This window comes from Dryobates pubescens, chromosome 10, assembly GCF_014839835.1.
Source record: "Dryobates pubescens isolate bDryPub1 chromosome 10, bDryPub1.pri, whole genome shotgun sequence".
Classification (NCBI taxonomy): domain Eukaryota; kingdom Metazoa; phylum Chordata; class Aves; order Piciformes; family Picidae; genus Dryobates; species Dryobates pubescens.
The window spans coordinates 29,737,736-30,026,093 of NC_071621.1; the positions used below are offsets into that span (position 1 = coordinate 29,737,736).

At 41.3% G+C, this 288,358-nt stretch overlaps 3 protein-coding genes across 3 annotated transcripts; 2 read left to right on the plus strand and 1 right to left on the minus strand.

Moving 5' to 3' along the window:
* Positions 1-14,366: 14,366 nt before the first annotated feature.
* On the minus strand, positions 14,367-194,702 carry DYNC2H1 (dynein cytoplasmic 2 heavy chain 1). Its single transcript, XM_009896774.2, has 89 exons — positions 194,502-194,702; positions 192,608-192,778; positions 190,732-190,867; positions 189,624-189,742; positions 188,620-188,764; positions 187,621-187,853; positions 186,217-186,351; positions 186,017-186,130; positions 185,253-185,364; positions 184,954-185,078; positions 182,967-183,142; positions 181,566-181,761; positions 179,951-180,046; positions 178,211-178,363; positions 178,015-178,113; positions 176,394-176,533; positions 176,074-176,299; positions 175,529-175,656; positions 173,502-173,617; positions 171,889-172,016; positions 170,951-171,100; positions 169,746-169,951; positions 167,717-167,872; positions 167,509-167,623; positions 166,383-166,553; positions 165,813-166,195; positions 164,913-165,045; positions 164,712-164,829; positions 163,904-164,016; positions 163,693-163,812; positions 161,633-161,783; positions 159,940-160,142; positions 151,902-152,084; positions 151,186-151,368; positions 150,801-151,024; positions 149,871-149,986; positions 148,416-148,615; positions 147,179-147,443; positions 146,638-146,845; positions 144,598-144,727; positions 142,801-142,956; positions 141,465-141,724; positions 139,978-140,224; positions 138,653-138,804; positions 137,305-137,449; positions 135,365-135,467; positions 132,960-133,127; positions 132,710-132,834; positions 130,593-130,841; positions 129,682-129,790; positions 128,124-128,237; positions 125,876-126,018; positions 124,233-124,314; positions 123,650-123,804; positions 121,959-122,096; positions 119,599-119,712; positions 118,859-119,019; positions 118,109-118,232; positions 117,287-117,408; positions 116,354-116,440; positions 114,935-115,061; positions 113,260-113,401; positions 112,586-112,695; positions 110,385-110,483; positions 108,455-108,578; positions 106,029-106,192; positions 103,376-103,495; positions 101,843-101,977; positions 100,202-100,345; positions 98,247-98,336; positions 94,683-94,748; positions 92,074-92,124; positions 91,159-91,236; positions 89,279-89,410; positions 86,849-86,921; positions 86,373-86,533; positions 82,739-82,864; positions 81,548-81,658; positions 79,275-79,430; positions 77,505-77,580; positions 76,153-76,364; positions 74,292-74,396; positions 59,067-59,183; positions 47,271-47,480; positions 43,037-43,126; positions 28,244-28,353; positions 27,837-27,918; positions 19,283-19,399; positions 14,367-14,531 (listed from the first exon to the last, which is right to left on the minus strand). Exons 1-89 carry the CDS (start codon positions 194,700-194,702, stop codon positions 14,373-14,375), a joined length of 12,918 nt encoding a protein of 4,305 aa, XP_009895076.2. The 3' UTR covers positions 14,367-14,372.
* A 2,655-nt stretch (positions 194,703-197,357) lies between these two features.
* DCUN1D5 (defective in cullin neddylation 1 domain containing 5) lies at positions 197,358-214,601 on the plus strand. The gene is made up of 8 exons (XM_054164787.1): positions 197,358-197,733; positions 200,490-200,581; positions 205,096-205,166; positions 206,103-206,194; positions 211,905-212,013; positions 212,111-212,215; positions 213,361-213,463; positions 214,433-214,601. Exons 1-8 carry the CDS (start codon positions 197,645-197,647, stop codon positions 214,486-214,488), a joined length of 717 nt encoding a protein of 238 aa, XP_054020762.1. The 5' UTR covers positions 197,358-197,644; the 3' UTR covers positions 214,489-214,601.
* A 50,153-nt stretch (positions 214,602-264,754) lies between these two features.
* Positions 264,755-274,167, plus strand: LOC104296912 (collagenase 3). The gene is given in 11 exon segments (XM_009896773.2): positions 264,755-264,778; positions 264,780-265,055; positions 265,155-265,396; positions 267,478-267,626; positions 267,719-267,844; positions 268,586-268,747; positions 269,325-269,442; positions 270,561-270,694; positions 271,045-271,204; positions 272,111-272,214; positions 273,503-274,167. Coding segments are annotated over 11 exon segments (1,596 nt in total). The 3' UTR covers positions 273,604-274,167.
* The last annotated feature ends 14,191 nt before the right edge of the window (positions 274,168-288,358 follow it).

Below are 288,358 nucleotides of genomic sequence, written 5' to 3' on the forward strand. Positions count from 1 at the left end.
CCTCTAACACTTATTTAAGTTTTCCCTCACTTTCACTTACCTCAATGGTCAACTACAGAATAGAATAGAATAGAATTAACCAGGTTGGAAAAGACCTTTGAGATCATCGAGTCCAACCTATCACCCAACACCATCTAATCAACTAAACCATGGCACCAAGCACCCCATCCAGTCTCTTCTTGAACACTTCCAGTGATGGTGACTCCACCACCTCCCTGGGCAGCCCATTCCAATGGCCAGTCAAGCTTTCTATGGAGAATTTCTTCCTAACATCCAGCCTAAACCACCCCTGGCACAGCTTGACTCTGTGTCCTGTAGAGGAACTTGGAAGGAATTTGGAAGGAAGGAAGAAAAAAATTCAGAAGGAAGGAAGGAATTCAGAGGGAAGGTGTTAATATGTGGAATGTGTCCAGAGAAGGGCCACAAGGATGATCAGAGGGCTGGAGCACCTCTCCTGTGAGGACAGACTGAAGGAGTTGGGGCTGTTCAGTCTGGAGAAGAGAAGGCTCTGAGGTGATCTTATTGTGGCCTTCCAGTATCTGAAGGGGGCCTACACAAAGGCTGGGGAGGGACTTCTCAGGATCTCAGGTAGTGTGATAGGACTAGGGGGAACGGAATGAAGCTGGAGGTGGGGAGACTCAGGCTGGATGTGAGGAGGAAGTTCTTCCCCATGAGAGTGGTGAAGCCCTGGAATGGGTTGTCCAGGGAGGTGGTTGGTGCGCTGTCCCTGGAGGTGTTTAAGACCAGGCTGGATGAGGCTCTGGCCAGCCTGATCTAGTGTGAGGTGTCCCTGCCCATGGCAGAGGGGTTGGAACTAGATGATCCTTGTGGTCCCTTCCAACCCTGACTGATACTATGACTCTATGTCTTTGAGACACAGAATAATTATTTGAGCAAGTGGCAAAGTACAAATTGGTTGTTTAATTCTGATACCTTTCCGAATTTTCAGTAATGCAGCATCTGTGAGAGAGGCACAGAGAGTACAGAGCTTAAGATAACCCCTCTTTGGGGACAACACATCTGAATGTAGCAAAAGCAGTAAAATAAATGCAGAATTCTTGAGGTATGCCTTTATACTGAAAAGGTGCAGCAAACATCCTAGCCTGGGATTCCTGCTCTGGTAAAGGTTAAGCAGGAAATTGAGATCCTTAGCTGTGTAAAATGGCAGAACACTACCCACTCTCTATCTCTCAAGCTTTTTGATGTACAGCTTAGTTCCTTTTTCCCTACCTCTCCCACATTGTGCAAATGTGTAGACTGGATTGAATTATTTTTCTGACCCCATCAATAAGTTTAAAGCTTCTTTTAAAGTCAGCAAGTGGCTCCTCTAAAATGTGACTTAAAAATCCATGCTGACCTTTCTTGATTATTAAAGTAGTTGAGTATCAAATTGTATTGCTTGACAATTCCAGTAAGTTTGGCAAACGTAGACAAAAGACTTTATGGAGGACTGCTACAAAAAATGAACTTCTCCTTCCCCTGGAACTACAGCCTTCTTAAAGGATGGATTAGATATCATACTGAGTATTGAGGCAACATCTTCTTCACTGAGAGAGTTGTTAGCCGTTGGAATGTGCTGCCCAGAGAGGTGGTGGTCACCATCCCTGGAGGTGTTCAATTGAGACTCTTGAACATGTCCAGAGAAGGGCAACGAGGCTGGGGAGAGGTCTTGAGCACAAACCCTATGAGGAGAGGCTGAGTGAGCTGGGGTTGCTTAGCCTGGAGAAGAGGAGGCTCAGGGGAGACCTTATTGCTGCCTACAACTACCTGAAGGGTGGTTGTGACTGGGAGGGGGTTGGCCCTTCTCCCAAGTAACCAGCACCAGAACAAGAGGACACAGACTCAAGCTGCACCAGGGAAAGTTTAGGCTCAACATGAGGAGAAAGTTCTTCACTGAGAGAGTTGTTAGCCATTGGAATGTGCTGCCCAGGGAGATGGTGGAGTCTCCATCGCTGGAAGTGTTCAAGAGGGGATTGGACGTAGCACTTGGTGCCATGGTTTAGTCATGAGGTCTATGGTGACAGGTTGGACTCGATGATCTTTGAGGTCTCTTCCAACCTTGGTGATACTGTGATTCTGTGACATGGCACTTGGTGCCATGGTTTAGTAGCCATGAGGTGTTGGGTGACAGGTTGGACTTGATGATCTTTGAGGTCTTTTCCAACCTCATTGATTCTATGATTCTATGATTAAGCCTGAGTTCCCTGAATTCCTTTAGGACTTTTGGATGAGGATCAGATAGTCCTAACAACTTGTTACTTACTAGTGATTTTCTCAGATCCTTCTAAAGCCTCCTGTTTTGACAGGTCACTTTGGGATGATCCCTAAGGTTCATCCCTTATTTAAAAAGAGAGAGAGGGGGAGGGGGGAAAACAGTGTGGAAACTTCCTTCAGCTTTTCTCAAATGCATTCTGATGTAAATACTTTAGGTTTGTGTTGTGGTCTTACCTGCATGCTGCTTTTACACTTCTGTCATCTAATAACCCAACATTCTCCTTGGCAGGCATCCTGCTTCTGATGTGTTCAGAACATTTATTTTTAGTTTTTCTGCCTCAAGCAAGGTTCCCAAAAAACAAAAAAAAAGGCTTTGTCCTGCCCTGTTCTGGTTTTACATTTCATTCATCTGTTTATTCTGTGAACTGCTTCATTTGCCATCGACTTACCCCTGAACTTGTTGACAGCTTACGAGGCAGCATTAAAACTCAAGAAATTGCAGGTTCTCCCTATATGGAGCAGAAAGCAGAAAGAGCAGAGGGACATGATTTTTTTTCCACTGTAATTTATACATTTTGCTTGGACCATTTAATATGGAACTACTATCTGCCTCTCTTTTGTTGAGAAATAGAAGCCTGGAGAAGAGGAGGCTCAGGGCAGACCTTATTGCTCTCTACAACTACCTGAAGGGCGGTTGTAGCCAGGAGGGGGTTGGTCTCTTCTCCCAGGCAACCAGCACCAGAACAAGAGGACACAGTCTCAAGCTGCACCAGGGGAAGTTTAGGCTGGAGGTGAGTAGAAAGTTCTTCACTGAGAGAGTCATTTGCCATTGGAATGGGCTGCCCAGCGAGGTGGTGGAGTCACCATCTCTTGAGGTCTTCAAGAGGAAACTGGATGAGGTACTTGGTGCCATGGCTTAGTTGATTAGATGGTGTTGGGTGATGAGTTGGACTTTTCCAACCTTGGTTACCTCTATTCTATTCCATTCCATTCCATTCCATTCCATTCCATTCCATTCCATTCTATTTTAATCTATTCTATTCTATTCTATAATAGAATGTTTTGGACTGGATAGGACCTCAAAATCATCTAGTTCAAACCTCCTTGCTATGGACAGGCATACCTCCTACTAGACTAGATTACTAGAGGCCCCATGCAACCTGGCTTTGGACACTTCTGGAGTTGCAGCTTCCACAGCTTCTGTGGGCAACCTGTTTCCATGCCTCATCACCCTCAAGGTGAAGAATTTCTTCCTAATGTGTAATCTAAATCTAGCTTTCTCCAGTTTGAAGCCATCATCCTGACACTTCATGCCTTTGTAAAATGTCCCTCTCCATCTATCATGTAAGCCCCCTTCAAATATCAGAAGGCTTCTATAAGGTCTCCTTGGAGCCTTCTCTTTACCATGCTGAACAACCCCAGCTCTCTCAGTTTGTCTTAATGGGAGAGGTGTTGTACTCCCCTGAACAGCTTTGTGCTCCCCTTTCCCCCCCACTTCCCCTTGGCCCCTCACTTCCTTGTGCTGGGGGCTCCAGAGCTAGAAAGTACACCAGGTGAGGTCTCATGAGAGTGGAAGAGAGTGGCAGAACCACCTCTCTTCACATGCTGGCTGTGCTTCATTGATGCAGCCCAAGTTACAGTTGGCTTTCTGGGCTGCAAGCTCACATTACCAGCTCATGTTGTGGTCCTCATCAACCAAAATCCCCAAGTCCTTCTTCTCAGAACTGCTCCCTACCTTTGACCCTATCTCTGTTCTTGGCCAAGCCTTTATTTGTGCTTGGGGTTGGCCTGACATAGGTGTACAACCTTGCACTTGGTTTTGTTAAACTTGATGGGATTGACACTGACCCACCTCTGAAGCCTGTCAAGGGCCCTCTGGGTGGCATCCCTTTCCTCCAGTGTGTTAACTGCCCCATGCAGCTGAGGTGAACTCAATCCCACTGTCCATGGTGCCAACCAGGATGTTGTGGGGGACAGTAGATAACCAGCAGATAACATCAGCTGCTCTTCCTTTGTCCCTCAACACTATTATCCCGTCATGGAAGGCCACCACATTTGCCAGGCATGATTTACCTTTGGTGAAGCCATGTTGACTTCACCTCTGCATTTTTCTCATGCCTTAGCAGAGTTTCCAGCAAGGATCTGCTCCATGATCTGACCAGGCACAGAGGTGAGACTGATCAATCTGTATTTCCCCAGGTATGTCTTTTTTTTTTTCCCTTGTTGAAAATGGAGGTTATGTTTCCTTTTCTCCAGTCACTGGGAACTCCACCAGATTGCCATGACTTCAAGTATGATGGAAAGTGGCTTGGTAACTTCTTCTGTCAGTTCCCTCAGGACCTGCAGATGGATCCTATCAGGTCCCATGGATCTGTGCACCTTCTGATTCTTTAGCTGGTCTTAACCACACAATGGGTTTCCCCAGTTCTTGCTTTTGCCTTCTGTTACTTGGCCTGTGTGGTTAGTCCCCTTGCTGGTGAAGATGGAAGCCAAACTGTAATTGAGTACATAAACCTTCTCCTTATTCCAGGTAACTAGGCACCCTGTTTCCTTTTATTGTACCCTGTGTGCAGCTGCTGGAAGTACAACTCCAAAAGGTCTCGTGAAGACATAAAAACAGGACAGTAGCTACTTACTAATATCCTTGGAACACTCTGAGAGGCAGTCACCACTCTTTCCCTATTTGATTTAAAGTTTTTAGTTATAGCTTTAAGATGTGACTACCAAAATTAAGTGCCTTTCACAGACAATCCTCCTGATGAGTTTGCCTCCGTTTCCTTGTGAAGGGTATAAAAGCAAGGATCACATTTACTTAGGGGCTTACTTGTTCCTGCAGCTGCTTCTTCATGGGACCCTGACTCCAAGAGGGATTATCTGTGTGAAAGGATCTTTCTTTAGTGCAAATGCCATTTACAACAACAAAGAACAAGTTATGGCATTTAATCTCAGATACTAAAAGCAAAAATGTAATCTCTCTATCCCACAGAGAGCCTCTGAAGATGGTGCTTCAAGAGGTCCAGCAGAATTACTCCTAAGAAAAAAGCATGAGGGAAGAGTTTTTAGATCCTTTACAAAGAGGAGGAAGAAAAAGAAATGGAAGCAAAAGGTTAGAAAAGAATTAGAGGTGGTTTTATGTAGCTGATAGAGAATTGGCCAGTGTCTGTTTTCATTTAAACTTCATTGAAACTACAACAGATCACAGAGCTCTTTATGGTACATATAAATTTTACTCCTTCACATCCCTTTGAATCCCATTCCCTTCTTAACTCATCAGAAAAAATTCTTCCTACTATTGATGCAACCATGAGTGAAACTTCCCTTTCAGGGGCCGTAAGCTAAATGTCTCAATGGCTACATTGTCTGCAAAGCTGTGAATGAAAATGGTTTTCAAATAGGTGAAAATCAAGTAGAATCATAGAATCAATAAGGTTGGAAGAGACCTCAAAGATCATCAAGCCCAACCTGTAACCCAGCACCTCATGACTACTAAACTATGGCACCAAGTGCCACGTCCAATCCCCTCCTGAACACTTCCAGCGATGGGGACTCCACCGCCTCCCTGGGCAGCACATTCCAATGGCGAATGATTCTCTCAGTGAAGAACTTTCTCCTCACCTTGAGCCTAAACTTCCCCTGGTGGAGCTTGAAGACTGTGTGCTCTTGTTCTGGTGCTGATTGCCTGGGAGAAGAGACCAACTCCCTCCTAGCTATAACCACCCTTCAGGTAGCTGTAGACAGCAATAAGGTCTCCTGTGAGCCTCCTCCAGGCTAAACAACCTCAGCTCCCTCAGCCTCTCCTCACAGGGCTTGCCTCTCCCCAGCCTCGTTGCCCTTCTCTGGACACGTTCAAGAGTCTCAATGTCCTTCTTAAATTCTGTGCCCAGAACTGGACACAGTACTCAATGTGTGGCCTAACCAGTGCTGAGTACAGGGGCACAATGACTTCCCTGCTCCAACTCTTACAAGGGAGTCTTACAGTACTCTTACAAGAGACATTTTATATCTTCCCAGTACCTGACAGCTCCTTCCAATGAAGGAAGTTCACACTGAAAAAAACCCAAACAACTCATCTACAGGTTGTTTGTTTGGGGTTTTTTGGGGTTGGTGTGGGTTTTTTTGTGGGGTTTGGGGCTTTTTTTTTTGAGCATACTTTGAAAATGCTGAAATTAGAGCAAATATAGGCTGGCTCTTCACTTGCAGATTTCTGGCTTTTTCTCTGGTAGACAGTGTACTCATGATTTGCAGAAGTTATTTTTATAGATGCTAACTCTTACAGAAAGCTACACAACCCATATAAATAACTAGATAGCTGTCCTCACAGCACCAGCGAGAGGTTTGCTGTACCATTAACACGTTAGAAATGTACTGGAGCTCAAGCATCCAATTTACTAAGCTTTCTTCTCATTTCTCATATGCAATGGTGGAGTCACCATCCCTGGAGGTGTTCAGGAGGGGATTGGACGTGGCACTTGGTGCCATGGTTTAGTCATGAGGTCTGTGGTGACAGGTTGGACTTGGTGATCTTTGAGGTCTCTTCCAACCTTGGTGATTCTGTGATTCAATTTTCTCTAACAATCATAAGGAAAATAATTCAAAGCCAACTGACAAAGAACAAGATGGAATGAGCAAAGCAGTGTTAGTAAATGATGTTGGGGATTTTTCACTCATTTCCTGCTTGCTGGAACTCAAGGGATAGACACATCACAGCAGAGACCTACCTACAATGAACTGGAGAAGCTCAGTATTTACTAGACACATCTTCCCTGAAACAGATTTCCTGTTCTCACATCACAGTGCTCCTGATACTGGTAGCTTACATGGCTCCTCTTCATTTCCAGCCATTTCACAGGATTCTATAGTTACAGAGCAGCTGAGGCTGGAAAGCACCTCTGAAGATCACCCAGTCCTCCCTTCTCAAAGCCTGGTCATCTGGAGCAGATTGCTAAGGACTGTATTTAGCCAGCCTTTGAGCATCACTAAGCGCATGACACTACAACCTCTCTAGGCAGCATGTGCCTGTGCTTGGTCATTCCTAAGAGTAAAGAAAGTTCATGGTATTTAAATGAAACTCTACACATTTCAGTATGTGCCTATTGCCTCTTTTACTTTCACTGAGCACCACTGAGAAGAATCTGGCTGTGTCTTCTTTATTCTGCCTTATCAGGTATTTATACATAATGATAAAAGTCCCCTGAACCTTCTCTTCCCCAAGCTCCACAGTCTCAGCTCTCATAGCCTCTCTGTATTCAAGATGCTCCAGTCCCTTAATCATCTTCACGGTCTTTCCCCACACTAGCTTCACTATGCCCAATGTTTCTTTTGAACTGGGCAGCCCAGCATTGGAAAGAGAACTCCAGATGTGTCTCACCATATACTGGCAGAGAGGGATCTCCTCCCTTGACCTTCTGGCCACACTCTGCCTAATGCAGCCAAGGAAGCTATCGACTTTCCATGCTAGGACATGCTTCTCCTCACAGTTCCTTCTTCCCATGCAGATTCTGAAGATGTACAGAAATAGCTGTAAACAGACCAGAGTGGTCAGTCAGTACTTTATCCACTTCCACAACCAAGGCATCTCCAAGAGTCAAGAAATTCACTTGATGAAGCACTTCACAACTAACTAGAAGCTTTTTTCTTAAGACATAGCTGCTTATTCAGCACTGATGATAAGAAAATTTCCTTCGGAGCAGACCTCTGATGTGATGTAATGGATTCCATAAATTGCCTTTACCTTCCAAACCCCACTAAGAGTTGCGCCAGTGCCTCAAGAACGTCTAGGCCACAGCACCACCTAGTGGCAGCAGTTGGTATGGCCCCCACAAAGACACCATTGGCATTTCCTGACAATCTCAGAAGATAAAGTGTACCAAACACTCTCTTGTGCTTGGAAACAGGACTACGTGGCACAGAATCAGAACAACTCACCTTGTCAGGGACTGGGAGTAGTTAGGCAGCTCTAACGATTAAATTACCTGTCCAGTACATTTCCTAAGCATGATCCCAAAGATGAATGGAATGGAATGGAATGGAATGGAATGGAATGGAATGGAATGGAATGGAATAGAATAGAATAGAATAGAATAGAATAGAATAGAATAGAATAGAATAGAATAGAATAGAATAGAGCTTTGAGATCATTGAGTCCAACCTATCATCCAACGCTATCTAATCAACTAAACCATGGCACCAAGCACCCCATCCAGTCCCTTCCTAAACACCTCCATCACCTTCCTGGGCAGCCCATTCCAAAGGCAATTCACTCTTTCTATGAGGAACTTCCTAACATCCAGCCTAAACCTCCCCTGGTGCAACTTGAAACTGTGTCCTCTTGTTCTAGTGCTGGTTGCCTGGGAGAAGAGACCAACTCCCACCTGGCTACAACCTCCCTTGCTCTGGCGCTGGTTGCTGAATGCACCAAACACCACAGCTTCTGATGGATAACAATACCAATACCTGAGGCATACTGGACTGCTACAAAATGTGAAAGGAAGAAACTGTCCCTCCTTCAGTACAAAAGACATGCACTTGTAAAAAAGCTTAATAATAATCTGAAGCACACTCAGGTATCACTGAACAATCTTCATTGTTTTCAAGGGTTTTCTTCATGTTTTGTTACTTCAATTTCTACTGATAGCAATTTGCACTTACTCAAGATACACATCTTTCTCAAGCCTTCCAAAGAGGATGTTCACAGAATAGTAATGTCTCTTCCAAGATCTCTTTATGTATTTTAGTCTTACAAGTCCCTATATTGTTGAAAGCTAATAACAGAGCAGAGTCTTTGAAACACTAGTCAGAGCATTAAGGCATTTCTGCTGGTTTTATTTCTTATGTTTCCTGATCCATACTTTTGAATGGCCTATGTTTTTTATACAGCTGCACTTTGGTGGTAATAAACACTCTACAGTTCTGTCTCTTGCTACCAGAAATATCATTCCTATGATTCATGGTAGTAGTTACCTCTAGTAACTGTCATTTAGATTACAACATTGTGTATAAAGAAAGCACACCTTACAAAGCATATGGACAATAAATATCGAGGAACACATGAGAAGTAATCTCTTTTTCCTTTTTAGGTCACCTGGGAGCCTTCCAAAACATCAGGGTTATGACTAGAGTCACAAGAAGGAAAGATGAGTTAATCTTTTATTCAAAATAAGTACCAAGTGTATTGCTTAATACACTGTGAACATAACCTGGAGTTCTCAGGGGGTTTTGTTATCGTTAGTGATTATAACATTACATTGCCAGAGGCACAGGATGTCATCCAGGGGGACCTGGATGAGCTGGAGAGGTGGGACCAGGTGAACCTCATGAGTTTGAACAAGAGCAAGTGCAGGGTCCTGCACCTGGGCTAGAACAATCCTTACTATCAATGGCGCTTGGTGCCATGGGTTAGTTGATTAGATGGTATTGGGTGATAGGTTGGACTCGATGATCTCAAGGGTCTCTTCCAACCTGGTTAATTCTATTCTATTCTATTCCAGGCTGGGGGATGAAGTGATAGAAAGCAGGACTTGTGGGTGCTGATGGATGAGAAGTTGGACATGAGCAGGCAGTGTGTGCTTGCAGCCCAGAAGGCAAATCACATCCTGGGCTGCATCAAAAGATGTGTGGCCAGCAGATCCAGAGAGGTGATTCTGCCACTTAACCAGAGAACCCCAGAACTGAGGTTGGAAGAGACCTTTGAGGTCATCAAGTCCAACCGCTCACCTAGAGCTCACACTCCCACTGTTACTGCTAAGCCACTACCACTGAACAATGTCCCTCAGCACCACATCCATACATCTCCTAAATCCCTCCAGGACTGGGAACTCTACCACTGCCTGGGGCAGCCTGTGCCAATGCTTGAGAATCCTTTCTGTGAAGAAATTTTTCTAATATCCAATCTGAACCTCCCCTGGCACAGCTTGAAGCCATTTCCTCTTGTTCTGTCACATGCTGCATGCAAGAAGAGCCTGAACCCCATCTCACTGAAACCTCTTTTCAGGTAGTTACAGAGGGTGTGAAGGGCTCCCTCAGCCTCCTCTTCTGCATGCAGCACTCAACACATAACTTCATTGAATCTCATACTGTTGGCCTCGGCCCATCAATCCAGCCTGTCCAGATCTCTCTGCAGAGCCCCCTGCCCTCCACCGGATCAACGTGTCCACCCAACTTGGTGTCATCTCCAAACTTACTGAGGGTGCACCTGATCCCTTCATCCAGATCACTGATAAAGCTGTTAAAACCACATACAAACCTCTCCCCTTCCCTTAAACTTAAGCTGTTTTTTTTCACTGGAGCTTTGCATGATGAATTATTTCAGCTCCTCATTTCCCTCCTATCCCTTTAAGCCAAACCTACTTGCTGCAGTTTGTTGCTAATTTAAAAGTCCAAGCAGGCAGAGCTCCATGGGGAGTCACTGCTTCAGGAAACCCCACTGCCAACAAGATCTGTCAAACCTCCATGGGCAGCCAGTGAAGCACCCAACTCAGCAGCTCCCTATGCTTACTTCAGGTTTGACCTCCCCAGTCAGCGACTAGCTCCATTTCTTAGGCAATTCTTGCACACATGAACCATCATTTTACCTGTCACACACCAAGAAGGCAGAAGGAGATAGGAAGAACTCTTGTGCAACCACAGAGATAGAAGCAAAATTGAGCTTGTACTGACACCTGAGGTGCAGGGAACCTGGAGCTTTGGACTCCAGTTCAGGGAGGAATGACACCCCTGGGAACCTCCATGAGGTGCCTCTGTGCATGGTCAGAGGCTTTTCTAAGCATTGCAATCACTTCCAGATATTCTACATTTTGTACTCTGCCATGCCAGGCTGAAAATCAGCAGAGAAGCAAAGGAGGCTGCCTAAATGTTCACTGACAGAACAAAAGGCTCTTAATGGCTTGGGTACAAGCTCAGCCTTCATGGTTTATTGCTAAGAAAATGATCTGAACCTGTTCACATATTTCTCTTTAAAACCACTAAGCACAAATTCAGTGTTTGAGTCACTGCAGCCTTCCTGCTTTTCCTAGGGAGGGCACTGGCCCTCCCCTGCAAGCATCCTGCAGTTCTTCTCTGGTTGGCAAATTGCATCTTAGAATCATAGAACATAGAATTGTCAGGGTTGGGACTTTTCTCAGAGGAGCAAGGCTGGTCATCAAAACTACCTAGTACATTTCTGGTCTCTGCTTCCTGTGCAAGGCAGGTTGAAATACAATGTCTATTGTCCAGACATCTTTGCCATTACACAGGAAGTTCTCCGAGTATCTTTATTTCTCTTCCTGTCCCCAAAAGTGAAACTGGAACTAGTAAGACCCAACAGGTCCCTTGATTCTGAGAAATACAAAAGCTAAAATCCAATCTGCTTTATGGAAATGTGTTGGATCCAAAAGGGAAGGCTGTAACATGATCTTTACAAGTACCTAAGGGAATCAGAAGCACAGCTGTCCCTAGTAAGACTTGGGACGTTTTACCAAGGCAGCCTAGTATGACAACATTTTCTCTTGACAATTAACCCTTTAAATCCTCATACAACCATTTATAGGAGTTCTTTCTGTTCTGGCAGAAACATCATTGGAATGGGCTGCCCAGGGAGGTGGTGGAGTCACCATCCCTGGAGGTGTTTAGGAGGAGACTGGATGGGGTGCTTGGTGCCATGGTTTAGTTGATTAGATGGAATTGGATGATGGGTTGGACACAATGATCTCGAAGGTCTCTTCCAACCTGGTTTACTCTATTCCATCACCATTTTCTTCCAAGCTTTTCTTCAGGAACAACTATTTTATAAATTTGCTACATTTTATTCTTCAGAAAATTACAGTCAAATGTACAAAGTAATATGACACAATTATCTGAAAAGTATCAAGCAGACTAGAATAGAACAGAACAAACCAGGTTGGAAATGACCATCAAGTCCAACCTATCATCCAACACTAATCAACTAAACCATGGCACCAAGTGCCTCATCCAGGCTCTTCCTAAACCCCTCCAGTGATGGTGACTCCACCACCTCCCTGGGCAGCCCATTCCAATGGACAATCACTCTTTCTATGAGGAACTTCTTCCTATCATCCAGCCTAAACCTCCCCTGGTGCAGCTTGAGACTGTGTCCTCTTGTTCTGGTGCTGATTGCCTGGGAGAAGAGACCAATCCACACCTGGCAACAACCTCCCTTCAGGTAGTCATAGACAGCAATAAGGTCTCCCCTGAGCCTCCTCCTCTCCTGGCTAAGCAACCCCAGCTCCCTCAGCCTCTCCTCATAGGGCTTGTGTTCCAAGCCCCTCACCAGCTTTGTTGCCCTTACTCCACTTCTAAATAGGGCTCAGTTTTTAAAATGCATGTGCCCTTGTATCTAATTATTTTAGGACAGCTGTTTATTAGAAGAACTAAAACAGGAAACTTTTCAAATAAAAGATAAAAGAATAAAATCAAAGGATGAACACTAATGATGAAAAATACTTCCTTCAGGAAGCTAACCTAGAGATGTGGCCAACCTGTTCTCCGCTTTCCTTCTCCCTCTCTCAAAGCACCAAGGAGAAATATCAGGCAAGTGAAAGATAGTCAGGTTAAATTTAAACAACTGTAAAAATCTATCAGAGCTATTAGAGCCAAGGCATCCATTTAACTTTCTAAAGAAACCAAAACTATGCTTCATGAGGTGACTTGGTAATCACAGTTAAAAATTAGATACTTTGAATTCTTATGTTGAGACTACACCATTCTTCAGTAAAGCAGCTTCATGATGGACTTTGGGCTTCCTGCTTCATTTGACATGTTGTCTAACTGCCTACCAAAAACATGGTGGCATCCCAGCATGATGAAATGTGAAATCAAGCTTTAATATCCTGCACCAAGGATTTCTGAGGACTCTCACATCAGACTGAAAGCATTGTTACTTTCCTCTCTTAATTGCTTAACAACTGGGGGGGGTGGGGGTGGAATTTCTACTGTTTGTCTCTCTTGGGCATTTTATGTGCACATGGTTAATGGAATTTAGTACAAGTCCATAAATATTCTTTTTCAGTACCTTCTAGGTAACTACCATGATGATAGTCTGAGTTTTTAAACGCCACATGAAGTTTAGGAGGCTCCTATTTGCATAGAATAGCAAGGAGATCAAGGGAGGTGATTGCTCCCCTCCACTCAGCTCTGGTGAGAGCCCACCTGGAGTACTGCATCCAGTTCTGGAGGCCCTGTAACAGGGAGGATCTGGACATGCTGAAAGGTGCCCAGAAAAGGGCCATGAGGCTGATCAGAGGGCTGGAGCACCTCTCCTATGAGGACAGATGAGAGAGTTTGGGCTATTTGGTCTGGAGAAGAGAAGGCTCCAAGTAGTCCTTATTGTGGCGTTCCAGGATCTTAAGGGGGCCTACAAGAAAGCTGGGGAGGGACTTCTCAGGATATCAGGCAGTGATAAGACTAGGGGGAATGGAACAAAACTAGAAATGGGTAGATTGAGATTGGATGTTAGGAAGAAGTTCTTCACTCTGAGGGTGGTGAGACACTGGGACAGGCTGCCCATGGAAGTGGTTGAAGCCTCATACCTGGAGGTTTTTAAGTTGCCCAGAACCACATCCAGCCTGGCCTTGATCTAGTGTGGGGTGCCCCTGCCCATGGCAGGGGGTTGCAACTAGATGATCCTTGTGGTCCCTTCCAACCCTAACAATTCTATGATTCTATTATTTACAACCAGCATAAAGAAATTAAACAGACCAAAACCTTTATCCCGATTTTCATAATTGAGCAAAACATGCAATTAGAACAGGTAAGTTTCATCATTTTATTTTGTTAAATAATGGAGGCATAAGAATAACAGCTCAACAAGATAAGGAAAAAAAATATTAAAAGCTGACTTTGAATTTATATTCAATATTTATGGGCAAAAATGTAAGAGATTTCAGGAAGCCTGAAGAAGAAACACAGCCCACTGCAATCTAGCGAAACAATCAAAATAGACAGACTGCTGAATAGTGCCACATGGACTTCTCCAATATCCCACAAAGATATAATGGAATTCTATTCAAGTAGAATTAATATAGCTTAAAAAAATATAAACAGTGGGATTTACAAACCACTGCTTTAAAAAGGTATATGCAATAAACCCAATGTTTTCTTTTCATAATAAACAGTTGAGATAATGAAAGGATTCTGGACTTCAGTCAATTCAACTTAACTTCCAATTACTGATTTGTTAAAAACAAAGCAGCACCACACTGAATCCACTGGTCTTGGTTTTCTCCACAAGGTACATCGATATTGATCACCACACGGTCTCTCTCCACGCTGCTGTAGACTGGTAAAGATATGCATTCTTCTGGAGAATAGGGACCATATGCATCCTGTCAACAAAGAAGCACTTAGTTACCACTCAGACAACAGAACATGAGGAAGGAATAATCATAGAATCAAGAAGGTTGGAAAAGACCTCAAAGATCTTCAAGTCCAACTTTTCAAGACCTCATGACTAGTAAACCATGGCACCAAGTGATACATCCAAGCCCCTCTTGAACACCTCAGGGATGGTGACTCCACCACCTCCCTGGGCAGCCCAGTCACACCAGTCCAATGGTTAACAACTCTCTCTGTGAAGAACTTTCTCCTCACCTTGACACTAAGCTTCCCCTGGCACAGCTTGAGACTGTGCCCTCTTGTTCTGTTGGCAGTTGCCTGGGAGAAGAGAGCAACCCCCACCTGACTGCAACCTCCCTTCAGGTAGTTGTAGAGAGCAATAAGGTTTAGGCTGGGTGTTAGGAAGAAGCTCTTCACAGAAAGAGTGATTGGCCATTGGAATGGGCTGCCCAGGGAGGTGGTAGAATCATATCACTAGAGGTGTTTAGGAAGAGACTGGATGAAGCACTTGGTGTCATGGTTTATTTGATTACTGCTGGGTGATAGGTTGGACTTGATCTCAAAAGGTCTTTTCCAACCTGGTTAATTCTATTCTATTCTACTGCAGGGAGGTGGTAATGGGCCAGGCTGGAGTGCTGAGGCAAGCAGTACTCTGGGCAAGCCCTGCTGCCTCACCTCCTCCACCCCTGCAGCATCACCCTGCTGCTACTTCCAGAATGCAGCACCAATGGTGATCTGTGGTACTTGCAGCTGGGACACTTCAGGAGCTGCACCAAAACAAACAAACTTCTCATCCCACACTTTCCAGGCTACTTAATAGGTCTAAACAATGAATTCTAACATTAGTAAGTCAAAACATAAGAATTGTTCTCTGACACAGAGGAACTGCCTTGGACAAAGTTTCCTCTTAGGGCTTTGCACAGGGTGCGTGGTTTAGTGCAAGGGCTGACCTGCCTGCTCCCCCAACAACAGAAGTGAGGGGAAGAGTAACACACAAAACTCAGGGCTGAGATAAAGAGGTAAGAGTTGAATATAAGATAAGGCATCATAAGCATAATTACCATAGCTAGTAATCTAATAATACAATGCATGATTACCTTACCTTAGTCTATTTGCAGAAGCACAGTGAAATACACTGGGGGAAAAAAACAGCACAAACCAGAACCCCCAAACCAGTATCTACCTGACTCCCACTCTTTCTGCCACTATCCCTGCAGGAAAAAAGACCACACCCAAGAACCTGGAACCCAGAAGCAGCAACCAGAACAGGAAGCTTCCCCTGTTGCAATCTGAACTTCAAACCCCATAATACTTTGCTCCACTTAGCACTTTCATTTTTTGAAGCAGGCATGATTGTGGCATAGTATGAATAACAATAGCAGGTTCAACTCAATCCATGACACAGGGCACTGCCTCTCTGCATGACTACAGAACCGAGCTGAAACACTGTCTACACTTACTGCAGGATGCAATTTTGGGTTTCAAACACATGATGTATTTATTTAGTGTAAATAATTCAGGGTTTGATTCAATAGATAATATACATTAAATACGTTTTCCCTGACACTCAGAAGCTCCCTTCATGTCAACAGGAAAATGTCAAGAGATTTTCAAACATCAAATACCAAGCCAGCATGCTTGTCAGAAAGGAATTTGAAACAAAAATGAGGGACTTCTCAGTGCAAATCACATCAAATGCTATGTTAACACCACAAAGGAGGACAGGGAGGTGATCTGTGATAGAGAACATTGCTTTAACAAAGGGCAAGTTCTGCCTGACCAATCCAGTCACCTGCAACTGATAGAGGGATTATATCAGTGGACAGGAAAAGAGCTATCTCTGTACACCTGCAAGGCCTTTGGCATGGTCCCCCACAATATGGGCTAGATGGCTGGACTGTTTAGTGAATAAGGAACTGGCTGGATGGTCACATCCAGAAGGTAGTAGTCACTGTCTTAACATCCTGATGGAGACTGGTGACAAGTGATATCCCTCTGGGGTCAGTACTGGGACTGATGCTGTTTGACATCTTCACTGACAGCATCAAAAAAAACCCTCAGCTCTTCTCAGGATTATACTGAGCATATTTATTCCTTGGCCAATACTACCGAAGGAGACATAATGCTGGCCCACTTTGTGGCATTTTAATATGAGATTTGAAGTTTTGCCATAGCTGAGAGGCCAAAACGTGGTCAGTTTGCCTTCAAAGACCTCTCCTTAGATTATTTTTTTTTGGGCATCAAAATCACTGTTCTTGCACCTTCACAATGCCACTGATATTTTAAATATTCACACTATTTGAGGCTTCAAAGAATGCTGTTAATATTTTCCTGAACCACAAATCTTTGTCCTTGGCTAGCACACAGGCCCCAAGTTATCTTTGTCTAGACTGCCTCACACACTCTTCCATCCCCTTAGTGACACCCTTCACAACTTGGGATCTATCAGTCCATTGAAAGGACCTTCACAGTTTAATGAGAATAAGCAGCACCATCACAATTTTCAGCACACAGCATTTTTATGGGTTTTCTCCGAGAGAAACCTCTCAGATCACTTTTGTTTTTCACTTTTTCCTTTTGAGAGAGTTCACTTTCTTTTAGCTTGGTTGAAAATAACCCCAAAGCACTATATTACAATTATACAGATTTATTTTGCTCCCTCGATTTCATAAGACCTATTTATGGGGAAAAGAAAGCAAATTTAAAATAACCCCAAGTATTCTAAGATAGTATCTTGCACTTCATGCACTCTTTGCCTAAGGAGAGGATAATGCAACAAGTGGAAGTGAATAACAGCCTGATTCTGCCTCGGATTCTGAGCAGAGTGTTCTCCCGTGATCTGTTTTTACTGAAACCCAGAGCAAAACAATTGAAAGGACAGAGCAATTAAAAAAGCTCTCCTTAGAGATACTTTATATGTAACATCTGGCCAAGTTGTAAATTTTTGATTTTTTTTTTTAATCAGAACAAATACTGCAGCTGCTATTGGACTAGAATACAATCAACCAGGTTGGAAAAGACCTTTGAGATCATCGAGTCCAAGCTATCATGCAACACTATCTAAACAACTAAACCATGGCACCAAGCACTCCATCCAGTCTCTTTCTAAACACCTCCAGTGATGGTGACTCCACCACCTCCCTGGGCAGCACATTCCAATGACCAATCACTCTGTGAAGAGCTTCTTCCTAACATCCACTGTAAACCTCCCCTGGTGCAGCTTGAGACTGTATTCATTTACAGCAGAATAGAATAAACTAGGTTGGAAGAGACCTTCAAGATCATCGGGTCCAACCTATCATCCAACACCATCTAATCAACCAAACCATGCAACCAAGCACCCTATCAAGTCTCCTCCTGGACACCACCAGTGATGGTGACTCCACCACCTCCTCAGGCAGCACATTCCAATGGCAAATCACTCTGTGAAGAACTTCTTCCTAACCTCCAGCCTAAACCTCCCCTGGTGCAGCTTAAGACTGTGTCCTCTTGTTCTGGTGCTGGTTGCCTGGGAGAAGAGACCAACCTCTGCCTGTCTACAACCTCCCTTAAGGTAGTATAAAGCACACAGGAAGAACTTTAACTGATTGTTGAACTTTCTATGTTTTACACCTTTGAAGCTTAAAGAATATAGGTTTATTCAGAAAACTTTTTTTTCCCCCCTCTAACACAATATGAATGTTTTTCAGAACAAATAAGAGTGTTACTTAAAGTCCTCATTTGCAGTGTGAATAAGATAAACATTTGGTGTTGCCAACAAAATTCCAGGTACATTACCATCCTCCTCCACCCACTGCTCAGTCTATATATCAAGATGTTGCAATTCAGCATTTATCCCACACACCACCTTTCAAGTAAATTAGAAATTTGTTTGTTTCCCTGAACAAAACAAACCTAAACTGCTAAAGAAATGAAAAAAATTGTTCACTGCTCGAGTTTGTAACAGGTGTTGTGGTGTTTTAGGGTTTTTAAATACGTTCAGTATTTTCTCTCTCATCCAAGATGGGAGCAAAAGTGCAGATGGTGGCTGTACCTACTTGTATGTTCCAAGCCTAAATCTTGACCATGATACTTCTATTAACTGGAGGAGTTTGTTAGAATAGAATAAACCAGGTTGGAAAAGACCTCAAGATCGAGGCCAACCTACCATCCAACACTGTCTAATCGACTAAACCATGGCACCAAGTGTCTCATCCAGTCTCCTCCTACACACCTCCAGTGATGGCGACTCCACCACCTCCCTGGGCAGCCCATTCCAATGGCCACTCTCTCTATGAAGAACTTCTTCCTAACATCCAGTCTAAACCTCCCCTGGCACAGCATGAGACTGTGTCCTCTTGTTCTGGTGCTGCTTGCCTGGGAGAAGAGACCAACCCCCACCTGGCTACAACCTCCCTTCAGGTAGTTGTAGAGAGCAATAAGGTCTCCCCTGAGCCTCCTCTTCTCCAGGCTAAGCAACCCCAGCTCCCTCAGCCTCTCCTCATAGGGCTTGTGCTCCAAACCCCTCAGCAGCTTTGTTGCCCTTCTCTGGACACATTCCAGCAACTCAACATCTTTCCTAAGCTGAGGGTTCTGTTTGATATAAAAGACATAACTGATTTTCCCCATTAAAGAGGGGGATTTTTAGTTTGAAATGTGGGGGAAAACAGGTCAGCAACTTCATACTGAAAAGCTACTCCACAGGAAAAAAAAAAGGCAAATTACAGGTCTTGGATGTTTAGGTTCTTTAATAATTTAGTACCTGTGGAATCCAGGCCATGTAACAAGGGAGAAGGGCTGACACGCTGGGAGAATCATGCAGATTCTCTGCAAGTCGATTTCCATCAAAACTGCAGCCTTCCAGTTGTAAGCCACTGATCTGTCGTGCAAACATAAAATATTAAAACATATATTACAGGCTTGAAGTGTCAGTAATAATTACACTGTGCTTTAATAAATTATGAACCTTTTCACGGTGACCAAGTTCTTAACTAACAGGAAACTATTGTAATGTTCCGGGCGAGAAGAGGAAGCAAGATCCGGACCACACTTCAGCGTGAACTTCCCCATTTGGATTCGCCTTCTTTGAAGTCTTAGAAGAAAATACCTGCAAATGTCCTCACTTATGAAACTGCAGTTGCCTGGCATTAGATTAATGAAAGTGATAGCAACATCCAAGTACACAATCATTACGATGTCAAGAAAAGGAGAACAATCACCGCAACGAGCAGGACTTCCTGCTTGGAAGTCTGAGCACAGCTTTTAAAGAATGGAATGTGCTATTACACAGCTTCTGCAGAGGCAAACAAAAATATACTGAAACTAGATAAGGGAAAATTTCAGTAACATAACATTTCTGAACAGTAGTTTATCTAAAAATTAAAGAAGAATCCAATATGCTTCTATAAGTAGCTATGCAGACCTTTATATGCAACATTTTAGATGCCTTTTTAAATTAGTAAGTACTTTCAGCCTCTACACAAAACATTTTCTTTTTTAGAATCATAGAATCAATAAGGTTGGAAAAAGACCTCAAAGATCATCAAGTCCAACCTGTCACCCAACACCTCATGACTACTAAACCATGGCACCAAGTGCCACGTCCAATCCTGTCTTGAACACCTCCAGGGACGGCGACTCCACCACCTCCCTGGGCAGCACATTCCAATGGCTAACAACTCTCTCAGTGAAGAACTTTCTCCTCACCTCAAGCCTAAACTTCCCCTGGCATAGCTTGAGTATAATTGAGAATAATTTCTTCCTAACATGAATTCTAAACCTCCCCTGGTGCAGTTTGAGACTGCATCCTCTTGTTCTGGTGCTGCTTGCTTGGGAGAAGACACCAACCCCCTCCTGGCTACAACCTCCCTTCAGGGAGTTGTAGACAGCAAGAAGGTCTCCCCTGAGCCTCCTCTTCTCCAGGCTAAGCAACCCCAGCTCCCTCAGCCTCTCCTCATAGAGCTTGTGCTCAAGGCCACTCCCCAGCCTCATTGCCCTTCTCTGGACACATTCAGGTGTCTCAATATCCTTCTTAAATTGAGGGATCCAGAACTGGACACAGGACTCAAGGTGTAGCACAATGACTTCCCTGCTCCTGCTGGCCACACTATTTCTGATGCAGGCCAGGATGCCAAATGATGCAATGGAAATCATTTCCTAAGGTAGTGACAGTGTTCTAAAGTGATTTATTCAAAAAGAAAAGTTGCAGTTAAACAGTAATACAATGGTTTACTCCCAAGTGGTTTTAGTAGTCTTAACTAACAGTATATTAGCAAAGATCATGCCTGGCATATAGAATTATTCTTTTGTTTGTAGACAGGCATTGCATTCCTCAGAAAGGTGGGGTTTTTTTGAAGTCATATTCTGTTCTAACTCTGTGCTGAAGACTCTTCCTTAGGATGTGCAGGATCTGTATATACTTATTCTGAACTGAAAAAAGGCTACAAAACACTGCATTTTAAAAATCCACAGAAGTTTCACCTTGGACAGACAGTGACCAGAGAAGCAGCAACATTAAGTGAGGCAATCTGAGCTCCATAGAAACTAGGACTCACAGTAAAGCCTCCAAAGCTATGGATAACCTGATCCAAAACAACCCTGAATAGAAAGCTCAGAGTTGTATGAATTTTTCTCCAGCTTACACTTCCACCAATTATTATAAGGCCTCAATGAAGTGAATTAAACTTATCAGACTTTCCATTTGGAACCTCAAAAACCCTTTCTCCTTCAACCTCTTGTCACCAGCTTAAGGTCTTTTCTTTGTTATGGAAGTGTCACACTGCTCTCCCTTCTGCCAGGTTTATTATGATCTTCCCTAAGGTCTGATGCTGTTAAGGTACAGTGCTAACATTTCATATTTTGTCCCCTTTCCCCTCCCCCAACTCAAAAGCTCTCCACACTGAGAGATTTACTAGAGCTAGCTTTATCTAGTAAAAGGCAAGTATGGACATCAATAGTCTTAAATGATAGCCTACATACAGTCCACTGCCACTTCTGTCTTGCAAGACTAAAGAATATGAAGAAAAATATCCTAAAAGGCACAAAAATAACAAAGTATCACAGTACATTAGAGGTTGGAAGGGACCTCAAGGGATCATAGAGTCCAACACCGCCTGCCAAAGCAGAATCACTTGGAGTAGTCTGCACAGAAATGCATCCAAGTGGGTTTGAAAGTCTCCAGAAAAGACCCCACAACCTCTCTGGGCAGCCTGCTCCAGTACTCTGTCACCCTCACTGTAAAGACATTTCTCCTTCTGTTGAGGTGAAATCTTCTATGTTCAAGCTTGTACCTGTTGTTTCTTGTGTTATTGTGCACCATCAAAAAGAGCTTGGCCCCTTCCATTTGACACTCACCACTCAGATATTTATACACAGTGATGAGATCCCCTCTCAGTCTTCTCAAGACTAAACAGCCCCAGGGCTCTCAGTCTCTCTTCACAGGGGAGATGCTCAAGTTCCCTAATTGTCCTCATGGCTCTCTGTTGGATTCTTTCCAGCAGGTCTGTCTCTTGAACTGGGGAACTCAAAACTGGACACAATACTCCAGGTGTGGTCTCACCAGGGCAGAGCAGAGGGGTTTGAAGAACCTCCCTAGACCTGCTGGACGCACTTTTCTTGATGCATCCCAGGATACCATTGTCTCTCTTGACCACAAGGGCACATTGCTGTCCCATTGGGAACTTGCTGTACACTAGGACTCCAAGGTCCTTCTCCATGGAGCTGCTTTTCAGCAGGGCAGCCCCTAACCTGTACTGGTGTGGTAGTTTTAGGCTATGCCTTTAAAATTTTTCACAGATCTTGAGCAGAACTTAAACTGGTTGTACCAAAACAATTCCTCTTCACTTCTTCACTCTGGGGAGATATTAACTTGCTTCTGCTTGACTTTGGTTTCATTGTTTTGGTATTAACTTCTCTGCTCCTTTCTCTGGTCCCTTCTTTTGTACAGGGAGGTCAGGGGGAGGCAGAGAAGGAGAAGCTAGTAGCTTCCCCTGGTCTTCGGCCAGGAGGGTTCCTGTGCTGTTTATCAATTGTAAATGCTGTATATTTTGTACATATTCATTTTATTCCACTGTAGACTGTAGTTTTGGCTTGTAAATACAGCTTTCATTTGCTTCCAACTGGGCTGGCAAGGTTAATAGATGGGGGGGAGAGGAGAATTTCAACCCACCACACTACTATTATTCCTCCCCAGACACACAACCCTGCACTTGTCCTTATTGAACTTCATGAGGTTTGAGTTGTGTGGAGATGACTTCCTAATGGAAAATTTTGCCTCTCTTACAAACAAACAACAAAAAAAAGGAATTACATGGCAAGATAAAAGGCAATTTGATCCTTTGAAAGCTCACATCATAATTTTATATTGGCAAGAGAACTTGTCTTTGAGTTATGAATCTACTTTAGTGTTTCCACTACCTACACTTCAGATAAAGACTAATTTTTGCTGAGCAATAGGATTGAGATAGCCAAACCCTTCCCACAAATTTGGGGGAATTTTAAATGGTTCTTATGCCATTAATTTTTGTTGACTGTTGAATTTCATGTAGTTATTTCTGATGGCAAAATACAGAAGACTTTATTTTCAAAATAAGGTAGCTTCAAATCCATCATTCATCAGAGCTAAAATATGATGTTTCAATTTCTATGTACAGTTAAATACAAGAAAAAAAATGCCCTTAAAGATGCTGACTTGGTCTAGTGGAAGGTGTCCCTGCCCATGGCAAGGGGGTTAAACCTAGATCCTAGAGTCATAGAATCACCAGAGTTGGAAGTAGCCTCTACAGGTCATCTAGTTTAACCCCTCTCCTTTCCCTACCACCAGCTTTCATCTTCCCAAAGCAGCTCCTGCTCCACCACCACCATTTTTGCACCCAGCCCAGAGCTGGGGACAAGACCTTCAACCAGCCAAAATACCACACAGAGGAGCTCAGCTCCAGTAAGGAGGCCCAGCCAGCACCCGTGGATAATAATGGAGAGGTCATCAATCATTGCCCTAACAGCCGGGGGGCCACCAGGCCCCCCGGCCTTTGTTGTCACCACCACCATCACCCAGTGTGCACCATGGGCACTCACCAGAGATGAGAGGAGGATCCTCAGCCCAGATGGGCTCAGCTTAGGGCTTCTGCCTCTCCTGGTGGGGATTAAATAGGGGAGTGGGTGGGGAGTGCAAAGTGGCCACACCTGGGGTGGGAGGAGACTCCACCTGAGTTTGGTCAATATTTGAGTTTGGCAAAGTTATTGAGGGAAGATTGGTTTGATGAAGAGGTTTCAAAATGTATTGTTAGGGTGTTCAAAGGTCTGGCCATCCTAAATATCTCCAAAAGATGTTTCTGTAGAAGTCAGTCACACATTGAAAAAATCCTTTCTACTGCACACAAATACCTTCTTTTGATCCTGGCAGTTCCTTTGGTATTGCAGGTATGTAAATAACACCATTTCACCTCCTGGAATACATCAACCAATCACAGAAAGGACTTTGAAGATTAAGATAAAATTTTTGACTTTGATGCAGTATTAATAGACAATGAAAACCATGTAACACCCAAGCATTGTACTTTCAGATACTGTTTGGCCAAGTACTCCCACAGCCATGTTCTTATTTCTGTGATAAATGGTGTGGAGAAATTACAGCTACTATGAAAGACACGAATTTCACAGTATCTGTTATTTGCATGCATAGAGTTTTTGCAGCTCCAGCTCAAAGTAATGGCTGGAGTTGACCAGAACTCTGAAAATTTGAATTATTACAAAGTGCTTGGCATTTTGCAACCATTAGTTGCAAACATTACAGATAATGTTTCTTTAAAATAAATTTTGTAGAAAATGTGCTGACACCGTGATCCAAAATTTCAAATTCTGCACAATTAATGTTTCCCTGCTATTTAATGCCATCATTTCCCATTAAATGACACAATTACAGCAGACTTTGCAAAGTCATATTTTCACTTCATTACCTCTACAGGCCTCCATCATTAATTTCTTAATATTTCAGGATGCCTTGTAATAGTATTTCTGCCTTGTAATAGTATTTCTGTCAATGGCCAAGAGCCTGCTTTTAATTTTCATGCTGGTATTATTTAGATTAATATATATTTGGTTTTTCACTATTTATCACAGAATCACACAGAATCACCAAGGTTGGAAGAGACCTCAGTATCACCAAGGTTGGAAGAGACCTCAAAGATCATCGAGTCCAACCTGTCACCACAGACCTCATGACTAGACCATGGCACCAAGTGCCACGTCCAACCCCCTCTTGAACACGTCCAGGGATGGTGACTCCACCACCTCCCTGGGCAGCACATCCCAATGCCTAACAGCTCTCTCTGTGAAGAACTTTCTCCTCACCTCCAGCCTAAACTTCCCCTGGTGCAGCTTGAGACTGTGTCCTCCTGTTCTGGTGCTGGTTGCCTGGGAGAAGAGACCAACCCTTTCCTGGCTACAACCACCTTTCAGGTAGTTGTAGAGGGCAATGAGGTCACCCCTGAGCCTCCTCTTCTCCAGGCTAAACAATCCCAGCTCCCTCAGCCTCTCCTCATAGGGCTTGTGCTCAAGGCCTCTCCCCAGCCTTGTTGCCCTTCTCTGGACACATTCAAGTGTCTTGATGTCCTTCCTAAACTGAGGGGCCCAGAACTGGACACAGAAAGATCATCAAGTCCAGCCTGTCACCACAGACCTCATGACATGGCACCAAGTGCCATGTCCAATCCCCTCTTGAACACCTCCAGGGATGGTGACTCCACCACCTCCCTGAGGGTACACTCCCTGAGCTTATATTAAGCTCTACCCAAGCTCACAGCATGTACTATCCATAGAGTCTCTTACCATGTTTCATCCCCTCTTTCATTCTTTTCGATAACAGCAAATGGAATGCAAAAAGAAATGACAACCTGCTTTTGTGTAACAGCACAATCAGTGCACAAAGCAACTGGGAGCATTTGCATATCAATATGTGCTGATATTGCAAGTCTTAACAGTTTCAGTACCTTTTGTTGCAGCAATCCGAAGTGAACCAGAGAAGGTGTAATTTAATACAGATTGATTCTAAATAGTGGAAAGATCTACTCCACACTATACACCTATAGTATCACCTGAATTAACACTGATAATTTAATGGGAGATTTGATAAACCCAGATGCAGATGTGTGCTTGGCCTGAATACAGCATGTCTCTTTAGTAATTTCCAGCAAATAAATACTGGTCCAAATGTAATTACAGAAGTGAGGGTCGGATGTTACTGCTTTTCCCCACTGCAGGCACCAGCAAGGGTCCTTACTAAAGTTCCAGCTGCTGTTTTTCCAACTATCCTTGTATGCATTCCTAATCAGCCTAGCCACCAAGACTCTCCTGCCAGTTCTTTATCTCAGAGCAGTACGTTGTGCCAATGCAGTTGAGATTTGTGGGTCAGCAATGGGCCATTCCCCAATCAAGCCATTCTAATACGTGCCATGTTAACCTGTGCTAATACATGAAGCCAGCAAAAGTAGATGTGTTATTTTTGATATAACACTTTCCACCTCATTTTCACAACATCCCATTGTGACTACACCATTTTCTTCTGTTTCACACCTAGGTAAGATAGAATAGAATAGAATAGAATAGAATAGGGTAGGGTAGAATAGAATAGAATAGAATAGAATAGAATAGAATAGAATAGAATAGAATAGAATAGAATAGAATAGAATAGAATTAACCAGGTTGGAAAAGACCTTTGAGATCATCAAGTCCAGCCTATCATCCAACACCATCTAATCAACTAAACCATGGCACCAAGCACCCCTTCCTAAACACCTCCAGTGATGGTGACTCCACCACCTCCCTGGGCAGCCCACTCCAATGGCCAATCCCTCTTTCTATGGAGAACTTCTTCCTAACATCCAGCCTAAACCTCCCCTGGTGCAGCTTGGCACTGTATCCTCTTGTTCTGGTGCTGGTTGCCTGGGAGAAAAGACCAACCCCCACCTGGCTACAACCTCCCTTCAGGGAGTTGTAGACAGCAATAAGGTCTCCTCTGAGCCTCCTCTTCTCCAGGGTAAGCAAGCCCAGCTCCCTCAGCCTCTCCTCATAGGCCTTGTGCTCCAAACCCCTCCCCAGCTTTGTTGCCCTTCTCAGGACACATTCCAGCAACTCAACATCTTTCCATCTTTCAGAGTGGATGATTACAGTTGTCTTTTCTGGCCTTACAAGGCCTTACAATCTATTCATATTTCAGGAATATGAGTTCTTACACAATTTGTATAATAATTTTAAATATTGTCAGTCCCTAATATCTCCCACAGCCTTGTGTTTGCCTGGGATATCAGGCTGGAGAAGGTGCCCTGTCACTTGCTTTCTCTCTTCTAGTTGAGCAATCTCTGCTATAGTTGCACATCCGTTTAAGTCACCTCATAAGCGCCCTGCATTATTCACCCTTATTTCTCTAAGAATGTGTGTTTAAGTGCCATGCTCTGTTCTGAACACAGCACTTTGAGCTGTGTAGTATTATCAAGGGACCAACACACCTGTTGGAAGTCATAGCAAAGAACACTCATTTTGTGAATTCCCTACAAAATTAAATATCCAACAGGTGCAAAGAAATCAAAGTGACAGTGCCACCTGAAATGTTAATTAAGAAGCTAAACTAACCCATTTATGGATTCATCCTTAAAGAATTCACCCTCATCTTTAAATCCTTAAACTGTCTAAGGCAATCAGCAGAGAATTTATGGCCACTGGCTGCAGCCTTAAGTCTCCATTAAAAAAACTGTTACAGTATCACAGTATAACTAAGGTTGGAAGAGACCCCAAGGATCATCGAGTCCAACCTGTCTCCACAGACCTCATGACTGCTGGGCCTTTATCATACCAAAAGCTGATCATATTATAATTTACTTTGGTTTGTTTACTTCCGTAGAAGGCTTCTTTTCAGTGATCAAAAAAAATGCTAATGCATGGCATTAGAATTCCAGATTTACATCTGCATTTCCTCTTGATACATGCCACAAGTCTTTCTGGACAACAGTTAGATATTAACTAATGACACCGCAGCTTCAATTTTTGTCTTAGAGGTAGTTGACAAGACCAGAAGAGGAATAATTTTACATGTTAAATAAGCACTGAGAGCAGGGGGGGTAAAAAGAGAACTGCTTTCCTTCTCCCATTTCTGCAGAATGTGTGCATTAGCATTTTTGTAGCTGTATACCATTAACCACCCTTTGTATCTCAGATACACCAGTACTTTTATAGCTCAGATTCCCAGAAAGTTTCTGGACAGATGACTTGGACTATGCTAATAGAACATCCTTGTAAAACTCTAGTAAATCATGCTAGCAGAATACCTTCACTTGGAGCTTGCCTTCCTGTATTCTCCCTTTCCATGACGCTGTAAATTTAAGGCTATCCACTGAGCAGCTCATTATTCTGCAAGGGAAACACAGACAGTAAATCTTAGAGACACATAACAACAGAAAATTAAACACACAAAAAACCCCAATGTATTTTCAACGTGTGCCCCACCACACTATGTTTACTTTGAAGAAAAATACACTTTCATTTCATCTAAAATAAAGAAAAATCTGCATTAAAACACAGCTGTGCTGCTTCAGTGCAAATAATAACAATCCGATGACTGATGACAGCAATTCACATAATCTGTTGGATTTGTGTCCTGAAAATGCAATAACCTTTTTCAAGCCCAGGGAACAATGGGACATTAGCACAAATAGGTAGATTATTTTTCCCTTACCTTGCAGTCTCCTGGCGTAAGGCATTGAGGAATGTGTCTGGATGAAAGAGCTCTGAAAGGTCAAGGGTGTCTGACAGTAGTTTCTGTTTCTCTGCTTTTTCTACCCAATTCTAAAAGAGGGGGGAAAAAGACAAGAAACACAAGGAATCTTGTAGTTATTGTTTGATTTTTGCAACATCACAGTATCACAGCATCACCAAGGTTGGAAGAGACCTAGAGGATCATCGAGTCCAACCTGTCTCCACAGACCTCATGACTAGACCATGGCACCAAGTGCCACATCCAATCTCCTCTTCAACACCTCCAGGGATGGTGACTGCACCACCTCCCTGGGCAGCACATTCCAATGACAAATGACTCGCTCAGTGAAGAACTTTCTCCTCACCTCAAGTCTAAACCTCCCCTGGCACAGCTTGAGACTGTGTCCCCTTGTTCTGGTGCTGGTTGCCTGGGAACACTTTGAGTTAATGTGGGTTTGTCAATTATTATAATTAATGAAAAATATTTGTGTAAGCGTACTGTAATCTCAAAGACTTGTATTTGTTTCAATTATTAAGTAATTGTGTGGTAAACAGAAAATAAGCTCTGTGAAAGCAGTTGGACTTGATCTCAAACCTCAACAGTTCCATGATTCTATGAAAGTATAAAACCCACCAGAAGTTTGGGTGCAATGTGACTCACTCATTTGAAATGAACGTTTCTTCTATACTTTGTACAGTGCAACTCTGTCCAATGAAACTTTTACCAAGTTTCTCACATTCTGCTGAAATCCCATTTCACCTTTACCAACAGCAGAGTTTATGTTTTCCACCAAAGTTGTTGTCATTATGATGTTGCCTTACTAAATTCAGGCAAATAGAATCAGAATCAATGAGGTTGGAAAAGACCTCAAAGATCATCAAGTCCAGACTGTTGCCCAAGACCTCATGCCCACTAGACCATGGTACCAAGTGCCATGTCCAATCAACTCTTGAAAACCTCCAGGGGTGGCAATTCCACCACATCCCTGGGCAGCACATTCCATTGGCTAACAGCTCTCTCAGTGAAGAACTTTCTCCTCACCTCAAGCCTAAGCTTCCCCTGGCACAGCTTGAGACAGTGTCCTCTTGTTCTGGTGCTGGTTGCCTGGGAGAAGAGACCAACCTTCACCTGGATACAACCTCCCTTCAGGTAGTTGTAGACAGCAATAATTTTTCCCTTGAGCCTCTTCTCCAGGCTAAACAATCCCAGCTCCCTCAGCCTCTCCTCATAGGTCTTGTTCTCCAAACCCTTCACCAGCTTTGTTGCCCTTTTCTGGACATGTTCCAGCAACTCAACATCTTTCCTAAACTGAGGGGCCCAGAACTGGATACAGGACCCAAGGTGTGGCCTAACCAGTGGTGAATGCAGGGGCAGAATAACTAATCTGAGACATGAATTCACAGAAATTCTGATAAAATAAAACCTGGCCTTTAGCATGCTTAGTAAAATATGAAACTAATAGAGGTGGAGGGAATAACGAGCCTCAATTATCCTTACAAAACTCAAGCCACATCCTACTTCCTTCATCCTGTTTTACATGCAGCTAGGAACGCAGCAAGCTTGGAATTTCTCACTTTCCAATCTTGATAAACCATATGTCTTAAGTAAGAAAATCTAAACAATCTCAGACTAAAGAACATTCTATCTTCAGACGAGTTTTTTAGGTACCTGAGTGGCTATGCAACAATGCCCACTGAAAATTCCATGTTTTGAAACTTTTATACTTAGGTAGAATTTCTTTACACAGCATTGTCAAAATCCTAACTACAGTACTGTAGAATAGAATAGAGTAGAATAGAATAGAATAGATTAGAATAGAGTAGAGTAGAATAGAATAGAATAGAGTAGAATAGAATAGAATAAACCAGGTTGGAAGAGACCTTTGAGATCATCGAGTCCAACCTATCATCCAACACCATCTAATCAACTAAACCATGGCACCAAGCACCCCATCCAGACCCTTCCTAAACACCTCCAGTGATGGTGACTCCATCACCTCCCTGGGCAGCCCATTCCAATGGGCAATCACTCTCTATGAAGAACTTCTTCCTAACACCCAGCCTGCAGTACCATCATTATTAAGTTCCTTTATAGCTTACTCTATAGGTAGTTGCAAGATATATCCTTCTGCAGAGAAAGATTAATGTTTAATACTAAGCTAGAAAATGATCAAATACTAAGATTACACATGCTACCACTAAACAGAGAAAGACAATGCTCTTTTCTGAATACCAACTACTAGACAATTATGAAATTACTCAAGGTATTAAATTAAAAGTCTTGGAAGCAACATTCTTATTACACAATGCACCTGCCACACATCCGTATCTTGTTTAAAAAGTACTTTATTGACTTCTTTGAACTGCTGACATAAATCATTCCATAGATGCACCTTGGAAGTGAGAAAATCATCCAAAATACAAGTAAATATCCCACAGCAAATTTTATTTTGTCAGCATGTCAGGCACATCTCCATAATGCTTCCACCACATTCAAACTCTTAATCGGTGATCCTTTTAGCTGTCACATCACTGATTATGAGCCCTCAACCCAAACAATTATGATTCAGTTAGGAGATTTTTTGCTTTCCATTAGCTAAATGCACACAGTTAATGACTCTTGTCTGCATGGTTCTTTTAATGACTTCATATAACAATCTCTTTCACCATATAGCAGTAACTCTCTGCTGTGGTTAGGATGGATTTTGTAAATCATTTTGTGTAATAAAAGTAGACAAAATCATTTCCACTTCTATTTAATATAATCATTCTACTGCTGTCATCAAATCAACTTTTAATGTAACAGCTAAAGAGAAACACTGTTGGGAACATGGATGCCTATATTCCTCCCAATTAGAAGACCACTGTGGGTGATATTAATTCTGAACTCATATAATTAAGTAGCACCAGGAAATGCACAATAACAAAAACTTTCATTAGATGACAAAAGCAAAGTTTGTAATTGCTTGTACTATTCTCCATAAAACTGAAGGCATAGCTCATTCACAGCTGTTTAATAAATAAGATTTAAATGCAATAAAAAGTTATAATACAATGTATTTTATAACACAAATGTAAAACTATCTTTATGCTTATTCTCCTTTTCAGCTTGTACAACTACGTGGCAGCATGTTAGTGAAGTGCTACAGTCTCAAAGGACAACACTCAATTAAACGGCTCATTTATCACTAGGACATCCATTGCCATAATGCTTGGAAGAGAACAGGTCTTGAAGGGAAAGAAGTTTAAGCTGAGCTTTAGAAACACTGAAGTGATGTTTCTCAAACAGGAGAAATCCTGTTGAAGAAGAGCTATAATAGCTTCATTTCCCTCTTCTACTCTGACTCCATTAAAAAACATACACTGACTTCACTTGTCAAAGTGATGCAAAGTTGTTTGACTTCTTATTTATCTTGGATTCACCTGCAGTATTGTAGCCTGAAAGACCTTTTTCCATGACCATCTCAGAAGAAAAATGTCTTTCTGGGCCCCTCAGTTTAGGAAGGATGTTGACTTGCTGGAGCGTGTCCAGAAAAGGGCAACAAGGTTGGTGAAGGGCTTGGAGCACAAGCCCTATGAGGAGAGATTGAGGGAGCTGGGGTTGCTTAGTCTGGAGAGGAGGAGACTCAGGGGTGACCTTATTGCTCTCTACAAGTACCTGAAGGGGGGTGTGGTGGGATTAGAGGCAGACCCCCTCCCCACAACAACCATCCTCTGCTACCAAGAATGTGCTGGGTTGAGGCAGCCCCCTCTCTCCCCACCACGGGCAGGAATAAAACACTCAGACAAACGGATTGCAAAAGTGATGAAAGTTTAAATAGAAAGCAGTGAATGTTACAGAAAACCCAAAGCGCAGTGACAAAGAGAGATCCCAAAGCAAACCCAGAGGCATCCCATCCCTACCTGAGGGTACACCCGAGACCCTCAGGGCTCCTTCTTCCCCCTCCCTCTGCTGGGCTAGTCTCAGCTGGCCAGGCCTGAGACTGCCCATCCCCCCGTGGCCTTGGGCCTAGCCAGGCCCAACGCCAGGAGACATCTCCCCCAGTTACCGGCTGGCAGAGGAGGAAGAAAAGAGAGAGTGCTAGACCCCAGATCTTATAGTGGTGCAAAGAATCATGGTAGGAAATACAATTTCCTGCGTCCATCCCTCTGGGCTGGACTTCTGGACACAGGAACTGAACACACCAGGGGGGCACCCAGCTCAAACTGCAACAGGGGGTTGTAGTGAGGCGGAGGTTGGTCTCTTCTCCCAGGCAACCAGTACCAGAACAAGAGGGCACAGTCTCAGGCTGCGCCAGGGGAGGTTTAGGCTGGAGGTTAGGAGGAAGTTTTACACAGAGAGCATGATTGCCCACTGGAATGGGCTGCCTGAGGAGGTGGTGGGGTCGCCGTCGCTGGGGGTGTTCAGGGCGAGGCTTGACAGGATGCTTGGATCCATGGTTTAGTTGATTGGGTAGTGTTGGATGATAGGTTGGACACGATGATCTCGAAGATCTCTTCCAACCTATTCTATTCTATTCTATTCTATTCTATTCTATTCTTCCCAGGTAGGTCAAAATCCATGCATTTGTCACTTGCCAGCTGGATTACAGTGACAGAACTTTATCAGCCCCAAGGTGGTGTAAATTCTGGCTACTTGTGCCTTTGTGGCTCAAGCCAATACTCATGCTCTCCCAACGGCTCCATCAACCCTACTTCCCAGAATATGGTGTTCAACAGGTTTGCTGCAATTCAGGGTTTGTCTTCCTTCTTCAAAACAGCTAACAGGCAAGATCTAAGCCCACTAAAAGCAGCTTTCAGTGTATGAATTAATGATATATCTTTGGTTAGGCATGGCAGCTATACCATCCAGGAAAAGCCATATGGAATCTGCAATGGGGGATAACTTATTTTAAAAACACATTTATATAGTAACAACAATTCCTGTTGTACCACTAATGTGTTCTACAAATCCAAACATTCTAACCCTGAAAGGATTTTATTAGGAAAGCAAAACAAAAATTTCTATCATACACTCTTCTTTGTAATTGCGTATTTCAGCGTTTCCTGAACCTTGCTCATTACAATGAAATTAGAATTTAAGTTTGAACTGTCCATGACAGATTAATTTAGCTTAGGATGGTTATAAATAGGATATCACAACTTATCAGCAATACCCAAACTGCTTGCAAAGCAATTCCTGCCAGAATATTTCAAGACTTCACTTAATGTGTGGTTCTATTTGTTATAAAGGGATTTCTTTTTCTCTTGGTTTTTTTTTTAACAAAAATAAATCTTCAAGTGCAGTCTCAGGTGGTTCAAATAATATTTTTTCATGTATCTTCACAACCAAGAAGCATCTATTCCATTTGCAGAGAGAAGCCTTCCTTATCTTCTATAATCCCAAAGCAAACTGAGCGCCACATACTGAACAATGGAAGGAATAAAGACACTGCCAGGTTTTTCTGCTGGTGTAGTCCCAGAAGAGAACTTTTATTGGAAGTGAAAATCATATAAATCACTACAGATGGAAAATTCTATTAAGTGTTGTATCAATATGCATAGCCAGAAACCACAGAATACTGCTTTTCCAGTAGTTTTAGAGGGTTCAGAGCTGCTAGGGGGAAAACAAAAAAGCAAGACTTTGTGTAAGTCTGTGTCATAGGTTGAGTTTCAGTCTGCTACTGTTCATACCATACTGCCTCATGCCAGCATCAAAATGAAAGTTCTAGTTGGAGTAAGGTATTATGGAGCTTGAAGTTCAGACTGGAACATAGGAGGCTTCCTCTTCTGGTTGCTGGGTTTGGGTACCAGGTTATGGGTATGGGCTCTTGGCTGGGATGGCAGTGAGAGGGGGAGGGATAGGGGCATAGTTCTGGCTTGGGCTTTTAGCTCGCATGATTCTACCTGCTGCTTATTGCTGCTTTCTGCTGTGCTTTTTCTGCAAAAAGACTAAGGAAATTGTGCATTTGTATTATGATTAACTGATTTGCTCAGTAAACTCTATTCTTATCTCACTCTTTTCTTGTCCCAACCCAGAGTTTTTGTGCATTGTTTTCCCCTCGCTTCTGGAAGTACCGGTGAGCCACACTGCCAGGGGAGTAAGCGTACAGTTAACCAGAGTTTAGATTAAGCAAAGGTCACTCAAGCAGTTATGCTAGAGTATTGCTGTCCTCACAGTGCAGTGGCCATTCCATGGGTATTGGCTTCAGTGTGAAGTGCCAGCAAGAGTAATTGTGTTACACCCCAGAGAAATGAAATAGGCATGGAGCACAAGGAAGGCAATGTACATAGCTTCTCAGGAGCAACTGGCACGCAACAATGTGCTCCTTTATAGTAATATTTTTTGTATGGGAAATCCTTGAGCTACTGTTCTAAGAAGGTGTGAATGCTGTAGTATTTCAGCTATATGACAAACTGTCGGGACATACTATCTTACTGTGATTTCTTACATATCCTCTTCCACAAAAGGGCACACATTCTAACTGAATTGCCATTTATAGCACTCAGTTGAATACACTGGGAAACATAGGCTAGACTAGACTAGACTAGACTAGAATAGAATAGAATTAACCAGGTTGGCAAAGACCTTTGAGATCATCAAGCCCAACCTATCAACCAACACCATCTAATCAACTAAACCAACACCTCCAGTGATGGTGACTCCACCACCTCCCTGGGCAGCCCATTCCAATGGCCAATCACTCTTTCTACAAAGACCGTCTTCCTAACATCCAGCCTAAACCTCCCCTGGTGCAGCTTGAGGCTGTGTCCTCTTGTTCTGGTGCTGGTTGCCTGGGAGAAGAGACCAACCCCCACCTGGATACAACCTCCCTTCAGGTAGTTGTAGACCGCAATAAGGTCTCCCCTGAGCCTCCTCTTCTCCAGGCTAAGCAACCCCAGCTCCCTCAGCCTCTCCTCATAGGGCTTGTGCTCCAAACCCTTCACCAGCTTTGTTGCCTTTCTCTGGACACTTTCCAGCAACTCAACATCTTTCCTAAACTGAGGGGCCCAGAACTGGACACAGGACTCAAGGTGTGGCCTAACCCGTGCTGAGCATCAGCATGTGTTGCAGCCTTCTCATTTATTAATGGCTGGAATTTAAAAATCACCAAAGTTTTGACAGCACACCATAAGGAGACTCATTTTCATATGCAAATGCTAATATCCTTTTCTATCACTTGTACTATAATTAACCTTTTTAGCTTGAGCATTTGCCAGACTATCCATTTTAGTCTGCTTTCTCTTTTTCAGGCGGTTTTGTTCATGATAAAGAGATGCCATGGAAAACCAGCTAATCGAGATGGAGCGATATACCCTTTGAATGTTAGATACTTAAATTTATACAATGTACCAATGTTTTATCACTGTCTCTTTCCAGAATTCTTCCAGGATTGTGCAAATGCATCTTGTAGCTCAAATAGAAAAGAAAAATATGAATAGTGATTATTTTATTAGGTTAAATAAAGTAGAGTAACTACAGCTTTAGATCTTGCTTGGTACATTCTGTTAAAATGTATGGAGTGTATTAATACTAACTTGCATCCACAGAGGAACTACAGGACACTAAATTTAGTTCTTTTAAATTTAAACTGAGGTTAGAACAAATAAGGCAGTTTATCAGAAAGTACACAGAGACAATGACTTTTTTCTTCTTCTTTTTTTAGGCAACATTTATAAAAATCATTTTACAAGTGAACATCTTCTGCAAGCAGTGCTCTACAATCTGAGAGCTGAAAAACTGAATAAAATTAGAATAGGATAGGATAGGATAGGATAGGATAGGATAGGATAGGATAGAACAGAATAGAATAGAATAGAATAGAATAGAATAGAATAGAATAGAATAGAATAGAATAGACCAGGTTGGAAAAGACCTTTGAGATCATCGCAACCAAACTAACTTTCCAACCCTCCTAATCAACTAAACCATGCAACCAAGCAACCTATCAAGTCTCCTCCCTAAACACTTCCAATGATGGTGACTCCACCACCTCCTGGGCAGCCCATTCCAATGGGCAATCACTCTCTCTGTGTAGAATTTCTTCCTAACATCCAGCCTAAACCTCCCCTGGTGCAGCTTGAGACTGTGTCCTCTTGTTCCGGTGCTGGTTGCCTGGGAGAAGAGACCAATCTCCGCCTGTCCACAACCTCCCTTCAGGTAGCTGTAGAGAGCAATAAGGTCTCCCCTGAGCCTCCTCTTCTCCAGGCTAAGCAACCCCAGCTCCCTCAGATGCCCCTCATAGCGCTTGTGTTCCAATCCCCTCACCAACTTTGTTGCCCTTCTGTGGACACATTCCAGCAAGTCAGCATCCTTCCTAAACTGAGGGGCCCAGAACTGGACACAGGACTCAAGGTGTGGCCTAACCAGTGCAGTGTACAGGGGCAGAATGACCTCCCTCCTCCTGCTGGCCACACTGTTCCTGATACAGGCCAGGATCCCATTGGCCCTCTTGGCCGCCTGGGCACGCTGCAGGCTCATATTCAGCCTACCATTGACCAGTACCCCCAAGTCCCTCTCTGCCTGGCCACTCTCCAGCCACTCTGAATCCAGGATAAATGATGCTGCTCAAACTTCTGCTTACCAGGTAGTATTTAATAATTAAAAAATAAAAGGCATTCTCATGAAACATCCTTCAAATTCCAGCAGTTCATTCATTACTGTGGCAGTTTCAGGGCTATGCCTTTAGAAGTTAACTGCAGATTTTTGAGCAGAAGAGTTGAATTCGGTTGAAATAGATTACTTTTCAAAACATTTATGTCTGGCCTTTATAGAAAAACTCGTAAATGCATAGCTTAATTAAAGTGATGATAGAATAGAATAGAATAGAATAGAATAGAATAGAATAGAATAGACCAGGTTGGAAAAGACCTTTGAGATCGAGTCCACCCTATCACCCAACACTATCTAACAGAACATCTAAACTTCATTTGGATGAAGTTTCAGTAACTCCCAATAAAACCAAACAAAATTCAAACAGAGATATATTTCCTTTTCCAATGCTGCTTTTAAAAGAATTGTTCCATGCATAAAGCCAATTCTTTTCTCCAAAACTGAGCTGATCCTTGCTCACTGACAAGCAAAAAATAGTTCCATTTGAAACAGTGAAGTTTGCAGATGTGGTGTGAATACCCATTGCATTCTACTGGAAAACGATAATTTCCCTACAAGAAATAGTGATTTCAGTACATCTAGAAAGTAAAATCTTCAATTAGTGTACACACAAAAAAAAAGGAAACCTAAGGAAGTCTTTCCCTTCAAGTTCCCATGAATGAACAGAGATTTCTGTAAGTAAGAGTACAGGAACTCTTCAAGCATAAAAAAATTACTTCAGCTTCTGCTTTAGCTTCCTTGCAAACTAGACTTCTAGTGGACAGCACCTATGATCCAGTCTGATACTTTTGTCCTACATTTCCTGCACCCTCCTGTTTGGATGGTCTATCTTTATAAAGCACTACTACTCCACACTGGCCACTATTTAAACATAATTTAATTGAAGCACTGATTAAAATGGACAGGGTAGAACAGATGGATCCACTAGAGATTCAAATTTGGCTGTTACATGAGAGACAAAGACAACAGCTATATTCTTATGGTACTACTTACAAATTTCCAATTTTTATCAAGCTGTTATCACTTAGATAAAAGGTCTTGCAAGATGTATTCTGGCTGGTAAATTCTGAATAAAGTGAAATCAAATTGCAACATGATGAGAGCTGTAGGAAACAATTAAGGTTCAGTTCCATGGGACATGTTATGCTGCAGTTGTATTTTGGATCTGATATTCATGACAGCTGAAGAAAAGCCACAAAAAACAACAGAAAAATGCTAATTCTTCAATTAAGATGGAAATCTGAATTAAAATTTGAGGGGACTTAATATCTTTAGGATAGGATAGGATAGGATAGGATAGGATAGGATAGGATAGGATAGGATAGGATAGGATAGGATAGAATTAACCAGTTTGGAAAAGACCTTAAGGATCATCAAGTCCAACCCATCACCCAACACCATTTAATCAACTAAACCATGGCACCAAGCACCCCATCCAGTCTCTTCTTAAACACCTCCAATGATGATGACTCCACCACCTCCCTGGGCAGCCCATTCCAATGGCCAATCACTCCTTCCGTGAAGAACTTCCTAACATCTATTCTAAACCTCTCCTGGCACAGCTTGAGACTGTGTCCTCTTATTCTGGTGCTGGTTGCCTGGGAGAAGAGACCAACCCCCACCTGGCTACAACCTTGATTTTATTGTGCTGTAATATTAGAATAATAAACATAAAGTATTCTGCACTGTACAGGTACCCAAGTAACAGCTGTTCAAATAGAGAGTAATGAAAGGAACAATGACATGGTGAGGGATGTTGCCAATCTAATCCATCAGAATCAGCTATAAAAGACAAACCATTAAGCTGTTGTCCCTGCTGCAAAATCTGCTAAGGGAATCTATTAGAAAAATCTCTGAAATCCTATACAATCTAAATGGGATTATGTGAAAAGGCTACAGGCCTTACTATGAAGTGGGCTAGTGAGTGAATTTGGAGATTGAACGTGGTGATTCTCAGATTGTACAAGATTTATCATGGAGTATCTAGGGGAAGGACCAAAAGTGGGAAAAGGTGGATGGGGGTTGAACCAGAATAGGAAAACAGAGTTGCATGTACAATCATAGACCTGTTGAATTTGGAGGAAAGCTTTGAGATCATCGAGTACAGCTGCTCACCTAGAGTTCATAGTCCCACCACTACTGCTAAGCCACTACCACTGAATCATGTCCCTAAGCACCATGTGCACACAGCTTTTAAATATTTCCAGGGATGGCAACTCCATCACTTCCCTGGGCAGCCTGTTCCAATGCCTGATAACCCTTTCTGTGAAATAATTTTCCCCAACATCCAACTAATGTCCCCTGGCACAACTTGAGGCTATTTCCTCATCCTGTCACTTGTTACACCTGAGAAGCAACTGATCCCCACCTGGCTACAACCTCCTTTCAGGGAGCTGTAGAGAGTGATGAAGTCTCTCGCCAGCATCACCAAACTAAACAACCCCAAGTCACTGTCATTCCTTGTAAGATTTGTGTTCAAGGCCCTTCACCAGCTTAGTTGTCCTTCTCTGGACACACTCCAGCACTTCAGTATCCTTGTAGTGAGGGACCGAAAAATGAACACAGTATTGAAGGTGTGGTCTGACCAATGCAGAGTAGAGGGGGACAATCGCATCCCTTAGGCCTGCTGGCAAGATCTTTTCCTTTACTGGGGCAAAATCTTCAACAGGACATTATTAATCACCACTTGGTCAGAGGTTCTGAGTAAGGCAGAAGAGAAAGCTCAGCTATGCTTGAAAGATCATTCTCAAAAGAAATTTATAGATCCCTGGATCTCCTTTGCCTTTTTAACCCAGAAGCCTCAGTTTTCAGTGTATGCTGTAAGTCTTTCAGCAGCTGTCTGACCAAACAGCCATTCAAAGAAAGAACTGTTCTCACAGTATCTTAAAAGCAGCTCAGTCCAAAAGAATGAAGTTAATATTTGTATTTTAAATATAAGGTCTTAGGATAAGAGGAGGGCGTTTCTGAGAAGAAGTGAAATCAAGCTATTTAGTTTTTGTGGAAACAAAATGTATATTCCAATTTGTTGACTTGAAACACTTTTTTCCATGTTGATATTGACTTGACATTTGCCTGACCTGCTGTTTTGCCTCTTATCAAATGTAGGTTTGGGTGTCTTCTCTCTCTTTCTCTACTCCTGCTATCCATAGCATGAGAAGACATTTACCTATGCACTAGGATGGACTTAAATTCCATTATATACTGATGAATACTATTGCTGAGCTATAATCCTGTATGACAGGAAAGGGAAAACACAGAACATAATGAGGATGTCACCATGAGGAAACTGGGAGTATAAGGACCAAGAATTAGAAATGATGCAAAGATCTATGGTGATTCATAAGCTTCATATCTTAATGTTCAGAGCAAATCAGTCACTGTAGGCAGGCAAGCTGAAACACAGCATTGTAAAGCTCAGTGTCAGCATTGTTAATTGAAGGTGTTCAGAACTCTTCATCTTGGAAGAATGTTCAATGTATGGAATTTTTTGTTTGAATTTAAAGCAAAAGCTAACATCCAACTACCAGAATTTCCACTTGGGAAGAAATCACATATTTCCATCAGTTCTATCACCACAACAGAATGCACAACAAAACATGGCTCTATTGCATTTTGCACATACTGATTTGTTCACACTTTTACTGAGAGAATTCAGATCTGAGAAATGCAACACCTGTTGTTTTTCTGTCTGTTGTGTAACGCTCTCAGAACATCTTTACACTTATATAAATCCTGCTATAATTACTCCACCATCTGGCCTATATTTTGGGTTCCTTCCTATACCCACTAAATGTTCATAACAAAGCAGTTGCTTTCATTATTTTGAGCAGTGGCAGCAAACATCTTGACAAGGCAGCCTTTAACTGATAAGCATCCTTAGCAGATACAGTCTTTCAGTACAGCTTGGATATTTCAGTGTCTCCTGTTTCCCCCTTGAAAAATACCTAAAGCAAACCTGTCTCAAAGGGTCAAGGTATAGGTCAGTGTCTTACGACGAATGAAACAGAGGGAAGTATGAGTAACTATCAAACCCCCATGATTATAAAACTAAACCAATCAAAAATATGGCCTTTATTGAATTATAAATCTGAAGATAATTTTCAGAGTTATGAGAACATCTTTATTAAAGCCTTTATTGAATTTCTGAATACTGAATCTAGAATTAACCAATGATAAATTACATATATAAAATCAATAATGAAAAGTCACAAGAAAGAGAAAGTTAATTAAAAAATTATGAAGGCTAATAAAAATCTCAGTGTAATATGCATGAACATTAATTGGAATCACATTTAGGGAAAAAGAGGACTCAACTGAAATGAGTAATTAGAAACAATTAACACGTTCCTAGTAAAATATACACAAAACCAAACCCATCTAATTGTATTCCAGGTATGATCCAACTAGAAGCTTGGGAAGCAAAATGGACTGATAATGTATTATTGAGAAGTGTTTCAAATACAACTGTATTACAGATTTGATATGAAAAAAAACAGGATAAAAATAAATCATGAGTATCTGATCATCTGTCACTACTTTCAAATGTCACCAACAAAACATTAACACAATTTGCTGCTCATGGGTACAGTTAAATGCCTACTGTCAAGCTCTGCCTTAATAACCTTTCCCTCTCCTACAGTAAATAAGTGCTTAAAATTGTAAATGATTTCTTCATAATAACCTTCACAAAAATGAGTCATCCAAATGTACAATTGTGTCAGAAGTTTGAACAATGAGAAAGGAAGATTACTCTCAGGGTAATTCAATGCAGCACCTTTATCAAAAGTTGACTGGAAGAATATAGGGAAGTAAAAACTTATTTAATGTGCTTGGTTGAAAATAATCTATTACTGTTAACACTACTTTCACCCTGTTACACTCTGTCACATTATCTCCACTCTGCATGGCAGGGGAACTACACACAGAATCTTGAACTCTTAAGCTCAGGCTTCCATTTAAAAAAAGCATGTAAATAAGAAAATCACATGCAGTTTTGTCACAACCAAATGAAGGGAGCAGTCACAAGATCCAAGGTACTCTTGAAGACTGCAAACACTATTGACTCAGCCACAAATGATGCTTTTTAAAATAATAGTTAATATAACAGTCAAAAGATAGAAGGGACTAAGTTCAGCTCTAGCTGTATGAACCATTAATATCTGAATGTGCATTCTCACTTGTTGCAGCACACATTTACACTTCATTGCTTATAATTTTAGCCTTTTTTGTGAAGGAAAGTGTAACACAAAAAATGTTAGCCAAAAGAAATGGTTTGTATAACAAGAATCTTATTAACACTTCAGAAACACACACTTGATCCTTTATTTAGAAGAAGTAATGCCTACAAATGATGTGCCACTCAAATCTTCCTTATGAGTCCAACAGTCCGCACTAATGGTCAAAGAAATCTTCTTCACATCCCACTGGACACGACTGTGTTAATCAAGGTCAAAACGATCAGCTTTCTATTTATTGCCTGGAAGCATAAGAAGATCTGTCTCTCCTAAAAGAATCTTCCCTCTCTGGAAGGTTCTTGCAGTTTCTACTCTATATGTCCAAAATGATGAAGTCCATTTCTTGACATGCTAATTAATTTAGATAAATTATTTTTGCCTATTAACTTTAATAAACCTCTTCTGTCAATCAAAGTACAGGTAGTACCTTAACTAAAAATTATTTCTTCACTGTCAAGACTATAGATTGAAAGAGTCATTATCAGATTCTGCACCTTCTGTTAAACCCCTTGAGAACTAGGAGAATGCAGATGTTTTCTTTCATCTTGCTTCAAAGGCTGCGGACTTACACATTACCTCTACTAGAATTGTTTCACTATCTCTTCATACATATGCTATATATGTATACATACTAGGATACATACTAGATTAAAGAGTGTCTTGACTTAAGATGTAAGTTCATCAGAAAGACTAATGACTAAAAGTCTCAGCAGTAAATCTATTGTGAAATAACTAACAACATTACCATGTTTAAAGTTAATGACTCCAAATTGCTTGATCTGCTGTCTTCACATTTCCCAACTATCTCTACATTTTTAGATGCCTTTTAACAGACTGAAAACTCTTTTGGACTTGAATTTGGAAAGGCCCACTGTAGTGCAATGCACATAACATATTGTATCACTCAACACCAGCATACTGAGGTAAAATGACTCTTTAAAATTACCTGTATAGCAAGTGCTCGAGCTACAAGACTTCTAAGGTATTGTAAAGGATCCTCTGGACCTTCCCATTTGCTCTGCCATGTGATGGGACACTGAAATATAAATATATTTACTGGAAGTATCTGTTTCAAAACCATCATCATTACATTTTAAGATAGCAGTTTGAATGAAATTAAATAATCCAGAGATCAAATATATCTACAAAGGAAAAGGGCAAAAAAGTAGTGTAATGATCAAAGCATACAACCACTAACACACATTCCTGTCACATTCCTGATGAGTCTTTATATAGCTCACTGAGATACAGTGCTGATGGAGATGTACAAGAACCTCTACTATTCAATAGGAAATATCAGTGGGTTCTACAAACATTTCAAAAAGGTCTGCAATAATTCTTTCTAAGAACAGGGGGACACAGTTGCAAACTCCACCAGGGGAAGTTTAGGCTCAAGGTGAGGAGAAAGTTCTTCACAGAGAGAGTTGTTAGCCATTGGAATGTGCTGCCCAGGGAGGTGGTGGAGTCACCATCCCTGGAGGTGTTCAAGAGGGGACTGGACGTGGCACTTGGTGCCATGGTTTAGTAGTCATGAGGTGTTGGGTGACAGGTTGGACTTGATGATCTTTGAGGGCTTTTCCAACCTCATTGATTCTATGATTCTACGAAAGCCACAACACTCTGTTTCAACTGTAGCCACATGTTCCCACAACTTTGCTGCTGCCTCCTCAGACTGCAACAGTTGTGTGGCTCTGTGGTGAAGTGAATCTATTACAATTCCTCTGCATGATTATATTCCCATCATCTTAAGGTGGTTGTAAAACATCCTGCAAGACTTCCCCTTGCAAATTCCTCATTGACTTCAAAAAGAAAGATTTAGAAGATCTTCTTAGATTTCATTCTTATAAAATAAGGATAAAAACATTAATTGTATCTACTCCACAGGAATCTGCAAAACATGCTGAATCTGACTCTGCAAGTTTGCCATACTTTTGTTAAAACTGAACTAATTTAAATCATTACCTGCAGAACACTGCATAATAATGAAGATGCTGAGCAGAACAAACAGCTTATAATGTTCAGCATTTATGGTTGCATTTTCAAGGAAGTTCAGAATCTAATAGCATACATGCTGCAATGATTTTCACAACATGATCACAGAGGTTTGATACAAAAAAGTATCTTTCAAAGTAAATACTCCATGTGTACCTTTCATACTGGATGAGGCACTTGGTGCCATGGTTTAGTTGATTAGATGGTGCTGGGTGATAGGTTGGTCTCAATGATCTCAAAGGTCTTTTCCAACCTGGTTAATTCTATTCTATTCTATTCTACTCTACTCTACTCTACTCTACTCTACTCTACTCTACTCTACTAATAGATAAACCCAAAATATATCTGGATCTGGGGACACTACTTAATAATTAACTGAATAAACTAGAACATATACAAGACAATTAGTAAAGCACAGCTAAATGCATGCTTTTTTGCATAATGATGATGTTTAAAGATTTGAAACTATTATCCTTGGCATTTTTGCAGACACTTTTGCTAGACACGCACTTAGAGGCGGCTCACCAATCTATCATTTAGAAGGCATTCAACCTAATGTTGCTAATACATCACTCTAAATTACTTTAAGCTTAAGGTAATAGCTTAGCTAATTGTTACTACGGAAGCATATTTCAAATGTACACTAATATATCAATTTTGCATAAATAAGACACATTAGTGAAACCCATAAAAGTCACACATCAACTGAGTTTCATATTTCTGTTGTTATTCCATCAGCTTCTTCAAGTGTTACAAACTTCAAAGAACTACAATCATAGAATCATAGAATCAGTCAGCGCTGGAAGAGACCACAAAGATCATCTAGTTCCAACCCACCTGCCATGGGCAGGGACACCTCACTAGATCAGGCTGGCCAGAGACTCATCCAGCCTGGGCTTAAACACCCCCAGGCTTGGGGCCTCAATCAACTCCCTGGACAACCCTTTCCAGGGCTTCACCACTCTCATGGTGAAGAACTTCTTCCTCACATCCAGTCTGAGTCTCCCCACCTCCAGCTTGATTCCATTCCCCCTAGTCCTATCACTACCTGTTATCCTGAGAAGTCTCTCCCCAGCCTTCCTATAGGTCCCCTTCAGATACTGGAAGGCCACAATAAGGTCACCTTGGAGCCTTCTCTTCTCCAGACTGAACAGCCCCAACTCTTCAGTCTGTCCTCACAGGAGAGGTGCTCCAGCCCTCTGATCATCCTCGTGGCCCTTCTCTGGACACCTTCCAGCACCTCCATATCCCTCTTGTAATAGGGGCTCCAGAACTGTTCACAGTAGTCCAGGTGGGGTCAATCGTGGCCAGTCTTGGTGATTTTATAATTTTCAAAGAATCCTTTGTCACATAACACTTGTCCACATTAAAGCCAACAAGAACAGTGTATAGAATATATATGAAACAAATCACTTTAAGATGAAAAATATAGTGTGGTTTAGCTGCCATGCCTAGAGCATGGCATTAGCAACTCTCTGGAGGGCTGCTGAAGATTGTGGTTACAATCCAATAAAGTGATTTGTGTCAAGGTAAGTGGGTAGGCAAGCAGAAGAAGTCCCACAAACACTTTCTTCAATATATTAGGAAGCACTGAACTGATGTTTGTGAGAGATAAAAATGCATAGAATCTTTAAGTACATTTTTGTGACAGTGATAAGCCTCATTGCTCCTGTTCCTTCCAATTTGAGAGTGTTGCTTAAGCACATGAGCCATACACTTGCTCAGTAACAAGAAATATAACTATGAATAATAAAAAATGGCCACTGTCTGTATCATTTGCATTCACTATGACTTATATTTAGCACCAATTTCGACAACATAGTCAAAACGTGTTTAAAAAGGCAATGAGATTGCTAACATGAAAATGTTAATTTATTCTAATTGTACTACAATTTTGCTAACAAATGTTGTCTTGTGAGTCTGAAGAGACAAAGAATTTAATTATTGTTTTAATTAGAAATTTGATAGATCAATAAATGCATAACAATCTCTTTAACAATACTTGTTCCTCACATGAAGATAAACAAGCTGTTAATAGGAATTATGATTCATTCTAGGGCCAATCTCAGTGCCTGTGCATTAGCACCAGCACAGTTTATGAGTTGCTGGAGGTGAAACAAAAACACAGACTTGCATGTCAATATTTGACTATCTTTGGATTCCAATTATCTAGCTGTTAATGACAGACCATATAAAGTTGCAGTCATTAGTTGTACCAGTTTATAAACAGAGCTACTGCAATGCCAGAAAGCATAGAGAAAGTACGTGTACAGGTTTTGATTTCTTTTCCTATGTATCAAGAATATAAGGTGAGCTGATAGGTTGATATGATAGGCACAGCTTGACTGGTGTGATATGGCAATAATCCATACTGAATACATGCAGAAAGTGAACTTTGATTAAAATTGCAGTAAAACTAAACTTTTGAGAAACTGTAAAAACTAAGAAAAGGGAAAGATTTACATATTCTATTGGCTATATTTGACTCATCTAGCATGAAATTAAAATAGTAAACCACAACTTCTGATCTTACCAGATTTGTCCTTAACAGAAAGCCTGATAAAATTATAATACACTTAGAAGCTTCTGCAAGTTCTGGAAGCAACATTTTTTCTGGGGTTTCACAGCATCACAGTATCGCCAAGGTTGGAAGAGACCTCAAGGATCATCGAGTCCAGCCTGTCACCACAAACCTCACGACTAGACCATGGCACCAAGTGCCACGTCCAGTCTCCTTTTGAACACCTCGAGGGATGGTGACTCCACCACCTCCCTGGGCAGCACATCCCAATACCTAACAACTCTCTCGGTGAAGAACTTTCTCCTCAACTCGAGCCTAAACTTCCCCTGGCACAGCTTGAGACTGTGTCCTCTTGTTCTGGTGCTGGTTGCCTGGGAGAAGAGACCAACCCCTTCCTGGCTACAACCACCTTTCAGGTAGTTGTAGAGGGCAATGAGGTCACCCCTGAGCCTCCTCTTCTCCAGGCTAAACAATCCCAGCTCCCAGCTTCTTTCATTCCAGAAAACTTATTTCTGCTTTAGAGCCACTATCAATAAATGAACTCCACATAAACTCCATTTTAGAGGCTCTGTCAATAAAAGAACTTAGAGCAAATGGTGACATGAAAATTTGATCAGGTTCCTTATTCTTTGTCATTGCTTGTAATGTAAATTCACAACAAAATTACCTTCTGATTTAGCAGAGCACTTGCTAGTCTTTGTACTTCAGAACTTAGCAAGGAGGTCCCTCTGATGACTTTACTTAAAGAAGCAAGTGACTGGTGGATGCTCTGCACAAGGCGAATGGCATTGAATTGCTCCAGCATAATGAATGATGAGATTGGAGAGCCTTGTTGCTCCACAGGAGGAGATACTTTCTGATGAATCAGATTAGAATTCTAAAACAAAAACAACCAAAAACACACATGGTGTACAATTAATAAACTCAGGGAAACTATTATGCTATACAATACATTATTAGTTTAATGCATAGTATTTTTTTAACTCTGAAATAACTTGGATATACCCCCCACACACCTTGCTGTGAAACAGGACTAAAACTGGTACTTTCAGTATTGTCCATGACACGTTTGACAGAGGTGCCACTCTTCTAAGACAGCTCTGGCTGCTCAGTTACTTCAAAAGTACTGAAATTTCTGAAAAAACCTTCACTTACCTGAATTATTGTTCTTAATATTTGTGTTAAACTTTCAGGATAAAAACAGCAGTGCACTGAGCAGGACATGATTGGACTGGGTACTATAAACCACGCTGATTTGGTAAGATACACAGTGCTACAGGCTGGGGTCAGAGTGGCTGGAGAGCAGCCAGGCAGAAAGGGACCTGGGGGTACTGGTTGACAGTAGGCTGAACATGAGCCATCAGAGTGCCCGGGTGGCCAAGAAGGCCAACGGCATCCTGGCCTGTATAAGGAATAGTGTGGCCAGCAGGAGCAGGGAAGTCATTGTGCCCCTGTACTCAGCACTGGTTAGGCCACACCTTGAGTCCTGCATCCAGTTATGGGCCCCTCACTTTAGGAAAGATGTTGACTTCCTGAATGTGTCCAGAGAAGGGCAATGAGGCTGGGGAGGGGTTTGGAGCACAGCCCTGTGAGGAGAGGCTGAGGGAGCTGGGGTTGCTTAGTCTGGAGAAGAGCAGGCTAAGGGCAGACCTTGCTGTCTACAACTACCTGAAGGGAGGTTGTAGCCAGGTGGGGGTTGGTCTCTTCTCCCAGGCAACCAGCACCAGAGCAAGAGGACACAGTCTCAAATGCATCAGGGGAGGTTCCGGGTGGATATTAGGAAAAAGTTCTTCCCAGAAAGAGTGATTGGCCATTGGAATGGGCTGCCCAGGGAGGTGGTGGAGTCACCATCACTGTAGGTGTTTAGGATGGGGTGCTTGGTGCCATGGTTTAGTTGATTAGATGGTGTTGGATGATAGGTTGGACTCAATGATCTCAAAGGTCTTTTCCAACCTGGTCTATTCTATTCTATTCTATTCTATTCTATTCTATTCTATTCCATTCCATTCCATTCCATCCCATTCCATTCCATGACACTGCAGAATCAGTTCTAGGACAGCATGTGTTTTAAAGGTGTTTTCAAATAGCAATAATCAAAACATATGTCCTCAAATGAAGCTAATGTAGATGAAAACATCAAGATATTCTCTATTAGTCCACCACAAATAAATGATACAACATAAATAATGTATGTAAATCCTGAGTAACTCTGAGTCAGATGTACTGCTGCTCTCCTGCTGATATTTTTATGACTTACTTCCATTCCATTACAGCCCCTGAAAATCCAAATTTATTCAATAATTTCAAGAGATGGTGTAATCTTGCAAATCTAAATTCACATGCAGCTTATATACAAAAATACATTTTAACATGTGTTCTGAAATTGCCGACCTGACACGTGACAAAATGCTGCACTGAATTCCAGTTACAGAATTCAAACCTTTACTGGAAAATCCGACAAGGTGGACATGCGAAAAAAGAAAACCCTGGCCTTTGGGAAGGAAATGCTCTGCTCTTTCAGATTCTAGTAATTTATTAAAGGTAAAATTAAATTTTACTGTCTCTGAAGTATCTCTTCTCAAAATAACAAGTGGCTTTCACTTTTTTTTCAGACTAAATACAGCTCTGAATGGTCACATGGCATCGTGCTTTCCAGAACACACAGAATAACTGCATCCATGACCACTCTCAGGCACTGTAAATGTGTCAGAACGTTCATGTGTTTCTCATTTTAAGCTCACACTGCTCTCAGCTACCAAGCAAAAACATGAGGAAAAGCTAAGTGCAAGAGTAATACAGTAACTTTGGTTTATGACTGACAGAAAAAATGAAGGATTAGGTCTTCCCTCTCACATTGTTAAAATGGCACACAACAAAGTTATTCACCATTCAAAGGGTAAGAAGCATATTTACAAATGTTGCACTTTGTGTTTTGACTTTGCATGCATCCTGAAATAATAGTATCAGTTTCATTTCAGTTTTTCTGAGCTCACAGGCTGTTAAGTAAATTTAAAATGTAATGGGGAACCAGCACAAACTTGTTGGAAATTTAGAATAGAATAGAATAGAATATAGAATAGAATAGAATATAGAATAGAATAGAATAGAATAGAATAGAATAGAATAGAACTAACCAGGATAGAAAATACCTTGGAGATCATCAAGTCCAACCTATCATCCAACACCACCTAATCAACTAAACCATGACACCAAGCACCCCATCCAGTTCCCCCCCAAACACCTCCAGTGACAGTGACTCCAAAGGCCAATCACTCTTTCCGGGAACAATTTCTTCCTAACATGCAGCCTAAACCTCCCCTGGCACAGCTTGAGTCTGTGTCCTCTTGTTCTGGTGCTGGTTGCCTGGCAGAAGAGACCAATCCCCACCTGGCTACAACCTCCCTTCAGGTAGTTGTGGACAACAATCAAGTCTCCTCTGAGCCTCCTTTTCTCCAGGGCTAAGCAACCCCAGCTCCCTCAGCCTCTCCTCACAGAGCTGTGCTGCAGACCCCTCCCCAGCTTTGCTGCCCTTCTCTGGACACATTCCAGCAAGTCAACATCTTTCCTAAACTGAGGGGCCTAGAACTGGACACAGGACTCAAGGTGTGGCCTAACCAGTGCTGAGTACAGGGGCACAATGACTTCCCTGCTCCTGCTAGCCACACTATTCCTGATCCAGGCCAGGATGCCATTGGTCTTCTTGGCCACCTGGGCACTCTGATGGCTCATGTTCAGCCTACTGTCAACCAGTACCCCCAGGTCCCTTTCTGCCTGGCTGCTCTCCAGCCACTCTGACCCTAGCCTGTAGCACTGCATGGGGTTGCTGCGGCCAATATGATCTTAAAGGTCTTTCCCAACCAAAGTGATTCTATGATTTTATGGTTCTGTTAAGGGGATTTAGGCCAACTAGAGAATGCAGAGAATGAAGACCAGGTAGGGTTTGGAGTATTTAGTTGCACAAAAAGGGAAGAACAAAGACATTGCAACATGCAGGTTTTGCTTAGTCTTTCATCCATACTGTCTTAATTCATTAAAAACTTACTGAAAGAGCAGGTCTCTAAATTCCTCAATACTATATAAATTCCTCAGTTCTACATAAATCTCCTATGAACTGCATATTCATTTCAGCACTCTTTCTAATGCTTTCTCCTGAGAATTTGCTAAAACAACTCATCTGTCATTTTCATAGCAAAATTAAACACCAATACTGCTATCAGCTTATACTTACAGGGTTCTGTTCCATTCCCTTAAAATCCATTATGTATATAATTTACATCAGCTTTAAAAATATCCTCATGACCTGCTTGGGAATTAAGATGAAGAACTGCTGAACTACTGTGTGCTTTTCCTAATCATAAGAAACTGAAGATAGTTTCTAATCTTTAATACTATAATCTAAATACTATATTATGAACAGATATTAAGTATATTTTGAGACTTTGATAATTTTCCCTGGTTTACTTCTGTACTTGTAATGATCTCAGTACAAGGTAAGATTTCATACAGTCTCACCTAAACTGCTCCAGAACTTTCCCAAGTTATCTTCCCACATTCAAGTCTTTTCAAATTTCACTATGTTCTGAAAATTGCTCCCTCAGAAATGTAATGAATATAATGAAAATAAACTCATATGCCCCCAGCAGTTCTGCATTTGATTCAAGATTCAGTACTGGTGCTGGTGCTGGGTTTTAGCATCCTCCAAAAGCCTTTTGATGTACCTATTCTGCCTTCTCCTTCGAGTCTCTCTGCTTATTCTGTTTATTATACAAATTTTGCATTGCTGAAAAGACAAGAAAGAATGATCTTCTAGTTCTGCTTCTACTGATTTTCCTTGGTGAAAAAACATTGCTCTTACAGAATAGAATAGAATAGAATAGAATAGAATAGAATAGAATAGAATAGAATAGAATAGAATAGAATAGAATAGAATAGAATAGAATAGACCAGGTTGGAAGAGACCTTCAAGATCATTGTGTCCAACCCATCAACCAATCCAACACCACCTAAACAACTAACTCATGGCACCAAGCACCCCATCAAGTCTCCTCCTGAAAACCTCCAATGACGGTGACTCCACCACCTCCCTGGGCAGCCCATTCCAATGGGCAATCACTTTCTCTGTATAGAACTTCTTCCAACCTAAACCTCCCCTGGCACAGCCTGAGACTGTCCTCTTGTTCTGGTCCTGGCTGCCTGGGAGAAGAGACCAACATCCGTCTGTCTACAACCTCCCTTCAGGTAGTTGTAGAGAGTTGTTAAAGCTGAGGTTCCTAATGCTTTAGATAAAAGAGCAACAACCCATTGGCTTTCAAAACTACTTTTGCAATTGATTTGGAACATTATACAAATATATTACAATAATTGGTTAGCTTTCAATTTACACAGAACAGAAGATAAGGCAGAACTCATCATGACAGCTTATGATCATATACTCAGGAAAAATATGTGTGTGCCTTCTAACTTTCAGAGGGTTACTAAAGGATTTCCTTGCAACAAGGCAGGAAATGTATCATTCTTACAATGACAATGCAGCACTGATTCCTGTCTCTCCCTGTTCATGACACCCACTCGGAAATAATGCAACAGTTAATCAGCCCCATTGCCGCCTGACATTATTCTCTGCTTCTCTGAAAATGATGATATGATGGCAAATGCCTGAGTCCCTTTGTACATGAGGAGAGGCTGAGGGAGCTGGGGTTGCTTAGCCTGGAGAAGAGGGGGCTCAGAGAAGACTTTATTGCTTTCTATAACTACCTGAAGGGATGTCGTAGCCAGGTGGGGGTTGGTCTCTTCTCTCAGGCAACCAGCACCAGAACAAGAGGACACAGTCTCAAGCTGCATCAGGGGAGGTTTAGGCTGGATGTTAGGAAGAGGTTCTTCACAGAAAGAGTGATTGGCCATTGGGATGGGCTGTTCAGGGAGGTGGTGGAGTCACCATCACTGGAGGTGTTCAAGAAGAGACTGGATGGGATGTCTGGTGCCATGGTTTAGCTGATTAAATGATGTTGGGTGATAGGTTGGACTCAATGATCTCAAAGGTCTTTTCCAACCTGGTCAATTCAATTCAATTCAATTCAATTCAATTCAATTCAATTCAATTCAATTCAATTCAATTCAATTCAATTCAATTCAATTCAATCCAATCCAATTCAATCCAATCCAATCCAATCCAATCCTATTCTATTCTATTCTATTCTATTCTATTCTATTCTAATTCTATTCTATTCCTATTCTATTCTATTCTATTCTATTCTATTCTATTCTACAGTGATTGTCAGCAGTTCCAGTTATGTGTCCAAGGAGTGCTTATACAGGTCTTCATCTACACTCTCTGAAGTCAGATGGATACATGGGAAGAGGACGAACACCAGAAGAGATGTTGGTTGAATTGCTCTGATGGCCCAGCCCTGGCCACCAGGGACATCCTTCCACATTTGGAAGATTTAAGATTTGTGTAACACTTGTTTGACAAATCATTCAGTAATGGCTTCATTTCTTTAACAGCATTTAGGTATTTTGAGTTTTGCAATTTTTTTTTTTAACTTAATGGCAAGTTCATGAGAGGTTAATTAATTTGATTAGTGTTAAGCTGTTCCTAAATCAAGTTGAAAGACACTGCTGAGGCAGTTTTAGAACAGTATTCATTACAAGGGTCTTTTTAAATGGCAATAATTAAAATATATGTTTTCAATGAAGCTAATATAGTCCAGAAGAGCTGAATAGAAAGTTTGCTTGTGTAACTCCCAACAGAAGAGGGCACCAATTTGAACCAGATTTTAAGTATCTGTTTCATTTAATGTAAAATTCAATTAAAAATTCCAGAGTCTGCACTCTGATTGAACTAATAAAGTGTGGATCAAGAAGAGGCAGTTCCCATGATTCAGTCGTTAGACAGACATAGAATAATAAACTCCTCAGCTCAACAACTTCAGGACGTCTGAATAATTGCTAGTAACATTTAACAGGGCTTTGCAAAATGTATGCCACTGAGTTGAAAAATTAGTCCAGTAAATTTCCTGAAATATTTGTGAAAAAAATAACCACATGGAAATCCTGACTGCTGTATTAATATGTGAGAAGTATTTCCTGTTTCAAAGTCTTAAATTTAAATGCCAAAATTTCTAATGTACGTCTGCCATTTTTGCTGCTGTTTGTGGCATCTTGTTGATCTGTCAGAGGGTAGGAGAGCTCTGCAGAGGGACCTTGCCAGGCTGGACAGATGGGCAGAGTCCAGCATGATGGCATTCAACAAGTCCAAGTGCTGCGTGCTGCACATTGGCCATAACAACCCCATGCAGTGCTACAGGCTGGGGGCAGAGTGGCTGGAGAGCGGCCAGGCAGAAAGGGACCTGGGGGGACTGGTTGACAGCTGTGCCCAAGTGGCAAAGAAGGCCAATGCCAGCCTGGCCTGCATCAGGAACAGTGTAGCCAGCAGGAGCAGGGAGGTCATTGTGCCCCTGTACTCAGCACTAGTTAGGCCACACCTTAAGTACTGTGTCCAGTTCTGGGCTCCTCAATTTAGGAAGGATATTGAGACACCTGAATGCGTCCAGAGAAGGGCCACAAGGCTGAGGAGAGGCCTTGAGCACAAGCCCTGTGAGGAGAGGCTGAGGGAGCTGGGATTGTTTAGCCTGGAGAAGAAGATGCTCAGGGGAGACCTTATTGCTCTCTACAACTACCTGAAGGGTGGTTGTAGCCAGGAGGGGGTTGGTCTCTTCTCCCAGGCAACCAGAACCAGAAGAAGAGGCATGCAGTTTTCCTAATCTTCATTTTTGTTACCCTTCTACTACAAATTCATCCAAAGACCAGGGTCTGAGAATGTGAGGATTCTTTCAGCTGTGTAAAAAAGGTCTCATCTACTTGATTCATGGCCTGTTGACTTCTAATCTGAATTTGCAAACTCTCAGCTGGCACTTTGTGCATGTCTAGGTAGAGTGCCATGCATTCCCACTGGTCTCTGAAATAAAGGGCAATTTCCTGTCCTCACCTTGCTGGCTTCTCCTTCCAAGCAAATCTGTATCTGCTCATGGCAGCCTACAGATCTGTGAGCTATCCCACCACATCCCTGTGACCCCTATGGGAACATAACTCTGCAGCTGCATGCAAACTTCTAATTTCACAGTATCACAGCATCACCAAGGTTGGAAGAGACCTCAAAGATCATTGAGTCCAACCTGTCATGACCTCAGTACTAGACCATGGCACCAAGTGCCACGTCCAATCTCCTCTTGAACATCTCCAGGGATGGTGACTCCACCACCTCCCTGGGCAGCACATTCCAATGACGAATGACTCTCTCCATGAAGAACTTTCTCCTCACCTCTCTTCTTTGTTTGCCACACTGCAACCGTTAGTGTATAAACACATCAGAGAGGCATCCCATCATGATGATTTCCCAGAAAGACTGTGAGATCTTCCCTCATAATTCTGTCAGGTAGGAACCTTCTTGTTTATGAGGACACATTTGAGATAGTCCCCCTTCAGCTCCCTTCTGTTAAATTTGTTTATGACGATGTCTACAAACATTGTCTGCCAACATGGCCAACTACTTCTTCACATAATTTTTGCTCATCCTCTCCCTGCCTTGCTACTTCTAATTTAAAACTCAGAAAGTGACCCACAGTAATAAAAAGCAACCCCCTGATGCTGATGCCAGCTGTGCAACCAGCTGGAGGATCTGTCCACACCTCATGTTTTGGACCTTCACTGTGAGGATCAAGAACACAAACCACTTAGGTCCCCACACCTTTAACCACCACCCCTAGACTGATGTAGTCATGCTTCATATGCCCCATGTCATTCTTGCCATTATGACTGGGGTGTATGTGGAAAAGTATCAAGGGGTGATAGAGGCAGACAAGGTTTGGCAGTCTTTTCACAATGTCCCATGTCTGAGCACAGGTAAGTAGCAGATCTCCTTAGGTAACAGATCAGATAAGAAAATGGAAGTATCATTCTCCCACAGCAGGGAGTTGCCAATGGCTGTTCCTTAACACTTCCTCCTGGTGCTTCTGTGTGATTCAGGTTTAGTTGGCTTGAGACTGTCATTTGACAAGGTCTCAGCCTCGTCAGCTGAGAGGGCACTAAATGTGTTCTAAAAGTGGAAATCCTCAGACGGAGCAAAAGCCGTCCTCCTGATGCCAAAAGTCACAAACCTCCAGCCTTTGCCATCCTGTAAATTGCCACTTCCTACCCCAACAGACACACAGTATGCCTGCACCACCCTCAGGGAAGTCGAGGGCTTGGCTCTTCAAGCTGCAGTGTCTCAGAAATGATCCAGCTAATCTATTTCTGATGGAGCAAAGTCTAATTACCTCCTCTCACAACTCCTTAATTGGATGACAAAAATCCTCAACAAGCACACATGTGCTGCAGGTTAGAATACCCCCTCCTGTTGCCGCAACCTCAGGAAGAGGCACCAGGGACTCCCTGCAGTTTGAGATCTACTGAGCTGCATTCATTGCTCCAAAAGCAGCTGGGACTATGAGCTGTGGCATATCACTACCATTGCTGAGAAGGCATATTCTCTACTGAGCAAAGCTGCTGTCTTCTGTAAGCTCTTCTGCCCAAACTGCTGTGCAACTGTAGCAAGCCTTTGCTGTCTCTGTTAGCTGCACCCAGTGCTATTGACTGAGAGATTACAACTCACACTCAAAGAAAAAAAATATTACTATTTTACACCCTTTAATGTGGTATAATTCTTCAGCCACCACACCATGAAGAAGTCAGATAGCATATTTAGAGATCTGTGAAATGATGGCCAACATTATGTAAAGTTTTCATTTTATCACTGACTTCTGAAATCCACTGACTACATACACTCCACAGAGATTAGCTGTGCTACATACTCTAAATTATTTAGACTGATTTGTCATTTATGGGTTTTTTTTGTAGGATGAAATGCTGAAGTTCTGTGTCTAGAAATACTTAGTCAAACACTGTCATTTTATCTAAACTTGGACCCTCAATGACAGAATGCAGAAGTGATCACCATATGGTATTGAGAAGGTACAGATAAAAATATGCCCACGCTTAAAGATTAGGAACAATTATTCCACTATAAACTCTGCAGGACAAATCTACATCAAGTGGTAAGTACTGCTATGCTTTGGAATCATCAGAAGCACAATAATTATTTTCAAGGTATTTGAAAGATAATCCTTTTGGAGTTAATCTTTGATTTACATACTCAGCACTGGAATGAAAACATTTAAAAACAGACTTAATCTTTGTCTACATATTAGCAAGCTTCTAAGCATTTATTTTTTTTTTTTTGCTTCTAGAATAAAAAGTATGGGATTTTAAAACCAGCTTTGAATTTATAAGTAGATTAGCTAGACTCAGTTCAGACCCATACTGGACACTTCCTGAGTTTCAGGCATTTGAAATGACAAATAAGTGGCCGGTAGCAGTGCGTGCTGCTAATAAGCACTAACTCTGTGTCATTTTGGTTTATTGCTTAAAACTAGCCTTATTTTTCAGTCTTCCAAACACTACAATCAAAATGTGTGATTTTCTGATTGTGCAGGCATACGTATTTATAACAATCACATCTGCAATTTTCCAAAGTTTTGCAGGCCTAAAGGTATATTTAACTCTAGTCAGCAAGACACAACAGAAGGTGCCACACTGAAATATACTGGCTTTTCTTACAGATGTCCACCTTCAGAGGCCACAGATTTCAACACAAAGCTATTTGCTATCAACAGATTATTTTGACAAAACCATGGTGCATTTAGCATGGTTTAAATGGGAGTTTAGTCAGAGATTTCAAAAGGTAGCAGCAAATTCTGATGTGCACCTCATATCACTCCTTCATATGTGGTTATTTGCATAAGGGAAAGGTTTTTCTCATTCTATTGTTACTGTGTACAAGGCATGTTTTTAGAATAGAATAGAATAGAATAGAATAGAGTAGAGTAGAGTAGAGTAGAGTAGAGTAGAATTAACCAGGTTGGAAAAGACCTTCAAGATCATTGAGTCCAACCAATCATCCAATACCATCTAATTGACTAAACCATGGCACCAAACACCCCATCCAGGCTCTTCTTAAACACTTCCAGTGATGGTGACTCCACCACCTCCCTGGGCAGCACATTCCAATGGCCAATCACTCTTTCTGTGAAGAACTTCTTCCTAACATCCAGTCTAAATCTCCCCTGGCACACCTTGAGACTGTGTCCTCTTGTTCTGGATCTGATTGCCTGGGAGAATAGACGAACCCGCACCTGGCTACAACCACCCTTCAGGTAGCTGTAGATGGCAATAAGGTTTCCTCTGAGCCTCCTCTTCTCCAGGCTAAGCAACCCCAGCTCCCTCAGCCTCTCCTCATAGGGCTTGTGCTCTGAAACCCTCCCCAGCTTTGTTGCCCTTCTCTGGACACATTCCAGCAAGTCAACATCGTTCCTAAACTGAGGGGCCCAGAACTGGACACAGGACTCAAGGTGTGGCCTAACCAGTGCAGGGGCACAATGACCTCCCTGCTCCTGCTGGCAACACTGTTCCTTATACAGGCCAGGATGCCATTTCCCTTCTTGGCCACCTGGGCACACTGCTGGTTCATGTCCAGCCTACTGTCAACCAGTACCCCCAGGTCCCTTTCTGCCTGGCTGCTCTCCAGCCACTCTGACCCCAGCCTGTAGCACTGCATGGGGTTGTTGTGGCCAGTGTGTAGAACCCAGCACTTGGATGTGTTAAATCTCATGCTGTTGAACCCTGCTCATCTGTCCAGTGTGTCAAGGTTACAATGTCTATGACCCACTAAGTTATTGTTGAGAAGAAAATAATGGCCAAATGTCTGGGTAGACACTTAGCATGAGGTGAGAAGGATCCTCCCCCAGCTATACCTAGTATCTGCATTTCAAAGACAATTGCACATACACAGTTGAAAGGGCACTCCATGATAAGAATTCAATGGTTGGAAATCAACCTTTACTGTACATGCAAAAAAATCCCCACCAACTGAACAAACCTAGAAAAAAAAGAAACAAAAAAGGAAGTGACACTGGATATTGCAAGCACTGTAGAAAGGATTTTAATGACCCTCAATCACAGTATTATCTTTAGCTTGTACTGCATTTCAATAGTATATAGGGGGAAAAATGGTATTTGAAATACTTAAACATTATATTGTGAATATTAGAGAAACTGAAAGAGCTAATTCAAATCTAAAAATATAGCAGTGTACTTCCTGCAAACACATACCAAAAGTTAGTCTCAAGTCATGTGAGCATGGTCTCACCTCTGTATGGAGAAGAAAAGTGATAGCCTGTTATCCCACATACAGGCTTCATGGCTAAGCACACACATGTAACACTGTACTTCCCACCTCAAATGCATTTAATAAACTTTATTCACATCTTATGTTTCAATATTTAAGGTAATTCCTTAGATCCTACTTTTAATGTAGTTGCTGGGAGGAGGTAAAAAAAAAAAGGCCATTTCAAACTGACTACTTTCCTACCTGATTAAGTTTCTTCCATAAGTTGAGAACAGGAGAAAGTTCAGTAGACCATATTTCTCTGTCAAATTTGCAGCCAGCAGTTACTGACCTGCTCAGGATCCGAAGCTGTGAAATGACCTGTGTGATAAGAATACAAATGAGATCTCAGAGAAGGATAAACAAACCTCTTTTAGTGTAACAAGATGATGCAATAGCAATACATAAAATATTCTATGATTTATCTATGGTCTAGACTTTGCTGCATACTTCATTACTAATCATTATCTACTGAAAGCACAAACAATACCTATATCCAAATGCACAACATACGTGAGCCTCATTCATATTAAACCCAAAAGAGAGAAACAAACAAATCCATATTTTTCTTATCACAGTAATTGTCTTTGTTCAACTATAATTTAAAAACTAATGAGGTGTATCATTAATTAAAAAGCCTCTTTTGCACAAAATTTTCAGACTAAACTCAAGCTCGGCCTTTGATTAGGTTCTATCTGCAATTAAAAATAGAGAAGTAAAAAGCCGTAACGTATTATGAAATAGATATAGCAAGTATCATGCAGCAAAAATCTCAGGCAATTACAGTCAATTTGTTCTAATCTCCCATGGAGTTCCTACTTTGATTTTCATACTACCTACACAGCAAACTCCTGGCCAAGCTGCCAGCCCATGGCTTGGACAGCAGCACTCTGCACTGGCTTAGGAACTGGCTGGAGGGCTGTGCCTAGAGAGTGGTGGTGAATGGTGCCACATCCAGCTGGAGGCCAGTCACTAGTGGTGTCCCCCAGGGATCAGTGCTGTGCCCCATCCTGTTCAATATCTTTACTGACGACTGTGGATGAGGGGATTGAGTCAGTGATCAGTAAATTTGCAAATGACACCAAGTTGGGAGCAGATGTTGATCATTTAGAGGGTAGAAGGGATTTCCAGAGGGACCTTGACAGGCTGGACAGATGGGCAGAGTCCAACAGCATGAGATTTAACACATCTAAGTGCCAGGTTCTACACATTGGCCACAATGACCCCATGCAGTGCTACAGGCTGGGGTCAGAGTGGCTGGAGAGCAGCCAGGCAGAAAGGGACCTGAGGGACTGGTTGACATCTGGCTGAACATGAGCCAGTAATGTGCCCAGGTGGCCAAGAAGGCCAACGGCATCCTGGCCTGCACCAAGAACAGTGTGGCCAGCAGGAGCAGGGAAGACATTGTGCCCCTTTACTCAGCACTGGTTAGGCCACACCTTGAGCACTGTGTCCGGTTCTGGGCCCCTCAATTCAAGAAGGACATTGAGACTCTTGAACATGTCCAGAGAAGGGCAACGAGGCTGGGGAGAGGCCTCGAGCATAAGCCCTATGAAGAGAGGCTGAGGGAGCTGGGGTTGTTTAGCCTGGAGAAGAGGAGGCTCAGGGGAGACCTTATTGCTCTCTACAACTACCTCAAGGGTGGTTGTAGCCAGGAGGGGGTTGGTCTCTTCTCCCAGTCAACCAGCACCAGAACAGTCTCAAGCTGTGCCAGGGGAAGTTTAGGCTTGAGGTGAGGAGAAAGTTCTTCACAGAGAGTTGTTAGCCCTTGGAATGAGCTGCCCAGGGAGATGGTGGAGTCGCCATCCCTGGAGGTGTTCAAGAGGGGATTGGACATGGCACTTAGTGCCATGGTTTAGCGATCATGAGGTGTTGGGTGACAGGTTGGACTTGATGATCTTCGAGGTCTCTTCCAACCTTATTGATTCTATGATTCTATAAATTAGTTAAATGTGTATTTATTAATTTGAAGAAACCACAGAAGCAACTAAAAGAACAGCAAAAAATTAATATTAAAGACAGGGAGCTTCCACTTCCCTAGGTCCAGCTGCCCTGGGAACTCCACACATAAAGTGATCAAATATCTTTATACATTTGGAAATAAAGAATAATGGAATTAAAATTATACAGGTATATTTCAGTCTGTCTCTTCAACTGCATAGAAAACTCTTGGCAGTTTTTGGTATTTTAGCTACATTTCAGTTACTTTTCACAGTGTATTTTTTTGCAAGACATGTTAGAAAACAGCTTCTCTCATCTTTTGCTTGACTTCCAAGAATTAAACTCGATAATAAAAAGATTATCCATTTTCTGAGGAGGACTGGACTATTTAATTATTAGACAGAATGTGGCAGGAAGAAAAATTGTTTCTGCTGGGTTTTGACTTATTTCTATTTTTGAAAGATGTGTGGGGTTTTGGTTGGGTTTTTTTTTTTTTGCTTTTAATTTCCTTTCACTGAAGCAAACAGCAGCTTCTTATTTATCATCTTTGATAGGGACCAGGAAGCGTAAGAGATGATAGTACATTGAACCATTATGTTGATTTCTACAATATTTACTATCATTACAGAACCATTTAAGTTGGAAAAGACCTTTAAGATCATCAAGTCCAAGCATTAATGTAGCACTGCCAAGTCCACAAATAAATCACATTCCTAAGTGACAAATCTACACATCTTCTAAATACCTCTAGGGATGGTCTCTCAACCACTTCCCTGGGCAGCCTCTTTTAGTATTTGACAAACTTTTTGGTGAAGACATTCCTCCTAATACCCAACATAAACCTCCCCTGGTGCAATTTGAAGCCATTTCCTTTTGTCCTATTTTCTTGTTACCTAGGAGAAGAGATCAACCCCCATCTTGCTATGACCTCCTTTCAGGTAGTTGTAGAGACTGGTAAGGTCTCCCCTCAGCCTCCTTTCCTCCAAAGTTGCCTCACCCACTTGTCACAAGACTTGTGCTCTACACCAATTCTCTCTCTTCACCAATTTTGTTGTATTCAGTATCACTAAGGTTGGAAGAGACCTCAAAGATCAAGTCCAACCTGTCACCACAGACCTCATGCCTAGAGTAGGGAGGACACTACTGCCTACTGCAGGCTTGAACTCATGACCTTCCCATTAAGGGTCTTATGCGCTACCAACTGAGCCACTTTTTACTCATAGCATCTTTCTTGTAGTGAGGGACCCAAAACTGAACATGGTACTAAAAGTGTACCAATGCTGACTACAGGGGGACAATCACTTAATCATAGAATCATAGAATTGTTAGGGTTGGAAGGGACCTCAAGGATCTGCTCCATTACTTTCCCTGACAGTGAGGTCAGACTGTAGGCCTGCAGTTCCCAGCATCCTCCTTCCAGCTCTTCTTGTAGATGGGCATCACATTTGCTAATGTCCAGCCAACTGAGACCTCCCCAATTAGCTAGGGATGCTGACAAACAATGGAAAGTGGCTTGGTGAGCACTTCTGCCAGCTCTCTCAGTAGCTTTGGACAGATTTCATTTGGCCCCAAAGACTTGTCTGTCTGTGTCTAGGTGGTGTAGTAGGTCATTAACCATTTCCCTTTGGAGGCTTTGAAGCCCCTTTGGGGGCTTCATTCTGCTTCCTGTCTCCCAGCTCAAGGGGGTGGGTAACCCAGGAAACAACGGTCTTACTATTAAAAACTGACTTGTTTCCATAACTTAATTTTAAACTTTAACAAGCTTTCATGCTCCAGCTATTGTGATAGCAGAAAATAGTCTTGTTTAATTTAGCAAAAAATTATTTTCTCTGATTAATGTTTTGATCATAGTGTCTATCATTCCTGTTACTCTTCCTCCTTTTCACCCTGCACACATGCAAATGTTCTGACAAGTAATACAGGTTATAAACAATGCATTTGTGCCTTTCAGGTATCATTTCTTGGGCTCTTATAATTTGTTTTTGAATAGCTGCTTGCCACCATTTGCAAAGAAATAAAACATTTATATCAAATACACTTTAACTGGTAACTGAGTATAAACTTGCATATTTATACTACAAAACTGCAAAAAGTTTATGTGATTGCTTTGTGAGTATTTGGATTGAAATTATGTGTTGTGTTTCTTTAAAGTGCCTTCATAGCTATATATCCCTTGATTCATATACCTGAAATGAATTTGAGACCTAGTGACTGCAAGATCAAGTAATTATTTTCTCTCTCTAGTGTAGAGGGTTAGCTATTTCTAATTATAGAATTTTTCAATATAAATAGGAAACACTATCTACTTATTATTTCAGGTTTTGTTCATTGGTGCATCCAATTCTGTTTCTGCTTTGTATATTGTATCAAAGTAGCTCAAAAATATTGGGATGTGATTATCAAAAGTTAAGCACTTAAAAGTATTCAATCAACAGAAATCAAGTTTTAACTCTCAGTGTTCTGGAGCAATGTAACATATTGATATGTATTTAAGGAGAGAGAGGAGAGGGTTGAGAGAGGGCACTTTATATAGTCACTTAAAACAGAGAAACACAAATTCACTCCACCTGCCCTTAGGCACTTACTTAAAACTTACTGGAATTACAAAGATTACTACCTTAGCCTCCCTGAATAATCAACAGACAGATCTTCAGCAGGTTAGTTTGTCATTTGGAAGGCCCTCCTTTTCAGTACATAGGAAAACTAAGTTCCTTACATAGATACCTCAGATAGATGGCTCCATGCTGTGAAAATTAGAATGAGCATTTTAATTTCCTGGAAACCTAACTTCAAAATTCAAGAAGGCTTCAGCTCCTCTCTACACATCAGGTCAATTCATAATCAACTTACTCCAGGGTGAGATTAGTTGTCCCTTAAACACAGTAATTCTATGACCATGCAGACTAGGTACCACTAGTACAGATGCAGACATCTAGGTGTGCTGCATCGTATTTTTTCCCATTCTGTTTTGGAAAGGTACCCAGGTATGTACTTAATCAGAGTTGTACAATACATGGAACTCAGAAAGAGTGCATTTTTCCAATATCTAATCTCTGAATGGTTAACACTGTTATTGCAACATACTCTTTAATATACACTAAAAGCTCTTACATCTTGTGTTAGTCCAGACCAAATATGCCTCTAAAAATACTGATTATCAGTGACAAAAATCTAACGTAAAGCAGAATTACCACTGAAAGTATGAGAGATGGAAAGAAAAAAGCAATCACCAAGAACAGTCTGTTTAAAAATGAGTGAGAAGATTATTCAGAATCATGAGCTTTTGTAGAACCTTCCTGATTTAAGTAAGATCAACTAACCCAAACAGCATTTCTATTAAAAAAATCAGTAGAATTAAAATGCCACTATTTATTTACCTGGTTCCTAAGTTAGTTGTGCAGCTTACCTTTTTAATCTATTGCATAATTTAGGGGTTTCTGTGGATATATCTCGTTATGCTACTGACTGACACATTGTAATAAACCCCAAACACATTTAAAAAAATTATTTAATAGAGACAATTAACAGAATGAACAGCAATAAAGACAAAGGATGATCCCGTGTGGCTTCATATGGAACTACTAGAAAGTCATGTCTGACCTGAAGATGAAAATAAAAATTCATGGAAAAAAATAAAAATGAGGTATTGTCAAAATTTTAACTTTCCCTTCCTTATATAAAAGCAGATTTCTAGGAACACAATCTATAGCTGTTCTTTATTCATGCACAAGGTGAGGTAAAGCTCTTGCCTTCAGTAATTCACAGCAACTGGAAAAAACTCATGCTTCACAGATACAGTATGTAACAAGCAAAGGCTTTTGTATATGTATTTCTTGTATTTACTTCAGAAGCAATCAATCCTACAAGTCATTAAAAAATCACATTTTATGACAGTAACCAAAAAAACCCCAAACAAACAGAAAAGTAAAGTAAATGTAAAAAACACATTGTGAATTTCTGTCAATGAACTAAAATATATATATATATATATAAAAACCTAGGATCAGTAATTTCAGAACTGAATATAATTACCTTTCTAAGAATACAAAACAGAAAAGATTTGCCAGTCAGATAGCTGCTATTTTCTTCAAGACAATGGAACAGAAAAAAGGAATATTTTTTTTTGTGTATAAAAAGCTAACAAACTGCTCTCACTAATCTATAGACAGTGTGAAATCAAATCCTCTACTGCCATCTACCAGGTTTAAAAGGATGTAGGCTTAGCACAGAAACCAGTTTCTTTTGCATCTTTGAATGAAAGAATATATCCCTTTACACAGTTGTTTAAGGAGGTGTTTTGGATTTTGGAAGACTTTACAGTTCAAACTAAAAGATAAAGTTATAACACAGTCACTTTGGTAAACATTGGGAAAGTAGTCAGTGTAATGCAACTGTCTTCACTGTGTCGAGAGAGAGAAGGGGTTTCATTTTGACAGGGCTTCTAACCGAACTACATGCTTCCATACTGTTTATCATAGTTTGGTGGCAGTTACCCATATGGCTGTGAAAATTAGAATAGAATAGCATAGCATAGAATAGAATAGAATAGAATAAATCAGGTTGGAAAAGACCTTTGAGATCACAGAGTCCAACCTATCACCCAACACCATCTAATTAATTAAACCATGGTACCAAGCACCCCAACCAGTCTCTTCCTAAACATCTCCAGTGATGGTGACTCCATCACCTCCCCGGGCAGCCCATTCCAATGGGCAATCACTCTTTCTCTGAAGAACTTCTTCCTAACATCCAGCCTAAATCTCCCCTGGTACAGCTTGAGACTGTGTCCTCTTGTTCTGGTGCTGCTAAGACTGAGCTGCCAATGACTTTCAATTCTCACCCTCCCTGCAAGAACAGGGTCCACAGAGCTTGTTAGGACAAAGATACTTCAATGGCTTTCATAACCAAATAATTCAAATTGTGTGTGGATGAGTAATAAACAGTGTAGCTCTGCACTTCCTCTGCTGTTTTCTCAAAGCTGTGCTTTCACTAAACAGGGATGTGAAACAGGACTGAATACAGAGATACATAGCTTTTTCATAGAAATTCAAAGCAAACAAGGCAAAGATATTGATACCACGTGTATCTTCCTTTATCCTAAAGAGAATCATATGCCTTTGACACCAGAAAAATCCTCTGTTGAGCGTGGGGGTTCAATGGAGGAGGAAAGAAAATCAGCAGAATGCTGCAGATGGACAGCACAAGACCACTACCAACCCAGCCAATAATATAGTTGGACCTTCTCCCAAACAGTAACTAGGGATTCTAGTGTCTTGAGGTCCCCAGGAGACGTATTACCTGGAGAATACCATGCTACAACAAAGGCCAGAAGTGGCTGGACTTAGCTTATTATATACACTGACAAAATGTAAGAAAAATGAAAAATTGCAGCCCTTTCTTAGAAGAGAACAAACTTCTCGTGCACAGCACTGCTATATTCTCATATTCACAGCACCAATCCTATGGAAATTAATAAGGCTACTTGAAGCACTGCATTGATTCACTGCACTGGTAAAGAGCTGTTTACTGTTGGAGCACAGTGCTGTGGCTTCCACCGTGTTATGCGGCACGGAACATTTCTTTCATACAGCACCACAGATATATACAAAATGCTCCTCCTTATTCAAAAGTCCTTGTTAAGTACTCAGATGGCACTGCAACCACAAATACAGTCTGGCATTTCTGCTTGAGCTATTAGTCATGTATTTGTGATGTGGGATGCATTTAATAAATGTCAGTAATTGTTCTTCTGCGCAGCTGATACAAGGCTTATATAAATGCTAAATTATTTGAAGAAAACACAATTTATGTTCATCCTGACATCCACAGCAATAACATAAGTTCAAGAATTTGCATGCTTTTCAATAATTATACCTGTATTACTCCACATGGAAAGGTTAGAATTGTGGAGAAGCTGTGGGTATAAAATGAATACCAATGTTCAGAGTCCCAATGAGCTAAACTGTTACCTTTTGAAAGACAGAAGTTTCATCTGTTCACCAACACACAAGAAGCTACAGCTATCATTATATTGAAATTGCACCTTGAAAAATAACCACACATCACATCCACACTATTCTATATATGGTAGAAACACTGCAGTCAAATGTATGAGTGTAACATCAGGTGCACATACCCACTCCAACTTTCCTTAGGTGACTTCAGCAAGAATAGCAGTGGAAACTTGGTGTGACATCTCCAGCACAATCCAGCAATCTAAGAGTTCCAGGTGTCCTTGTACACCCTCCCCTACACACACTATCTTAGTTACAATCATTAACACAGTAAAAAGCAGCATTGGAATTGTACTACAATCATATATCTGACTACAGCTTTAGGAAGATAGGGAGCAGTTTTAAGGAGCAGTGGGAGGAGGTAGAGAATCAGCCAGAGACTGAGCAGGACAGAAAAGAAGTTAAACAAAATAAAAAAGAAACCAAGGATAAGATGCTCTTTTTATTGAAGTCAATGAGATCACTGCAAATACATTTAATGTGGCAAAATTCACTTCATGTTTACTGATTCTGGTTCTTATCTTCTTTACCTTCCCAGATTGCCTACTGTTTTCTATTATTAGTTCACTATCAATTTTAGCTCAAGGATTCATCGCAAAGTATGAAATAGCTAGGAAAAGGATAATTGGGTTTTTCTACAGAATTTTGAAGTTTCACCCCAGACAGAAAAGCAAGAGCAATTATTTTAAATGAGTACTCTATTTAGCAGTTACACTAAGGCATGACAGGTGATTCCTTTTGATTTCTAACAGGTTTCATTAAAGAAGATGTTGTTTTCTCCTTAAGCTATCACACCTGTACAACAAATGCATTCGGTGTGAGACTTCTGTGCTAGTTCAATTTCTGTGGAGAATACAGCTAGGCAAGAGGTTTTGCCTGGTTTTGTAAACTTGACTTTGTTCAGATATCATAACTAGGTCATCTTTATGTAAGGTGTGAAAATGATTTCTGTATGTTGAGTTTTTGCTAGAACAAACTCGCGGAGTTTTCAAATGGTTCAGCTGTCATTCATGATGAGTATGAAATGTTACAGTATGAATATATATGAATATAAGCATGAATATAACCCAGGTCATTTCTACACACTTTTAAATCCACTCTATAACGATGTGCATTCTAGTCCTGTACATATCCAAATTGATATTCATAGCAGGGATCTGCAAGATGAGATTTTCACTGAGTATGAGATGTAAAAGACATAAGCATACTAGTTCAAAGAACTGCATCAACTACTTTTTGATGGGAATTGTATCTTGAAAGCTTGGGTACAATTTATGAGAGACTTCCTAGTTTATAAATTTTAACTCAAATTAAGAATAACCTCTTATGAGAAGTCCTTTAAATACTATTACTTGTAACTGTCTATTTGTGTTTCAAAATGCATGTGAAAAAGCTGTGTCATTAATGATGACATTACTGAAGGAAATTTCTAAAGTGCTGGTTAACAGCCAACGTTGCAAGTGCAGGTAGGAGCTGATATTTATAGATATGTTGATGACATAAACAGCACAGCTAAAATTCTGGTCTTTAGGTAAACAAACATTGGTTTATTCAAGGACCTGTAAGCAGAATCCCACAAGAAGTGGGCACAAGAGAGGGAAAACTGGAGACAGCACAGTGGACAGCATGATATTTTTCAGTGATTAAAAAGGGGAATAAAGAAGCATTTTGGAGTGAGCTTCAGAACAAAGACCAAGTTTTTCAGCAGAATGACTGGGTAAGCAGGGACTGTGTCAATGGATTGAAAGACTGAAAAAAAAGAACATACAAGAAGCAAAATCAAGGGGAGGGGAGGGAGGAGGAAGGGGCACTGCTTAGGCACTTCAAGATGAATTTGGGAGAGCTGAAGCTCATCTGGAAACAAGACTAACAGGGAACGCTTAAGGATGAGACAGGTTTCAAGGCATGTACAAAAGTTCCATGAAAACATGGCATGTTTGAAGAATACAAGAGACTACTTGATGGATGGCACACAAAAGTCTGAAGTATTTGCTGGCCCCTGTGTACAGTTGAGGAAGGAAAAGAGCAGCTAATAACAGGAGAGAAACTGTTTATTTATAGAAAAGGAGCATACTTATACATGACAATTCAGTTGGTGGTTGGTCACAAGTAGTGCTCCGCAGGGCTCATTACTGGGGCCTGTTCTGTTTACTGTCTTCATCAAGAATATGGATGAGAGGATTGAGTGTACCCTCAGTTATTCTGCAGATGACACTAAGGTGGGAGAGTGTTGATTTGCTTGAGGACAGAAGGCTCTAGAGAAGGACCTGGAAAGGCTGGATGGGTGGGCCAAGGCCTCTACAAGTTTCAACAAAGCCAAGTGCCAATTCCGACACTTGGGTCACAACTACCCCATGTAATCCTACAGGCTTGGGGCAGAGTGGCAAGAAAGCTGCCTTGCAAAAGGGACCTAGGGGTGCTGGCTGACAGTCACCTAACATAAGCCAGCAGTGTGTCCAGGTGGCCAAGAAAGCCAACATCATCCTGGCTTGCATTAAAATCAGTGCTGCAAACAGGACCAGGGAAATGATGGTGCCTCTGTACTCAGCATTGGTGAAGATGCACTTTGAATAGTGTTTTCACCTTTGGGCACCTCAGTACAAGAAAAACATTATCATGTGCTGGAGCATGACCTAAGAAGGGGAACAAAGCTGGTGAAGGATCTAGAGCTTAAGTCTTGTGAGAAGTGGCTAAGGGAACTGGAGTTTTTTCATTTGGAGAAAAGGAGGCTAAGGGCAGACCTTATCACTCTCTACAACTACCTGAAAGGAGGTTGTACCAAGTTGGGGTCAGTCTCAAGCAATAGGACAAAAAGAAATGGACTTAACTTGCAACAGGGGAGATTTAGGTTGGATATTAGGAGGATTTCTTCACTAAAAGGCCTGTCAAATACTGAAAGAGGCTGCCCAGGGAGGTGGTGGAGGCACCATCCCTGAAGGTGTTAAAGAGGGGATTGGACATGGCACTTTATGCCATGGTTTAGTAGTCATGAGGTGTTGGGTGACAGGTTGAACTTGATGATCTTTGAGGTCTCTTCCAACCTTATTGATTCTATGATTCTATGATATTGCAGAGGTCTAAATTATAGACCCTTCTCATCCACAGGAAACCTAGAGCAAAACCTCCACATATTCTGACTGCTCTAATCATTTGTTATAGGTTAGACTGGGAGACTAAACCACCTGAATACAGGCCAATAGGCAGGCAAAAATACAGTGTTTACCAGATTCAAAGAAAGGAGTGTGACTGTAATTGACTGGTGAGGACTCTTGCTGAGCACGTGGAAACTTGCAGCAGCTATACAGAAAATCTCTATATAGCATAAAATAGGACAAGCTATGCTGGCTCCTGCAGCTGCACTGTCAGCTGAGTTCTCTATTTTAACTGCACTGTTCCACAGAGAGAACATAGCAAGATACATGAGATTATTCATGACTGTATTCAACCTAAGGGATGTTACATCAAAGACTTGCTGTAACAGGAGGTAAGGCAGAACCGAAGAGCCACAATGAACTTTATAAATCCACCCTCTAAAATTTAACTGTCTACCTTCACAAAGTAATTAAGGACAAAATCCATGAAAAAAATAAGTAAGTCTTGTTGCTGAAAAGAACATGTCTGCTTAAGTGAAAGATTTGCTTAAAAGTAAAATGGCTCTTTACCAGTATGTGTGCAGCATTAGCTCTCTTGGAATTGCACCCTAGAACATAGCGAGATATAATTTGTAACAATTCAGTTAGCAATACCAATATTAAAATAATACAGCCAGTGACATTCAGCTCTTCAATGAGCATTAAAATTCTCTGCTGGAAAAAAAAAGAGTAGCTGTGAATATAATCAGTATTTACAAGCTTAATGCAAAAAGACCATTGCTTTTTAGTGCTGGTTTAGGTTTACCCAAACGTTAGCAAGGCAGTAAGTTACTGAAGAGATCTCTTCATGACTGCAAACTGCTGCACTGTGCTGCAGCAATTTTCTGCTGCAGCAAAGTATGTTGCTGCAGCAAGAGAAAGTATCATTCCTGTACATAGAAAATAAATATGCACACAAACTCCTCCTAAAAAATCTGAATTTCTATTATCTAAGTAGTCCAACTTCTCTAGTAAACTTATGCCATGATATTATATTACTTACACTAAAATGACATTACTTTAACCTCACTGTTAATAGAACAGATCATAGTATAACTGTTGTCAGTTAAGGAACAACTGTTACGCCACAGAGTAGAACTCCAGAGGGGGTGGAAAGTCCGGAGAGGGAGGCATCGGATATTGTAATATGTTATTCCATTCCTCTTCCTGTATTTGTAATGCTTTGGAACTGAAACTGTCACAGTATTATCCCTATATAAGGAGCAAACTTTCTGGTCATCTCTCTGTTGGCTCCCTGGAGGTGTTCAAAAAGGGATTGGACATAGCACTTGAAGCCATGGTTTAGTTAGTCATGAGGTCTTGGGTGACAGGTTGGACTTGATGATCTCTGAGGTCTTTTCCAAGCTTATTGATTCTATGGTGTGCTTTGGCTCCTAGCTGCTGCTTTTGCTTCGGGTTGTGTAGGAGGGAAGCCAGGCTGGTGGGAATCTATTTCTGCTGTGTATCAGGGCCTCTTAGGACCTAGTCCAAGGCAGGTGCTAGGCCATTGCTGATCCCGGTTGTATGTATCCGTTTCCCTTAATACCTTTGGTACTTCATTTACTTTTGTAAATATTATTTCTATTTAACTTCCAGTTCTGTGTGAGTGTTTTTATTTATTCCTTTGGGCTAAATTCTACATTTTGTCCCAAGCTGGAGGCTCAAACCAGGATGATTACCTACAAAGCAAAAACTACACTCTACAATGCAATGCAATGAATATGTACAAAATATACAGTATGTACAATATTAAACAGGTATTTACAATCAGAAAATAGCATGGAAATCCCCCTTGTCAAAATGACCAGGGAAGCTGCTCCACTGCCCCTCTCCCCCGCCCTGCCAAAACCTCCCATACTCCCTTGAACCAAAAGAGAGAGAGAAGCTGGAAGAAAACAGTGTTAGTCTTATCTCAAGGTCAGAAGCATTATCTCCCAGCAGAACAGCCAGACCAGAGAGGAAAAGAGGGAATGGGTATGAAAGTTAAATGTTAAAGATTGTTTGGGTACATCTGCATCCATCCCACACACTCTGGCCAACTAAATTCATTTAGAATAATCATTTGTTTTCCTTTTCACACCCAATAGTGAATTATTTATATTCTTCTACTCTTCTGCTCAAAATCTGCAGCTAATTTTTAAAGGCATAGCTTAAAACTGCCACAGTGAGAACCTATATGGGATAGTAGACATAAATTATAAGAGAATATGCCACACTCTTAGCACAGAATCGGTGAAGAAGTGGACACTATTAAATTTCACCTTTCTGGTGCCAGTGACAGGGTGATTGAGCTGGTAGTAACTTAATTCTCAATACCTTATTCATTCATCTTTTATCTGCTTTAGCTTGATAATGGATTAATGAGAAACACTCCTGTTAAAAGGCAACAATTCAATTTCAGATTGTGAAGCATAGGATCACTTAAGACAGCTCCCAGACTGTCAAAAACTATATAGGAGTAGGATTCATAGTTTGGTAGAAACACAGCTAAAGGAAATAAATCTCATTTCTTTTACTTAAATTGTATTATTGGAAAGATGAGTAAACCTCTTATATGACAAGAAAGCAACTCACAGAATTGTCACTACAATTGCCCTATATTTCAAGATTCAAATCCAGGTTATAGCTTACAATCAATGTTATGACAAACCAGTTCAACAGAGTGTGAGTCTATATGTATACATGTTCATTAGCTATTCCCATTCACTAACAGGAACTCTATTCTAATTTCATGAAGGTTAACTAAGAATCAAATGCTAGCTTTTTTAACAGCTGCAGCTCTTAACAACTTACATAAGCATAGCTGAAATAAATAAAATCATCAGTAGTTTACACTGTGCCCAACACAAACAAAAGTCCAACATCAACAAAAGCTGATGTTTATGTAGAAGATTTTAAGGCAAAACCAAGCAGATACATTGGACTTTGGTGTGGTTTTTGGCTTTGTAATAGAGGAGTTCTTGAGCTCAGCCTATTGCTCTATGCACACTCAGCCTACTGATTTGTCTTTAGATAGCTTTACAGTTTCATGTGCTAATAGAGAAACAAATAATTTGACGAGACATTTATGGATTTAAGTGAACAGATATATTTAAACAAATCTACCAGTGCTATATTTGATGTTCCACAAATGCAATGCTGAAAGTGAAAACTATTTTAATAAATCAAAGGAGGAAAGGATCAAAAATAGAAATGGGTAGATTCAGATCAGATGTTAGGAAGAAGTTCTTCGCCATGAGGGTGGTGAGACACAGGAACAGGTTGCCCAGTGAGGTGGTAGAAGCCCCATCCCTGGAGGGTTTTAAAACCAGAATGGATGTGGCTCTGAGCAACCTGATCTAGTGTGAGGTGTCCCTGCCCATGGCAGGGGGATTGGAACTACATGATCCTTGATCTCCCTTCCAGCTATGATTCACTCTGACATGTCTAACTAGTTCTGTGCTCTTCTCCAAGTTTTATTTTTATTTTAGAATTCTGACTATTGGGAGAGTCCTTCAGAATCCCTCTTTGAGTAGAAGCATTACAATGTTACTCATATTCTATCTGCAAAACTAAAACCTTATGGTGCAGTGAAAAGCCCCTGTAAGAACTATCCCACTGACACAAGCTAGACTACCAGTATGAACAGAACTAGTCACACTACTTACTTATGTGAGTACTCTTCACCATGAACTTAATTATACCACTGTAAATTTTCTCAGTAACTCTTTATTTAAAACCTTGTCATGCTTGAGACCCAGCCAGCAGCTGAGCTCCATGAAGCCACTTGCATGCTGTCCCTCCACCTCAAACTTCCAGTGGGATAGAAAGGAAAATTGGGAGTAAAATGCAAAACCCCATGGGCTGAGATAAAGAGAGTTTAATAGAACAATACAAAGATGGAAAGAGAGAACTGAAATAGTAACAGAACAACAATAATAATAATACCATCCTTGAAATAACATACAAAGTGAGTGGGCATCACCCACCTGACAGCACCATGCCAAAAAACTGCCACACCTGGCCAGGCCAGCCCCACCCTTATGTAGAGGCCAAGATCAATATTGTATTGAATACTCATTGGCTGGTTCAGCTGGCTATCCTGGTATAGCCTGTCCAAGTTTCTTACAAAAAAAAAATAACCCTACCATAGCCAAACTCAGGCCAGTCCTAAAAGATTATCTTTGTAACTAAGGATAACTGTTCTTACATTAAAATATTCTAAAAGTACAATTCAACATATTCCAAAAATACATCCCTTTAACTCTGTCTTGAAAACATTCATACTTATGATGAGGTGTTTTGGTTTTCTAGCTTACATTGCATGCAGAAGACTCACAGGTCAATGAAAAATGAGACTTTACCTGGGAGCTGAATATACGTTGTGATGAACGAGCAATATTAGCAGGCAGGCCAAAAAAGTCAGGTTTATCATCCTCTGGAAGGCTTTCAATAATGTTACGATAATCCTGCAGAAGAAGAAAAGAAAAAACATAGCTGAGGGAACTTGGTGCACAAGTCATGAAATTAACAGTGTATGCTTAGAGAATTTCAATAGAATGGAATGGAATGGAATGGAATGGAATGGAATTGAATGGAATTGAATGGAATGGAATGGAATGGAATAGAATAAACCAGGTTGGAAAAGACCTTCAAGATCATCCAGTCCAACCTGTCACCCAACACCATCTAATCAACTAAACCATGGCACCAAGCACCCCATCCAGTCTCTTCCTAAACACCTCCAGGGATGGTGATTCCACCACCTCCCTGGGCAGCACATTCCAATGGCAAATCACTCTTCCTGTGAAGAACTTCTTCCTAACATCCAGCCTAAACCTCCCCTGGTGCAGTTTGAGACTGTCCTCTTTTTCTGGTGCTGGTTGCCTGGGAGAAGAGACCAACCCCCACATGGCTACAACCTCCCTTCAGGTAGTTGCAGACAGCATTAAGTACACTGCATAATGCAAAGATTCAAATAAATATATTAACACACGACATGTCCTAGAAATCTTGTATATTTCTTCAGATAGTTTTTTACTTAAATGATTTCACTTTGAGTCATTTAAATATTCATAGATCAAAATGAAAGTGATTTTTGTCATTTTATAAATACATATACTCTAGTATTCAAATTCTAAATGGTAAGATATTTTTTCCTTTTCATACTGCCATTAATCTTTTCAGTTTTCAACAAAAGTACTGTAACTTCTTTTCAGACACAGTCTTGGCATATTTTTCTTTTCCACTGATAGCATCACTGTAATCCAAATTGCTTTTTGCTCTTTTAAAATGGAAGGACTATATATTAGAAAAACTTGTATTAGAGGTCTACTATGAAGCCCGACATTAAAATGCAAGTGAATCTTAGCAACGACAGTATGTGAAAGGATCTTTAGACTCAGTTGAATTGTCTCTTCTTTACACTAAAAGAATACTGAAGGAGAATCAGAAGCCATACAGTCTCCAAAGAAAGCATCATACACCATCCACAGCATGTGAGCAGATTATGTCAGAATTGCGATGCATTTTGTAAATACGGAGATATATTTAGGTTTCCCCATTTCATCCAGAAGTTACAAGAATGTTTAACAGTCTATTAAAAAGTGCTATTATGGTACTATAATAAGTTATATAAAAATGTAATGATAACCTTTGTCACAAATTGACCCCATTTCTTTTACTCAGCTCCTCATAGCTGTGATGTCTGTACTACAGCTGAATGAATCACAGAATTGTCAGGGTTGGAAGGGACCTCAAAGATCATCTAGTTCCAACCCCTGCTGCCATGGGCAGGGAAACCACCCATTAGATAGATTGCTCAGTGCCCCATCCAGTCTGGCCTTAAAAACTTCCAGGGATGGGGCTTCCACCACCTCTTTTGACAACCTGTTCCAGCATCTCACCACCCTTATGGTGAAGAACTTCTTCCTAACATCTAATCTAAATGTACCCTCCTCTAGCTTGAATCCCTTCCCCCTAGCCCTATCACTACCTAACACCCTAAAAAGTCCCCCAGCTTTCTTCTAGGCCCCCTTCAGATACTGGAAAGCCACAGTAAGGTCTCCTTGGAGACTTCTCTTCTCCAAACTGAACAACTCCCAGCTCTCTCAGCCAGTCTCCATAGGAGAGGTCCTCCAGCCCTCTGATCATCCTCGTGGCCCTTCTCTGAACACATTCCAGCATGCTTAGTTTCTGTATTAGTGACAGAAGATGCACACCTACCAAAATACTGCAGGAGTTCGGTAAAGGCATTGAGTATGGGAAATGAGTGATCTTCTTGCCTCTAGGGTTTAAGCCACCGATGACTCGTGAATTGAAAAGCTGCTCCAAGTAGGACCGAAGAACTCTCATGTCGAAGTAATTATCCACACGGCCCCCATAAATTGCATTTTCAAACAGGCCATGCACAAATTCCCACTGGATATCTCTGGAACCTACACATTAATTAACATCAGTTTGGTATCAGTTGCTAACATCACACTGTAAGTATTTCTTGTCATTATAGTTTTTCAGTGAAATAAATAAACACATCAAAATAATTCATTCCTAATAGTTTTTCTTCTGTATTGCCTCTATTTTCCCTCCTGTCTATCCCACTTGTCCAAACTATCTGTGAGACAATGATCTCGCAGGTAAAAGTAAAAGCTTGATCGGAAAGGTACCCCATGAAGTCCCTTGGGAAAAAAAAAGGAAGCAGTAGAATAGAATAGAATAGACCAGGTTGGAAGAGACCTTCAAGATCAGCGCATTCAACCCATCATCCAACACCATCTAATCAACTAAACCATGGCACCAAGCACCCCATCAAGTTTCCTCCAAAATACCTCCAATGATGGTGACTCCACCACCTCCCTGGGCAGCCCATTCCAATGGCAAATCACTCTCTCTATGAAGAATTTCTTCCTAACATGAATTCTAAACCTCCCCTGGTGCAGCTTGAGACTGCATCTTCTTGTTCTGGTGCTGGTTGCCTGGGAGAAGAGACCTACCCCCACCTGGCTACAACCTCCCTTCAGGGAGTTGTAGACAGCAATAAGGTCTCCCCTGAGCTTCCTCTTCCCCACACTAAGCAACCCCAGCTCCCTCAGTCTCTCCTCACAGGGCTTGTGCTGCAAACCCCTCACCACCTTTGTTTCCCTTCTCTGGACACATTCCAGCAAGTCAAAATCTTTCCTAAACTGAGGGGCCCAGAACTGGACACTGGTCTGTCTGGCCTGTCTGGCCCTTATCAGTTTACTAATATGCTCAGAGTGTGGAACTACATCCAGAAAAATCTAGTAAACCTACACACAGCTGATTCAGAGTCAGACTACTTCTCATACTGAAACAGCTACCTCACTACCCGTGTGCTTACAGTTGTGAAAATGTTGCAATGAAGATTCAAATGCAAAATTTAAATAACTTCAAAATAGCCCTTTAAATAGAATGGCCCCACTCTAAAGGAAACTATCATGCAAAGCAACAAATTTGTAACAACTACTGTGAAAGCTTTTACTATTCTAAAACTTTTCCATGAGACATTCACAAGGGTTATGCTATAGCGGTGAGAAACCTTCCCTTAAGAAGTGACTTACCATCAAAGAGTCTATCGATAATGTCAAAACCAGCACGGAGGTCAGATAAAGAAAATTCATAAAACTTGGTCCAACCCTGCCATTCAAAGAAGCCCAAAGAATTTCAGTGGTTACACAATGATAGTCATGAAGTAAAATACAAGAATTATGTGATTAGTGAACACTGCCTAATACTTGACACTGAATGAAACATGAGACAACTTATGCCCTCCAAAAAGCATTTTTGGGAACATTCAATGGACTTAGCAAAAAAAACCCAACAAACACCCCAGCCAAAACCAAAAAACTGCTCTGTCAGTGCATTTAATTTACATACTTACAGAAGCTAGAATCCATCGAGTATGAGGAAATTTAACTTAAGATTAGTTTTATTTCCTAGCAGTATTCACTTGAACTAAAAATTGATGCCACCTGTGACTAGATCACACATTGAAATGTGATTTTTTGAGGTCCTTTTTGTATTTCCATCTCCTTTGAATTTTCATAAATAGGTCTGATTCTTCAAACACAGACTATTATACTTGGATCCTCTAACTCCTTAATTCATGTCACTTCTCTACTGACTACTATTACAGAAAAAATGCCAACCGCCATATGCATAGAATGCATATGCATTCGCAGGTCACAACTGCAACTGCTCCACAGATCACAGTAAAATTATCAGCCAGTCATCCTGAAGGTCATAAACTGGAAGGATACTGCAGTCTCTCAACATTTTTTTCAATTTTTTTGACAGATCTGTACTTGGACCTAAGACAACCTGAAATTCATGAAGAAATACAAGAGCTTCTAGCTAGGATTAACTGCAGTCCATCAATGTTAGAAACTTGTAATCTCAAACAAATTCTAAACCCCCCACTAAATCTGCAAATGAAACAAATACAGTTAACAGTGGAATCATGCAGAAAGCAGTAATCCTAATTTGTGTCACTAAGAAATCTCTGGGTAAATGAAGGTGAATTTGAACAAAGCTAAGCATGAATTCGTATGTCAGATCAGTACTTAGCATATTTTCACATACTCCCTGAACACTAGATTCAAAGCCTGCTACTTCAAGAGGCAAAGAACTTTATAAATCACAAAGTCAAAACTAGCAAAAAACTCTCAATCATACCAAATTCTGCTGTCATCTTTCAGATGACAGCTAATTTCATTCCTAGTCTAAATAAAATAAAGACATAGAAACTTTGTTGGCTGGGGGGTGTGTGTGTGTGTGTGTATTTCTATTTATGTATCTGCAGCCAGAAAAAAAAATGTTTCCTTTAAACAAAAATTTCTCAAAGGAAAAAAACACATCACAATTTCTAAAATCTATTATGATTCTCACAAGAAACAAGGAAATTCCTTTGTTCTTCCTTCTTTTGGAACAGAATTTCTGTGCAAAGAAAAGCAATCTTACCTCCTCCTTACCAACAAGGTGTCTCTTTTCTCATGTCATCCACTAAATTATGCAGGTTTCCAAAATCAAAACCAAACCAAAATCATTTCCAGGATCTCTCTGCTGCATCAGTATCAGTTAGTACCCAAATCACAAAATGACCCCATGCAGAGAGTGGCAATATCCAGAGGGACAGGAATTTTGTCTACCAAGGTCTTACTTTGGAATGAATTCAGAGACAATAATGAAGGCAGGCAACAGAAATATCTGGGGTTTTCTCATCTCGGAACATGACCTAACATACACCCAATGAAAAATGCTTCCAAGTATAAAAGATAATAAAGGGGATAGATTTTTCAAAAGGTAGGGGAAAAAAAAAAAAAAGATACTACCTGAGGAATATAATTTCTTCTTTCTTGGCACACAGCATGAAACCATGCTAAACAAAAGAGAGAATGAGCTCGAGACAGATTTCCCTTTTTATTAATTTGCTCTGGCGTCCAAGATTCATAGGTTCGCAAGAGATTCTTTTTCAGGCCTGGAGGTGCCTGCATTGGAAGAAAAAACACTGTTCTAAACAAAAGATCTGATACTTTAATGCAGTATTTTCTCAAATTCTAACTTAAAATTCGTAACTTAATGAAATTACAAAGATTACTTAATTAGCAAAAAAAACCCAACCAAAACAAACAAGAAAATATCTTCTTGCAATAAATGGCCTAACAACAGAATACTCTACTGGAAAGAACTTCAGTGTATGGAAGGAAAATGTAACCAAAACCAAATGATAGGCAGAATGAACAACCCTACAAGACCTTAGTCAAAGAAGAGTACTCTATCAGAATAGGATAGAATAGAATAGAATAGAATAGAATAGAATAGAATAGACCAGACCAGGTTGGAAGAGACCTTCAAGATCATCGTGTCCAACCTATCATCCAACACCACCCAACCAACTAAACCATGCAACCAAGCACCCTGTCAAGTCTCCTGCTGAACACCTCCAGTGATGATGACTCCACCACCTCCTCAGGCAGCCCATTCCAATGGGCAATCACTCTCTCTGTGTAAAACTTCCTCCCAACCTCCAGCCTAAACCTCCCCTGACACAGCCTGAGACTGTGTCCTCTTGTTCTGGTACTGGTTGCCTGGGAGAAGAGACCAACCTCTGCCTCACTACAACCCCCCTTCAGGCAGTTGTAAGGTCACCCCTGACCTTAAGCATGAAACTAAATTTGTTTTTTTCAAGAACAAGAACCTTTCTTCTGACTTTACAATCTCAAAACTACCAATTGTCATTTCTCTGATCAGAGCCAATTTGCTTTATGCCATCACTACACTCTGCTTCGCTACCATCTAGATATAGTACAAGTGTATGACACAAAGTTATGTAGCAGGTAATGTTCAAGTCAGCAACATTAGACTCTAAAAGGTCAGAGCCTCTTGGTTTAGCTGTAGGCAAAATCTCCACATATTCCAACAAGATGGAGGAGCATGGTCCCAGTTATTTCTTAGGTTGAGTCATTTTAAAAACAAAGCTTAGAATTTTTAGCAAATGTCTTTAACTAAATGTTCTACTGAATGGCAGGAGAGCCATTCTTGCTGAAAGGCTCCAGTAAATATCAGCTATTGGGCCAGAGAGAAAATAAAGGAGTAGAAAGGGCTGTACCAATAGAAGTGTGGCCAGCAGGTCAAGGGAGGTGATTCTCCCCCTCTGCTCAGCTCTGGTGAGACCCCACCTGCAGTACTGCCTCCAGTTCTGGAGCCCCTATTACAAGCGGGCTATGGACGTGCTGGAAGGTGTCCAGAGAAGGGCCACGAGGATGAGCAGAGGGCTGGAGCACCTCTCCTATGAGGACATACTGAAGGAGTTAGGGCTGTTCAGTCTGCAGAAGAGAAGGCTCCGAAGTGACCTAATTGTGGCCTTCCAGTATCTGAAGGGGGCACGAAGGCTGGGGAGGGACTTCTCAGGATATCAGGTAGTGATAGGACTAGGGGGAATGGAATGAAGCTGGAGGTGGGGAGATTCAGGCTGGACATGAGGAGGAAGGGTTGTCCAGGGAGGTGGTTGAGGCCCCATCCCTGGAGGTGTTGAAGACCAGGCTGGATGAGGCTCTGGCCAGCCTGATCTAGTGTGAGGTGTCCCTGCCCATGGCAGGGGAATTGGAACTAGATGATCCTTGTGGTCCCTTCCAACCCTGACTGATATTATGATACTATGAAAGTGTTACTCAGTGATCTTCAGATGAAGACATTTATCAAGAAAGAGGAATTCTTTGGTTTTCATTTACATTCTGTCACCAGTGTAGGATTTTGCTTCTAAGAAACACTGAATAAATGCATAAAATATTCTGGAGCACAAAACAGAACAAATACTTCCCCCAGGTAAATTTGTTTTCAGTTCAGAGTTTCAAATGGAAAAAAAAAAATTCACTTTAAAGCACAGCTTCTTCAAATTTCCACACATACAACTAAAAACAATCATCAAAATCTTTCCAGGCAAATTGATGACGTTTTGATATCACACCAAACTGAATATAAGGCAAAACCACTTAGTAAACAGTCCACATTATACAAACATTATTCTATCTAAACATGCAGTTTACTATACATCCAAGTTAATTAATTTTAAGCATGTAATAAAAGCTTTCCAAGCAGATCTTACTTCATAAGTTATTTTCAGACTTGATTGAAGCAAAATTGGTGTAAATTTTGGATGAACTTCAGTAGTAAGCCAAAGGCGGAAGTTAGGTTGAGGCTGTAATGTATTCAGTTCCTGTTAAAGAGATATTACGTACTGAAGTAGGCTTTGGGTTGTTTTCATTTGTTTGTCTGTTGCTTTGTTTTGTTTTTTTTAATATACCAAACAGTATTTACAACTTCATAATACCCTAAATTAGAAAGTCAGATTTTTCTAAGAATTCTTTTGTTGTTTTTATAAGTAAGGTCATTCAAAAGACTGTAATTCAATATGCATTGTCTCCACACATCTGTATGCTCACTGTGCTCATCCCAGCTGTATCAAAATATCTGCACCTCCCCCCACTAGATTTTGAATTCAGAGCATAACAATAAGAGAAGTGAAGAACTCCTCTGTATACATGTAAAAAAGCACCAGAAGGCTATATCTCAAGAGATGAAGGCTTGTAAAGTGAGCTGCATATCAACAACAGATCCCAGTGACTTTCATCAACAGTACAGCTATATTAATCCATTTTTCTTCAAGAGTTTGTTACATGCACACTTCCTGTATCATGACTCCATAGAAAACTGAGAATAGGAAAATGGATTTCTGAGAGAAAAAAATATTGTCAGATGCTATTTCAAATATAAAGGCTTTACATAAAGTACTTAACTACTGAACGCACTACTGAATACTGAACTGAAACTACTGAATACTGGTGCTTTACGTGCATCTGAAACAGACTTATTTTCCACTGAAAATACCTAAGTTGTTTAACAATTGCCTTGAGAAGAATGTCAACAGTTTTCTGCGTCTTGGAAGAAATATACTTAAAAAAAAAATCCTAACATATTTTCTCATCCATTTAAGTTTATGTAGGTTCAGCGTTCAGCAAACATGGACAGTATCCCATAAAGAACCTAACATGAAGTCCTAACAGGAACATTTGTTCACTCACTGTGGCAGAAATACTCTATACAGTGTGAAAGTTAAAGTGCTCACACAAAGGAAGGAGTTGCTTAGATCTGAAGCATTTCATATTCTCTATACTGCAAATGTTTATTTTTAAATTGTTGGAATTGTAGACATCACCATGGCAACACCTGAAATGCTTCAGGAATGCTGCATACTCATTCTGTCTGGTTGACAATAGTCTTCTCTAGCTACTCTCACCTTTTCCAAAACAGGAAGCCAAGAAGTAACAAGATGGAGGTTCTTTAAACACAGCCATTCTCCATTGCGTGCGCATTCTTTTAATGTTTGAATAGCCAGATCAGCTTGGCCTTGGCCCATTGCAATCTGAAACGACAGACACAGTTCATAGAAACATAGAATCAATATGGTTGGAAAAGACCTCAAAGATCATCAAATCCAACCTGTCACCCAACACCTCATGACTACTAAACCATGGCACCAAGTGCCATGTTCAATCCCTTCTTGAACACCTCCAGGGATGGTGACTCCACCACCTCCCTGGGCAGCACATTCCAATGCCTAACAACTTTCTCAGTGAAGAACTTTTTCCTCACCTTGAGTCTAAACTTCCCCTGGCACAGCTTGAGACTGTGTCCTCTTGTTCTGTCTCAGGTTGCCTGGGAGAAGAGACCAATCCCCACCTGGCTACAGGTAGTTGTAGACAGCAATAAGGTCTTCCCTGAGCCTCCCCTTCTCCAGGCTAAACTACCCCAGCTCCCTCAGCCTCTCCTCATCAGGCTTGTGCTCGAGACTTCTCACCAGCCTCATTGCCCTTCTCTGCACACGTTCAAGAGTCTCAATGTCCTTCTTAAATTGAGGGGCCCAGAACTGGACACAGGACTCAAGGTGTGGCCTAAGCAGTGCTGAATACAGGGGCACAATGACTTCCGTGCTCCTGCTGGCCACACTATTTCTGATGCAGGCCAGGATGCCATTGGCCTTCTCGCATCAAGAATTCATCATACTTCATTTAACAGTTAATGCAAAATGGTGTTTCAAAGTTGAAGTGCATATGGAAAACAGAGGGTGTGCTAAGGATAACCAGAATTTTCTCTAATGTGATAGGCTGCTAAAGTAGGGAAAAGATTAATGAAAATATGGTAACCTATCCACCCAGATTTTCTTAAGAAACAACATTACCTAGTGTTTTTCAGAAAAAAAACATACATCACTTGGTGACAGTGATAGTAATTTAAACATCAGTGACTAAACTGTATTACTGCAGAACTGCTGATGCAATGAAAACAAGAGGTATGTGAGAACAAATTTTCTTTTGACTGTAAGCTGGGAGTACTATCTTTGAAGAGAAACACTGAATGTCACATTAAGATGACTGAACAACAAAGGCTGCTCTCTTTCCAGCTGGGAAATGAATAGCTTAACAGTCTTTTCTTCATCTTTTATAGTACCATATTGCTGCTAAAATGAATTTGGGTCTTCAAATGAAAATACAAAGATGAAAAACTGAATTTTCAGATAAATTAGTGAAAACTGAAAATAAAGGAAGGGCTTGTTCTGTGGTATAATACTGCAACAATTGATGTTAGACTATCTATACAGTACATTCACTTTGGTTCTCCCTTAATATCTAATTGGAAGCTATACCTAACAAATAAAACTGAATTAAACATGTTGAAAAGAAAGCAGTCCCAGCTTATGTGAAAAGTCTTGCCTTGGCAGTACTACTGTAGCAAAATAGAACTATTGTGTTTATTATGAATTCATCAAATGCCCCTTATGAGGAAATCCATCCTGTCTTTGTTTCCTAAAACTGTACTGAATCAAAGAAACTTGAGGCCTTATTTTCAGACGATGATACAGAGATAACCTCTCCCTAAATAAACTGAATGTAATACCTGGAAATAATTTCCAACAGTCAAAAGTAGATAACTGAAAATTGCCAGAGAATAAGGCAGTATGCTAAATAAATTTAGTGGTCTGTTCTTCATCCCATATGAGAAATGATTCAACAAAGAAAAAATAATCTGATCCTCTGTGTTCTGTTCAAATTGTGTAACAAAGTGCAAGAAAAATAGGAACAAAATATTCTCATTAGTAGGATAACTTTCAGATGATTAAGCTTTGAGTACTACTTCTTAAATACATGTTATCATGTTACATTTCAGAAGTACAACTTGTAAAGGGTATTACAGAGATAAATACAAAAAGTCACGTAGCAGAGTAAGGAATGTGCATTCTGACATGGTCACAGCTAGATAAACTAGCAGTGGAACCTATATCTTTACAATTTGATGGGGAAAATATATTACAACAGTGCACAGTCCAGGAAAGGACTATTTAAAAGCAACATAAAACTTTCCATTTCTATGCTGACCAGTGATGAGCTTAGTCAACTCCTCTCCTCTGAACATTTCACATGACAGAGAAAAATAATGTTTTACAGAAAGGTATAAAGCATACTGCTACTGTGTATTGGCAATGTTAGGAAACTACTTGTATCATAGAATCAGGTGGAATAAATCCTGGAAGGTCTTTACTTCAATTTCCAGCCCAAAGTAGGACCAGCTACAAAACAGATCAGACCAGGATCTGAGAGTTTTGTGCAGTGGACACTTGGGAACCTACCAGGATGAAGACTGCAGCAGAAAATCTGACGGTTCTTATGGTGCAAAATATTTCTTCTTACAATCCAATTGTAACCTACAACACTGTCATTCATGCCCATTGTTTCTATCCACCATGTCTCAATTGCAAAGAATCTGGGTCCATATTCTCAGTGACAGTCTGGTAGGTACTGAAAGGTGTTACCAGGTAATCACAAAGACTTGTCTGCTGGCAGGATACAGTGCTGGTTCATACTGAGCATGATATCTACCCAAAGCCATTCAGTCCTTTTCAGCAGAGGACTTCCACAGCCAGCCTGTTGCCTGTATCATTGCAAAAGTTTCTTCTATCCCAAGGGCAGGACTTCCTGAGTAGGCTCCTGTCAGCCAAGGAAAGTACTCAGTGGGGAAGAGCACATAGAGACAAGGCATGTGAAAAAAGTTGATATACTTAATGGCCTCCTGGTTTCAGTGCTGAGGCTTGTTGTCAGGCCTGTCAGGTCTCTCAAACCTACAAGCAGGAGTGCACCAATACCCACAGTAGGGACAGATGTAGGAATCATTCTGTGTTGAATGCAAAACAGGGAAGAAGTTGCCTACCATTATAAAAAACAACTCTTACATTGGCTAGGCAAGTAATTTTGGTGTTGTGTGCCTGTTCATGAAACCTGAGGGCTTTCCTGTATAGTCAATCTTAAACATTTTTTTAAAGGACTTGCAATGTAAGAGTTCTGTTCAAGAATTCCCATCAACAATTGATTAGTTAGCACTTACTTGTAAAATATTTCACAGAACTTCACAAAATACTGAAGTACTAACAAACACTAAACATCTGATACATGTTTTCTATTGAAGGAAGAAATACTCAAGTCCTATAAGCAGAGAAAATTATGAAGTCCAGTTTTCAGTGTGTTTTGTTCATATTTCAGTCACTCCACAATGAAGTTACTAATTCAGCATGTGTAGGAATTCTTAGTCTCTTTTGTTCTCTTCCATCTGTCTTCTCATTTTTCCCTTCTTCAAGCTGAAGGAAATGTCTCTCATGTACATTCTGCTTCAGCGAGGATCACTAATTGTGTCTCTCTTCTCTAAACCATTTTTCCAATGGAATCAGAAGTTAGTGGCAAAATAGGTGGGAACAACACACAGACACCAAACTATGCTTTTGCATACCAATTTCCTTAAAAAAAAATAAGGTAAAACAGATAGTGCTACTGTAAAACTTCACACATTGTGATCTTTCATTATTATGCTTATTTAAAACTGACCTGGTGGTAGCACTCAGTATTTCTTTCAACATTTGCAAGTTCTTGCAGCTCTTGAGAAGGATCAGCACCAGGAGAAATAATTATCAAGATGGGCTCAATTTCCAGAGTCTCTTCATACAGACGTTTCAAATTCAGGGGCAATGGAGATAATTCTTTTATTCCTACAATTAGAATTAGAATTATTACAGAAATAAAGTGACTCTACAGGATGGAGTATCTGTGCAGGCCAAATCTGAATGCATTTTCAGAAGGCCTGGAAGAAGGTTTTCACTTTCAACAAAAGCACAAACCAAGCCATTTTAAAAGCACTTTTTAATAATACTTTACAAGAATAAAATCAGCAAATCCATCTACAGTATACTTTGAAATCCTAATACTTGAGAATTCCATAAGAACTATAAAATAAAAGTGAAACATAAGACAAAAAGAAGTATTTAATTGTTGCATGGAAACACCCTGGTGAAAAATTAACTTACCCAAGGTTTTACATGCAAAAAGAGTCATGGCACTCTGTAGCCTGTCTGGTCGGACAGCTTGGACCACAAGGACCTTGAAAGAAAAGGGAGATGAGTTTATGAAATATGTTAAGGCAATTTAAAATGCAAGAGCCTTCCAAGAAGGCTGAATTCTTTTAAATTCTCTTTAGAACAAAGTTATTTTCTATGAATATATCAAGCTATCTGATCATTCCCTTCCTAGCTAATCTAATGCAATTGCTCCTTTATAAGAAGCTTGTCCTATTAATAGAACCAGAAGATAGCTCTACATCTAATGCCTATTTGTAAGCTAGATTTTTTTTTCTACAGTGTCCTAGCAAAAAGGTAGCTATGCAGGTAGCTAGTGACAGAAAGCAAACTTAGCTTTATACTGCTAATCTAAATTCTGTACACAGACTTTGGCAGTGACATCCTAACTGTAATAGTAGTGTTTCTGATAATCAGTTTTGAAACAATTTCCTTTGTTTAAGCACACCTTTGGAGTTTTATATCTAACTTCGCTTCCCCAGACATTCTGAGTTTCAAACCTCCTAGTTTTGCACATGCTTGTACTGTTCTTCAAAAGACTACAGAACACAAAGAGCTAATCAATTCAGATGCAAAGTAAATTAGCAGTTTCCCTACCAGCTCCCTCTTTTTCAGTCAACTTCCTGCAAATGTTCAGTGTAGACAACTGAAGGCAACTAATATAACTTCAGTAAAATCCTCAACTTTGTTACAATCAGCACCCTCTTCACATTCCAATTTCCAAGTCTGAAATAGCTGTTCTTAATTTTTGGTTGGAAAAATTTAACTTTGTTAAATTTAACTTTGTTAAATTTTTGATAAAGTCATACTTTTTAAGCTTGAGATTACACTAAAGTGCTACTGTATGGCTTTGAAGTTTAACATACAGTTTGAAAGAAACTCTATGTTTGAGTGGCCTATAAACCTAACTGGGTAGTTTCAATATGTTTCACCAACAGAAACATTCTTAATACCTTCTATATTTCCTTTCAGCAAGGAACTAGATATGGAATATGTTGATCATTCTGGATTTAATTTCCTATAACTGCAGAATGTTTATGACAACACATTGCACACATATAAGAACTGCTCTTCTGCATTTCATCAAATCAAACATGAGTCAGACAAATTCCTTTCCAAAATGCTTTGTTCCTAAATTATGTGCAAGCTATTTTAGAAATTCTCCTCCTCCATAAACACTTCAGAGATCCCATATGAGCCAAGCATCATGAAACTACATTGTCATGTAACCCATCCCAGGCATCCAGCACCTATCTTCTCCCAGGCAACCACCAACAGAACAAGAGGACACAGTCTCAAGCTGCACCAGGGGAGGTTTAGGCTGGATGTTAGGAATAAGTTCTTCATAGAAAGAGTGACTGGCCATTGGAATGGGATGCCCAGGGAGGTGGTGGATTTGCCATCACTGGAGCTGTTTAGGAAGAGACTGGATGGGGTGCTTGGTGCCATGGTTTAGTTGATTAGATAGTGTTGGATGATAGGTTGGACTTGATGATCTCAAAGGTCTCTTCCAACGTGGCTTATTCTATTCTATTCTATTCTATTCTATTCTATTCTATTCTATTCTATTCTATTCTATTCCATTCCATTCCATTCCATCCTATCCTCTCCTATCCCATCCCATCCCATCCCATCCCATCCCATCCCATCCCATCCCATCCCATCCCATCCCATCCCATCCCATCCCATCCCTGCTTTGGATGGGCCTTCATCTTACATGAAGTGACTTCAAATGACAGCATCATTTGAAAGTAATGAGACTCTTTTGTCTATGAACACAAGAGGGATGAGATTTTTCTCTTCCAGAGAAGAAGGATCCCTGGATGGAGGAAGGAATTTGCCTTTCCAACATTCTTGGTCAGTTCTTTAATCATGTTTTCAGAAAGCATAGTATTTCATGACCACTACACTAAAATGCAGTGGGCTGCTTCTGCTTTTTGTCATTTTCAGTCATTTGTGTAAGTTTGCACAATGAATGATAAACTAAATTAATGACACTCAAAAAGCTGACAAATTCTGCAGTAACAAAGCAACTGTGGAAGAATATGCAGTCATAAAATTAATTCTGTGAATATTACTAAAGAACCTGTTACTTTACAGGGTATGCCCAATTGCAGCCAATACACAACACACAAAAAGACTCAGATAAGACAGAAGTAAGTATGCATCACAGGGGGGGGGGGAAGAAATACAACAAACAAACAAAGCCAACAAAAACCCCCAACCCCTAGAACTAAGTATACCAGTTAAGCTGTAAGCCAATGCCGATACTGTCACTGCTTGTAACTCAATCAGGCCTGAAAACTGCATTTCCAAGATGCAAAACATAATTTCAATGCTCAACTCATAAGTTCTTTCAAATAATTTAATAGAGAAGATTACCTGCTGAAATAAGGAAATTCTTTTTACGATAGTAGATGGAAAGTCTTGTTCACAGACAGAACTCCGAGAAAAAGTGTGCCACAGTCCTTCATCTTCAAAGCAAAGTGTTTGATAGAGTCCTGGGAGAGAAATCTACAAAATAAATAATACATATTTGAGAATAAGGAAGAACAGTCATTTGGGCATTGTATATTTTAATTAATTTCCAAGTAACACTATGAACCTAAACACGTACATACTTGTGCATCTCACATAACTCAATTCAATTTTAACTTCAGAGTTATAGAAGAAAGGGTAAGTTTTTTAATTAACCATTTGTTCACCTACTCCCCCAGAAATGCTAAGTCTGTATTTACTCAATATTTCTGGTTTTAAACTTTGAGGTTCTTTGTTTTGAGCCCTACTCAGTGGCACTTCTTTCCTTTAATCTTGACCAGGTTCTTTTTCTATCATACATGCTAATGATTCACCTAGTTACTAACTTTCTGTTTCTTTGTTTAAACCTGTAACAACCATGTTTGCCACACCTTCTTGCAATTGTGCCTATTTCTGGTGAAGAGAAAGGAATAATAATGAACTCTGGATTTAGCAGCAGAATTCTTTCACAAAGACCAGTCAAGATTTTCCTTCCTGCTGAGCTACATGCAGCAGGAGAAGAGCCTAAGACAGAATTTCAATTACTAGAATTCTCATTTAGTTCCCTTCAGGATCAGAGAATTGCAATATTGACTGTTGGAGGATAAACCAAAGCAATAAAGTTTGGTTTGGTTGGTTTTGATTTTATTTTATAAAAGCAACAAGAAACTCCAACATTCATTTCAAGACATGCATGGAAATCTGAGAGAGACAGACAGAGAGAGAGAGAGAGAAATCGTTTCCCAATTAACAGTTTAATGATTTGAATACAATATTAAGTGGTTTGCAAAAGTCATTATATAAGAGAAACCTGCAATAGGATAGGATAGGATAGGATAGGATAGGATAGGATAGGATAGGATAGGATAGGATAGGATAGGATAGGATAGGATAGGATAGGATAGGATAGGATAGAATTAACCAGGTTGGAAAAGACCTTCAAGATCGAGTCCAACCTATCACCCAACACCATCTAATCAACTAAACCATGGTACCAAGCACCCCATCCAGTCTCTTCCTAACCACCTCCCTGGGCAGCCCGTTCCAATGGCCAATCACTCTTTCTATGAAGAATTTTTTCCTAACATCCAGCCTAAACCTCCCCTGGCACAGCTTGAGACTGTGTCCTCTTGTTCTGTTGGTGGGTGACTGGGAGAAGAGACCAGCTCCCACCTGGATACAACCTCCCTTCAGGTAGTTGTAGAGCGCAAGAAGGTCTCCTCTGAGCCTCCTCTTCTCCAGGCTAAGCAACCCCAGCTCCCTCAGCCTCTCCTCACAGGGCTTGTGCTCCAAACCCCTCCCCAGCTTTGTTGCCTTTCTCTGGACATGTTCCAGCAACTCAACATCTTTCCTAAACTGAGGGGCCCAGAACTGGACACAGGACTCAAGGTGTGGCCTAACCCGTGCTGACTACAGGGGCAGAATGACCTTCCTGCTCCTGCTGGCCACACTGTTCCCTATCATCTTACTCAGATTAGATACAGAGGAAAAATCCTTTGCAATTTTTCCTCTGTATCTAATCTGAGTAAGATGATAGGCTGATTTACATGCATTGAAATTCATTGTTAGATAGGGTAAAGATGTACATGAAAAGACTCAGAAAAAATTACTTGTTGGAGGTTTTTTTTTAAGAGGGTTTTTTTCAGGGTTTACATTAAAAAATATGTCTTGAGTATTCAAATGTAAAGTACCTGCTAAAGCTAAAGGCCTTTTAAATTACATTCAAACCACCACATGATGTATACCTTCAGAGATGCAACTGCCCAGGCTCGGTCCTGTTCTATCCAAGAGGGAATCTGGTCACGAGCACTTCTTTGTGAATCCTTATCGAAGCAAGTTATGTTACACACATAAGTTACACACATTTTTGTGAAACACTGTATTCAGTCATAAGATTGTGAGATTTGTGTTATTAACAAAAATAGCATTTACAACAGGAACCTTTCTGTGGCCTTTTCCTAAGCACATAAATGGCACAACAAAACAAAAGTGAGCAGTTACTTAAATTTGAGATACTCTGTTCACATTAACATTTGCTTAACCACTTGACCCTGAAAATATTTTTTCATTTAGGGTATCCATATGACACACTGAAATCTAAGTAGTTTTCCATTAAAAGCAAGTGTGCAGAATCAATAGAATTGAGTAACAGTAAACTACAGCATAATTGGTCAGGTATGGACCAGAAGCTTCTTAAGCTTGCTCTGACACCAAAGAAAACATAGATACATCTCCAGATGTAGGACTCTCAGGGTGGGCAAAAAACTATGCCAAAGTTAGCAAAATGTGTGGACAATTCTATCAGTCCATACCAAAATCACAACTAATATGATACAAGGAGAAAGAATGAGTCAGAACACGGGTTTCAGCTACAAAAGAGGGCTTAAAACCTCCTCAAACATTCCATTGGGAAAAGCCAAACTGTAATCCTAGTAACAGAAACAAAACAAGCAACAATGTAAAAAAAACATATGCAATGCAGAAAATGAGTTGCCATGGTCAAAAAGGTTTTGTATTTTTGTATTACTATGTGAGAAGTAGTTTGTACCTTTAATGTATGAATACAATTAATTAAACAATATAGTAAAAACACAACTCTAACTTTTCAAGCTTTAAGTAAATGTTCCTTGTTTCAAAGCACACAAATAAATGTAGCTTACTGATTTTCTTATGGTGTCTCCAATGATCACACCTGTAAAAGTCTCCCATTCCTAGAAGGAATAAATAAACAACTCAGACAAGTCATAAGACACTTCAAGACTAAAGATTAGTATGTAGTAGCATCTAGACAAAACAAGAAGATAAACAAATTGAATCAGAAAGAATTCTGCTTTTTAAATTCTAGGTAATAGTACCAGAACGTAATTCCTTTTGCAGGATCCAAGCCAAGTGACTGCAGTGCTTCAGAAGAAAAAGAAACAAAAGGAGAAGCCCTGTCTTTGCTAGCACCCAAAGCTCCCACCCTGATTGTCAACTCATAGACTAGCAAGAAGTAACATACATGGCTGGCAAGAACACACAGTGCCTGATAAGGCATCAGTAGTCCACACAGAGCAAACAACTATAGAATCCATGTTTCAGTAGTGTTTCCTGTGATAGTATCCAAAAGACACAGTTGTTAGAACAGGAAGAATACTTAATATAATAGATTGGTATTATGAATACTTTGGTTGCATTAAGAGAGGGAAAATGTAAGTTAAATTTATATATCATTTTAGCCTTTGTATTTGTATCTAGGAAGGCAGTTACTAATCCTTTGAAGACAGATTAGATAAGTATTTAAAAACCATACTAGAAATGGCATGTCCTATATTTGCAGACGATAAGGAACATACTATAGAAATTTTCCTAAGTATTGAAATTTTGCACAATCAGTATCTGAATTCCATGATAAAGAATGTCATTTATTGCTAAAGCCAACAGTAATGTTCCAAATAAAAAAGCTAATCAATTACTGCTGCTCTGACACAGACCACAGCATACCTTTATGCACCCAATCTAGCTAAGTCTTGAAATAACTCTCTCTTTTAATTACAAATTGATGCTCCTCTACATATTACAAAGAAAATGCTTGTGCCCAGAAAACCTGTGAAGACTCCCCTGCTCTGAAACCAGAAAGTGTGTAGTATTTTTATGAAGAAAAGCAGGAGTGTAATATGTAAAGACATGTAAAGCTACCTCAGAAAAATCAATACATGATGATAGAGAGACTGTCTCCACTACGGCCCAAGTATAATGCTGAAGTGGTACTATAAATTTCTTATCACTATGCAAAAAAATCCTAAGTGCAGAAGGCTGAACTCCTCTGGGACAGGGAGACAGAATACTCAGTTCTCTAGCAGCATAATAAGCAAATTCTAGCTGCATCACATTTAAAGCCATAAAAGAAATAACTTCAAAAGAATAACCACTTCACCTTCATTTTCCTCAATAATTACTTTGCACAAGCACTCTTTTCTTAACAATTTAATTAAAGTAACTTGTACCTTTCAGAGAAGCAAGAAAATTATTGATATTATTTCCTTATTTTAATTCTTGAGAGCTCAGATACTGCAGGAATGGGCATTATATGTAACCTGGATTAAGCTGGTTAAGAGCTCTAACAGCTGATGGATTGTTTAGCTGATCTCAGATAAACAATAGTAACTAACACATAAAGCAGTATTTACAAATCCATTAAAATGTCTAGGCAGGCAGGATTTCATTGAGTCAGAAAACTATTTGCAAGTTGTTGCCTTCATGATTTTACAAACTCTAAGATTAGAAAGATAAAGGAAGACATCTTCAGAAGCTGAAAAATAAATAATAAAGATGGATCAGGGAAGTTCTAATAATGGAGAATAGCCAACAAGATTAGTTTGAGTTATTTTTATCAGGCAGCTTCACTGCTGAAATCAACTGTGGGATTTTGCTTGGTCAGTCCCTATGTCTGCAATAAAACCACATTGCATTCATGACACCAAAATGTTTCCACCAACGCTTATTAAACCTGGTACCTTAAACCTTCATCCTTCATCCAATCAAGCTTCTTTACTGCCCTCAAATGTATTATCTGATTTTTTACCTATCACCCTATAATGAACTCTCCTCTAGTAAACTGATGCCTGCTACCATTTGATATTCCTTCTGGCCTCCTGCTTCTGCAGCCATAGGTTTGTCTCTCCATTCCATGTAAGTACTGGTTGATAGCAGGCTGAACATGAGCCAGCAGTGTGCCCAGGTGGCCAAGAAGGCCACTGGCATCCTGGCCTGTATCAAGAACACCTTTTGAAGACACCATTCTTAGACACTGCATAATCAATGTCTGAAAAGATCAAAAGATTACTCCATTTTCCAGTAAGACTCTGCTTTAAGCATCTTCACCTGTAGGCTGCAAAAACAGACTTTTCATTACTTCTCTCTCAGTCTTCCACTCCTTTTCTGCAGTTCAAGACCATGGCATGATGCACAAGCAGCCCTTAGTCACAATGAAACAGGTGTGTATCCATCACTTAACTTACAAACAAATACCCATATTTAACCAGCAGCATGGATAAATGTTTAGGCACATGGTGGCAAAAAGCTGCAAGAACCCTCCATAAATATCTTTTTTTCAGGCCCCTGTTTACTTACCTTTCTCATGGTAATCTTGACTTTGAAACTAATATAATGATGACATCCAAAAGTAACTATCATAGAAATACAGCAGCATATAAATCTAAAATCCCAAGTCCTACACTAAATGACAAAAGTTTCTCTCCACTTGGAGATTTTGTCCTCTACCACTTACATTCTCTTGAAAAAGTTCAGGGTGCATTCCACGCACAAAATGTAGAGCGAACATTAGCTGATCAGCCTGAAAGAAAAGCAGTAGAAATGTATTTATATGTTTATAAAAAGTCACATTACTGGTAATAAAACACCTCTAATTTCAGAGAAGTGACTCAAGGACACATACCCCAGCTTAGAGGCAAACACTAAGCCAAAGCCTGCATCAAATACATCTAAATTCAAGTGAAGAAGAGAAAAACAAGTCTTGGTAATACAGCAAACATACCAAACACAACCCATTATATTTAAATTGTGTCTAGGATATGCTTGACATCTTCTTATAGCAAATTTTTGAAACAAAATTAAGAAAGAACAAACAAACAAACACAACAACAACAAAAACAACCACATAAAAAAAACCCAAACCAAACAAGCCAGAAAAAAGAGTAACTTTCTTTTTCCTAGATGCATTGCATCATTTGAATTTCAATCAGTCTCTGAGCACTGGAGCAACAAGCCAGCAATAAGGATTTAAAGGAGACATAGAATAAACCACTCAAACATTCAAGAAAATATTTTTTTAAAGATATTGGATTGTTAAAACTGGAACTTTCATAGGTGTGCTTTACCAAAGTTGTGCTGGAAAGCACAGACTACTATGTAATACAGTCAATGTCAAAAACTGGAAACTGGTACTCTAGAATAATCAGGACCACTCAGACACCAAGATTGAGGCTTACAGTTTTCATAGTTTGGCTTTCATCTTGGAAGATATATTTTATCAGACAATATATGGCATACATATAGAATAGAATAGAATTAACCAGGTTGGAAAAGACCTTTGAGATCATCAAGTCCAACCTATCATCCAACACTATCTGATCAACTAAACCATGGCACTAAGTGTCCCATCCAGTCTCTTCTTAAACACTTCCAGTGATGGTGACTCCATCACCTCCCCAGGCAGCACACTCCAGAGGCCAATCACTCTTTCGGTGAAGAATTTCACAGTATCACAGTATAACCAAGGCTGGAAGAGACCCCAAGGATCATCAAGTCCAACCTGTTCCAACAGACCTCACAACTAGACCATGGCACCAAGTGCCACGTCCAATCTCCCCTTGAACACCTCCAGGGACGGTGACTCCACCACCTCCCTGGGCAGCACATTCCAATGACGAATGACTCGCTCAGTGAAGAACTTCCTCCTCACCTCGAGTCTAAACCTCCCCTGGCACAGCTTGAGACTGTGTCCCCTTGTTCTGGTGCTGGTTGCCTGGGAGAAGAGACCAACCCCCTCCTGTCTACAACCACCTTTCAGGTAGTTATAGAGGGCAATGAGGTCACCTCTGATCCTTCTCTTCTCCAGGCTAAACAATCCCAGCTCCCTCAGCCTCTCCTCATAGGGCTGTGCTCAAGGCCTCTCACCAGCCTTGTTGCCCTTCTCTGAACACGTTCAAGTGTCTCGATGTCCTTCTTAAACTGAGGGGCCCAGAACTGGACACAGTACTCAAGGTGTGGCCTAACCAATGCAGAGTAGAGGGGCACAATGACCTCCCTGCTCCTGCTGGCCACACTATTCCTAATACAGGCCAGGATGCCATTGGCCCTCTTGGCCACCTGGGCACACTGCTGGCTCATGTTTAGGCGGGTGTCAATCAGCACCCCCAGGTCCCTCTCTGTTTGACAGCTCTCCAGCCACTCTGACCCCAGCCTGTAGCTCTGCATGGGGTTGCCGTGGCCAATTTCTTCATTCTATTCTATTCTATTCTATTCTATTCTATTCTATTCTATTCTATTCTATTCCATTCCATTCCATTCCATTCCATTCCATTCCATTCCATTCTATTCTATTCCATTCCATTCCATTCCATTCCATTCCATTCCAAACATCCCCTGGTGCAGCTTGAGACTGTGTCCTCTTGCTCTGGTGCTGGTTGCCTGGGAGAAGAGACCAACCCCCAGTTGTCTACAACCTCTTTTCAGGTAGTTGTAGACAGCAATAAGGTCTCCTCCTCTGATGCAGTGGCTGAGCAGGTCTCTAACTACTTCCTCCTGGATTACAGAGGAACTGTACTGCTCCCTGACTCCATCTGCCAGCTCAGGAGGCCAGTTGTCCAGAATACAACCTATCTTGCTATTAAAAACTGAGGCAAAGAAGGTGTTAAGTACCTCTGCTTTCTCCTCATCTTTAGTTACAATATTCTGTTCCGTGTCCACTAAGGAATGGAGGTTGTCCTTGCCCTTCCTTTTGCCATTAATAATATATTTATAAATATATATATTTATATATAAAATATATTTATAACATAAAAATATATTTATAAATAATATATGTATAAAAGCATTTTTTGTTGTCCTTCACAGAAGTTTTTTCTCTCATGAAAATTTTAACCAAGCATAAGGAAGCTGATACCTCTTCTCCTTTCAAGAAAGTTAGCCATGGCTAAAGAGCACAAAGCAGAGGTGAAAGGGAAGAACAGGAGAAAAAAATCAGTGATATGTGGGATTGGGTTAAATCTGCAAGGCAAAGGCATCTCAGCCAGCTGCATAACGCAGCTGCACTCCTACAGAAATCAACTGCATGCCTGACAATGATGATGGAATTTTTCATGGTGTGGTTTCCCACATACATGCCTTACACATACTTCAAAGTGACAGTCTGATTGTCCTTATCTTCAGAGAATTACCACTCAGAAGAATATTAAATTAAATATCATTGGAAAATTAATTGTGGGAGACTTTTCAGAAAACATAGGATCAAATATGAGAAAAGCCACCTGATTCAAAGCCAGAAAATACATCAAGAACAATATATGGAGGAACAGAGGAACAGATAGAAACAAACCAGCTAACAGGTAGAGATTTGGGATAGAATGGGGGGGGGGAGGAGAATAGAATAGAATAGAACAGAATAGAACAGAATAGAATAGAATAGAATAGAATAGAATAGAATAGAATAGAATAGAATTAACCAGGTTGGAAAAGACCTTCAAGATCATCGTATTACATTTCTTTCTTTTTAGTCTCCTTTTTTATTTTTAAACCAAACAAACAAAGAACCACACAAAATCTGATCATAACAGCCAAGTCAAACACTCATACTTAGGAATGCCACAAATATGAGCAAATAAAAGTGGTCAGAAGGTTTGCAAAGCCTGGGACTGGCTGTGAAGCCAGAATAAGGCAAAGATTTGGAGCCAGAGGTAAAGTAGAAACAGGACCACTCTGAGAAGAGGCTTGTCCATTAGAAAACTGCTCCGTGGAGAAATGTGCATAAGTAGGCTTAATTCTGTCATACCATCATTTTTAGTCCTCCTCATTTTGTATGTTAAGCATTGTTATTGTAATTTTTTTGCATGTATTACCTATGTACTGATACAGGATTACAGGACCACAGGATGTTAGGGGTTGGAAGGGACATCCGGCTATCTTCGAGTCCAACCCCCCTGCCTGCCAGAGCAGGACCATATAATCTAGAGCAATTCTGCTTACTTAAAGTAGATCAAGTGTGGGTTCCTGAAAGAATACATTCAAGCTCAATGCAAAGTACAAAAGCCAAAAACAAAGAAGATGATCTTACCTTAAACAAACAACGACAAACATATTCATACACTGTATGTTTCAAGGAGCAAATAAGTGAGCTGATTCTTTCCTCGGTGTTACTCGAATCCTAAAAAGAAAGTCTGGATTTCAAAAATTCATCTCACAGTAAACATTTTTTGTGTACCCTCTAAATTTCAGCAAAATGACACAAATAATCTAGACTCTGTGTGACACTAGCTCTAAAAACATGTGAGAGTTCAGCTATCAATAAGTAGGTGATAAAATGAGAAGCTCATGATGAAGCATTAAGAAATGGGTATTTTGGCTTTGAGTATTTTGACTGTGAACATTATACAACATTATGGATAAGATAATTACATAGAGAATGAAATAACAGTTTAGAACAGAACACAATAGAGTAGAACAGAACAGAACAGAACAGAACAGAACAGAACAGAACAGAATAGAATAGAATAGAATAGAATAGAATAGAATTAACCAGGTTGGAAAAGACCTTTGAGATCATCATGTCCAACCTACCACCCAACACTATCTAATCAACTAAACCATGGCACCAAGTGCCCCATCCAGTCTCTTCCTAAATACCTTCAGTGATGGTGACTCCACCACCTCCCTGGGCAGCCCATTCCAATGGCCAGTCTGGTAGTTTTAGGCTGTACCTTTAACATTTTCCACAGATCATAAACAGAAAGTGGTAGAATGTAAATAAATCACCATTGGGTGTAAAAAGGAAAATAATGATAAATTCTAAACAATCCCATTGGATACATAATAAACATAAGGCTGGTAATGTAAGCTATCCTTCTTTTCAGCTTCCTTGCTCTGGGAGACACTAACTTGCTTCTGTTGGCTCTTTGCCAGCATTGGCTACATTGCTTTGTTTTGTCCAAGTCTAACAAAACAATTCTCTGCTCTTTCTCTTGTCCCTTTGTGTCCAGGGGGGTAAGGTGGGGAGCAGGGAAGGGGAAGCTATAAGCTACCCTGGTTTTTGGCCAGGGGTGTTCTTGTGCTGTTTATAAATTGCAAATATCTGCAAATATATGTAAATATTGTGTATTTTGTACATATTCACTGCATTTCATTGTAGAGTGTAGTTTTGCTTGTAAATACTGCTTCATTTGCTTCCAACTGGGATGGGCTGGCAATTTAATGTAGGGGGAAATTTTCAACCCACCCAACAGAATCACAGAATAAACCAGGTTGGAAAAGACCTCGGGGAAGGGCAAGGGCAAGGGCAAGGGCAAGGGCAAGGGCAAGGGCAAGGGCAAGGGGAAGGGGAAGGGGAAGGGGAAGGGGAAGGGGAAGGGGAAGGGGAAGGGGAAGGGGAAGGGGAAGGGGAAGGGGAAGGGGAAGGGGAAGGGGAAGGGGAAAGGAAGGGAAGGGAAGGGAAGGGAAGGGAAGGGAAGGGAAGGGAAGGGAAGGGAAGGGAAGGGAAGGGAAGGGAAGGGAAGGGAAGGGAAGGGAAGGGAAGGGAAGGGAAGGGAAGGGAAGGGAAGGGAAGGGAAGGGAAGGGAAGGGAAGGGAAGGGAAGGGAAGGGAAGGGAAGGGAAGGGAAGGGAAGGGAAGGGAAGAAAAAGAAAAGAAAAGAAAAGAAAAAAAGAAAAGAAAAGAAAAGAAAAAAGAAAAGAAAAGAAAAGTAAAAAAAAAAGAAAAAAGAAAATAAAAGAAAAAGGAAAAGGAAAAGAAAGGAAAAGAAAGTGACTTTGTTTTCAGATGGCACAGCAATTTTATGCTTTATTTGTACAGTAAAAATCATTTAAAAATTCCATGTGCACCTGTTCTGAATCTCTAAATCACAGCAGTTCAGTATCACTACTTAAATCATTACTACTACATCATTACCATCGTAATTTCAGCATCAGTTATCACACATTGGTTTTTTTTAAAATGACCAAGCAACTAACAAATTCTAAGGCTAAAAGCAGATTGATTTTTCTGAAGCATTAACAGCTTCAGGAAGACAGAAAATACCTGCTCGCTTTGTAAAGCCCTTTGGAAGAGCCGCAGGAAAGCCGCCAGACTAAACCGGTACATGTTATTAATTTTGGCCAAGTCAGAGATAACAAAGTACATCTTGCTAGCAGACTCTGCTAACGGCAGATAGGCGTCCCGTTCCTGCGGATAAAAAAAAATTACTCATTGTAACACCGCGGTACATTACTGCCATCTGCTGGAGACTGTGTACACATTTATACATCCCACAGAGAAAACATCGGGATGACCCAGTACTTAGAAAAACACAATCCTTTCTGACTCTTCAGATCGAGGGATGTGTACTCAAGAATTCCACACTGTCTTTAGATTTAAAAAATAAAAATCTTTAACTTATGAAGAACGTTTTTGAAATTAATCCCTAGGGCACTGAGAATAGAATAGAATAGAATTAACCACGTTGGAAAAGACCTTTGAGATCATTGAGTCCAACCTATCATCCAACACCGTCTAATCAACTAAACCATGGCACCAAGCACCCCATCCAGTCTCTTCCTAAACACCTCCAGTGATGGTGACTCCACCACTTCCCTGGGCAGCACATGCCAATGGCCAATCACTCTTTCTGGAAAGAACTTCTTCCTAACATCCAGCCTGAACCTCCCCTGGTGCAGCTTGAGACTGTGTCCTCTTGTTCTGGTGCTGGTTGCCTGGGAGAAGAGACCAGCCCCCACCTGGCTACTACCTCCTTTCAGGTAGTTGTAAACAGCAATGAGGCCTCTCTCCATCACAGAACACACCCCAAATTAAACTTTTTAACTGAACAAAACCATAGAGGAAGATCCTGTCATGTGTTATAAACCCAGCACAACAGATAATAGCATCACCAATTATCTAAAGTTTTGCAGTAGCAGGGGATATATTAAGTAAGAGCATCCATGAGGATAAGAGCATCCATGAGGATGATTGTAGGACTTGAAATCTCTCCTATGAAGAATGACTTAGAAACCTGGGGCTGTTTAGTATTGAGAAGAGAAGGCTGAGAGAGGGTCTTATCAATGTCTATAAATATCTGACAGGTGGGTGTCAAGATGAAGGTGCCAGGCTCTTTTTGATTGAGCCCAGTGACAGGACAAGGAACAACAGGTACAAGCTAGAACACAGGAGGTTTCACCTTAACATGAGGAGACCATTATTTAGAAGTGAGGGTGACAGAGCACCAGAACGGGCTTCCCAGAGAGGTTGTAGAGTCTCTTTCTCTAGAGACTTCAAAATCCTGCCTGGATGCATTCCTGTGTGGCCTGTTCTAGGTGAACCTGCTTTGGCAGGGGGGTTAGACTCCATGAAGGCCCCTTCCAACTCCTAACATTCCGTGATATGAGACATGATAGTGTTTGGATGAGCAGATTGCAAAAAATACAGTCAAAATGCATTACTTGCAAGTAAGTCCTTGGGGAAAATTCCTTTAATTCAACCTGGCTGATTTTTAATTGCTTAGCTACCCACCAAGTGTGGAAACAAAACATTTATACTTGCATACACCAAGTACCTTTTACTCAAAAAAAGTAATTTAGTATGTAATTGATCTTCTACTCCTGTGGATGTACATATGTTCTGTTTAAAGAAGATGACTATATTCAGCAGGAAAAAGACAGCAACAAAAGATTAAAATTCTTTTACCTTATCAAGGAAACTTTGGAGTCTGTGAGATTCAGCAAGTGATTCTTGGATGAGTGCACTACTTGCTTTAGTCTGATTCAAAGACTCAATCAGCTCCTTATTTTCGAGTATGTTGCCTTGTGACGTTGCAAGCGTCTGTGAAACAAAAAATCATCTATGTTACATTTTAAAAAGCCTTTAAAGTAACCATTTTGGAAGCTGTCCTTCCTGTCTTGTACATATTTCTGAATCACTGAATGCATCAGGACTAAGTAGAAGGGCGTGTAGTTATTCTGGAAACCAAGATGTCGATTTAAAGAAGCATGGAACATAAAGCCAGTCATTCCTAAACTCATTTTGCAGCAAAAGCACTCCAACATCCCTTATACAATTGAGTTCACATTTCCAGCTAATGGGAATATTCACAATTCCAACAATTTCAGTTTGTCATCAGAGATTGCTTCAAACTCCTTGAAATCAGTCCACATTTTCCCTGACTTCTCCTGTGCAAACCATTTTGTTTGTAGTAAGTTAGAAAAGCTTGAATGATTCACTATTAAATACTTTATTATTATATGTTATATTTAATGTAATATTAAATATATTATAGTCAGTTCTGAATGGATACCTGTAAAGCAGCATTTCAGGATATTTGGAGGCACAGATTCACCAGCTACAATAGTAGAATCACAGAATCACAGAATCACAAGGTTGGAAGAGACCTCAAAGATCATCAAGTATCATGTTCAAGTGTCTCAATGTCCTTCCTGAACTGAGGGGCCCAGAACTGGACACAGAACTCAACATGTGGCCTAACCAGTGCAGTGTACAGGGGCAGAATGACCTCCCTCCTCCTGCTGGCCACACTGTTCCTGATATAGGCCAGGATGCCATTGGCCCTCTTGGCTGCCTGGGCACGCTGCTGGCTCATGTTCAGCCTACCATCGACCAGTACCCCCAGGTTCCTCTCTGCCTGGCTGCTCTCCAGCCACTCTGACCCCAGCCTGTAGCACTGCATGGGGTTGCTGTGGCCAATGTGCAGAACCTGGCACTTGGATGTGTTAAATCTCATGCTGTTGGATTCTGCCCATCTGTCCAACCTGTTGAGGTCCCTCTGCAAAGCCTCTCTATTCTCTAGCAGATCAACTCCTGCCCCCACTTTGGTGTCATCTGCAAATTTACTGATGATGGAAAATTTGCAGGCGACACCAAGCTGGGGGCAGGTGAAAAAGTAACAGTATGATTTTTAACAAAGTTTTATTTTGTAATGCATTAAAACTAACGAAACTTCTAATCACTCACTCTGTTGAATCTATCTAGCCCAACAATTCCTGCATTTAACATTAGCAATGCTTAACATATTGAAACACTACCAGTTTCATGACAGACATACATATTTTAACCACCCTACTCTCTCAAGAGCCCCACATTTCTCAAATAAAAGACTCTGAGGTCTCATTATTCCAACACTTTCATCATCTTCAATCAAACACATAACAACATGAACACTATCTTACTGATCTAACAGATATAAAAGAGGTAAATTCATTTTACTTCCAAAAGAGATTCCTCAAGCTTAGCTAGTTGTATCTTCTTGTCTTCCTCTTGTTGCAGTAGTTTTGTCTTCTGCTCTTCCAAATCAGGCTTCTCATGCTGAATTGTTAAAGCCAAAAGCTGAAAAGAAAGGAGATTGTTCAACAGAATAAGAAATACTATAATATTTAATAAGCTATATTAATTAGCTGTATTGCATAATACATACTAATTAATCATACTGCAGTATATGGTCTATAGCTTTTATAACAGACTTTTGAGGGTTTATTCAGTTGCACCAGCAATCTAACTGTTTTGAATCTATGTAGACATTCAGGATATTTTGCAATGGCAAGTATAACCCAGGAGTTACTGTCAGCCATGCCCTTGTGTGTAACAGCTAAGGCAAACCAGGTGAGATATTCAAGGATATTTCAAAAGGTACTGGGTCACTTTATTCAGGACACATGCTTTTAAGATGAGACCCAAGACATTTTGCACCTCAGTCTGAATCACATCTGTATATAAATGACTGGCAGTCTTCATTGTGTATATTCTGTTATCAAATATAACAAGAAGTAGCTGATAGACAACACACACTTGAAAAAATGGCAGCAAATTGCTTTTCAGCAAGTCTACCAAAGACAAAAAAGAGAGGAAACAACAAACAAAGCTTTTTCTTTTCTCCTGTATTTCCACTTAGCAGAGATCAATTCACTTGGCTACACAGAATCACAGAATTGCTTTGGTTGGAAAAGACCTTTAAGATCAAGTCCAACTGTTAACCTAGGTCACCACTAAACTATGTGGCTAAGTGGCACATCTACACATCTTTTAAATAACTCCAGGGATGGTGACTCAACAACATTCTATACAGGCTGCTCCAATGATTTACAACCTTTTCAGTGAAGAATTCTTTCCTAATACCCAATCCGCACAATTTGTCCTAATCACTTATTACTTGGAACAATGGACCAACACCCACCTCACTACAACCATTTAGATAGTTATAGAGAGTGACAAGGTCTCCCCTCAGCTTCCTTTCCTCCAGTTCCCTCAGACACTGCTCAGACTTGTGCTCAAGACCCTTCACCAGCTTCATTGCCCTTCTCTGGACACATTCCAGCACATGACAGTGTCATGGGTTGAATTTAAATCTGCTGCTGTTATTCAAAACCATCCTGCCTTATGTCAGCTCCAAAAGGAAAGGGTTGGCTGGAGCAAAGTATTGTGGGGCTTGAAGTTCAGATTGTAATAGAAGAGGCTTCCTGTTCTGGTTGCTGCTTTTAGGTTCTGGGTTTTTAGGTGTTAATTCTCTTCCATTGGGATGGCAGACAGATGGGAAGCAGCTCTCTGCCTTGGCTTTTTAGCTCACTGGCTTTCTGCTTGCTGATGCTTTCTGCGGTGCTTTTCCTGAAAATAGGCTAAGGAAATTGTGCATTATGTTATCTCATGTATATTAAACTCTTATCTCAACCTGGAGGGTTTCTTGTTTGTGTTACTTTCCCTCAGTCCTGTTTTGGGGGGAAACAGGGGGGTTAACCTGCTTACCACACGTTATCCTGTTACAGACAGCTTCTTTCTTGTAGTGAGGGGCCTAAAACAACATAGTACTCAAGGTGATACCATTGGTCTTCTTGGCTGTCTGGGCACATTGCTGGCTCATCTTCAGATCATGTCAACCAGCACCCCCAGGTCATTTTCTGCTGGGCAGTTTTGCAGCTACTCTATCCCCCTGCCTGTAGCATTTCATAGCATATTTATGACTCACTACTAGGATCCAGAGTGCATAAAAACTCAGTATCCATTTTACCATTTATATTTGTGTGCTGGAAAATATCTCTGTGACCATTAATACAAACTGTACCATAAGGCTTCTTCCAGAAGACTGATGTCACTGTGAGTCAGGTATACATATAGAATCATAGAATCAATAAGGTTGGAAAGATCTCAAAGATCATCAAGTCCAACCTGTCACCCAACACCTCATGACTACTAAACCATGGCAACAAGTGCCACATCCAATCCCATCTTCAATACCTCCAGAGACAGTGACTCCACCACTTCCCAGGGTAGCCCATTCCAATGGCTAATAACTCTCTCTGTGAAAAACTTTCTCCTCAGCTCAGGCCTAAACTTCTGCTGGCACAGTTTGAGACTGTGTCCTCTTGTTCTGGTGCTGATTGCCTGGGAGAAGAGACCAATCCCCACCTGGCTACAACCTCCCTTCAGGTAGTTGTGGAGAGCAATAAGGTCTGCCCTGAGCCTCCTCTTCTCCAGGCCAAGCAACGCCAGCTCCCTCAGCCTCTTCTCATAGAGCTTGTGGTCCAGACCTCTCCCCAGCCTCACTGCCCTTCTCTGGACATGCTTTCCTGCTCCAGCTGGCCACACTATTTATGATGCAGGCCAGGATGCCATTGACCTTCTTGGCCACCTGGGCACACTGCTGGCTCATGTTCAGCCAGCAGTCAATCAGTACCCCTAGGTCCCTTTCTGTCTGGATGCTCTCCAGCCACTCCAAGTCCCAGCCTGTAGCACTGCATGGTGTTCTTGTGGCTAAAGTGCAGCACCCGGCCCTTGGACTTGTTGAATGCCATCATGTTGGACTCTGCCCATCTGTCCAGCCTGTCAAGGTCCCTCTGGAGAGCACTTCTACCCTCTAATTACTGCTTACCTGTCCTCTTAAGCCACTTCCTGTTGTGGAAAAGTTTACTTCTGTTACAATAGAAGCAGCATCAGGTGGAATGAAGGGATTTGGGTTCCTTGTTGACAGAAAAAGACGGAACTCTTCATTATAATCTACCATTTTTTCTCCTATTTGTACAGCGTAACGGGGCCCTGTAAATTACAAATATAAAAGTATAACATTCATTTATACATTGTTTAGAAAGAAAAAGAAAAACAAAACAAACATACATAATCTGTCCTGCATTGCTAGACTAAAGAAGAGCTATAGCACAGCACTAGTTAGAGAAAGTTACATAGTGAGAATATTTAATACAGCAGGGTAGTTTAATTATCCTTACCCAGTACAAAAGCATAAATGCCCAAAAATGCATTTAAAGCAATACTAATGAATCTTTCAAATCTTTAAACAATGAATAATAATTTTAAAACAAAGACAAAAGATGCACTGAAGAATCCCCTGTTTGTGCAAGAATCCTGTCATCATTGACACATTCACTTACATTTCCACATAGGTATACCATAATTACAAATTGGCCAATTAAGATAGTTCCACGTCTTCTGAATGTGATCCAAAACTCCAAAACTATTTCTCTCTGTACCAACATTTATTTGAAAGAGGTTGATGCTGCTGTAAAATCATAACTTTATTAAAATATTACTTTCTATGACAATTGTTCTAGAGAAAGTTTATGAAACTAAAGATGCTGGGATATCTAGTCATTACAATGAAAGAAAAACATTCCATCAAGAAATATCCCATAAACCTGTCATATTCTAAATAGATTTAATTATAGTATGGAAAAAACCAATTTATTAAATTTCATCTCTCATGGTCTTCAATCTGTCTTTATACTCCTAATATTTTGACATTTCTCAACATGCCTGACACAAAATGAAACTGTATGTTTGGCCTCTCCCAACTCTCCTTCTACTACCGGTTTCCATTCCAGCAGGGTCAGGAAAGAAGACTAGAACAATCATGACTAGAGTAAGATTTTGCCTCCTGATACTCAAAAAGAATGAAGAATAGAATCTAAAGATGAAAAGTTTCAAAAGTGAAAATTTCCTTTCCAGAGAATTTGAGGTGTCATAGTTAGGTCCCTCTCTGTTTTTAGGAATGGAAGCAGACCAGCAATGTTCTAAGTATAAATGTCTTACTAAAGCACTGGCAGAGATGAAAATCAGATAGGAGTTCTGCTTCTGTGCTGAGGATCCAAATAAATTTTAGGCCTATGCTATAAAAATGTCAAACAGAAAATTGAAGCTGTACAAAGATAAACTTATTGCAGTCCTTATATTCACATTTTCCTTAACATTCCATTCCAAGCAATGATGCACAGTGATCACAAGAAAAATAATGTGGACCAGCCTATATCTCCTTGTTTTGACAAAGAGGAGTGTATGCTTGCTTGTGAAGTGACTGGAGACTCCAACAGTGACCATTCTTACTTTCCACTCAACTCCAAAAAGGAGTCTTGAGCTATTTTCAGTGCCCAAAGATCATACTGTAAATCACATGCACAGACTTCAGACACTAGTATAATTACTAAGGATAACGTAAATACATTTCACTTACAATAATCTAGAAAGAATTCAAAACATGTATTACTTTATTTTTCAGTCCATTCAGTTCTTTTGATACAATTTTGTTCTTTTTTATTTCAAAATTTGCAATATAAGTCAACATAACTCAGGATGAGATACTTTTGCCATTACTATTTATCCTTCCTAAACTTCCAACACAATTTTTCATATCGGCCTTTTTAAGGTAACTACATCCAAAGAGCTTATGTAGAGTTATATAGAGTACATTCTCTCTCCAAAGCAGGGATATTGTAAAATTTAATCATTTAATTTGTCCTTCTTCTTTTTTTTTTTAACTTTCATTCCATCCATTATGAAGACTCTTTTCACTGTCTCCTGTTTATGACTGCCCCCAACTCCAAAGTAAGATCAGGGACAGACCTATAGGACTTCTTAAGTTCCAGACACATGAAATAGAAAAAGCAACACCAACACACTAAAACTCTGATTTCTAACTGCACATCCAGTTGTGTAATTTCTCATCTATTTAAGGCCCAAGTTCCTAAGTAAAACTTCATGTTTGAAATTACTAGTAGAAAATAATTCAAAATTTAACATGCAAACAACCACTTGATTCAAACTTCAACCAAAAAGTAACCTTCAAATACTTTTCAATATATTCCTGCTTACTAAACAAGAACATTATCTGCAACATACTTCATGCACTGAAGTGTTAGTAGCAGGCTAATGATAAAGCAGAAAAAAAATACATTATACTAAATGTTTTCAGAAAATTTGAGTTTTATGTCATAGATAGATAGATAGAGATATAGATATAAAACCTATAAAGGACTTGAGCAAGCATTTGCAAAGATCTTGGTCATTTACCTTGAGCAACAAGATCTTTTCTTAGCAATGGGTAAAGTACAGGCTCCACTCCATCCATTTCCTGTATAACAAGGGTTTTCCCAAATCTGACTGCCAGCTCAAGAGCAGTTAGGAAGTTGGTGTCCTGGGTAAATACAACAAATACTTTTGATTCACATTTTTTTAAAACAGTCACACTTCAGAATGAACAGGAAGGCATTACACTGGGAGTCTAAATCTAAAAATCAATAGACTAGAATAGACTAGACTAGACTAGACTAGACTAGACTAGACTAGAATAGAATAGAATTAACCAGGTTGGAAAAGACCTTCAAGATCATCGAGTCCAACCTATCATCCAACATTACCTAATCAACTAAACCATGGCAACAAGTGCCCCATCCAGTCTCTTCCTAAACACCTCCAGTGATGGTGACTCCACCACCTCCCTGGGCAGCACATTCCAATGGCCAATCAATCACTTTTTCTATGAAGAATTTCTTCCTAACATCCAACCTAAACCTCCTCTGGTGCAGCTTGAGACTGTGTCCTCTTGTTCTGGTGCTAGTTGCCTGGGAGAAGAGACCAGCCTCCACTGGGCTACAACCTCCCTTCAGGTAGTTGTAGACAGCAATAAGGTCTCCCCTGAGTCTCCTCTTCTCCAGGCTAAGCAACCCCAGCTCTCTCAGCCTCAAAACTCTATTATAAGCATCGTATCATATTTCAAGGTTTAGCCACAAGTGTTTACTTTAAATAAGTTTATCTATTCAGCTAATGACATACAGGCATCCTATTTAACATGCCTAGTTTTCCAAGTGCTGCACCTGAAGAGGGTAGGTCTACCACAGGTCTTGTGTCAGGTCTGTCAGGTGCACCTGGAAGTCTTGTCTAGGTAACACATCTCAAATGTTATAAGTTAGCTCTGTCTCAACCCTGAATCAAGACCTACAAACCATATGCATGTCAACAGTAAGACATCTAAATGAAGTGGGTTTGCATGTAGGTGTCTAAAGATGCACATGGTGTTTAAGATTCCATTACAGTCAATGAACATCCCAGACAACGCAGGTAACAGAGCCTAAAGGGTAATCAAGGCACTCAGCGAGCCGGGGAAGTACTCAATTACCCCCCCAAAATTTGTCTAATATTGCCAGAGTATCTTAGAGGCCTGTATGAAGCTGGCAGTGATCTGTGCAAGACCTACATTCTGTTGAAAAAGTATCTTGAGGCCAGATGGAGTTCAATAAGCGACTTTGGAACAGCACCAGATTCCTGCCTATGTGTGTGCAACTGAGCCAAGCCTCACCACCAGTAAAATGCAGACATCTAATCTTAGGTACCTTAAACTCAAACTAAAATCTCATTTACAATACCTAATCTAGATTATACAATACAAAAATCATATGGAAGAAGTCCTTACATACTCCTGAAATCCAGTGACCAAGAATACAAAAGACCTCTCTCTTTACTATCTCCCTCTTGGAGAGGGCAGCACAAAGAGGCAAAGTTGTAGCAGTAATATACAATGATGACTCCCAAGTCTTAAATACTCTGATCTCCCCCTCAAGTAAAGAAATTTTCAGTACCATGTAACAATGATAGTAACCAACAACATGAGAACAGAATAGAATAGAATGGAATAGAATGGAATAGGATAGGATAGAATCAATAAGGTTGGAAAAGACCTCAGAGATCATCAAGTCCAACCTATCACCTAATATCTCATGACTAACTAAACCATGGCTTCAAGTGCCACATCCAATCCTTTTTTGAACACCTCTCTAGGGACTGTGACTCCACCACCTCCCTGGGCAGAAATTACATACTTCCAGGAATATAATCCTATTTTTGGTGATTGTTGTCATATCCCTTTAAAAACTCTCTCTCTGAAGTCTGGAACAGGATGAGCTCAAGCACAATGGAATTGTGAGACCACGTATAAATACTGTACCTGTTGGTTAATAACTTCTAAACGTGACTCCTTCAAATGGGTCTTCAACCATTCAGTAGCCCGGAAAGAAGGGTCTATCAAAAATGGGCAAACTTTACTCTAAGGGGAAGAAAAATAAATACATATTTACTGAAATCTGTATCACAGTATCACTAAGGTTGGAAGAGACCTCAAAGATCATCTAGTCCAACCCGTCACCACAGACCTCATGACTGGACCATGGCACCAAGTGCCACGTCCAATCCCCCCCTGTTTTAAGAATAAAATTGAATAGAGTTCTTTTTCATTTGCCCAAACTAACAGTATAGTAATTTCAAAATCCTTTTAATTAACAAACTGTTCCAAGAAACAGTAACAGCCTAAATAATGAAATGACAACAAACATTAGGAGGAGGAATTTTATGTAATTCATTTATATTTCTTTTAATATTGTTACTATTACTATTACTATTACTACTACTACAACTACTACTACTAATAATAATAATAATAATATTTTATTATTATTATTTGTTGTTGTTGTTGTTATTTTATTTTTCCAAAGATAAAAATTCTCAGGCATTTGTCCAGCTAAAGTTAGGTAGCTCCTCACCTTCTTGTGAAAACACAAACCTCTATTCAGTGAGTATAATATACAGCTTGTGTTACAGTTGCTTTGAATCTTAAAATGGGCAAAGGTACACCACTGGGTTTGGAAGTCAAATCATTTTAGAAAGGCATAAAGACACAAACAGCTTTCTACTTATAATCACAAGCAAATCCAGATCTCAAACCTGCAAACACTAGGGTGTGAAATATTTTGGTGATATTGCTTAGTAACATGTATACCAGTGAGACAGCAGGGTTTCATTTTACTAAAACCTCTATCAGTGTGGCTGCCATACCAGTATTCTGCTAAGCTTTACTATTTTATTATACATATAAAGATATGTTATGCCATATGCATTGCTTTTGGAATGCTCAGACTTTAACCACTGATATACCAATTAGGTAAGTGCTCAAAATTCACACAGTGGTCACAACACAGTGACCACAGAGAAGGTACTAGTTGGGCAAGTGGAAGGAGACCTACTCAACACTGACACATGCATTTAAGATTCCACAGAACAGTTGAGCTTGTACTGTAGCTGACATTGGTAAAATACCATGTCTAATTCTAGTTTTAAAAGGGTGCTGAAAAAATACTGTACACCACAAAAATTATTGGAGTTAAGGGAAGGTTTGAAATAGCTCTTCCCACATAGTGAGATTTTTAAGAGCTCAATTTATTCAGCTTACAAAAAAAAATTAAAATGGGACTTTGTTATACCATGTAAGTAGCTTAAATGGGGGAAATGGCATTTATTGAAAAGCTTTTTAATCAAATTGAGAAAGGAATAACTAGATCTAGTATCAAGACAATAAGGTAAATTTAAACTGTAGAGAATTCTGTAACTGATTTGAAAGAATCATCAGTCACCCAAGCAAAGTGCCTGTGGCAAATGCAGATTCTCCTCATGGCACTAAATCTTTACTTTCTAGCAGATCTAATAAATTGCTACATTATAATTATTATGTTATGCACATAATTGTTCAACTGCATATATATATATTTGTTGTATCTCATATATCTGCATGATAAAGCTGACTCACGATTGTAAGCACAGTATTACTATTCTTTTCCCAAGTATTATTAGCTACTGGCCTGATACTTTTTTTATCCTGTATCACAGAGCCAATTTGATAAAATCTGAGAGTTGGAATCTAGATGTTTTTAAAGGTGCCTGCATACAGCCTTTCCTTTTTTTCTGAGAAAAAAAAAAGTATTAGAAATGATATGTCATTATATTATATAGGATATAATCTTCCCCTCATTCTATTGGTGTTAATGATTATTCACATTTTAAGCTCGGACAGACTGACACCAGTCAGATGTCTGTTTGGCATCTGGGAGAAAACTGCAAAAGCACAAAAGAAAAATAGAATAGAATAGAATAGAATAGAATTAACCAGGTTGGAAGAGACCTTCGAGATCATCGTGTCCAACCAATGTGTTTTCTTTAACTGTTCTGTTGTTCCCCTTTTGCCACAGAATACTGAGAGTGGTTCTGTGGTGCTAATAAAATAAAACAAATGAAATAATTCAAAATTCCAGAAAGGTGTCATGTTACTGAAACTTTTAAAGTTAACTGCTTTCAAGACAAGAAAAACAAAACAATTACCTGTAAGATGACAAGAGCATTTTCTATTGAAAGGTCATCTGAAGGTAACCCTTCACTTTTCCAGACTAACTCCTCACTTTCTGTACACAGGAAGCGCCGTAGATCGAACTCTGATAAATTAAAGAGTCTAAATGCACACTGGTATTGATACTCTGCATAATTTATAAGCATTTACAACTCTATATACAGTGGAGGGTATAACACAATGCAAGTCTGTAGTTTTCCCTTAAATGCATTATTTTATTTCTTGAACTTATTAACAAGCTGATGCTCTGAAAAACACTTAACAGTGTTAACCAACACACATAAGATAAAAATGATGACTGAAAAAGCAGAAGATTTCAGAGTGTATTGGCAAATTCACAACAGTAATGTGAATACATTCATTCATGTAAACTTTTAAAGCCAGGACTAGGGACATGAATCTTAAGAATTTTCTTCGTATTTATAATGTTAACAGTTAATAGACTAATCCTCAGAAATAGGCTGTCTGCATATAAAAGCATTTATTGAAAAAGAAAATGTTGTCACTTTTCATTTGGGAACATCAAGACAACTGAATCTGTTCATTAAAACTCACTAGGATTTCTCACTTTCTCAGCCAAGCTTAATTACTTACACACGCAAAGACACAAACAGGAATACACCACCACCACCCCGTCCCCCCAAATTACTTTCAAGGCCTGCTGATCTGGTCCATTCATCCAGTCTGGTTTTCCTCTGATCCTCAGGAGCAGCAGAAAGGTAGGTAATAAATGCAGCTGCTAACTGAGCTCTTTTAGGCAATGTAGCCAGTTCATCTGTTATCTCCGACACCTTAAAACCAAAGCAGACAGAATGCACAGGTGTAATCCTAACAAGAGCTATGTTACTATTTCTCATTAGTAACTAAAACATTAGAATTACATTTGTCTGCCATTGAGAATACAGTTGAGGCAGTCCCTCTACTTAGCTACTAAAGGTCAATTAATTTGATGAACATTTTACCATGCCACTTATAAGCAAGTGGGTAAAGAATACTATATTATGAAAAATAAGACATTTGTGACCCTCGTCACAGTCAGCTAGTGAGCACCACAATATATATACAGGTGCTAAAGATTAAATGTTATCTATTACACTTAAAAATGTGATTCACTGCAGACTTACATGATGAAATACATTTATCATGCATCTTCAAATAATTTATCTTCACTACATCACCTCTGCTTTGAAATGTTCCAGTATTCAGCATACAAAATAAAATGTATCAAATAATATATGACTTCTAAAATTGGTTTGAAAGACTGTCACTTTTGTCACTTTTTTACCTTAATCAAACTGACATTAACAAAAAAAAAGGCTGATATATAAACAAAAAAGTAACTTTTTATGACTTCCTCCTTACTTTAAAGGGAGATAAATATTGCTTTTTTACCATCCTCAACATGGGATGAGCTCCTGACTAATGTAACTGCCAGTTTGTTCTGCAGCATAGCATTCATAGTCTGAATTTTCTGAAGACAGGGGTAATGTACCAGAGTGAAAAACTGTGAGGAATCACTTTTAGAAGCACTTAAACTCTGGTCTTCAAATATACCCAGTGCTTAACTACAGCAGATGGAATAGCTGTAAAGCTACTTTCAGAGGAAAATCTTCCAGTTCTTTCCATTATGCTGTTCCACCCACAAGAAGGATTTATCTAACCCTCAATGGCAGAGACATGTCTCTCAGCAGGGAAATTTTTTCCATTTTAAGATTGCCAGAAAGCTTGGCATCACTTTCTGGAGATGACAGCTGTTTTCAAATTTCAGGCTGAAGAAGGGTCTGCCTGTCCAAAGGCTCAACAGCTTCACCCAAAGATACTGTTTTAGCAAATAAGATATGCTCACATTCCCTACTTTAGCAGCAGCAAACTTTCAAACACATAAGATTTCAAAAGCAACCCAACACTTTGGGTAGGCTTACATGTAGATTTCCAGTATTAGTGTCATAAAGGATACATTATAAGACTATGATTGCTCAGTGCTTTCCTAAAACCTGTCCCTTCTGATTGTATCTCAACTTGGAGGAGCCAACCTCTCACGTTATTATCAGGATTGAAAAACATCAAAGAATGTTGTACATTCTATATTAAGCATGGGGTATTTTATATATTCTCTAGTTATGTGATATAGGTAAGGTAAGTTGTACAGTGAAGTAAAAGAACCTTTCACATGAAGAAAAACTTTTGGTTTTCTCATGAGAAATCAAATACCTGTACACTTAGGAAACATACAGAATGGCAGTAACTCACGTTCTACAAACAGGACCAAAATTGTATTTTCAAATTATCAGCTATATGAAACACTCATGAAAATTTTCACTAACCTGAGTGCTCCATCTTTTGTGCTCCCTGTCGAGCTGACTTATCAGTACCTCTGCAGCTTCCAGTGTTTTCTGAGCTTTACTTAGTTCTGCTTCAAGTTTTGCCGCTTCTGTTGTTCTGCTCTGGAACCTGTAAAACAACTACTGTTTGAAATTGCTATCAGGAACTACCAAACTAAAGGACAGCTCTTTTCAAGACAGTGTAATTGACTGAATTTGTAATTAATTCCTCCCTTAATGTTCATGAAAAACACAACCACAATTCTTTTTCATACTTTATGTTTCTAATTACGTTATTCCAAATTCAGTTCCAAATTTTAGATAGATCAACAGATGAGATTTAAAAATACATTTGCAAAACACATTACAATGTCTGAAAATCATTCTTTCTACTTAAACAGCCTGACTTAATTTTCCTGACTGTGTCAAGTGGAGGTTTGTGCTGTTAGTCAGGATAATGGCAAGCTTAATGCCATCCTACTATACATTTGTAACCTTTTGGTTAAGTTTCATCTGTGACAACATTAAAGAGGTATATTGCTAATTCAGAAGGATGACTCCAGGTCAATGCATGTTCCTCTGTTTTGTAAACTACTACAAAGTAAGAATGTGCCTCAAACAACAGGCAAGTTTTAGGTATGATTTTGTAATTAATATCTCATTTTCTTACTTAGTATTTAACAAATGTATTTAATAATCCACCTTTTTAAGTAATCTATTTAACTGTAATATATAATATATAGTTAATCCAAGATCTCACCAAGACATCAGCTGAATGAGAAGAATTCTCCAAATACTTTCTTTTTGCAAACAACAATAAATTACTTTTATCAACATGCACATATGTCAGGCTGCAAAATATCTCCTCTCCTAACTACATGACAAAACACCAAATTAGAAGACTTGGATTAAACTGAATTTGGAGAAAGCATAAAGGCTCCCTACAGCAATTTTTATGCCACTGTGAGTCATGTACTCCATGAGATGCTAAGAAAAAAGCAGAAAGTAAACTAGCTGTCAGAAAAGCATGCCATCCTTAAAGAAATATAACAGCCTTTATTCAAGGAATTTATGCAGAAATGTTTCCAAAGTCCAAAAGAGGCATTAAAGCCCTCATAGATTTAAAAGGTGGGACATACTGTTTATCTTTGACATCTACAACTTTTACACTGAAGGCTTCCAATGCAGTCAGTAGTGAGACTTTTAAAGTACATTTAAGGAGCATTTCATCTGATCAGTGAGTTGAATGACATTCTAACACTACTTATCTCCACTGAATGTACAGATAGACTAATTACTGCTACTTATGATGTAAATATCTTGCAGAGCAGGGAATTACATCTGGCTGATAAATTTAATTATCCATACTGCAAAATCATCAGCGTTCTTATACATATCTTGAAGTAAACAAACCAAACTTACTTATCTTTGAGCTCTGACACTTTTTGACCAACAGAGTTCAAAAGATCTTCTAGCTTGTGTTTTCTGTCTTCAGTTTTCTTGAGATTACTACAAAAATGTAACATTTATTTTAAGATGATGGATCCAAAGGCATGAAAAAGAGAAAACCTAACAGGAATGTCATTTACACAGAGACAGTTCAGAGACAGCTCTTTCTTGTGATTTATACTAATAAAAATCTGTTTTCAAATGTAAAAGCTTTGATTACTTCTCATCACATAGCTTTAAAAATGGACTGAAAACATTAATTTCATATTTATTCTTAAAGGTCAGAACAAATGCTTCCAATAAAGAATTCTAAGACCTGGCAAAATAATCAGTACAGATTCCTAAGATTCATGAGACTATGTCAAATCACTTTGAATCGAAGGAGAAAGTGATCATGTTTGGTCCATGACACAAAAAGAGGAGAAAGTTCTTCACTGAGAGAATTCTTAGCCACTGGAATGTGCTGCCAAGGGAGGTGGTGGAGTCACCATCCCTAGAGGTGTTCAAGAGGGGACTGGACATGGCACTTGGTGGCATGGTTTGGTCATGAGGTCTGTGGTGACAGGTTGGACTTGACCTTTGAGGTCTCTTCCAACCTTGGTGATTCTGTGATTCTGTGAACTACATGTATCATGAAACAGCATGAGTTTCAATGGCAGAACATATTTTAAGCATGTCTGTGAAACAGACATGTGAAATTGCAGCTGAAATAAATAACTTGCTGTTGCGTAGAACATAACTAGGCATAGCTTCTCTGTCTCAGCATTAACATTTTATTACCTATGGATGAGGTATGTTTTCTTGTACCATTTTGGGTTTTATAAGATTCAGGTCCTCCTTGGTGGCTTTGGAATGCCCACTGCCACTGAAACTCAGAATGTTATTTTGTAACAATGTCTAACTCACGCTTCCAAGCCAGTCTTTTCTTTTTCCAAAGGCTGAATTCGTTCTAGGACATGGGAATACTGGACATTGGCATTCACCCAAGCGGCTAATGGAGCAGCTGCAGCACTGGCTCGTTTAGCATTCTGGAAAAAAAATCAGGAACAGTTACCAGTCCTTGAAGTATCATACAGCAGATGAGATAAATAACAGGATAAATAATTGCAACAGATGTATGAGTTATCAATTTAAAGACATCAATTAGCCAACTCCTCTACGGAACTAACCTTTAAAGTTTACACTAAGAGATTATATTGCAGGTCATCAATCTGTGAGAAAAATAATTAGTATCTTGACAACTCTGAAGTTTCACTGAAGTTAGTAAGTATTGAATTAATGAATAATTAGCAATGTGTTCCTTTTCTGGAAACTACAGCTTTCCCATTAAATTTAAGGAATTAGTATTTAGGAATTCTCTTTTATAGCTACTGCCAAATCAATTCTCAAAGATCACCTATGCCTTTAATAGTCATTAATCTTTTTTTCTTTTAATTAAGTGTACAGTTTAAGCACTTCCTGCTACAAGGAGAAGTTCTCATTTATACCAGCAACAAAAATCTCTGAGGACTTGATTTTATAATAACGTCTCATCCCACTGCTCCTTGGTCACCAACAAAATTCTCGTTTAGAAGTAGTATCCAACTGAGTAATCTCCGCTCTGCTTTTATCTCTTTATACTGACAAATTCTGGAAGCAGTTTAAAATTCATTCTAAAAATGATGTTGGCAAGGCAGACAAGCATTTTTTTTTGCTTTTTTCATTTTGCATAATGAAATCAGGAATTACCTTTGGATCAAAAGATGCTCTGTTTTTAGAAAGAAGTTCTTCAACGCTCTCTCGTATTTCTTTTGGAATATTACGAGCATCAAAGGTTGCTATGTCCTCCCTCACACCTCTTTTGGCCAAGAAGCTGAGAAAAGAATTAAATAACTAAGTGAAGAAAAAATGAATAATGTTGAGTTGCTGGAAAACAAAGCTGGTGAGGGGTTTGGAGCACAAGCTTTGTGAGGAGAGGCTGAGGGAGCTGGGGTTGCTTAGCGTGGAGAGGAGGAGGCTCAGACGAGACCTTATTGCTGTCTACAACCACCTGAAGGGAGGTTGTAGCCAGATGGGGGTTGGTTTCTTCTCCCAAGCAGCCAGCACCAGAACAAGTAGGTCACAGTCTCAAGCTGCACCAGGGGAGGTTTAGGCTGGATGTTAGGAAGAAGTTCTTCACAGAAAGAGTGATTGGCCATTGGAATGGGCTGCCCAGGGAGGTGGTGGAGTCACCATCACTAGAGGTGTTCAGAAGGAGACTTGATAGAGTGCTTGGTTGCATGGTTTAGTTGATTAGATGGTGTTGGGTGATAAGTTGGATGACCTCGAAGGCCTTTTCCAACCTGGTTAATTCTATTCTATTCTATTCTATTCTATTCTATTCAAATGTTAAAGAGGCTGTTTCCCTATGACACTAAAGAATTCTGTGCACACTTTAATTCTGAACAGAAAGTATTTCAAATGGTAAATTACTGTTGAAAGCTTAAAGAAAATCCTCACCTCTTCATGCTCACCCATGATGTATCAAAAATCCCCATCAGCCGTAAAACTCCTTCCAGGATGTCTCTGATTATGTCAGGAGGCATTCTTAGTGACCGGATTTCCGACAAAGACTCTGGCTTTATATTTCCAACTGCTAATTTAGCCTCATTAACCAGTGGCTTAAAACACATTAATAAAAGAGATGAGTATGCAAGAATCTGAGCATGTGTCATTTGAGTTTTGAACCATTCCTTATTCTTTTTACAGCTGCAAGGTCTCTTGAACAAGCAGTCTTGTATACTGCCACCAGGATTTTTAATGTTCACAATTTAGTAACAACTGGAAATTAAGTCTCATTAAACTATTTCCACTCAGCTGATAGCTCCAAGCCCTATGACATTACCAGCTTGAACAGGGTGGAGTAACGCAGTTGGTCTGTATAAGATCGAAGTAATTGAAAAACATTCCATAAAATCTGCAGAACAAAACTGTAGACCCTGGCAGCACAGCAAAAGCAACTGGAGGTTAAGATTTGGCCTGAAAATTCTCTCAGTATTTAAGACCTAACAGAACACAAATGCCAAAGTGACAATCTAGATCTGGCAAATAAAGTGCTGTTTTCTAGTGCATAAAATTTGTCATATCAAAATAATTCAGAGAAAACATTTGAATTGCAGGGATATATTTTGCAGAACCATTTTTCCATGGCAGGACTCGAGTAAGTCCAATAAAGTTAGACTGCAAAAGATTACTTTTACCTGAACTTCTTTTAGTTCATTTTCAATTTTCCTTTTTCTTTCTTCTATTTCTGTAGCCTCTTCTGCTATCCGGTGTTTTATTTTTTCCATTTCTGTTTTTTGCTCACTAGCACTCTGTGAAAAAAAAAAAGAATACATCATCTTTGTCTCTTAGGTCTCTTATTTCTTTTAGTCTTGATTATAAGATATTTAACAGTACCAATTACAATAAATCTGAGGCTATTCAACACTAGACAGGTTGACAAATTAACTAAATTATATGAAATGAGTCTCTGTGTTTCCTTCCTGTTGTTTAACACTGATGAGATCTGGACCTCTATTTTTGAAGCTTATTATGATTCTTTTCTTCTTCTTGCCTTGGATTTTCCATTCCTCATCAAGATACTCCTCTAAAAGGATAAGAGTGGCAGCCTCTGTAACACTCCTACTACCCTGGAAAGTAACACCATGCTGACATTGTCTTTGTAGCTGCTTACATTTCTATCTCTTCCATGACAGTTTTAAAAACTCTCCTTTTCCATAAGGTTCATAAAAGCTGCAGGTGTGTTGGAACCACAGCCTATTAGCCTAAAAATACTAATGCATTATTTACTTGTAAATTTGCACCCATTTGTCTCTAAGGATATCTTTCTTATGTCTTACACATAGATAGCAAACTCTTGGGGTTAGCAGCTTTTTTTTCCCCCTAGATTTGTACTGTATCGACCACAGAGTACCTACCATACTAGCTATTAGCTATCTCCATGACTCCTAAGCACTTCAGTGCAACAACAAATACATAGCAACAATAAATACATAGCAACAATAAATACATAGCATATAGAACCCCAATAAAAAGGACCTTATATATGTTGAACTTAGAAAAAACCAAAAGGCACAACAAAAAACCCCCAGTATCAGTTACAAAAAAAATAATGGAGGATAAATGCATAAAATTCATAGGAGACTAATACTCTAGGCTCAGCTCATCCAGAAGATACAGGAGAACAAAGCCCAGAATTTATCTTCTTCCAATATATAACACATTATTATAACCACCAATTGTCAAACTGAGTTGAACTTGCAACAGATGTACATAATCAGAGAAAACCTTCAGATTAATAATAATCTTTCAGAGCACTTAACCCAATCTATAGACCAATATGCCATTAAAGATTACATTCAAATCCATAAAATATTAGCTATATAAAACATTTCATGCAAATGTACATGCACAGAATGATAGCTTTGAGTAAGAAAACCTTAAAATTCAATTGTAGGTCAAAAGCCTTGTCTGAAAGAAGATTAAAAGAGTCTGGCAGTATTTGAGTCCTCTCTCTTACAAAAACTAGACCATTTGAAGCCACATTAAAATGTTAAAGGGCACCTATGCTCTATGCTAATCTAAACAATCAGAATTCTACTGCATTTTTTCTGATGTCAGTGGGCCCACCATGTTCCATTGCTTTGGGCCTCTTGTTTGATTTTGTTCTATACTACGACACGTGCTACCCGAACAACCTGCAACTCTAGTGGACCAAGGCAGACACAGATTTAAAACAGAAACCAAGGAAAACAGCATAAGAAATTCTTCAAGGCCCACAGTGAACACTCCAAGCCAATTATCATTATTCAGATTCATGTACAGTAGGAAGACAGAACCTAAAAGTGCTAAAAGTTGCCAACAGAAGTAGACATAAAAATAGGGTGTGCCTTTAAAGCACTGTGAACCAATTGGTTTGAAAGAACAAGCATTTAATTATCTGCATGCACATCTTTGTCACTGAGCTGCTTCATTTGAGATTGTTTGCTTCGACCTAACTGACTAAATCAGTGACAAAACACTACTGAAGAATTGTGTCCTCAAACCCCAGGAGGTCTACCCCTGAACTGAAGAATAAAAATTCAAGGAGTGATGAACACAGGGTTCTTATTCAATCTTCTTTGAGGTTAACTTCAGAGGACTAAACCTCATTAAATACATCCTTTCTAATAGTCCACAAATGTAAGTTCTGGTATTAATTATTTAAAACAGCGCTACTTGTCAGTATTTTTCTTTGAAGTTCCTAACTGTACAAAGCATTATAAAATGGATCAGTTTGGATGTATGAAGTTCCAGGAAAAATCTCAGATTGAACCACAGCAGTAAATACTACTCAGATGTTAAACTTGTACCGATTTCTTCCTACTCAACCAGTTCAAATATGTTTTACATGTTATAATCCTCTGTCCTGTTGCAAGCTTATGCAAGCCTCAGGGCTCATGAACTCCCTTAGGCAAGTTCTTGCAAAAGCATCAAGGTTTGTAGCTGTTGAGAGGAATACAAAGCACAGGCAGTTATGGAGATGAAAAAATGACTTTTATGTGATTGTATACACCACCTGCATAGATACTGTAATTTCTTGAAGGGCAGCATCAGCCTCATCCTGCTTCAATTTGAGTAGAGTGCTTTGTTCTGCAGCTTTTCTGTTCAGTTCATCTACCAGGGCTTTAGCTTCATTCAGCTTTGAAACACCTGCCTATAAAAGTTTATAAGAAGCAGTTATTAAGCAATTAGTTTTAAATGTATTTACATGAAGGTTGGCTGCAAACAGTATGCCCAAACTACGAGTGATGCAGACCAATATTCTTAATTTTTTCATTTATATTTGCATTTTTCTCACTACTCTTTATATTTTTTAAAATATTATTTAACCCAAAATGAGATTTGACAGTTCTAGATGTGCTGCTGTAAGATCTACTACTGCATCAAAGAGCTGAAAACAAAACTCACAAAATAACAAACTTCTAATGGAATGGCAAGTAGCACACAACCCCTACTTGCATCAATCCAATGGCATTTCAGTTAACTGATGTTAACTCCACATAATAACACCTCTAAAAGAATTACCTCTACATGAATTAAACAATTACCTCCACAAGAATTAAACAGATTTAAATAGATTATATTATTCCATTTCTACATATTTGTAAATTCTGTAAAGAACATTAATGGACATAAAACTAAGCTCAATTGTGTTGAAGATTAACTGTTTTCTTTATTAACATTTTATAAGTTATTTACTCTATGGCACTCAGATACTGGAATTATTTCAAGATATATTTGGGGGGAAAAAAATAACTGGAAGATGTTTTGAGTTAGGATACACATCTATAATTTCCATGTAAAGGACTACTTTTATTTAATCAGAGAATTTAACAAATGAGTGTCACAAACAAACCACAGCAACCTTCTCAATAAATAAATACATTTCAATCATTTCAAATGCAAATCTGCTTAAATTGCTTACTAAAGTGATGGCAAAATATTGGTAGGCAAAGTCAAAATGGTTTAGAGTACAAGGTAAGCAAGTAATCTGGTTTTGACAGAGGCTATAAGAAGAAATACAGCTTTGCAAGTGTTGATTCCAGAATGGCAGCAAAGGTCACTGGGTAAAGGAAGGGTGAAGAGTAGAGAAAAAAGATACATGTCCTAAAGGATCACACAGATCATTCTAGAAATATACTGAAGGAAGAGAAGGAAATATGACTGGAAAGATAACAAATTCAAAAATAAACATGTTATGCATGCAGAAGAAGAGTAAAGCAAAATCTGTGAGGTGAACCGCATTTGGGCTAAAACTCTGTAAAAGTTTGATGTGTGGAAAAGCTACACAAGAGCACTAGGAGGGTAAAGACAACAGCTTATTGAACTAGAAGGGAATAAGGATCATACAAAACAGGAAGTTGCTGTAGAGATATAGAGAATAGATTAAAATAAGGTGCTGCATGGGGACAATTTATACAAGCAGATGCAGGACTTCAATTGCTGGAAAGATGATGGCTGTTGGCAACACAATTCCAATACTTAGAGGCAAACAAAATTTAAAGAGCTTTCAAGTACTTTTTTGCTTCCAAATAAACATATCCAGTCTGATACATTCTCAAAGGAAAATATTAACAAAACCAAGAAAACACTCTTCACTCTTTGAGGCACTTGAACAAAGATGTGCATTAAGATTCATACTATTCCTTGCCTGAAATCAGGAGAGTGTTTTGAAAAGTCTCATGTTAAAATGTTTTCAATACATACCTGCAAATGATTCTGCCTTTTTATTAGCTCTGTTCTTTTACTGTCATTGATGGTACTGTATACACGAAGGAATGTCATGTATCTGCTAGGGGTTGCTCCATACATTTTACAAGATTCATGGATTGCCAGAAATGACTTCAGAAAATCAGAATCCCCTGTAACATAATTTGTTATACAGGATAATAATACCCTCATTCTTATCCCACATAAGTCTATGAAGTTGAGTATATAGAGTGATCAAAGTCTCCTTCTCGAGATGTAACCCAGATGTAACCCTATGCAAGCTGAGCTAGGTATACCTGTGTTAGCAGGAAGGTTGAACTAGATGATTTACATAGGTCCCTTCTAACCCCTGCCATTCTGTCATTCTCTCACTGCTTCTGACAGAAGAGACTGTTTTTGTTTAGCTAGGATGTATATTCCATACTGATGTTTCCTTCCACAAAATCCTCACCATAGGAATAATACTAAAGTCTATGAACACACTGACAAAATAACATACTCAAAGTATCCATGCTATTATCTATGCCAAACCTGGGACCAAATAAGTGTTTAATAACAAGTAATAATAACTAAATATTACCTGAATGTTTTTTCTTACATTCCTTATGTGTTTTTCCATTCTTTTCTTGTTCATCTGAATCACACAGAAGCATCTCAGGTATCTAAAAAAAATTAACATGATTTTTTTGGTACGAAAATTAAGAGCAATGAAAATGTGAGTTAAACATTTTTTTTTTAAAGCAACTTCAGTCTAGTTTCTCATTTTAAAAGACTGACTATGAGAGCTTTATGCAGAATAAGATATTTACAGAACATTTATAGCATTAAAAAAAGATTGATTCTGCCTTTCCTTGTCACTGATAATTTTCTGTTCTCTGAAGCGAGGAACTTTTGCTGGCTGTTAGAGCAAGTAATGTTCAGAGGAATCTTACAATAACACAAATGTCAAAGGCATAAAAAGATATACAGCTCAATAGGAAATCAGACAATCTTAAGTACATCTGTTGTGGATACAGTATCAGCATTAAACAATTAGTTAGCTCCAAGTTTTCAAAGCCTTTTTCACAGCTTACTTTGTTACAGGTACAATGGTAAAAATAAACAAAGTATACTCAAAGGTTCTGGTATAGGACTAAATGATAAGACTCCCCTCCTACTCAAAGTGAAAATACCCTGATAAACACTTTTTTTTTACTGTGAACAGAGCTGGTCCAAACACTTTTTTCCAAAACACACTTTCAGTACAACCTGCCATTGAAGCTGAAGCACAACAGCAGGCAGAGGAGTCTTGGTATTCCAGGCTAAAATGGACACTGCCACACCTGCTCCCATAGCTCTCCCAGGAAAATGACCAACCCCATAGTCAAGGTATGAAACCCATCATGATGAGTCTATGGGAGAGCTCAGATCACTTCACAGACTAGACTGAGGTGGTCAATGCATAGGAGTCTCAGGACACATTATGGGATGCGGTGAAGAGCATTTCAGATTGCACAAGATTTACTATGGGTTGGTGAAGCATCTGCAGGAGTTGGCTCCCAGAGGATCTATCTAGAAGGTTATCTAGAAGGCCCAGGCTAACTGCCTGAGAGATAATGGAATCAATTAAGAGCTAGGTGCATGTGTCTGTGTGTGTTTGTGCATTTATGTGCCTGTGCAGGGCACAATGGCAAGACCCTAGATCCAGGGCCAGATACCAGATGGTCTGGATGCCTAAGCCAAATTACTGGAAGGATCCACTGCGTGTGTGTGTGTGCGTGTGTGTGTGTGTGTGTTGCTGAACTGTGAGGCGCTGTGTATCAGCAGCTCTTTCTCAAACTTACACTGTGAACATCCTGAAATAAGCAGATTTTGATACTAAAATGAACATGATTCCACTCCATTCCACCAAGCAAAACACTTAACAAAGATTCAATAATAACATAAGGTTTATAGTGCAGTCTTAAGATATATAGCAGCTGATACACACATAACAAACCTATTTTTCAACTAGCTGTCAAGCATCCCAGTGACAGCAAGTATCAGTAGAGCTGGCTCTAACATTTTGCTTGCAGTCTGTTTGTACTGTGTTCTTAAATGCTGTCTGTGTTTGATGAGACTCATAATAGTCATCATTTTGTTCAAGCCAGCCCACAGAGAGAACACATCCACCAGGCAGTCACCTGATCATATTTTGAAGATACTCATTTAAACAAGTCAAAATTTTGAACTTATGCAACTTACCTTTTTCATACTGTTTTCTGACCAAGTTTCCATCCACAAAACCTGGCATTTCTTGTACAGTGCTGGATTACTTTCACAATTTATTGTGAAATTTAAATTAGTAGGATCCATGATCAAGACAACATGTAGATTTTGTTGGATTCCTAAGAAAATGCAACATATTAAATATTTAGTGGATAATAATCTGACTACATAATTTACTGTCCTGCAAATACTTATCACAAGGTAATTCCTGAAAAAAAGGATAGTACTACACCACATCACACTAGGGCAGGAATGTTTATAAACATGTATCATGGATTCTTATTATGTACATTGCAGTGTTTTTTTCAATTTACAAGAGTTGATAGCATTTAAATAGATACAACTACCTCTCATCTCAGTCAATACAGAACTATAAAACTATAGTTCAATAGAACTACTTAGAAGTAGTTCCAAGGCCTCTGACTCTAGCTGCCAATATCTGTATTTTCAATCACATTCTTCTGTTTATTGGTACACTATTTAATCTTCTTGTGGCCCAAGGAAGAAAGACAAATAATTAAGAACTCTGTTTTTAAACATGCTTATGATTATTCAGAATCCAAAGTAATTTGTGGGTACAATGGACAAAAATAGAATAGAGTAGAGTAGAGTAGAGTAGAGTAGAGTAGAGTAGAGTAGAGTAGAGTAGAGTAGAGTAGAGTAGAATAGAATAGACCAAGCTGGAAGAAACCTTTGAGATCATCAAATCCAACCCATCATCCAACACCATCTAATCAACTAAACCATGCAACCAAACGCCCCATCCAGTCTCCTCCTAAACACTTCCAGTGATGGTGACTCCACCACCTCCCCGGGCAGCACATTCCAATGGCCAATCACTCTCTCCATGAAGAATTTCTACCTAACATCCAGCCTAAACCTCCCCTGGCATAGCTTGAGACTGGGTCCTCTTGTTCTGGTGATGGTTGCCTGGGAGAAAAGACCAGCTCCCACCTGTCCACAACCTCCCTTCAGGTAGTTGTACAGAGCAATAAGGTCTCCCCACCTTGGTGGGGCCAGTTAACTCAGTTGGTAGAGCATGAGACTCTTAATGCTAGATACATAAGCTAAACAAACCAGAAAATGATAGCAACAAAAACTTTCTTCCTTCTAATTTCTTTTTACAGCAGATTCTGTAATGGTTTTGTAGAACATCAGAATAGAATAGAATAGAATAGAATAGAATAGAATAGAATAGAATAGACCAGGTTGGAAGAGACCTTTGAGATCATCGCATCCAACCCATCAACCAATCCAACTCACCTAAACAACTAAACCATGGCACCAAGCACCCCATCAAGTCTCCTCCTGAATACCTCCAATGATGGTGACTCCACCACCTCCCCAGGCAGCCCATTCCAATGGGCAATCACTCCCTCTGTATAGAACTTCTTCCTAACATCCAGCCTAAACCTCCCCTGGTGCAGCCTGAGACTGTGTCCTTTCATGGATACATCATTTCAGATAGAAGAATGTATTTTAAGCTGTGTCCTCAAATATCACACTGCATAATCACTATTTCTGCCTTTTTTTTTAATAAGTAACTGGAAGTTAAAAATGCACACAAAACAATGATCACATTTTAAATTATTAGTCCATTATTAATGTGAGAGTTTGGGCTGGGTGCCTTCTGCTGCTGCCACATGGGGTGCACCTCTGGTGCCCCGGGTGTCCAGCCCAGTGGGTGGATACAGGAAGCTGCGTATTTCATACCCATAATGTCCTGCTCCCTATAAATCTATCAGCAAGGTCTCACACTTCCTCTTTCTTCCCTCACTGCCCCCATGGGGGATGCTCCCTATCTGGTAATGGAGGGGGAGTTATCTCAAAGCCTCTTAGGCCTGGCTAGGCCTAATGCCAAGAGGAGAAGGGGGAAGGGCAATCTCAGATCCAGCCAGCTGAGATTAGCCTAACAGGGGGAGGGTCGGAAGAAAGAGCCCTGGGGGTTTTGAGTGTGCCCTCAGGTAGGGAGAAAGGGAATGCTGGGATGCTTCTGGGTGTGCTGTGAGGGACTCTGTATGCTTTGGGATCTCTTTTGTCACTGTGCTTGTAGTTCTCTGTAACACACTGCTTTTCCATTTAAACTTTCCATCACTTCTGCAATCTGTTTGAGTCTCTTTTTTTTTTCTGCCCCGGTGGGAGGCAAGGGAGGATCTGTCTCAAACCACCACAATTACATAACTTAAACTTTGTAATAAATTAAAGCATAATTCTGTTCACATACGGTACGTGAAGTAGTTGAAAATTGGTCCTGTAAACCCATCTTGTGAAGCTTGATCCTTCAGAGGAGACAGCAATGGTTCTAATTCCTCTATTTTATATAGCCCAGGAACTTCTCCTATTTCAAGAATGAATTAAAACATCAGATATACTTCTTCACAGATATAATTCTTCACATTTCTTTGAAGAATTTCCTTGAATTCTCTATATAGAGAATTTGAGTACAGCAGTAATCACCTCCACACTTTCATGAGTATCACCCCACATACTTCATCATTCTTTTCATGACACTATAAAAGCAACAAACCAAATTAACAATCCATTTAACCTAAACTCTATTTGTTTCTGAAAGACACTTCAAAAAAAATCATTCAAATCTGCTGAAAGACCATGATATAATACTGCATACAAACCAAATCAAACCAGACTTTGTCATACACCAGAAAACAGAAACATGTAAACAAGTAGTAGGTCCTCAGATACAGAGGTTTAACACTGAATGTTGAGAATCACAGAACCACAGAATATTAGGGGTTGGAAGGGACCTCAAAAGATCATCTAGACCAAGCCCCTGCCAGAGCAGGATCACCTATACCAGATCACACGGGAATGCATCCAGGTGGGTCTTGAATATCTCCAGAGAGGGAGACTCCACAACATCCCCAGGCAGCCCATTCCAGTGTTCCATCACCCTCACTGTGAAACAATTGTTCCTAATATTTCCATGGAATTTCCTATGCCTCAACTTCCACCCATTGCCCCTTATTCTGTGATTGGGCATCACCAAGAAGAGCCTGACTACATGCTCCTGGCACTCACCCTTTACATATGTATAAACATTAATGAGGTCACTTCCTTAGTCTCCTCCTCTCCAAACTAAAGACCCTCAGCTCCCTCAGTCTCTTCTTGTAAGGAAGGTGTTCCACTCCCACCAAGTAAACTGGTGATAAGCGACATGGTGAAGGCTCATATTGTAAAGAGACTTGGATTTGCAGCTGGGAGATAGGAATATCTGGTGCTCTTATCAGCTCTTATACTAGTGCAATTCAAAAAATAACAAAACATTTAGTAAGTTAAGACTCAGTCCTTGACTGATCATTCTGATCAAGGAAAAGAGCTATACAACAAAACTGAGTCACTTTTGTTATTGTTATTTATAGTCTTATTATTTTCGGACAAGTGGACTTTGCTGGTGTTCATTTAAGTAAAGAGCTCAGTCTACACAATCCAGGAAAACATTGAGACACCTCTCTTTTTAGAAAAGGGAAGTAGAACACATTATCACTTTATTGTTACACTATTATAAAAAACTCCTTTGAAATAAGTTACTTAACTTGCAGCTTTGGGGAACTGAAAGCACCTGCACTGTATTGGTAGTTCAAATGGTAACTAAATGAACAAGTCAGTTTCTCATGTACAAACACTCTAGCTAAAACACTGTAGAAAGCTAACTGAAACTTGTGATATGGGCATAAAGTTAGAAAACATCACTTAAAACTGTCTCATTGAGCTAACTCCATGTGGCCAAAGTAGTACCATAATCTTTTCTGGCCTTGTCATACCTGAAGACAGTAAACTGTTGATCATCTCAAGGAACATGGAATGAACAAACTGATAGTCTTCGAGCAGCAACACCACCTGCTGTGCTTCAATGCCTGCAAGCTCCATCACCTAGAAGCAGAGATAACATTTAAATCTTAGTATATGCAATACATACATTGTTCATATGAGAATGATAATCTTTCCTGATTACATAGTACATACATCTTTTCTCCACAGCATCTGCACTCCTGTATCTTTACAAAGATTATTAGGTGATTCAGTAAAGCGAAACATCAAAGATAAAGAACTTTCTACCTAAATGTACAGCTTGATTATGAAAAAATAACCAAAACAGACTCTCTCACACAGTGTTATTTGCATTCCACATGTGACTCAGTTATAGAGTTGAATCACTTTTTTGCAAGGGTTTAGCTCTAAAATGTTATTTAGCATTGCTGAAGGTACTGAGAACTCCTGATTCAAAGCTTGCATTTGTTTTTAAATAACATGCACACTTTCATCAAGTCACTAGAATTTTACTTGATTCAGCTAATATTTTATTAACTGTTAAACCATAGCAGAGACAAAAAATAAACATTTATACAAATATCAAAAATATACACATTAAAAAAAAAAAACCCCACTTTCCAATATTCACATTTACTCAGAATTTACCAGGCCCATGATGCTTGTAGAAACAGCTCTGGTTTCCAAAAAAACCAGAGTTTTAGCTAATTACTATAAAGAACAATTCATACATCTAGACACTGAGAACTCCTAAAAATCCACTTGCTCCATTTTGACTGCTGACATTTTGGGTTTTTAAACTCTCTCTTCATTCAACACTTTCACATCCTTCAAATTCTCATAGTTTGTTTCTTTTTAATACACACCTACAACACTACAAAATAGAAGACCCTGAGTGACTTACATATTTAATATCGTTTTTGAACTGCTTCAGCTCATAGCCTCTGGAAATTTTGGGAGTAACCAGAAGAGCTCCATGCATATGACTGACTAAGGAGGTAACTGTTCGACGACCTACACCACTCCGTCCTGCCAAGAGAAGTGATCCACCGGGAAAGCTCAGCACTCTGTCCACTTTAGACATGTAACTGAGGACTTCTGGGAACAGTAAAATCTCTAACTCTCTCTTGTCTCGCCCATAATGAATAATACCCTATTGAAAAAAAAAATAAATTTGACCATTATTAATTAATTTTTAAAAAAGGCAATAAGGTATGAAAGCATGCAAGACTTAAAAGTTTAGAAAAGAAGAGGCTGAACAATGAAGACATCATGTTGGTATTAGAATAGGATAGAATAGAATAGAATAGGATAGGATACCATACAATACAATACAATACCATACAATACAATAAACCAGGTTGGAAAAGACCTTTGAGATCATTGAGTCCAACCTATCATCCAACACTATCTAATCAACTAAACCATGGCACCAAGCACCCCATCCAGTCTCTTCCTAAACCCCTCCAGTGACTCCACCATGTCCCTGGGTAGCCTATTCCAATGGCAAATCACTCTTTCTGTGAAGAACTTCTTCCTAATATCCAGCCTAAACCCACCCTGGTGCAGCTTGAGACTGTGTCCTCTTGTTCTGGTGCTGGTTGCCTGGGAGAAGAGACCAACCCCTACTTGGCTACAGCCTCCCTTCAGGTAGTTGCAGACAGCAAGAAGGTCTCCCCTGAGCCTCCTCTTCTCCAGGCTAAGCAACCCCAGCTCCCTGAGCCTCTATTCATTACAAATAAGTTATTTATATATGACAGAATTTAGAGACCTCATATACCCTTTATCTGCAATGAACAGATGATATTACAAACGCATTTACAAGAGCCTATAGCGATAGGACCAGGAGCAATAGTTTCAAACCAGAGAAGAGCAGAATTAGATTGGATGTTAAGAACAAATTCTTTACCATAAGGGTAGTGAAACACTGGAACAGGTTGCCCAGGGAGTTAGTTGTGGCCCCATCCCTGAAGATATTCAAGGTGAGGCTAGACAAGGCTCTGAGCAACCTGATCTAGTTCAGGATATCCCTGCTTACTGCAGAGGAGGCTGGACTAGATGATCTTTGAAGGTCCTTTCCAAACTAAATCATTCTGTTATTAGTCTCAGAACCAGGATCCTCTAGATGTCTTTAACATATTGAAATAGAAATCTACCACTGAACTAATTCATTTTAAATAAAGGACCAGAAGAGAGTCTGAGCTGTGTCCATGACTACAGATTAACCAGTATAAATTCAGGCAGATGTTTTAGGCAGCTAATTGCCACTGAATTGCAGATCATGGAATTTCATAGTGAAACAGACATAATAGCAGATTGTGAGATTACATTCAGGCTATGTTATATTTAATAAAACCTCATCCTTGAAGCCCAGTGTAATTGTGTAGTCAGAAAAACCCCAAACAAATCCTCCAACTGGACTTTCTTTCCTATACAGTCTACTGGTCACAAGCTGGCAGTTAAGGAGAGGGAGTGGTTTCCCATCTACAAGAGCAGTCCATCAAACACTGCTAATAAGGGAAGAGAATCTCAAAGCTCTCATCCTGAATATCAGTCATCCTAGCAGAGTTAACGTGTTTGCATTTCCTCATCAAGCTCATTTTTTGTACTCTACTGCTCAAAAGCAGGTCAGCTATCCAAACAACACATTTGCACTTCTTCCAATAAAAATTGTGTTAGCAAATTACACATTCAAAAAGTAAACATTTAATAACCACTTTGGTACTCAACCAGCACACAATACATCAATGTTTCTCAAAAATGTTGTTCATTAAATGGTTGCAAATTACAGCAAATATGGCTGATGCCCTCTTATTAAAATAACTTTGCTGCATGATACTTTCTGCTGCCTGCCACACAGCATCACAAACCTTCCCTAGCTTCACTAAATTCAAAAGATGATCCCCCTAAAGAAGCAGCAGACCTCACCCTAAACCTGGTGCTCACATGTTACTTTACTGGGAAAAAAAATAAGGCTAGAATAAGTGCTGTGAATCCTTGCAGTGTATATTCTTGTCTCACTTTTTGAATAATATCTTTCAGGTCAGTTGAGTTTAGTCTGCCAAGCGGCCTCCCATGTGGTGGTAGTGCCTGTCCCGATGTGATGAATGCCTCTTGACAAGCTCCCCATGTTACATAAAAGGTATCTGTGAAAGCAGAAAGAAACATTTAAAAGTTTAGGTGCTCAACTCATATGCTATGAGACTTGATCTGAGTAGGCAGTACCTGAACAAGTATTTCAAGTCTGTGTAGCAAGCATCAAAAAGTTTACCTGCCATATTGTCCAGAACATCTGAACCCAAATCATCCTGAAACACTTTCATCAAAATATTATCAAATATGTGAAGTTCTTTCCTGCCAACAATTTTGTCACGGAATAAACGATGAGCTTCATAAGCAACAATTTCCAATACATAGTCTGCAGTTTGTGTTGATGATCCTACAAAATTGAAGAAGAGATTTGACTTTACATATTTGTAATAGAATTAACCAGGTTGGAAAAGACCTTTGAGATCATCAAATCCAACCCATCACCCAACACCATCTAATCAACTAAACCATGGCACCAAGTGCCTCAACCAGTCTCCTCTTAAACACCTCCAGTGATGGTGACTCCACCACCTCCCTGGGCAGCACATTCCAATGGCCAATCACTCTTTCTGTGAAAAATCTCTTCCTAACATCCAGCCTAAAACTCCCCTGGTACAGCTTGAGACTGTGTCCTCGTGTACTGGTGCTGGTTGCCTGGAAGAAGAGACCAACCCCCACCTGCCTACAACCTCCCTTCAGGTAGTTGTAGACAGCAATAAGGTCTCCCCTGAGCCTCCTCTTCTCCAGGCTAAGCAACCCCAGCTCCCTCAGCCTCTCCTCCTAGGGCTTGTGCTCCAAACCCCTCTCCCCAGCTTTGTTGCTCTTCTCTGGACATGTTCCAGCAACTCAACATCTTTCCTAAACTGAGGGGCCCAGATCTGGACACAGTCCTCAAGGTGTGGCCTAACCAGTGCTGAGTACAGGGGCAGTAACTCTCATATTTCTCAAATTTTCCATTTCAAAATAGGAGACTGAAAATGAGTGAAATTACGTACCAGCAGGACCGCATCGGTAAGTAATAAACAAGAGAGAAAGTAAACATTATCAAGTGGTTTTTAATAAAACAAGTTATCCAGTTGAGTGCTAATATTCTGATGAAAATGAATGAGGTGCTGCACACTGCGTGAAAATTAAAATACCAAATACCAAGTGATGAAAATAAGAAAAAGAAAAAGACTGCTAACAAAAACTGAAATAGCAACAAGTACCCCAGTACTTTCTGCACAATAAACAGTAAGTATACTTATAAACAATAAGTATACTTATAAAATAACAGTAAGTACCCCAGCATAGTCTGTATTATAAAATGCCACTAGGGAACAAAAAGCTTCAATATTCTTCACAAAAGAAAGAAGGTGAGATGGGCAACTGACATGGCATAATGTTCATCGCTGGAAAAGCTTATGCATATGCCACCTTCAGATACAACAATGGAGTCCTTACATGGGCTGAGATTGCATATTCACTGATTGTGTAGCTGTTCTGACCTCATACAAGCTACATTTATGCCATTTGCTCACCCCAGAAAACAAAAGGAGAGCTAGAACAACATTCTTACCACTTTTATACTCTCTAAGCAGTCCTCTATAGACTAGACTAGACTAGACTAGACTAGACTAGACTAGAATAGACCAGGTTGGAAAAGACCTTCAAGATCATCACATCCAACCTATCATCCAACACCATCTAATCACTAAACCATGGCACCAAGCACCCCATCCAGTCTCTTCCTAAACACCTCCAGTGATGGTGACTCCACCACCTCCCCAGGCAGCCCATTCCAATAGGGAATCACTATCTCTATGAAGAACTTCTTCCTAACATCCAGTCTAAATCTCCCATGGCACAGCTTGAGACTGTGTCCTCTTGTTCTGGTGCTGGTTGCCTGGGAAAAGAGACCAACCCCCACTTGGCTACAGCCTCCCTTCAGGTAGTTGTAGAGAGCAATAAGGTCTCCCCTGAGCCTCCTCTTCTTGTAACCCTTTAACCAATGTGAGAGAGAAACACATTAAGGAGTAATTGCTCATGATCTAGTAATAACAATAATTTCAGAGACAAAATTAAGATTTGAAAGCAGCCTATGCTGTCTATTTGGAAAAGCAGGAAAAAAAAATGAATTCCCTTACATTTGCAAATTGAGGAAAGAAAGAAATTTCAGACTAAACTGTAATTATCATGCATTTCCAAATTGTGAGAATATTTGGGCTATTGTGCAAATATTTGTAACCTTTCACACAGATGAGAGAGCTTTCTTCATGTTTTCTGTATGTTTAAGGTTGCTTACATACTACTTCTGTTAAAAAGGTCAGATGAGGTGTATCAGTTGCAGTTTTGCAGTCCACTCACCACATTTATACAACCAGGTATAAAAAGGCAAGTATAAGGAGCAAGTTTCTAGGAATTCAGAAGACAGAAAACAGGCTCAAAACCCCTGAATTAACTGGTAGTCATTTTTAACCCCTACTTAAGAGTTACAGACAGTTCAGAGTTCAGAAGTGCCATGTTGTCCACAGCAAGCCTGAAAGCAGTAGTAATTTAGGCCATTTTAGAGCTGTTTTATCAATGAAAACCAAGTAAGTGACTTACCAGCTGCTAAATCATATCTAAACAGGCCAAGAACCCACTGAGTAAGAATACAGGGTGTAAAGAGGTAATGACTGTGATCATCAACTGTGAATTTCGCTCGTACCTAAAACAGAAGGGGAGGAAAAATGTGATGTTTTAAAATACAGAACCCTTAATATTTCTATAAAATACCAGATAAATTAGGGGGTTTCTTTGGCTCATATATTTAGATATTTTATTAATGCATTCTTTAATATTTTTTTAAAACAAAGAAATTAATTTTTTTAATCTTGCTTTCTGATCATAAAATACTTTCTCATGATTGGAACATTTTTCCTGTAATGTTTCTGATGCAAACAATTGCACAAATCACCTAGGATTGCCAGTGCAGTGTTATTAGACAATAGCAGTATCAAACATAATATGCAGAAGAAATACAAGTGTATCCAAACTACCTAGCAAAGACTTCTCGTAGAAATACTAATTCTTCATCCAGAGAGTATGTTTGAATTTACAATGATGTCTTTAATTGAAAGAATAACTGCCTTCATCAGTTCTTTGGTTCAAGTGTGATGAGATTTCAACTTGGATTTCTTAAAATATATTGAAAATACCATATATATATTGATGATCTGGATGAGGGGTTTGAGTCAGTCATCAGTAAATTTGCAGATGACACCTAGTTGGGAGCAGGTGTTGATCTGCTAGAGGGTGGAAGGGCTCTCCAAAGGGACCATGACAGGCTGGACAGATGGGCAGAGTCCAACATGACATTCAACAAGTCCAAGTGCCGGGTGCTGCACTTTGGCCACAACAACCTCAGGCAGAGCTACAGGCTGGGGTCGGAGTGGCTGGAGAGCTGCCAAACAGGAAAGGACCTGGGGGTGCTGATTGGCAGCCGGCTGAACATGAGCCAGCAGTGTGCCCAGGTGGCCAAGAAGACCAATGGCATCCTGGAGGCTCAGGGAAGACCTTATTGCTGTCTACAACTCCCTGAACGGTGGTTGTAGCCAGGTGGGGGTTGGTCTCTTCTCCCAGGCAACCAGCACCAGAACAAGAGGACACAGTCTCAAGCTGCACCACGGGAAGTTTAGGTTCGAGGTGAGGAGAAAGTTCTTCACAGAGAGAGTTGTTAGCCATTGGAATGGGCTGCCCAGTGAGGTGGTGGAGTCACTATCCCTGAAGGTATTCAAGAGGGGATTGGCTGTGGCACTTGAAGCCAAGGTTTAGTTAGTCATGAGGTGTTGGGTGATAGGTTGGACTTGATGATCTTTGAGGTCTCTTCCAACCTTATTGATTCTATGATTCTAGCCAGTGACTGTGCAGACATTATAATCATAAAGGTTGGCTTTGTTCATGGTTCACGCATACATTCTTGGAGCACACAACAAGCACTTCCATCTCCACAGTACCCATACCAGTAAAGATATCTATGTGGTTAAGAAAAGCAAGTACTTCAGTGTTCTGCTAGATAAAAGTCTGTAAAATTCTAAGTGGAAGGATAAAACTAATTAATGTGTCTAAATACTTATTTTTTAACAGCACACAATTTTAATAGGTAGTCCTTGATGTCCATCCACCCTGATATCCCTCTGTTCATAATAGCATCCATAACATTTGAGCACAAAACTGTCTCTGCATCCAAACACAACTAGCCACATTTTATAAATCAGGAGGTGAAAGCATAGGTGGGTTAAGATCCTGGCCAAAATTATACAATAAATCTGTAAGAAAGCAAGAGCACTTACTGCTTACTCACCTTCCTCTAATACCTAGGGTTCTCAGCAAAAACCTAGCTCTTACGTTGATATAAACATTATGAAAAAGACATAAACTTGGGTTTTAATATTGATAAACCTTTTTGTTCTCTTGTTAAGACCAAACCCCAATTATTTTATTGAAGAAAAAAAAAAAATTCTGAATTCTCCATCTCTGTGAAATAATAAATTACATTTCCATACTTGTTCATATACTTGAACCATAGATCCTGCTAGCTGATATATTTTTGCAGAAGAACCCCAAACAGGGTGATTCTTCAGGTTTTTCTGTAGTACAGGCTCCAAGTAGGCACTACAAATATTTAGCAGCTGGTCTCTTTCTGGATAGCTACAAAGGGGGAAAAAAGTAAAGCATTAGGGTTTGCCATTGTTAATATTTTTATTAAAAAGATTCCATGAATAGTGTCTCCATCTAGAAGCTAAGTAAATCACAGAATCATAGCATCACCAAGGTTGGAAGACACCTCAAAGATCATCAAGTCCAACCTGTCACCACAGACCTCATGACTAAACCATGGCACCAAGTGCCACATCCAATCCCCTCTTGAACACCTCCAGGGATGTTGACTCCACCACCTCCCTAGGCAGCCCATTCCAATGACTAACAACTCTCTCTGTGAAGAACTTTCTCCTCACCTCGAGCCTAAACATCCCCTGCCGCAGCTTGAGACTGTGTCCTCTTGTTCTGGTGCTGGTTGCTTGAGAGAAGAGACCAACCCCCTCCTGGCTACAACCTCCCTTCAGGTAGTTGTAGACAGCAAGGTCTCCCCTGAGCCTCCTCTTCTCCAGGCTAAGCAATCCCAGCTTCCTCAGCCTCTCCTCATAGGGCTTGTGCTCAAGGCCTCTCCCCAGCTTCGTTGCCCTTCTCTGGACACATTCAAGTCTCTCAATGTCCTTCTTAAACTGAGGGGCCCAGAACTGGACACAGTTCTCAAGGTGTGGCCTAACCAGTGCAGAGTACAGGGGCACAATGACTTCCCTGCTGGCCACACTATTCTTGATGCAGGCCAGGATGCCATTGGCCTTCTTGGCCACCTGGGCACACTGCTGGCTCATGTTTAGGTGGCTGCCAATCAGCATCCCCAGGTCCCTTTCTGTTTGGCAGCTCTCCAGCCACTCACTGATTGTTTTGTTGCAATAGGGCACCAGGGGACAATTTCTAAATGCATCTGTACACCTGTTTAAACTTAAAAAGCAGAAAAAACAAACTCCTTTTCAATTTCTCTGACTTTGTAACCAAACAGCACCTTAGTATAAAGCTACAGAAAGCAGATTACCGAAACTGGTATCATCCATCAGGAAACATACTTCAAACACTTTGCTATGAACAGGTATCTACAGATTGCTCCTTAGCTGATTTCTACTGACAAGAGGCACCAAACAGTACCAAATCTGAAGATCCCAAACTGGTAGAAAAGATGAAAGACTAGAAAAGCCACACCTTCATAAAACTTACACTGAACAAGAGTCCCTCGTATAAACAGAGGCTGAATTGGTGTTAGGAGAGTTAAACTAATTTCCATATACTTACTCAATTGCACAGAGACGAACAATAGAAGTAAATCTGGAGGTAAGTTTATGTCTTCCTAATGTTCCTCCAGCAGACATGGAAGCCACAATTTGGATGTTTTCTAAGCCAACCCATTCCAGATTTTCATCATAAAATCCTTGATACGTAAGAATCTTTAATAATTAAATAAACATTTCATTAAAAGCAAGTCAACAGAGTATCACATTTCAAAAGAATTAAAATGTAATGAGAAGTAGATCATTATCTTAAATGTCAGAGGTATACTGCTCCCTCCAGGTCATTAATGATGATATTGAACAGTTACCAGCTTCCAGCTAAACTTTGTGTCACCACCCTCTGGGTCTGGCTGTTCAGCAACTTTTCAACCTACCTCAGTATCTGTTTGTCCAGCCCACATATTGATAGCTTTACTGAGGATCTTTTGGGAGACAGCATAAATGGCTTTAGAGAAATCCAACAGACTATATCCACTGCTCTCCCCTCAGCTACCAGCTCTGCCATTTCAACATACAGATTCATGAAGTTGGTCATGACTTTGCTTCAGTGAATCCATGCTGATTAATCCTGATGATTTTCTTATCATTCATAAGCTTACTACATTATACCTCATTGAGGCAAACACTTTCTTTATACAAGCCAAATAACACTTTCTTTGCATACAAGCCAAATAAAAAGGTATCTTATTTCTAGCTGGAACCTACATATTCCATCAAAGTACAAACAAAGCTAATGTCAATTAAGATGCTGGATGTTAATTCAGAAATTAATCAAAGTAGGTACTAATTACATAGAATCATAGAATCAATAAGGTTGGAAAAGACCTCAAAGATCATCAAGTCCAACCTGTCACCCAAGACCTCATGAATACTAAACCATGGCTTCGAGTGCCACATCCATTCCCTTTTTGAACACCTCAAGGGATGGTGACTCCAGCACCTCCCTGGGCAGCATATTCCTATTCCCAACAACTCTTTCAGTGAAGAACTTCCTCCTCACCTCAAACCTAAACTTCCCCTGGCACAGCTTGAGACTGTGTCCTCTTGTTCTGTCACAGGTTGCCTGGTAGAAGAAACCAACCCCCACCTGCTCAGGCTACAACCTCCCTTCAGGTAGTTGTAGAGAGCAATAAGGTCTCCCCTGAGCCTCCTCTTCTCCAGGGCTAAACAATCCCAGCTCCCCCAGCCTCTCCTCGTAGTGCCTGTGCTCAAGACCTCTCACCAGCCTTGTTGCCTTTCTCTGGGGCACATTCAAGGGTCTCAATGTCCTTCTTAAATAATTTCCTGCATACTTAGGTGTCTCTATAAATAAGTGACACAAGTTTTCACCTGCTGTAGAAAAGCCACGAGAGTGCTTGTTCCCCATTTATCAGGTTTGGGTAGATTAATATCCTTTAAGTACAAAACCAGCCTTTCACAGTCCTTCGGTCTGTACACTCGCCCAGTGTTTGTACTGATTACAATGCAAGTTTGACTTAATTTCTGCAGAAGATGTTGAGAAGTGGTTTGTGCACTGCAGTGAACTGTAGCAATCTGAGTGGATCGGAGTTGAGAAAATGCATAATGAAGCAGCATCCTGGAAAAGCAAAAACATACACAAATAAGCATAAGTAACACATAACTGACTTAAAATACTCTGTATCCAAAGATATTGTATGCTTGGTATTTAATTAAAATGCATATACTACATACTGTATTAATGCAGTAAGTGATGCATGAGGTTTGCTGAAATTCATAGATTTATAGAATCAATAAGGTTGGAAAAGACCTCAAAGATCATCAAGTCCAACCTGTCACCCAACACCTCATGACTACAAAACCACGGCTTCAAGTGCCATGTCCAATCCCTTTTTGAACACCTCCAGGGACAGTGACTCCACCACCTCCCTGGGCAGCACATTCCAATGGCTAACAACTCTCTGTGAAGGACTTCCTCCTCACCTCAAGCCTAAACTTCCCCTGGTGCAATTTGAGACTATGTCCTCTTGTTCTGGTGCTGGTTTTGAACAAGCTTGTCTTTAAAACTGTAGTATTTTCTATTCAAGAAATTCAAAAGAAGTGTAGTGTACAGGTACACAGAATACCCAGCCTAAATATCCTGTGTATAGTGATCTCACCCCTCTAAATAAGGAATCAACAGGATGAGATAAATTCAGTTGCCTGCCTACAGACATCCAGTGCCTCCTGAGATGAGCTTCACAAACCTTTCAGCTCTTGCTCCATGTCAACATAGGTTTTCCAAAGGTCCTCTACAACTACCTGAAGGGAGGTTGTAGACAGGTGGGGGTTGGTCTCTTCTCCCAGGCAACCAGCACCAGAACAAGGGGACACAGTCTCAAACTGTGCCAGGGGAAGTTTAGGCTTGAGGTGTGGAGAAAGTTCTTCACAGAAGGAGTTGTTGGCCATTGGAATGTGCTGCCCAGGGAGGTTGTAGAACCACCGTCCCTGGAGGTGCTCAAAAAGGCATTGGACGTGGCACTTGAAGCCATGGTTTAGTATTCATGAGGTGTTGGGTGACAGGTTGGACTTGATCATCACAGAATCACAGAATCACCAAGGTTGGAAGAGACCTTGTTGATTCTATGATTCTATATGTAAAAGCCTCATTCAGATGTCTTAGAGGCATAGTCATAGCCTGAATTTTCCCTGTACGTCTTCGTAATAATTTATCTATTTGCCACTACAGAATGTTTGTTCCATCAGTAACTAAGCAAATTATATTCCATATAATAAGATAAAACCACTACAGCAAACTATTAGACACTTTGTCAAATACATAGAAGTATATTTTGCATAAAATAGGAAAAACTTTTTACCCCTTTCCACAACCTTCAGGACCCACAAGAAGAAATGGCTGCTTATTGTCAAAGTCTAGCCAGGGTCTAAAATAATCTAAACCTCTCTGCATGTCAGGAGTTTGGATGACAGGAAGTGTTTGGAGATTACTGAAGTCATCAGCTGTTAGATTTTCAGGTTTTTTCAGCTGATATAGCATTAGCTGTCCAGTGTTCACATCATAATATGTGTCCAAGGGTTTTCTTGGATCAGGTGGAGATTCTTGTGCCCAACTGAATATCTTTAAAAATATAGAGAAAAACCTTCTGTTAAATCCAGAGTTCTGACAACAAAAACATACCATTTCAAGCTAACCTAAAGAATGTTCAAAGAATATCTACTTAGAACAATCTATCTGATTTAGAACAGTCTAAAGAACTATCTATTTAGAACAATATCTATTTAGAACAATCTAAATCATGTTCAAAGAGACCAGACATTTAATTCTTTGATAGTTTTAAGGCTGCCTTTGAAAATTCAATCATATTATGCATATACTTTATGATTAAGTCTTCAAGCAAACAGTAACATCTTGCTCTTTCATGTACTACTTTTTCATAAAGAACATAAAATCAACTGTATCTAGCATAACTTTATATAAACTTTTATTCACCTTAGACAACATAATAATCATAATCATAATAATCCTAAGAACATGATAACTCCTTCACATGCATCAATAGTTAATTCCAGAAGCTGAGTCTAAACCTTTACCATCTGCCCTGTATACATGTTATGGCTCCAGGCTGTCTTTTGGAAGGAACTACAGCCTTCCCACCAAACCAAAACCCAAGTGTGAGTGGGGAGAGAACTATATCCAGGAACAACCCTCTGTAAAAGTTATGGACCAGTATACCCACATGGTTTTCCAAAACTATTCCCTAGTCCTTGTGCCCTTAAGTATCTATACAAAAATAGGACCTCACCTCAGTGCATACAATACATAACCTCAAAATAAAGCTGGTGAAGGCCCTCAGAATTGTATTTCAAGCATTCTGAACAAAACCAAAACCAAACAATACAACCTCAAACTAAATCTGCATTACATATATATAATACATATAAACACACAGTCTGCTATGGTGGGTTCCTGAATAAAACAGTATGGATAGAGTTCATTCTTTTGATGCAGCACCAAAGAATTGCTATCTGGCCTGGATGCACTAAGGAGCATACCATCAACATATGAAACAACTCTTTGTTTTTCAGCTGCTTCTCTACAGACAACACAGATTGCATAGTTAGAACACAGAAAATCACTATTCCTACTATATATACTGAGAAGTATTGAAGAAAGTTGCTGAAAAATATTATTACCTCTCTTGCAAATTCCTGTCGTGACTTCATGTTGAGATTGCCACCAAGACCACGCAACAAGTTAACGATGAACTGTCCACGATCAGTACAGCCACGAAGATGAGACAGTCCATTCATCACAGTTCCAACCAAACTTGTTTCTACCACAGAGTCATTCTGTAAATTGCAAGTTGTAGTAGATTTAAATGCATTCCCAAAAACAAATGTGATGTATTGCTATTGAGTATTACTTCTTGCTCTTTGACACTTCCACAAATGAAGAAAGCTCTCAAAACTGTTGTTGTTCTAGGAAATTCCCATGATACAAAATTATTTTTAGGCACTGATTTGGAAGTTTTAACTTCAGCTGTGTATTGAAGTCATATAGAAAAAGCAATCATTTTGAGAATCTGTAAGGAATGAACATAACTGTATACTGGAAGTCTCTCTCATCATAGAGGACACAGTCTCAAGCTGTGCCAGGGGAGGCTCAGACTAGATGCTAGGAAGAAATTCTACAGAGAGAGAGTGATTGCCCATTGGAATGGGCTGCCCAGGGAGGTGGTGGAGTCACCATCACTGGAGGTGTTTAGGAAGAGACTGGATGGGGTGCCTGGTGCCAGGGTTTAGTTGATTAGGTAGTGTTGGGTGATGGGTTGGACTTGATGATCTCAAAGGTCTCTTCCAACCTGGTCTGGTCTATTCTATTCTATTCTATTCTATTCTATTCTATCCTATCCTATCCTATCCTATCCTATCCTATCCTGCTCTATTCTATGGATTCTTTGTGGATTTTGTTTGTTGGTACCCAAGAGGATTTGCAGCCTCAGGATTAATGTCATGTTTTAAACTCTGTACCCAACTGATGATGCTTCAGAAGTCTAAAAATCCCCATGGGTGAAAGAACCCAGAAGGGGTAGAAACATGGACCATATATGCTGCCCAAAGGGAGGCAATGACATGTCTGCCCGAACACTAGCTTTCTGGTCACACAGTGGGGATTTCTCCTAAATAATGTTTTGTGCAGCATAAGCCACCTGGACCATGCAAATGCAATTCCAGAGGAAGAGAGAGGCAGGGAAGCATCTAGGATCCTTAAAGAAAAAAATCCAATATATGCAGAACAATTATCTTGATGTACATCACAGAATACCAGAATCTAGATAATGGACAAGGTTTTGGATATTCTTTTTCAGTGTGTCATTACATATTACCTTTCACCTATTAAAGCGTATTTCAGTTAAGGTTTTGAGTAGAATACTTAGGTGCTAATGTTATATACCTAGATCCAGGACAAATTAGTGGGTGCTGTTTAAAATTTAGCATTCTGAACAATCAAGCTAAATTTTATACATACCTCTATCAATCTTTTTGACTATTTAGCATTGCATTTCCCCCCTATTACAAGCTTCAGTCTGCACTATGCAACTTGTCAAATTTTAGATGTTGTTTTTTTTTTACTATAAACATCAACTTCTTTTCCATATTTCAGTTTAGACATTCAGATCTTTCAAATACCCAAAAACTTATATAGAAAAATGTCTGGTATGGAGTATTAAAGACAGCTATTAAGTTTCACAGCACTTAGTAGTTAAAATCCTATTAAATATTTCCAAATCTCATGTACAGCAATCAGTTTTTGGAAACTGACTTGAATAATTCCAGTACTGATCTTCCTAAGGAAACAGCCATCCAAAGAGCACTGAGATTTCCTTCTACTTAAAATTTCAAAAGGAGCACAAATGACCTCTTTGGTGTTAAACTAGAAAAGTGAATCATCCTTAGCAGAAGTTGAAATGTGAGCATTCAGTTACCAACCTTCTTCACAACCCAGTTTAAAGCCTTTTCAAAGTAGTCCCCAATCCAATTTTCAAGGTTGTATCTGCATTCTTCAGGCTGACTTCTTAGCCAAGACTGTATCAGAGAATTAAGATCTGTATCTTCATCACTAAATCAAAACAAATAAAACAAGATTCACATAAATACAAGACATCCACATCTTCAGATGAAGAGGTCAAAGGAAAGACAGAATTCCTGAAGAAATTTAGGGAAATACTTTAACCAGAATTTGTAACCAATACTTGGGCTCTCTAAGGGTGAGGTACAAACCAAGAATCACAGTATCACAGTATATTAGAGGTTGGAAGGGACCTCAGGAGTTCATCAGGTCCAACCCCCCTGCCAAAGCAGGATCACTTAGCGTAGTCCACAGGAATGCATCCAGGTGGGTTTTGAAAGTCTCCAGAGAAGGAGACTCCAACAACCTCTCTTGGCAGTCTGTTCCAGTGCTCCGTCACCCTCACAGGGAGACAGTATCAAAAGCTTTACTGAAATCAAGATCTATGATATTCACTGCTCTTCCCTCATCTACCCATTTGGTCATAATTTCATAGAAGTCTGCCAGATTAGTCAGACAGGTTGTCCCCTTGGCTACTCCTGATAACCTTCTTGTCTTCCATGTGGTTAGAGATGACCTCCAGGATGAGCTGCTCCATCATCTTTCCAGGGCTGGAGGTGAGGCTGACTGGTCTGTAGTTGCCTAGGTCCTCCTTGCCTTTTTTGAAGACTGGAGTGACATTTGCTTTCTTCCAGTCATCAGACACCTCCCCTGTTCTCCATGACTTTTCAAAGATGATGGAGAGAGGGTCAGCAACAGTATCAGCCAGCTCTCTCTGCACTAGTGGATGCACCCCATCAGGGCCCATGTTTGTCTTTAGTTATCTGTAACTGCAACAAGATCATAGCCCTGCGACTGCACCCAGATTTCTAGTTCATCCTGCTTATTTCCCATGCTTCTTGTGTTGGTATACAGACACTTCAGAGACTTAGGAGAGGAATATCTGCTACCATTGTGGGTGTTGCATAATCCACTATCCCCTACAGCCCCCGGGATAGCAGTGGAGCTGGTACCCTGCCTCACAATTATCCCAGGAATGTCCTCATTGAGGCTCGTTTTACCCCCTTCCCCCTTAGAAATTAGTTTAAAGGCATATCAATCAGCCCTGCTAGTTCTTGTCCCAGGATTCTTTTTCCTCTTAAAGACAAGCATTTTTTTTCTATAGTCAGCAGGCCTGGGGTTTTGTGGAGTAGCCCATGATCAAAGAACCCAAAACCCTGCCGTTGGCACCAGTCCCACAGCCAGGCATTAATCTGCTGGATTTTCGTGTTTATTCCATCATTAGGCATAGCTAGTGGAGGGACAGAAGCAAATACTGCTTGTGCTCCTGACCCCTTAACCATTCGTCCCAGGGCTCTGAAGTCCTTCTGCATTGATCTCAGACTTCTTTTTGAAATTTCATCATTGCCTACTTGGAAAACCAACAAGGGGTAGTAGTCAGTTGGGCAGACCAGTCTAGGAAGTTTTCTTACTATGTCCTTCACCCTGGTCCCAGGTAGGGAGTGGATCAGGTCTGCATATAGGACCATCAATGCCCTTCAGAAGTGAGTCCCCAGTGACAAGTACCCGTCATTTCCTCTTAACTGCACAGTAAGTTTGCTCACTCCTAGCCTCTCTGAACCACGTAAACTAGACAAGCTTTCATACCTGCTGTTAGCTGGTTTCACCTGCTGAACATTGTTTTTGGTGAAAACAGGTTCACTAAGAACAGCAAATCTATTATACAGGGGCACCTGAGGGGGTTCCAGCATGCCTCTTTCAAAAAGTCTGTGATATCTAAGTCAAAAGATTACAATATGACAGTGCAGCAGGGTCATGCAACCTAAAGCAAAGTTCCCCAGTGATTTGTTTCATAAGTGTAACCAATTAATTAAACTGCTCCACCCACTATAGTCTATCTTTCAAGAAAAGTAAGCATGTATTTACTTACAGCAAAAGTATTTAACAGTCCTGTGACTTACCTCAGAAAGATCATTCCCATTCGAGATATTGTAGCAGGAGAGGCACAGCTAAGGTCATGAGTTTCAAATATGAAGTTGACATTTGAGCCAAACTGAATCCTTTCTCCACTAGGCATAGTCAACAGTCTGTTGTCATCCAACACAGAATTCAAAGACTCGATCCACTCAGGGTCAATATCACCATCACAAATTATCCATGAAGTAATATCTATTTCCAAACACAAAATTATCAAACTCAAGGAAAATGCTTAAAGAATATCACCCCTCAATATTTTCATACTATTTAATACTTGTCTTTCATTATGACCTAAATATAAGCTTTATGAAGGTATTTTTTACATGCTTTATCTTCTGCTGCCTATTTCTACAGTCTTATAACAAAACATGTAAAGTATCTATCAATGCTATTTACTATGATTGTCACACAAAGGTTTTTTACCTTATGCTATCCACAAATAACAACATAATGTGAAGATATAACTGAAAACAAACAATTTGAGTCATTGAAGCATCATGATGGGTAATTCCCTCACACACATACCTCGGGGTTCTCGTACCACTTGTCGAGCACTATTTGTAAGCACACCATCAGACCATTCTCTGGTATCCATGTCAATATGGCCTAGGAAGCGGTGTCGAGGCATAGCTTTGGGATTCATTGTGTACTGTTTCACTACTTTGCCAGTTTTACCAAGTGCTGCCTTTAACATCCGCCAAAGCGTTGATTTACCTCCACCACTTGGACCTACAATAACTACACCCATTCGTTGACATAGCTGTTCATATAATTCCAAAGCTTTCTTGATCTAGGTAACAAAAGAGAGAATGGACATGTGAAATTGTAAAGCTAAACCATGGTCATTTTTTAATGCTTTTCCAATTTAGCTTGTATGCAGTCACTTTGTTTCTGTAAGTTTATCTTTTTAAGCAATAGACATTGGCAGAAGTAACTAAAATTATGAATATAAAGAAACTTATTTTGCATGGTAGAAGCATTTCACTAAATTACAACTACAAAAATATCAGCCCTCTTTGGACATATTTTTACTCAGCAATTAATGAACCTTTAGTCTCATAACTTCATGGAGTCACCATCACTGGAGGTGTTTAGGAAGAGACTGGATGGGGTGCTTGGTGCCATGGTTTAGTTGATTAGATGGTGTTGGATGATAGGTTGGACTCGATGATCTCAAAGATCTCTTCCAACCTGGTTAATTTTATTCTATTTCTATTCTATTCTATTCTATTTCTATTTCTATTCTATTTCTATTCTATTCTATTCATCCAGCTCTAAAACAAATAACTGTAAAGACACAGAAATGCTTGATAAGATCAAAGGCTTATGCATAAAATTCTTTTACTGTTCAAAACAGTCAATGATGTTTGTAAATGGCTTAAAGAAAGCCATGTCACATGTTCACATCTTAATTTGTGTTGCACTAGTTGTCTTTCAAACAGATAACTGATCTACCATGCTTCAAACACACACATCTACTTTTTACATACATTTACATGTATGTATTATCTAACTATTATCTAACTATCAGTTCTCACTTTTTATAAAAAATCACAGGATCACATAATGACAGGTTGGAAGGGACCCCAAGGATCATCTGGTCCAACCTTCCCAGGTTATGGTGTATATATATATATAGTACATATAGAGTTGGCCCAGCACCCGGTCAAGCCAAGAAAAAGATTTCTTTCAAATGAGCATAAAGTTTATCAGTTCTAATTCAAAATAACTTGAATCTTTTTGCTGCTGCAGTTATGTTTACCTGGCTGCCTATAATTTCCAAGTTTGCTTCTTCAAAGACTTGCTGCAAAGCTATAGTTAACTCAGCATACTCCACGTCTTTAAAGTCAATTCCAGGAAACACATCTTTAACCAGCGCATCAAAACGTGCACAGTCTGCAAAGGTGAGCTTTGACATGGTATTGAGGCGCAGAGCTTGAACCACCATGTGGCTTTCATTAACTGCAAAAAAAGGTAAACAAGCCAGATCAGTTTAAGCTGTTTGTTGAGTTTATTTGCCTTCAGCACTTCAGTTCATACTGCTAAGATGTTGAAGGTGGAATCATAACGCAGACTACATTCCAGTTCGTGTACTTCTCTACTTGGAAGTTAGACTACTGCCTTACTGTAAGAAATATCTTAATCTTCTCAAGCTAAGAGATGAAAATAAAAAAACAAACCAAAGAAAAATTTCTGTATTGAAATCATACATTAAATCCATCTATCCTACCTTTCACAGGCTTAACAAAAGTTGTATTTTAAACCAGACCAAATAAACTTCAGCAAACTTCACATATCTAAACATAGAAGGAAGAGTTACAGGAATGTGCCCTAAAACACATTGCTGGTAATCCTTCTTTGGCAGATCCACAATTAAGCCAATTACAAAGTCCTTAAAGTTGTCAGATGTCAAAGTTTGTAAACCAAGGCTGCCTCTGAAAACTTTCACATACAGGCTCTTTAAGTAATTAAGCAGCAACAATTCTGTCCTGAAGATGTGAAATATTCTTTCATCCCACACTCTTAATTCCAACTCATTTAACATCTAAACAACAATCATCTGAAAAATCTCTTCTAAAAAACAGTAACCCACACTAGTCCAACATATTTCTATCATTTCTATGTGTCCTTATAGTTAGGCTGTATGTTGGGAAGAAGCTCTTCATAAAAAGAGTGATTGGCCATTGGAATAGGCTGCCCAGGGACGTGGTGGAGTCACCATCACTGGAGGTGTTTAGGAAGAGACTGGATGGGGTGCTTAGTGCCATGGTTTAGTTGATTAGATGGTGTTGGGTGACAGGTTGGACTCAATGATCTCAAAGGTCTTTTCCAACCTGGTTAATTCTAGTCTAGTCTAGTCTAGTCTACCCTCTTTCTACCAATCTGAATCTTACTCCACAAGACCACTTTAGCAGTTCTCAAATAAAATCAAAATGGCCTGATGACTGATGAATAATGACAGCATCAGAAGTTCAACTGTCCTGTCCTAAGCCAAGTGAAAACAACTGTCTTTGACAATCACTCAAAATCATCCCAGAATGAAGCCCCATATCCATGTTCTTATCATAAAGAAAGTTCAATCTAGAATATGACAACAGTCTTTTGTCACCTTCTAATGAAGGACTTCAACAAATATCCCAGTGAATGAGAATGCTGTAGTGAAATGCTACCTGTACAATATCCTAAGTAGTCAAGAGTTTAGCATAATGAACCTTACTTTCTTGCATTGCTTCACTTTTCTTCATCTGATGAAGAAGACTGCCACAGCCTCTCAAAACAGTCTTCAGTGCTCGTAAACCCCAATCATAGTGCTGCTGTGGTGTCAGAAGCTCCCTACATTTAAAAACAGCAATACTGTTATAAGCTTTAGGTGATAGTGCCTGAAAAATTTATTTGGCTAATGAATAGGCTTATAAAATGGGTCTGGGCAAGAGAGTCACTGATTAGTATCTTCAGCATCACTTCAAATACATTTTAGAGACATAAGCAATTGACAGTCTGAAATTTTCAGATGGAGTACATTGAACAGCTACTAATTATTGTCCCTCAAGGCACTAATTAAAACCTCTGTATTTTGTTCTTTCTAGACACTCTTATAATCAAGTAGTCATTCCCATTTCAACAACTTCAAGAGTCTAATTTCAACACAATGCTTGAGAACACCCATATGCTCACATTACTATTTAGTGAGTGCAGTAGGGGAGCAGTACATTGCCACCTTGAGATTATAACTGTATTGGAGATATTTTCACACTGAACCACCCATTATATTGGGATATTTTAATAGGTATTTATTTAATTAGTATCTACAGAGATTTGCATGGTATACCATTCAGATTTAAGAGCTGTACTGAATGTTCAGATGACTTCAAACCTGAGGTTTTATGTCTAGTTTTGATTCTGACACACAGGTTTCTCCAATATCCAAGGCATAAAATACTACACAAAATTAACAGTGTACTTGTAGATTGTATCCCTACAGTCATGCTTTGCATAGACCAGATGGAGACAAAGCAAGATGACAGTGAGATAGCCACAAAGATCAAAGATAAAATAAAAGCAGGAGGGAAGAGAATTAGAAAGTAACACAACTGGGGTAAAAAATAAAATAAATTAAGAAATAGACAAAGAAAGCAAACAAACTTACCTTGCTAGATTAAAAATAGCCACTAATTTTCTACCAAGTATCTTAGCTTCTTTAAAGCCTTCCGAATACAAAATCACTTCTGCAATGAGCTCATTGTCTGGATGAGTCATAGCAACTGGCCTGAAAAGTTGTTTGAGGTTATCAGGCAGTTTTTGTCTTCCACCATAACCTTTTCCAGCAGGATTCAAAGTGATAAAAATCCCAGAATTATGATCCATTTCAACCTAGTGTGAGAAGTGCAGAGTAATAGTACATTGTCATATGAAACAGTACTGAGAACTGTTGAGTGGACTGCATTTATTTACAGAAGTCAGTTTTGAGGTTTGACCCAGAGTTGTTTATAGACTGCTTTTATAAGAAGAAAATCGGGAAGTTTTTGCTGTACCTTTTTGCCAAGCATCTCACATACAGGACTATGTTTCTTCAGTGCATGTTGAATTGTCTGAATCTGCATGGACACTGCAGACAATACAGCTTCCTCAAGTCTATTGAATTCATCAAAACAGCCCCAGGCACCACACTTCACTAAGCCCACAAATATGCGCCCCATCGACTTCACATCAATACCCTTAAAGTAAAGAGAATGGTATCAAAATTCAAATAAAGAAAATAATGCAAGACTTGTCTTCTCAACTGTAAAAAATGCCACTGGAAACATCCAAACATTTCTAATGGAAGCTCACAAATTATCAAAAATATTTCTAGAATATAGAATCATAGAAGCAGTAAGGGTGGAAAAGACGTCAGAGAGGGGAGGTTTAGGCTGGATGTTAGGAAGAAGTTCTTCACAGAAAGAGTGATTGGCCATTGGAATGGGCTGCCCAGGGAGGTGGTGGAGTCACCATCACTGGAGGTGTTTAGGAAGAGACTGGATGGGGTTCTTGGTGCCATGGTTTAGTTAATTAGATGATGTCAGAGGATAGGTTGGACTCGATGATCTCAAAGGTCTTTTCCAACCTGGTTAATTTTATTCTATTCTATTCTATCAAGTCCAACCTATCACCCAACACCTCATGACTAACTAAACCATGGCATATAGTATGGTTGTATGAAGTATGAGCACAGACACTCATTTACTGAACTACATAGAACCATATTTACCTCATCACAATTAAAGACTAATACTTGTCTTCCAAGAAGTCCACCCAAGGCCTTTACTGATTCTGTCTTTCCAGTTCCAGCTGGACCATAGGGATTACCTCCAAGGCCCATCTTCATAGCCTGAGTAAGAGTTAGGTAACACTTATCTGTCAACGGTGTATAAACAAGCTTAGGGGAGTTACCCTGCAGAAAAAAAGAACATACAAATTATTTTGAGTGGTGGACAGAAATTATTGTCAATGCAATTTCATTTGTTAAGTCATGATGGTCAAGGTTAACATCTCATTAAGTATATGAAATTGTTTACAGGTACAAATTTTTCTGATTTTATATCAAATGACAAAGCTTTTTCTTTTTGGAATTAAGAAAACTGGTTAAATGGAAATGTACTTTGATACACAAAAGTAGCAAGCACACTAGAAAATATTTATAGGACAGGGTAACTGATTTCCATGCAGCTTATATTTACCCCACCAGTATCAAGAATGAAAATTATTACCCTGTCTTTCAGTATTTTCTGAGAAACAGTGTGGCAGTTTTAGGCTATGCTTTCAAAATTTAGCTGCAGATTTTGAGCAGAAAAGTAGAAAAATATAAATAAATCACTACTGGGTGTAAAAAGGAAAACCAAAGATTATTCTAAACAAATTCACTGGGTGGAAGTCTGGGGTAAAAAGAAGCTGCATCGACATTTGTGGAGGGTTGAGAGAGGGCTTAGCTCTCCCTCCTCCACAGAGTAAGAAACCACAGCTAACTCAGTCGAAGAGCAAAAGCTATATATTTACAAGCATATATGGAAAGCAGGTTATATATAACACAATATATACAGGTATTTACAATATATACACAGAAATACACAGCAAAGACAAATAACACAACAAAAATCCCTCCCTCAGGGAGGGATCCCCTCTTTGGAACCCCCTCTCTCCCCCCCTTACCTCCCTTTTTCCCCAAAAAGGGGTTAGAGAGAGAGAAAGGCAAGTTACTAAGGAAAAGAGTTGTTAGCAAGCTTCAAAAGCCCATGCAGGATTAGTGTTTGCTTATCTGAAGGCCAAGTCCAGCAGTTCGCAGAAGAAGCAGGCAGGGAGAACAGGCTGAAACACCAAACTCCCCCAACTCCCAAACCGAACTGAACTGAGGAAAAAAAAAATTTTCCAACCGCTTCACAATCTAAAGCTGAATTTTTGTTTATCAACCAATGAAATTCGTTTAGAATATCAGAATGTTTTGGTTCTAGTACCAAAAACATTAGCCAGTGTGTTCCAGCAGTGTTTGTTCTTAAAGGCACAGCCTCAAACGACCACAGTCCACCCCTTTCTAAACAATTTCATTGGCTGTTCGTACTGTCCATCCAATCCAGAACAATATTTACAGTTCGTAAGTTAAGTTCATCGTCCATTCCGGCTATACTCAGATGTAGATGATTCAGAAGTCCAAGAAAATCCAAAATCAAGAAAATGGAAAACAGTTTGTCTCTCCGCAGACGAAGCGAAGAAAAAGGGAAACAGGGACTCAGGGACTTTCAGTTGACTCAGGGCTCTCAGGGTTCTCAGGGTTCGTGCACCGTAGATTCCTCAGGGACTCTTTCCTTTGGACGCGCTGTAGCTGTACAACATTCTGAAATTAAACTCTCTCAGCTAAAGTTAAATCTCTTTGTGGAATACACTGAATTTCACCATTCTCTTGCATTACCCAATAAGTGTGACCCGGACCTTCTGCTGAAACCACCCCTCGGACAGGTTTAGCCTCTCCTGAGGGCGAAAATACCCAAATAGTTTTACCTAACAGATTCTTTTCCCTAACAACAGGAACTCTATCACCTTCTACTTTCTGTAGCAGATCAGAATGTGCAGGTACAGCTCGGTTCACTGAACCTCTACTGTTCACCAGCCAGGTTGCTTGTGCTAAATGTTTCTCCCAGTTTTTCAAAGATCCACCTCCCATGGCTTTGAGAGTGGTCTTCAACAAACCGTTGTAGCGTTCAATCTTCCCTGCAGCTGGTGCATAGTAAGGAATATGGAAAATCCACTCAATACCGTGCTCTTTTGCCCAGCTCTTTACAAGGTTGTTCTTGAAGTGAGTTCCGTTGTCTGACTCAATCCTCTCTGGAGTTCCGTGTCTCCACAGGATCTGTCTCTCCAGACCGAGAATGGTGTTGCGTGCAGTTGCATGTGGGACTGCGTAAGTTTCCAGCCATCCAGTGTTTGCCTCTACCATAGTAAGCACGTACTGTTTACCAGAACGAGAACGTGGTAGAGTGATGTAGTCAATCTGCCAAGCTTCACCATACCTGTATTTGGACCATCTGTCACCATACCACAAGGGCTTAATTCGCTTTGCCTGCTTAATAGCAGCACAAATGTCACAGTCATGGATGACTTGTGTGATGGCATCCATGGAAATGTCTATGGATCTGTCACGAGCCCATTGGTATGTTGCATCTCTGCCTTGATGTCCTGACGAATCGTGAGCCCACCGAGCTAAGAATATCTCACCTCGGTGTTTCCAGTCGAGATCAAGTTCAGAGTCCTTGTCTACTTGAGAAACTCTTGCAGCTAGATCTGCCTGATGGTTGTGCTGCTGTTCCTCAGTAGCTTTGCTCTTGGGAATGTGAGCATCAATGTGTCTCACTTTCACTGGAATTCTCTCGATTCGATCAGCAATGTCTTGCCACAGTTCAGCTGCCCAGATGGGTTTTCCTTTCCTCTGCCAGCCATTCTTTTTCCAGTTCTTTAGCCAACCCCATAGAGCATTGGCTACCATCCATGAGTCGGTGTAGAGATAAAGCTTTGGCCATCTCTCACGTTCAGCCACGTCGAGAGCTAGCTGGACAGCTTTTACCTCTGCAAACTGACTGGATTCTCCTTCTCCATCCTTCGCCTCTGCAACTCGGCGTGTTGGACTCCACACGGCAGACTTCCACCTTCGCTTGTTCCCGACGAGACAACAGGAACCGTCTGTGAACAAAGCATATTTCTTTTCATCATCAGAAAGGTCATTGTAAGGAGGAGCTTCCTCAGCACGAGTTACTCTCTCCTCTGGAGGTTTAGTACAGTTGGTACCTTCAGGCCAACTCGAGATCACCTCCACCAGACCAGGTCTTTCAAGATTTCCCATTCGAGCTCTCTGTGTTATCAGGGCCATCCACTTAGACCAGGTGGAATCTGTGGCATGATGTGGTGTGGAACCTTTGCTTTTGAACATCCAATTCAAAACTGGCAATCTGGGAGCTAAGAGAAGTTGTGACTCAGTTCCAATTACTTCAGAAGCTGCTTTCACTCCTTCATAGGCAGCTAGAATCTCTTTCTCTGTTGGAGTGTAATTAGCCTCTGAACCTCTGTAACCTCGACTCCAGAAACCAAGAGGTTGTCCACGTGTCTCACCTGGAGCTTTTTGCCACAAGCACCAGGTTGGACCATTGTCACCTGCAGCCGTGTACAAAATGTTCTTAATGTCTGGACCATCTCGCACAGGTCCCAGACCCACTGCTTGGACTACTTCTTGCTTTATCTGGTCAAAGGCTGCTTGTTGTTCAGGTCCCCAGTGGAAACTGTTCCTCTTTCGAGTCACATCATACAGAGGTTTCACAATCTGACTGTATCCAGGAATGTGTAGTCTCCAAAATCCCACTATCCCCAAGAAACGTAGAGTTTCTTGCTTGTTCGTGGGATTTGCCATGGTAGAGACTCTATTTACCACATCCACTGGAATGTGTCGGCGTCCATCCTGCCACTGCACTCCCAGAAACTGGATCTCTGTGGTAGGACCTTTCACTTTGTCTCTCTTGATGGCAAAACCTGCATTCAGGAGAATGTCCATGATTTTGTTACCTTTCTCGAAGACTTCCTCAGCAGTTTTACCCCAGACGATGATATCATCGATGAACTGGATGTGTTCTGGAGCACCACCTTCCTCCAGAGCATCATGGATTACTGCATGACAGATGCTGGAGCTGTGGATCCAGCCCATTGGCAGTCTGTTGAAAGTGTACTGGATTCCTCTCCAGGTGAAAGCAAACTGAGGCCTGCATTCCTCTGCTATGGGAATAGAGAAGAAGGCATTAGCAATGTCTATGGTAGCATACCATTTGGCCTCTTTGGATTCCAGCTCATACTGGAGTTCCATCATGTCTGGTACTGCTGCACTCATAGGCGGAGTTACTTCATTCAGGGCTCGGTAGTCCACTGTCAGACGCCAGTCTCCATTCGGCTTTCGCACAGGCCACACTGGACTGTTGAAAGGTGAATGAGTTTTGCTGATGACTTTCTGACTCTCCAACTGACGAATCAGATTCTGAATGGGCAACAAAGAGTCACGGTTGGTTCTGTATTGTCTGTGATGCACAGTCCGAGAAGCAACCGGCAACTTAATGTCCTGAATCTTGTGTTGTCCCACAACTGCAGATTCATCAGAAAGCTCAGGTCTAGCAGACAGCTTCAGTTTTTGTCCATCAATTTCTACAGAAGCTACTCCAAAAGCCCATTTGTAACCTTTAGGGTCTTTGAAATGCCCTTCTCTCAGAAAATCAATTCCCAAAATACAAGGTGCATCAGGTCCGGTCACAACTGTATGCTTTTTCCATTGTTTACCAGTTAAGCTTATATTAACCTCCACTTTACTTAACTCTTGAGATCCACCAGTGACTCCCAGAATAGTTATGGACTCTGATCCCTGATAATTTGATGGCAATATGGTGCACTGAGCTCCTGTGTCAACCAAGGCCCTGTACTTCTGAAAGTGTGAAGTGCCAGGCCACTGGATGTACACATCCCAATAGATTCTGTTATCTGTATTACCCCTCTCCTCCCCCTGGCGGGAGGCAGGGCACCCCTAGTTATGGGGAACATGTCCACAGGTGCAACGAGCACACTGTGCAGTGTTAGAACTGGAGCCACTGTTGGAGCTACTAGAGTTGTCCTGGGGAACTGTAGAAGTAACAGCTACCCTTCTGGTATTGCTACCTCGGGTTCTGCCACTTTGCAGTTCTCTCAGTCTCCTGAAAAGATTAGAAGTTGGTTGACCATCCCACCTGTTCATGTTCTCACCAAACTGATCACGCAGGGTAATCCAAATAGTCCTACGTGACTGCCTTGGTGGTCTGTTTTGGTTTGATCTGTTTTGGAATGACCTCCTTGGAGGATGTCTGTTCCTCACAGATGAAACCTGTACCCACCTGGAGGAAGAATTGGAATCATCTCTTTGTGCCAATTGGGAGATGGTGTTTTTAAATTCATCCTTCAGCTCTTTCATGCAATTCTCCAGTTTTCCAGACAGAGTTTCAATGGCTGAAACCAAAGAAACACGTGTCATGCTATCATCCAATTGTCTCAATTGATCAGTGAATTGGCCAACCGTAAGAGGAGCTCCACCATAATTTCTTGCTACAATTCTGCTTGCCAGAATGTTTGCATAATTAGAAGGAGCAAGCTTGATGAGCTTTTTAGTAAGACCATTTCCTACAGGAACATCATCAGGATTCAGAGATTCATGTTCACCATAGAGTACCTCTCTAACAGCAAATTCTCTCAGACGCTTAATTCCCTCATCTATGGTAGTCCAGGGCTTAGGATTCCATGGAAGATCATCTCGGGAAGGGTATCTCATGAGAACCGCCATTAGAAGGCGTATCCACAGATTAACCTTACCGAGAGCCTTGCCTAGATGTCTATCTATTCCATTATCCTTCGAGAGAGTTCCTAGCTGGGCTGCTGACTTGTCTCCAACCATTAGAGCTGGAGCACCTGTATCATAACATCTACCAAGCCAAGCGAGAACTGGCTCCTTATCTGCTCTGAGATAGTCTTTTCTCACATTTCTAAGCTCCTCACGTGGTGAAGAGCAGTCGGTTATGTCATCTTGTTCTTGCTCCTCTGCCTCCTGTTCCTCAACTTGTGGTCCCAACAACCTCTCAAAGATCCCTTTAAGCTGAGAAGCACCACCACTAGCTGCTGTCCTACCAAGAGATGCATCTCGATCCTCTGATGATCTCAATAACTCAGCTATATTTTTAAGACAGATTTTCTCTTCCTCCCCAGCAGAAGAACCTTGCTGTGCATCCCCGTCAGCTCCTGAATCAGCTTTAGTCTTACCCTTCCTTGTTGTTAAAACTGCTACTTGCTTTACTGGAGCTGTGTTTGGGTTTCCAGCTGCCTTATTATCAGAAGCTGATAAGCTTTGAGACAGATTAGCTGCTTTGGAGGACGCTTCCGCTCCTGCCATGGAAGAAGGAGGAAATGACTTTGCCTCGTTAATGGTGGCTGCCTGGGACACAGGAGCCGCCATGTTTGGGGCTACTGTAGCCCCTGGCTGCTTGCCAGAATCATCACCATTGCTATTCAGAGCTGCCTTGCCGATTGACTTTTTAGCTTTATCTTTAACTGACACAGATTCTCCATTATCATCCTCACTGGATGTTCCTGAAACAGAGCTAGGGTGGCGTTTTCGTCTCTTAACCCTCCGTTTTATAACAAAACATGCCTTGGACACTTTTTTCTCCCGGTACAGTGCTACCAACAAATACACATTAATTATCATCATCAGCAGGACTACACACATCAAGAAAATCAGCTTTGGATCCCAGCCATCACTTAAAATTACCCTTTCACCGAGCGGAATCTTAAACTCTTTTATCTCAATAGGGAGTGTGCTAGATGTAACATTCCTGTACTTTTTAACATAAAAGAATTCCAGGCACTGATCATACAGAAGCCGAATCTTGTACTTAAACCACAAATATAATTTTTGCATTATATATTTACCTATCTTATCGATAATCATACCCAGGCAATACTTGTAGATCAATACACCAAAGACCGAGAAGAACAGACGCTCAAAAAGCCAAAACACCTTCATGTTTGCTCGTTCGACTTAAGCAAGCAATAAATCAAACTAATTTGTCACCAAGCCCCACGTTGGGCGCCAATAAATGTGGAGGGTTGAGAGAGGGCTTAGCTCTCCCTCCTCCACAGAGTAAGAAACCACAGCTAACTCAGTCGAAGAGCAAAAGCTATATATTTACAAGCATATATGGAAAGCAGGTTATATATAACACAATATATACAGGTATTTACAATATATACACAGAAATACACAGCAAAGACAAATAACACAACAAAAATCCCTCCCTCAGGGAGGGATCCCCTCTTTGGAACCCCCTCTCTCCCCCCCTTACCTCCCTTTTTCCCCAAAAAGGGGTTAGAGAGAGAGAAAGGCAAGTTACTAAGGAAAAGAGTTGTTAGCAAGCTTCAAAAGCCCATGCAGGATTAGTGTTTGCTTATCTGAAGGCCAAGTCCAGCAGTTCGCAGAAGAAGCAGGCAGGGAGAACAGGCTGAAACACCAAACTCCCCCAACTCCCAAACCGAACTGAACTGAGGAAAAAAAAAATTTTCCAACCGCTTCACAATCTAAAGCTGAATTTTTGTTTATCAACCAATGAAATTCGTTTAGAATATCAGAATGTTTTGGTTCTAGTACCAAAAACATTAGCCAGTGTGTTCCAGCAGTGTTTGTTCTTAAAGGCACAGCCTCAAACGACCACAACATTCTATTCCCATTCCTTTCTTTTCTCTTCTTGGCTTGTTCTGCTTCACTCAGGAGATAAAAACACTTCTGTCTGGCCTTGTGAAGATAAGCTAACCTTTTTTTCCCTCAACTCCTGTCTTTTCTCTCTCTAGTACAAAGGGGAGAAGGGAGGAGGTTTGGGGGGGCAGTGGAGCAGCTTCCCTGGTCTCTTTTGGAGACCAGGGAGGTTTCTGTGTTGTTTGCTAATAGTCAATATCTGTATAATGTTGTAAATACTGTATATTTTGTACATATTCATTGCATTCCATTGTAGAGTGTAGGTTTTGCTTGTAAATACAGCTTCCATTTGTTTCCAAATGAGTTAGTCTGTGGTGAGTTAATGCTGGGGGGAACCTTCAACCCACCACAAACAGCATGCCAAAGACAATGCAGTTGGGAGGCAACCAGGAGACGTGCGAAATGAGAAAGTTATGGGTGGGTTATAAAACCCACAAGGTAAAACTTAAAAGTACCACACCTGATATTCATAAGTATATTGGAGTTCAGCATCTACCATCTGAATGTAACATTTTTGGTCTTTCATATAAAATCTCAGCTGCTTCTTCCAAGCCCAGTCTTCAACACTGTGAACCTCAGCTTGATTCAGCTGCTTCACAATATCAATGTTATGAATGATATCAAGAATCAGAGCTTTAAGCTTGAGCTCCAGAACTCCTGATTCTGCAAATAACCACACACACACACAAAAAAGAGAGAAAGATCACAACAGTGTAATAAGGAGGATACATTACCCATTCTCAGGTTCATTGTGTTGCTTTCTATTACCAACAGAATTTGTCCAGATTTTGCTTATAAATAGAAATATTTATTATCTAAAGCAAGCAGCATGAGTCCCTGACTGTAAATTATGTAGCTTCAATCACTTACAAGTGATGTTGTCTGCCTCTGTGCCCAAGAGGGAGAGAGACAGAGGCTTTTCTAGAAAGCAACCTATTCCAGGAACATTTACATTTAAGTCCACTTCAGTAGTCAGTACGGCACAAACTGTTAATTGATCTGCTGAGGATGTGAAAATCACACTAATCACTCTACAGGCACTCTGGAGATTTTACTGAGACTCATTAGGATGATGTGGAATGAATATTCATTAGCAGACAGGATGCATTAGGTGTAGTCTGAGAGCATATTGTTTAATTTGTTTAATTTGAAAGAAATCCAGTTGATGTGATCCTGTACCATTCCATGATGGGAAAGTAAGTGAGGATAATCAGGCAATTCACTTCAAAATCACATCTAAACTGAAAAGTTATTGTAAGTATGTTATACAATGCATAGAATGAACACTCTTCTGTAACTGCTGACATTTCCCCCATGAGCATTGAAAGGGAGCCTAGATAAAGAATCACACTGACTGCTGAAGTTAGGTGATATGAATCCTCTTCCAAATTAATGTATCAAATGTTAACATCTCATAGCTTCTGAATTGGAATTTAATACAGCAAGCAGCTATAAAAATGTGTTGGAAGATTGTCAACTACATGTCAAATCCAGTCTTTTTATACATATTGAGTAAAAGCCATCTCAGTTAATCTACATTATAGAATTTTACATCTGAGGCACTCAGACTTCTAGTCAAAAGAGAGGAGTAAGCACACAAAGGTATAATTATTCTAACTCATTTAGGATGTGTAAGATTCAGAATGATCATGTCTTCAGTTTATTAGTTTTACTGCAGAGGTACTCAAGAATTATTAGTTGAGATACAGGTGTATATATCTCATATAGTAAAAGACAATCACCTACACTGTTGTACAGAATATACTGGCATGCCATAACATACTTCACCTGCTATTTGGCCACTTTCCACAACACTATAGAAAAGTTCAGCAGGTGAGGAAAAATTATCAGTAAATATATAAAACAAAAACTTCTAAAAGTTGTTACAAACATCAATTAAAGAACTTTGGAAATACATACATACATACATACTCCAAGACAATTTTTAATCTACATAAAAATGCATACTTCAGTCTGAAATAGTAAACCTACTAACTGTGGCAGTAACAGGTGAGTAACGTTATGTAACTCAACCTCATGAACTCAAATCAAGAGAGATTTGTACATTTTCCTGTTCAAATAAACAGAATGTTAAATATCACAGAACTACAAAGTCATTACAAAGAATTATATATGATTTATGATTTTTATACCTGCATTCCTAGTGTCTCCTATGCTAGTATCAATGCTAGTATAATGTTCCAGTTTAGTCACGAGCTGTGATTCTAATTGTCGCAGCTTATGGTCTTGGATAGCATTTTCAACATCTTCAGTGAACTGAATTTGTTCTGCCAAGGAAAGAATCTTTGGAAGAGAAAGTTCAAGTTACAAGAAGATACTAAGAAAAGTAAGTTTCTCAGTTCATTAGTAATTTCTTATTATATTTCACATTTCAAGTACTTTACTGGAACCATTTTTAAACACAGCCACACACTATGCTTTTAGGAGCAAATACAGCCATCATAAAACCTGACAAAAGCTAGCAAAAGCTTTCAACTTATCTAATGCAGCAAATCCCTTAGCTGCTCTGCAGCAGGTGGTAGAGAGGTTTTCCAAGTGATTTTTCCTGTTAAATGATTCATCAGAAGCAAGTTTACAAAATGGCCACTTGGGAGGGATACAGGAACACTGTTGGGAGTATGTAGGGATGCAACAAAGCAAGCCAAGGCACTCTTAGAATGGAATGTGACAAGGGATGTCAAAGACAGTAAGAAGAGTTATGAAAAAGAAAACCAGGGCCACATGAGGTGGGTGCCCTGGTGATGGGGATACAGATACAGAGCTATACAGATGGATACAGACAGGGATAGAGAGAAGGTGGAGTTACTGAATGCCTTCTTTGCTCCAGTCTTGACTGCTAAGGTCAGCCCTCAGAAACCCCACTCACTGGCAGTAAAAAGCAGAGTGAAGAAAGGAAGACTTCCCTTGGTGATGGAGGATTTGATCAGAGATTGTTTGGGTAAACTGAACATGCACAAATCCATGGGCCCTGACAGGGTGTAATCAAAACTGCTGAGGGAGCTGGCAGATTTTGTTGCTAAAGTCATGGAGAATGGAAGATGTGCCTGGAGACTGGAGGAAAAGTCAATGTCACCCCAATTTTCAAAAAGGACAAGAAGGAGGAAACTACATGCTAGTCAGCTTGGCCTCCACCCCTGGAAATGTCATCTTTAAGCATGTTGAGGAAAAGAAAGTTATCAGGAGTTTACTGCAGGGGGGTTGGACTAGATGACCTTTAAAGGTCCCTTCCAACTAAGTGAGTTCTATGGTTCTACTGTTTTGTGATTCTGCAATGACATGTTGGGCAAAGTGGCTCTAGGTGACCCCAAAGGGCTCTAAAGGTCATTTCCCACCACAAGCATTCTGCCACTCTGTGTGATTCTCTGTGCTACTGGCCAAACTGCATAAAAGAATTTCATGTCCATAACTATTTCTGCTTACACAGGTAAGCTTTAGAAACTATATTTTTAATCCAACTCTGAAAGGAGGTTTTATGTTACTGAGGCTTAGCAGCCCTGCCTGTAACATTCCACATCAATGAAGATGGAGATTTACATTTGATATATAGAAGGATGTCAAATCATGTGCTATGCAAAAGTCTTGAGCATTCCAAATGTTTACAAAAGAATACAAACACCACATTTTAAAGAATTTCTCTACACTAAAAGTGAATAAAATGGGTTTGTTTGAGGTTATTTTCTTCCAAATTTCTATGTACACTTAAAAAAAAACCTCAAAATAGAGAGTTAACCAGGTTGGAAAAGACCTTCAAGATCATCGAGTCCAACCTATCACCCAACACCATCTAATCAACTAAACCATGGCACCAAGTGTCTCATCCAGTCTTATTTTAAACACTTCCAGTGATGGTGACTCCACAATCTCCCTGGGCAGCCCATTCCAATGGTCAATCTCTCTTTCTGTAAAGAATTTCTTCCCAATACCCAGCCTAAACCTCCCCTGGTACAGCTTGAGACAAGATCACAGAATCACAGAAACACTCAGGTTGGAAAAGACTCTCAGGATCACCAAGTCCAGCCGATAACCCTACTCTACAAGGTTCACCCCCAAACTATATCCCCAAGCACTACATTCAAATGACCTTTAAACACATTCAGGGTTGGTGACTCAATCACTTTTTTATGAGACTTCAGAAAACAACTTAATTGGTATATCTAGGACTACACAGTGGCATTACTAGATCAGCTACTACCTGGGAAGGAAAGAGGGATGGATCAACTGAACCTTGTGATTTTTTTCCAGCAGCAACACAGTCAATTAACAATTTTTTCAGGGTCTCCTTCATCTCCAAAGCCAAACTGTTAAGCCATACCTGACAAGGAGATGAAAAAAAAAAATCTCAACGTTTACATTACAAAGCTTCTCAAAGACACCTGAACTATACTTGGATGTGATTTTCTTACCTCCACATCATTTGACAGAAGAACTTTATTTCTAAGTGGCACAGTTTCTCCTACTACAGACTTCATGGCAACTATGTATTTGAATTCTTCATCAAAGCTCACACTATTAATGCCTATTAAGCAGAAAACAGCAATAAAGTTATATATTGTTGAAGTCAAACATCCTTAGTGTCTAGTACCAGAATGAGAGAAAAAAGTTTGCAACAGATTATTTAGCACTGAATAACCTATTTACTAAATAAGTACATTTCACGAATAGAATAGAATAGAATAGAATAGAATAGAATAGACCAGGTTGGAAGAGACCTTCAAGATCATCACATCCAACCTATCATCCAACACCACCTAGTCAACTAAACCATGCAGCAACTCAACATCTTTCCTAAACTGAGGGGCCCAGAAATGGACACAGTACTCAAGGTGTGGCCTAACCAGTGCTGAGTACAGGGGCAGAATCACCTCCCTCCTCCTGCTGGCCACACTATTTCTGATACAGGCCAGGATGCCATTGGCACACTGCTGGCTTATGTTCAGCCTACCATCAACCAGGTCCCTCTCTGCCTGGCCGCTTTCCAGCCACTCTGACCCCAGCCTGTAGCACTGCAAGGGGTTGCTGTGGCCAATGTGCAGAACCCAGCATTTGGATGTGTTAAATCTCATGCTGTTGGATTCTGCCCATCTGTTCAACCTGTCAAGGTCCCTCTGCAGAGCCCCTCTACCCTCAAGCAGATCAACTCCTGCCCCCAGCTTGGTGTTGACTGCAAATTCACTGATGATGGACTCAATGAAATGAAGATTAATGCATTACCAGCAAAAAGTTTCTTCAGATGAGACTGGATAACAAGAGGATTCATGGACTGTCCTAAAATTTCTAGTAAGTCATCATCTCCAATGAAATAGAATCTTGGAAATGCTGAGCGCTTTTCCTATAAAAACACATAAATTTTGCTCATTTAAATTCAAACTTACTGACTTTCTGTATGGAAAATTATATTAATGTCAGCTGTACCTCCAAATATTCAATCAAAGATCTCTGACATCTCTGAAGCTGATCAAGTATGGTAATTAAGGTATTTCTTATTCCTGTCCGGGCATTCAGCGATGTTATCCTGTTGTCACTCTTGATATCTGACATAATGGATCTTAACAGGGGAAACACAAAATACAGTAATTCATAAAACAACCATTAGAACTTTCATCTGAATATGATCTATAAGTAGTTATGTATATAAAAGTTAAAGTATATGTCACATCATTATCTGGTATCTAACTTTCAGGCTTTGGTATTAATAATGAACCATTTCAGAATTTATCACAGTATCACTAAGGTTGGAAGAGACCTCAAAGATCATCAAGTCCGACCTGTCACCACAGGCCTCATGACTAAACCATGGCACCAAGTGCCACGTCCAATCCCCTCTTGAACACCTCCAGGGATGGCGACTCCACCACCTCCCTGGGCAGCACATTCCAATGACAAATGACTCGCTCGGTGAGGAACTTTCTCCTCACCTCGAGTCTAAACTTCCCCTGGCACAGCTTGAGACTGTGTCCCCTTGTTCTGGTGCTGGTTGCCATCTATGTTTCTCCAATGCAATTTAATAACAACCTTTTCTTGATAAAATTGCTCTACCCAAAATCAAGAAAATTCAATACTTGGCTTTTATTTCCTTCTAATAAGTCCAAACAAGACAGATCTTTCTATATTTCTAAAATCTCTCTTTTTATGTCCTTGAGTTGTTTGGAACAAATAAACCATCTGCTTCTCCCTGAAGTCCATCTGTGTACTTTCCTAGAGAACACAGTGCTGGTCTTCAAAAAGAAATTATTCTTGAAAAAATGAAGAATGTTCTTGCCTACACATGTCAAAGATACTACAGAAAAACAAATCACATTCCATACTACTAACCTAAAGTCTTCATCCACTCTATTAAAGCGAGCGTGTTCTTTGGGCAGGGCTCCACGACCAAAGATCGGTTCCAAATAGACCCATTTTCTTTGAATTTGGTTTAAATTCTGCAGATACTCATCCAAGTCTGCCAGCTTTTTTTCCCAGATGGACACTTTATCTTCAAAACCTTTGTAATACGGAGAGTCCTTGAGAGACTGTAGAAGGCAGCGATGTTCTCCAACTTGGTTGACTATGTCCTTCCAGTCTTTAATAAGCCTGATGGTCTTGCCTTGGCTGTCTTCATAATCTGTCAATGTAAAGACAGCTCCAACTGCCCACAGTTCAAGCTCACGTAATGCTTCTCTGATTATGATTTCACCTTGGGCCCGACAATTCAAATCCTATTCAAAAGCATGAACAGATTTCATTTGGAACTACAGAAATTTCAGTTAACTTTCCATTCAAAAATACAATGTAAATTATATTTCTATAGTAATAAAAACACAAACATACACACAGAACAAAACATAATACATAAAATAAACCACAAAATAAAATTCTAGTAACTTTATTTGGGATGATGCATACCTTAAGTTCTGTGGCTTTTTCTATAATGGCATCTGATACTTTCAGTAGATCTCCAAACAACAAACCCTCAAGTGTAGTACCTCGGGGAAGACCCAGAAGACGAAAGAGATCCAGCCAATGGTCTGGAGAAAGATGTTCTCCTCTTACATATTTTAAGAGTGGAACTATCATCTATAGGAAAAATGCATATGTGAATGACAGAATACATCTGTTGGAAGAGACCTCAAAGATCATCCAGTCCACCCCTCAACCCAGCACTGTACCAGGTCCATATACTGCTTAAACACCTGCAGTGATGGTGACTTCTGCCTGGGCAGACCATTCCAATGTTTGATAACCCTTTCAATGAAGAAATATTTCCTAACATCCATCCTGAACCTCCCCTGGTGCAGTTTGTAACCATTTCCTCTAGTTCCCATTGCTTGACATCAAGGAGAAGAGGCTGGACTCCTCACCACTCCAACCTCCCTTCAAGTAGTTGCAGAGAGTAATGAGATCTCCCCTCAGCCTCCTCTTCTCCAGATTGAACAACCCCAGCTCCCTCAGACACTCCTCATAGGCCATGAACTCCAGGCCCTTCATGAGGCTTGTTGCCCTTCTCTGGACATACTGCAGAACCTCAATGTCCTTCTATAATGAGGGGCCCAGAACTGAAAACTATACTTGAGGTGTGGCCTCACCAGTGCTGAGTACAGAAGGATAATCACCTCCCTGTTCCTGCTGGCCATAGTGTTTCTTATACAAGCCAGGATTCCACCGGCTTTCTTGGCCACCTCTAGTCTTTATGAGAACTGCATCTATCTGATTTGAGAGTGACATGCTATTCAAACAAAACAGCATTTACATTTGTAAACAGAGTGGTTTTTTTTCCAATTCCTGATTTTAATTTTTACAAAGCTGACAAAGACTCATTGCTAAATGTGTATCCATGTAAACTGTAGCGACCCTCCTGTTCATTGTAAGGAACTGAAAAGTTCTCAAAGGCAAATTAAACACTAAAACAATGTCAGAAGATATTTTGTTACATTTTAACTGATTTTGTTCTAAGAACTGAACCATGAGTTACAGAAGTTTGTCACCCAAAACTTCTTTAGTTTTATACCCCTTTCTGTAATTAGCATCTTACTCTATATTTGTCCACTTCTTTTTGCAACTTTACTGTCATTACAGTGTGTTCTTCCATCTTCCGCATTTTGTCATGCCAGTTAAACAAAAATTCTTCAAAGAGGTATGTTTTACTCCTGTATGAAAATCAAACATAAAAAGGTCGTAACAATACAGTACTACAACCACACACATGTATGTCCATGAAAACTAAAGCAAGGAAACCATACCTAAAAGTAATCCAGTCTTCTTTGGCCTTTTCCTCAAACCCTTGATAAAAGTCTTCATACAATGCCCAGACTTCTGCACAGCTCTTAATATCTTCACACACAACTTTTGACAATGAGAAGTCAGGCTCTTCCAGTTTAAAATGATGGCATTCTTCACTGAATAAAAAGATAACTGTATTATATATTTATGGTTTAAGGGATGATATCATATGGAAAAAATGGAGTCAGAGTGGCTGGAGAGCTGCCAAACAGAGAGGGACCTGGGGGTGCTGATTGACAGCTGCCTAAACATGAGCCAGCAGTGTGCCCAGGTGGCTAAGAAGGCCAATGGCATCCTGGCCTGCATGAGGAACAGTGTGGCCAGCGGGAGCAGGGAAGTCATTATGCCCCTGTACTCTGCATTGGTTAGGCCACAGCTTGAGTCCTGTGTCCAGTTCTGGGCCCCTCAGTCTAGGAAGGACATCAAGACACTTGAACATGTCCAGAGAAGGGCAACAAAGCTGGGGAGAGGCCTTGAGCACAAGCCCTATGAGGAGAGGCTGATGGAGCCAGGATTGTTTAGCCTGGAGAAGAGGAGGCTCAGGGGAGACCTCATTGCTCTCTACAACTACCTGGAAGGTGGTTGTAGCCAGGAAGAGGTTGGTCTCTTCTCTCTAGCAACCAGCACCAGAACACGAGGACACAGTCTCAAGCTGCACCACGGGAAGTGTAGGCTCAAGGTGAGGAGGAAGTTCCTCACTGAGAGAGTCATTCGTCATTGGAATGTGCTGCCCAGGGAGGTGGTAGAGTCACCATCCCTGGAGGTGTTCAAGAGGGGATTGGACGTGGCACTTGGTGCCATGCTCTAGTCATGAGGTCTGTGGTGACAGGTTGGACTCGATGATCTTTGAGGTCTCTTCCAACCTTGGTGATACTGTGATACTTTTTTAAGAAAAGCCATTGCTTCATTGAAGAACACTGCTGCCACCTGCAATTTCCTTACTGTCTCCTTCTTGAACAGAAATAATAAACCAATACAAGGGATAACTCTCCTGCACAGTAATCTTCTCCATATTCATAATTAATTTCTAGAAACTTGAACTTCTTTTTTTCAGTTATGAGAAAAGTGAATTACTTTATGACCCCAGCAACAAAGCTTGAAAGAAAATAATTTTTAGCTGATTGTTTCTTCCTGTTAAGTAGAAAGAATAAGCTAATTTTATTTAGTATCATATTTAAATGCCAAGCTAGGAATCTGGATAGGAAACTTTGCTCACTGAAGACATGCAACACTGAGCTTGCTGAAAGTAGGTACCAAGAGCAAAAATCCTTTCCCTTTGAACACCAGTGTATCAGGTAGGACACTTACTCAAGAAACAGGAGATGTGAGGCATTGCCATTTAAGTTTTAGGAGGACTGAAGTAAGAACTTCCCCTTTTTGTCCCAATATCCCAAACCTTCTCTAAGTGAGAATTTCAGAAGTCACAATCAAGCCTTTAGTTTACAGACTCCCTTCTTAATTTTTTTACATAGAATCATAGAACTGTCAAGGTTGGGAAAGACCTTTGCAATCATCGTGTCCAACCATTCACCTTGAGCTCACAATCCCAGCACTACTGATGAACCACTATCGCTAAACCATGTCCCTATAGCACCACAGCCACACGTCTTTAAAACGTTTGCAGGGATGATGACTCCACCTCCTTGATGGGCAGCCTGTTCCAATGCTTAATAACCCTTTCTGTGTAGAATTTTTTCCTAATACCCAACCTCAACCTCTCCTGGCAAAACTTGAGATCATTTCTCTTTGTCCTGTCACTTCTTGAAATTAAAACCAAAACAAAACAAAAAACCCCTTGGCTTGAGAAATTCAAGTTATGTAAAATCCACAGAAAGAACCCTGAAACACTAATGAAAAATGTGTAATGCAAATAGAATTAAATTCCTTATATTGTCTGTTGTGATAAAAATTAGTCAACATTTTCTGAGATACAATTGCTGCAAAAGATCCGTATGTTAATGAGTAAGATATGCAGGGAAATGTACATACATGAGCCTTTCTTTCATGGCTTCAAGTTCATCAAACTCTTTTTTCTTTTCCTTTATGATCTCAGCACTTTTCTCAAGCACATTCTGATCACCTGTTTCAATGACATCATCACTGGGCTTTAGCTGATCCCAATGAGCTTTGAACTTTTCCAGGTCTTGAAGATATATATTAACACGTGAAATTACATTTCCTTTCATCACTTCAGTCTGTTAAATAAGAGTTAAAACAAAATTCCTTCAATAGTTTGTAACTAAGATTATGACCAAAATCAAAGTTTCAACTTCATAACATGATCAAATCTTTGAAACAACAAAATTCCTGTATAATTATAGAATCATAGAATCAATAAGGTTGGAAAAGACCTCAGAGATCATCAAATCCAACCTATCACCCAACACCTCATGACTAACTAAACCATGGCATCAAGTGCCTCGTCCAATCCCTTTTTGAACACCTCCAGGGACAGTAACTCCACCACCTCCCTGGGCAGCACATTCCAATGCCCAATTACTCTTTCTGTGAAGAACTTCCTCCTCATCTCGAGCCTAAACCTCCCCTGGTGCAGCTTGAGACTGTGTCCTCTTGTTCTGGTGCTGGTTGCCTGGGAGAAGAGACCAACCCCCACCCAGCTACAACCTCCCTTCAGGGAGTTGTAGAGAGCAATAAGGTCTCCCCTGAGCCTCCTCTTCTCCAGGCCAAGAGCAGGGAAGTCACTGTGCCCCTGTACTCAGCACTGGTTAGGCCACACCTTGAGTCCTGTGTTCAGTTCTGGGCCCCTCGGTTTAGGAAAGATGTTGAGTTGCTGGAACATGTCCAGAGAAGGGCAACAAAGCTGGTGAGAGGTCTGGAGCACAGCCCTGTGAGGAAAGGCTGAGGGAGCTGGGGCTTATTGGAGGTGGTGGAGTCACCATCACCGGAGGTGTTTAAGAAGAGACTGGATGGGGTGCTTGGTGCCATGGTTTAGTTAATTAGATAGTGTTGGGTGACAGGTTGGACTCAATAATCTCAAAGGTCTTTTCCAACCTGGTTAGTTCTATTCTATTCCATTCCATTCCATTCCATTCCATTCCATTTCATTCCATTCCATTCTATTCATTGACGTTACCAAACTGAGAACGTTTCTGGATTTAATCTAAAAAAGCAGTGCATTTCCAGACTTATTAATATCAATATATGTAGGTATAATGTTGATCTTTCACTGTTACCTGTTCTGCAATCATAAGCTGGTGGCTTTCCATCATTAACTCAAATTTATCCCATGTAGCTCTTAGGTTACTGATAGTGTCTAAACCTGCACCAGCCACAGTTCGCAAAAGTTTGTTCTTATCTTCAGCCTCTTGAAACAGCAGAAAAATCTAAATTCAAACATACAAAAAATATGTAAAAAATCCACAAATCCTGTTAATCCAAACCATAAACAAATAATTAAGTGGTATAAAATCATAGAATCATAAAATACATTTGGTTGGATGGAACCCTTAAAGGTAATTTATTCTGACGACCCTTCAGTAAGCAGCAACATCCCCAAATAGATCAGGTTGCTCAGAGCCCATCAAACCTAACCTTAATGTCTCCAGGGATTGGGTATCCACCACCTCCCTGGGCAACCTGTTCCATGGTTCCACCACCCTCATAGTAAAGAAATTCTTATTGCCCCTTGTCCTACATGCCCTTGTAAACAGCCCCTTCCCAGCTTTCCCATAGGCCCCCTTCGGGTACTGAAAGGCCACTAATAAGGTCTCCATGGAGCCTTCTCATCTCCAGGCTGAACAACCCCAACTCTCCCAGCCTGTATGAAGCTAACAGATAGTAAGTGAAAAAAAGTAAGAGGAGGGGTCCTTCATGTCTACACTTTAGCAGAGGATATTCTGGATATCAAAGGTGCATTTGCTTTCAAGAGGACATGAGGTCTGTGGAGGAGAAATCCACTGACTGTTACTATATGCCCAGGAACCTTGTAGTGTGGGAAAACATCAAATATTCCACCCTGATTTTGTATTTCCCCCTAGGCAGCCTACTGTCCTGAGCCTATACAGCCACTCCATGTTCTAAACTAGTTATATTAAGCAGAAGTTTCCATACAGGAAAGCAATTACATTTATTTTATAGCTGTTGCCCTGCATATGATCAAATAGTATCTTACCCCTTCTTTTCGTTCATGTAGGTTCATGTATTTCACATTGCTTTCTGCTATTTCCTCTACAGTCTGGGGCCTAATCACTAATGTTTCCATAGCATCAGTGAGAAATGAAGAAACATCAGATAGGTGAGCTGTATAAAAGTCAAAAACAAAGTTATGATGGAGAAAGCACTTGTAGCAATTGATAGCCAAGAGCCAAGGAAAGGTACTGTGATATTACATTGTCAGATAATATGATAATGTATGCAAAACAATTTGCTTAAAAAATTGTAGACCCCAATCCTATATGCTGCTTCCACAGAGTTTATGCTGCACATTGGATTTTACACACAGCTTTTAATGTCTAATACACTGCATTAAGTATATCACAGTATATTAGAGGTTGGAAGGGACCTCAAGAGATCATCAGGTCCAACGCCCCTGCCAAAGCAGGATCACTTAGGGTAGTCCACACTGGAATGCATCCAGGTGGGTTTTGAAAAGTCTCCAGAGAAGGAGACTCCACAAGCTCCCTGGGCAGCCTGCTCCAGCGCTCTATCACTGTAAAGAAGTTTCTGCTCATGTTGAGCTGAAATCTTCTATGTTCAAGCTTGAATCCCTTGTTTCTTGTCTTATTACTGTGCACCACTGAAAAGAGCTTGGCGATTTAGACTGCAAGTATCAGAGGCTCTTCTGAGGATTAAACGTAAATACAGAATGCATTTATTTATGCCCTTTCAAAATCAGCAAAGGTCTTGTTTGGGTAAATGGAGAAAAACAGATGTTAAAATAGCTTTTGGAGTCTTTTGGTTGGTTGGTTGGTTTTTGTTTTTTTTTTGGTTGGTTTGCTTTTTTAAGGACACTAACAAATTAAAGCCCCCTTGCTTTAAATACTGAACATATTTAGAGACAAAAGCCTAATTAAGTTATAACTTTGCATTTTCCTATCAAAGTAGATCTGTCTGGTAGTGAGAAAGGACCTGCATGATTCCAAGGAATAAAATATTTTCCAGGAAACAATCAGTCTTTCAGACCAATGAAATAATTCACTTCATACACAAATCTTGTTCTGTGTTTCCTGTGCTGATTGTTCCATTTAAAGCACAAAACACTGGCATTTCTCATCAGCTACACTTTATTCCATTTTGTCTGCCTGTTCCAGGTATAGAAAGATCATCCAAAAATAGGGAAATATTTTGCACACCTTACCACTCTGCATTTTCACAATCTAAGTGACAACTTTGTGGAGTAAGTTCAGATTATTTAAGACTCTTAACGAAGTATTTCAATTTGGGAAAGAAATTTTCCTCTTTCAAACAGCAAATAAATTTCCCTTCCTGAAATAACAAATATTTTTTCTTTCAGATAGAAAAAACAAGCAAATCTTGCTCATAGATAGTTTTACATCTGGAACAGATGTGGACAAAATGAGTGAACAGCAAAGATGCACAAGGACATCATGGGGTCTTAGGTTCAGGCCAGTAGTGAAAACTTGCTAACAGATAGTTTCTCTGCACTCTAATTTCTGCAGCTCACTGTGCCTAAGAGTATAGTATTTTTTAACAGAGTATTTATATTAACACAAATATCCACAATTATGACAGAAACAAAAGGTATTAGTCATTAAAGCTGTTTACCTTGAATAGATTTTCTCAAAGAACTGACAAGGACATCATACAACTTCTGGATGAAATCATCAATTACAGTTTTCACAGGGTTGCAATTAACAGTTAAACAATCTATCCTGATGGTGCTTCAAGACAGAAAAGATTAAAACAATAGCAAACATTCAGTAGTTTATCTAGACATGTCAGAATCTTACAGTCATAGAATTCTTTTGGTTAGAAAAGGCCTCTAAGACCATCGAGTACAACCATCAACCTAACACCACCATGGCCATTAAACCACATCCTGAAGTGCCCTGTCTACATGATTTTTGAACACCTCCAGGGACTGTGACTCCTCCACTTCCCTCAGCAGCCTATTCCAATGCCTGACCACTCTTTCAGTACAGAATTTTTTTTTCCTAATATCAAATCTAAACCTCCCTGGCACAACTTGAGGCATTTGCTTCCATTCTATCACTACTTGGGAGAACAGACTGACCCCCACCTCACTACAACCTCCTTTTAGGTAGCTGTAGAGAGCAATGACGTCTCCCCTCAGCCCCTTCTCCTCCAGACTAAACAACCCCAGTTCCTTCAACCACTCCTCATAGGACTTTTCTAGACCCTTCACCAGCTTTGTTTCCCTTCTCTAGAGATACTCTGGAATCTCAAAGTCTTTTTTGCAGTGAGTGCCCCAAAACCGAACGCATTAGTCAAGGTGTGGCCTCACTAATATGGAGTACAGGAGCATGATCACATCCCTACTCCTGTTGGCCATGCTGTTCCTGATACAGGACAGGATGCTGTTGACCACCTTAGCCACCTGAGGACACTGTTGGCTCATGGTGTCTGCCAGCATCCCCAGGTACTTTTCTGCTGTGTAACTTTCAAGCCATTCTACCCCAAGACTGTAGCATCGCATGGGTTTATTGTGACCCAAGTGCAGGACTCAGCACTTGGACTTTTTAAACCTCATTCAACTGATCTTGGCCCATTGATCCAGCCTGTCCAGATCCCTCTGCAGAGCCTTGCCACCCAACACTCACACCCAGTTTGGTGTCATCTGCAAATTTACTGAGTGTGCACTCGATTTCCTCATCCACATCAATGATAAAGACAATGAATAGAACAGGCCTCAAAACACTGGGAAACACTGCTTGGTTTTGGCCTCCAACTGGATTTAATTCCATTCACCACAACATTCTGGGCCTAGTCATCCAGACAGTTTTTTAATCCACCTGCCAAGCCATGAGTTGCCAGCTTCTCTAGGAGAATGCTGTGGGAGCACTTGGTTAAAGCCTGGGTAGACAACATTCATAGCCTTCCCCTCCTCCACTAGGTGGATCACCTAGTCATAGAATGAGATCAATTTGGTTAAGCAGGATCTCCTTTCCATGAACCCTTGCTATGTGAGCCTGATTCCTTGGTTGTCCTGCACATGCCATATGAGCACACTCGAGATTCATTGCTCCACAATCTTTCCTGATACTAAGGTCAGAATGATAGGTCTGTAGTTCCCCAGGTCCTGCTTCCAGCCCTTCTTGTAGATGGCTGCCACATCCACAAACCTCAGTCATCTGGGACCTCCACTGTTAGCCAGGACTGAATGCTAGTCCTGGTTAACATATCTTAAAACTATAAGTCATAAGAGACAATCAAGTGTTTCAATACAGCAATTATTTCATGTACAAATATTTACTAAGTCTGTTCTTATCTGCCACATGCACTCCACATGTACAGGACTTAGCTAGAGAAATTGTTACAATATCACTGTATTTTGCAGTATGTCAGAATCAGCTCTGAATTTTGAGGGGGGTTTCCCATCATACCCAAGCACGACAGTAACAGTTTTCAGAGAAGGCTGTGTAGATAAAAGGGAATCATTGCCTAAAAATTGTACTGAAAAAAGGTAAATCTAAATATTTTTTAAGTACATCAATATTTTAAAGACACCTGAAATACTACCTATAACTCCATGAAAAACTGCTATTTCTATTTTATTATTACACTGAAAGTATCTGACATTGAGCAAACAAAAGAGCAGAGTTACACAATACCTTGGAAGACGTTCTGCTTCTTTCCCTCTCACTTTTAAAGCTTTGAAGTTTTTTTCCCAGTCTTGCTTGCTAGAAAGATGTGTCTTCACCAGACTTTCCACATCTATTTGGCCAATTACAACCCACTCCTTTTCAGCATCATTTTTGATTTCATGTAAAAGAAATATTTTCCAGACTGAAAAATGATGTTTTTTAATAATACTACAGTATCTTAAGACTTTCAAGCTACAGTTTCTTTAACCTTTTGGCTCCTTCCATTACCTACAGATTCTCCTAGTGCAAAAATCAGGAGGTACAAAATGGTTTGACTTATTCACACATTTAAGGAAAATAAAAAGAGATTTTTGAATGAGAGCAACAACACAGCTGTAACACAGAGGTTTCAATAGGAACTGTACTTAAGTGGTTAACATAAATGGACTTACTAAGCTTTTGCTTATATGCCTTAATGAATCAAAATCATTGCTCAATATCTAAAATGTCTGAAGCCTAAAATGATACAAATCTAGAAAAACAAATGTGAGTCAGTTAAACATTGAAAATACCTTGAATTGATGAGTAACATCTGACAGTCTTCTGAACAAGTCCTCTGCCTTACTGAAAGCTGTCAGAAATCCACTTGCATTTCTTTCAGTCATAACAGTGAATATAGACTCTTCTGCTTCACTTACTCCCCTAAACTGATTTGGAATGGAGATGAATCTCTTCATTTCTCTGTAATACCTAGCTCGTACCTCTTCAAAAGGAGGTCTGAACTGCAAGCGGCTTTGCCTGACAAGTTAAATAAATCATACAAAAATTAGCATTTTAATGTCATCTCAGACAAAGTTCTTCCTTAACAGGAAAAAAAAAGAATATATCTTACTTGAATATTAGATCAATATTTATTTCTGGTAAGTTCTCATTGAGTGCTTCTAAGCCCATTTGATACTGATGTTCAAGAGCTTTGTAAAGCTGATGATTCCAGTGCTGCCTCCAGGCTTTCATATCAGATGATTTGAAACCCTGGAATTTAACAGTGTTTATTTTCATGTGATTTTATTCCCTCAAACCAAGAAAAAAGTTTGTAAACTAAATTTCAAAAGAAATTACAACACAAAATCTGCATATACATGCTTATTTATTATTCATATTATCTTGAGAAGATGGAAAAAGAAAAATACAGTAGAAATACTGCACTTATTTGACTGGGGAACAGAATAGGATAGGATAGGATAGGATAGAATAGAATAGAATAGAATAGAATAGAATAGAATAGAATAGAATAGAATAGAATAGAATAGACCAGGTTGGAAGAAACCTTCAAGATCACCGTGTCCAACCTATCATCCAACACCACCTAATCAACTAAACCATGCAACTAAGCACCCTATCAAGTCTCCTCCTGAACACCTCCAGTGATGGTGACTCCACCACTTCCTCGGGCAGCCCATTCCAATGAGCAATCACTCTGTGTGTAAAACTTCCTCCTAACCTCCAGCCTAAACCTCCCCTGGCACAGCCTGAGACTGTGTCCTCTTGTTCTGGTGCTGGTTGCCTGGGAGAAGAGACCAACCTCTGCCTGGCTACAACCTCCCTTCAGGTAGTTGTAGACAGCAATAAAGTCTCCCCTGAGGCTCCTCTTCTCCAGGCTAAACAACCCCAGCTCCCTCAGTCTCTCCTCATAGGGCTTGTGTTCCAAGCCCCTCACCAACTTTGTTGCCCTTCTCTGGACACGCTCCAGCAAGTCAACATCCTTCCTAAACTGAGGGGCCCAGAACTGGACACAGTACTCAAGGTGCGGCCTAACCAGTGCAGTGTACAGGGGCAGAAATACCAACTAAAATAATCTGATGCATTAAAAAAACTAATGCATTAAAAAAACTAAGCACACCACATACATCTAAGAATACAGCTCTGCTACTGCTGAAGGCTACAGGAAGAAATAAACTGACTTACATGATACCTCAGAATAGCTTTGTTAAGATGACGCTCTTAATCAAAATCTTAATCATTTTACATGTTGATCTTAAAGAGTTCTGACCTAAATGATTCTATCATTCTATTCTAAAAGCTGGCAGTTGATAAATAAAAATGTGGTCTTTTCATTGTTTCAGGCAGAAATGCATTTTTAAGTTTTATTCATTTTTGTTCTAGCCTGTCTGGGGATCATTTATATCTGTACCAATTTCTTGACCTTGTGTTAATGGCTCACACACAGCTGATCTACAGGAACAAAGGTTTCCCCATTTCTTTATCAAATCCCTGCCATCTGACCAAGTGCTATTCTTCTCCTAGTACTATGACATACAAAAGATTATCCTTATCCTTCTCATAAGAGATATTACCTCATATGTGGCATCAGCTAGTACATAGTCAGTTTTCCCGAGCTAGCAAGTACTTCCTTAATCAAAACTGATTCAATCACACTGTGTTTGAGTCTTAAATCTCAATTACTGTTGAAAAGTCAAATGTTCACAGTTTGCAACACAATAGTGAAACCCTGCCTGTGACTCAAGGCTGGCAAAACCAGTTCTGAGCTCCTGGAGTCCATCTTTCCAACGCTGCTGCTGCCGGAGTAGATCAATATTCATGAGCGATATAACCTGTTCAAAGAATTTTAAAGGATAATAAACACCACATAAATGAAAGAAAGGGTAAAGTACAAAGAGCTGTGATTTCAATTCCATCTGGAAAGTATACCTTTTCAATGAAGTTTCTGTGCAATTTTCTGAGTTTTCTGTTTTCAGTGGAAAGCTGTTCAGCAGCAGCTTGGAGTTTTTGGATGTAAGCTTCCAATTCTCTAGGATTATCCCACGTTATCTGACCTTTTCCTCCAGGACCAGATTTTGAATGCTTGAGAAACATACAAACTTTGTAAGATGTAATGACAAATATAGTCTATCAGCTAGCATACAGCAAATTGGTTTTCTTCCTAGTAAAAGAAAAAGAAGGAAGACCTGCCTCTCACTACTACACTAGAGTCATCAGATTGTGCCAAATCACAAACAGGTGGACATATCATCACAGCTACACCAACACACTGCAGAAGGATTAAAGACTCCTAACAGCTTGAATTAAATTCACTGATGTTGAGACTCCTGCCCCACATACACAAGCAGACATCTTAAACTCAAGAGGGCACCTTGAACTCCTCCCTTCCTCTTTGCTGGGCACAGACTCAAACCCCAAAATGTGACATTAAAATTTACTATCTAACTGTGCCTGTTTGTCACTACTTTTTCTCCACTGCCTCATAAGCAGCTTTGAGGAATTCCATTTCACTGAGATTTGTACAAGATTCTGGGGATTTTATGCATTTTGCTAAGTGAAAAATCAGAAGACAAAAGTAATTCAAGTTCCACAGCTGGACCTATGCCTAAAAGATGTAGGGCAGAAATTACATCAAACAGGAGAATGCACTGAGGCCTTGAACACTTCTGCACCATCGCTCTCTGCATAGTAAAGGAATCTATGGCATAATCTGTAGCCAATCCAAGGAAAATTGCTCTGGAAGTATTATTCTCTTGCTCAATACAGAATTTATGGGCACGTTACAATATTCCATTCCCACATTTGCTGGCAAGTCAGAAGAGTGTTGAAAGAGGATGCAGTGCTTCACACCGATCAAAACCAGTAAACTGAAATTTGTGATACACAGTATGTTCCCTCCAGACATAACATAGAGATAAGATGCCAAAAAATGTGAATAGGAGTGTAATTAATCATTTCATATTATTCCTTCAAAGCAGAAAAAAATGAAAATAAATAAATCCTTCCAAACTGCTCCACATTCCTTAAAAGAATCTAACATTTCTGTAAGCATAACACATTTCCCTTCAGTTTTTCAAAAAGCCTCTTCTCACAGAAACTCTTTCATGTTTGAACATAACTCACTGTAACAAACTGCATGTGCAAATCAATAACCAAGTAGATCCACAGATTCCTTGTTCTTATTCAAAAACTATCCACTTTCAGGCTGCCACAAATTAGAAATACTCAAGCTAAATTACAAAATCCACAGAGATTTAGTAACAGTCAGTAGAGTCCAACTTAATTCTAATTCATCTCCAGAACAAAGCATGTGTCATTTTTACTGAAATAGACCAGAACAACATTATTTTGCACTGCTGAAACAGGTGTTATGTTCCCAGCTCTTAAGGAATTGATGACATTGTGGTTAATGTGGGAGTTTAAACGCTACAAATAATTCCTGAGAGAGCATATTAGATTAATATCCTACATCAAAAGAAGTAAACAGCTGTTTAAATGACAATATCAAAAAAGGCCCACTGGCTTCAATAAGTGATAATTAAACAGATGGTGTTGCTTGTATGGGAAGTATGCAGTTTTAAGTCCAGCAATAGACACACAAAAAAGCAGCACAGATATACAGAGATACCATTGAAATTAAAAGCACAAAAGAGAAGGGAATTCTTTCACCTTAATTATCTGTTCGAATGCCAGAGCAGATTGTAACATCATTGGCTTCTGACTCTCAATCATTTGCTGATCAATGGAATTATAAAAATGTGCCACCTGTAAAAATGCAGAAACCACATTTACAAGAACAGATAAAAATATTTGTAAATAAATGCAATGCAGGATATTTCTCGAAGTATTGCCCAATCAATGCCATTAAGAAATAAGAATAATCAATGTAAGTAAAATATTTACAAAAATATATATGTAATGCTAATGTGATACTATCTCCTTCTAGTGATGAATTCCAACAGCTAGTAAGACTGCTACTTACACATCTGAAATGATTATACTCCACCTTAAGTGAAATAGTCTCAGTCTCTGATTCATTTTAAGCTGGACAGTTCCAGTATTTTATGCAAATGTAGGAATCTATTACCATTTCAGAGGCTGTCAAGCATCCATGACACCTGCCACACACAACCTAAAAAAACCTTATTTACTTCAAGACTGACAGCTGGGCTAAGAGGGATACCCTATAACTCCATTCAGTTGTCCAAACATAGCCATTAAGTTTCCCACTTGGGCACCTGCATGGCTATCTTGCAGACTTCGTGTCATCTCTGCCTTATCTGTGCAGGTATCTCAATCTCAATGAAATGGAATTGAACTTGTGTATCTACATAATATATCTACCAATACATACATATTTATTCTTGCAGCTTACAGTATGTTGCAGTTTGAGCTGGGTGCCCCCCTGGGGCCCACCCAGCACACAGTAACAGAAAGAAATTTGACATGGCCTTTCAACTGAAATACAAGCCAAATAAAAGCTTATGTATCATTAAGTCCAAGCAGAAAAGAACTCCCACAAAAATCCGAAGAGACATTTCCACTACAATGCTTTCCAATAGATTTTCAGTGGAAAACTGGCAATGGCGAGGACACATCTTATGACATTTTCCCTCAGATACAATAATCAGAAAGTGAGATTATGTTGAGGAGATCCATTATTGTCCTATTTTTGTATATTCATACAAGAACTTCGAATGTATTGCATTGCATTGCATTGCATTGCATTGCATTAGCCAGGTTGGAAAAGACCTTTGAGATCCTCAAGTCCAACCTATCACCCAACATTATCTAATCAACTAGACCATGGAACCCCATCCAGTCTCTTCCTAAACACCTCCAGTGATGGTGACTCCACCACCTCCCTGGACAGCCCATTCCAATGGCAAATCACTCTTTCTGGGAAGAACTTCTTCCTAACATCCAGCCTAAACCTCCCCTGGTGCAGCTTGAGACTGTGTCCTCTTGTTCTGGTGCTGCTTGCCTGGGAGAAGAGACCAACCCCCAGTTGGCTACAACCTTCCTTCAGGTAGTTGTAGACAGCAATAAGGTCTCCCCTGAGCCTCCTCATTCACCTAATTCACCTGGTTTCAAAAGAAAACACATTCTGAAATTGTAAAGCATTTCATTTTTGTTTTCTTTTAAGGACTTAGACAATCTATTCCAGAAACCAGTCAATTTCTGACAGATCAGCAACACAGAAAGCTTAACTACACAGTCTAAAGTTCTACTACTTACTCTGAGAACTCAGAAGAGGACGGTATTACGGCAGTGAATCTCATACCTGTTTGAGGATGACTGCCTGCTTACAGAACTTTTGTGCAGTGTCTGCAAGGCGCTGTATTTTAGCTGGTATGGCAAAACCCAGTGCAGACAGCTGACGCACTTCTCTCAGCAGAGTCACCAATCGATCTGAATAAAGGATGTTTAATGCTCCAGATTTGTGATCCAGCTCCATTACAGGACTATTGGCTTGGATGCTAAACCAAAATCAAACACATTATTTCATATATCATTTGGTATTGATCTTTTCTTTGAAAAATCTTGAACATAGAATCACAGAATCATAGAATCAACCAGGTTGGAAAAGACCTCAGAGATCATCAAGTCCAACCTGTCACCACAGACCTCATGACTACTAAACCGTGGCACCAAGTGCTATGTCCAATCCCCTCTTGAACACCTCCAGGGATGGTGACTCCACCACCTCCCTGGGCAGCACATTCCAATAGCTAACAACTCTCTCAGTGAAGAACTTTCTCCTCACCTCGAGCCTAAACCTCCCCTGGTGCAGCTTGAGACTGTGTCCTCTTGTTCTGGTGCTAATTGCCTGGGAGAAGAGATCAACCGCCTCCTGGCCACAACCTCCCTTCAGGTAGATGGCAATAATGTCTCCCCTGAGCCTCCTCTTCTCCAGGCTAAACAACCCCAGCTCCTTCAGCCTCTCTGCATAGGGCTTGTGCTCAAGGCCTCTCCCCAGCCTCATTGCCCTTCTCTGGACACATTCAACTGTCTCAACATCATTCCTAAACTGAGAGGCCCAGAAGTGGACACAGTACTCAAGGTGTGGCCTAACCAGTGCTGAGTACAGGGCCACAATGACTTCCCTGCTTCTGCTGGCCACACTATTTCTGATGCAGGCCAAGATGCCATTGGCCACCTTAGCCACACTGTTGGCTCATGTTCAGCCAGCTGTCAATCAGCACCCCCAGGTCCCTTTCTGTTTGGCAGCTCTCCAGCCACTCTGACCCCAGCCTGTAGCACTGCATGGGGTTGTGGCCAAATTGCAGCACCCAGCACTTGAACTTGTTGAATGCCATCATGTTGGATTCTGCCCATTTGTCCAGCTGGTGAAGGTCCCTCCGGAGAGCCCTTCTACCCTCTAATTATCACATCTTTTTATGCTTGTTAGCATTTTGATTTATTCAGAAATTATTCCAGTAATCTTTCTCTTAATTCAAAACCAATGAACACAAGCAGAAATGAACAATTCCCACTGGTTAGTTATTAACACTGTCCAGTATACTTCACTTTACCAACCAAGCCTGGCAGGATGGTGGAGTGGTAATAAACTTACATTTTGTTTCTCCACTCATTCTCAATTCTGCAAAGTTTTTTTATTTCCTTTGTCAAGTTCTAGTGAATTACACCAGCACAAACAATATTTAAACACAAATGTATTTACCAAAGTCCTGACTTAGGATTTGATAATTCTGCCTGGATGTTCCTAGACCAATCATCAAATTGCTCTTGTTCATATGCTTTTAACTGTTCCAGAAAAGAATCTGCACTTCGATGAAAAGTTTGAAATCCAGCTAAGTCACACAGAAGAGCCTCTGCTAGCTTGATAGCATCATCCACCTTAAACACAATTATACAGAAAAGAAGGTTAATTTCCCAGCATTAAATCAGAAAAATCACCACAATAAGTATTAGTGTTACAAAAGACCCAAGTGGCTTTAAAAAACTAATTAGGAAAAAAGAAGAACAAAAACAACAAACATGTGAATCCTGAATTGTCTCCCAGATGTTCAAGTCCCCATTACAGTAAATTTGGTCCAAATAAGCTGTCCATCACAGGTGTCTACCAATATTAAGATATCCCAGAGTACCCTACCTGATCTTTGGTTAATTCTCCATCAAGGTACAGATCTTCCCTGCACCCTTTGTTGCACCTACAAGGCCCATGACAATACTAAAAGGTATTTCAAATGAGGTCTCACATCTTTATGTGGATAAATTAATGGAAAGTCTAGTCAAAATAATCAGTGCAACTTTTAAAGCAATTAAATAATTTAGCTCAGCCTAATGTTGACACATAGCAGCCAAAGTGGTCTCCAGGTCTTTGGCAGGCAAAGCAGAGGAAATATAATAATACTAATACTAACAATACTAATAATACTAACAACAACAACAACAACAACAACAATAATAAGAATAAGAATAAGAATAAGAATAAGAATAAGAATAAGAATAAGAATAAGAATAAGAATAAGAATAAGAATAATAAACCCACCATGTTGGAAGAGACCTTTAAGATCATCACATCCAACCCATCAACCAATCCAACACCACCTAAACAACTAAACCATGGCACCAAGCACCCCATCAAGTCTCCTCCTGAACACCTCCAATGATGGTGACTCCACCACCTCCCTGGGCAGCCCATTCCAATGGGCAATCACTCTCTCTGTATAGAACTTCTTCCTAACATCTAACCTAAACCTCCCCTGGCGCAGCATGAGACTGTATCCTCTTGTTCTGGTGCTGGTTAAATATGAAAACTGAGCTGCCACTGTTCTCTCCATAGGACACGTAACAAAGAAACACCTTTTAAGACCTCCATCTTTTCTCAAGTCAGCTGCAACAGGCATTTGAGATCACTGCAAATCACAGGTGAGTGCCAACAAAAATCAGCTAATATTTATTCTGGGATAAGCAAGTTCTATTCTCATTCAAATCTACAGCTGTTACGAATGACAGTCATGTATACAAAAAAACATTTAGCTTTTAACTAGTCAATACTCTCAAGAAAACAATTTCAGAGTTTCCAAGTAAAGTGCAAATACAGACTGAAAAAAAAAAAATAGCATAAGTTAAAACAGAGTCAAATATGTTTTAAAATCATTCTGTTGTAAGACAACACAGAATTCTTTGGCATTTACTTTTACTACAATCTCTGTGGTAAATTCCCTGCCAGGCACTGATTTGAACTGGGTACTACACAGGTTAGTAGCAACAAGTCAGAATTAGGGTGTCAGAATCTGTTTATCTGTAAGTCTCAAGTGTATTTTTAAAATGCAGACTGGGGGGTAAAATTAAACAACCACCATCAAAAATTCCTCTCAGAACTTTGGTCTTTTTTTTTTTTTTTTCCCAGAAAAACATGCAGTTATATAAGCAGGCACTTTCATGTATTTCAAAGTAACTGTTTTCTGGGTCAGTTAATCAGATTCAACATAAGAAACAGCACCACTGATAAGGAATCTTGATTGTATAGAAACATACAATCAATGAGGTTGGAAAAGACCTCAATGATCACCAAGTCCAACCTGTGTATAACTCCAGGGAATTATACAATTTTTCTGGGGGAAATTCCCAACAGAAATTTCAAACACCACATTTTACATTCTGTGATAACATTCTGTCTAAACAGCAACAGACTCCGTTACCTTCAGCTCCAGCTGCCGTACCCATACAATATTATTGACGACTTCGGAAAGGTTTTTGCCTGACAGTGGTCCAGACACATCACCAGGAACACCGTGGCATCGAGTTTCAAAGTCTGTCTGATGGTCTAGCACAAGCAAAAGATTCATGTTAGACCAGAAACTGCACAGAACAGGCTTAACTTTATTGCTACAGTTACAAAAATACATTAGGGCTACCAACATGGTTCCAAAAGTCAATGAAAAATGCCAGTGTTTGCAAAAAGACTAATGCAGGTCAACAGTTTCAAACACATCTTTACCTTTGACATAATCCTGAAGTTTTGCTAGTAATGTTTCCCTTTCAAAAAGCAATTCTTTGCTTATATTTGGATGCTTTATCAGTTCCTTGTATTTCTGAAATGTTTGAAGAAGCTGGAAGAAGAAGTTCAAAAAATTAAACATATTCTGACACTACTCATGAGTGCTGTTCATAAGTTTAGGAAGGATGTTGACTTGCTGGAACAAGTCCAGAGAAGGGCAACAAAGTTGGTGACGAGTTTGGAACACAAGCCCTGTAAGGAGAGGCTGAGGGAGCTGGGGTTGCTTAGCCTGGAGAGGAGGAGACTCAGGGGTGACCTTATTGCTCTCTACAACTACCTGAAGGGAGGTTGTAGACAGGCAGATGTTGGTCTCTTCTCCCAGGCAGCCAGTACCAGAACAAGAGGACACTGTCTCAGGCTGCACCAGGGGAGGTTTAGGCTGGATGTTAGGAAGAAGTTCTATACAGAGAGAGTGATTGCCCATTGGAATGGGCTGCCTGGGGAGGTGGTGGAGTCAACATCATTGGAGGTGTTCAGGAGGAGACTTGATGGGATGCTTGGTGCCATGGTTTAGTTGTTTAGCTGGGTTGGATTGGTTGATAGGTTGGATGTGATGATCTTGAAGATCTCTTCCAACCTGGTCTATTCTATTCTATTCTATTCTGGCTGGCTCTACATAATTATTCCTGGGCTCTCAACTGACACATCAAGAATTCAGTAACTTTATATTCAGGAAAGTTTCCATAACTCAGAAATATCCATACCTGCTGAGGACTGTCCTGAATTTCTGCGATACATTTCTTCAATTTGCTCGCTATTTTTCGTTCTGCTGGTGCAATAATTTTTTCATACTGAGAGACTGCTGCTTTCCACAGTGGCTAGAAACAACAACTTCATATATTATCTATAGACATCATACAAACTCAGAGGAAAAAATGTGAATAAATTAAACATAAGCATTTACCTCCGTGTAAGGATTACAATGAATAGGATTTAGACCAGCAAAGGGTTCAAAAACATGGGCAAGTTGTGAGGCATTTTGTTCTCCAGATGGTAAAAAGAATGTAAGTTTTTCATGCAGTGTTCTAACAGTTAGCACCTAGAACAGAAAAAAATATATTAAATATCCAGCATAATTTTACAGACAACTTACATTTAGAAACAAAATGCACAAGCAGCACATCCCATGCCTCTCCCTGTTACAAGAAACTTTTGAAGAGGTCAAGTAAACATGAATCATAGAATGCTATCTGGCTCTGAAAGTGTTAGAGAAGTGTGTTAATTCCCTTGTAACTTTAAACAATCTTGTTTGATTCTGTTTCCAATTAAATCAAAGAATCATTGAATCAATAAGGTTGGAAAAGACCTGAGAGATCATCAAGTCCAACCTGTCACCCAACACCTCATGACTAACTAAACCATGGCACCAAGTGCCACGTCCAATCCTTTTTTGAACACCTCCAGGGACAGTGATTCCACCATCTCCCTGGGCAGCACATTCCAATGCCCAATTACTCTTTCTGTGAAGAACTTTCTCCTCACCTCGAGCCTAAACCTCCCCTGGTGCAGCTTGAGACTGTGTCCTCTTGTTCTGGTGCTGGTTGGCTGGGAAAAGAGACCAACCCCCACCTGCCTACAACTTCCCTTCAGGTAGTTGTGGAGAGCAATAAGGTCTCCCCTGAACCTCCCCTTCTCCAGGCTAAACAACCCCAGCTCCCTCAGACTCTCCTCATAGGGCTTGTGCTCGAGACCTCTCACCAGCCTCATTGTCCTTCTCTGGACACGTTCAAGAGTCTCATTGTTCTTCTTAAATTGAAGGCCCCAGAACTGGACACAGTACTCAAGGTGTGGCCTAACCAGTGCAGAGTACAGCGGCACAATGACTTCCCTGCTCCTGCTGGCCACACTATTCTTGATGCAGGCCAGGATCCCATTGGCCTTCTTGGCCACCTGGGCACACTGCTGGCTCATGTTCAGCTGCTGTCAACCTGTACCCCCATGTCCCTTTCTGCCTGGCTGCTCTCCAGCCACTCTGTAAATTTACTAATGGTGGACTCAATCCCCTCATCTATATCATCAATAAAGATACTGAATAGTATGGGGCCCAGCACTGATCCCTGGGGGACACCACTAGTGACTGGCTGCCAGCTGGATGTGGCACCATTCACCACCACTGTCTAGGCACAGCCCTCCAGCCAGTTCCTAACCCAGCGCAGAGTGCTGCTGTCCAAGCCAGGTGCTGACAGCTTGGCCAGGAGTTTGCCGTGGGGGACGGCCTCAAACCTCTTGCTGAAGTCCAGACAGACTACATGCACAGCCTTCCCCACCATCCTGATCACAGAAGTATGTGTGTAAGTCAGAGCTTTACCTCATCAAGACGTTTGCCAAGTCTGGCTAAGGATTCAGGGAAATACTTCTCATTTTTCCAGGGATGTAGAGTGTAACGTTGCCAGAGCTGTCCAGTTAGGTACTCACAAGCTGATACCCACTGCTCACAAATCAAGATGCCAGCCTTGACGTTTTCTTTAACATTGTGAAAATTATCCTCCCACAAATTCAAAGCTGATAATTTTCTCTGCACATATCTACCCAATGAGCCACCTGGAACACAAAATTGTACACACAACAGTATCTTGTGTTTGCTCCTTTAAACACCACATTCCAATCACCTTTTAAAAAAATTAGTGCAACATCTTGATTTTAAATCACACAAATGTACCAATAACTCATTATTTTGTTTCAGATTCAATACATCCCTTAAAAACCTACAAGTTAAACAGAGGTTGGCCCAGCACAGGAAGCTGATGCATTTGCATTCTGGAATCCACATATAAGCATCTGTCTGTCGGCGGTGATGGCAGTAGCTGGCTGCCCCCTGTAATTCGTTCCTGCACTTGCACACACACACACACACACACATCTGCCAGCAGCAGCAAACTCAATGTCTTATGCCTCTCCCAGAATGTGGCACTGCTCTTTGGAGAATGAGAAGCAACCTCTTTGCATGTCCTGCTTTCTCCTCTATGCAGACTGAATTAATCTTCAAATGGGGGGTAATCTAAATTAATTTTTCTCCTTTGAGAGAAATGCAAGAAGCCAAACTGAAGCAAGACAAATCCAGTCCACAGACTAAACTGTATCCAGCTCCATCTTGTTATTACCTATCATCTTCCCAAGCATGTGTGAAGACAACTACCAGAACTGGCTGAATTACTGGATATTATAAGGCAATAGTATTCATGGATCATATTCACATGAGGAAAGAACCTTAATGCTGCAGGCTGTCACTGGCACTGTAGAAGAAGGAAGCTCTCTGATCAGTTATTCATTTAACTTTTTTTGTCAGCTTCATTAAAAAAAGGATTACCTATTACATCCAAGAGATTATGCATGCGTGGCTGTGGATAAGGATCATGTTCTGTTTGTCTCCACACACCATCAACAGTATCCTTGGTAGCTTCCACCAAATCCACCACTTCAAATAAAGAGAGACTATCCAAATTATAATAATCCTAGGGGGAAAAAAATCCTTACATAAATTACCTTTCAACTAACATTGTAGAAACATTTACACCTTTCTGAAGATGGCTTTAATTTCCCAGGTGCTCTAGCTTAACAGAATATGGCATAACGCTCTCAAAACCCAAGCATTTATGTAAGTTTGGCCATGTGGAGAATGCACTGATATTCAAAGCACAATTCAAACAATCATTTTACAGGTGTAAAAACTTTTGCTTGATAGCATTCATTATTATCATCTGCATTGTCAGTTTTCCTTGTTATAATTTCATTACTCGATTTCCAGTTCATACACTGTAGCACATTGTTGTTTTTCTGTAACAGCTCTTATTCTTCAATGGTCAAATCTGCTCCCACTTAAAATGCTAGCATTCCCCTGCACCACTGTCATGCAAAATTGTGTGTCACTAAAAGGAACATTTTGCCCAAGAAAACTAAATAGTTACATATTCATATATTTTATATACTGACATATAGAATCAGCAAGGTTGGAAAAGACCTCATCAAGTCCACCCTGTTACCCAACACCTCATGACTAACTAAACCATGGCTTCAAGTGCCACATGCAATCCTTTTTTGAACACCTCCAGGGACAGTGACTCCACTACATTCCTGGGCAGCACATTCCAATGGCATATAATATAATATAATATAATATAATATAATATAATATAATATAATATAATATAATATAATATCATATAATATCATATAATATCATATAATATCATATAATATCATATAATATAATAACATATGAGATAAGTATGATATAAGTATGATATGACATAATATATTTCATAGAAGGTGCATTTTTACTGAGTCTAAGAATGTATCACCAATCAGACATACTTTTGCAATGTCCTCAAAAAAGTCTTTAAAATAAGAAGCTCTCTCTTTACTACACCATTTACTTCCATGATGAGCACATTCTATCCAGAACTGAAATTCATCCGTCGGTGTAAGTATAGCTGCAAATGATAACAGAAAATGTTTAAATATGAAATACATGACCAGTCACAAAAGAATACTTTGTAAAGCAGATTTTTACTATATAAGTATGGAATTTTCCTTCAACTTCTGACACTGAATAGATGCAATTCACACCAAAAGACCAGAGCTGATCATTGCTAATTCCAGTATACTCACCACAACCTGTTATACTTCACACTCAGCAGTCACTGGGATAATCACAGAATCACAGAATTACCAAGGTTGGAAAAGACCTCAAGGATCATCAAGTCCAACTGGTCACCACAGACCTCATGACTAGACCATGGCACCAAGTGCCACATCCAATCCCCTCTTGAACACCTCCAGGGACGGCGACTCCACCACCTCCCTGGGCAGCACATTCCAATGGCGAACGACTCTCTCAGTGAAGAACTTTCTCCTCACCTTGAGCCTAAACTAACTTCCCCTGATACAGAGGACTGTATCCTCTTATTCTGGTGCTGGTTGCCTGGGAAAAGAGACCAACCCTCACCTGCCTACAACCACCCTTCAGGTAGTTGTAGACAGCAATAAGGTCTCCCCTGAGCCTCCTCTTCTCCAGGCTAAACAACCCCAGCTCCCTCAGACTCTCCTCCTAGGGCTTGTGCTCGAGGCCTCTCCCCATCCTCGTTGCCCTTCTCTGGACACATTCAAGTGTCTCAATGTCCTTCTTAAACTGAAGGACCCAGAACTGGACACAGTACTCAAGGTGTGGCCTAACCAGTGCAGAGTACAGTGGCACAATGACTTCCCTGCTCCTGCTGGCCACACTTCTTGATGCAGGCCAGAATGCCATTGGCCTTCTTGGCCACCTGGGCACACTGCTGGCTCATGTTCAGCAGCTGTCAATCAGCACCCCCAGGTCCCTTTCTCTTTGGCAGATAATGAAGATTGAAAAGCCAACCTGTAAATAAATTATTTACTCCTAACTTCAAATTATAATAAAAGGAATAATTGCAAAACAAACCTCGCACATCATCTTCACTGGATCTTGTTCCTGTGTAATTAGGATCTGATCTCCTGAGAACAGTACTCAAACCAGCTTCAAGTTCACTTAAAAGTTTCTGGAGTTTGGGATCAAATGTTTTAGTCCATCTCTCATCCTGCAACAAAAAATCGAAAACTGTGAGTCATGTGATAATTACTCTTTCTCTCCCATTAGTCCTAACTGTGGGATGATTTAATAATTCATTTTTGCTGAAAGTCAAGGAAAAGTGCTTCATGGTTTTCACTTAATTCAGAGTAAAAATGTAAGCCAACTTTTATTACAAAATCATAAGCCAGTTGACAGATTTATAAAGGCAATCTGAGAATGTGTTCAAAATTCTTTGTTAATGATTTTTGTTAAGCTAAATAAACTTGGAGTCTACTGTGACAGTATAATCTGGAAACTGATACAATCAGACCTTAAAAATTATGTGTCTAGAAAGACATTATTCTATTAATACTATTATTCTATTCATTATTCTATTAATACTATCATATGTAAGAAGCTAAAAGTACTGAAAAGCTGAAACTCTGCTTGCTCAGCTTATGAAACACAGCCATGGACATCATTTTTGGCAGAAAAAAAAAACACAAAAGAAATATATTCCCAAGTGGAAGAGAAGAAAAAGCCTTAGAATGTTTTTGAATAGCACAAGCATGCAAAATGCATCTGTACAAATTAATCTGGAGCCTCGCACACTTACCTGCCATATATTAAAGAATCATAGCTTGCATTAAACAGATCTGTATGTTTAACAGAAAACATAAGTTTTCTGTTACCTAAAAAAAGGAAAGGACACAAAACTGGAATTACTGGTGGACAGGAAGTAAGGAGCTGTTGTCTCCATTATCCAAGTGCAGGGTCCTGCATCTGGGTCGAGGCAATCCCAGGCACAAATCCAGGCTGGGCAGTGACTGGCTGGAAAGCAGCCCTGAGGAGAGAGACTTGGGGGTGCTGGTGGACGAGAAGCTCAACAGGAGCTCTCAGTGTGCACTTGCACCCCGGAAAGACAATCAGATCCTGGGCTGCATCAAGAGAAGTGTGGCCAGCAGGTCAAGGGAGGTGATTCTCCCCCTCTACTCAGCTCTGGTGAGACCCCACCTGGAGTACGCACCCAGTTCTGGAGCCCCTATTACAAGAGGGATATGGGGCTGCTGGAAGGTGTCCAGAGAAGGGCCACGAGGATGAGCAGAGGGCTGGAGCACCTCTCCTATGAGGACAGACTGAAGGAGTTGGGGCTGTTCAGTCTGGAGAAGAGAAGGCTCTGAGGTGACCTCATTGTGGCCTTCCAGTATCTGAAGGGGGCCTACAAGAAGGCTGGGGAAGGACTTCTCAGGATATCAGGTAGTGATAGGACTAGGGGGAATGGAATGAAGCTGGAGGTGGGGAGATTCAGGCTGGACGTCAGGAGGAAGTTCTTCCCCATGAGAGTGGTGAAGCCCTGGAATGGGCTGTCCAGGGAGGTGGTTGAGGCCCTGCCCCTGGAGGTGTTTAAGACCAGGCTGGCTGAGGCTCTGGCCAGCCTGACCTAGTGTGGGGTGTCCCTGCCCATGGCAGGGGGGTTGGAACTAGATGATCCTTGTGGTCCCTTCCAACCCTGACTGATACTATGATTCTATGATCCACCCCTGCCCAGTGTATTCCACATTTCTAGTCAGGCGTACGCACAACCAGAATCCTCCTTTCCTTCTTACGGATTGGAGGTGAAATATCTTCAATTTAGTAATCATACTAAGCAACCATACATAAGACCTGAAAAATATTTTCCTTTTAAAACATAAAACAGTTATCTCAGAAGAGTAAACATCCTGTAAAGAGTAAATCTACAGAACACTTGAAATGGCATACTGCTCACCTTCAGTAAGACCGGTGCAAAAACCTGTCGCACAGCCTGGTAAAGGGTGTTAATTGGTGAATCTAGCATAGACGACACAAGAATGTTACTGTGAAGATTTTCTTCTGTAATTACATCAGGTCGCAGCTTAAAGAACACCAGCACATTCTTCTCTGAATCTGTAGCTTCAATCTGTAATAATCAAGAAGGCAGGATTTGTTTAAAACAAATTGCAGGGACTACCTATGGCACACTCTGCACTGTGTGTACCACTTACACAAATTATTTACAACAACAAAAAGACTATCAAATACCACATTACTGCCCATGGGCTCTCGTAACATTCTGCTAGTACCTGATTTGTACAGAAAATGAAAACTTTTATTATACTCATCCCTGAGTTCATAGGAACCTGAATTCCAGTATCAAATACGTATGGCATTTCTCATTATAGAATCTTAACACTGGTTTGATTTTGAAAGCCAAAAAAACTCCACCTTATGCCTTGAAAAAAACTAAGGACACAGTTTATCTTTTTTTTATTGCATTTTTACAATACATAACTTTGGGAATATTCTTCTAAATATTTGGTATTATTCCCCTGAGTCTGTAAATGCATAGTGATTGCAGTTCCCAGATTTCTCAAGGACAGAGAAAGACGTGCTCCTTTATCAGCAAAATCATTAAATGGTAGCATGACTGTTGCTCTCCTCACAGTCCATCTTAAGGGTAAAGTTCCATTGAATCAATTGTTGAAACTATTTGTGTCTAGAGGAGAATTCATAAAACTTATTTGTAAGTGCTATTAAACATTTGCTAAAACAACACCAAAAAGATAGTCCCAAATTCTGTGCAGTTGTAAACATCTGTGAACCCTTTTTCTGTCAGAAGAAACACAGGGCTAGAATGAACAACTTTCAAATTTACTGGATAGTACCCAGTTTTTGGCCCAACACCTGCAGACATTGCTTGACTGAGACAATAGGTATATATTACAGCCCAAATAGGTATCTGATCTTCCACAGTTGCTGACTGTGGGGAAGAACTTTTGTACATTAGACAACGGCTCTGCAGCACACTCCAAAAACTGGTCCTTGCAAATAATCATTCTGACATGAATGTAGTTACATGTACCAGACTTGACAGACTACTCAGGTAATTACATCAGGAGGTTTGTAAGTTACTGGCCTGCACAACAGTTCACATGTTAAAGACCCCCCGTGCTAGTCTTCAGTGCAGGAAAACACTGTCACTGACTTAACAGACATTGTGTCCTTGGTATCCCAGTACAATGATGGGATCAAGACCCACACTTTGCCTGTATTAACCATAGGCACCATACTATGTTCTAATTACGTGGTGACATTCACTGCACGTGACACCCAGCAGCATCCACTCAGATGAGTTACTTGCTGCACGCAAACACTGAGCAGGGCCATTTCACACAATGAGCCCGGACACATCAATCAGCAATATGCATCACTTGGACCACCTTGGAACTTGTCAAATATCAGCCAACACACCACATACTGGGCTACATGTCCTTCATGGGCATTGGCAATGCAGTCCTTCCAGTCACCTGCATGCATGCCTACAAACAAACCTACACATCAGACCCCACCTGCCATTTGTGGCCAGAAAACATGCCACTCTACATCCACACGGCACATTAAAATTACCTATCAGTATGGGCACAGCTGACCATAGGGTTCTTACCAGACTCGTAACAGTACTTTATGTATCAGGAACTGAGACCAGCACATATATGCGCAGTACGAAGTTATTTCCCAAATCAGACACCAGCGACTAAACCCGGGATAGACCCCCGGCTCTGCATCCCCAGTGGCGCGCTGGGATGCGCTGAACACACGGGATCCATACGCGCCTGCACACGCTCGGCTGGGCACTACTGTACCTTATTGGATGCGGTGAGCTGGGTGCCCGAGTACTGCACAACGAGAAGGAACTCATTGCCATCATCGAGAAAGTTGGTCAGCTCCGGACGGGAATGGAGCCCCGCGGCCGGGGTAGCGGAACCCACAGCTGGATCCAGTCCGAAGAAGTTAGCAGCCGTGGCTGAAATAAAGCGCTTCCTCTTGTCTCCCTCCCCGGCCATGCTGGCAGGACGCAGCCCCGCCGCCCCGGGTACGATCAAGGCGTGGGTAAACCCAGAACCCCACGGGAGCTACATGGAGGTCTGATGGAAGACCCAAAGGGCGGCCGGCGCCAAGCACGGCGGCTCACGCCGGGGTACGAGGAGAGGCCCGAGGCCTCCCGGCGTCCCTGCGTTGCCAGGACCCGTCACTATGGTGACTGAAAATGGCGGCCCCGGCGCGCTCGCGAGAGTGATCCGGGTGGCTACAGGCAAAAACTGCGCCGCTACAGCGGCCAGGGAGAAGACGACGCTCGACACGCTCGGTAATCGGCAGCCATGCCAGGATGAGCGAGGGGAGGGGCGGGGCGAGGATGAGTGACGGGAGGGGAGGGGCGGGGCTGAGCCCTACCGGCGTGACTCGCCCGCCTCCCAGCACGGTGTGGAACTCTGCCGGCCGTTGCTGCGATTTTCGTCTCGGAGTCGTGAAAGCATCTCTCCTGCCATGGGCTGCATTACGGAGCACCGAAGTACTTGGGATACTTCCCTCGCCCCCCCGACCTATTCCGTTACCGATCAGCTTCCGAATCAGTGTTTCACGGGACCGCGCTGCTATTGTACCACACGACGGGGAGAGACGGCTGCCCCCACTGCCGCACACCCGGCCCCGAGAAGCGGTGGGCAAGTGCTACGGCCTTTCAGACACCGGCCAGTAGTTGCAGGCAGACGCGGAAGGTTGTGGTTGCTCCTGGCTGAGGGGCACCCACCCCACAGCCTCCGGCTTCTCGAGTTAGACTGGACCTTGAGGGCAGAGGCAGGCAGCGTGGGACAGCTGGAAATAAGCCGCTCTGAGCATGCAGCAGCAACACCAGCAACTAACACCACAGAATAAATCTGAATCACAATGAACCGCAGCCACGTTCATGCTTCATGCCAGGAGCCCAGCAGTGACCTGGCCGGTCCTTGTGGTTTACAGGGTTTCATTAGTCAGTGCTTTAGCTCTCTGTCACTCAATGTTTGCCAATGCCTTCAATTTCCTCAAACTGACAGAGTCTTTATGGTGAAATCCCATCTCTTTTTGGCCCCAGATAACACATTGCATTAGGTTGGAAGAGACCCTCAAAGGTCATCTTGTCCAATGCCCCTGCAGTGAGCAGGGGCATCTCCAACTAGATCAGGTTGTTCCAGGTCCCATCAAGTTTGACTCTCAACATCTCCAGGGATGGGGCCTCCACCACAGCTCTGAATACCCTGATCCATTATTTCACTAGCCTCATTGTGGAGAACTCCCTCCTTATGTCGAACCTAAATCTACCTATGCTACATGCTTTTCTAAAAGGTCTTCCTAGCCTTCCTGCAGGTCCTCTTCAGATATTGAAATGCTACTATAAGGTGTCCCCAGAGTCTTTTCCTCTCCAGGCTGAACAACCCAAACTCTCCCAGCCTGTCTTTGTAAGAAGAGGTGCTCCAGTCCACTGGTCATCTTTGGGGCCCTATTCTGGACCACACAATCACAGAGTGGTAGGACTTGGAAGGGACCTCTGGAGATCAGTCAAAACCCCCTGCCAGAACAGGATTGCCTAACAGATCACATAGAATCACATCAGGCAGGTCTCAAAAGTCTCCAGAGACTCCACCACCTCTCTGGACAGCCTGTTCCAGTGCTCTGCCACCCTCAAAATAAAGATGTTCCTTCTCATCTTTAGATGCAACTTCCTATGTTCAAGTTTATGCCCATTACCTCTTGTCCTCTCACCAGACTACTGAGAAGAGTCTGTCCCCATCTTCCCAACACCCATCCCTAATATATTTCTAAGTATTAGTAAGATCCCCTCAGCCTCCTCTTCTCCAAGATAAAGAGACCCAGCTCTCGCAGCCTTTCTTCATATAATAGGAAAGCACTCCAGCAGGTCCATGTTCTTCCTGTGCTGAGAACTCCAGAACTAGACACAGCACTCCAAGTGAGGTCTCACCAGAACAGTGGCAGAATCACCTCTCTCAATGTGATTTGCCCTCTGGGCTGCAAGTGCATGTTTCTGGCTCATAACCAGCTTTTCATCCACCAGCACCCCCAATTCCTTTTCTGCAGGGCTGCTCTCAGTCTCATCATCCCCCCAGCCTGCACTGATAATGAAGACTGCCCTGAGCCTGGTGCAGTACCTTGCACTTTATTGGGTTCTTCTGCCTTGTCCTCCAGCGACACCACACCAGTCGCAGATGCTACCCACACGAAGCAGTTTTCCACAAGCAGACAACGCAGCCTCATGCCAGCCAGCCGTCGGCTTGTCCCGCGGGTTCACCACCCGGCAGCATGCCCAGTGGTTCACGCTAGACCCGCGCCGCCCGAGGGGCACTCATTTTATGTCACTATGTCACACCCACTCTTCTGGGTGCTCGAGCTCCCTTCCAGCACCATTACCCAGCCTTAGAGCCACCCGCTCGGACAAACGGCCCCAAGAGCTGGCCGGCCCAGCGGCGGGCCTCCCCGACTGACTGGCCGAACCCCAGCAACGTCCCACAGCCCAGCAGCTTCGCGGAGGAGGCTGCGAAGTACACGTGCAGCGTGACGGGGCGGGGCCTCACGGCGGGAAGGGCGCGAACCTAGCTCCTCCCACTCTGACGGAGGGGCCCCGACGGCGGGCCCGCCCCCGTGGTATTGTCACTTCCTGCCCAGCGGTGTCTGTGTCCGGGTCGCTTGCCGTTCCCTGAGCCGCCGCTACCGCCCGGTTCCCCACTCCCACCCCGGGCGCGCTCCTGGGACCGGTGCGGCGGTGGGACGTGCCCGTGCGGCGAGCCGGGGTGGGACAGGGCCCGGCGGGGATAGGGAGGAGTTGAACGGGTCAGGGCTTCTGCAATCTCCTCGTCGCCGGTCTCGGGAGGCGCCGGCGGCCGGGGGGCACTGAGCCCTTGGGGGGCCTCGGCTGCGGGCCCCGGCAGCGGGGCGGGCCCCACCCCGAGGCAGGACGATGCCAGTGAAAAAGAAGAGGAAGTCCTCGGGGTCGGCGGCGGCAGCGGCGGCAGATGATGCTGGCCTCAAGAAATGTAAACTCGGCAGGTACCGTCTGGTAGAAGCGTGCTGGACGGGGCAGGCCCAGCAGGGCTATTGCTGCTGTCACATCCTGGGCGTGCGGTCGTGGGGGTCTGACTCCACCGTGGACGGTGGGTCCCTGCCGGCCCCGGCCGTGCGGCGGCTCCGCACCGCGTGCCCCTGAGCTGCGACATTCCTTTGTGCGGCGGCCGCGGGCCCGGGGGGCTTGCACCGGGGCGGTGGGCACGGTGAGGCTGTGCGGGGCTCCACCGGCTCCGCGCGGTGCCTCTGTCGTGCTGGTGGGCCTGTGTTCGGCTGCTGAGCATGTCCCACTGGCAGGGTGTGCTGGTGTGGGTTGCCGCGTCTGTGTTCGGCTTGTTCATACACGGGAGAAACGCTACAGAGCTGCTCCCGCTCCCCCCTGCTGGTTTTACCTTTCGCTGTACCAGATGGGCCAGTTGCAGCATTTGCCTTCACAGTCATTCTAACTTCTTGGTTGGGCTGGGAAGCTCTCCTCCTTAGTGTCTACGTTAGATGTTCTTCTTTTTCATCTTTTTTTTTTCCCCCCCTAGTGAAGTCGAAGGAGGTCAGCACAGTCAAAGCAAAATCAGGAAAGGTTTTTCTAACAAATACAGGGCTCTGAAACATCTAGTTCATTAACTGCCATGAAAAAACACTTAGGCCATGACAGTCAAAAAACTACATATCAGTATGATATGGCAGGACCTTACAGTGTGGCTTCCCTAAAGTAACTGTGTCTTGATCTACTAGACCTTGCTAAGTATGTCAGTAAACCAGCAGTTATGAAAAAGATCCTGAGGACATAAAATACAAAGGACTTACAAAATCAGCACTACCAGGAACAGCTATTGCAAGAACCTGTGGCATGTGGCCTTTCTCATAGGTTGACCAAACTTGAGCGTAGACGTACCCAGGCTTTTATTTTGTTTTGTTCAGAGCTCACTTTCTGTGGTCATTTTTTATTTAGTTTCACTCTAAATTTATTCATAGGCAGTTAATAACAGTTCTTGTATCACAGTATCACCAAGGTTGGAAGAGACCTCAAAGATCACCAAGTCCAACCTGTCACCACAGATCTCATGACTAGACCATGGCACCAAGTGCCACATCCAATCCCCTCTTGAACACCTCCAGGGATGGTGACTCCACCACCTCCCTGGGCAGCACATTCCAATGCTTGCACTACCTTTTATATAAGACTTCTCCCTCTTGGTTCTGTCTTGCAGGGTATTTGGAGCGAGCGCTTGTGCTGTCTCATACTTTATTTTATTAAACAAGCTAATTTCTTCTGGTTTGTAATACCTATTTTCAGTTTCTTTGCTTATCATAGCTCTTCTCTGCAGCTGTTCCAGTTTCAGTTCATCTTTCTTGAGCACTGCTGGCCAAAATTTTATAGTCTGACTTTAGGATCTTTTACTTAAAAAAATCTTCAGAAAGCTTCTAAAGGACCATACAGGATGGTTGTAGTTGTTGGGCAGAAGCTGTGAGGATGAGTTCTCATTTTCATATCTGATCACAAAGTGTTAGCTACACGAGCATTTTTGACATGGAATTCTTCCATATGAATATATTGATAATATTCTTCAAAAATAAACTAGTGATTACAAATGGATATCTGTTAACCTGGATAAAACCAGCAAGCAATAACATACTGTATGGCTCTGATTCTTTTGGGTGACCTGCATCATTAACAGCAATTTACTGGATGTTTATTGGTACTACACCTCTAAATCCAGCTTTCAGCACATAAGGCTTCATTTTGGAGAGCATTGCTTTCTTTTCCAGTGAAGCTTAAAGAGATATATGGGGGATTAAGTTGTTCATCATCTCTCATAATTGAGCTATTCTTCTCCAACTTTGTTTTCAGTTGAAAATTGCAGTGTGGGAGCTGCATAATTTTAAATCCTCTTACAATTAACTTCCACCTCATTCTTAAAAATAATCTTAGCTCATTCTAAAAGTCTGTGCATTGAAGAGGTGCTGCAATTCCTTACTGACTGAAGTCATTGCTGTTTTTACTGGAAGAAACAAGTTCTTCTATGAGTTCTTTCAAAGAATGATAAATTATGAATTTCACTTCTGGGCAAACTGGGTTGTGTGTCACATAATGAAGACAATGCTGGGGGGGGGAGCTGTGTATGGTGAGCAGTTTTAGTCTTACCAGAGGTTGCATATTACTGTTCTGATATGTGTACCAAACATCTGTAGCATTTACAGGTATTTAGTTACATATTTAATGTAAACAAATTGAGTTTTCTTCCCAGATTTGGATGCTTAACTATAAATAGCCTAACTTTTAAATATGTCAAACTCTGCAGCTTCTGTTGACCTAAATGAGATCTGTGCATATGTAGCACTCTTGAAGATCATGCTGCTTATTAGAGGCCTAATTTTAAATGTCTGTGTAAATATGAGTAGATAATAAGGTGTTTGAATTAGTGAGTAGTAATATTTTGACCATCTGTGTGTGGGGTTTTTTTTGTCTAACATCTACAAGATAACAGTAGCCTTGCATTTCAGAAGTAATAGTTGCAATAATTTATTGCTTTGAGAGGGTCATATTTCAAGGTAATTTTATGTTCCCCAACTGTTGAAATTGGGTGACAGACATTGCTGTTTAACAAATTCAGCTTCGTTGTTGGTGTGTATTGACTTCATGAAACAGTTTAAATAGTTTGCTCTAATAATAAACAATTTGGGACTTAAGTTATTTCCCATTTCTCATGTTAAAATAACACTCATCATTCTTGTGTTTTTCTAAGCTATTGCAGATCACAAGCCTCTGGTAAAGTAATAAGTGGAGAAGAACATTTTTCAAGCAAAAAGTGCCTGGCTTGGTTTTATGAATATGCAGGTAATGTGCAATGAATTAATATTTGAAGCTATATGGCATTGTTTAAAACAAGCAAATGCTATTTGTGCTTTGCCTTTCTTTTCATGCCAATATAGACATAAAAAAATATGTCCATATTTGCTTCTATGTAGCATGTACTTGGATTAGTATAGCATTTCCCATTGCCTTGTCAGTGCTTGTTCTCTTTCTTTATGCTTTATAACTTACCATGGCATTCTTTAAAATGAAGTAACTGATGTTTGACAGTATGCTGTTGAACCAGGGTATACTGAATGATTCTGCTCCTTGATTTGAAGTGGACATTTAGAAGTCAGGACACTGAGAGATATCATAGAATGGCTTAGTTTGGAAGGGACCTTTTCCACTCCAACCTTCTGGCCATGGGCAGGGATGCCTATCAGTTAGATTCAGCTGCTCAAGGCCTCATCCAAATTGGCCTTGAACACCTCCAGGGAGAACTCCCACAACCCTTGTACTGAAGAACTAAACCTACTCTTCCTCAGTGTAAAACCATTTACACTTGTTACCCTTGTCCTGTAGCTAGATACCCTTTTGAAAAGTCCCTCTCCATCCTTCCTGTAGGATCCCTTCAGGTATTGGAAGGTTATAAGGTCCCTCTGGAGTCTCCTCTAGGCTGAACAACCCCAGCTTCCTCATCCTGTCCTCATACCAGAGGTGTTCCGGGCCTTGGATTATCTTTCTGGCCCTCCTCTGGACTGGCTCCAACATCTCTGTGTTCTTGTTGTGATGGGGAGATCAGAACTGAATGCAGGTCTCACAAGAGCAGAGTAAAGAGGAAGAATCCCCTCTCTTGACCTGCTGGCCACACTCCTCTCAATGCAGCTTACGATAGAATTTGCCTGCTGGGCAGTGTGAGCACACTGCTAGCTTATGTTGAGGTTCTCATCAATCATTACCCCCCAAGTCTCTTTCTTCAGAGCATATTTTACATGGAAGCTTATTTGCCTGACTAGATTTTGTATGCCGTCAAACTGGAAGGACAATGACCCCACCTGGAGTACTGTGTCCAATTCTGGAGCCTCTGTTACTAGAAACATAGGGACATGCTGGACCTTGTCCAGAGAAGGGCCATGAGGATGATCAGAGGCCTGAGCACTTCTCCTATGAAAACAGACTGAGAGAGTTGGGATTGTTCAGTCTGGGGAAGAGAAGGCTCTGAGGAGACCTTATTGTGGCCTTCCAGTATCTGAAGTATCCAGGCCTTCAAGAAAGCTTGTGAGGGACTTTTTAGGATGTCAGGTAGTGATAGGACTAAGGCAAATGGATCCAAGCTGGAGGAGGGGAGTTTCAGATTAGATGTTAGGAAGAAGTTCCTCACCAGGAGGGTGGTGAGACACTGGAACAGATTGCCAAAGGAGGTGGTGGAAGCCCCATCCCTGGAAGTTTTTAAGGTCAGGCTGGATGTGGCTCTGGTCAACCTGATCTGGTGGAAAGTGTCCCTGTCCACAGAAGCAGGATTGGAACTAGGTGATCCCTTGAGGTCCCTTCCAATCCTGACAATTCTATGATTCTACAAAATAGTTTGTGACTTAAGCCTCTTCTTTCTCTATTTTACAAAATAAAATCTACTCTCATACTGTTTCTCCTATCTGAGAATGTGTGACAGAATGGCAGAATGACAGGGATTGGATGGAACCTCTGGATATGATCTAGTCCAGCTTCCATGCAAGAGCAGGTTCACTTGCATCAGGTTGCACAGGACAGTGTCCACGTAGCTTTCAAATGATTCCAGAGATGCAGACTCCACCACCTCTCTGGGAAGCCTGTTCAGTGTTCTACCACCCTCAGAGAAGTTAGATGGAACTTGCTATATTCAAATTCGTGCCCATTACCTCTTGTCCTGTCACTGGCAACCACTGAAAAAAGACTGGCCTCATCCTTCCGATTCCCACCCTGTAAGTATCCCCCTCAGCCATCTCTAGGCTAAAAAACCCCAAGTCCCTCACCCTTTCTTCACAAGAAAGATGTTCTGGTGTCCTAATCATCTTTGTAGCTCTGAGGATGCCTGAGGGCAAGCTCGCATGACTAGCCCCTTCTGGTTAGCAGCTCTCTTCTCACACTGGCACCTAAACTCTACAGGGACTTTGTCATATGGGGAAAAAATAATTATAGTAGTGCTGCTAACATTTTTTTATCTACTAAATAACAATTATTTCATCCAAAAGTCTTTAGAATTAGCCTCTTCCAAATAAATTACAATTGCTGTCCGAGTAATAGTTGCTTTTAGTGAATGCAGTGTATTTAGCAGAATTTATTAGACCCTTACTGCCATTTATTTACCAATTACATGGTTAGAAATTAAGGTTCTATACACAGTTACTATTTTTTTGTCACCACTTGAAGTCCATCATAATTGGTGGGTGATAGAAACACATTAATTGTCCAGTTCTCAGTATGAAATGAGCTGATGATTTATCTGCCAGCAATTGGCTTGAGTATGTTTATCAGCAGTGATGTTTTTCTTGCAGTCTCTCCACAGTAATGAACTACTCCTGAGTCTTGTAATTTGCTTTAATGCAGATTTGAGGCATGCTTCTTTTAGTGTGCGTAATCTGTTCTGAGGAAAGTAACAATTCTCAGTTTATTTTCTTCTGATAAAAGTATGCACAGGCACATTTAACTTCTGTAAGGCCTGTAAATGTGGGGTTTGTTGTTGAGTCAAGCACTTAGTGTAGGAGGTTATATTTTATTAGTTAACTAGTAACCAAAATATGTTATATTTCTAGTCTAAAATAGAATTCCTGTGAAATTAAGCACCATAGAAGATTAAATGTTTCCATTAAGAAGAGAAAATCATATGCATACACACATGTGTATCTATGAATTATACATCTGATTTCTGGGCCAAAACCATATTCAGTTTTATGTTTTTATACTTGCTACCAGTGAACTCTTGTATGTGTTTCCCTTTGTAACTTGAACTCGCAGGTTTTTCAACACATTCCACATAAGGGCTTTTCAAATCCAGATGGCAGTGTTTAGCATTGCTTACCTAGGCAAAATGTTCTTCGCAGCGTTTTTCAGGAAGTAGGGTTCATGATCTCAAGTACCAGTTGCATTTTATTTTCCTGAAGAGTAGCCATTCTCACAAGTTTTTAATGACTGTGTTTCATCTCACAATATGTCATTTAAAGTACGTTTTCTAAATTCTGAAAAGGAATTCTGCTTACAGTAACAGTGGTGGATATGGATGAAGTGGAGACAGGTGTCATCAAAGGGAAGGGAAAAGAAAGAATGAAAAGAGACTCTTCTGTTGATGTATAAAAGGCAAAAATTACCAAAACATTAGAAAGAGAATTAGCCAGGTTGGAAAAGACCTTCGAGATCAAGTCCAACCTATCACACAGCACCATCTAATCTGCTCAACCATGGCACTAAGCACCCCATCCAGTCTCTTCTTAAACACTTCCAGAGATGGTGACTCCACCACCTCCCTGAGCAGCACATTCCAATGGCCAATCTCTCTTTCTGTGAAGAACTTCTTCCTAACATCCAGCCTAAACCTCCCCTGGTGCAGCTTGAGACTGTGTCCTCTTGTTCTGGTGCTGGTTGCCGGGGAGAAGAGACCAACCCCCACCTGGCTACAACCTCCCTTCAGGTAGTTGTAGACAGCATTAAGGTCTCCCCTGAGCCTCCTCTTCTCCAGGCTAAGCAACCTCAGCCTCTCCTCCTAGGGCTTGTGCTCCAAACCCCTCCCCAGCTTTGTTGCCCTTCTCTGGACACGTTCCAGCAACTCAACATCTTTCCTAAACTGAGGGACCCAGAACTGGACACAGGACTTAAGGTGTGGCCTAACCAGTGCTGAGTACAGGGGCACAATGACTTCCCTGCTCCTGCTGGCCACATTATTCCTGATCCAGGCCAGGATGCCATTGGCCTTCTTCGCCACCTGGGCACTCTGCTGGCTCATGTTCAGCCTACTGTCAACCAGTACCCCCAGGTCCCTTTCTGCCTGGCCGTTCTCCAGCTACTCTGCCCCCAGCCTGTAGCACTGCATGGGGTTGTTGTGGCCAATGTGTAGAACCTGGCACTTAGATGTGTTAAATCTCATGCCCTTGTACTCTGCCCATCTGTCCAGCCTGTCAGGGTCCCTCTGCAGAGCCCTCCTGCCTGCTGCACCCAGCTTGGCGTCATCTGCAAACTTACTGATGAGGGACTCAATCCTCTCATCCAGATCAATGGGAAAGACAGTGGAGTTATTTTTTTTAAAACCTGCACATACCCACACTCAGATAGCTTGTCTGCTGTTGTGGGAAGGCAGTGCACAGCAAGAAAATTTCTGATGTAGTTGTGCTTTCATACTAAACATGTAATATACGTTGTCTCCATGTTGCAGTTGACAGAATGGTTCTAGCATACAAGCTACTTAGTAGGGTAATACAGTGCTTTTAAGTATAGTTTGCATGCAGTATAGTCAAGTTATTGTTGTGTGCAACCTTTGTGAGCAGTGAACGTTGCTTAAATTTCAGTCTCATTTCTTTCTGGTTTTGAAGGTCCTGATGAAGTTGTGGGGCCTGAAGGAATGGAAAAGTTCTGTGAAGACATTGGTGTTGAGCCTGAAAATGTAGGTTTCTTGCACAATGCTGAGAACACTTTAAGAAACTTTAAACACTTGAAACTTCTGTGTAAAACTCTATTTCAGTCAACGGAGTTTTTATCTTCCTTCTTGCAGGAGCTGCTCTAAGAAATTTTAGTGTCATAGTATCAGTCAGGGTTGGAAGGGACCACAAGGATCATCTAGTTCCAACCCCCCTGCCATGGGCAGGGACACCCCACACTAGATCAGGCTGGCCAGAGCCTCAGCCAGCTTGGGCTTAAACACCTCCAGGGGCAGGGCCTCAACCACCTCCCTGGACAATCCATTCCAGGGCTTCACCACTCTCATGGTGAAGAACTTCTTCCTCATGTCCAGACTGAATCTCCCCACCTCCAGCTTCATTCCATTCCCCCTAGTCCTATCACTACCTGATACCCTGAGAAGTCCCTCCCCTGCCTTCTTGTAGGCCCCCTTCAGATACTGGAAGGCCACAATTAGGTCACCTCGGAGCCTTCTCTTCTCCAGACTGAACAGCCCCAACTCTTTCAGTCTGTCCTCACAGGAGAGGTGCTCCAGCCCTCTGCTCATTCTCATGGCCCTTCTCTGGACACCTTCCAGCACCTCCATATCCCTCTTGTAATAGGGGCTCCAGAACTGGATGCAGTACTCCAGGTGGGGTCTCACCAGAGCTGAGTAGAGGATTAGCTGAATACATTGATTATACATATCTGTGAGATCCTTTTTTTTTGTCTGTTTTGTTATAGAGATACTTCATTTTCAGAAATTGAAATTAAGAGAAAGCTTGCACATTGCTTAAGCAGTAGCAAATACAAAGTGTAAGCATGTACAACAATTGCTGAAATGTTTGAATCCTTACAGCTTTCTTCTTAGACACCTACAAATGGGCCTTTTCTTATGTACTGACTTTTTTTCTCCCCTTCTTTGTTTGTTTCCACTCCTTAGATTATTATGTTAGTTTTAGCCTGGAAACTAGAGGCTGAAAGCATGGGATTTTTTACCAAGGAAGAATGGTTAAAAGGAATGACCTCATTACAGTAAGAATATTTTTTACATATATAGTAGAATGTTCTAATTTTATGTTTGTGCCAGTAACTTAATGATTCTTGCCTCAGTTTATTGCGCATTGTCAGCAAGACACAGAAACGCTTGCTTTTCAGTCTTGCCTCAGTCAAGAGCTAGGAATGTCCACTGCTGTTCATCAAGTGAACCTGATGAGTTCACTCAAATGGTCATGTTATCTCTAACCCTAATAAGTCAGGTTTTATTAAAATACCATTTGAGTTAGCAGACACTAAGTAGATCTGGAGATACTATATCTCAGCACTAGAAATCCATAAAAACCTTTTAGGATACTAAGCTTTCTAGATGAGGACTGAAATGATAACAATTTTGGCTAGTGGTGTTATTTACTAGCTGCAGGTCAGGAGCATTGCTTATACCTTAAGATTTTTTTCAATTTATAAATAAACTTCTTGCTCCTGTTCCTAAAAGCTTTTGGTGAACTTCTGACTGAAGAGGTTGTTTCATTTGTAAAAGTAACTGCTTTTTTCAGGCATAGATCAGTTGTCACTGCTTGTTTCTTCTTCATTAAAATACTTACAGTACATGAAGGTCTTAAGGGTAACTTTTGCATTTAATCACAGTATAACTAAGGTTGGAAGAGACCCCAAGGATCATCAAGTCCAACCTGTCCCAACAGACCTCATGACTAGACCATGGCACCAAGTGCCACATCCAATCTCCCCTTGAACACCTCCAGGGATGGTGACTCCACCACCTCCCTAGGCAGCCCATTCCAATGACGAACGACTCGCTCAGTGAAGAACTTTTTCCTCACTTCGAGTCTAAACCTCCCCTGGCACAGCTTGAGACTGTGTCCTCTTGTTCTGGTGCTGGTTGCCTGGGAGAAGAGACCAACCCTTTCCTGTCTACAGCCACCTTTCAGGTAGTTGTAGAGGGCAATGAGGTCACCCCTGATCCTTCTCTTCTCCGTCTTCAAAACGTCAGGGAGCTACTGTTGCAGCTACAGCACGGTGGGTCTGATTTGACCCTTGGAGTTGGCCGAGTTGCCCTGTCAATTTTGAGTTGTTTTGGGCAATGATACTGGGCAGATAGCCCCTGTTATTCAAGACTATGGAGTAAGTGACTTACTCTGCACTCTGGTGCAAATGCTGTTTGATTTGAGATCAGGCTTCTGATAGACACCTCGATTGTTTTGTGACTATCAGAAGCTCTTAAATTTAGTAATACCTGAAGTGATTAAGTTGCCTGAAATTTCAGGATGACAGAGATTAAATTCTGGGTGCATCAATTTTTAGATGCAATGAATGGCTGTAATTTGTTCACTTCTCTTAAGTACTTAATTTTTATGCCCAAACTCAGGAGTTAGCCAGTCTATCAGAGTGAAAGCACCTAGCTGTATGGAATCAGAATGAAAGCACCTAGATGTATGGGATCAGGAAGCTCTTGAGAGCCAGTATTATAGATTGCTAGTCATGCTGTAAGTTAAATATGTTTAAGACAGAAAATATGGCACTAGTTTGCATTTTTATATAAACAGACTTATCACCAGAGGTCTTTGCTAAGCTTGAATCACTTAACCTGTATGTTTTGCTTCCCCTTGGTGTGGTCTAATAGCAGGCTGTAGACTGAGCAGCTGGGTGAAGCAGTGACAAGGAGTTCAGGATTTGTTGGCTTAAAAAGAGACTACAAATCCATAGAGTTGTGCTCTTTCTGCTTACTTGAAGGGAGGATTATATTATGGGATTCCATCTGTAATGGGGAAATCTAATTTGTCTCGAAAGGTTTGACATAAGTTTTGAAGGAGAAGAATTTTACACACTTTATTAAAGCAATGGAGTACCATTCTTACACAGCAGGTTTTCTTTTTACATTTTGGCATGGAGAAATGGCATTAAAATGTATTAAAAGCCCAGAGTGTGCTCTAACTCAGAGTCACCTTACAGAATCCTTACTTCAAAATGTATGAAATGTCACAGGAGATAATTGCATGAACCGTGTCCATCATCATGCAGTAGTGAGACACCTGAATGTGTGATTTATGTGCAAGAGCTGGATTTCTTAAACTCTTAGTACAAATTATAGAATCAATAAGGTTGGAAGAGACCTCAAAGATCATCAAGTCCAACCTGTCACCACAGACCTCATGACTAGACCATGGCACCAAGTGCCATGTCCAGTCCCCTCTAGAACACCTCCAGGGATGGTGACTCCACCACCTCTCTGGGCAGCCCATTCCAATGGCTAACAACTCTCTCAGTGAAGAACTTTCTCCTCACCTCAAGCCTAAATTTCCCCTGGTACAGCTTCAGACAGTGTCCTATTTCTGGTGCTGGTTGCCAGGGAGAAGAGACCAACCCCCTCCTGGCTACAACCTCCCTTCAGGTAGTTGTAGACAGCAATAAGGTCTCCCCTGAGTCTCCTCTTCTCCAGTCTTACTACAAAACTCCACTACAAATCTAGCTCAGTTGAGTGGAGCCTAAGGAATTACTCAGTTTGCCCTAAGACCTAGTGACTGGTCACCCAAATTGCTCTTACAGGTTGGCTGGCTAGACATGTGAATGGTAACACCTAAAGCTTAGATAGGTAAATCTAATCTGCAGTTAGGTGCCAACATTTGTGTGTTTGAATCCTGAAATGACATTCTTTTTGTGTGTGGTTGTGTATTATGCTGATGAAGTTTGCTCTTGAAAGAGGAGGAAGAAAACCAAGTATGTGATATGGTATGCATTGTCAAAATGAAGGTGGATCAAACACTAAGTAGCAGCTTATGAGACCTAAACTGCAAAAGTGAGGCTTCAAGTGTCTCATGTTGCCTTACCATATGTATGCCTTATATGTATGTGTGTTTATATAAGTGTGAAAGCTGAGTGCTTGAATCTAAATTAATCATCAGAGAGAAACAAGTACCTCTACTGGGCAATTTGTTTCACCTATTTTAAACACTACCTTAGGATGAAATGAATAGCCCTCAGGAAGCACCTGTTTATGTACCTTTGCTTTAAAGCCATTGGAGGGTGAATAACTTAGAGTTGAGCATTTAACTTTATGTATCCAAGTTAAAGGAGAAGCATAATTAAGTATTTGTCAGTTGTAGGCCTTGCAGACCTACAAAGAACAAGAATGAAGGTGAAGGAAAAAGGATTACAATTCATGATTTTATTAAACCCCATAGAAGCCATTGTGTGAAGTAGGCAAACACAAAGAATTTTGTGTGTGAGGAAGCGAGGCGTAAGCAGCTGTATTGTCTGAGTACTTCCTTCTGGCTGGTTTTTTTTAACCTTAGAATTTGAGCCAAATTTTACACTAAGTTGAGCTTTTTGGGGGAAAAAAAATATGAGTGACCAGGTAAAGGGGAAAGAGCTAAATTAGATTGTGGCTGAGGGAAAGACAAGGTCATGATCTCGTACTTTTAGGTACAAGAGAAGCCGCATGGGAGAGAAAGAGCGAAGTCATGTTTGCAGTTTCTTGCTGATTGCAGAATTGTTAGCAAAACAGCTTATTTGGGTTGGTTTTAATAACAGTCTAATAATAGCTGCTTTTTTTTTCCCCCACAAGCTTTTTGCTTGTTACTGACTTTCTGTTAATGTTTGTGAGGCTAACACAAAGTGGGGTGTAAATAACTTTCTTTTTTTATGCCAGTGTGGAAATTGGTGTATCAAGTCTCCTCCTGAGCACCTTCAATGAGGGTGACTCCACCACCTTCCCGGGCAGCCCATTCCAATGGGCAATCACGCTCTATGTGTAGAACTTCCTCCTAACCTCCCACCTAAACGTCCCCTGGCGCAGCTTGAGACTGTGTCCTTTTGTTCTGGTGCTGGTTGCCTGGGAGAAGTGACCAACCTCCACCTGTCTACTACCTTAAGGTAGTTGTAGAGAGCAATAAGGTCACTGTAAGAGTCTAAACTCCTGGTGTGACTCAACAAAGATAAAATCACTTGCTGCTTGCCCAGACAGTACCAATCCTGGATGCAAATCACCTTGCGATTGCTTCGTGATAACACTGGACTGCAGCTGGCCTATAACAATGACCCAAGGACCCAGCCATCACGCCTTCAAGACAGCTATCAGATACCCCCAGGAAGGGAGGGTGATGAGTCAGTGGACTCTCCACCTGTCTCCTGATGTGTGATAAGTGGGTAGGCAGGGAGATGGAGAGGAAGGAGGCGGAGGCCCCCCCCCACTCCATCCAGACCACTGTCCAAACTCACATGAATACACAGAAAGACTTCCTGGGGAACGATATCTGGATACTTATGATTTCCTGGCTCCTGAATTCCTGAGGGACAATGCTTGGACACATACCTAAGGACTAAAAACTGTATAAAAGACTTGACCACTACTGGCTCAGGGGGAAGAAAACCGCAGAGGAAGAAAACCGCAATGGAGGGAAGAAAAACGCAGAGAGAAAAACGCTGAAGGAGGACCATGCCGCTGAGAAGGAAGGAAGCAGACTGAACCCTCTCTCCATGTCCTCTACTCATGGAGCTGACCCACGCTGCCCAGAGGGACCTCATCTGTTCTCCAGCCAAAGCCTCAGCACCCTTTCTCTACAGACCCAGGCTGCCCAGAGGGACCACATCGCATCTCCAGCCAAAGCCTCAGCACAAACCCAGCACCTCATGCAGCACCTTTCCTCCGCAGACTCAAACTGTCTTGGGGTGGGTGAGGGGTGTGGTAATATGATTCCTTTCCTCTTCTCTCTCTCTCTCTTCTCTCTCTCCCTCTCTATCTTCTCCCTCTCCCCTTCTTATTTCCATTTTCCATTTTATGTATGTAATAAATAGTCTAGCTGTTGATATTTTGGCCTCGTTTGTGCCGATTAATTTCACAGCACGGGAATATTCAAAAGAACTAGTCTCCTTCCCTCTCCGGACCGAGACAGTCACCCCTGAGTCTCCTCTTCTCCAGGCTAAGCAACCCCAGCTCCCTCAGCCTCTCCTCATAGGGCTTGTGTTCCAAACCCCTCACCAACTTTGTTGTCCTTCTCTGGACATGCTGCAGCCCTCTTGGCCACCTGGGCACACTGCAGGCTCATGTTCAGCCTACCATCAACCAGCACCCCCAGGTCCCTCTCTGCCTGGCTGCTCTCCAGCCACTCTGACCCCAGCCTGTAGCACTGCATGGGGTTGCTGTGGCCAATGTGCAGAACTGCTGGGTTGGATGTGTTCAATCTCATGCTGTTGGACTCTGCCCATCTGTCCAGCCTGTCGAGGTCCCTCTGCAGAGCCTTTCTACCCTCCAGCAGATAACTCCTGCCCCCAGCTTGGTGTCATCAGCAAATTTACTGATGATGGACTCAATGCCCTCATCCAGACCATCAGTAAAGATGTTAAAGAGCATGGGGCCCAGTACTGATCCTTGGGGCACACCACTACTGACTGCTTGTGACTGAAAGATAAGCTAGTGCTGGGTGTGCATATAAATAGGAGAGTGTAGCATAAAAAGACTACTATTTGAGAAGTGAAGCAGATACTTTGTGTTATGTTGCTGATAACATCTGTTTTTCAATGGCTTCCAGAAGCCAGGAATTCATCGTTTTGGTAAGCTGCACATGTTGAGCATGTTCAGTGTTCTGTAAGTCACTTTCATAGTATTGCTGCTGTACATCTGATGGTTGATTGCATTTTGATTTATTTTAATTTTTTTTTTATGTTTACTAGGAACTTTTTCCTTGCCCACATACTTTGCTTTGAACTTTTAATGTGTTTCCTCTATTTTAAGGTGTGACTGTACAGAAAAATTACAGAACAAATTTGACTTCTTGCGGTCGCAACTGAATGACATTTCATCCTTTAAGAATATCTACAGATATGCCTTTGATTTTGCAAGGGTAAGACTACTGGAATGGTAGAGAAGTTCTTGTTTGAATTATTCAGTGAGTTTGCAATTGAGTAACTTCTGTGCTTTTTTTTTTTATTCCACCTTAGGATAAAGACCAGCGAAGTCTCGATATTGATACTGCAAAATCCATGCTAGCTCTTCTGCTTGGAAGAACTTGGCCACTGTTTTCAGTATTTTATCAATACCTGGAGGTACAGCTTTCCTTGACTTTTTAAATGAAGACATAACAGTTGAGCTATTCTATGAAAAGGTTTCAGTTTGTGCTGTTTAAGAACATATCCATATTGCTTCTCTACCCTTGCTCAATGTGCTCATGAAACAGTGATTCTTGTATGCATCACAGATTTTCCCCCTCTTTGCCCCATTCCCCTTCTCTTATCAAAAACAATTAAAATTCTCTCTTCATTAGATTACAAAAGCAAATTAAACTTTCAATAATAGAGCCCCAGTAGTCTCTGCTGCTATGCTGAATTTCAAGTTTGGTTTATACAGAATACAATATGGAAGTACCTTGAGCCCTGTTTGTCTCTCTAATATTTTGTTCAGCTCAGCTGCAAGTGACTTAGTGACCTGATTTTTGTGTAGACTGTGGAGAATGCTAGGCTAGAGACTATTTCCTGGCTTCAAATCCATATGAATAGAATAGCATAGAATTAACCAGGTTGGAAAAGACCTTTGAGATCAAGTCCAACCTATCACCCAACACCATCTAATCAACTAAACCACAGCACCAAGTGCCTCATCCAGTCCTGTTTTAAACACCTCCTGTGATGGCGACTCCACCACCTCCCTAGGCAGCCCATTCCAATGGCGAATCACTCTTTCTGGGAAGAACTTTCTCCTCACCTCGAGCCTAAACCTCCCCTGGTGCAGCTTGAGACTGTGTCCTCTTGTTCTGGTGCTGGTTGCCTGGGAGAAGAGACCAACCCCCACCTGGCTACAAACCTCCCTTCAGGTAGTTGTAGAGAGCAATAAGGTCTCCACTGCAAAGTAGATGTCCTTATACTGTATGGCATTCTAGAGGAAAGAAGATTTTTGTAATCTTTCATTCTGGAAATGCATTTGAGCTAGACATGCCCCACTCCTGGATTAGAAGAGTGCTGTGTTCCTGATGCCCTGGTTATTTCAGTTTTGCTCTGGTCTTTCAAGAAGCCATTTTTTGTAGTTTCAGAACTAAGAAATACGCGAATTCACAGTTTGTTTTTTTAATGGAAGCCCAAGGAAATAGTGGCTATTGTTGCACATTGAGTTGTTTGTTCAGAAATGACTGCATCAAAAAATGAGAGATGAGGTACAGCATTACCAAAGGTCACTTGACATTTTAATGTTTCCCTAGCAATCGAAGTACAGAGTTATGAACAAGGATCAGTGGTACAATGTGCTAGAGTTCAGCAGAACTGTCCACGCAGATCTTAGCAACTATGATGAAGATGGTGCATGTAAGTATTCATAAATATTTAGTGCATTCAATTATTTGTGTTTTCAATTTGTGTAAAACAAATGTCTGTAACAGAAACAATACTGTAAGGTAGAAAATGTTTCACCTCCAAAGATGCATAGGAAAAGTGTCAATCTTCAGATTAATTATCTGCAGATATTAATTGCAGTAGTATGGAGTGGGTATGTATGTATGCAGGGGTATGACTGTTTAGTTGAGGATCTAGGGAAGCTGTTTGCTGCATGAAACTAGAGACTTTCAAATGGAGGTATAAATAGCAAGCTCTCATTTTGTGTATTTGTAATAAGCTCTGGTTTAACTGTGAAGTAGCATAGCTGCTGGTGCTTGAGTCTGCACTCTATACTTGGCTGACAGTCAGTCATACTATGACCAAACTTCATTAAGCATCTCATTTTGCTCCTTGTCCTAATTATATGCAATTTTGAAAGCTTCAAGAGGTACTTGGTCGTGTTGATTTACCATATGACTTTATGCTTCCTGTTCATTGCAGTACACTTGTCAGATGTCAGGAGCAGTTTTTTCATAGTCCTGTGTGGTGCTGAATAGAATAGAATAGACCAGGTTGGAAGAGACCTTCAAGATCATGGCATCCAACACCATCTAATCAACTAAACCATGGCACCAAGCACCCCATCCAGTCTCCTCCTAAATACCTCCAGTGATGGTGACTCCACCACCTCCCTGGGCAGCCCATTCCAATGACCAATCACACTCTCTATGAAGAATTTCTTCCTAACATCCAGTCTAAACTTCCCCTGGCACAGCTTGAGACTGTGTTCTCTCTTTGTGCACATTTTCCCACCTTTAGACTGAGAATTGTAGTCTTCTTTGAGTCTTAATAAGTATTTGATTGTAGGATTGACATGTATGTTGCCTGGACCTTCATACTTGGAGGGAGGATATGTAAAAGACACGGGTAAATATAACTTCACCTTTCATCCCTTTGCAGGGCCTGTACTTCTGGACGAGTTTGTTGAATGGCAGAAGGTTCGTCAAGCGTCATAGCGAGACTTCAAAAGAAAATGCAAAAGCTGTTTTTGTGCCCCTCTGTCCACAAACTAATGAGAAAAAGGATTGCATTTTCATTCTTAAGAAAGACTTTAAAAAGTAAATTTTTTTTTTTTCCTTTTTGAAGGAAAGTTTTCTTGTTACATGTGATATGGGCATTGAACCACACACCTCTTCTGAGACAATGAAAGTTGGGAGTTGTTGTTTTGAGTCTTATGTTTATAGCATTTATTTCCGAACAATAAAGATTCAGATTTGTGACAAAGGTCTAACAGTGAAGAATGTCCCTTGAGTGCGAGTGTGGTGTCTATTTTTAAAACCAAATCTTTTAAGAATTATCTTTCTCAGAAGTGCCCTTTGCTCTAAATTTTTGGAGACCTTAACAACGCTTACCTGGCACCGTTGCTTGCTGATGGCGTGACTGTCTTGCGTGACAAACGTTAGAAAGAATGACTGATTTATTTTTGTTGGAGCCCTGGATGGGAGTGTGCAAATCTGCATATTAAGTATTCATCATGGGTTGTGCCACACATCTCAGCTCCTTTTGGAGTTAAAGGCCTTAAACTACTTTTTGTTTGGCTGTTGTTTTTTTTTCCTTGATCAGTACCCACCCAGTGGCATGACATTTAGTGGCAGGCCCTTGTGGAGCAGGAAAGTGTGGAGCGTGTGGCTCTGAATGCAACGTGGCTGAAAACTAGTTGCCTGTACTTCAAATGGTAAACACAGATACTCTTGGCTACTGTAAGGCAGCTTCAAATTTGTACTGCAATGTAGATTTTGGATTGCTTTGTATAAAAAGTGCAATTCATGTTTTAAAAGGGAAAGCTGGAATGACTTGGTTTCAAGCTTTGCTTCTTACGTGTTTTAGACTGTGAGCATTCACAAGATGACTTCTTTTATCTCCCTGGATGCTTTTCACAATGTAAGTGGAGACTATTAAATCACTTACCTTTGACCTGTATATAACAGGCCATTAATTTTTACTCTGTTATTCCATATATTGAGTCCAATAACTACTGTAATTGCCCTTCTAGGTGCTCTATATTCACGGTAACCGTTGACTACAGTAAAAGTTTGTCACTGTCTTTCTGCCCAGGAGGCCCAATGCCACCCTTGAGAAGAAAAGGGATTTTAATAAGTCAATGTGAGAAAGAAGAACAGAATGAAATAATACATTTGTAACTTCTGCTTCATTATATAAATACATTATGTAGACTGTGATAATGCCATGAGACTAAGGCAGTGATCAAGGCCTCATTGTGCCAAATATTTCAACAGCTTGAAATAAGAATAGACAATGTGAGCTAGGCATGACTTGAAGATCTTTGCCTCAGGGAAATTACTTCTGTTTTGCACATCCCTTATTCAGGCTAACAAGCATGAGTTTTCCTATCCTTAAGGAAAGCTTTATTCCCAAGATGATTTGATGTTTTGGTTTTTCACAAGGAAGGGGGGCGAGGTGGGAGGAAGCATGGAGAAATAAGAAGTGGGGCAAACTAGTACTGTGTGCCTGCACTATTGTTTTACCAGAGAACCACTCTTGCAACTTACTCTCCAGACCTGCTTGCTGTGGGCTGTAGGAAGCAATGCAGTGGTAGTCCAGGGGCTGTTCTGCCAGTAACCTGACAGTGCAGTTGAACCTTAGAAACTGGGTTCTGCCCAGGCAAATAAAGCATTGGGGAAGTAAACATAAAGAACCTACCACTGACAACAGTTGACATATGGAAGCCCTCTGCTTGTAGAGTGGCTAATGCCTGTGTGTGTGCAAACACATGTGCTACAACTGTTCTAGATATTTTTCCACCTGTTTTAGGGGAAATACTTATTTTTAGACCTCATGCAGGCTACAGCAATTCCCTCCATTCGCATTGCTGATAACTCCAATTTCACTTGTAACAGTGTGCCTTTCATTTGGAAATTGCCCTACTCCACAGAAATTTAGTGCCAGAATGAGATTAACTTGAAGAGCCCCAGGACTTACTGGTAGAGTAAGGTCCTAGTGTGCACCAATTAACTTAAGTAAAAGGGAAAAATGAAATGCTGTATACAAAATCTTTGCAGGGGCACTGATTCTGAAATTACTTTCTCACATTTATTGCAGTGACTCTCCTTGCTTAGTATGTTTAGTCCCCCCATTATATCTGGGAAATTCTCTTTCCAGAAGTTTTGAAATACCACTTAGAAGAGGAATATTTTATAGTGTGATCAATAAAACCCCCACAGCTTTTTTAGCTAACAGCAAACTGTCGTGAATTCCATCTAAACCAGTTGGTCCTAGAGGATGGTATTAGAGTCTAACAGTAGGAGTGATGCATCTACCAATCCAAGGTGGTCAAGCACTTACCATTCAGATGTAAGACACTCTATGATGTATCATTTGTATTTCTGTTAAGGTTTTATCAGTATTCCTATAATAAATCCATGTTTCAGGGATTTATAACTTGTGTGTGTGATTGGAAATCATTGGTTACTGTAAAACTTGGGGGAATGAATGTATTTACATTACATCAAGATCTTTTTTTTTTTTCACATTTGAATAAAATAGGATTTTAAGTTAAGGCTTTGTGCTCAAAACTGCAAGCAGAACTACTGTTTAACTGTGAAATCATGGTGTGCACAGTTGCGTTGCAAGCTGATCACTCTTGTTGGCTGTTTCTTTCCACATCACCTTACAACTTACTCTGGAAAAGTGCCAAAACTTGGTTGGTTACTTTATTTTATGCATGCCCACAAGCCAAAACAGTTCAGCTAAATTGCATTCTTTATTCTTTGACCTTTACTTTTGCTGTGCTTGGGTGCATTTCAGCCTATCAAACATTACAATACTAATAAGGTGACACCATATTTTTTCAAGTATTCTAAAGTGAGAGGTCACAGGTGAAAAATACTGCCACAGTCATGATATAAATAATAAAATTTGAGGGGAAATGTCTTCCAAAACTGAGTCACAGTGGTGTCTTTCTTGATGTGATAAACTTCACTTTAATCTCGCTTTCATTTCTTGATACTATTTCTTTCTAACATTGCTAATTTTTCCCTAGTTTTCTTAGCTAACAGTTTTGCCTTTTTAATCTGAAACTCCCACCTGTACATGGAAAAAGCCATACTGGTAGTTTGGAATGTACTATTTCTCCTATGTAAAAATGTGATCTTGAATTAAAACTGTCAAGTATTTTTATCTGTGTCTTTAACTGTACATGTAGTTTTGATCCAATTTGTCTTTAACAGTGAAACATCTAATTCTTTACTAATGGCTGTAATTTCACATTTCCATAGGGTGGAATTTGAACTTTGCATTTAAGATTCCTATGAATACAAGCTTGGTACCAGTCATGGGTGGCCCAAAAGAGGGCACTGTGGTCTGTATTTCCATTGTCAAGGGGTTTTCATAACTCTCGAAAGCTTTGAACTGAAATAGTGATACTGACTGCACAAAAAATGCAAAAGGGACCAGAAGTTTAATGTTTCTGATGTTTTGTTCTTATGTTTTTTAAGCTAGTGAGCAGTTCTTTCCATGCCATATGTAGAAACTTGTATCAGTTTAGCTTTAAGTATGATAAATAAACAGTATGAAATAGGGCAGATTATTATTATTATTATTATTATTATGCTATTTTAGTCTTTTGTGTATATATATGTCCTTAAGATCACTGAGAGACTTAATGCTATCAAGATGGATCAGTTAAATTTCAAACTTAGTGACAACAGAACTTTGCCTCAACTGTCAGAAACAACAGACACCATTCTTGATTATATCCCATGTTACTGGGTACCAATGGAACATAATGGTCCTGGTAGTTAACTCCATGGATTTTTCACTGTTCTAACTACCTGTTGCAATTCATGGGAATAAAAAGAGGATGAGCTTTTCTCCCTACTCCCTAACTCACCCACCATCTCCACATTCCCCCACCTCCCACATATCTCTTGGGTGACTAGGCTTTTTAGGAAAGAACATGTTTTCTAGTGCACTTTTGCATAGGGCCTTTCAGAGAGTGCTACAGAAAGGACAGGATGCTGGCTTTTATTCTGTGTTTGAGTCAGTAACACTTTCCCTTATGGATACAGTTTGGTCCACTCTTCACACTTCATAGTTGTTGAGCTCTGTTGCCACACCTGACTAGGGACAGCCTTCTCTCCCAGCAATCACCAGTCGCAGACCTAAGGCAGTGCCACTTCATTGTTTCCACAGTTCCACCTTATCTTCTTTTGATAATGAAGTTCCCCATGCCTTCCTGAGTCAATAGGAGGTTGAGAGGTTTGCAAACCAGGCATCTCATATCTCTCTCTGCAAGCAATGACAGCAGTTGTGTTACTTCTCTATACCCTTGTATTACATTCTGTAATTCTTTCTGTCTCTGTGGGAAAGGACACTGTAGTGATAGGTAGGCATATTAAAGACTGAATGTGTGCTGCAAGATAATGTTGCCTAATGTTACCTTTATTTTTGAACCACTCCCAGTCTTGTTTTCAAAATTACATCAGTTTCTCAGATTTGTATATCACTTTATCCAGACTTTATTAAATCTTGCCTCTGTTTCTAATCTTAGCTAATCAAAGTATGGTGTTCTGAATAGTTTGGGGTCTCCTTAGCTTTTTTAACCTTCAGCAGGTTACTGAATTTTTCTGTTTTCTAGGCCTTAGAGTAGACTGATTTTTGTCTTAATGAGCCAGGTGCTATTTCACAACCCAAGCTGGTTCCAAAATACTTTTACCGAGTGACCGACTACTTTCTAAGTCTTTAAAATGCTATGGTTGTGTCCTGTTCCTCTATCATAGACTCAAAAAGCTTGGAAAAGACCTCAAAGATCATCAAGCCCAACCTATCACCCAACACCTCATGATTACTAAACTATGGCACCAAGTGCCACGTCCAATCCCCTCTTGAACATCTCCAGGGACAGTGACTCCACTACCTCCCTGGGAAAGCTAATAATAAAGATACTTTACAAACATAACATTTTTCACCTTACTAAATTAACATTCTTCCCTAATTTTGAAAATGTGGAAAAAAAAAAAATCACATTTCATGGGGTTTGTTCATGTATGGGTTTTTTTTATCAGCTAATTATAAAATAATATAAAGGTGTTTTTAGGCTGATTCAAATTCTAGCTAATATACTACTTAGTTTCTTCCTTATTGATTTCAGAATTACATAATTGTTCATTTTATGAGTGTGGATTGGAGGGCTGTAACATAGTATTGCCTGCTAGTTCAATTTTTTTTCCTGATTGAGCTGGTTCTTTTTAATTAATTTCCCCTCCCACACACATTTTCAGGAAGGTTTACTGTGTCTATCATAGTGATTTAAATTAATTATTAAATCACAATAAAATGAAACTATAAATGTGACTTGCAGCCTGCTAACTATTGTAGGCTTAATGTGAAATTTTTTTGCATTCAAAATCAGTCAACTCTAAATCAGGTTTCCTTATGAAAAAGGAAGCATTACCTTAGTAGTGCTTAGTAGTAGCTTAGTAGCATTAGTGCCTTCAACAGCTTCAGCCTAAAGAAATCATACACTTCAAAAATTAAATCCTCATCCAGGTGGTCAACATACTGGAGTTTGAACAGGGAAAAATGTTAGTCAAGACACCTGAATGAATGATTCAGAACCCATCTGCAATAAAGCATTATTAAACCATGAGAAAAGCAATCACACTAATTTTTTGATGATTAGAGCAACTTGAAGAGACGGCACATTAGTTATATAAAAAGTAAGCCCTCTGCATACGTGGTCCCTGCGTCTTGAGTTGTGTGAGGTATTGGTTCTGCTTGCATTAATCTACAAAACACTTCATTCCCTCATGCGTGCTTGATTTTTGTATGAGAGCTGAGGAGCAATTGAAATCCAAGACCAGAGCTGGAGTTCCAAGGGTGGGGCATGGGTTGTGACACTGGTTTTGCCACGTTGTGAAATGGAAGTATTCCTGATGTGCAGGGTAAGGAGCAGGAAATATACCTAAAAATAAAATGCAGTCATATCTCAGAGCATATGTGCATTTGTGGGGGCTGTGGAGGTGGCTGGTCTTTTTCTGTCCTATGAAAATCTCCCTCAATGGTGGTTTTTCTGCATTTGAATGGTTCTGGTCTAGAAGCCAGTTGAAAGTTTTGATTGTGAAATACTGTTCCTTTCCTGAATCTTCAGCAGACTTAGTCAAGATCCATTGACTTCAATTGTATGGTTTGAGTTTTGGACTTCATTTTTTCCCCCCTTGTTATAGTGATTACTGGCTTACAGAATGAATACTCTACTGTGGAAAAAATGTCTTCCTAGGGCTGGAGATGCCAAGCCTAACAGTGTTCATGGAAAGACAATAATTACTGCTGACACTTGAGTAAACCACAAGGATATTTATGAGCCAAGGCCCACTTTTTGTCAGTGTTTCTGACAACTTTGGGGTTTCTTGAAATTGTTTATGGAACTGTGATTTTAGGTCATGTGTTAAATCACTCGAGGTTATTGCTGTGCTTGTGCAGCACAGTTGAGTGCACGCTGTAGTGAAGTTCATTACAATGCATAATACTTAAATGCTTATGACTTTAGTTATGTAGGGTGTTGTAGTTTGTGGAGCTTCTTCATATATTTTTGCAGTACAGTGAGAACAATGCATAGCTCAGTGGAAAATCACTAGTTTCTGAAATCTTGGGGAAGCCACTCAAGGGTCTGTAGCAATGTGTAAGCAGCAAATAAGCTTCAAAACAGTTTCATTTGCTCTTTTGGGTGTTGATGCTCATTTCAATTTCCTGAAGAAGTGAAACATCAGGAATGTATCCATGGTCCTTGTTTATTAACAGAAAGAATGTTAGTTTTCTATGAATTGGGGGTAGGGGGAGGCAGCTAGAATGCTAGCTTGTAAGGCTTCAGTTTAATTTTACTATGGACTGTGGTGTTACTAATCTTTTGTCCCAACCTAATGGCATTGCTATCCTATAAATAAATACTGTGCTTATGCTTTGCATAGTGCTTATTTTAAGCAGAAAATTCCTGCAAATACACTAAATATTTGTCCATTTAAGTGCATCAGGTATAGTTCTCAGCATTCCTTACTGTAATTAAGACAAGAACTTGTTTTCTAGTATTAATGTTATTGATGCAAGGAAGAAAATCACCTCATTCACATTACTCTTTTATACATTTCTTGAATGTTTTTGGACTTCTTTACCTCAAAGATTTGACTTGTGTTAACATAGCTTTGAGTTCACCAATGCTGATTCCAATCAGGTTGTACAATTATTTTGGTTAAATTTAGACCTTTGGAACTTCTCCAAACACTCTTAATATTTTATCCTTGTAGAAATTCTGTTGCTAGTGATTGAGAAAACATTTTCTTTAAGCCCTTCTAGCTTAGACTTCATAACGGTTCATCTCTGAATGTTCTGCCATCCCTGAAACAGTGGTTGTCTTAACTCCAGTAACAGCAGTACATAGTGATTGCCAAACTTATGCTTCTTTGAAGTCCGAGGTGTAAGACAGAGAAAGCACCCATGTATAGGTTGGATTGCAGACCGGGTTTATGTGTGTGTCACTTGGGCTACAGTTTCAAATAGGTATGAAGTTGGCTGCATTTCTTGGAAGTTGTTTGTTGTGTTGCAGTAAGAAATGAAGATTGCCACACTACATTATGCAACATCTTCATCGATTTAGAAATGGTGGGGCATAACAAGGCACGGAGAAGTGGAAGGAAGCAGTCAGGCACTGTCTGAGATACTTAGCTCATGGCTGGCATAGCACATTGTGCAAACAAAGGTAACTGGTCTGAATTTTCAGGTTATTGATGTTTCCTTTTGCAGATGCCTGACACACTACATAGAGGGCCTGTTTTTTAGAAGACTTGAATATCAAAGCATGTTGGCACTTCGTTTGCAACAGTGTAAGAAATGTCTGTAGTGATAGGACAAGGGACAATGGTTTCAAACTAGAGAAGAGAAGATTTAGATTGGATGTTAGCAACAAGCTCTTTACCATGAGGGTGATGGAACACTGGAACAGGTTGCCCAGGGAAGTGCTTGAGGCCCCACCCCTGGAGACATTCATGGTGAGACTCAACAGGGCTCTGGGCAGCCTGATCTAGTTGAGGATGCCCCTGCTGACTGCAGACCAGGTTGGACTAGATGATCTTTGAAGGTCCATTCCAACCCTGACTATTCTGTGTGATTCTGTAACCCCTTGATGGTATTCTGGTGGCTGCTAGGAAGAGGAAACCAGTTAATTGATGGATGTTTTGCAACTGTTTATAAGAAGAGTCCACAGGAGACACAGAACCAGTGGACTCCTATTCCTCTCTTGAACACTTGTTAGAGCTGTCACACTGGACCTCAGGAGTAGATGCACTTTGGCTGTTCTCAGCCACACATGACCCTACACACACACAGAGACAGAGCTTCTGACAGATTTCACATGAAGTAGGAAATTGGTAAGCATTGCTTGCAACAAAAGTTTTCTGAACATCTGTGTGTTGTGGAAATGCAATGGACCACTGCTTTGCAGCTAACTTGAAATGAAAAACATAGCGGTTGCCATTTGAAATCTGAGTGAATCAGGACTAGATTTAACCAGCTTTAATAGATTTGTGGGCTGAAATTGCTTTTTTGCTGTTCAGAAAACACCAAGTTACTTTGGTTTTGCTGAGTTAGCTCTATGGGGTTTGAAGTGGAAATATTTTCATGCAATACACAACACATTATGCAAATAAGGAAGTGATCATGGCTTTCCATAACAGCGCAATGCCAGTAAAACTATGGTGGGGAGTGGGCAGAATTTCTGGACCATGTAAACCCATATCTTCTGTTATCAGAGGGTACTTCATTTAGCATTGCTCATCTGGTTTTAGAAGGATTTTTTACATCACCCCACTCAATTGAATTTCTAAGAGCATGAACAACTGTATCCTTTGAAACCAATGAGTCTATGCTTTGTGTCCCACCAAGTCATGAAGTGAGCAACTGGTATTAACTCACGTTTTACAGTAGCAGTATATAAATTGTCATATTGACTTTAGCCTGGAGAAGAGAAGACTCAGGGGTGACCTTATTGTTCTCTACAACTACCTTAAGGGAGGTTGTAGACAGGCAGAGGTTGGTCTCTTCTCCCAGGCAACCAGCACCAGAACAAGAGGACACAGTCTCAGGCTGCACCAGGGGAGGTTTAGGCTGGAGGTTAGGAGGAAGTTTTATACAGAGAGAGTGATTGGCCAGTGGAATGGGCTGCCCAAGGAGGTGGTGGAGTCACTGTCACTGGAGGTGTTCAGGAGGAGACTTGATGGGGTGCTTGGTGCCATGGTTTAGTTGATTAGGTGGTGTTGGATGATAGTTTGGATGTGATGATCTTGAAGGTCTCTTCCAACATGGTTTCTTCTATTCTTCTATTCTATTCTATATAAATTCCCTCTACTTTCCCACTATTCCAAGCTTGTTTCTTCTGTTTTTCCACTACTAATAGTAAAGCTGGTAATATTACCAACATCAGTGGCAGCACTGCTCTAGGAGTGAAGCACTTGTAAAACTCACTGCCATTTTAGCCATTTGAAGAGGTCTTGCAGTGGGTATGGAGATGTAGACCATCAAAGCTGAACAACTGGAGATCTATGAGCCATGTCAGAAGATAATTTAGGTTTGTTTGCTCTATACCTCAGTCACAGTCTGATAAATCTCCATAATTTGGAGGAGTTAATGCTTGTGTAGTTGAAATTGAAATAATGTTTTTCTTCCTATTTTTCAATAAAAGAATAGAAATAGAAATTAGAATAGAATAGAATAGAATAGAATAGAATAGAATAGAATAGAATAGAATAGAATAGAGTAGAGTAGAATTAACCAGGTTGGAAGAGACCTTCAAGATCATGGAGTCCAACATATCATCCAACACCATCTAATCAACTAAACCATGGCACCAAGCACCCCATCAAGTCTCTTCATGTGAGAATCAGTCATATTATAATTTGACTTACCACAGTCAAATGTTTCTTTCACAAGAATTGCACCTTAGATGTAATCTTTCTCAGTGTCTCTCTGCATAAGAAATCCAATGGAAACAAGGTTGTACAAAATAAGAATACAATAATGGTTTCTCACCTAGGTAACTTGATTAAATCTAACTCTCAAAATCTGCTAGGTATGGCTCAAGTAAAGTTACCTGATGCAAGAGGCTGAGAGCAGAGAGGCTTAATAATTCAGTATTTGGAGGAATGTTGAAACAGGATTGTTTAGCCTGGAGAAGAGGAGGCTCAGGGGAAACCTTATTGCTGTCTACAACAAGAGTGGTTGTGGCCAGGAGGGGGTTGGTCTCTTCTCCCAGGCAACCAGCACCAGAACAAGAGGACACAGTCTCAAAGCTGCACCAGAGGAAGCTTAGACTCGAGGTGAGGAGAAAGTTCTTCACTGAGAGAGTTGTTAGCCATTGGAATGTGCTACCCAGGGAGGTGGTGGAGTCACCGTCCCTGGAGGTGTTCAAGTGGGTATTGGACGTGGCACTTGGTGCCGTGGTTTAGTCATGAGGTGTTGGGTGACAGGTTGGACTTGAAGATCCTTGAGGTCTCCTCCAACCTTGGTGATTCTGTGATTCTGTGAACAGTTGCTTTCTAGTTACAGCAAGTAACCAAAAAAACAATCCCAGCAACATTTTTTAATTAAGACTTCCACTGCTTCCAGCAGTGGCATTGATCTTGAACAATGTTTCCAAATTACTTTTTAAAGGATGAGACATGCTAAGCTGAAACAAAATGGATGCTTTTGTTTTGAAATAATGGCTTTCCCCCTTTTTTCAACTGAATTCAAGATTTGTGCTAGGAATGGGGTTTTTTTTGTAATCTGAGTGTATTAATTGGGTTTTAATACAAAGATACTGCCTTCTACAACGGGCTTTTATTGTGTCTGACATCAATGCAACCCACTGGTGTGATCAAATTAGAAATAATTATCTCCCTACTCTCCCCTATTTTTGACTTCAAGGAGAGCATGCCATGTTTTAAAGTGCTAAAATAATAACAGATTTTCTTCAATTTTAATCAAGAGGGGGAATTTGGAACTTTAATCAGTGCTGCAGCTCAGCTAGTTGACTTTCAAGTAAATTTAATCAGAAAAGTTGTAGTGAATGCTCATCTGACTGACAAATGTGCATTTAACAAATACCTTGCATGTGCTGCAGTAGAGCAGCACAATTTGCCTGTTCTGTGTTTTTGTATGTTTGTTTTTAAACTAAGATTAATGTCGTTAACAATTAGACTCACACCTAAATTCTGAGTCACAGAATCTCTTACTGGGACAAAAGCCTCTGTCTTTAGGACTGTCTCTGCAAAATACATGCTAAAAATTAGTGAGGTCATAAGATAACAGGATGTTAGGGGTTGGAAGGGACCTCTGGAGATCATCGAGTCCAACTTGCCATCCAAGACCTCATGACCACTAAACCATGGCACCAAGTGCCACATCCAATCCCCTCTTAAACACCTCCAGGGATGGTGACTCCACCACCTCCCTGGGCAGCACATTCCAATGGCAAATCACTCTCTCTATGAAGAATTTCTTCCTAACATCCAGCCTAAACCTCCCCTGGTGCAGCTTGAGACTGTGTCTTCTTGTTCTGGTACTGGTTGCCTGGGAGAAGAGACCAGCTACAACCTCCCTTCAGGTAGTTGTAGACAGCAATAAGGTCTCCCCTGACCCTCCTCTTCTCCAGGCTAAGCAACCCCAGCTCCCTCAACCTCTCACAGAGATGTGGTGCTAAGTACCAGACGCGGCAGTTCGATACCTGTTGGACTCGATGATCATAAGGGTCTTTTTCCATCCGAAGCGATTCTGTGACGGGAGCTGCCGAGCAGCGGGCTGGGGTAGCGCAGCGTCGCCACTAGGTGTCTCCGTGGCTCCACGCGTGACCCAGGTCACAGCGGGGCTGGAGAGGAGGTGCGCGGCGGCGCTGCGCCCCGCTGCCTGTGCGCCGCTGGGCTGTGCCCGCCCGGGTCTGGGCTAAACAGGCGGTGAGTCGGGCGGAGCTCGGCAGAGCAAGGCTGCGCCCCGCTGTCCGCTTTTGTTGTGAGATTTATAATCGGCAAACGGACGAGGAAGAGAAGGACTTGCTTAGCCTGGGGAGGAGGAGACTCAGGGGTGACCTTATTGCTCTCTGCAACTACCTGAAGGGAAGCTGTAGACAGGAGGATGTTGGTCTCTTCTCCCAGGCAGCCAGTAACAGAACAAGAGGACACAGTCACAGGCTGCGCCAGGGGAGGTTTAGGCTGGATGTTAGGAAGAAGTTCTATACAGAGAGAGTGATTGCCCATTGGAATGGGCTGCCCAAGGAGGTGGTGGAGTCACCATCATTGGAGGTGTTCAGGAGGAGACTTGATGGGGTGCTTGGTGCCATGGGTTAGTTGTTTAGGTGGTGTTGGATTGGTTGATGGGTTGGACGCGATGATCTTGAAGGTCTCTTCCAACCTGGTTTGTTCTATTCTATTCTATTCTATTCTATTCTATTCTATTCTATTCTATTCTAAAAACTCCACATGACCTGCCAATGTGCGCTTGCAGCCCAGAAGCCTAACTGTGCCCTGGGCTGCATCAAACGCAGTGTGACCAACAGGATGAGGCAGGTCATTGTGCCCCTCTGCTCTGCTCTGCTCTGCTCTGGCGACACCCCACCTGCAGCACTGCATCCAGTTCTGGTGCCCCCAGCGTGAGAGCAATGTGGAGCTGTTGCAGTGGGTCCGGAGCAGGGCCACAAATACAGTGAGAGGGCTGCAGCACCTCCCTGCGGGGACCGGCTGCAAGCCTTGGGGCTGCTCAGCCCGGAGAAGGCTCTGGGGAGACCTTATAGCAACCTTCCAGTACATGAAAGAGGCTTACAAGAAGGCCAGGGAGGGACATTTTACAAGGGCTTCTAGTGCTAGGTGGAGAGGGAATGGAATGAAGCTTGAGGAGGGTGGATTTATACTGGGTATTAGAAGTTCTTTACAGTGAGGGTGGGGAGACACTGGAGCAGGTTACCCAGGCAGCTTGTGGATGCCCCCTGCCCAGAGGTCTTAAAGGCCAGGCTGGATGAATAGAATAGAAACAGAAATAGAAACAGAAATAGAAACAGGAATAGAAATAGGAATAGAATAGATTAGATTAGATTAGAATAGAATAGAATAGAATAGAATAGAATAGAATAGAATAGAACAGAACAGAACAGAACTAGCCAGGTTGGAAGAGACCTTTGAGATCATCCAGTCCAACCTAACATCCAACACCATCTAATCAACTAAACCATGACCCAAGCACTCCATCAAGTTTCTTCCCAGACACCTCTTCCTCCAGTAACTCCACCACCTCCCTGGGCAGCCCATTCCAATGGCAAATCTCTCTTTCTATGATGAACTTCTTCCTAACATCTAGCCTAAACCTCCCCTGGGACAGCTTGAGACTGTGTCTTCTTGTTCTCTTGCTGGTTGCCTGAGAGAAGAGACCAAACCCCACCTGGCTGCAACCTCCCTTCAGGTAGTTGTAGAGAGCAATAAGGTCTCCCCTGAGCCTCCTCTTCTCCAGGCTAAGCAACCCCAGCTCCCTCAGCCTCTCCTCATAGGGCTTGTGCTCCAGACCTGCCCCACAGCTTTGTTACCCTTCTCTGGACATGTTCCAGTAACTCAACATCTTTCCCAGACTGAGGGGCCCAGAACTGGACACAGGACTCAAGGTGTGACCTAACCAGTGCTGAGTACAGGGACAGAATTACCTCCCTGCTCCTGCTGGCCACACTATTCTTGATGCAGGCCAGAATGCCATTGGCCTTCTTGGCCACCTGGGCACAATGCTGGCTCATGTTCATCCAGCTGTCAACCAGTACCTCCATGTCCCTTTTTGCCTGTCCACTCTCCAGCCACTCTGACCCCAGCCTGTAGCACTGCATGGGGTTGTTGTGGCCAAAGTGTAGAACCCAGCACTTAGATGTATTAAATCTCATGCTGTTGGACTCTGCCCATCTGTCCAGCCTGTCAAGGTCCCTCTGCAAGGGAGCTCTTGAGCCACCTGGTCTAGTCCACAGCAGATGGGTTGGAACTAGATGATCTTTAAGGGCCCTTCCAACCCAAAGCATTCTATGATTCTATGACAAAATTAATGAAAACAATTCTTTATGTCATGTTTATGTGTAGGACAAGCATTGCTACAACACTTAAATGAGCTGCTGGATTAAGCCTCAGTTGTGATCTAGACACATGGAATTCAGAAAATTCATGAAAACATCTATTCTGATAGACCTCATTAGATAAGCCAGCTTTATGGTTTCCTTGAGTTATTCCAGGATAGGAATGAGAAGGATCTCTGTAACATTTTTACCATTTCAAGTGTATAGCCTTGACTGTCAGCAGAAAGCAGCCTCCTGTGACCCAAAGTATTTAGAAAAAGAGGTAACATAAGTGGAGGTTTTTTAAAGCACTTTAGTAGTTATCTCCTTAAACCTGTACAAATCTAATACAAAAAAGTCCTTTGCAAATAGATTTAGAATGGAAGTCTGTATGCAGTTTTACTTATAACTGAATGATGCCAATATAAGAAGGAATAAAAATTCTATCCTCATCTCTGGAGACAAACAGTAGGCTCTCCCACTGAACTGGGATTTGCTTCATACCAGTACTTAGAAATTCAGAGGATGAAAAGGAAAAAACTATGACTCTTCCATTTGTCATTTTCTTTTTCCAGGTGGAATTTCAATGAGCATTACACTTTTATAACAAAACTGAGTTCCCATACTCAGGGATCTTAAGATATCTGTTGTGATCTCTAGAGGTCCCTTCCAACCCCTAACATTCTGTGATTCTGTTAAGGTTCTGTGATTGCTGTGGAACCCTAGCAAATAAAATAATCTAGACCAGTCTGGAAATCTGAACACTTTTTACATACTCACTGCATACTTATATATCACAGTACCACAGTATCACTAAGGTTGGAAGAGACCTCGCGGATCATCGAGTCCAACCTGTCACCACAGACCTCATGACTAGACCATGGCACCAAATGTCACATCCAATCCCCTCTTGAACACCTCCAGGGATGGTGACTCCACCACCTCCCTGGGCAGCACATTGCCACAACAAATGACTCTCTCAGCGAATAACTTTCTCCTCACCTCGAGTCTAAGCTTCCTCTGGTGCAGCTTTGAGACTGTGTCCTCTTGTTCTGGTGCTGGTTGCCTGGGAGAAGAGACCAACCCCTTCCTGGCTACAACCACCTTTCAGGTAGTTGTAGAGGGCAATGAGGTCACCCCTGAGCCTCCTCTTCTCCAGGCTAAAAATATATATGTTAGGCTAACTGACACTTTACTGTAGGGGCTGAAATAAACCGTAAAACCAGTTTGACAGGGCAGTTAAACCACTCTTCTGAAACAAAATCCATTGACTTTTATCCTCCATTTTTAAAATGGCAAGTCTGTTGCAAGGATATCAGCAATGTATAACAAACACTCATCTGGGTACTTAAAAATCCTAGTCCTTCTGCAAACCTCCTGGCAGAGTAGAGATGACATTTAAGGATTTTGTAGTCCTAGTAAACATTCTGTAATATACTGACTTGTGAACCAAGTGGTCAAACTGTGCTGCAGTAGACAAAATTTCAAAGGAATAGGGTAGGATACGATAGGATAGGATAGGATAGGATAGGATAGGATAGGATAGGATAGGATAGGATAGGATAGGATAGGATAGGATGGGATAGGATGGGATAGAATAGAATAGAATAGAATAGAATAGAATAGAATAGACCAGGTTGGAAGAGACCTTCAAGATCATCGCGTCCAATCCACCATCCAACACCACCTAATCAATTAAACCATGCAACCAAGCACCCTATCAAGTCTCCTCCTAAGCACCTCCAATGATGGTGAATCCAGCACCTCCCAGGCAGCACATTCCAATGGGCAATCACTCTCTCTGTGTAGAATTTCTTCCTAACATCCAGCCTGAACCTCCCCTGGCGCAGCCTGAGACTGAAATGGAATACAGCTCTGTCCCTTGCTCTCGCTACTGCTAAGCTATGCAGCTTGTGATGAATATACAAATGATTCCTAATAGAACTGAGAAACATATGAAATCTACATAGTTTTGTGCTTTAGGGAGGTTTCTAGATAATAAAACTACCAACTTCTGTCTGGACACAGGTTGGGTAAGAGCAGCCTTGCAGAGAATGGTTTCGGGGTGTTGGATGGAAACCTAAATATGGGCCAGCAACATGTGGTTGCAACAGTATCCTGGATCTCATCAAGGGTTGCAGGTCAGGGGAGGTGATTCTGTTCCTTAAGTCCACTCTCCTGAGACACCACCTGGTATATTGTGTCCAGTTCTGGAGTCCACAGGACAAGAAAGATGTTTGATGTTTGAAGCGCAGAGGAGGGCCACCACAAGGATCAGGGGGCTGGAGCCTGGGAGAGTTGGAGAGAGCTGGAGGGAGTTGTTTAGCCTGCTGAAGGCCCTGGGGAGATGCTATTAAAGTAAAGATATAGAAGGACCCTTTATCAGGCAGTATAGTGATAGGATGAGAGGGAATGATTTTAAACTTAAATAGGCTAGACTTAGATTAAATAGGAAGAAATTATTTACTGTGAGAACAGTGAGTCATGGTAGCATGTTCCTCAGAGAGATGGATGCCCACTCTCTAGAAGCGTTCAAGGCCAGGTGGGATGAGCACTTGAGGAACTTGGTCTAAAAGAATGTGGCCCTGTTCATTACAAAGGAATTGGAACTAGATGATCTTTATAGTTCCTTCCCATCACAAGACATGCTATGATAAGGAGATAATAAGGTGCTTTAACCCAAAAGTCCACACAAACCAGAAGAACCAGACAGTAGCTCATGAATCAGAAAATTTTATTTCCAGAGAGGGTAGGTGGTACAGAGGGTCTCCTTCTCCATGGATGTGGGGAGCGTCCAAATGCCTCTGGGACTATGAGACGGTACAGACTGGAGCTCTGTGTACAGGAATTATTGTCCTTAGCAGAAGGGCATTGGTGAAAACTGCACAAATGGCTGGCTCATTGGCACTGAAGAGAGGGCACAGGAATGCTCCACGGTCACCTCCGTGCAGCTGCAAAAGGCCCAATAAAAACCAGAGGGAGCACCCACTCATGATCACCATGGCCAGTTCCTTCTCAAAGCTCTGCCAGACTCTTGATTGCTTAGCTTAGTGGCCTTGTGGAAGGTGGGAAATCTCTCTGTTGGTGTGGAGGTAGACAGGAGTGCTCCATGCACAGATTCTCATCCTATCTGGCATGCAGCTGCAAAAGGCCCAATAAAAACCAGAGGGAGCACCCACTCATGATCACCATGGCCAGTCCCATCTCTAAGCTCTGCCAGACTCTTGATTGCTTAGCTTAGTGGCCTTGTGGAAGGTGGGGAATCTCTCTGGTGGTCTGGGGGAAGACTGGACTGCTCCATGGACAGGTCCTGATGCTATCTGGCATGCATCTGCAAAAGGCCCAATAAAAACCAGAGGGAGCACCCACTCATGATCACCATGGCCAGTCCCTTCTCAAAGCTCTGCCAGACTCTTGATTGCTTAGCTTAGTGGCCTTGTGGAAGGTGGGGAATCTCTCTGTTGGTCTGGAGGAAGACATGCGTGCTCCATGGACAGGTCCTGATGCTGTCTGGTATTCATCTGCAAAAGGCACAATAAAAACCAGAGGAAGCACCCACTCATGATCACCATGGCCAGTCCCTTCCCAAAGCAATGCCAGACTCTTGATTGCTTAGCTTAGTGGCCTTGTGGAAGGTGGGGAATCTCTCTGTTGGTGCGGAGGTAGAAAGGAGTGCTCCATGGACAGATTCTCATCCTATGTGGCATGCAGCTGCCAAAGGCCCGATAAAAACCAGAGGGAGCACCCACTCATGATCACCATGGCCAGTCCCATCTCTAAGCTCTGCCAGACTCTTGATTGCTTAGCTTAGTGGCCTTGTGGAAGGTGGGGAATCTCTTTGTTGGCCTGGCAGAAGACAGGAGTGCACCATGGACAGGTCCTGATGCTGTCTGGTATTCATCTGCAAAAGGCACAATAAAAACCAGAGGGAGCACCCACTCATGATCACCATGGACAAGCACTCCCCAAATCACTGCCAGACTCTTGATTGCTTAGCTTAGTGGCCTTGTGGAAGGTGGGGAATCTCTCTGTAGTGCAGAAGCCAGGAGGGCTCCATGGACAGGTCCTGATGCTGTCTGGTATTCATCTGCAAAAGGCACAATAAAAACCAGAGGGAGCACCCACTCATGATCACCATGGACAAGCACTTCCGAAATCTCTGCCAAACTACTGATTGCTTAGCTTAGTGGCCTTGTGGAAGGTGGGGAATCTCTCTGGTGGTCTGGGGGAAGACTGGACTGCTCCATGGACAGGTCCTGATGCTATCTGGCATGCATCTGCAAAAGGCCCAATAAAAACCTGAGGGAGCACCCACTCATGATCACCATGGCCAGTCCCTTCTCAAAGCAAAGCCAGACTCTTGATTGCTTAGCTTAGTGGCCTTGTGGAAGTTGGGGAATCTCTCTGTTGGTCTGTCAGAAGACAGGAGTGCACCATGGACAGGTCCTGATGCTGTCTGGTATTCATCTGCAAAAGGCACAATAAAAACCAGAGGGAGCACCCACTCATGATCACCATGGCCAGTCTCTTCTCAAAGCTCTGCCAGACTCTTGATTGCTTAGCTTAGTGGCCTTGTGGAAGTTGGGGAATCTCTCTGTTGGTCTGTCAGAAGACAGGAGTGCACCATGGACAGGTCCTGATGCTGTCTGGTATTCGTCTGCAAAAGGCACAATAAAAACCAGAGGGAGCACCCACTCATGATCACCATGGCCAGTCCCTTCTCAAAGCTCTGCCAGACTCTTGATTGCTTAGCTTAGTGGCCTTGTGGAAGGTGGGAAATCTCTCTGTTGGCCTGGCCGAAGACAGGAGTGCTCCATGGACAGGTCCTGATGCTGTCTGGTATGCATCTGCAAAAGGCCCAATAAAAACCAGAGGGAGCACCCACTCATGATCACCATGGCCAGTCCCATCTCAAAGCTCTGCCAGACTCTTGATTGCTTAGCTTAGTGGCCTTGTGGAAGGTGGGGAATCTCTCTGTTGGTCTGGAGGAAGACATGCGTGCTCCATGGACAGGTCCTGATGCTGTCTGGTATTCATCTGCAAAAGGCACAATAAAAACCAGAGGAAGCACCCACTCATGATGACCATGGCCAGTCCCTTCCCAAAGCACTGCCAGACTCTTGATTGCTTAGCTTAGTGGCCTTGTGGAAGGTGGGGAATCTCTCTGTTGGTGCGGAGGTAGAAAGGAGTGCTCCATGGACAGATTCTCATCCTATGTGGCATGCAGCTGCCAAAGGCCCAATAGAAACCAGAGGGAGCACCCACTCATGATCACCATGGCCAGTCCCATCTCTAAGCTCTGCCAGATTCTTGATTGCTTAGCTTAGTGGCCTTGTGGAAGGTGAGGAATCTCTCTGTAGTGCAGAAGCCAGGAGGGCTCCATGGACAGGTCCTGATGCTGTCTGGTATTCATCTGCAAAAGGCACAATAAAAACCAGAGGGAGCACCCACTCATGATCACCATGGACAAGCACTCCCCAAATCACTGCCAGACTCTTGATTGCTTAGCTTAGTGGCCTTGTGGAAGGTGGGGAATCTCTCTGTAGTGCAGAAGCCAGGAGGGCTCCATGGACAGGTCCTGATGCTGTCTGGTATTCATCTGCAAAAGGCACAATAAAAACCAGAGGGAGCACCCACTCATGATCACCACGGACAAGCACTTCTCAAATCTCTGCCAAACTACTGATTGCTTAGCTTAGTGGCCTTGTGGAAGGTGGGGAATCTCTCTGGTGGTCTGGGGGAAGACTGGACTGCTTCATGGACAGGTCCTGATGCTATCTGGCATGCAGCTGCAAAAGGCCCAATAAAAACCAGAGGGAGCACCCACTCATGATCACCATGGCCAGTCCCTTCTCAAAGCTCTGCCAGACTCTTGATTGCTTAGCTTAGTGGCCTTGTGGAAGGTGGGGAATCTCTCTGTTGGCCTGGCCGAAGACAGGAGTGCTCCAAGGACACGTCCTTATGCTGTCTGGTATGCAGCTGCAAAAGGCACAATAAAAACCAGAGGGAGCACCCACTCATGATCACCATGGCCAGTCCCATCTCAAAGCTCTGCCAGACTCTTGATTGCTTAGCTTAGTGGCCTTGTGGAAGGTGGGGAATCTCTCTGTTGGTCTGGAGGAAGACATGCGTGCTCCATGGACAGGTCCTGATGCTGTCTGGTATTCATCTGCAAAAGGCACAATAAAAACCAGAGGAAGCACCCACTCATGATCACCATGGCCAGTCCCTTCCCAAAGCACTGCCAGACTCTTGATTGCTTAGCTTAGTGGCCTTGTGGAAGGTGGGGAATCTCTCTGTTGGTGCGGAGGTAGAAAGGAGTGCTCCATGGACAGATTCTCATCCTATGTGGCATGCAGCTGCCAAAGGCCCGATAAAAACCAGAGGGAGCACCCACTCATGATCACCGTGGCCAGTCCCATCTCTAAGCTCTGCCAGACTCTTGATTGCTTAGCTTAGTGGCCTTGTGGAAGGTGGGGAATCTCTTTGTTGGCCTGGCAGAAGACAGGAATGCACCATGGACAGGTCCTGATGCTGTCTGGTATTCATCTGCAAAAGGCACAATAAAAACCAGAGGGAGCACCCACTCATGATCACCATGGACAAGCACTCCCCAAATCACTGCCAGACTCTTGATTGCTTAGCTTAGTGGCCTTGTGGAAGGTGGGGAATCTCTCTGTATTGCAGAAGCCAGGAGGGCTCCATGGACAGGTCCTGATGCTGTCTGGTATTCATCTGCAAAAGGCACAATAAAAACCAGAGGGAGCACCCACTCATGATCACCATGGCCAGTCCCATCTCAAAGCTCTGCCAGACTCTTGATTGCTTAGCTTAGTGGCCTTGTGGAAGGTGGGGAATCTCTCTGTTGGTCTGGAGGAAGACATGCGTGCTCCATGGACAGGTCCTGATGCTGTCTGGTATTCATCTGCAAAAGGCACAATAAAAACCAGAGGAAGCACCCACTCATGATGACCATGGCCAGTCCCTTCCCAAAGCACTGCCAGACTCTTGATTGCTTAGCTTAGTGGCCTTGTGGAAGGTGGGGAATCTCTCTGTTGGTGCGGAGGTAGAAAGGAGTGCTCCATGGACAGATTCTCATCCTATGTGGCATGCAGCTGCCAAAGGCCCAATAGAAACCAGAGGGAGCACCCACTCATGATCACCATGGCCAGTCCCATCTCTAAGCTCTGCCAGATTCTTGATTGCTTAGCTTAGTGGCCTTGTGGAAGGTGAGGAATCTCTCTGTAGTGCAGAAGCCAGGAGGGCTCCATGGACAGGTCCTGATGCTGTCTGGTATTCATCTGCAAAAGGCACAATAAAAACCAGAGGGAGCACCCACTCATGATCACCATGGACAAGCACTCCCCAAATCACTGCCAGACTCTTGATTGCTTAGCTTAGTGGCCTTGTGGAAGGTGGGGAATCTCTCTGTAGTGCAGAAGCCAGGAGGGCTCCATGGACAGGTCCTGATGCTGTCTGGTATTCATCTGCAAAAGGCACAATAAAAACCAGAGGGAGCACCCACTCATGATCACCACGGACAAGCACTTCTCAAATCTCTGCCAAACTACTGATTGCTTAGCTTAGTGGCCTTGTGGAAGGTGGGGAATCTCTCTGGTGGTCTGGGGGAAGACTGGACTGCTTCATGGACAGGTCCTGATGCTATCTGGCATGCAGCTGCAAAAGGCCCAATAAAAACCAGAGGGAGCACCCACTCATGATCACCATGGCCAGTCCCTTCTCAAAGCTCTGCCAGACTCTTGATTGCTTAGCTTAGTGGCCTTGTGGAAGGTGGGGAATCTCTCTGTTGGCCTGGCCGAAGACAGGAGTGCTCCAAGGACACGTCCTTATGCTGTCTGGTATGCAGCTGCAAAAGGCACAATAAAAACCAGAGGGAGCACCCACTCATGATCACCATGGCCAGTCCCATCTCAAAGCTCTGCCAGACTCTTGATTGCTTAGCTTAGTGGCCTTGTGGAAGGTGGGGAATCTCTCTGTTGGTCTGGAGGAAGACATGCGTGCTCCATGGACAGGTCCTGATGCTGTCTGGTATTCATCTGCAAAAGGCACAATAAAAACCAGAGGAAGCACCCACTCATGATCACCATGGCCAGTCCCTTCCCAAAGCACTGCCAGACTCTTGATTGCTTAGCTTAGTGGCCTTGTGGAAGGTGGGGAATCTCTCTGTTGGTGCGGAGGTAGAAAGGAGTGCTCCATGGACAGATTCTCATCCTATGTGGCATGCAGCTGCCAAAGGCCCGATAAAAACCAGAGGGAGCACCCACTCATGATCACCGTGGCCAGTCCCATCTCTAAGCTCTGCCAGACTCTTGATTGCTTAGCTTAGTGGCCTTGTGGAAGGTGGGGAATCTCTTTGTTGGCCTGGCAGAAGACAGGAATGCACCATGGACAGGTCCTGATGCTGTCTGGTATTCATCTGCAAAAGGCACAATAAAAACCAGAGGGAGCACCCACTCATGATCACCATGGACAAGCACTCCCCAAATCACTGCCAGACTCTTGATTGCTTAGCTTAGTGGCCTTGTGGAAGGTGGGGAATCTCTCTGTATTGCAGAAGCCAGGAGGGCTCCATGGACAGGTCCTGATGCTGTCTGGTATTCATCTGCAAAAGGCACAATAAAAACCAGAGGGAGCACCCACTCATGATCACCATGGCCAGTCCTTTCTCAAAGCTCTGCCAGACTCTTGATTGCTTAGCTTAGTGGCCTTGTGGAAGGTGGGGAATCTCTCTGGTGGTCTGGAGGAAGACAGGAGTGCTCCATGGTATGGTCCTGATGCTGTCTGGTATTCATCTGCAAAAGGCACAATAAAAACCAGAGGGAGCACCCACTCATGATCACCATGGACAAGCACTCCCCAAATCACTGCCAGACTCTTGATTGCTTAGCTTAGTGGCCTTGTGGAAGGTGGGGAATCTCTCTGTATTGCAGAAGCCAGGAGGGCTCCATGGACAGGTCCTGATGCTGTCTGGTATTCATCTGCAAAAGGCACAATAAAAACCAGAGGGAGCACCCACTCATGATCACCATGGCCAGTCCTTTATCAAAGCTCTGCCAGACTCTTGATTGCTTAGCTTAGTGGCCTTGTGGACGGTGAGGAATCTCTGTGTTGGTCTGGAGGAAGACATGCGTGCTCCATGGTATGGTCCTGATGCTGTCTGGTATTCATCTGCAAAAGGCACAATAAAAACCAGAGGGAGCACCCACTCATGATCACCATGGCCAAGCACTCCCCAAATCACTGCCAGATTCTTGATTGCTTAGCTTAGTGGCCTTGTGGAAGGTGGGGAATCTCTCTGTAGTGCAGAAGCCAGGAGTGCTCCATGGTATGGTCCTGATGCTGTCTGGTATTCATCTGCAAAAGGCCCAATAAAAACCAGAGGGAGCACCCACTCATGATCACCATGGCCAGTCCCTTCTCAAAGCTCTGCCAGACTCTTGATTGCTTAGCTTAGTGGCCTTGTGGAAGGTGGGGAATCTCTCTGTTGGTCTGTCAGAAGACAGGAGTGCTCCATGGACACGTCCTTATGCTGTCTGGTATTCAGCTGCAAAAGGCCCAATAAAAACCAGAGGGAGCACCCACTCATGATCACCATGGCCAGTCCCATCTCAAAGCTCTGCCAGACTCTTGATTGCTTAGCTTAGTGGCCTTGTGGAAGGTGGGGAATCTCTCTGATTGTGTGGTAGAAGACAGGAGTGCTCCATGATCTGGTCCTGATGTTCACTGGTATGCAGCTGCAAAGGTCACAATAGGGAGGGCGCACCCACTCTTGATCACCATGGATAATCCCTTCCCACTGCACTAACCAGACTCTTGATTCCTTAAGTTGTTTTCTATGTCCATTTATAGGGTAGAGATTGTTTCTGGCTCTGTGGCAGAACACAGGTGTTTACCGTTGTCTGTTCCTATCATTGTGTGGGTCTACATCTGTGATAGTCAGGATAACAAAGGCAGCATCTACCCTGGGTCACTATGGAACGTCTGCTGAAGGTTCTATCAGCCTTTTGATTACTTAACTTATTGTCAGTGTCCTTGTGGAGGGTAGGAGATCTCTGTCCATGTGGCCGCAGACAGGAGCATTCGGTTATTGTCTGTTAATGTCCTTGTCTGGATCTGCATCTGTAAATGTCAGGATAGTAAAGAAAGAGAGCAGCACCCTTGCTGAGCATGGGCAACTGCTGCCCATGGTTATGCCAGGGTCTTGATTCCTTAAGTTAGCGTTCTTGTGGAAGGTGGAGAATCTCTCTGGCTGTGTGGCAGAAGATGAGGGTACTCCATGGTCTATCCTCTTACTGCCTGAGTCTGTGCCTCTAAAAGGCAAGATAAACAAAGGACCAGCCAAAATTGCTCATCGTGGGCAAGCCCTGCTCAAGACTCTACCAGACTTTTGATTCCTTTACTTATTGTCTATGTCCATTTAGAGTATAGGGAAATGTCTCTGGCTGTGTAGCCGTGGACAGAAGTGCTTCATGGTCTGGTCCTGTTGCATGGGTCTACATCTGTAAAAGGCCAGATAACAAACAAAGGGAGCAGCCACCCTTGCTCAGCATGGGCAACCTGTGCTCAAGGTTCTACCAGACTCTTCATTGCTTAATTCAATGTCAGTGTCCTTGTAGAAGATAGGCAATCTCTGACTTTTTTAGCTGTGGTCAGGAGTCCTCTATGGTATCTTATCCTGTCCTTGTTTGAGCCTCTGAAAGACCAAGAAGGGGCAGGCACTATGTGTTGCACTATGGACAACCCCTGCCTTCTTGCCCAAGCCCAGAGGCTCTGCCCTCTTGCCTCAGCCCTCACTCACCTGCCTGCTTTTCTCCAGTCTGGGCCAGCTCACTGCACGCCCTTTCTCTACCCATCCTGAGCTGCTATGTCATCAATGCCCTGTAACATGGCAACCGCCGCTGCAATGTTCTGTCTGCCACGTCACCAGGGGTTCCACAGCTTGTGGAAGGCGCAGCCCTGTAGCTGTGCAGGAAACAAGGCTCTCGGTCTTCAGCCTTCTCAAATACATGGAGATGGACAAACTCCACAGCTGAGACCTGTGGAGAAAATGGCCAAACCAGAAAGCTTGCTGTCATTCCTGTCTGTGTGAGAATAGCCTCTTCCCTGTGGTCACCTCATGGCTCCTCACCATTCTGTCCCACCCAACATCCCTCATCCTCCTCATAGTCCTCCTGCTGTCAGGGTCAGGGCAGAGCAAGGTGGAGCTCCGCATGATAGTGCAGACAAATAAATGTGGTGTCTGGGGAGCAATTCAGGTATTTAACATTCTATCCTCTGGGGGTATATGAAACTGCAGATAGGACACAGAACTGGAAAAAATGCACTGGATACTTATTTTAATCCTGATTATAGCACCCAGAATCCACTCTCTCTGTGTATGGATGGGTAGCTCACACCACACTGCACAAAGCCGGCTTCAGGTGTCTGGAAAGGGGCTCCAGAGTGTTCCTTCAGATGCTGCAAGCCTCATCTAGTGTGTAGCTGCTACACCAGGATGGCTGTGGTAGTTTCAGGCTATGCCAGTTTTCCACTAGACCATGCGCCTCGTCCATTCTTTTTTTAATCACCTCCAGGGATGCTGACCCTACCACCTCCCTGGGCAGCCCATTCCAATGGGCAATCACTCCTTCTGGGAAGAAATTCTTCCTAACATCCAGCCTAAACCTCCCCATGCACAGCTTGAGACTGTGTCCTCTTGTTCTCTTGCTGGTTGCCTGGGAGACCAACCCCTACATGGCTACGACCACCATTCAGGTAGTTGTAGATGGCAATAAGGTCTCCCCTGAGCCTCCTCTTCTCCAGGCTGAACAACCCCAGCTTCCTCAGCCTCTCCTCATAAGGCTTGTACCCCTCACCAGCTTTGTTGCCCTTCTCTGGAGATGTTCCAGCAAGTCAACATCTTTCCTAAACTGAGGGGCCCAGAACTGGACACAGTGGCCTAACCAGTGCTGAGTACAGGGGCAGAAAGACTTCCCTGCTCCTACTGGCTACACTATTCCTGATCCAGGCCAGGATGCCATTGGCCTTCTTGGCCACCTGGGCACTCTGATGGCTCATGTTCAGCCTATTGTCAACCAGTCCCCCCAGGTCCCTCTCTGCCTGGCTGCTCTCCAGCCACTCTGACCCCAGCCTGTAGCACTGCATGGGGTTGTTGTGGCCAATGTGTAGAACCCTGCACTTGGATGTGTTAAATCTCATGCCCTTGGACTCTGCCCATCTGTCCAGCCTGTCAAGGTCCCTCTGCAGAGCTCTCCTGACCTCTAACAGATCAACACCTGCTGCCAGCTTGGTGTCATCTGCAAATTTACTGATGATGGACTCAATCCCCTCATCCAGATCATAAATATATTTAAAACATTTGAAGATATACAGAAGAGTATTGTGAAATTTAGTAGGGAAAACAACATGAGAATTCTGTGAAATTAATACACCTGAGATGTAGAGAAATAATTATTTACTGACATTTGTATTAAAAAAAAAAACCAACACAGAGGGGTGCTTTTTACCTCATTTGGAAAAAAAACCCCAACAAACAACCCAACAACCAGAGATTTATATTCAATAACTGAACTCCTTTTATAGAATGCTAATGCTTCTGTAGGATGGTAAATAGCAGATTTTAAAAGTATGAAAGGAATGAATTCTGTACACTAAGAAGTTACTGGAAATGTCTGAATAATACACACTAAAAGAAAGGAAGGAAATACTTTGGAATGGAATAGAATAGAATAGAATAGAATAGAATAGAATAGACCAGGTTGGAAGAGACCTTCAAGATCATCAAGTCCAACCTATCATCCAACACCACCTAATCAACTAAACCATGGCACCAAGCACCCCATCAAGTCTATTCCTAAACACTTCCAGTGACAGTGACTCCACCACCTCCCTGGGCAGCACATTCCAATGGCCAATCACTCTCTCTGTGAAGAATTTCTTCCTAACATCCAGTCTGAACGTCCCCTGGCGTAGCTTAAGACTGTGTCCTCTTGTTCTGGTGCTGGTTGCCAGGGAGAAGAGACTAATCCCCACCTGTCTACAACCTCCCTTCAGGTAGTTGTAGAGAGCAATAAGGTCCCCCTGAGCCTCCTTGAAAACCAAAATAACCTCTATTTTCAGAAAGTCTTTCACAGAATTTTTAAAGATCAGAAACATCATCAGTTCTGAAGATTTCAGCTAAGCAAAGAAGAAAAGAAGGAAGAAACTTCAGGTGGTGCAGCTTGTATGTCATAGAAAGCTGAAGTGCTAAAACATACTTCACTGATTAAGGAATATAAAGGTGATAGATCTTTTGGCCTTCATAAAATGAATGAAGAAACAAATTACAGCCAACTTGAAATCAGCCTCTCCAGTATGGTCAGAGAGTTCAGCTCTGAAGTGAAGAATTCTGTGGTCCCGCTCCCAGCATCTTCAGGAGGTCTGCTGGCCCCTTGCAAGCTAGCTCAGTACCATGGCAGGATTCAGGCCACAGTGTGTGCAAACCTGCTTTCCTCAGCAGTATCTGCTGTATCTTAAACAGGACAGAAAATGACACAAATTTGAAGAAACACTTAGAAGTATGCTCTGGCTCCTTCTGTCTTTTACTGCTTTGTGTGTTGGCATGTTTTTCCTCTTCCCCACAATGTTGATTTCTTTGTTATTGGTTTGGATTACTGTCAGTAGCTACTGTCAGTTCTGCTGTTTACAATCACAATGATGCTCAAACTGGGCAGAGTTTGTTTGGAGAAGAGAGGTGTATTTTTCTGTTAAAACTTAATGTGCAGCAACAAAAGAAGGCTAAGAAATAATCTGTCTTGTGGCACGCTGCAGTACTTACTGGCAGCAGCAAAACCACTGCTAGTGTCATGTTCCTTGTGGTGGACACTTCCCACGCTAGCTCAGATGGTCAGTCACCTCCCTGCTAAGGTAATCTGGGGCCTCAAGCTGCTTTTATTCTCTCCCCTGACAAGAGAGAGACTTCCTGTCTGTGCCCTCTGAATGTGTGATGTAAACAGCAATTTTTGTGGTTACCATTCTTGGCAAAAGTAATGCTTCTAGGAACAAATTCCCCATTGCTTGGAAAACAGGAAAAAAACACCAGGAGCCACTCAGGAGTCTATATTAGAGTGCCTGCACTGTGTGGACTTGAAGAACTGTCGTTACCTGAAAATCTGATGTGTTACACGATGCTTAAGAATGAGAAACAGATTAACAGAGCCTAAGGTCAGGTCTCTGCTCCACCCACCTCTGCCAGCTCAGCATGCAATCTGAGTTTTTAGCTACCTTATACAGATTAACAGCTGATTTTGCAATGAGCTAGTGGGACAAGATCTTGAGATGACAGTTAGAGAAGAGCATGTGAAAGGGTTCTTGCAGTTTATTTCCTGGAAAGATACAACCTTGGCTGAGGGCTGTCAAGTGAATCATGACAGGATGCACAGCTCCAGAAAGAAAGAGTAGATCACAGAAGATTTCAATATACAAGTGTCAGGACAGAGTATGCTGACATTGCAGTTCTTCCCATCCTTCCCATCCTCTTGTCTCCAAGACAGCCTTTCTGAACCTGCCATCATGACTGGATTTCCACTGCCTCTTCCAGTCTTTTCTGATGTACCCCTATGGTCTGTACCGAAAACGTGATTCCAGACTGTACCTCTTTTTAGTGTCCACTTTGCAGCCTTGTATACAAGGCTGTTCCCAAAAGGCACAGAAAATGCAGGAGAGCTATACTCCTCCATTAATGCCACCTAGAAAGGCATGTCTCCTGCTCTACGCTGAGCAGGTGTACCCACATGGCAATGTGGCTTCACCAGTCCTGTCCCTTATGTGATTGAGAATCTTCACTTCACTTCACTTCACGTGATTATGTTTAAGCCTTTGCTAAGGGTTATTCCACATTATGGGAACCTAACTGTAACTGTGATCTTAAGGCTGTGAGGGCACTCCAAGGCATTTTTTTATGATTTATTTATGTTGTAGAGTAAAATGCAAAATCAGAAGTCCACTTGGAAGTCCAGACACTGATATTGAGAAAAAAATTGTTCCTGAAAGCCACACACTGGAGTAGAAGTCTCAGCAAAAATGTGATCCCCTTAGAGGAGGCTGGGGATACCCTCAGAGGAGCCTGGAGAAAGCAGCCTATGTTTAACAGTAGAGGCAATTAAGAAAGAAAACACTAGAGATAAAAGAATATATGAAGACCCTATGGGAAATTCACCTTCCTTGTTTGGTACATTCTACATGGTTCTCTTCAAGAAAAATTGGTGTTCATGGTTTCTGTTTTTATTTTGCACAGCTTTCACTTGAGTAGCAGAGTTCATGCTTTGTTATACCACATGATCAAACCTGCAGACCATACAGCTAACAACACTTCATTTTGGGATTTACCCTTAACTAGTACAATGATTCTACCATGGAAAACAGAATAACTGGCTGTCATTACAGATATTTATGTATTTTCTGATTTCCTTCAAAGACAACATCTTAATGAGGTTGAGCTTCTTTTCTACTCCCCTTGGTGAGCTCCCCCTGGAGAGGACCTCAGCAGCACCCTGCTCAGTGGCCACGATGGAGATGTCTGTCAGGACACAGGGCCATCAGCCCATGGCACTGTTGGCCCATCTCCAGTTTTCTCTCTCTCTGTCCCAGAGTCTGCAGAAGCAGAGCTGTCTCTCACTCTTCTGGGTATGAGAACACCAAGGCCTTCTGCACAGAAATCCTGCCAGACCCTGCTGCCAGAGGCAAGGTAATTTAGAAAGACCATTACTGTCTAAAGGAAAGTGCTGCAGAGAGAGATGTATGAATACTGGATTGGGTGCTTGGTGCCATGGTTTAGTTGTTTAGATAGTGTTGGATGATAGGTTGGACTCGATGATCTCAAGGGTCTTTTCCAACCTGGTTAATTCTATTCTATTCTATTCTATTCTATTCTATTCTATTCTAATCACACAATAATAATATAAATATCATAGTGCATTTGGAAGAGTGCCAGGAATATATTCCTGCCACCTTTAATTGTGAGAAGGATGACTTTCCTACTTGCACTGTGTTCGAGATGGGTCCTCACACCTGTCCTCAGGCCAGACAGCACAAAAGAGGAAGAAAAAGAGGAAATGCATAAAAAAGTATTAGGAAATTATTCTTGGAAATGACTTTAGGGCTCAGGTAGGGAGGTATGTTTATGCACTGGGGTGTTGTAAGAAGTAGGTCACAGACTTCCACGCAGGCCAGCCGGGAAGCCATTTGAATAGCTGTGGTTTGGCTAAGGTTTGCAGAAGCCTCACCACATGCCTCAGTGATTGCAGCATCTTCTGGAAGACCATGTTGGGCCTGACAGGGGCTGAGCCACTCTGATTCTCCTCACTGTAGTGGTGAACAGCCCCAACCCCCCTTGCCGCGGTGCTCAGACACCCCAACCTTCCTCATTATAGGGCTCAAGCTGCCCAGCCCTCATCACTGTGGGTCTGTTAACTGGCAAATGGCTGTAACTTTAGCCTTGCTTTCTACTGAGATTAAAGAGCTGCTGAATTTTCCCAATATGAAAAGTTTTTATTTAATTGACCTAGTTATTTCAAAGCACATATTTGATTTACTTGATTTATTTGACTTGGTAAAGCTTCTGTGATTTCCATTTCCTGAGGACAATGCAGGGAAAAGACCAGGACCTTCACTGCTGATGGCTTTCTCAAATAGTTCAATTCATAGAATCATAGAATCAATAAGGTTGGAAAAGACCTCAGAGATCATCAAGTCCAACCTATCACCCAACACCTCATGACTAACTAAGATATGGCTTCAGGTGCCAGATCCAAACCCTTTTTGAACACTTCCAGGGACAGTGACTCCACCACCTCCTGGGCAGCACATTCCAATGGCAAATCACTCTTTCTGTGAAGAACTTTCTCCTCACTCAAGCCTAAACTTGCTTTGGCACAGCTTGAGACTGTGTCCTCTTGTTCTGGTGCTGGTTGCCTGGGAGAAGAGACCAACCCCCACCTGGCTACAACCTCCTTTCAGGTAGTTGTAGAGAGCAATAAGGTCTCCCCTAAGCCTTCTCTTCTCTAGGCTAAACAGCCCCAACTTCCTCAGCCTCTCCTCATAGGGCTTGTGCTTGAGACCTCTCACCAGCACCTGGGTAGTTTTGCCAGTACCAGTGGAGCAGCTCAGTAGAAAGAAAAAAAATCAGCTAGAATGAAGAAAAGGGAAATTTACCAAACTGCCTAATGACATCCCCTTCCTCCTTAGGCCCTGCTGAGAAGTGAGATAAAACTTGCTGATTCCTTACTTCCAGAAATCAAGACTGAATTAATGGGAAAGCCACAAATTGGCTTCTCATTCTGCTTGCTCTCCACAACTGCGCACAGCAAAACCATCCGCAGGCAGGAGGAAAGCCACAGTGGTGCCATTCTGAAGCAACTGGGCTAGACAATCTTGAAGGTCTCTTCCAACCACACATTTTCTGTGAACTGCTGGAATTACACAGGAAGTTAATGTGCCCTAAAAGTCTTACGATCTCTTTGTTCAGTTGGTACGATCATGGTGTTTCCTTTTGTTCCAGTCCTCAATACATGTTAGGGAAGGTATTATCCTGGTAAAACTCCATAATACTTGCTACAAATAATTTTGTGGTATTACAGATAGATCAATGGGATAGCTCTGTTTTACTTCACCAAACTGCAAAACAAAGTTTGTAAATCATCTGCTCTTTTTCCCATATCTTTTTTTAAGACACTGATCCAAAAATGCAGTTCTTAATCTCACTTCAAATACCGTAATTGCCACTAGGAGATTACCATGCCAGTCAAGAAAGAGTCTATGTATCTATTAACTTTTTCTTGGTTCCTTGCAGTAGTGGGCAGTCATATGACAGAAATGCAGGACTGTTTATATGCAGAACATATTTTTATTGAACAAAGTACTGATCTAAAGAGAAATTATTATATACTCAATAAAGGGTCTGTTGTGCAGCCATTGACCCTAACTCTCTGTAGATTTTAGTGACCCTGGAAAACGTCCCTCCTGTTTCAGACTATCACCTTTTTCCCCTTCCAAATTTTGGCATGTTATCCATTGAATAGAATAGAAGAGAACAGAATAGCTGGAAAAGACCTTTGAGATCATCGAGTCAAATCTATCTTGAAATACTATCTAATCAACTAAACCATGGCACCAAGCACCTCACCCAGTCTCCTCCTAAACACCTCCAGTGATGGTGACTCCACCACCTCCCTGGGCAGCACATTCCAATGGGCAATCACTCTTTCTATGAAGAATTTCTTCCTAACCTCCAGCCATGCATGATTCTGTCCTCTGACTCAGATGTATAAAGGCATCATTGTTAACACTAGGTATCTCAAATTCTTTGTGGGCTTCTGTTCATGACTGATTGGAACAGGACAAATATCAGTAATAGTATGTGCAGGTGTAACTTGTTGAAAAGAAATACCACCTCTGATATCTAGAACAATTAAATGCCCTCTCTAACCATCATGAATTAAGCCCAGGGACTTAAAATATAACCTATACTTTTTAATCATCTAGCAAATAGGAAAAATACCCACCTCTGAAATCTCTATTATTCCTAGCATCTTTAATTCCAAAGCATTGCCAAATTGATTAGTATTTAATGCAGTTTTTCAGCTGTCGCGTTTCAGCTTTCATATTATGGAGCAGATGTTTGAGACACCGTTCCCTGATTTGGTGAGTGGCCATTAGGATTCATCCTGAAACATTTGCAAACTCTAGCAAGAACTTCTGACATAGCTAGAATAGAATAGAATAGAATAGAATAGAATAGAATAGAATAGAATAGAATAGAATAGAATAGAATAGAATAGAATAGAATAGGATTAGAGTAGAGTAGAATAAACCAGGTTGGAAGAGACCTTCAAGATCATCGTGTCCAACCTATCATCCAGCACCACCCAACCAACTAAACCATGCAACGAAGCACCCTATCAAGTCTCCTCCTAAACACCTCCAGTGATGGTGACTCCAATTCGATTAGCCAAAGCTGCTGCAGGATGATTAACCTATGTTTGTGGGCCACGTACCACAATCTGAGGACATCATACCACCCTGACTCAGTAGTTTTATACTGCCTTTGGCCACAAAAGCTCATCCCTGATGTCAGTGATTATGCTGCTCAAATCCTTATAGGTAATTTTTTTCAATGGCCATTTAATCTTGCACACTTGGACTTTAACTATGGACTCTACACATTAAAGTTGAATCCACATTTCTGATGTTTTTCAAGCTTCTTCATAAGCTATGGACCTGGAGAGAGCACTTTGTGGACTTACAACCATCCATAACACGCTCCAGTAAGTACATCTCTGGCTTGACAATGTAAGAACTACCCTGTAGCATTTAACAGCTGTTGTACTGCAATAAATTTGGCTGTTATCATTATTTGTGATGACTAGTCCTGTATGTGAGATATGAAGGTTTCATATCCAATGTTTTTAAATATCTTTGTTTTGTAATAGGCAACAAATATTTCCTCCTTGGAATGCAAAACCACATTCCAATAGAGGACAAAACAAAGCAAGTTCAAGGTATCTCAGAAATCAAAATCTGCTGTTTCATTAAATATTTTTGCTTCTTCTATTTATTTCTGGCTGTTTTGAGTTCAGTACCAGGATATGAATCATGTGTTGTGTTTACCAGACTTATTACTTCATTTTGTGACATAATACAGACTCTCAGCTCCAGGATACCTGGGATTACAGACGTTTCACCTTTCCAAATTTTGTGCTGTGGTTTCCTTTACTCCTCCTTTTTTCCCTCTTTCTAATAGCTTTACTCTAATAACATTCTTAGATAGTCTTGATAAAGGCTTTAGATAAAGAACACAATTATACTGTGTTTCGTTATGATTGTTTTGTTTATGTCTGTTCAGGAGGGGTTTTTATACCAAGAATTGAAGCTACTTACAGCTAACTAACTAAGCAAATTTTCTTGAGCCATATCTTTTTCAAAGAATGAGCTGCCCAGGGAGGTGGTGGAGTCACCATCACTGGAGGTGTTTAGGAAAAGACTGGATGGGATGCTTGATGCCATGATTTAGTTGATTAGATGACATTTGGTGATAGGCTGACTCAATGATCTCAAAGGTCTTTTCCAACCTGGTTAATTCTATTCTATTCTATTCTATTCTATTCTATTCTATTCTATTCTATTCTATTCTATTCTATTCTATTCTATTCTATTCTACTCTACTGTACTCTACTGTACTCTACTCTACTCTATTCATTTTTAACATGCTCCTCAACAGTGAATTTCAACTGGAATGTACCTAAATCCATACAACTAGAGCTGGTTCTTCAAGAGGAATGCAAAAGGGGAAATATGAATATGTTAAGGAAAATTTTCAACCCATATATCAGTTTTTCTTCTAGATCTCCTTTTCATGGGAAAAATAAATACATCTACTAGCAAGACTGCTGCTTGATTAACTTTGCTTGATTCTGGGATTGTACATGGGACAACTAGTAACACCTTTCATATGAGGAGGATAAAGAAGTAATTCCATTAAATCTTAATGCCTTTTGGGATTTGGTATTTAACCTAGAGGTTCAGCATTTTACTACTGGAAGTCTGCCCATTGTTAATCAAGATAAGGGTCATTACACTGGAATTTAACCACCTACTTTATAAAGATGACTTTCAAGTAGGGTTACCCCTTGTGATGACTTCGGTTTGGTTTCAGTCTGAGTCAGACAATACTCAGACTTTTTTAACACAGTACTCAGAGAAATGAACATCTCACTAGTTTCATTGTTGCCAGCAAAGAATGTGTGGATTCAGGTATTCTGAAGCTTCTAAGATCAATAATGTCAGGTGTGAATCATGAGATTCTGTTGTAGAATCAGAACATCCTCACTTTAAACAGTGTTCCAAGAAAAATGGAATTTGAGGCAATCTGAGCAGGATTTCCCTCAAGACACGCATTTTCAATCTCTGCATAGCCTCGTCCAGTGACGTGGAGAGATATGCAAGTTCTTAAGATAGTTCTGAATAGATACCTGAATAAATATCATATTAGTACTACTGTCCACACAGGACTGTATTTGAAAAAACATCTTTTATTTAATCAGGAAAACCTTTGGCTTACCAGAGTCACAGAATCATAGAATCATAGAATCAATAAGGTTGGAAAAGACCTCAGAGATCATCAAGTCCAAACTGTCACCCAACACCTCATGACTAACTAAACCATGGCTTAAAGTGCCACATCCAATCCCCTCTTAAACACCTCCAGGGATGGTGATTCCACCACCTCCCTGGGAAGCCCTTCCAATGGCTAATCACTCTTTCTGTGAAGAACTTTCTCGAGCCTAAACCTCCTCTGGCACAGCTTGAGACTGTGTCCTCTTGTTCTGCTTGCCTGGAAGAAGAGACTGTCCATTTTGGTAGTTGTAGAGAACAGTAAGGTCTCACCTGAGCATTCTCTTCTCCAGGCTAAAAAAAATCACAGGCTGACCTTTAAACTCCCACCTCTTCATCACACTTTGGAATCCTTTGCCAATCCTTTTCACAGTGACATCCACAAAGTGCCCCAGGCAGAAGTGAGGGGCATACAGAGGAGTTCCTGGTTTAATGATGGCATCATCTGTCACACTGAAGGTTGTCACCTTCTGCTTCCAGGGCATTCCAGCTTCTCTGAAAATTTCCCTAGCAGACTCTGATTTGTAAAAAGGAGAACCATTCTTGCCCCCAACAAGCAGCAGTCCTGGCACTCTGGAACAATTCTAATAAGTAGTGAGAAAGTTGGTTGCATTTTGCCACATATATTTAATGCAGGTCATGTGAAAATATTAACACGAATAAATTAACTTTATCTTTCATTCTTTTCTCTTTTTTTGCACACTTTTTAACTCTTTGCAAAGACATTTAGGAGTCATTCAGAGCAGTGTCTATCTACAGCCAGAGACTTGACAAAGAGGTCTGTAACATGCCATGGTATCCTGTCAAAAAGATCATTCAGCTAAAGGATTTGAGAAAAATGGCAACACACTCTTGTGACCAGGAAAAGTTTAGCTCCATATTTCTTCAAACAGAAGGACTTAGTATTTCAGAAGATTAATCTGAGCCTTCTTTAGCATCCAGCTCATTTAAGAATTCAGTGCTTTGTTGGTATGCTTCTAGTTACTATTTAACAGCAGTTGTGGAAAATCCTCCAGTGACTCACTGGAAAGACCTCTGCTTTCAAATGTCTGTGAAACACCTTGCTTTTCATTCCTTAGGTAAACTAGACAGGGGAGTTCCCTGCCTCAATTGTTTCTCCACTTATTTCAATAACCTAAAAATACTGAGTTTCAGACTCAGACTGAGTCATAGTTTTGTGTGACTTACATAGCCATCAACCAAGTCTTATCGAATCACAGGAGAAGAGTTTCAAGTCTCTCAGGTTAAAGTGAGCACAATATTAATAATTAATCCTGCACAAGTGCATGTTAGCTTTGGGAACCTCACTGCTCATTTTGTGTTTCCAGACATTTTAGAATGCTTCAGAGGTCATATGGACTGCTTCTTGCTAATATTTAAGTAGACTCTGCTGCTTAGGGACTTGACTATTTGAATTTTGAACTTGTCCAAAATAAAGATCCAAAACCTCTCCAGACAGCCCATTAAAATGTTTTGCCTCTCCTATGATAAAGGAAAGAGAAGAGAAGAGAAGAGAAGAGAAGAGAAGAGAAGAGAAGAGAAGAGAAGAGAAGAGAAGAGAAGAGAAGAGAAGAGAAGAGAAGAGAAGAGAAGAGAAGAGAAGAGAAGAGAAGAGAAGAGAAGAGAAGAGAAGAGAGAAGAGAAGAGAGAAGAGAAGAGAAGAGAAGAGAAGAGAAGAGAAGAGAAGAGAAGAGAAGAGAAGAGAAGAGAAGAGAAGAGAAGAGAAGAGAAGAGAAGAGAAGAGAATAAACCAGGTTAGAAGAGACCTTCAAGATCATCACATCCAACCCATCAACCAATCCAACCCACCTAAACAACTAAACCATGGTACCAAGCACCCCATCAAGTCTCCTCCTGAACACCTCCAATGATGGTGACTCCACCACCTCCCCAGGCAGCCCATTCCAATGGGCAATGTTACTAAATGGAATATCCAGTGTTCCAGTTTGCATTCATTGCCTCTTCTCTTTTCTCTGTGCATGACTGAGAAGAGTCTGTCTCCATTTTCTCTGTGTTTCCTTGTCAGATACTTGTAAATGGCAGCAAGATTTCACCTTTGCCTTCTCCAACATGAACAAGAACTGCTTGCTTAGCCTTTCCTCCTGTGTTCTCTGCTCCAGCCCTAAACCATCTTGGTAACCTCTTTCCTGTACTAGGGAGTCCAAACCTGGACACAGCACTCTGGATGTGTTCTGACAAGTGCCAAACAGAGGGGGACAGGAGGTGACCACTTTCTGGGTCTTATGGATGCACTTAGAAATATTACCTGTGAGTTTTGCTTAACCCTTAACTCTCATTAAAGCTACATGAAATGTGGGGGTGCTTCCTTCTAACATGAAAGATAAGCACAAAAAGAAATCTTCTTTTGCTTCTACTTTTTCTACTAACTGAACCAAAATATCAGCTATTCACACAGCTTTAGACAAACCCACACATTTATCTGGTGCATAGCACATCATATATCCTATAATTTAACTTACAGTTTGTTTAGCCACATGGGGTTTTTTTGTCATGTCAGCTTTGAATGGGAAATTGATCTTTTCCCCCCTGTTATTTATGCTCTTCCTGTAAACAATAATGAAGAAATGCAACTGAAATTGCACAATAAGGCAAAACAATCCTTATGTTTTGATAATGTTAGAGGACAATGTGCACTTCTAGAGTTGTTAGGGGGTTTTTTTGCTACTACTAAGGCAGTAGTAGCAAAAAATCTACAGTCATGAATTTTTAATTCTGTTAAGCTAGTTCTCATTCTTCTGCCTTTTGGATTTGGAAGGTAAATAGCCTATTGTGTAAGAGCAAGAGTGAACTCTGCATGAGTAAATCTTCACTTGGAAATCGATGGCTCAGTATGCTGTGGCAGCTAAATAGAACAGAATAGAATAGAATAAACCAGGTTGGAAGAGACCTTCAAGATCATAGTGTCCAACTTGTCAACCAATCCAACACCACCTAAACAACTAAACCATAGCACCAAGCACCCCATCAAGTCTCCTCCTGAACACCTCCAATGATGGTGACTCCACCACCTCCCTGGGCAGCCCATTCCAATGGGCAATCACTCTCTCTGTATAGAACTTCCTCCTGACATCCAGCCTAAACCTCCCCTGGCACAGCCTGAGACAGTGTCCTCTTGTTCTGGTACTGGCTGCCTGGGAGAAGAGACCAAGATCCACCTATCTACAGCCTCCCTTCAGGTAGTCGTACAGAGCAATAAGGTCACCCCTGAGTCTCCTCTTGAGCATTATCAGAATAAGTGCTGAGAACCTGATGATGGAAAGCATAATTTTGCCACTACAGAAAAACCTTCCTGTTCCTAATTCTTGAGTACTCTGTGCAATTTTGTGCTCCAAATCTCAGAAAGAATATAATGACAGCGAAGAAAGCACCCAGAAAGGCAATTCAAATTATTAAGTGCATGGACCAGCTACCAAATTAGCAGTTTGGAGATGAAGAACTTGATACTTCTAAGATTTGTGAACTCATGAAGGTGAATTAATAGATTGATGTAAAGCTGATATGTTCCAAATCCTACAGTATTAGAAAGGAGACCTTATTGCTCTCTACAACTACCTGAAAGGAGGTTGTAGACAGGTGGGGGTTGGTCTCTTCTACCAGGCAACCAGCACCAGAACAAGAGGACACAGTCTCAAGCTGCACCACGGGAAGTTTAGGCTTGAGGTGAGGAGAAAGTTCTTCCCAGAAAGAGTAACTGGGCATTGGAATGTGCTGCCCAGGGAGGTGGTGGAGTCACCGTCCCTGGAGGTGTTCAGGTGGGATTGGATGTGGCACTTGAAGCCATGGTTTAGTTAGTTATGAGGTGTTGGGTGACAGGTTGGACTTGATCTCTGAGGTCTTTTCCAACCTTATTGATTCTATGATTCTATGATAAGGGCCATTTAATTGTGCTCACAGGAGTCTGATTTAAGATTGAGAAATGAAAATGTCTCTTACAGTGATAAGCATGTGGAAGATTATGAAAGCAGCCAGCATCAGTCAAAAACTCATCAGTCCCATGTTCTCTGTCTCTTATTACCATTGCTGCCTCTCTATTACCATTACTGTCTCTTATTACCACTGCTGAGACAGAATACTGAACTAGGTGGATCATTTAGTCATTCATATGTTAAATGGAGAAACTAAAGCAATTCAGCAAAAGTGAATGAAAGTATTGTACTTAATGGTACAAAAAGTTTTGTGCTCAGGTACTCCATGGCACAGGATTTGAAACTGTATTGACCCCTTCTCACACAAAGGCTAGAGGAATTGATTCAGCCCTTTAGTACAGCAACAAGGGCATTCATCTGGGATGGGGTGGTATGATTCCCTTCCACTCAAGGGCCTCTTGATAAAGGGTGTGACTTCTCTCCCTGGGCCACACAGCAATCTATTGGACAAGTCCAGATTGCAAAAGGCAGTAAAATATCAAAACATTAAGGCACTGCCTTAGCATACCTAGCTTCTGCCTCCCCCATTCTCTGGGGACAGCAACAATTGGAGAGGGCCCAGAGAAGAGCCACAAAGATGATCAGAGAGCTGGAGCATCTCTGCTGGAAGGAAGGCCTGAAAGAACTGAGACTATACAGTATGGAGAAGAGAAGGATCAGGAGGATTTTATCAATGCTCATAAATACCTGAAGGGAGGGTGCAAAGAAGACAGGGCGAGGTCCTTCTCAGTGGTGCCCAGTGCCAGAACCAGAGACAATGGGCACAAAGTGACACAGAGGAGGTTGCCTCTGAACATCAGGAAACGTGGGGTTTTTTTACTGTAAGGATAACAAAGTACTGGCAGAGGTTGCCCAGGGAGGTGGTGGTGATATTTTAAAGACATCTGGATGTGATCACAGAATCATAAAATAGTTTGGGTTGGAAGGGATCTTTAAGGTCACCTAGTCCAACCCCTCCAGAATGAGCAGGAACAGCTTTAACTAGATCACATTACTCAGAGCCCTGTCAAACTTGACCTTGAATGTTTCCAGAGATGGGCCATCTACCTTCTTCCTTCCTTCCTTCCAACTAATCTAAATCTGCTCTCTTTTGTTTTAAAACCATTAGCCCTTCTGCTATCACTACAGACCCTACTGAAAAACCTGTCCTCATCTTTCTGAAGGGCTACAATAAAGTCTCCCTGGATTCTCCTCTTCAGGCTGAAGAACTCCAACTCTTTCAGCCTTTTTTCACAGGAGGAATGATTATCCCTCAATATTTGGTGTGGGCAACGGGCTCCAGGCAGCCCTGCTGGAGCAGGGGAATTAGATCAGATTTCCTTCCAGCCTCTAAGCTATTGAAGTTTCATTTTTCAGCATGAATATTAACACACATTTCTAACAGAGGTCATAGCCATGGCAAGTCTTCTTCTATTAACTATTTCTAATTTTACTTTTCTATAATGCTTTAACCCTTCTTGCTGATTTGAATTACTAGCAGATGATATTTTTCACGGCAGTGAATCAGAGCACGCTGCCTGCTGAGAAAAGAGGAAGAAGTAAGTGAAAGATGTCACTTTTGGTATTTGCTGATATAGATAAGAAGATGTGGAATGCCAAGGTTGAAACTTTTCAGCAGGTGTGAGTACAGGTAAATTACTTTCTAAGGACTTCCAAGAAAACTCTGCAGAAATTCCTTCCTTCCTTTCATTCTCATTTCATCCCCCAGCTACTGCGTTCCAAATGTTCCGTGCTTAAAGCCACATGACAGGGAGCCTGAATACATTTTAGCATGTTGTCAGTGGGAGAAAACTTCATCATCTTTTTCTCATCCCATGCATTTGCAACTGAATGCTGGTCATTGTGTCCTGGGTTTTGTGGAAAATGGAATGGAAGGTGTTATCTCTTCCTGAAAGTTAATGCAGTAGGGCATCTCTACAGCAGAGGCTGGTGTGAAAACTGTGGAATGTCAGAAAATGTCAGCAAAAGTAGTGAAGAAATCTGTAACACTGTCTCAAAATGCTCTGCTAATGTTATTCATAAAAAGCATTGTTAGTGTGCAAGATATGGCATTAGATAGGCAAACAAGATCTGCAAAATACTGAAATTCCATATCTAGAAAACCTAGTCTGAATCACATTAAAGTTAATTTGCATTTTCAAGCTGTATTGGATGGTTGGTTCTTCCATATTGCTTACTGATAAGTATTTTACAGTAACAGAGATCTATTAGTATCAAGAAGACATTAATCAATAAATCTGAACATGAGAAACCACTAAAGATGTATTTCAAGTGACAGCCAACATTTGGAATAGAATAGAACAGAATAGAATTAACCAGGTTGGAAAAGACCTTTGAGATCATCAAGTCCAACCTATCATCCAACACTATCTAATCAACTAAACCATGGCACCAAGCACCCCATCCAGTCTCTTCCTAAACACCTCCACCTCCAGTAACTCCACCACCTCCCTGGGCAGCACATTCCAATGGCAAATCACTCTTTCTGTGAAGAACTTCCTATCATCCAGTTTAAACCTCCCCTGGTGCAGCTTGAGACTGTGTCCTCTTGCTCTGGTGCTGGTTGCCTGGGAGAAGAGACCAACCCCCTCCTGGCTACAACCTCCCTTCAGGTAGTTGTAGACAGCAATAAGGTCTCCCCTGAGCCTCCTCTTCTCCAGGCTAAGCAACCCCAGCTCCCTCAGCCTCTCCTCATAGGGCTTGTGCTCCAAACCCCTCCCCAGCTTTGTTGCTCTTCTCTGGACATATTCCAGCAACTCAACATCTTCCTAAACTGAGGGGCCCAGAACTTGGTTTTGTTTGTTTGGTGTGGGGTGTTAATTTCGTTTGTGGGGTGGTTGGGTTTTTTTGTGGGTTTTTTTTTGTACTAAGACTAATTCATACTAAAAACTTCTGTACTGTATGGAAGTTGCTTATGTCTTGGGTCACACATAAGTGTACTCAATAATATGTTTTCAAAACATCTGATTTTGATATTTGGTTTCTGATAGTAAGGTATAAACCACAGAATAACTCAGCCTAAAAGAGACCACAGGAGGTCTCTGGCCCTACCCTTACAGCAGGGTCAGCTCTGAGATCAGAATAGACTACTCAGGGCTCAGGGTGTGGTTGAAAACCTGTTGAGGTTGAAAACCTCCAAAGACAGAGGCTTTACAATCCACTTTGGATACCATATGCCACTGCCCAACTGTCCTCATGGGGAAAAGGTTTCCTCATATATCCAGGCTGAGCTTCTCTTGTTTCAGACAATGCCCTGTGTCCTTCATGCTCTTGCCCTCCACCATAATGGCATGTTTGGCTCCATCTCCTGTAAGACCTCCACATAGGCACTGGAAGCTGCTCTTAAGTTCCCCAGATGCCATGTCTGCTCTAGGGTGATCATGCCCAGCTCCCTCAGCCTCTCCTCCACCATCTCAGTGGCCTTGGCTGAATGGGATCCATATGGAAGAGTGAGTGTTTTGGCTAAATGTACAGCCACCTTTATATTAGATTTCTTTGTAATGAAAATCATTGAGACATATAGTTCTGTGTCACTTACCTTTGTAGTTGAAAACATGCACTTTGCTAGGTAGCAGTAGGAGTGCTCTTAAATCTCTCTTCAGCGATTCTCTTACTAGTCATTCAAACAGTAATGTTGAACTTACCATTTGCTTGTAGTACTTCCTATAAAATTGTATGCATCAGACTTCTGGCTTTGGGGTTTTTTTTCTTACTCTCAAGAACTTTTGCAATATAGCTGAGAAAAACCCCAGCTGTATAAACAGCATGAAAATGTGGTTGGCAAGCAAAAGCCAGGGCTTTACAAATGAGACTTCCTTTCCTAAATGTTTTTTGAATGTATGGGTTTACTCCTAAAACTCCTTACAAACAGAAAATGTACAGTAAGCTTCACATAAAGAGTGTTTCTTCCCCGTGTTTCTGTGGAGGACAAGCACCTGCCTGGGTTTGTGATGATCTCTCTTCTGGGTGATTTCAATGTAACTTCTTTTACATTATTCTGAACTATTTGTGTGCATATATGGGAGACCTTGATCCTGAAGAGAAATCTGGTATAGACACCAGGGTGGAAATTCCAGTAGATATTGACTTGGAGTAAAGAAGAGGTATCAAATAGCCTGTATTTTAAATTGACACATGGGGAAAATGTCAGATAATACCTCATTCAGTAAAGGTCACTGTGTTGTGAACAACAGCCACAAATCATGTTTTGCACTGCTCCGAAGGGAGGATTTTTCCCCTCCCCTCCCCTCTCCGAACCTCTCTTCTCAATCACTGGGCACACAGAGAGAGTGAGTGCCCATTGGAATGGGCTGCCTGGGGAGGTGGTTGAGTCACCATCATTGGAGGTGTTCAGGAGGAGGCTTGATAGGGTGCTTGCCTGCATGGTTTAGTTGATTAGGTGGGTTGGATTAGTTAATAGGTTGGATGCGATGATCTTGAAAGTCTATTCTATTCCATTCTATTCTATCCTATCCTATCCTATCCTATCCTATCCTATCCTATCCTATCCTATCCTATCCTATTCTATTCTATTCTATTCTATTCTATTCTATTCTATTCTATTCTATTCTATTCTCTCCTCTGCAAATCTCTCCTCTGTGAACCTCTCCTCTCTCCTCATAATCCACATCAATCACCTGCCCTCTTCCTCTGCTGCAATTACTTCTTACAATCATAGAATCATAGAATCAATAAGGTTGGAAAAGACCTCAGAGATCATCAAGTCCAACCTATCACTCAACACCTCATGACGAACTAAACCATGGCTTCAAGTGCCACGTCCAATCCCCTCTTGAACACCTCCAGGGACAGCGACTCCACCACCTACCTGGGCAGCAAAGACTCATGGGTTTAGGTATGAGAGCCAGCACTGGTTTGAAGTGTCTGGATTCAGTAATGATAGTACTTGTTCTGAATTGCTATCACTTAAGAGACAGAGAAGATACAGTGCTTTCAAGTCGTGGTCAGTAGAAATTATGAGGAGTCATATGTGTACATCAGAGTTTGTGGAGGCAGGACAAGGATGTGTGTGTTCCTGTTGGGCTCCTAGCTCCAATTTTCATAGATAACAAGTGATCTGGACCAAAACGCTTTCCTAAAGGGATCCTTTACCATTCCTGAAGGATTAAAACACACAAATTTAAAGTTCAAACTCAACTTGGACTTTTTACAATGCAGATCTCTGTTTCATCCAAATAATTTACTTAAATCTTTGAGTGTCCAAACTTTTAGAAAGAAATGTGGAATTGCTATATAAATAATCAATTTTTTTTTCCATCCTAATGCTGATTTAGATTACACCTACAATGAAATCTTTCTTTCTGTGAAAAATGGCTACCTGTTTGAGAATAAAGGTTTGAGAATAAAGTGGCCATAGTGTATTACTAAAGCAGTAAATTGACAAACAGAGCAGATTTGGTCATGGTGGGAGAGCTAGGATTAAAATATTTGAAAGACACGTGTGTATTTAAAGGCATACATGTATTTTTGGGTTGACACAAGAAATAAAAAGTATATCAAAACATATCAACACAGAATTATGAGTGCCAGAGAGCCACAGTGCTACTGAGGTAGTCTTCAAATAGCTTTTTGTGTGTGTTTGCAGGTGTAAACATGAACACATCTGGCATACTACATTCAGTTTTGGGCTCCCCAGTTCAAGAAAGACAGAGAACTGCTGGAGAGGATCCAACAGAGAGCCATGAGGATGATTAGGGGACTTGAACATCTTCCCATATGAAGAAAGACTGAGATCCCTGGGGCTGTTTAGTCTTGAGAAGACTGAAAAGGGATCTCATTGATGTGTATAAATACCTGAGGGATGGGTGTCAAGTGGAGGGGGCAAAGCTCTTTTCGGTGGGCAAGGACAAGGACAAGGAACAATGGGTTCAAACTTGAACATAGAAGATTTCACCCCAACATGAGGAGAAACTGCTTTGCAGTGAGGGTGATGGAGCACTGGAACAGGCTACCCAGAGAGGTTGTGGAGTCTCCTTCTCTGGAGACATTCAAAACCCACCTGGATACATTCCTGTGTGGACTACCCTAAGAGATCATGCTTTGGCAGGGGGTGTTGGACCTGATGATGTCTTGAGGTCCCTTCCAACCTCTAATATACCATGATACTGTGATTTAAATCCCAGCTGTAGAGCTGCTTGTAAAAACAATTCTCAGTTGTCTTTGACCCCCCTTCTTGTAACAGGTCCCACAGGTGGAGTGTGACCTGAAGAGGCAGAGGCAGAGCATATGTTTTTAACTACCCTGGGATTCCATTTACCCAGCTGCAGTATGGGCTCCATAATGCTGTCCTTCTTCCCAGAGGAAGCTGATCTAAATGTGATGGTGTAGCCCTGGGCACTGGAAATGTTCCGCTTGAAATACAACTTGCGGTAAGAAACATTAGCAAATGGCCCCATTGTCTTTTGTTTATTTGTCTTAAGTGAAGTGTCTGCAGTTTCAGGGTCACGAAATATTCACCACACTCACTGTGCGGTGCTATGTTTGGCACCAAAACAGAGGACAAATCAAAACATTGCAGTTATTTGCAGTAGTGAAGTCTATATTTAAAATCATAGGGTTGACACAATTCTTGTTTTTGAAATATTTAGGGTCTAAATTCTGCTTTAAGGCACTTAATTTTGCTACACCCTCCCTTCCCCCCCTCCCCCCCCCCCCCCCCCCCCAGTCCATTCTTCCTTGGGAGGAAAATCAGCATGGTTGGTCCAGTCTCTGCTGTGCCTGTGAAAATTACCATCAGTCCAGCTATCTTCACCCACACACACAAGATGCCAGAACTGCAGAAATTTTGCAGTGCTTGTTGAAATCTTACTATTCAGCAGTTTTGTGGGTTTCAAAGCTTGCTTGTTTGCACTGGGGTCAGCATAAGGTCTACAAACCACGGCTGACTGCTTTTACCTTCATTTACATCTCTCTTCACAGGTTTAAATTCCTTTTCATCAATATGAATTTTTCACTCAAACAATGGCATCACTTCAGCCTGGGCTGTAGATTTGGTGTCTTGTGTTGCCCAACATGTGCAGGATTGGACTTTGTCATTTATTGTTGCCACTTTTAAAACTTCAGTTGTTTGAGGCTTTAAAGAGTCTGTATTTTAAGCTAAAAGCAGCTTCAGAGGTGTGTACTCAGTTCCTGGATCTGTTGAGGCTTTTTGTCTCCCCTTAAAAAATCACATAGTATGTCTACAATGCTGTTTTGGGAAAAGGAGAATGCTGCCCCTGTACTCAGCACTGGTTAGGCCACACCTTGAGTCCTGTGTCTAGTTCTGGGCCCCTCAGTTTAGGAAAGATGTTGACTTGCTGGAACATGTCCAGAGAAGGGCAACAAAGCTGGGGAGGGGTTTGGAGCACAAGCCCTATGAGAAGAGGCTGAGGGAGCTGGGGTTGCTTAGCCTGGAGAAGAGGAGGCTCAGAGGAGACCTTATTGCTCTCCACAACTCCCTGAAGGGAGGTTGTAGCCATGTGGCAGTTGGTCCCTTCTCCCAGGTGACCAGTACCAGAACAAGAGGACACAGTCTCAAGCTGCACCAGGGAAGGTTTAGGCTGGATGTCAGGAAGAAGTTCTTCACAGAAAGAGTGATTGGCCATTGGAATGTGCTGCCTGGGGAGGTGGTGGAGTCGCCATCACTAGAAGAGATTGGATGGGGCACTTGGTGCCATGGTTTAGTTGATTAGATGGTGTTGGATGATAAGTTGGACTTGATGATCTCAAAGGTCTTTGCCAACCTGGTTAATTCTGTTCTGTTCTGTTCTGTTCTGTTCTATTCTATTCTATTCTATTCTACTCTCTTCTATTCTATTCTACTCTCTTCTATCTATTCTATTCTAAAATGGGCAGGATTTGACTTTGTCATTTATTGTTGCCACTTTAAAAACTTCAGTTGTTTGAGGCTTTAAAGAGTCCATATTTTAAGCTAATAGCAGCTTCAGGGGTGTTCACTCAGTTCCTGTCTCTTTGAAGGCTTTTTGTCTCCACTTAAAAAAATCACATAGTATGTCTACAATGCTGTTTTGCAAAAAAAGAGAATACTGCTCATTTTCACTGGCCCTTTTATGTGCTGGCTTACACAGTGCTTTACTAGTGTTTCTTCAGTTTGTGTACAGAGGGCATAAAAATCCATGCCTCATTATAGGCTTCTAGCCATGGGTGTGATATAAATAACTATATAAAAAACATACTGGATCGTGTATATTTCTATGACCAGGCTCCCAAGGGAATCAGCTGAATGTGCAGAAAACACAGTTCAGCCATAGTCTCTAATGTCTTTATTGGACGTGGCACTTGGTGCCATGGTCTAGTCATGGTGGTTGTGGTGTCAGGTTGGACTCGATGATCCTCGAGGTCTCTTCCAACCTTGGCGATACTGTGATACTGTGATAAGTCAGAGGAAGGAACTCTAGTCCATTCTGAGATGGCTTATTGCACAAACATCTTTCAGAAATCAATTTCTGCTTTAGCAATTTGATTTACTCCCTGTGAGAAAAATAGCTACTTACTCTCTGCTTTTTTCTCTTCATGTTTTTCTACTCACTTGCAGAATCTGTTCAAGAGTGGGCTGTCTTTCCATTTATTCATTTTATTCTTATGATAGCAGAAGAACCACCTTGATGCCTCTCTTCTTGCACAAATCTAATAAGAGTTGTTGTTTTCAGAAAAGCTGCCAGATATAGGAGTTTGCTATAATCACCTTGTCCATTCCAAATATCACCTGGAGGACAGCTCTGTAAAGAGTACTGAAGGCAAAGTTTTTGACAGAGTCTTCACTGAGAGCTTTAGAATATTGTGGACTTCAGAGCATCTGTATGAAGAACATGAAAGAGACTAAAAAGTGCAAAATCATTCTCCCCTATTTAGTCTACCATTCTCTTTATGCAAGGCAGCTCTGTTTATTGCTCCTTTGACTACTGCAGCTTAAATGTTGTGAAGACCAGGGCTCCACACCTCATTGGAGTACTATTCGGTAGGCTAACACTGTTCTTTAATTTTACACTTGTGCCCAGCTAAATGTTTTGGTTTATATTTTATACATTTATATTATTTAAATATTGTCTCAGACTCCTTGGTTTCACCTTTCATTACCAATTAGCTAAACATTATTGAGACAACCTTGAAACAGCTTAGAAAAAAATCAGGAACATTCTCTCATAAAGTGTGATGGACTGATAATGTTTTTCAGTAACTCTTCGTCATGAAATTAATTTCTTCTGTTTCAGATGCAAAGATTCCAGCATCAGAGCTGAGAAAGACCAGTGGCACAACGGCCTGGCTCAGAATGAAAACCTTTCATTTAAGTTTGGCAAAGGGCAGTGATGCACAAAGAGTGGTATACAATTTTTCCTTAGGTAGAAGAGAGCTAACATCAGAGAATCAGAGAACATTAGAGCTAATAGCTCCAACAGAAGGGACCTCCAGAGATCAGAGTCCAATCCCCCCTGTCAAAACAGGATCTCTTACGGTAGTCCACACAGGAACAAATCCAGGTGGGTTTTGAATGTCTCCAGAGAAGGAGACTCCACAACCTCTCTGGGCAGCCTGTTCCAGTGCTCTGTCACCCTCCCTGTAAAGAAGTTTCTCCTCATGTTGGGGCAAAATCTTTTATGTTCAACTTTAAACCCATTGTTCCTTGTCCTATTACTGTGCACCACTGAAAAGAGCTTGGCCCCCTCCTCTCGACACTCACCCCTCAGATATTGATACACAATGATAAAATCCCCTCTCAGTCTTCCCAAGACTAAACAGTCCCAGGGATCTCAGTCTTTCTTCATAGGGGAAGATGCTCAAGTCCCCTAATCATCTTCATGGCTCTCCATTGGATTTGGAATTCAAAGGAAAGTTACCTGTGGGAATTTTAAGCTATTAATTTTACTCATAGATTTCTGAGCTGTGTCTGGTACTGTTTCCTCTCAGTTTTATTTGATTTTGCCACTTGTCATTATAAAACAGAAGGCTGATATTATTTGAGTATGAAATTGATCTTTTACACCTTTGACTTCACTAATTTTTGTCCTTTTCCTGTTTTGTCAACAAGACATAATCCATGGCAAGGCAGGGCATCCCAGAAAGTTTATCCCAGTTTCTACCAGGAAGTTGCCTGAGGTTTTCCATACAGGAACCACCTCCATGAAAGAAGGTGAATTCAGCAGAAGCAGCACATCCCCTCAGACCCACATTAGTGGGCATGTGGTGTGATACAAGTCCTAGCAGCAGCTGACATTAGAGTGACTCTGGGGAGGCAGAAATCTTCTAAGCTTTGAAGTAAAATTCTTATGTCTGTCATAATGCCAGATTTATCCTATTACCCACCTTGTAAATCAAAAATCACCTATTTCTGTCATTCTAGAGAAACAGATTGGTTGCCTAGCTGTAGCTACTATATTGCCTCTCTCTCTCAAGAGTAGTAGCTGTCTCATTGATCTATGGCTGTGCTTCACTCACAATGTAAGTTGAATTCTTGGCTTTTGAGGAGGAGATGAATTTCATGAACCAGTCATTTTACATGACCTGCTTTACTACTGCTAAAAAATCATTTCTGAACACTCAAAACTCTTTCCTGATATTTAGCATTTCTGGTTTTGAGTACACCTCAAGCAGTGAAGTATTCTGAAAGCTAGATAGGAGGTTACTTTAAGGATCACTGGAGTAAAATTCCTGTTAATGCTTTGGACTTACAGTTCTTTGCAGAAACAAGGAAATGTAATATCCTATTGTATTCTCGGTAATGTTAGTTCTTATCAGCCAAGGCAACACTTGTAAACAATCACAGTGTGTATGATCTATTCCAGCTGTCAAAAATTTCTGCTGCTGACAAGTTGCAGGATTTATTTTTAGAATCTTGAAGCTGCTTAGGTATTTGTGTTGTCTAATCAAGGCATTTCTTTTCCTGCAGAGAAAGGTAGGTTACTGCAAAGTGTAAATTATTGCAAAATAATCAGAAGTGTAATTTGCTTCTGCCCATTTTTTCCCACAACCTATGTCAACATCCAGAGCCCATGTTTATAGGAGGATACAGTTTCAGAGCCCTTGGTGGGACAACAGATGCCTAAACCACAGTGTTGGGGAGGAGGGGAAAAAAAACTAGCCATCTAAGCATGTTTACTTTCAGCAACAAGGAGGTTCTAACTTGTCCCTAAGTGGTGACTCACTTGGTTGGGACTATAAAAGTAAAGGCAACTGCTCTCTGAAACACCAGGGCTTCAGACTTCACAAACTCAACATGACACAACTGAGACTTCCAGTTGTCTTCTTTTTCTTGTTGGGTTTGTCATTTTGCCTGACAATCCCTATTCCCCTTGAAGATAGCCATGAGTTCACAGAGAAAGACCTTCAGTTTGCAGAGGTACAGTATAAAACAATTCATCTGCATATTTTATGTACAGTAAGCTGTGTGGTTACAACTGCTTGGAAACTCGCTTATCACTTCTTTTCCCTTTCTTAGCGCTATCTCAGGACTCACTATGATCTCCGTCCAAATCCTGCTGGCATAATGAGGAAGAGTGCCAACACTGTGGCAGCTAAGCTTCGAGAAATGCAGGCATTTTTTGGCTTGGAGGTGACAGGCAAATTAGATGAAGAAACATATGAGCTGATGCAGAAACCAAGATGTGGCGTCCCAGATGTGGGGGAATATAACTTTTTCCCTAGAAAACTCAAATGGTCAAAACCTAATTTGACATACAGGTAAATGCATAGCATTTTGAGAATTATTTCTGTTATTACTTTCCTTCCATGCACTTTGTGGAAGAGGTTGCTCACTAGATGAGGTTGATGGAAGAAGGTCCTATTTGAGTTAGGCTCGAGGTGAGGAGAAAGTTCTTCACAGAGAGAGTTGTTAGCCATTGGAATGGGCTGCCCAGGGAGGTGCTGGAGTCACCATCCCTGGAGGTGTTCAAGAGGGGATAGGACGTGGCACTTGAAGCCATGGTTTAGTAGTCATGATGTGTTGGGTGACAGGTTGGGCTTGATGATCTTTGAGGTCTTTTCCAACCTTACTGATTCTATGATTCTATGAGTTTGACAAAGTTTATGTTGCAGTTTAAAATCCTTACAGCCTCACTTTTGGAAAGGGACCCCAAGACCATCTGACAGCCCAAGGAAATGTATAACATTTATTTCCATTTTACTTTGTCATGGGGGAAAGCTAGTGTGGTGTAAGATAGGCTGGATGTGAGGAGGAAGTTATTCACCATGAGAGTGGTGAAGCCATGGAATGGGTTGTCCAGGGAGGTGGTTGAGGCCCCATCCCTGGAGGTGTTTAAGACCAGGCTGGATGAGGCTCTGGCCAGCCTCATCTAGTGTGGGGTGTCCCTGCCCATGGCAGGGGGTTTGGAACTAGATGATCCTTGTGGTCCCTTCCAACCCTGACTGATACTATGATACTATGAAATCCTCATCTGGCCTCCATGTAGACACTCTGGGCACATCTATAGTGCCAAATGGAACAGGGGCAGGGACTAAGATCATGCACCTCACCACTGATCCTCACAGTGCTTAATCTCTAATAATCTCTGCTTTTTGGACCTGGTTTAGTGTCTGCTTCACATAGGCCTTGTCCTTGACAAAGCTGTGTAAATGCAAACCAGTCTGTGCATTGTGGCTGTGAAAGCATCACTGATCCTTGTCCCTCTTCCATTTCTCAGTCCAGGTGTAGACACCTATGTTTGGTCAGACAGATCCCAGCACTGTGACCACAGAAGGTTGCTCCTGGGAATCTATAGTCTAAAAGTTCACATAGTAGCTGCTTCTTTGCTAATAACACAAGAGTGTCAACAGGGCTTTTGACCAGCTGTAATGTGAGTTCTTTTAGCAGATTGCAAATATGAAATCCCTGAACTCTCTCAGTTCAGTATCTAGAGATGAATATTACTTTAATATGGATGAGTCTAGCCTGCTTGGCACTTTTTGGATCATGTTTTGCTCCACCAGGAAGTGAAGATCATGACATATTTTTGTGGCATGAAAAAAATCTGAAGTTACTGATACAATTTTAGTAAATGCAGAGTATATCTGTTCATTTTCTGTGTCTTCTGGTGAATAGGAAACCAGTTGCAAAGAGCCGGTTTAATGTGTCTGGCTTGGTCTCTTCTCCCAGGCACCCACCAACAGAACAAGAGGACACAGTCTCAAGCTGTGCCAGGCGAGGTTTAGGCTGGATGTTAGGAAGAAGTTCTTCACAGAAAGAGAGATTGGGCATTGGAATGGGCTGCCCAGGAGGTGGTGCAGTCACCATCACTGGAGGTGTTTAGGAAGAGACTTGATGGGGTGCTTGGTGCCATGGTTTAGTTGATTAGATAGTGTGGGATGATAGGTTGGACTCGATGATCTCAAAGGTCTTTTCCTGGTTAAATCTCATCTCTTCAAACCTCTCCGAACCTCTCCTCTCCAAACCTCTCCTCTCCGAATCTCTCCTCTCCTCTCCTCTCTTCTCTTCTCTTCTCTTCTCTTCTCTTCTCTTCTCTTCTCTTCTCTTCTCTTCTCTTCTCTTCTCTTCTCTTCTCTTCTCTTCTCTTCTCTTCTCTTCTCTTCTCTTCTCTTCTCTTCTCTTCTCTTCTCTTCTCTTCTCTTCTCTTCTCTTCTCTTCTCTTCTCTTCTCTCTATTCTCATGAAAACAGAAATGGCTATTTTTGTGTTTTTTGTTTGTTTTTTTTTCCAGGTAAGAGATAGGGAGAAAAGGGCAAAACCAAAATGAGGTGTATGGTCAGATAAAAATGTATTTTTTCCAATTCACACAATTTAACTGGAGGTGTTAATCTGTTTGATAGAATCCTGAATTACACTTCAGATCTGAGCCGTGCTGAAGTAGACAGAGCCTTCAAAAGAGCATTCAAAGTTTGGTCTGATGTGACACCACTGAACTTCACCAGGATACGAAGTGGTGTAGCTGATATCATGATCTCCTTTGGCACTAAAGGTAACACTGAAGCAATTATTTTTGCTGTACAGCTACATTACTGTCAATAGGATGGCATAATTGGTTTAATTGTTTTGAATGCTGTTTCATAGAGCATGGTGACTTTTACCCCTTTGATGGACCCTCTGGATTACTGGCTCATGCTTTTCCCCCTGGTCCTGACTATGGAGGAGATGCTCATTTTGATGATGATGAAGCTTGGTCAGATGATTCTAAAGGTAACTGATGTTCCAGAGAATATTTGAGATGGTGATGGACAGTTTGGTGCTATTTGATGTGTGCAAACAGTTTGTTTTACCTGCTTACTGTTCATTCATCATTATGTTCACTGTCCACTCATAGGATGCTGAATTTAGCCTCCAATCATAAGTGCAAATAAAACATATGTCTAGCATGATTTTTGAGATACACACCTCCTCAGTGAAGTGATGTTAAAAAATGCCACAAACAAGGTATTTTGGCATTTGACTGGGATGGGAGTTACCTTACTGACTTAATAAAACACATATACTTAGCTGCAAATTATATATTTGCATTTAATCTGCACATTCTTCACCTTGCCCATTCAAAACAGAGCTTTGATAGAACTAAACATTATTATTTCTTTTCTAGCACTGTGTTATTTCATCCTCCTGGCTTTAAAGCTAATTTCTGAGTAGTACCAAGACTTCACTCTAGAACTTTCCAGTGTTGCTAAGAGCTAAATCTACCTAGAGAACAGCACTGTCAAATAAGATCTAGGTTGAACACCAACTGTGAGATACTGAATTGATTAGGCCCATAGTAAAACAAAACCCATGGTAGTTTGAAAAAGACAAGAAATTATACATAATTTTTCCATTTATCCAGCTGTCTGCTTCATTGTCCTAGATGTTAAAGCACAGAGTCACAGGTTAACCAAAGTCTGCTGTGATGATACAAGGCTATACATTTACCTTCACTGTGTGTTTTTTTTACAGGGTATAACTTGTTTCTTGTTGCTGCCCATGAATTTGGTCATTCACTGGGACTTGAACATTCTAGAGACCCTGGAGCTCTGATGTTTCCAATTTATACATACACTGGAAAAACTGGGTTTGTGCTTCCTGATGATGATGTGCAAGGGATCCAAGAGCTCTATGGTAAGTCTGTATAACATATATTGTTCCTGTGCCACTGTAACCTGTTACTGATGCACTGCACAGTCACTAAAAAGCTACAGATGTTTAGCAGCAAAAGTCATGACTGACTAAGGCCAGTTCACTAGATTCTTGGCAACTAGACTACAGGAATGTAAGATTCTTAATTTTAATAGTTCAGAGAGAAAAAAAATAAAGGAAGCCGCTGTGCTGTCTCCTGTAGAGGAGAGAAGCAGATAGAGTCAGTATACTTTCTGACTTGCCTCAGAAGAGAAGGTAAAACAATCTAAAGAGAGAAACAGAAACATCCATGTTTCTTCATGGAAAGAATAAAACTTTTGGGGGACCTTAAATACTTAGGACAAAGAAAGAAAGTCCATTCAGCATCTTTGCAGTATGGCTGAACTGCAGAGTCCAGGAGTGTATTTGGCCACAGAAGAGAAAGACAGAACAAAACTTCACTGGTACAAATTGTTTGTCTATTATACTTGTATTCATCGTGCTGTTTGGGAACTCTTCCACATCCTATTCAATATCAGGATCCACAGAAAAGAACATAGATCATATGATGTTATTCCAGGTGCTGGAGATAAAGATCCCAACCCCAAACATCCGAAAACACCAGAGAAATGTGATGCAGACTTATCACTGGATGCAATAACAGAACTTCGTGGAGAAATGCTGGTCTTCAAGGACAGGTAAAGAGAATTCCATACCATAGGCAGTGGGGACTGGAGAAAATTTGAGCAAACAGAAACACCATTTCAGATTTTACTAAAGATTTCAGTAAACATCAATTTAAAAAAAATCACAAATCAGTATTAATGCCTCTAAGAAACTACATCATGCATCTTTTTAGCCAGGATTTCTAATGAAATTACAGACTTGACTGCCCAGTGACACAAAGTGAAGAGCCTGTGGCTGAAGATGGGCTCCATCTGTGCACGTTTTCTTCAGCACACACAAATCTATTAAAATTTATTTAGAATAGAATGGAATAGAAGAATAGAATAGAATAGAATAGAATAGAATAGAATAGAATAGAATAGAATAGAATAGAATAGAATAGAATAGAATAGAATAGAATAGAATAGAATAGAATTAACCAGGTTGGAAATGACCTTTGGGATCATTGAGTCCAACCTATCATCCAACACCATCTAATCAACTAAACCATGGCACCAACCACCCCATCCAGTCTCTTCCTAAACACCTCCAGTGATGGTGACTCCACTACCTCCCTGGGTAGCCCATTCCAATGGCCAATCGCTCTTTCTGGGAAGAACTTCTTCCTAACATCCAGCCTAAATCTCCCCTGGTGCAGTTTGAGACTGTGTCCTCTTGTTCTGGTGCTGGTTGTCTGGGAGAAGAGACCAACCCCCACCTGGCTACAACCTCCCTTCAGGTAGTTGTAGACAGCAAGAAGGTCTCCTCCGGTCCTCCTCTTCTCCAGGCTAAACAACCTCAGCTCCCTCAGCCTCCCCTCATAGAGCTTGTGCTCCAAACCCCTCCCCAGATTTGTTGCCCTTCTCTGGAACTCATTCAGAAGCTTTACATGGCACAGCAGTGTTTCTCTTATTCTAAATAAAAGATTTTTAGAAAAGGATTAAAGGTGGTTGTTGTTGGAGGTGATAGAAATGGTCTGCAGCTAGTCAACTGTTAGGAAAGGAGAGGTCTGCAAGGGGCTTTATATATTTTAAACCCATGTTATGTAAAAAAAAAAAAGCTTCATTAATTTTCAGCATAGCACCTCACTGATACTGTTATTGTGTGCTAGGACAAGAATCCTCAAATATATTTTCTGTTTCTGAACTAGGTTTTTCTGGAGACTGCACCCTCAGATGGTTGAGGCAGAACTGGTGCTACTTAAGTCTTTTTGGCCAGAGCTTCCAAATAAAATAGATGCAGCTTATGAAAACCCCATCAAAGACCTTGTGTTCATGTTTAAGGGTGAGTTTTCAGTTTTGTTGTTGACAGAGAAAACCTACAGATTTAGTCAAGCTCAGCATGCAATGCAAAGATGGTCAACAGAAGAATAAAATGTCCTAGCTCCTTTGCTTAAAACACAAACTCTGTTGGCTTCTCCCTGTGCCATCCTGTACAATATGCAGTGAACAGATATACAATTAAGCTCAGACACCTAGGATCATAGTTAGCTTGAAGAGTTTAATACCTTCTGAGTAAGTGACCTAAAAATCTGTTTGGTGTATAAAAATAGGGATCAAGGCATCCTCGTTTTAGTCTGCTTTCTGAGTTGAGTCTTTACAAAACACTTCTGAATATTTTGTTCTTCTTTTCAGGAAAGAAAGTCTGGGCTTTGAATGGCTATGACATAGTTGAAGACTTCCCTAAAAAGATATATGAAATGGGGTTCCCAAAAGAAATGAAAAGAATAGATGCAGCTGTCCATATTAAAGACACTGGCAAGACTCTCTTTTTTACTGGAAATAAGTACTGGAGGTAAGCTGGAGACAGGTTGGTGGCTCTCTATTCAACCTGTCCAGAAGTATCAGAAGATCAGCAGGCTGTTTCAAAGCAGGCACTTGATTTGGGCTCACATTTCTGGTCTGTGTTTTAATTGCTATAGCTGTAGAATACGTCATAAAAGTATGCAAAACTTTCATACACATATGGGCACAACCATTAAAAGCTGAAAGAATGCAAGAAAGGAAAGGAGAATAATGTGCCCTAAAGTGCCCTAATTCAGAAGAGCTTGTCATATGATCATGTCTCCTATACAAAATTCCCCTTTTGCTTCTTTGGGCTGCTTGTGTGACTCAGAATGATAACAGTGCGGTAAGAGTAAGAAATCTATCACACCCAGGATGGCTGGTTTGGCTGCCCACAAATGGGGCTTACAGACAGGTCTGATGCATAACTGAGACATTGCTATCTCTTCCCAGTATCTCTGTGCCAAGCAGCCTCAGGACAGGCTTGTAGTGGTAATACATCCAGGCGCAATCATCTCCAGCTGCTTCACAGATGCGTTCTGACACTGTCGCTTCATTAATTTTGTGTTTATTGAGCTTGTACTTCTGGTGCAAGAGTGAGCTCTTTATAGCCCTGAATTTCATTCTTACACTAGACATGAAGTGCCTAATCATAGAATTAGAATGGTAGGGGTTGGAAGGGACCTCTGAACATCAAGTAGTCCAAGTCCCTGACAAAGCAGGATCACCCAGGCAGGCCACACAAGGACGTGTCCAGGCTGGTTTTGAAGGTCTTCAGAAAAGAAGATTCCACAACCTATCTGGGCAGAGAATGGCTGCTGGTTGTGTCTGACATGGGTAACTATGAAGGGCATAGAGCAATCTCCCAGGCTGTTTAAATCCTCTGATATTTTGTTTTCTTTTGTGTTTAATATAGTTATGATGAAGAGGCAGAGGTTATGGAAGCAGGCTACCCCAGGCTGATAGAGGAAGATTTCGCAGGAATTGGTGATAGAGTGGATGCAGTCTATGAAAGAAATGGTATGAAATCTGATAAAGACATTTTATTATTACCAGTTGTCTGTGGAACTTGACATTGGTCTTGTGGGAAATTCTGTCACTTGTCATTTTTGATTGTTTTTTTCTTTTCCATCAACTCTTCTGTTCTCAAGGTGCTCTTGTAAACAGTGTACATACACATTTAAGGAGCCAAAAAGAATGACAGAATGATAGAATCAATGAGGTTGGAAAAGACCTCAAGGATCACAGTATCACAGTATAACTGAGGTTGGAAGAGACCCCAAGGATCATCGAGTCCAACCTGTCTCCACAGACCTCACGACTAGACCATGGCACCAAGTGCCACGTCCAATCTCCCCTTGAACACCTCCAGGGACGGTGACTCCACCACCTCCCTGGGCAGCACATTCCAATGACGAACGACTCGCTCAGTGAAGAACTTTCTCCTCACTTTGAGTCTAAACCTCCCCTGGCACAGCTTGAGACTGTGTCCCCTTGTTCTGGTGCTGGTTGCCTGGGAGAAGAGACCAACCCCTTCCTGGCTACAACCACCTTTCAGGTAGTTGTAGAGGGCAATGAGGTCACCCCTGAGCCTTCTCTTCTCCAGGCTAAGCAATCCCAGCTCCCTCAGCCTCTCCTCATAGGGCTTGTGCTCAAGGCCTCTCCCCAGCCTTGTTGCCCTTCTCTGGACACTTTCAAGTGTCTCGATGTCCTTCTTAAACTGAGGGGCCCAGAACTGGACACAGTACTCAAGGTGTGGCCTAACCAATGCAGAGTACAAGGGCACAATGACCTCCCTGATCCTGCTGGCCACACTATTCCTAATGCAGGATCAAGTCCAACCTGTCACCCAAGACCTCATGACTACTAAAGACTTGCCTTCTTGCTTAGGGAACCCTGTTTTATATGGGTATTTTATATGAGTATTGTCATGTGTCCACTCATTTGCTTCCAACTGAGCTGGTGTGGCAAAGTTAATGTTGGAGGGGAAATTTCACCCCACCACGGAGCCCATTTCTATCCAGCTCTTCAAGGAATGTTTCCAAATCAGAGTCTTAAACATTAGCAGGCAAATCATGAATAGTAATAAAATGTAGAGCTTGCCACTACATTAAAATAGCAGTTATTTTAAAACACTGCTCCCAGTCTGGCAAACAGAACAAGAACCTTTGAAAATTTAGCTCAGCATTCTAACTGCTGAAATACTGTATTTAAAAGAGTTAATGGAAACTGAAAACAAATAGCATCATTGTAATGTGTCAACACAGTTTTCTCAGGGTTAAATAATTTTAACTTTCATTTGCCTTAGGTTACCTCTACTTCTTCAATGGACCACTGCAGTTTGAGTACAGCATCTGGAGCAGAAGAATTGTCCGTGTCCTGCATACCAACTCCATATTTTGGTGCTGATTACAGCTGAGTGATGTGTTGTAGGCTGCAGAGCAGCTTGTCATACATGGAAAAAATAATATGGGCATATAGCTTTATTAGAGGATAGCAAGGTTCTGTGAACAAACACTGGCTACCTGTCACCAGATGTATACTGTATATATGGAACTATAAAGCTGCATGTCAGTCTGGGACTGAATTAACTTAATAGGAAAGAAGAAAAGTAATTATTAGCATTTCAAGGGGCATTACACCATGTAAAGTTTGTCTGGTATTAAGATGAGATACAGCATACATCATATATGATCATAAGCACCATTAATTCCTGGTAACCTAAGCATGTATAGCATCTTTCAAGGACCTCCTAGCATGTCACAAGAAAAAGACCTTTGTAAAATTCCTGTTAACATGCTGGGAATTCAGAGTGTAATGAGTGAGTCAGGACTGCATGGTGACTCCCTGAGCAGGATAACACCAGACTGCAGCACTGATTAGAGAATTCAAAGGTATTTGAATGTATCTCCATCTGAATGGGAATTTTGGAACTGTGTGCCCATGTCATCTTTGGAACAAGTAGAGGGTGTCATACCACAAAAAAAAACAACAAAAGGGAAGGGAAGAAATCATCACCCTGTGTGACACTGGAAATCAAGTAGAAAGAAGCAGCACCAGCAAGAGAATCACACAGGTTGAAACTTTTCATGAAGCTGTACCTGGTAGCACAGCCCATGTTTTCAGCTGGTGTAATCTGAAGCAGTTCAAGTGATATCTACAGAGGTTATACCTGCCTGTGCCAGCAGACAACCTGAACATCCAAATGAAACATTCACAAGAATAGCTTTTTTTTCATGTTGGCCACTCTTACTGTCTTTATCACTTGCTTCAGTACCATGTAAGTTTCTGGTGTAGTCTGATCAATTCAAAGGATATAAAACTGATTTTTTTTTTTTTTTCAGTTAAAATAAATAAATAAATAAATAAATAAACTGGAGGAGTGAAATAACATTGTGAAAATACTTCATTTCAAATTTCCTACACTTTATCTCATAAAAGCAAGACAGAGGTATTGCTTGAAAAACAAACACACAAATATCAAACACCCAGGACCCCAACTCATGCATTTTATTGGTTACATTTTTGATGTCTATTTAAAAATCTGATTCCCTGTTTTTCCCCTTGAGAAAATGAACTTTATAGAAAAGAAAGAGGGAGAGAAAGACAGAGAGAAAGAAGGAAAGAACCCTTCTATCTGCAGAATAAGAGCTAAGTTGCCAGCAGTCATTATAATGTATGAGAAATTGCTGAGAAATTATTAAGAGAGGCTGTGAAATTCAGTTCCACATTAATTTGAATGCTAAATATTAAGAACTGATTGAAAGTACACTATCTGCTTCCACCTCCCCAAACCCAACATCTAACTCAATGAACCAGGCCTGCCAAGCAAAGCCCAACAACAGAGACATAAATTGCCAGGCTGGCTAGGTGAGTTTAATTCTGTGATTTACATGGCATAGATGATCAGTCAAGGTAACCTAAGAGATTTAGTGTTCTCTTCTGACTGTAAAACTGTGAATTATTAAATACCAGACTTCAGTATACTTAAAATGCAAAGAAACAGAGCTGAAAAAAACCCTTTTACGAACAGGAAAAACTTGCAGTGGACTAATATCAAAGCTCTGTTACATAATATTGATTAAACTGCTGGAGAAGAAGTCAGTACAATTCTTTATGCATAATAAACAGATATTGGTTCATTTATATGTAAAAATTATTTTTGACAGATATGATGTGCCTGAAAAATAATAATGTTTGATATTGGGCTTAATTAAGTTTAGCTTAAGGACTTTGCAGTGAAATATAGGTCTGGACATTCAACCCTAGTTCTTATTATTCTCAATATAAAGACTTGATGGAAAAAAAGACATTGAGACACTTGAACATGTCCAGAGAAGGGCAACAAGGCTGGGGAGAGGTTTGGAGCACAGCCCTGTGAGGAGAGGCTGAGGGAGCTGGGGTTGTTTAGCCTGGAGAAGAGGAGGCTCGGGGGAGACCTTAGTGCTGTCTACAACTACCTGAAGAGTGGTTGTAGCCAGGAGGGAGTTGGTCTCTTCTCTCAAAGCAACCAGCACCAGAACAAGAGGACACAGTCTCAAGCTGTGCCAGGGGAAGTTTAGGCTGGAGGTGAGGAGAAAGTTCTTCACTGAGAGAGTCGTTCACCATTGGAATGTGCTGCCCAGGGAGGTGATGGAGTCACTGTCCCTGGAGGTCTTAAGAGGGGATTGGTCATGGCACTTGGTGCCATGGTTTAGTCATGGGGTCTGTGGTGACAGGTTGGACTTGATCTTTGAAATCTCTTCCAACCTTGATGATACTGTGATTCTGTGTAAATAACAAGACTTCATTAAGTGCTAGTTGTTCAGTCTGAGTGTTCTGAATTTCAAAGGTCTGTTCTGAGCCTCACTGGAGCAGGGAATGCAGCGGTGGGCAGGGAAGCAAGGAGACCTCAATGCATGCCTTTCGTATCTACATAAATTTCTGTTCGCATTCACATTTGGTAGGGGAAAAAGATACTGCATAGGAAGCTGGATCTTCAAGAGGTTTCAGCTTGATCACAACCAGCTGCTCCCCAACACAAACAGTCAGATTCCTGTTTGCCACTTGGCTGACTGGAAGCAACTTTGGGCACACGTCCAAGCACAGCTCCAGCTCATGTGTCTGCATCCCCAGCGAAATATGTGAGTTGCTCTGCGGTTAACTCTGCCTCAGCTGAGAAAAGTACCAGGTTGTCAGTTCCTGGCACTTTGTTAAGAAAAAATTAAAAACAAAAGTGCTTGTGCTGAGGAAGTGGAAGGCTGAGGTCTGAACCAAAGGGACCTTGCCACTTGTCCTCAGGCAGAAAGGAAAACTCTATGCAGGGCCTGGTGCCCTGAGACCAACTACCATGAGATTTAACACATCTAAGTGCCAGGTTCAACACATTGGCCACAACAACCCCATGCAGTGCTACAGGCTGAGGGCAGAGTGGCTGGAGAGCAGCCAGGCAGAAAGTGACCTGGGGGTACTGGTTGACAGCTGGCTGAACATGAGCCAGTAGTGTGCCCAGGTATCCAAGAAGGCCAATGGCACTGATTAGGCCACACCTTAAATCCTGTGTCCAGTTCTGGGTCTCTCAGTTTAGGAAAGATCTTGAGTTGCTGGAACATGTCCAGAGAAGAGCAAGAAAACTGGTGAGGGTTCTCAAGCACAAGCCCTATGAGGAGCAGCTGAGGGAGCTGGGATTGCTTAGCCTGGAGAAGAGGAGGCTTAGAGGAGACCTTATTGCTGTCTACAACTACACGAAGGGAGGTTGTAGCCAGGTGGGGATTGGTCTCTTCTCCCAGGCAACCAGCACCAGAACAAGAGGACACAGTCTCAAGCTGCACTAGGGAAGGTTTAGGCTAATTCTAGTTCTGGTTAATTCTATTCTATTCTATTCTATTCTATTCTATTCTATTCTATTCTATTCTATTCTATTCTATTCTATTCTATTCTATTCTCATGGGAACAATATTATATAAGTACCTGGTAGGGACCCATGAAAAACCACCCAAGATCATCAAGCATTCAAAAGAAATGAGTCTTTTTCTTGAGACAGAGACTGAACTGATGTCTTTCCCTCAGGTGTTAGGAGGAAAGGACCACAAGAGGCTGTGACAGCTGTGGCCCAGGATGTAATAGAAGCAGAACTTATTTCCCACTCAATTGCTAGTTTTTATGTGGAATTACACAACTCTACCTGTTGGTGAAACTGTTGTTGATTAATATATTCTTTATATCCATTTTTATCTCTGCTAAGAATCATCATTTGAAGGGGAAGAAAGAATAAGGCAGGGAAATAAATCTGTCAGATGTTTCTCAGGAATAGTTTCTGTGCTAGTTATATGACCAAATAGGATTTAGAGAATGAAAATACATCCCAAGAGAGAAAGAAGTGGGCTGACATCATTTAAATTTCCCACAGTGAGAAACTAGACAGCTGGAAAATGCATTAATACATAGGAAAGGCAACAAACACTGTAAGAGGAACTGTGAGCTACATGAGAGTTACTGCTAGCTGAGAACCTGGAGAAGGAATTCAGTCTTACCATGAAAACTCTTTCTCAGCATAATCTCCACAAACCTGCTCTGAGAACGCTAGATGGCAGTGACAGCTTGGCTCCTCAGGGGATCTCTACAGAACAAAAAACTATGTGGTGGGTGAGAAAGCTGCAGCTAATTATAGCAAACTCTTACCTTTGGTGTAGCTATAAAAACCCAAACACTGATAAGTAGAATATAATTATTATTTTCTATTGAAAATATCTCTGAATAACAAGGTAGGATACTGATAAGTTTAGGAAACAACTTCTAGATATAGTCACTGTCAAGGCCACTAATTTTTCAGTCTGCTGAAGGTCCCTTTCTCAACATGAGTAGAATACCCTTAAAAAGTACACTGCATGGATAGTTTTAGGAATGATATAACTCCTTAATTAAATGTCATTCATTAGAAAATGACACACATACCTAGATACATTGCAGCTCCTCAGGAACATGAGAGCCTTCCTGCACACCACTTGAGTTCCTTTAAAAAATGACACTGCAGAATATGAAGTAAAGGGAAAATGGAGAAAGTGGGAAAAGTGGTTTCCAAGAACGCAGGTAAAATGGTACAAACATAATGAAAGGTGTCTGAAATATGTCAAGTGTCTAATTACATCTTCTTGGAAGACATAAGGACAGTTTCTAAGCCTTTTGTAGTTCATTCTGGCACTACAAATTTTCCAGACCTGTGAATATCTTACACATGAAGGATATGGTCTTGATCTTTGAATCCCTCATGTCAGATGGTTCAGTAAGACTCCTGAGCATTTCAGGTTAGGCAGAAATTGAGTTTTCCATCATGAAAATGCTTTAGAGACTTCCATATATCTTTGTCTTTTACAATAGAAACAAAAAAGTCATTTTGGAAATGTTGAATGGAAAAATATTTGTCCTCTGGGGTAGTCTGTAGCCATATTGTCAAGCAGCATACTTACTTGGTCTGCAGGGAAGTGTTTCACTTTGTTTTCCACAAGACTTCCCTCCTTCTGCATTTACTGTCTAGCACTGGGGTGCTTGGTGCTATGGTTTAGTTGATTAGAGGGTGTTGGGTGATAGGTTGGACTCAATGATCTTGAAGGTATTTTCCAACCTGGTTAATTCTATTCTATTCTATTCTATTCTATTCTATTCTATTCTATTCTATTCTATTCTATTCTATTCTCATTTAATTTCATTTCATTTTTGTTTCTCTTACTTTGGAATTGACCTTAGCTGGAAATCCATTCTCATATGCAAGCTGATTTTTGGTCTGATGATCATATTGGAGTTCATTTCCCTTTTGTTTTGGAGCAGTGGGAATTTTGGTTTGGAGCATTCAAAAATCTTCCCAAAGCACAGTGTCAATACAATGTTCTGCAAAATTATTAATTCTATGAACCCAAAGTTTACATTAGAAAGGGTTCCTTGGGTCAGTCCTGGAAACTGCAGCCAGTTAGCCCAGCCATAAGATAAGTCTCAGCTATGGACCACTTTGGGATACAAACCAACACTGGGTCTGGGCTCTGTCAGAACCATAAAAAGTGGTTTCCTTCATGGCTTTTACCTGCAGGGTCTAATCTAATAGACTAAAACTAACAGATCAAAATGCACAGCTGGCAGGAGAGCATGCATTTTACCAAGCTCAGTTATTCCAGTTGCCTGGTCACATCCTCACTGTCCCCACGAGTCACTTCATCCTGCTTTTCCTTGTTGAAGCTGCACTCCACGGCACTGCAGGCATCCTCTAATGGTCCTGGGGAATTCGCACTGCAGTCTGACTCGGAATGCCTCAGGGGTGACATGGGTTCTTGGCAGTTTTCCATGACCAAATTTTTCTGTCATTTCTTTTACTCTGACTTCTCTGCATCACTGATTTTATTTATTTATTTATTTTGACAGAGTTATGCAGCTCTGTATGATTTCCTTGCAGTATACACCTATGTGCTATAGCAAAAGAACACACAATTTGGACCAGAGAGAAGATCTATGAGTTACTGACTTTCCATGGTCAAGACACATCTGTGTCAGAATCTAAAGGCCTGAGGAGGGCTAGATAGCTGAATTCAAATGTCTCAAGCTTGATTTCTGTGAGTGGTGACATCTCCTCCCCAGTACCCAGTGGCCAAGTCTTCACATATCCCAAGGCTTTTTGGTTTAGTGGTAGAATAGCCAGTGTGAAGCCAATGGTTGGACTCAATGTTCTTACAGGTCTTTTCCAACCTGTATGATTCTGTGATTCTGATTCTGTCATACCTGCTCATAGACCTCAAAACATTCATTCACTGAAGTACTCTACAGAGCTAGGCCAGAATTAACTGACTTCAGGGATAACCAGAGCCAATGGTAAACAAGGGGGCAGAGATAAGTCCCTGGGCAGCACATTCCAATGGCCAGTCACTCTTTCTGGGAAGAACTTCTTCCTAACATCAAGCCTAAACCTCCCCTGGTGCAGCTTGAGACTGTGTCCTCTTGTTCTGGTGCTGGTTGCCTGGGAGAAGAGACCAACCCCCACCTGGCTACGACCACCATTCAGGGAGTTGCAGAGAGCAATAAGGTCTCCTCTGAATCTCCTCTTCTCCAGGCTAAGCAACCCTCAGCCTCTCCTCATAGGGCTTGTGTTCCAAACCCCTCCCCAGCTTTGTTGCCCTTCTCTGGACACATTCCAGCAACTCAACATCTTTCCTAAACTGAGGGACCCAGAACTGGACACAAGACTCATGGTGTGGCCAAACCAGTGCTGAGTACAGGGGCACAATGACTTCCCTGCTCCTACTGGTCACACTATTCCTGATCCAGGCCAGGATGCCATTGGCCTTCTTGACCACCTGGGCACACTGCTGGCTCATGTTCAGCCAGTTTGCATAAGTACTACAGAAGTGTCTCTTCCCTACAAATCTGTTAAAAATCATGATACAAGCAACCTTCAGAGAAAATCACACCACAAATAAACTTTCTTGGAAACAAAATTCACCCAGATTATCTCCAATCATACAAAACATTGAAATGACAGTGTAGCAATCGAACTAGGAGACACAGAGCTCTAACAGGGGTCAGTGTCCCTGGAGGTGTTTAAGAAGAGAATGGATAGGGCATTTACTGCCATGGTCTAGAGTATTAGATAGGGTTGGGTGATAGGTTGGGCTTAGTGATCTTGGAGGTCTCTTCCAACCTGGTTGATTCTGTGATTCTGTGAACAGGAGGACTAGGATGTAGGGAGAAATATAAAGCAAGTGATAAGATAATTTTGTGTCTGGTTATTTAATTTGTCTATCTATCTATCATGAGGAAATCCAACATTCAGGTGAAACAGACATCTCAATGTTGACTTCCCTTGACTTTGGCTCAGGAAATAATTGTCCAGGTAACATCCAGTCTCAGACTGCTTGGGAAACTTATTTCTCCTGTACAAGCAGTCTCAAGCTTAACAATGACTTGAGAGAAGATGCTAACAGCACGTGCATGTTGTTTTCCAAGAGCACCTGGATGTGCCACCATTTAAGTGTTTCCACCAAAGGACGGCAGAAACCCTTCAGCACCTTTTTGCTAGGTGCTAAGGAGGAAACACATCTCACAGCAATGCATTCTGGAATTTTCTGCATTGTGTTCATGAGATGTAGAGTACGAGTTACCGTTTCTGAAGCTGAGTCACTTGCTGCACAAAGTAAATATCGGATGTGGGCTCACTGTCCCTCATGAGCACAAGCATCAACTCCAGACTCAAACAAACCAGCACTGTGTATGCAGCCTTAAATAAACACCGGAAATTTTGAGTTTTATGGTCCCTCTTGCTCCATTCAAAGCTTTCTGCGCTGGGTTTTTTCATGGCACTCCAAGGAATGGCTTGCATCATACTGACATGTATTTAAATTGTGAAGTTTCGACTTGGATCTAATGATGACGGTTGCAGAACATTGGAACTGTCCAGCCGTCAAAATCAGAGACCATCCCAGATTGTTCTACTTCTCTCTATATTTTATGGAAATAAGAAGTAAGCAGAATCTTGTCACACAACATTCCAGATGGACAGAGTCCAACAGCATGAGATTTAACACATCCGAGTGCCAGGTTCTACTCATTGGCCACAACAACCCCATGCAGAGCTACAGGCTGGGGGCAGAGTGGCTGGAGAGCAGCCAGGCAGAAATGGACCTGGGGGTACTGGTTGATAGAAGGATGAACATGAGCCAGTAGTGTGGCCAGGTGGCCAAGAAGGCCAGTGACATCCTGGACTGTATCAGGAATAATGTGGCCAGCAGGAACAGGGAGGTCAATCTCCCCCTGTATACCTCTCTGGTTAGGCCACACCTTGAGTCCTGTGTCGAGTTTTGAGACCCTCAGTTTAGGAAAGATGTTGACTTGCTGGAATGTGCCCAGGGAAGGGCAACAAAGCTGGGGAGGGATTTGGAGCACAAGCCCTATGAGGAGAGGCTGAGGGAGCTGGGGTTGCTTAGCCTGGAGAAGAGGAGGCTCAGGGGAGACCTTATTGCTCTCTGCAACTCCCTGAAGGGAGGTTGTAGGCAGGTGGGGGTTGGTCTCTTCTCCCAGGCAACCAGCACCAGAACAAGAGGACACAGTTTCAAGCTGCACCAGGGGAGGTCTAAACTGGATGTTAGGAAGAAATTCTTCCTGGAGAGAGTGATTTGCCATTGGAATGGGCTGCCTATGGAGGTGGTGGAGTCACTATCACTGGAGGTGTTTAGGAGGAGACTTGATGGGGTGCTGGCTGCCATGGTTTAGTTGATTAGATAGTGTTGGATGATAGGTTGGACACAATGATCTCTAAGGTCTCTTCCAACCTGGTTAATTCTATTCTATTCTATTCTATTCTATTCTATTCTATTCTATTCTATTCTATTCTATTCTATTCTAAGAGCTGCTGAATTTTCCATTGTTTTTCATAGAAATATCATAGTGTCATAGAATGGCTTAGGCTGGAGGAGGCTTTAGAGTTCACCTAATCCAACATCCCTGCCATGAACAGGGACACCTCTCAACTGGACCAGGTTACTCAAGGCCCCATCCAACCTGGCCTTGAACATCTCTGGGGGGGGATGTTTTCATAGAATCATAGAATTGTCAAGGTTGGAAGAGACCTCAAGGATCGTCCAGTTCCACCCCCACTACCATGCACAGGGACTAGAATCATGGAATGGAATCATAGAATCAGTAAGGTTGGAAAAGACCTCAAAGATCATCAAGTCCAACCTGTCACCCAAGACCTCATGAGTACTAAACCATAGCAGATGCAGGTGCTCTTAATAGCCACATTCTCCCTTCAATTTCAGATTTAAAATAACACAGTAAACTCCATGGAATTTTTGTGGCCTTTCCGAAGGAGCACTTCACAATTATACATGTTTAAAATATTGTCCCAGTTCACTGAATGTGTCAGTGCTCTTCTGTAAAGAAATGGAGTAAATAAGAGTGCCTACTTAAATAAGAGTGCCTACTCTCTGTTAAGTTGTTGTTTATTTATCTTTAGCAATCTCACAGATGTTCTGTTGGGTTTGGTTTGGTTTGGTTTTATCTTTAAAGCTGGTGTTTTGACATTTTATCCTTTGAACTCATCTGTAGTTTTTAATTCTCCTGAGGGTTTTGGCAGCCTTTTATCCTTGCTATCTACTTTGTGTGACCAGAAGTAGACACAATATTCAGGTTAGACTGAGTCAGGTCATTATGTTCCTAGAATGATCTTCAAGCTCTTTCATGTATGCTTTATAACCTTATTGTTTAGAGACAGCTGCATTGTCAGAGGTTTACTTTAAGTTTTGTTATTAGAAATACCATGTAATAAGGGAAGACATGCAAAGGGAACAAAGGCTAAAGAATTTCTCCAGAATTGCAGAAAAATAAGCAGGATCCGAGGACATTATCAGCATTACTTCAGTGATTAGTAATCTGCAAGTTACCATTTTCTCTGTGTTTGCTGAAGGTCAGAGATATACAAGCTCAATATGTGTCAATGCTACTGAATCATAAAAAAGCCCATTCAGCCTGTTACAATGGAGCTACTCATGGCTGAGGTCATAGCTATTAGCATTAGACAAAGATGGAGAGCTGTGAAACTGTGACTTGATTTACATAACCTGATGCATCTTATTACAGACACTTAGAATCATAGAAGCAATAAGGTTGGAAAAGACCTCAAAGATCATCAAGTCCAACCTGTCACCCAACACCTCATGACTACTAGACCATGGCACCAAGTGCCATGTCCAATCCCTTTTTGAACACCTCCAGTGATGGTGACTCCACCACCTCCCTGGCCAGCACATTCCAATGGCTAACCACTCTCTCTGTGAAGAACTTTCTCCTCACCTCGAGCCTAAACTTCCCCTGGCACAGTTTGAGACTGTGTCCTCTTGTTCTGGTGCTGGTTGCCTGGGAGAAGAGACCAACCCCCTCTTGGCTACAACCTCCCTTCAGGTACTTGTAGACAGCAATAAGGTCTCCCCTGAGTCTCTTCTTCTCCAGGCTAAACAACCCCAGCTCCCTCAGACTCTTCTCATAGGGCTTGTATTTGAGGCCTGTCCCCAGCCTCCTTGCCCTTCTCTAGATACATTCAAGTGTCTCAATGTCCTTCTTAAACTGAGGGGCCCAGAACTGGACACAGTGCTGCGTACAGGGGCACAATGACTTCCCTGCTTCTGCTGGCCACATTATTTCTGCTGCAGGGCAGGAAGCAATTGGCCTTCTTGGCCACCTGGATACACTGCTGGCTCATGTTCAGCCGGCTACTTACCACTCAGATCACTGTGCCTATTTTATGATGCCAGGTTTTGAGAGAATGAGTTTTGAAAACAGAGAGAATGGAAGAAATCCAGACTGAAAATACACTTCTCAGAAGTAAAGCATTTGGGAAAACAAGCTACTTTATGATGGGGTAGAATTCTGGTGAATGCATGGAATGCAAACTTTGGGGGGCAGGACAGAAATAAACAGTGGCAACAGGAAAAGGGGGAAGGCTGTTATTACCAGTAAGTTCTGCCAGAGCAGTTATCCTTAAAAGGGAGGATACATGAAAGCAAAACTTCCAGGAGCAAGAAATGTCAAACCAACCTTGACAAATATGTGAGACCCACAGATTTGATCCTACGCAGAAATACATGGGCAGATTAAATCACTCATCACTGCAGGACAGGCTACAAGGTTATGAAGCTGTGATTCACCCAGAGGGTACTGCTTAATGGCTTGAAGTCCAGATGGAGAGCACTGACAAGTGGTGCCCCTCAAGTGGTGTCTGTCCTGGGACCTGTGCTGTTTAATATTTGTATCAATGATACAGACAGTGAGATCAAGTACACCATCAGCAAGTGTGCAGATGACACCAAGCTGAGTGGTGCTGTTGATACACCAGAGGGGCAGGATGTCATCCAGAGGGACCTGAACAAGCTGGAGAGGTGGGCCCAGGTGAACCTCATGAGGTTCTACAAGAGCAAGTGCAGGGTTCTGCAACTGGGCTGGAAGAATAATCTATTTTTCTTTTTTTTTTTTTTTTTTTTTTTCTTTTTTATTCTCCTCTTCTTCTTCCTCCTTTTTATTTTTTTTTCCACCTGGAGTACTGCATCAACCACTGGAGCCCTCAATACAGGAAGGACATGGTCTTGATGGAGCAGGTCCAGAGGAGGACCACGAAAATGATCAGGGGGTTGGCGCACCTCTGCTATGAAGACAAGCTGACAGAGCTGGGGTTACTCAGCCTGGAAAATAGAAGAATCCAAGGGGACCTAATAGTGGTCTTCCAGTTCCTGAAGGGGACCTACAGGATGGATGGAGAGAGACTGTTTACAAAGGCCTGTGGTGATAGGATGAGAGGCAATGGCTTCCAGCTAGAGAAGAGTAGATTTATATTGGATGTTAAGAATGAGTTCCAAACTATGAGGGTAGTGGAACACTGCAAGAGGTTGTCTGGGGAGGTGGCAGGAGGCCCATCCCTGGAGATATTCAAAGTGAGGGTCGACAGGGTTCTGGGCAACCTGGTCTAGTTGAGGATGCCCCTGTTGACTGCAGAGGGGGTTGGACTAGATGGCCTTTGGAGGTCCCTTCCAGCCCAGCCCATTCTATGATTCCATGATTCTATTCCATCATTCACACCCACCTTACAACAACCACAGCTGTGTAGGTGACACAGATGTGTTTAGGCTCAGAATAGGTAGACTAAATTTTGGTGAAGTGACACAATCAAAACAGTTCTCAGTACTATTTCCAGCAACCCAATTTGTTACTGAAAATAGTACAGATGTAAAATAGCTATTTTTAAAAGTATCCCAATGACATAATTAGCCTAACTTCCTCTGTGTTTGATGACTAAACAACAATGTATTCAATGTTTCTGTAGTCAAGATAGAAGCTGTTAGTCTATGTGATATGACAATTACTATATTATTAATGACTCACACAGAGAAGGGATTCTCACTTGTTCTGAAATATTGGGACAGAGGCTGAGGCAGGTTTTAAGGGTCATGCAGCTCCAGGTAAAATGCTTTCTGTTTTGTCACAGACATGATGGGGTTTTGTGGACTAGGTAAAAACAGTCTTCATAACTCCAGTCTGGGTTGAGTCAATTCCTCCTCCAAGGAGTTTGCACTGCAAGACAATGAGCTGGCAGGTATAACTGCAGTAGCCTGTCAGCAGGGCTGCAGCCTGCAGGAGTCAGAGCCCATCTGCAGTTTATTTTCCTCATATTTAGGTGAAGTGCTGCTGAATGGAGAAGCCAATAGGCAGAACAGCAAAGACAGAAAGAAGGACCACCATAAAGAGGGTCTGGTAGGGAACAGGGTAGGGAAGGAAGCAAGAGATGGGCAGAAGATGTGAGAAGGATAGGTTGTTATCCTAGACTAGCCCTGGGCTGCAGGCAAGCCACTGTTGTAATGCAGTTCACTCATATGGTCATCTGCAGCAGGGAGATGCACGAGTGGCTCCTCTGCTGCCCAGTTTTCATTCTGCAGGGCAGATAGTTTGTGCTTGATTTGATTCCCAGAGGGAACTGAAGCATACCCAGGGGTCCATGAACTGGAAATTACTCCCAGATCTCGTTTCTTAGATACAGGAAAGCTGCCTAAGTGCCCTGACTTTCTTATTATTCAACATTATATCTTCAAACTTTCATATTAATGGTGCTTGGAAAGTCATTTTTACTTCCAAGTGTGCTCTGTGCTGAATCTTTTACTTAGAAAATGGAGCAGAGCTGGACAGAGAAAAGATTTCCAAGCCCATCTGTGTATGCTCTCAGGACGGTTTTTGGAGTCAGGCAGAGCATTTCCTGTTTGAAGTTTCAGAGGAAGAAGGATGAGTTAGTTTTATGTAAACAGTAAACATTTTCCATGAGCTGCTTTAGCAGGCCCTGTCTCAACAAAAGGAGAAATTTACCAGGACTTGGTGTTAAGTTAGGAATGACATACTGTTCTGATAAAAGGTTCTGCTGCTACTCAAAACAAATAAGTAACTTCAGTGAGTTTTTGGGTGATACTGGTCTGGAAGGGAGTACTGATCTGCTTGAGAGTCAGAAGGCTCTATAGAAGGACCTGAACAGGATGAATCAGTGGGCTGAGGCCAATGGTATGAGATTCAACAACCTCAAGTGCTGGGTCCTGCTCTTGGGCCACACCAACCCCACTGGTGGGGAGGGAGAGATCCCAAAGTCCAAGTCGAAGTCAAAGTCCAGGCCCAAGTCCAAGCCTTTCTCTGAGCAGCCTCTTCAGCTCCATCCCTGGAGGTGTTCAAGAGGGGACTGGACGTGGCACTTGGTGCCCTGGTTTAGTTGTCATGAAATCTTGGGTGACAGGTTGGACTTGATGATCTTTGAGGTCTTTTCCAACCTTATTGATTCTATGATTCCACAATTCTATCAGTTGCAGCAGGCAGGACGTAGGACATGGAGAGAGGGTTCCTCCTGGTCTGTTTCTTCCAGGTTACATGGTGATGTCTCTGTCATTTTTCTCCCCTGGTATTCATTTTCCTTCAGAGCAGCATTGCCCAGGTCTTTTCCTTCTCCCATGTTTTCCTTCTCCCGAGCCAGTAGTTGCTCAGATCTTTTATACAGTTTTTAGGTATGTATATTCCAGAGAGTATCAATAGCAGTGGCCTCTGCTCATTATTTTCAGGGCAGCTGCAGCCTGGTGAGCAATCTTTACCTATGCACTCCAGTGGCAACTGCCCAATACACATCAGCTATTGTCTGGGCAAACAGCAAAGGTGATTTTATCTTTGTTGAGTCACATCAAGAGAGACAAAATTTAGTCTCTCACAGGCCCTTCCACTAAATGTTCTTGTATAAACAACCATATTAAGCCATCAAGAATACTGGAATACTGGAAGCCCAGAATACAAGAATACAAGAATACTGGAGCCCAGATTTAGGGAGACCACCTAGCACTGTGGCCCCATATTTAGTTGCACTGAGTTCATTCAAATTCAGACAATTTTTCTGTGAAGGTCTGAGAAAGTGACTCAAATCCATACTGCTTGACAGTATTTTGGGGTATTTCTGATGCTGGAGCTCATCATAAGCAACCGTCGGTTTTTCTCTTGGGAACATCCCCAGATTTAATGTGTGGGTGTAGTACTTGTCTAGCATGATCCAGATGACTAGTCTACTTCCTCATTTTGAATCATTAGGTATTTCCATCAAGCAGCTTGCATGGATTTAATTTTCTTTCAGCTCTCAGGTGCCACA

Excerpts from the sequence above, each read along its gene's own strand:
- DYNC2H1 (XM_009896774.2), bottom strand. The coding sequence starts at position 194,702 with ATGGCCGGGGAGGGAGACAAGAGGAAGCGCTTTATTTCAGCCACGGCT. Across the intron at positions 172,017-173,501 it reads TTTGAGAAAATCTATTCAAG|CTCACCTATCTGATGTTTCT; the intron begins GTAAACAGCTTT and ends ACTTTTATACAG. Across the intron at positions 152,085-159,939 it reads AATATACTTATGAATATCAG|GGTAACTCCCCTAAGCTTGT; the intron begins GTGTGGTACTTT and ends TTTTTTCTGCAG.
- DCUN1D5 (XM_054164787.1), top strand. The coding sequence starts at position 197,645 with ATGCCAGTGAAAAAGAAGAGGAAGTCCTCGGGGTCGGCGGCGGCAGCG. Across the intron at positions 200,582-205,095 it reads TTGGTTTTATGAATATGCAG|GTCCTGATGAAGTTGTGGGG; the intron begins GTAATGTGCAAT and ends CTGGTTTTGAAG. Across the intron at positions 213,464-214,432 it reads CTATGATGAAGATGGTGCAT|GGCCTGTACTTCTGGACGAG; the intron begins GTAAGTATTCAT and ends ATCCCTTTGCAG.